The following is a 226,805-nucleotide window of genomic DNA, read 5'->3' as shown; positions in this document are numbered from 1 at the left end:
CGCCAGATTAATAAGTTCAGCACCAGTAATTCAATACTGTGATGAACTGAATTTCCTCTCGTCTGCTCTGAAGCCAAGAGATATTGCTCTTGATCAAATAAATCCCCATAAATGAAGGAGCACACACAGTTAATGTGACATAAACAAAGCAGAGAACCACCCTGGTGGAGTAGCCTGAGCAGGCGTTCATGGCCCAAACATTGTCACAATGGTCAGACACCTGCTGGACCTAATTCATCAACACAGGCGTAAGGCTCAGCACTCAGCCTGACACAAGATATTACATATTACACTGTGCTCAAAAAAGGCTGGTTCAGGGGAGCCGTGCTCTCTGTTGGCCTTTCCCCATACTGTCCAATCACACCACTATAAAGAATCTAGCCCCTCCAGCTCTATGCAGCCAGACAGTGATAAAGCAGCACAGGCAGCAGAGGGCCTGCGGGCTGGGAGACCTGGCCAGCACTTCATAGACACATGAATATTTGATGTCCTCTAAAACTAGCCTTCCTGCATTACCTGCCAGTCTAAGATGTGTGTTATTGTGTGTCTGTGTGCCTATATATATATATATATGTGTGTGTGTTTAAGTAGTTAGGGAGAAACCATCATAGAAAAAGCCCCTGACCCAAAAACTTTTCCGCTGCCTTTCTAGGTCACGGGCTTGACAAGCTGGAAACCGACTCTGCAGATGCAATTTATAAAATTGCGTTTTTGCTGCTCAACAAAGCATCCAAGCTACATATGTCTAAGATAAATGAATGTATGCACGCACACTCACAAACACACACAAAGACACGCAATGAAGGTTTTGATCTTTTCCTTTGTTTCATACAGTAGAGTTCTAGCTGATGTGCCTGAAGTCTGTGCCAGCTCCCTAATAAGAGCAAAACAAAACAAGAGGAGATGAGAAATGGTGGTAGGTTAGGAGGTGTGATCGAACTTCAAAGCTTTCTGGCAGCCATCAGACTTTTCAGCTTTTAGAGAGTGTGGCATGTTTATTACAAGCTATCAACATGGGTTTTCCTCGCAGCATCACAGTACTCATGATGCACTCTGGTCAGAGAGCCCTTCCAGACCTTCCAGAACATCAATGCGGGACTACATAAACACTTAATTGCTAAACAGAAAAAATATGACTTTGCTCTCTCTGGTTCATACCATGCTGTCTTGTTTTTTGTTGCCAAAAATTAAACATTCAGATGCTCTATGAAAAGGCAGACCTTTCCTTTTCATCTCTGCTATTTTATTACATTTAATTCTGATCAGCATTTCAGTATTCCTGCTTCCTTAACCCATGTCTGAGTTCTTTTTCCTTCTCCGCAGAGCACACTGTGAGCCATGTTCCCTGCATGTGTTGTGGTTACACTGCAAAGTTAGACATATGGCGCACTCTAAGGAAGGTTGTACTTCAATACATCAAACGTGAATGCATCGTTACAAAGGGCTCCTAATCACCTCCACGCACGTATGGGTGTATGCACCATCAGCTGTTGAGGATATTCTCTGTGACGCAGTGACTCATCGTGCTACAGAGGGATTGGTCCATTGCTCCCTGAGTTCTGGGCTTTATTGGACATTTCTCCTCATTACACATAGGGCTAAGTTTTATTGGAAGACATTCCTCATATGTAATATATATGTAATGTGTCAGAAGATGGAAACTGTAGCAGTTGTTTTATCCCTGCAATAGGCAACGCAAATTATTCTGGGAGGACTAGGCTATAATTAGTGACTGAAAAATTTGAATCGGCTCTCAAGCCAGAACTGTCAACTGTGTCAGTCGATTTAACAACTCCCCAAAGTGGAGAGATCTATTTCATTACTCAGAATGCTTGGCATCTCTCATCCACAATATGGCACTCTGAATACAGGAAATAGTCATCCAAAAAAATCATCATGTAATCACCTCCATGAACTTAGTGTTTTTTGTTCTTGGCAACTTCAGATAATGAGAACTAGTTCTGGCAAAATCAAGCATGAAATGATCTCAAAAAGTAGCACAATCCAAGCCAAGCAAAGGGTTCAAGTTCAAGAGTCATATTTGCACTGGTATTTAGCACCAGTTTAGATCCACTCCTTCTGGACAAAGTCCCTCCAAATGTAGCCCAACAGTCATCTGTTCACTTTCTGCCTGTAACGTGTAGATGTGTCCACATTTTAAATCATCCAATCTTTTTTTTTGTTGTTGGTTTCAGCTCTTCGGGCTCCTAAAAATATTGAAAAGAAACAGAGAGTTGAGAGGAAATGATCAACTGCTCACCATCACGCATGTGACCAGCAGCAGAGGTGGACAAAGTACACATGTCACATTGTCACAGTATAGATAATCCTGGTCAAATATTTCTATAACACAAGTGAAAGTTGTTCAGTCAAACTTTTATTAAAGTACTAGAGTACTGGCTTTTAAAAATACTTAGAAACATAATAAGTCAAAAGTAATTTTTTTAAATGTTTTTTATGTCATCCACAGTGTATTTCCTGAACCTAATGACTCTGCAACAAATTACTGAATGACTGACTTACTTGTAGAACCTGTAGAATAAAAAGCTTGTAGAATATGCTACAAAGCCTATAGAAATGGCCATCAAAGCACAACTGAATCGACAACAGGACAGCCATTGTCATTTTCAAATATCTTTTTCTTTAGGCAGTGATGGAGATTGGTCGTGGTAAACACAGTAAATATTTAAAATGAAAGGAAACTTTCTTTATTTCTAAAATTTCCAACATGGACTTAAGATAAGGCTGTGATGCTCTGGTGAAGAGTCTTCTGCCCCATCTTTCTCTAACCTAACCATTGTTAGGCCCCTGCCAAGTTCATAAATGCAGCAGCACAACACGACTGGCAGAGTACTTGGCTGTGATTTTTCTCCTGTGAAGCACACAGCGTATGGTCCATATAAAAGAAAATTCTTTCCACTGACTAAAAGCTCTGTTTAGAAATGTAGTGGAGTCAAAACAACAATATTTAATACTCAAGTGAAGTACGGATACTTATGCTTAAGTGCAGTCACTCAGAAAGCTGCATCAGCTAATTGCAGCCAAAGTATATATTAAATAGTTTTAATCACTGCCTGTGTGTGGAATTTTTAAGCATCCAAAGCAAAGAACGTGGAGAGATCAATAGATAATTTCACTGCAATTCAGGGGCAGGTTCTGTACTTGTACTCAGGTCAAAACAACCTGAGTACAAGTTTACTTCCTGTGAACTATTTATATCAACAGTTTGGTTTGGTCAAAATTGTAATTTTTAGGTGAATTATAGCTTTAGGATGACATAATGCAATAAAAAAGTTCCATAACATACTTAGCTGATTATGGGAGAGACTCTGAATTGATAGCACATGATAATCAAACTGATATATATTATTATTATTTTATTTTATTTTTTATTTTTGTCAAACTGATGTATATTAAATACTCACAGGCAGCGTGGCTGGGAAAGAGTTTTACAATTTCTCATATATTTTTTTTAACTCGTACTACTTTTTGCTTGCATGCAACATCAGTATTAAGCAAAGCAGTGACCTGTTGTGCTAGAATAAAAAATGCCTCCCTTTTGTCTGACAAAAACACTGATACCCTGTGATGAAACACAGCAGATTAATTTAAGATGAGAAACAGTTTCAGCGGACCAGACCATACTGAGATTAAAATGTGAGCTATCGCAGACTCTCATAAATTGTGCAGCATGCCATGGTGAGATCTCTCTCTGGGTCCAATTCTCAACTTTATTGATTGGCAGCAGTAAAACAAGAAAAAAAAAACCCAGAAGGTCCTGACAAACCAGCCATTTTGGGCCATACATTCAGTTGGCTGTTATTATGGAAGTGTTTCTAGATAATCTGAGATATATTTGTCCCACTGTACAATTTCTCAAGTTTCCATATAACCTGGATAAATGAAAAGAAGACAAACACTAACACAAACTTAGTATCAATTCAAAAGTGAGTTATCAGCCAGCTGAGTATGGTATTAATTATGCCACAGTTTCACACTGACGATACAGAAATATGTCTTCTTTCTTTTGTGCATCTTCATCATTGAGGTCTTTTATGTGTGAGATTTGATGATACATAGATAATGCTGAAATTTTTAAAATTCTTTATATACATTTTGAGGTAGGAAAAGTTGAATAAGGAATAAGGAAATAAGGAAAGTCATTTTGAAAAAAAAATCTTTCTTTAGCTATGCTGTTTTTACCCTAGAACTAGGCCCTGGATAAGTTGCTGAGACTGCATGGCAAATAAGTCTGAGTATCAGGCCAACAGCTGTTCCCATATTTCTCAAAGCATGTGTGTGGTCAGTAATGCATAATAAATAATGAATCTTATTTCAGAGGATAGAATATATAAGGCCACTCTGAAATCAGACTTTCTTACTACTGTCTTCATTTGTACTAACATGTTACTTTGAAAACATCTTCAATTCAGTGACTCAGGATGGATACAAAGGCAGGTACAGAAGAATATAAATCAGTGGTTCTGAAGCAGTAAATGTTTATTGTTCAAAGTTTGTATTGAGTCTGTATATTGAGCAGAGATGGGCTGCTGTGAAAGGAGAAAAGAGGTAATTTCCTATCAGTGTCCCCCATTTTAGTATACTCACGATCTTGCTCTAGGTCTTTAAGCATAATACAGCTTGACTAATCCGATCATCATCACACTTATCAGTGCTAATGCCATCAGTGAAATTAGTAATTAATGTCAGTAATTAGTTCTGCCTTTGAAAATGACACACTGTGATGAAATATGAAATTGTGATAAGAATAGGAATATATATGCAGCTCTTTCTGTCTGGTCTGGGCTCACTGTGGTTTGACTTGATTTGTGTGTGCATGTTTGCAAATGCTCGAGATGTTTGTAAAGAAATATGTCCAAATATTCTCGCACAACTGTGACAGCATGTTATAGTCTACAGCATGTATACAAAGAAATACATCTCTCCTCATGATTGGATCAGATTCTGCAGCTTCACTGATAAGCCAAGAATTGCATGGAGTGAAAATGTGGTCATTGATCAATCTCTTAAACTCCTAAAGCAAAACATCATTGAGATTTTAGAGTGACTCCAAAATTCTTTCTCTAAACAAGGGCAAGAGAAAATGTATTGATTTTCCTCTGAGATGTACTTTCATGTTGAGTAAGGATGTATTGATTTACCCAGGGCTGTACTTTGTTACATAGCCCCTCTATTTGCTGGTGATTCCACACCTGTTCTCTGTGACTCCATGGCCTTGTCACCCAGCTGCTACTCTTTTAAGATACGTGGCAACCAGTCTTTCATAAAGTGAACACCCACGTTCAGTAAACATCACAACCACATTTCAATGCATGTCAAACAAATTGCCTTTAAATATTGTTGTTTTTTGTTTTTGTTTTTTTAATGTGACAAATACACCACATTATTACCTGACACGGTTCACCCACGGTTCACCCTCCACCCTCCACCATCTGCTTGACATCTTTGTGACCAACCTTAATTCATAGCAAACATGTGTCCAAGAAATTATGTCTATATATTATTATTTGTTCCCAATTACATTATGGTGACAAATGTCATCATTGAATGGATGATACTTTCTTGAATAAATGAATTGCTATATTCATGTATGAAGTACTATACTGATACTCATACTGTACTGTACATAAATGTAATTTCAAGGAGGGCTGTTGCTATAAATTATGATGAAATGTAATGTTGAATATTGAAAAAGTGACATAAATCACTAAAAACAACACATTTACTTTATTGGGACTCTTTGTCTTTGCAGTATACATTAACTCATTGGCTTCTCATGTCACTGCTACACAGATGACACCCAGTTATACCTGCCGTTCAGCCAGATGACCCCACATTTTCTGATCTCAGCTTTTTTCTCAGACATACCCACATGGATGAAGGAGAGCCACCTTCAACAAAAACTTTCTAAGACTGTACTCTTAGTCACCCTGGCCAATCAATTGCTCCATCACAATATCAACATCAAAATTGCCTCTTGATCTCTCACCTCAACCAAGGTCGTGAGAAACCTGGGTGTCAAGTTTGATTACAGATGGTCAAGAATGTGGGGGCACATCTGGCCTTTGATCAGCCTAAAAGGGCACATGTCACTTTGCTGCTCATTGACCTACACTAACTACCCATAGCCACCTGAAACAAATTCAAGTCAAGTCTTTGTCTTCATGAATCTCCTGAGGACTCCTCGCACATTTGGTGCATTTCTTTACCTGAGCTTCTTGCTCTTCCCATTTAGGATAGATTTAAGACTTGTAAGTTGCTTTGGATAAAAGCCTCTGCCAAATGAGTAAATGCAAATGTAAATTCACAGTTAAATGAAACCACCCCCATCTTTCTCTAACCTTAATCAAAGTGCTTTTGTTCCCTAAACGTAACGACATGGGACTCAGAATGCAAATCCCAGTCTCTAATCCTGTGTCATGTGCGTTGTGCACTCACCATTTTGTCCTGACTATTGCCTTGCCGTTTATGTGCTGTAAATAAATTCATCACTCATGCTTGAAGAACCAAGGAACATAATCAAGGCAGCAATTACACTTTGCATCAAAATGTGTATGGGAAAACAAATTAGTAGTATATACACATAAATATAAACTGGCGGGATGGCCCTGACCCGCTTGTTAGCTTTGTTCCATCTGCAAGGCAGAGAAAATAACACCATTGTCTTTCTGATTGGTGTGTGGAGTTTGGTGATGTCATGTAATGCTCAGCGAAGCTCCACTTAACATCAACATAAGCAGAGGTCTAATCAGATAGAATAACTGAAAACATATGCGGGTGTACTCTCAAACTCTCGCTCATGGACTTGAATCTCCTCTACTGAACATCTTGTCATCTTGTGCTTATAGACAACCCTTTTACATGCATTATGTCAAATTTAAAAAGATGTCTATGTGACATGTCTATAGCTAACACCCAACCAGGGCAGAGGTTCTGGTGATTAAACCTGTTTTGGTTCATGTGATTTTGGTAGTACATCTTTACATCTCTCTGAATGCATAATTTTGCACAATATCAGAAGAATAAGAAGAAGAAACTTCCCATAAATGAGGAGAGAAGAGAGAGAGACCAGAAAAACTATTTTTGGGATAGGAAAGAGAGAGAGAGACATAATGTACGAGCACTAAAGTAAAGTGCTTCGAGAAATGAGTGATTACAATTTCTACAACTGGGCCATTGTCTCCTGTTCTTACATTTGGTTATTCACTGAAAATTTATTGGGAAGTGCTCCGGAGGAAAAAGATGTGACTAATTAACTGAATAACACAAGTTCTAAATCCTATCTCAGTTCAGAGATACTGACCAGCTCTTTGGTAAAGGCCAGCAATGGCACGGCTGTTACCTTTAGCCAGTCGCCACAGCCTCAATGCCCCTGAGAGCTCTGAGAATTTATCTGTATGTAGTAATGTCGACACAGTCAGTACTGGGACTAGAAATGCTGTAGTTATCTGAATGAACCAGTGTATTATGTCATGCATACAGTACATGCTATGGTATGGACTAACTAATAAAACAAGTTTGAACTTTGTCAAAAAGATAAAGTAAGCCAATACAGTTCAGAGCTGGATCACACCCTTATCCTTCCTCATTTTTCAACTTGCCTGCTGATTTGTATAATATGCAAAAAAATAAAAATTTCAAATACAGCATTAGAAATACTACACAAAGCAACAAATACATAGACACACATAGACTCAAACACACACAACACACATACACACACAAAGCTAAAACAAAGAGCAAATAAAAACAGTACTGTGTTTGCAGATATGTCCAATTAAAAATATTACAGAAGTGTGTTTCTATTCTTAACTCCCTGGTGACAGTGAAACCTCATAAAGAATGGGATGCCCGAGCACGTGTAACTAAGTAAGAGAGAAAGAAAGGCAGGATGAGTATCAAACACAGGCAGCTATCCTGCGTGTGCATCTCCTCTGCTCTGAGCAAATTATGCTCTCTCTCCTTTCATGCCAAACTGCTCCCAGTAATTTCATTTTAATATGACTCTAAAAGAAACAAGCCAAGGTCTACCCTGCTTCTTCTTATTCATGAGAACTCAACCTGCCATCTGTTATCGCAACTAAGTCTGTCAGGAACCTACTTAGATGTATTACTCTCTCTGCTGCACTTCTGTTTCAAAGACGCAGTCATTACAATCTGTATCATGTTACGGCCCTTCACGCTTTTTAAGGTGATTTATGTTCTGTGTGCTCATACAAGCCTCATCAATTAAACATATTACAGATACTTACTAATCTGAAATTGCTATACAGGGTGCATGACACCAGACAGCAAAAGTGCAATTAAAGCCTTTTGATCCTTTCATTTGATGCCAGAAATGAGTTCTCCATACTCCGACATAGAGTCCCCCATTAAAGAATAAAAGTTTACTGGATACATTTGTGCATCCATTCACAACCATCCTGCAACGCTGCACAAAAAGTGGCTCAGTAGAATCAGGGTAAAGAGTGTTTGAGGTATGTTGCATTATTAAAGCATCTTCTCAAACATGAGGTTGTCATAGCAAAAAAGGCTTTTGCACATTGAAATCAGCTTTGGTTTTATTTGCCTTTGGTTAAATCTTTGTCCCATATCGAAATACTGTAATCATATTTCAGCAAAACTAGAGATGAAAACGCATGGAAGAAATATAATGTGGCTCAGTATTTATTATTCATCAATTAAAAACAAAAAGCAAAGGTTAATTGGGTTCATTAGGGTTCAAATTTTAATTTCTGCCATGCCTGTTTAGGTCCACTGGAAGGCAGCTGGGTTAACTGTCACTGACTGAAGGAATGGGTCAATGAAAATGTGACAATATGACTTTATGGATCCGTGAACACTGATATGGCGATATGATAAGAATATAAAGATATAAAGTTGAGTGTAACTTTGTAAAATCACGCCTCAGCCATGCTATGTGACACACTTCCTTTGTGCCAATGTGTATCAATGGTTTGCAAGGGTCATTCTCATGGTTCATTGCTTGAGCTGTCTTTGAGACAACAAGTTTTCCAGCCACATCTGACTGTGCAGCCCAGTCTGCCCAGGAACTGACTGTGAAGCCCTGAGGCAGCTTCTCCACTCTCTTTTGCACCAACTATCTCCTTCAACCCTTTTCTTCTCTGTCTCTTTCTCTCTCTCTCTCTCCAAAAATATTTTTCCCCTCAAGCAGTTACAATGCAAACATTTTACCATTTCAACATTGTAGGTGAGAAAACAACATGACACGTCCATGTAAAGCTCTCATATTGCATACCACCTATATAAAGTGTAGCTGACACAACAAGCCTTTTTTAACAGAAATTTTGACAAGGAAAAGCACAGATGTTCCCAATAGCATTAACAAACACTCCTCTCTATCTCAGTGTCCCAGTAAATCATGACAGTCAGCTCAGATGAACAAGACTAGAACGCTGAAACCGAGGCAGCTAAATGGAATTCAGCCAAAATTAAATGTCATTATTTACATCTGTTCTTATTAAAATCTGTTAAAATGTCTTCAGTAACAAAGACTTATATAATCTAATCATGTTACTACTCACTGAGCATAGTCTGTCGTTCTTCACCTTTACATTGTGGAGTTGATCCCTTTGCACCAAATCTGTGTGTGAGAGAAAACGTACGTCCTTGTTAACGTACAGGTCACTGCTTCACTCTGTCATGCTGTTTTTTTCATCCTCTATATTTCGTGCCATCCCGTACCTTTCCTGAAAAAGAGCATGGCATGCACTACCTCTACTCTGCATACAGAAGAGACTTGCTCAGCAGGGAAGAAAGACGGGACACAGGGAATGATACTAGAACCCCAGTGCTACTTGGCATGGCCCCGTGGTGAGTCCGTCCAGAGGTGTTAGGTAACTGTCACTAATAGCAGCGCACATTAACCTTGGCCAGCGATTGTCTTGGTATTCATGACTGCCAAGGGATGCTGCTGTGGCTGTGCCAGTGAAATAAGATGAGCTTTCCTGCCCATTTTGGCACCATGCTTCTTCCAAAAGACAGCTGGGAAGTCATTAGTACACTACCACATAACACAAAACACAAAATGACCTATCTCACTTGGTGTGTAAAGATGTAACTGCTTGATGTGCTTGAATGGGTTTCAGGGGACAGATACTTGTGTCTAATAAATATGAAAAATGATTAGCTATGTCTGCATGTCTGGTCTAAACCTTCTAATTTTAGAGGGCAAAACTAACTAATCTAAAGGAGAATGCAACAATTTGTAGTTATTTCAAAGGTTTGGCACAGTCCAAATATTTTGAATGTGCACTCACTGTCTCGCAAAACCAAAAATCTGAGGAGACCTTAATCAGTAAGGATTAGTTCACCTAGAAATGAACTGAAATGATGAAATGATTAACATGAAAATCTTCCTTACAGTCAAATTATCTAATCAGTCCCCAGATATATACAGTACCTAGCACAAATCTACACTATCTGCCAAGTGCCATTATATGAGGTTTCTGGCACTGCAACGGAGTTTCGTTAAAAGGTACTGCAGACATGGGAACCATAACTTTTACAGCAAATGAGCATAATGCAAATGTGGACGTAAGCCAGCATTTGCCATATACAGGGACATAGCCTACTTTCGCACTGAGATGTCACTGTAATGTTTCCACATTAACGGCCATTATGGCGATTTAAATTTGCCACCCATTTTACAGGGTCATTCAGAGAAGAAATGACCACACGTGATCCAAACTGCAGAGCTGCAACAGGCTAATTTCACAGCAGACTTGTTCACGTTTCAGGGCAGCAAACCCACAGGTGGAGCCAGTTAATAACAGCTGCACTTCATACAGCCTGTGCATGCTGACCAGCTGGCATGACTGCCTGCAACACCTGAAGTGAACACAGCCATCATTAATGTTATTTATAACACCTGTGCTTGTTCTGATATGACACATCAAAATGGCTACCATCAACAGGGCTTATTGTGCTCACGATTGCACAGCGACTTATAAAAGTTAAGCAACCAATTGTGGACCAAAAAAAAAAAAAAAAAGTTTTAACTTTGCTGAAGATTTGAAAAAGTTGTTGGAGAGACGGCGTGAAAATACTAATATATGGAGCAAAGCGGTAAGATAACAACAGAGAGGGAGCTTACATTTCGTCTGGTTGGCTAATGCTAACCAGTAAAAGGCTGGCTCTATTACATGATAACTGTGATTCAGCTAAACAAACATTTACATAGCCAATATTAGTAATATTAAATGTCTGTGAAATTATCTATCACACAGGGCCCACAGGGAGGTCGGTAAGGCACTGTTTGTTTGGTAGGTCAACTGAAAACATTAGCACAAATTGAGATAATGTTGGGCAGTTCACTAAAGGATAAAAATATTTTTAAATACAGTGGAGTATAAACTAAAAGTTCAAATTTGTTACATTATCATATTAATAGTGACAGGGATTGAAACTGTTTAGCTTATGAGCTTGTCATTGTGGTTTTACAGTACCACTCAGTATGCACATTGCTATCTATTTATGGATCCACCAACTGGTCCTATCTATTAAAAAGAAAGCAGGGTTGTAGATATCAAATAATGAACTTACTGCATTGCTGTATATATGAGCTATAAATACATGAGTATTCCTTCCAATTCTTTCCAAATCAGTGAACCATGTACATTACTGTCATTTTATGCATAAACTTAAACTATTGCATGTTAATTAGTCAACTATCAATATTTAGGTTCTTTTTTAGGCTCCTACATGTGTGTCTGCGTTTATGTATTGGCAACTACTATGGGTAATAAAGAAACTTATATTATTTATGCACTACAGTGCATCATATATTGATGCAGTTTTGATCAATACTAATGTCTAGGAGATTACTGGGCTACTCCAGACACTGCTCTTTTTTGAAGCAAGTTCTTGGGACCAGAGATACAGTATGTGTAGGAGGAGACAAATAATATTGAATTGGCTGCCAGGCTATAAAAAGCCAAGGATTGCTTAAGACATGTCATATCAGCTTCAAAGTTGAAATAACACTCCCCTCTTAAGTAGAATACACTAGGTATGTGTCCATAGGTTTTCCAAGTGTTGTAATGCAAAACACTAGGGAAAATGTCATAAAACCAGATACTATTGGGCTCTACTTTATATGGTATTTTTTTTATTCCCATTTTTTTTTTTTTTTTTTTGGACATTATTATTGAAAGTGTGTCTCTGTGACCCTTTTCTTTGGACTTGGGCCTTGTCTTTGCTTTCAAACTGAAGTGCTATTTGAGCGGCATCTCAATGCTTACCACTAAACTGCAGTAAAGTAAAATATCCACCAGAGAGCAGCAAAATATCACTCTGAATCCCCATCATACCCTAATCTCCTATGTAAGAAGGCAAGTGGAGGGAAGAAAAGAGAAATTGGTTTGATTCATGGTTTAGAGCCTGGAATGACTTTGACATATCAAATATCTTTCAGTAAATAAGCATTAATATACACAATTAAATATGGTCTTCTGCATTTATTTGAATAATTTATATTGATGTTACTTGAGTCACTGGGGTGCAGTGGCTACAGTGATGCAAAACTGTAGCTAAAGTCTTGTTTTTTTGTTTTAAAAAAATCTCTAATAACCTCTAATAACTAATTGACAAATTCTCTCGATAACAAAGACGAGCAAAGTTAACTGATTCGGCAGCCATGACACATTTTTGTGTGTTCTCTTTCAGGCTTGTAGCCGTACCATGTGCCTCCTGGAAGAAAAAAGTCCTCACAACAGCAGCAGTCATTGTAAGTCTATTTTTGCGTATTTACCTGTAAACAAAAGAATATCCAAGAAAGTTATAGTTCACATTGGTTTTTCATTTGAGAACGTCTGCTCCCACATGCCACTACATCATACATGGGTGCAGTTGGTTGTACTTTAGCATATAGTATTTTTTATGTCTTCTCCTCAGTGAGTCTCTCTCTTTGTGGTGATAATTACATACAAGACAAGGGGTCTTGTACAGCCTGGCATCAGTGTCTTTGCCAATGCACTTGAATAATTAAGTGTTGCCGTGTGGGATACAACCTCATGCTGAAATCAAGCGTTTCATACCATTCCAGTAAGGATTTTAAAATTTGCATTAACGAGGATATAGCTGTCCTTGTCTTAATGTAGATTAGAACCAAATTTCACCTTTTTTGGTAACCATTTGTCATCCAGGTATAACTAAATTTGATGAAGTTAAAATGTACTGTATGTCTGTCACAGTCTAAGTTACTCACTGGGCCAAGAAAGAAGTTTTAGGATCAAGCAGATTGTTCCTCAGAAAATTTATATTTTTCTGAAGCTCATAAATGGTGGAGATGAAGTTCAGACAACTAGCAAAAGTAGGAATGTCTGTCATATGTATGAATGAAAATAGCAGTCCAGTGTTATCAAGGCTTGAAAGTGAGTGGAAAGAACTTTTCAGCAGCACATCAGGTTTGCCATCTTGCAAAACTGGCTTCACAGAATAAGAAACAAAGTTTGTATGTCTTAGTGGTGTAAAAGAAATAAGGCTTAAACCATGTACGGGCATTTTTGTCCATCGTGCGGAAATTCCATACAGATTAATTCTCTGTCTCTTAATCTATAACTACTGCCTTTTTTTTTAAGGGTCACAGTTTCACAAAATGAACTCAGTGGACAAATGTTTACATTGACACTGTTATTGTGGAAAACTGACTCCACTTGTAAATACTGAGTAAAAAAATCTACTTGTACAAAAGCAATGCATTCCTGTCACAAAGTCCTTTGCTAGGTGCCCTGTGGCCTATGAGTAACTGAAACAGCTGTTGTTTGTAAATCAACAGTAGCGGTGTCCTGCACCTTTGGCCTTTTAATAACATCCTGGTGTCTTTAATCTGTAGGACAAATCTTATTCATTCTACCTCTGTCTATCCAAAGATCCTTAAGTATGCATGAATAACTATGTCAAAAAAGGCAAAAACTGGTTATTACCTCACTGAGACAAGTAAAACGGCATGCTGTCTGCATACAGTTTCACAGTCTGGAGGAAAATAACACTGCTGAACACAGAATAACTGATTTGTGTTAAAAATGGTATATAGACAGAGAGCTCTGGTAGAAATTAATCTTCTCGGTGTAGTTTTAATTCAATTCAATTCAATTTTATTTGTATAGCGCCAAATCATAATATACATTATCTCAAGGCACTTTACAGGGTAAGGTCAAGACCTTACTTTGTTACAGAGAAAAACCCAACAGTTCCCACAACGAGCAAGCGCTTGGCGACAGGGGGGAGGAAAAACTCCCTTTTAACAGGAAGAAACCTCCAACAGAACCGGGCTCAGGGTGGGCGGCCGTCTGCCTCGACCGGTTGGGTTTAGGAGAAGATAGAAAGAGGGGGAGGGGGAGGAGAGGGGAGAGAAGAGAGAGAGAGAGAGAGAGAGAGAGAGACCAGGAACAGCTGTGTAGGTAATGGTGTTATCAATAATAATGATGACAGGTAACAGTGGTTAATAGTAAAGATGAGTAGTGGTGGATCTGGATCCTGCTGCTCCCGAGGCAGAGATACCTGCAGAATGAGGACAGAGAGAGGGAGAGAGAGGAGAAGCACAAACTACGGGAGAGAAAAGGAAACAAAGTTAATGGCATGAGGTCATCGGGAGAGAGAGGGGGAGAGAGACAGAAATAGGGAGAGAGCGCCCAGTGAATCATGGGAATCCCCCAGCAGTCTAGCTCTATAGCAGCATAACTAAGGGATGGGTCAGGACATACCCGAGCCAGCCCTAACTATAAGCTTTACTAAACAAGACAGTTTTAAGCCTGATCTTAAAGGTAGAGAGGGTGTCTGCCTCCCGAACCCACACTGGGTTTTAGTTTAAGGTATCTGAGTAGACCTGCCAGTGAACAATGGTATGAGATCTGAAATGAGAGTAAATCCAGTCGTTGATATTTTTAGTCAAATGTAAATTCTAAAAAGATTTGTTATTGTAATGAAATACTGCTTATGTTTGATTAGCTTTGACGTGGCTAGTGGCTGGCCTGTTAAAATTATAAACTGCACCATCTTTGTAAATTAGAGCAGACCTCTGTAGGGGGATTAATTTCCCTGCATGTGTCTTTAAAAAGTTCTCTCATTTTCGTGTTGTTGCGTGGTCTTTTATTTGAATTCTTATGTAATACACTAGGTGGTGCTATCACCCTGCCCATTGCTCTTGAGCTCTATGACCTCTGTGATTAAATAATGGATTTCAAATTTAAACTGTGTAATATATTAGCTCATAAGCTTATTTAGGATGCTCATAAATATATCTCTTTAATCTCAGTGAAGTCAGCCCTCCTCCGTGAAGCTGGCAAATGATTTGTATACACATCTAAACGTAGTTTTACATTCTTCACTGATATGAACACAGCAGGGCCATGGAAAAAATAGCTGAAATAATTCAGCCCACATCCAATGAAACACACACAGAAATCATTTTAGATAACATGCACGGAGAGGATTTGTGTGAGAATATTTTAATGGAGAAAAACAGAATCTTATAGCTTGGGAACAACATTTAAAAGCTTCATGTGGCTGCACCTGTAAGTGCTGGAATTGCTGAAGTTGATGGGAATATCACGGGACATTGTGTAGGAGCGCCGCACAGGTGGAGGTGAATGTTGCGTTTGATGGATTTTTCAGTGGTAGTTCTGAACACTGGGAAGTGACATTTGCAATGACCAGGGCGTTGGTGGTGATGGAGTAAAACTAAAGGGAGGGAGAGAGACAGAGAGGGAGGGAGGAAGGGAGAGAGCGAGCGAGAGAGGGGTAGCAGATACTTGGTAACGCATCGCAGCAGGACAGGCAATCGAATCTAAAGGCGCTCCGCTAGCGACGGACACGGACGAGGAAGGTAAGATAATATGATAATGACATGATCATCCTGTTATAAGCTGATAGAAGCGAAACACTATTAGAGGGATGACTGCGGCAGAAAAGATGTTTTCACAGAAAGGATGTAGTGTAACATTTCCTTCCCACTATAGTTGTGCGTAATTCATGACTTTTACGCTCATTAATAGTTCTTTTACTTTGGCGTACACTATGGTTTTGTATGATCTGTTGAATCTGCGCACCAAAGAAGAGTTTTAGAAGTAGTTCACTGATAATGTGAATAATGTTTTGATCAGCTGTCAGTCCAGTGGGGAGGACCGGTAAGGTCATGAGAAACCTGAAATTCCATCGGTGACCACTTCATTCAAGTTATGTTGCCTTATCTGTAATGGCCCACTCCAACTGTTGCTGTAGTTTCCTCACAGGTTATTTTATCAGAGTATTTAAGCGGTCAGTAAATGAGAGGGAGTGTGCATGCTCATGCAGAGGTGTCAGGTGTACAGTGTTATCTCAGGTAGCCCTGGCGGCTCCAGAGGTGCCTGCTGGGAAGCGCATTGGTGCCCACTTATTTATTCATGTGACACCTGAACGCGGCAGCGACGCAACGCCAGGTTAAAGGGGAACACCACACAATTTGAGAATCTAACTGTTCATCCTACGGCCTATGTCAGTTAAGGTTTTTTCAGTATATTGCTCCTAAATGTCAATATACTGTAGATTCAATAGTAGCAGTTGTTAAATATTTTGTGTAATGGAGCTTGGGTCTTCATGAAGGCATTGCTTTATATACAGCTGATGCAACCATGACTTTGCAGAGTAATGTAACCCAGATTTTTTTTTTTAAGTTGTTTGTTTTTACTCATACTTTTTAACCAATTACAATTTTTGCGTAAATGTAAATAAATCAAATAAATCACAATTTAAATGCAATATAGGTTGTTATTTAAACTATACTACATCAGTAAATCTAGTGGTATTGTGAGGTTTGTGATATTTTTCCAAGCAAACCTGATATACAGCATTTGAACCACTGCTGACTGACTTAGCAACAAGCTTTAATGTTGATCAGAACTTAAATATGCCAATGTACATTAAATCACCATAATTCTGTAATTTACTGTCATATCAGAAAATGCTTTGTTACACAATTACTTTCTATATGTTCACCAGTAGTGTAGTACATGAACACTTCAATGAGAGAGCAAATGATTAATCATTACAATTTGAATTGTGAGTGTACATAAATAGCCTGATTTTTTTTTTCCTCACCAAGTTGCATGGAAATGGTGGTCTCAGTAATCCAATGTTGCAGATTCACTCATCCTCACTGAAGTCCACCAGTGAACATGCACTGATGCTGTACTTTCACTGCTATTGTCTTACAATAGCAGCACATGTCTAAGTAGCCTATACCATTAAAATGTGCATATGGTGCACAAATCCTGTAAAATCATTTTTATGAGATATTTTATATTACGTATGTGCGAAACTGCTTCTTACTTTCATGCATTATGTGTGGAGAGCATGCCTCTGACAGTTGCCCTTTCCGAGTGTCTGTCACTTTATGAATTCATTCAGAATACAAGAAGGAAGAAAAAATACTGAAATGGAGAGTCCATATCTGACTGACACCTTGACTGACAGGCTCAAATGAAACCCAATATGAGGGATAGAGGACTGAATTGAAGATACAGTGACTACTGGACAACCCTATGAGGTCTCCGACAGGGAGCAGAAAGGTATGAGGAGAAGAAAGGATGGAAGTATGAAGATAGTAAAGGATGAAGAATGCTAAAGTATTAAGAGCAGAAAATGGGAGAAGGAAATGTGGAGTCTGGAAAAGTGGTAGATATTAAAATGAAACATCTCATTTTTCTATGCTGTTGCCATAATTCTTGTAGCTCAGCCAATCTGTGGAAATTGAGTGGAACCATTGGGAAATGTTTGGCATTGATTACCAGGTGTGAAAGCATCTGAATAGTCTACATACCTGCTCCTGAGTAACTATTAGGCGATGGCTCATGAATGTAATTTTTCAAGTTATTTATTATGTGCGTTATTTATATCCTTACATATATTCAGGACATCAGTTTACTTTGGCAAAGTGAGCTCATAGAGTTGAACTTGACAGAAATTGTTATTTACTGCAACAAAATTTATAGTGATGCATTTTTGCTGACAGAGTAATGCACTGTTCTGGTCTGAGCACAGTGGTCTCTACATGACAGCCTTTGACACAGAACCCACAAACCGTGAATGTCCATTTTCTGCCTCTTCCGAGATGCTCTTGGTGTCTGCACAACATTTTTGGTACTTGTGATTATGATCGTTGTACGCTTCCCACTTTTCGCATTTCCACACCCACCTCTCTCCTGGTCCAGCACTGTGCGGTCATTAAATCAGCCAAGGCAGCCGGGCAGAACTGAAGAAAACAGGTTGAGGAGGAGGGGAGAGTTGAGAAGATGATTTTGCTCAGCCAGTTGTATTACAGGTGAACTGCCAGTTCCTTATGGATGTGAAGCCATGTTTTTCTGAGTTAGAAATGATGGGAAAAAGGCTCACAGTATATCTGATCATTCATATGATGTCTTCAATAGATGGTTGTAAACTCTACCATCCATAATAATCCTGTTGTAGTCCATTGCTACTAATCCCTGCATCCCTGTATTGATTCATCATTGTGTAAGTGTGAAACCATTATGTTGGAATTTGGAAATTGAAATTTCCTGAAGGAATGGATGGCTTTTCATTTTTCACAGTTAAAACATTGGGAATTCATAGCTAAGCTGCTAGCATTTACCATAGCGAATCATATTCTCCCCTGGAAATAAACCGTGCCATGTAACACAAACAAAACAGCAATTTAATGGCAGCTTTGTTGTGTGACAGATCCTTGTTGTTGGTATTTACGCATGGAATGCTGCCCTGAAGTGGAGCTGAAACAGCACGCAGAGAGACAGGATAGGAGGAGAGACAATGAGGGTGAAGTAAGACGGGAGGCCGGACTGCATGAGGAGAGGGTGAAGTGTTGGGATGCAAAGGTCATCTGTGCTGGAGAGGAGCTACTAAATGGTGTGTTTTGATCTTTCAGCTGAGACGGAAACAGTCAGCTTTTGGTGGGGTGGAATGACAGTGCCCTAACAAAGAGAGAGACAAAAGGAGATGAATGAGTCTCTACAGACTATCAGCTGCCCTCTGACACAGCTGTCTGTGTTTATGTTGTTTGATATACACACAGTCTTCGGCCGGGACAGCTTTGTCAAGCTCATTGCAGCAGATAATGACCAAGTGAAGAGAAAGCTTGGCTAAGAAACAGGCATAAGACTGATATCAAAATTTGGGGAAGACGCAATCAGTTCATATTATGGAAAAAAAGAATTAGTTTACTGCCATAACATTTGAGAGAGGGAGAAAGAAAAGGCTAGTGGAGAGTTGAGACGGATAACATGCTAATGCTGTGATCACAGTATAAAACTGGGGAAACTCATTAAGAATACATCTTATTGTCTCTCATAAAGACTGTTAGACTGTCTTCATGCTGGTGAATCTGAAAACATTGTGATTCAGTAGAATAAAAGTAGAGCAGAGGAGAAGAGGGGCATGACAGCACGTTGATCTGTACTGTTTTTATCAGTAGATGGATGAGAGGAAGAAGTCATGGAGTGGATCATTTTGTCCTCACTACAATTTGTCCACAAAACAACAAATAAAAGCCTAAAATGAGACAGCTAAGATTGTTTTGTCAGTCTGAACTCAAGCAAAAAGGAGGTGGCAGCAGCGGACATGGTTACTTGCTTCCTTTGAGTAGCATGTTTCTGTGATTTTGAATCTCATATCTTATCAGACAGTTGACTTTCCTGTTTTTCACAGAACTCCTTTTTTTACTTATTTCCATACATAATTTAATATTTAGTTTTAAATTTAATGATCAGTAAACTTTTCTGTAATAATCCTTTCTCTTGATTCTCTTAGCAAATGAATATGAAATACAAGGTCATCATCCTCATTATAGTTTATTATGGCAAATTCTAGTGTAATCGATCCATAACAAGCAGCTGCTCAGTCATAATTTTAAATTGAGCAGGGTAAAAAACAGAATGGAGGTACACAATGATCAGTGTTGTCTGTACATGAGTGACAACATGGATGAGACTAAGATAGAAATGGCCTCTGGCCAGGAGGTGAACAGTTGTAAAAACAGCAGAACGGGAGACAGGACAGGTGGAACATTTATTATTACTTATCTGTCCATATAATTCTCAGGTTTGAAATTGAAATTTCCTTGCCCACAATTATCTCCAAAGGAGTACCTACATCTGTCAAATTGTGAGAGAATAAATATGAATAATTCAAAAAATGTTTAATCTTTGTATTTTTTCTGTCTGCAATCATTTGAATCAAAGTGATGAACATGAATTTAGGTTTTCAGTACATAACTCTATACTTCACTGAATATTGCAACATCTTGTGTTGATATTAACACAGTCCTGTGACAAGTACCAAGGCATTAATATTTTTCATATTGGTGTTTTGGATGTGTAAATTAGACTCAGGAAGATCAGCTAAACATCAGTTGATCTGCATGGTGCAAATAAGTTTGGCTTTTTAAAGACTTTTTGCACATCACTGTATTGAGTGTTGGAATGGGAATTTATCAGATGAATTTATCCAAATAAATAGTAAGTAATGTCTCCCTGTTGTTACCTGAGTGCTATACACAGTCACTGAACTAATACAATAACTGATTTTTCTGTAGATTGGAGTGTCAATAACATGTTACCTACATCACTTCAGCATCAGTCTTCATTAGTTCCAATGTTCTTGTTGCAGATGCAGCTTCTCAGTATTCACTTGTCAAATGCTGTATAATCTCTTACCCAGCTGTGTCTCAGTGTGTGGCACATCAGGAGGCTTCTTTCCTGCTCTTTACTCCCAATGAACACTAATCAACCCCCACCCCTACCTCCAGCCTCATGTTACTCAAATACATACACACACACACACACACACACATCATGGTCTTGCTCAACACAGGGCAGTGTGTATGAATTGTGCCTGCACAGGCGTTTTGTGACAGGGTGTAGTAATGCGGCACCTCACAGCGCTCTCATCCTGTTTCTGATAATTACTGTCTCCCCAGGTCCTCTGTAAGCTGCCCCGTCTCTCCCACAGTGTTTTGTGAAGCTTTCCTATCAGTTCATACAGGATCAAAGAAGATGCAGGCAGCATCTCCAATGGAATAACAGAGTATGGCTTGGCATGTGTCCTACAGTCCTCTGTCCGTCAGGGAGATAGTGATCTGTTGAGCTATATTCTGAAGAAGTCAGTCAGCAGGGAACTGCTTCAATTCTGCTCAGACTGAAGCTGTTCATGTCATGTTTTCCTATTCATTGTGTGACTCATTAAGTAATATTTGGGTTGGTAATAACTTGTGTAATGATGATGGACTACTCATATGGTTCTTTAACAGTCAAGGTTTGGTCACTGCTGTGGAAATAAACCACCACTGTTGCTTTTGAACATCTCATGCTATGCAGCACTGTGTGCTATGTGCCATGCAGCTCTCTGTCTGTGAATAAAGTGATAAGCACTGGTTGTTAGACTTATGTGTTGTTGCCCAAGAAGTATCATTGTTGTCTTATCTTGAGCTTCTTCTCCAAATAGCTTAGCTACTAATTTTCTGAGAAAGTGACACATCAGCCCCAACAATTTCATCTTTGACCCAACCAAAGGAAACAGTTTACTCAGCATCAATGCACGTTGCCAGTTTGATTATCATTTCTACTCAGAAAGCACTACATGCTCTGCAGTCCAAATGCCGTCCTGTTTATATTGCGCTCTTGTCATGTGAGTGAGGTATGCTGAGTAAGGCTTTCAGAAAGTCATGTCATGTTGGAGATGAAGAGATCAGGAGGGCGGGAAGGAAGACATTACTCAGCTCATCAGAGCAGTGCTGTCCCTCGCTCCTCCCTGACAAAGCCAAATGTCTGCTAATCTGTCTGTGATCACAGTACTAATGAGTGATGGCTTTTTCATGAGCACTGAGGGCGGGCAGAAATCTGCCATTGATTTGCTGTGATAATCCAGATTTGTCTGCCAGCTGAGGCCCATCACCCCCTCTGAGAAGGGTGCCTTTGAGGTTAAGGCAAGTCAGATACAATTGCCATGTAATCAATAATATCGAGTGCTGTGAGCTAGGAGATACAGCCATGTGGGCAGGCAGGCCTTTCTCAAGAGAGCACCGCAGGTCCAGATATTACTCTTCACTTTACACTGCCTTAATCACACATTACTGTCAGATAAGCTGTAGGACCACAACTCATTAGATAGACCTGGAGCTCAGCCACCCTAAGCTTTGCCCAGTGGGAGCTGTATGTGTTCCTAATAGGCCTTAAAATATTCTGACTATAAACCTGCATCTAGGCAAAGAGCCTGGGCATATTGGCCAATATTACAGGTGTAAACATTGGACATGATTTATTGCATTTGAAATAGTTTCGGTTTTCAAATGCCTGCTGCACAAGTGTGAGAAACTGATGATCCACTAATCACAGGTCATGTATAACTCTTGTAACATAAAAAGGCTATTTTAAGCAAAAATAGTTTAGATAAGATATACTTTTTTTAATTACTCTTTGGGTGCAGAGAAATATTTGTCTTGGATGCACACTTAACATGACAACACAACAAATACATTGCCCACAGAAGACATGCATTTGTTGTGTTGACATTTTACATCAGGACACAGGAGACATAATTATCTGCCAAAGCTTAGCCCAAAGAAAAACTGAAGAAAAAATAACTACAGAAAACATATATAATTGGACAAGCCAAGCTGCGTGGTAAATAAAAAAAGAAGGAAGAGACATGAGGCAATGTAGATAAGACCAAGAACAGGGAAGAGAAAGTGAGAGATGACTAAAAAGAATGAAAAACAAAGGAAAACAGACAGAAAAAGGCAATCTTGGGGAGAGAGTTGAGGCTACTACAAGATGTTGTTATGGGTGAGGGGGGTGAGCTGAAGATGAGCAGTGACTCTGACAGAGTGAAAGAGGGGGTGAAGAAAGTGAGGGATTGATAGATGGTGACAGTGTAGCCACTGGAGTGGGACAGTGCTGCAGCAGGGTTCTGTTTGCACTGAGGACCAACTTCTTTCTTACCCCTGTCCTCTGCAGTTTAACCTCCCACATGCATAACTTACTGACTGGCAAAGTTCCTGCTGTTCCACCGCTACTCAGCTAAATCTAAAGCTTGATCATGCTTTCGTACTAATTATGAACTTGTCTCAACCTGAAGAACTTTCTTTTCATTTGTGGACTAACACTTATAAAGCCAAAATGTTAGGCTACATTTACTGATTTTACAAAATGTTTGTTTACATCAGTTACATCGTATTTTCAATTATGCTCATCTTTATCTGTGTCTTCAATTTTATGTTTAAGTATACCTAGAATTTATTCAGAGAAATTTGCTACAGTTTAAGCATTATCAAAGATTTGGTTTTAATTTTAAGGTAGTATGGATGCCAAGACCATACCCATTGTTCCTGTGGTGTTCAGCAGAGTTTGATTGCCACCTCCCACCTTCCCACTCTCCATCTACCACATTGTTACTGAAGTGATTGCAGTGGTACATACCTGAATCACCCAGGTAAAAACCTTAAAAGAAATTAATTACCTTGCCATTTTCAATGATGTTAATTTTGCATGGTACTAAAACATAACAATAGTGGAATTAGGAATATAGTCTGAGTAACAACAAATTGCCAGGCCAGGCATTTAGAAAGTCACACAAGTCACAAAAAAACACATTTTTCCACACATTATCTCAGGATATTTGTCCATGCAGATAGTTTGAGTTTGATTTGTTGAGATTCTGACTTAAAGTATCTAAGGCAGGGATTTCTGCCACCATATGCCAGGACAATGGACTTCTGTTTGTGGTGCTTAATATACTGAGAAATTACATTTAGAGAACTCAGCAGTATAGGCTCTTTTCAGAAACACTGTCCTTTATACTCTAGATAAATAATGGGCATGCTGTGGACAGACTTTTAATACAAAATGGTTCCCAGTGAAACTAGTTCCCAATGAAAACTGCTGACAATGATGTACAGTCTTTCTGGAAACACGTGTTTCTGTTTCTGTTTTTGAAACTTCAATTTTTTATGCAATTTTGAATATCGTGACTCAATTTCAGTTTATCTGTTGGTACAGTGGCAGAAAGTTGTAGTGAATATTTCAAAACCTAGGCAAAACTAAATTTATCTATGGCAAAATGCCCAGGGTAAGACGAGAAATTACTGTATGAGATTTGGGTGAACTGACCCTTAAAGTTAAATGAAAGCTGAAGTGCTCTTTCCCCAAAAAAACAACTGGTCAGCAGTTTTAAAATTAACTTTGTGAAAATAAAGAAATACAATAAAAACAACAACAAACAACTTAAATAATGTACTGCATAGTTTTTTTTTTGTGTTGAGTACAAATAATAAAACATTTTCCACATTACCAGTTCTTATCAATTACCTTCATTTGTGTAATTTTCCCAGATCAGCTGCTTACTTTACTCATGCATGAGCAAAAGCAGAAGAGTAATACACACAATCCAGTTCACATGTACAAAACAAGACCAAAGGTAGTGTTCACATAGTGCTGTAGTTATAGTACAGTGCATCTGTAACTTTGTGGGGGTGCTTTCTTTGTGAGACTGTTCATGATTGAATCCTCCGGTGTCCTGGTGAGAGCAGAGAGCCAAATGCTGCTGCAGTAGAACTGCTTGTATTTTCCATGACTGCCTCATCGTCAGCCCTCTCAAACCCAACATGCCTGTCTCAACCAGTACCCATCACTCACATTCACTCATTCATCACCTCAGAAATGTCCCTTAGCATTTGGAGGAAGGATTATTGAAGAGGTCTGTGTGTGTGTGTGTGTGTGTGTGTGTGTGTGTGTGTGTGTGTGTGTGTGTGTGTGTGTGTGTGTGTGTGTGTGTGTGTGTGTGTGTGTGTGTGTGTGTGTGTGTGTGTGTACTTGTACTTGCTACATAGTAAGGACCAAAAAAAGTATTAAGGTTAAGGTTAGGGTTAGGGTTAGGCACTCAGTTGTGATGGTTAAGGTTAGGGTAAGGGGCTAGGGAATGCATTATGTCAATGAGTGTCCTCACAAAGTTGGAAGTACAAGTGTGTGTGTGTGTGTGTGTGTGTGTGTGTGTGTGTGTGTGTTTGTGTTTGTGTGCGCACGTGTGTGAGAGAGAGAGAGAGATATTCCTACATTATATACTTGAACAGGGAAAGGAAAACTTTGTAGTAAAGTATACAGTGGTAGCAGATGAGTATCAGATGCTACCAGATCTTTGAATTGAATTTAATTGTTTTTGGGCATTTCTGTTTCTACTAAGACAATGAATAGCATGGTCTGACTCTATTTAGAAAAGTAGATAACTCATAGAAATTATACAGAGAAGACAACTTTTTCAATGAAATGTGTTTTTAATCAACAAAGGCCATTTAAAAAAATAGGGGGAAAAAAACAACACAAAAAATTGTGTACTAATATATTTTCCAGCGTGGATGGGTTTTATTGAATGTCCTCATCCAGACTCTTCAACCCTATCCAAGCTTGAAAGAGAAATACAGGAGACATTGAGATTTTGCCTTAGGCCTTAAAGCTGTGTTGTAGATACTTGGTTTGATAAACTTTGTATGTCAGTACTTGGATAATTTAAGCGCTCCAGAAGTCCTGCTACCTCAGGTGTTTTTTTGGTACAAACTGTAGGAAATTATTTAAGAGAAAAGGTGAAGTGAAGTGAATTTTACTACAGCAAAGGCCAAGTTGTGGAAATGTGACATCTATTTAGTCTGTCATCAGCTTTCTGAGCTTCACTGAGTCAACATAATACCTTCTTCTAAAAGACCACAGTTGTATTTCAGAGGACAAGGAGGGAGAAAAGGGCATGGGGGGGGAGACAAGGTCTTTAGGCCCAAGCAAGAGAGACGAATGTATGTGTAGGGGGAGGAAGGAGCTGAGGAGGAAATAGAGTAAAAAAAAAAAAAAGTAGCAGACATAGCCACGCAGGTTGCATTGTTACAGAAATTGAAATGCAATAATGCTGAGGAAACAAGAATCCAAATGAAAACAAATGTGCCCATTCAAACGGACACTCATGCACAGCTAATATAAACATGCACACATACATACACCACACACACACACACACACATATGTATGTACACATATACAATAAGCAATGACAGCCTATTCTTTACCTTGCATCTCTTTCTCACTCACCTGAACATTTTAGCTGTTTTGTCTGAATTGAATCCACCACACACTGTGTATCTCCAATAGCACCACAGCGGCAGGACAGCAAGCAGCAGCACAAAGCAGCATGTGCATTGTATTTTATTGCTTATCACACTGTTTCCTGTAGTTTATTTAGCTTTCTTTGCCATCAGATACGTGAAGGACGAGCAACCCTGTCTCTGCACCAGGTTACCATGAGCTGGAGCACAGTGGGCTTTGGGGAGAAGGAATTTAGAAAGATAACCCTTCAAAATTAAATTGTCACTGAATGAGTTTGTCCACCAGTGAGACACTCCTGGGATGTGATGACAATGTGAGGAGAGGAAACAATGAAGAGGGAGGGGAAAGAGAGGCAGATGATGGGAGGGAGGGATTTTTATAGTTAATTAGTGTGTCTTTTTTGCTTTCCTACCAGTAATACTGACAGTAAACACCTGCGAGTGAGTACACTATAAAATTATGCTCTCCACATGTGAAGTGTCATTATTTGTCATTAATTTTGACCTAACAATTGGTCCAGTTACGCAGCACCATACCCATCTTGAAAAGGCCATTTACACTTTCCCTTTTTGCAAAAAACAGTGTTCTTTTTTCATCAGATAATTAATGGTGCAATGTCGTGATTATGGCTTTTAAACAGTGAGTACTGTAAATGAGCTGTTGCTGAGAATTTGCTTTCATCAACACCCCACCCCACAAGTAGACACACACACACACCTGCTTGAAGCATGGCGTTTAGCAAATCTTTTTTTCTGTCCCCTAATTATACCAATCACACCTCATGCTTACTTACACAGTAATCACCAAACATAAAGGAGCTGAAATGTCTTTGGATGTTATGTCTGACTGAAACAGCAATGTGGATAATCAGCTAACCAAATAACTGACTGTATTCTGCATTTGTATGTTTCATCAGGTGCAGGTGATGTCGTGGAGTGTGGGTGGCAGGATGACATTTGCCAAGCTCCTCCTTCGCTTCCTCATTCTCCACTCTTTCTGTGAAGGTGAGTCGTCCTGACTAGAAAGAAAGAATATGTATGAAGCAACAAAGACTAAATTTTTATTTTGTGAGTGGAAAGTCCTTTACAATACATAATTTATTTAGTGACCATAAATTCCTGGTACTGTCTAGACATTTCAATGTAATGTACGCCAGAGCAGCTTCTTAGTGGAGAAAAACAGAGGATAGTGGTTTTTCTTGGCAGCTATTTTTGTGAATATGTGCAATATGTGAATGAATTTGAAGCTGAATAATTGAAAAGGAGTATGTTCAGTCAGTCAAACGTCCCTGGATGAAGGAATAAAAGTTTAAGATTATCACTGTTGCATCAGTACTTAACCATAAATCTACCTTTGTTAGTCAAATAGAGGATTTGGAATAAAAATCGTTTTACTAATGTCCTTACCGGTGACTTGGTAAAATGTGAATACCTTCCACGGTACAGTAAGATTTTATAGCAGAATTTTACAGTATCTCTTCCACCTCCTTTTCAGTGCTTCATTATTAACTGCCTGAAAAGATTTTCTGTCTCTACACATCATGTATTCTCATACCTTTTCTTGACTTGTACACATTTTCCTTTCAACCCTGTACAAGGTCTTTTTTTTTTTTTATCTTTGTCATTCCTTTTCTCTTGCTCTCCTTTTCCTGCTCTCTCCCCACGTCTGTTTTGCATAATGTCTCAACATTATTGTTCAGCCTAAAAACTACTTAAAAATCTTTGCCTCCTTGCTGGGTATGTCTATGTGAGGGGTTTAGAGAGAGGCAGAGATATTGAGAGAGAGTGTCGATGTTGTGGAAAATCACAGCACCTGTCTCACAGTGACAGGCAGGAGACACCTCCAATCACACACAACTCTGAAGCAGCAGGGAGAGTTATTAAGTGAATGCCACAACCTCTTTCCATCAAGCACAATGAGTTTATCAAGGCTTTTTTGATATCTCTGGAGTCCTCCAGCCTCTTTCCTCTCACCTTGTGTTTGCTTTCGATGTTACTCCCTCTTTCCTCCTCTTTGCTCTCGCTCCCTCCCTCTCTCTTCCTTACTCTAAGCAGTCCATTAGCACACTGACCCTGTGCTCCTCTTGAGCATTACCTCCTTGATCCAGCAAATTGGATTGATGATCATTGCTCTGATTATTTTGTAGCTGTAATCTATCTGCATTCCACTATCTAAGCCTGATGCAGTGCCTCGCAGTAATTAAGCCACAGGTATGGATGAGAGCTTGTTAACCCTCCTCCTCACCACCCCACATCCTGAGAAGCTCGCTCCATATTCTTGGCACCCACTAAGAGCCATGCTGGCAAGGCAGAGATGAGCATCTTCTTCTGCACAGACAGGCACATGACTGAATGAAAAGCTCCCACTTTCAAAGCACCGATTCACTCCATCAAGCACTCTCACTTCAAACAGGCCGGCCTCCCCTTCTCTCGCTTCAGTGTCTATGTGGTCTGCTGCCCAGCTCAGCTGATCAAAGACCATCAGCTTTGTTCCCTGATCTTCCCAACAAAACAGCTTGTATCACACTGGCTTCTGACACCACAGAACCCAGCCCAAACACAGGCAACTTTTAACACTTTAACACGCCCTGTAAAGGTACGGTGTTGTAATGAAAGGATTTTCCCTCCCACACAGCGTAGTATGAAGTACTTTTTTTTTTTTGAAATCCAGCCAATAATTTATTATAATTAAAAATACACCCATACTTCAAATGTTCAGGTAATGAGTAAGTATTAATTATCAGAATAATGGCCATGCAGTGTTAAAAATTGACCATTATGTTGAATAGTTTTCATGGACTTGAGGCATGAATAACTCCACCTACAGACAGACCATGTAAACATTTTAATTTAAAGCATGAAAATAATGATGTACACATCAGTGTAATGCTCTGTGTAACTGATGTTCTCTGCTTACAGTATTTCCTGTTGTTTCAAAGCGTTTTTGTTCCTCTGCTGCTGAGTGATTGATGACATATACACAGTAAACTCACAGACCATACACACAGTGAATAAATGAAAACATCCAAAAAAACTCAAATGGCCAGATGACATATAGAGTAGGAACAAGAAAAACAATTACAGAACAGGAGAACATTAAGAGACACTGGTCTACAAACTGGCCAACAGTGAAAAGTCTGCTTTACTAAAACAATAATCCTGTTTAGTGCATGGTGGACAACTTCAGTAACGTATATAATATATATATATATATGTTGGACAGACTCCTCTTCTTGGCCTTACTATCTTACTGCTCTTGTTGATGGCTCATCTACTTTGCTCCATTTTAATATTTGGCACTAAGGCTTCCAAAACCAACAGATTAAAGAGAAAATTAGGCTGGATTTACATAAGATTTATAGAGCTACTTCTTAACCTTGGATTTACCTTGTTTGCTAAGACAACGACAGAGCCCTTGACCTCTTTACATATGTTATGCACAAGCCTGAACGGTAGTGAAATTAAAGAGTTGACTGTGTTGATAAAACCAATGGCACCAAACCTTATTTAGCCTAATGATATTCTGCAGCTCTTATGCAGTTCAGTTGAGGGGTGTATATCCATGATAGAAATATTTGAGAGGAAGAGGAAGATAAATCTATGCAGACCATTTTAGGAGGGGGGTGGAGGACTGAAAATAAACTGGAACCTCTTTCCAATACTGAAATGTCTGCCTTTGGAAGTTTACAATCAGGCTCCTGGTTCTTCATTTTATTTCTTTTTTTTTTTTTTTTTTTAATACGCAGCCACTTATATGATGTTGTGCACTGAGTATATTTGCTGCAGCCACTTATACGTTGTCATTCACTGAATATATTTTCTACGATGCCCTTGTGGAGGGAGGGGCAATGTGTCGTTTGGGAAACAATGTGAAAGCCGACTGTATTAATTAAACAAGAATGCGTGAACTGGCATGAGATGCACCGATGTGATACCTTTTTTTTTCAGTTTTAAGTGCTCATTGCAGTGATGTTTTTTATCTGCACTTCCGAAAGATCATATGACTGCTATCTATTTTAAATAAACAGCTGTTGTTGTTGCTGAAAATCTTAAATGGCAAGACAAATTTATTTGTATAGCACATTATCATCCACAGAGGGCATTCAATGTGCTTAACAGAAAATAGAAAAGAAAAGAATGGGCATTATTTATGTGTAAATTTAATAATATATGGCTATAACAACATGAAGACAAATCACAATACATAGTTTCAAGATATAATGTGAATTATGTTCTTTCTTTTCTCTTCATCACAGGCTCCAACCAGCCACCACGTTTCCTGAACTACTTTTTCTCAACCTACCTTCTCATCTATGAAGACATGCCCATTGGTGAGTCTCTGTGGAGCGTCAGCATGTTGTATTTGAGGTGTCTCTATTGTCTAAACAAAGTACAGTAAAGCTGTGTTTGTGGATGGCTTTGTCAGCTCGTTCCCTGCACAGAAATGCTCTGTCCTCTGTATCCTTTGAGTATAAACTGAGAAAGGAAAAAAAAACAAGTAAAGAGAGATGTCATAATAGACACTGACAGTGATAGCAATGGATGTCCTCCATCAGGATGTGTGTGCGTGTTTCTATTTGTGTGGTGTGTTTGGCATGTGTGAGAGGGAAGCTCTAGAGCCTGGTCGTCTAAGTGATTCTGTATAATATTTAGCGGGCACAGAAGAAACCTGAGTTGCTTTGGATATTTCACAGCCTGGTGCTGATGTTTGGCCAGATTTGATATCTCCATTTTATTATAGAATACTTACATGTTGTGCTGCACTGCCGTTAGGGTTGGTTGGGGTTTGGGTATGAACACCAGACATGGTTGAGTCCGATTCCTCCTGGATCTATTATTCCCCCTCTTATTTATTTTTTGTCATTTTTGGTGGTTGCAGTGATTGACAGGGCAATTTGGAGATGTCTAGCTTTTCATCATCTCTGAGGGTGTCAGTGGCTTTGAATTAAAATCCTTTATATTGGATTGATTTTCTTGGAGTTTTTTTTTTTTTTTTTTTAAATTACATGACCTTTACACTCTGCCAGTCTGTCAACACACCTAGCCTGAATCATGGAGTGGTCGTTTATCCATTTCTACACCCTCAGTGTTGCTTGGTGGCTACAGTCTCAGGCACAGACAACCTATACTTTTTTTCCTTTCTCACATTTTTTCATGGGGTCATAAACATTCAAAAACGCCACTAAGCCTCCATCATAATTACTGTCACAGGCAACCATTGTCTTCAGCATCATTTCCATCATCATCATCGTAGTTGTATGTTTTGAACTGAAGCCAGGAAAGGTTATAGTATCCCACTGAGCCGACAGTAGATCATCATCATCATGACGCTAAACACCATTGCCCTCATAGTTGCTTGGTTTGGCAACTTTGTCCAGCAATACTAAGCAGTTTCTGGCTGAGGGCCATCTCTTCATCCAGTCAGCTGGTGTTCTAACCAGTGAAGGGCATGTATGTGTTGGTGGGTGGTGCTGCTAATTTCCCTAACCACTTTGTCCAGGTTGCCCTCTGGCCATGAATCATTGTGTCCTCTCCTCAGGCAGCTGGGCTTCAGTCCAGCAACACCTTCCAATGGTCCAGAGAGCTGTCAGTCATGTCCCTGGCCAGGCCTGTGATTGCTTCTTCAGTGGTGTGATCATGAGGGTGGGCTGAGTGATTGGACAGTGACAATTTGTCAAGATTATTGTTTATTAGCTCAGCAGATGTCCTCGTCTAGCAGGCCCTCTAATTCATAAACACATGAACACTCACACAGACACACGCAGACACACATAGACACACACAAACAGACACACATACACAAACACACACACCGATTTTTTTCACTATCCCACAGGGAACAACATTACCCTAACCTTAACCATCACAACTGAGTGGCTAGCCCCAACTCTTACCCTAACCCTAGTGTACCCCCATACACAAACACACTGACTCAAGTGTGTGTGTGTGTATGTGCTTGTGATTAAAGGATACAACATAGTTAAGGACAATATAACATCCTTTTCACCCAGAATTTCCACACAAACTCAAGATTACTTATCATCCAGCAGACAGGCTTAGTAGATGAGCCCAGCAGCATTTCAGTACTGACATCGTTCTTACTCTTGATTTAAATAAAGGGCAGATTAAAAATACATATTTTCTCATCTCAAGGTTCAGTGCAAAGATTGTGCAACGAATAAAGGATTGTAAAATTGGTCTTTTAGGGCACAATTGATGCAGTTTAATCAAATTCAGAACTTCATATCATCCTCTGTGCTTCATTAGGATATATATATATTTTTTTATTAGATAAACTTAATTGAGCACCTGTCTGACTGACTGGAAGCCAAACTGCATGACTTGATCGGGTGATCAGGTTTCCACAGCCATGCGGGTTGGTCTCATTCCGTTACCAAGGAGGTTGTTGGGTGAAGTCCTGGTGATGATGTAACAACATAGGGTTCATGTGAGCAGGTTGTGTGAAGTGACACCAAGAGCTAGTATGTGTAATAACAAATTGACTGACACGTGCACAATAGACCAATTGATATCATATAACAGAGATGAGCAAATCAGACTTTCTTCGGTTAAAACTGGTCTGTATCTACAGTATATGCACACACTCACAGCACTATGTGGCTTTGTCCAGCCAGCAGATCTGTGACTTTGAGCTCATCACCTCAGAGCCAGTAGCCTCAGCTCCGTATGGCAGTCTGGAGCACATGATTATTTACCAGAGATGAGGGAACACATCCAAACACACACAGCATGGATATTTGATCTGAGACTACACCTACTCGGCTCCCCCTCTCACCAGCAAGGGGTTTGGTTCAAGAACTGACACAGCGTGTTTGAAAGATGCTGCACAGATATGTGCTGTAGTTGCATGTGTAACAGCCCTCACTCAGCATGAACTTACACCTCTGACATACAAATAGTCTTTTACCTCTGAGTCCGGAACAGTTTTCATTGTCTTTCATGCAGGCAAATACAACACCCTCCTCTAGGAATCTGTAGTCCCCACTCTTGTGAATTATGTGTATGATGTGTGATTAAGCTGTATTAGTGGCATGCTGAGCACTGCAGTGTTACAATGATTTATTGTAGAAGAAGAATTTTTCATCCTCACTCTCTTCATGTTCATTCTTTGCGTGTCTGTGTGTTCTCTATGTGCATGTGTCCATTTTGTGTGGGTATGCACATGCTTTCATTTCATTTTTGTCACATCCAGGCACTGGGTTCATTCACTCTTAGGGGGATAGCTAAACAGAGGAGCCCATGTTTAAATGTAGTGGCAGATAACAGTATGTGTTGTGTCAGGAAATGGGATGTGTAATTAGACTGAGAGAACACTTTGATTAAATGCTCTCATCTCCTAATCCACTTTGCCCTGATTCGGCAGATTAAGCTCTCTACTGAGTAATTAACTTGTGGAAAGAACACAACATTTGTTCAAAATAAGAAACTTCCACACTCTGCTGGGATGGTTTGTGCAGGTCTTGTAGTTTATGCCAATTGAGCATAAGGCTTCACTGTCACTGATTAAATTTAAAAGTTTAAATTAGGATAACATTATTACAACACATGTTAATTTAAGCTATTGTGTACATTCAAATTCAATTCTTTTTACTGAAAAAGTAAGAAGCCCTGTAGAGCTGACAGTACAAAAGGAGAGAGGCTTCTGGCAGTGTTCATTACTCGAATGAATGAATGAAAGTCTCAGCCATTTCAGTCATTGTGAGTCATTCATATCCATAAGAACACTTGTATAGTTTGTCTTTAAATAAAAGAGAAAAAAACATTGGACAAATTAGACTTCTGAAGCATCATACCTATCACTTTCAGCAATTTCAGAGGCAGTGTGCCACCTGTTATTTGAAAGCATAAATAGATTTCTTTTTTCTTACACTATATTTTCTTCCTTACATATTTTCTTTTCTCTTGTAACCTGCAGAGAAACATGACTCCAGAGGCAGTTCTTCCAACTAATAAGGTTTTAGGCCTTTTTTTTTTTTTTTTTTTTTTTTTTTACTTTTTAGTATGTACCAATATTAGAACACAGTCTGCCTGAACTTCTTCATGCTCCTTGTCTTTTTCCTTGCTCTCCTTTGCTCCCTCACATTCTTCCACTGCCACAGTAAATACCTTGCACTTTTAATTAGCTCTGTGGCATTCCTAATTTAATAATAATTAAGGAGCAGGAAGTAGCCCCAAGGAACAACTTATTAAAGCCTTCCCCTACACGTGTTGATAATGTCTGTGTACTCTCTCCCCAGCCAGTTCCCCACTGTCAGCTGCCTGGTGCACTCTACATTAACTATGGCTTGTCAACACCCTCCTATGGCCACTGTCTCTCTTTCACAGCTTTCTGATTCCGTATATTGAGTTGTGTTAGCTTGCCTGCACTCAGGATTCCTACCTAATGCTAGCTACTGTAGATAAATGGTGTTCTGGTCTGATCTTAATTGGAAATATGCTTCCTAGTATAGAAGCTTCATATAACATCTGAAAGCAGAGTTGCCTCTAAAGAAGCTATTTTTTGTGTTATATATTATTCACAGTCCCCTCAATTCTTTAATGATGTTATGTTTCTTTGATAAACATATTCTTCAGTCATCCTTTGACTACGTTTGTGAATGTAATGTGAATAAAATATAAATGTTCAAATGTGCATGTTGCTATCATTTGTTAAAGCAGCTGTTTTTTTTTTTGAAATATGAAATTACAGTATGAAAACAATAACAATGTAAGTGGGGTTTTACAGAGCTCTCATAGTGTTGTTTTGAGCTCTAGCAAGCAGCTGTTTCCATATAAAAAGTCCTGTACACTACCTACACAGCACCAAATGGCAGAGAGACAAAGTTAGTTTTTTTTGTTTTTTGGACCTTTATGCCTTCAATGAGATAGCGACAGTGAGAGAATGACAGGAAAGATGGGGAGGAGAGAGAAGAGAGAGGGGATGACATGCAGCAAAGGGCCTGGGCTGGATTCAAACCCAGGCCACTGCTAAGGACTTAGCCTAAATGGTACGCACTCTACCAGGCGAACCACTTGGGCACCCCCAGACAGACAATTAACTATTAGCTGGTCAATGTAGTGGAGCATTTAGCTGCCAAATATTTCTCTCAGGAGTTGGTGGAGATCACAGTGCAGACCAAAAACAGCGTTAAAGGAGAGTGAATATTGGACTTATTCAGAAACACTAACAAATGAAAGCTCATGTTGATCCTTAACTGCTGGATGTGTAAAAAAGCAACTATTTGCTAACTTAAAAGGTGATGATATATTAGTGCTGTGTTCACAGATTATGTCGGCTGCCCCTAAGTGGCCAAAAATATCAGTTATCACAAGTTTTTTTTTTTTTTTTTTTTGAAGATAAGTCAAAGTCCAAAGTCAGTTGGTTTTTAACCTTCATTCCTGGGCATTAAGGGTTGTCTTTGTTCTATTGTTACAAGTATTTTACCTCAGAATTTCATGGTTCAGGGTTTCCCATGCCTTTTCTAATTTAATAATAATATGCAAGAACCTAATATGTATACATTGTGCCCAGAATTGTTTCTGTATTATGACAAAATGAAGAACATGAGGCTTTAGCCTTTTGCGTTTGGTAAATCCATATTTGATTCCCCATTAGTAACACTAAAGGGCCTTTATTTTAGAGGAGATAAAAGCCCCTCAACTTTGTTTTTTCTGCTGTTGATCAAATGATTGGCCAGACCATTACCTGGTGGGAGAGAGTGGCCTCCTTTCCTATCTGACTCTCCTGGTGCAAATCACTGATCGACCAGCTGATTTACACAGGACTGTTTAGGAGACCCAAGCATGTGCACATTCTTGCTCAGTGTCACACCCGTGCTAGGACACAGATGACGGATTTCAAGTTCTTCAATAAAAGTTTTTGTTGCAAGAATCAGATAAGAAACCTCCAAGACTGAGTAACAGAAGCAGGCTATGGAAACTTTAGCAATGGAACTAAACTAAGGTATGAAACTTACAACTGAAAATCACTCCTCTTGGAGGAACCAGAACAAAAACCAAATGCGACTGGATACAGGACTGTGACAAGACTGTGGTAAGGCTGGAGTGAACGCACACAGACATGGACGAAGACGAACACACTGGCACAAGACAAATGGAGATGCAGACTCATATACACAGGGTAACAAGGGACAGGTGGAAACACTCAGCAGGCAATCAGACCGAGACCCACGAGGAAGGGCAAGTGACCTGAAATGAGAGGAGAGTTACTTTTCAAAATAAAACAGGAAATGACAAGACAAGACATGGAGACAGGACAAAAACCCAACTTGACCTCATTGCAGTGTGACACTGTCTTTGGGTCTGAGCTGCCCCATCAATTAGTCCTATAACACATTTCAGATAAAAAGCCTCTTTCTCATTCTCACTTAACATCAATATGTTTCCCCCCCATAACACCATTTGCTAATTATTCTTTCACATTTTCATCCATGTGGAGCTCCTTTATAGTAAAAACAAACCATAGCATTGAGAACATTGCGAAGGAAATATTTATCTGGATTTGAAAATCATATGAGAGGCCACCCCAGTGTCCACATTCACTCTATGGAGTGCATGTTCACACGCCACCAGGTGAGTAGGCAAGCCATGATGGACATTTAACCTTCATTTGCTCCAGTGGTTGTGCTCACTGACCAACAGATCAGACTTGTACTGGGCCATTCATGCTCAATAAACCTGCTTTTTGATAAACAGCCTACGAAAAAGTGATTGATACAGACAGGCCTAGGAAATATATGATTTTTGGTTGTTTTGGAAGGGCAAGTACGATTATGATTAACAACACATGTTGAGAAAGAACCAAGCAAACAATATATCAAAAAGCAGTGACAGGTTTTTTATCCATCCATTTTTTTGATATGTAAACATAAGAAAAACAAATATTCAGCATTGAGGGGAGAATTTCTTACATACAGTGCATCCAGAAAGTATTCACAGCGCTTCACTTTTTCCACATTTTGTTATATTACAGCCTTGTTCCAAAATGGATTAAATTCATTTTTTACCTCAAAATTCTACACACAATACCCCATAGTGACAAAGTGAAAAAAGTTTGCTTGAAACTTTTGCAAATTTATTAAAAATAAAAAAACAAAAATATAACATGTACATAAGTACTCAAGTCTTTTTGAGTATGACGCTACAAGCTTGGCACACCTATTTTTGGGCAGTTTCTCCCATTCTTCTTTGTAGAACCTCTCAAGCTCCATCAGATTGGATGGGTAGCGTCGGTGCACAGCCATTTTCAGATCTCTCCAGAGATGTTCCATCAGGTTCAAGTCTGGGCTCTGGCTCAGCCACTCAAGGACATTCACAGAGTTGTCCCGAAGCCACTTCTTTGTTATCTTGGCTGTGTGCTTCGGGTCGTTGTCCTGTTGGAAGATGAACCTTCGCCCCAGTCCGAGGTCCAGAGCACTCTGGAGCAGGTTATCATCAAGGATGTCTCTGTAAATTGCTGCATTCATCTTTCCCTCGACCCTGACTAGTCTCCCAGTTCCTGCTGCCGAAAAACATCCCCACAGCATGATGCTGCCACCACCATGCTTCACTGTAGGGATGGTACTGGCCAGGTGATGAGCGGTGCCTGGTTTCCTCCAGACATGACGCTTGGCATTCAAGAGTTCAATCTTTGTTTCATCAGACCAGAGAATTTTGTTTCTCATGGTCTGAGAGACCTTCAGGAGCCTTTTGGCAAATTCCAGGTGGGCTGTCATGTGCCTTTTACTGAGGAGTGTTTTCCGTCTGGCCACTCTACCATACAGGCCTGATTGGTGGAGTGCTGCAGAAATGGTTGTCCTTCTGGAAGGTTCTCCTCTCTCCACAGAGCAAAGCTGGAGCACTGTCAGAGTGACCATCGGGTTCTTGGTCACCTCCCTGACTAAGGCCCTTCTGCCTCGATCGCTCAGATTGGCCGGGCGGCCAGCTCTAGGAAGAGTCCTGGTGGTTTCAAACTTCTTCCATTTACAGACGATGGAGGCCACTGTGCTCATTGGGACCTTCAGTGCTGCAGAATTTTTTCTGTACCCTTCCCCAGATCTGTGCCTCGATACAATCCTTTCTTGGAGGTCTACAGACAGTTCCTTGGACTTCATGGCTTGGTTTGTGCTCTGACATGCACTGTCAACTATGGGACCTTATATAGACAGGTGTGTGCCTTTCCAAATCATGTCCAATCAACTGAATTTACCACAGGTGGACTCCAATCAAGTTGTAGAAACATCTGAAGGATGATCAGTGGAAACAGGATGCACCTGAGCTCAATTGTGAGTGTCATGGCAAAGGCTGTGAATACCTATGTACATGTGATGTTTTTTGTTTTTTATTTTTAACATATTTGCAAAAGTTTCAAGCAAACTTTTTTCACTTTGTCACTATGGGGTATTGTGTGTAGAATTTTGGGGTAAAAAATGAATTTAATCCATTTTGGAATAAGGCTATAACATAACAAAAAAAAAAGTGAAGCGCTGTGAATACTTTCTGGATGCACTATATATATATAAATATATATATATTTTTTAATATAAGTTTTCCTCATCAGGAAACATAGTCGAAAACATTCAGAATGAGTGTGACCCTTCTTTTTGACATTTAGAATATCTGAAATTACCTCACCTGACTGGTAGATTGTATCGCAGAAGACCTGAAAACATCCAAGAATACTGTCTGTTCTTTGCTCCTACACAGCAGATAGTCTAGAGCAGAAACAGGAGCACAAAAAGTGCGTAGTGAAATAAAGAGAGCTGAGCAATGATGAAGTGTAATCAGGGTATTGTAAGGGGAAAAAGAAGGGGGCACTTCCTCTGAGAGTTGATTTGGTGTTTTTGGATGTTGGCTGGTATCTAGAGCTGTCTCTTCTTGCAGGATATGTGCTCTAGATATTAGTTAATGTCTGTTACAGAGCAGTCCACAGGTCTGTTTATGCTCCCTCTTACAGCCCTCATTTAGCCTAATTGGAATGCGATGTGTTTGTCCTTTCTGCATTTCTGGCAACTGCCGTTGTATCTGTCAGTGTTTGAGAGTTTGAGTTGGCGGATGCGCTATGTGCATGAGACTGAGAGTGACTGTGTCTCTGTCTGTGCGTATGTATCTTAGTTTTAGAAATCCTATCTAGCAGCTGCAGAAGTAAAGTATTCCTCCGTGTTGAGGTTTGAACCACCTGATCTCAGCAGGAGATGAGTCCAAACATGTCCGGGAGATATTCTTAATGACTGGAAGTTTTCTTCTCCACATAAAGAGTCCTCGCCCACCTCGTTTTAAGAAGGGAATACACTTGATCTTCTTACTTCTAATGACAGCTCTCTGCTGTCATTGAGCTGTTGCATTGACTCCCACAGTGGCTCCCCAATAATGCCAGCAGGTTGCCATCCATGAGGGACCTCTGTTTTGGTTTAGTCAATCATCCCTTATCTCTCCCCCGTGGTGGCTTGCTCCCCCCTTCCTTACCCAGGAAATAATGGGGTCCACGGTTCAGCTGTGTCTGCAAACACACCATCCATCATGACGGTGTGCTGCACTATATTGTCTGCACTTACCCAGCACGTGATGTGTTAGTGTTATTATGGCCCATGCAAACAATAGCAACACTCTTGCCTCTGAGTTTCCACAAATACTGAGCATCCCACACATATACAATAATTTTAACTTCATAACTTTCTCTGATCTTGTTCTCTTTATAGGAATCTGGTTTCAGTCTTGCTTTTCTACCTGCACTGCACAAAACATTTATTTTAACAAGTAAATGTTGTCCCATATTTAGTCTTTATAGTACAATTCTGACAATGACATAAGAAAATTATGCATTTCCATTGCAGCTTCAAACATTTCAAGAGTTTTCTAAACAAAATAGGCATAAGACAGTTTATTAAACTGCTAACAGGGAAATTGCATTTTATTAGTTGTAATTGACATTTAAACAACCTGATTTGCATTTAGTTTATCATGGTTAATCCTTTCAAACAACAATAAGCCCCCTTGCTTGGCTGGTATTGTTATTACCTTGTGTGTGTTTGTGTGTGTGTGTGTGTGTGTGTGTGTGTGTGTGTGTGTGTGTGTGTGTGTGTGTGTGTGTGTGTGTGTGGGTGTGTGTTTGTGTGTTTGTGTGTGTGTGTCGTCATGGCATAGTGTGGTCCTGGAGATACCCCCTGTAGCAGGAACTACCACAGAGGTGGTTTTGAGTACTGGCGGGTGTTTATATGTCTGGACAAATTTTGTCAGCATGATAGTGTCACAACTGTGCAAAATACAGTCACAAAGCTTACAGGTTAGTGGTTGAGATCAAAAGGAAGTCTGAGTTCAAAGATGCACATCTGACCTATGTGTTTAGAGTACTGAGTACTCATAGTTATTACTACATTATAAGCCTGAGTATTCATGTAATAACATGTTGACGTGTATCGCGGCTTGTGTGATCTGATTGCAAGCTGGTCTCCAGTTTTAACTATATTGCTGGGTAGCTCAGTCAATTTCAGTACATCATATTTTGACATCATGCATTTGTACTATATGAACATCATGTGTTTTTGAGTAAAAGTTTCAATCTGAAAAGTCTAATCCTGAGAAGCTGAAAGGCGACGGCTGTGATGTGGCATGGGCCAGGTCAGTAGTGTTTATTGTACGTGTCTCTGACAGGTCACTTCCGGTGTGATTTACAGTTAAGACTTCAAAGGGCAGGGAACACCTAACCATGACCTTCCTTCTTCACATTTGACTGCTACAGTCAGTTTACTGTTTTTAGGACTCACTGAGTGCTTAGTCACTGTAGGTCCACCTTTAAAACACCTTGAAGACGTGATATATCAGTGTTCAACATGGTCTTCAATTTCAGCTGCACGGTCTAATATCTTATGTAAGACCGGTTTAGTATTTCTTTAGAGAGACTATCTTATACACTTCACACTAGTCACCTCCTTCTCCTTAAGAAAGACTTGCTGCTTCTGTGGTGTGGCCTATTCTATTCAAGTTTCCCTGTGTTATGATCAGAGAGCGTAAGACTAGAGAGACAGAGACAAAGATGGGGAAATGTACTGAAGAGCTCCAGGCTGTGTGTGTGATATTTGTCTGAGTTGTAAAAGTTAATTGAAATTGTCTGTGGGAATGTGGCGCGACACCAGGTTGAGCAGCGCTGCCAAGGCACACAGCACTGCTGACAGACGTCACTGTGATGGTGGCAGTGGTTAAATTACCTGACCAACTGAAGTCCTCACACACTCACACAGGTGTAGCTAACAATCTTTTAGGCTCCAAATGAAGCCTAGGCTCAAATTAAATCTGTCTCTGCGTTTGTGTGGTTTCCAGCATATAGGCCACAGTCGCATGTGGACACACTGTCCTTTGTCACTGGGCAAGACACATAATTATAAATGCTCTGGTTGTGTGTGTGTGTGTGTGTGTCTATCTTCTCAGAGTTCAGTTTGTTTACACAATTGTGTGTGTGCATACATTTGTGTGTAGGACCCATAGCTGGAATGCCTCAGGTTTAAACCCAGTTTATTCCCAGCATTAACAGCAAGTCAAACGATCAAAGTATCAAGAAGGAAACCCTCTACCTGAGCAGTGCTCTGCATTGTGTGTGTGTGTGTGTGTGTGTGTGTGTGTGTGTGTGTGTGTGTGTGTTTATGCAGGGACATATATTTCCAACCGCATTTGGAGAAATCTGTGATTTTCAAACAACACAACATTCATTTACTAAAAAAGTAATATAACTCTTTTTGTATTGCTGTTTTCCATTTTTTCCCCTCACATTTAATTCATTGTTTCAGGTTTTACTATTTGTTTACTTATGTGTGTGTGTGTGTGTGTGTGCCTGTGTGTATGTGCGTATATGTGAGCACACATTACTCCTTTCTCCAGCACTGAGAGGTGCATTGCTGGGTGGCAGATCAGCTTCTTGCAGCTGCTTATCTGGCCCAGGTGGGTCACGGCTGATACCTGCCTGAGCCACACAGAGCAGCTAACCTGGAAATTGATGTTTCACATCAGCGACCACCTTTCTCTGCTCCATTGCAGGGAAGCTGTAGGAGTGAGGAGGAGGGATGTGTGTGCGTGTGTGTCTCTGTGTGTATCTGTCTGTTTGTGTATGTTGCTTGCATGTGTTTTTTTTCTGTTTTTCTGTGGCCCTTTGAAGATGTAAATGCATGCGGCAGTTAGTGTCCTGACTCACTGCAAATGTATTGTTGCTGTTTGGTACTCAGGTCTCACTTCTTCAGAAACAGTTTTAAACTACAGAAAAAAAGATCATTTTGCAATTACAGAAGATGTAAGAAATTAGAAAAAAAAGAAGGGAAAAGGAAATATCATGGAAAAATCATAATGGTCTTTGAAAATCAGAAGGTTACAGGTCTCAAAGACGACTAAAAGCTGTTGCCACTTCACTTGCAACCCAGTTTTCTGATTTGTCTAAAAGCGGTGGCCAGACAAGCTGAATATGTTCTTTCCGTTGCATTAGCAACTGCTGGGGTGTAACTTGTGGTAGAAACAGAAAGTATTCCTAAATTTCAGTGAATTTTAGTCACCACGAAACCTGAATATTTCCAGAACTGCAAGTTTGCCAAACCCTTTAAATTATTTTTCAGATGAAATGTTGGATCAGTTTAAATTAAACGCCTGCAGTGTAATATCAGCTTTGGTCACCTGAGGCTGGTGTGCATTCTATGAAGAAAGGTTATCTCGTCCTTGTCTTGAAAGCTGACATTTGTTCTCATAAAGGCCAGCATGCTGGTGCCAGATAGGATTAATTGACAAGTGGGGTGACTGCACGCTATGTCCCCCATTTACAGACCAGTCGTTGTTCAGATTTGCTTGCTTTTGTTCTTTGGTGTCACGATCTCTTTGTCTGATCTGAACTGGTGGAGAATGATCTCACACCTTGGTTAGGCTCTCATTATGCTCTCAGTATGTTGCCATTCACTGTGAGGTGATGTAACTATAGCCTTTTCAACACAGATACATATTTGATCAATTTGGTGTTTGCTCTAACTGTCTTTTGATACCTAAATGTGTGTCTTCTAAATCTGTTAGCTGTAGGCACAGTGATAGGCTGAGAAGGCACGCACGCGTGTGTGTGTGTCTACAGTTGTATGTGTTTATGTGTGTGGTTTTGCACACTAGTGAAGAGTGCGCGGTATAATTGAACTCCTCTCGCTTATCTCACAGCAGAGAAGGTGTTTGACATTTAACAGGCGTCCTTAGAAGCACGGATCATTTTTTTTTCTTTTCTTTTTTTTTTTTTTTTTAAGGAGTAAGACAGGATTGTCTGTCGTCTTTTGGCTCCCTTTTTCTCTCTCTCTCTCTCTCTCTCTCTGTTCTTTGTCTCGTTCTCTCTTCTATTTGTTCCTCTATGCAGCAGTTTGTCTCAGTCCCATTTGCGAACAAATCCTCTGGTTTTCTGCTTAGGCTTTCCACACACTTAACATCTGAAATACCTAGCTGCTCTGCTTGTATTGTACCTAGACTGTTCATTTATAAGCCAAACCTGTCATGGCTCTTTAGCGACAGTAATGAGAGTGCAGCACGTCTGCTTAAAGAGCTGCTTTTTGGTGAGAGGAGACAGTTTGTGCAGGACACTGCAAGAGGGGAGGGGGGGGGAGAGGGAGGGAGAGACGAGTCCAGAGCAGCTGTCACTGCACAGCTCTCTTATTCACCTCTACTGTTTTTTTGTCTCCCCTTGTCACTATGTCCCTCTCTCCAGATTGACCAAGGGGGTCAATTGCCAATTTGCCAGTGCCAATGTCTTTGTCAGGAAACAATATTAATTTTGGCTAATTAGGACCTGAAGCTAATGAGCACTACAGATAACGAGTTCATTTATAATCCATAAAACAAGTGTGGCATGCTACAGAATGAAAAAAGCTGTAATGGCTGCAGCCGGTCATCAGATTTAGGCAGGAGCGTAGCAAACAATCTGGACACATGCATTTTTACACACACACCCTCCACTCTCTCTCTTTCTGTCACTCTCTCTCTCTCTCTCACACACACACACACACACGCACACACACACACACACACACACTTTAGACTCTGGCATGTCTGCATTGCAGTCCTCTGCTGGTCAGCTTTAGCACATTTTCAGCCAAGCTTTTCGGACAGTTACCATCCTACGACCAGTCTTCATGTATCTCTGTCTGTCCTCTCTTTTTCTCCTCCTGTCTTTACCTTTGTGTCTCCTTGTCTCTCTCTTATCCTGCCATTAAGTGTCAGCCTCATGGGGAACAGTGGTTCAGTTCTGATACCAACAGAAAGAAAGAGACAAGTAGTGGGAATGCAAAAGAAAAGGAGGGGGTGGCATAGAAAATGGGAAGAAGCAGGAAGAAATGATGGGAGGGAAGATCACAGGGAATAAGAGGGAAAAGGGGAAAGGGATTGTAGGTTGATGGAAGAAAAGAGGCAGGACGAAGGAATGGGGATCACAAAAAGTGGATGTGAAAGTACAACTGATACACACATGGAAAGATGGGAATAGATATTGGTAGAGGGGGAGATGATGGTGAAAGGGGCTTCACAACAGATGGACATAAGAGAGCGAGAGAGAGATGAGGAAGATTGAGATGCACTAGTGACTCTGCCCATATAGATAAAGTCCAGCTGGCCTTGGCCTAGCCTGGCCAATCATTTGCCTACACTGAGCTGAGCTGGAACTGACCAGGATCAGACATGCTAGTGTGGCCTCTCAAGCACAGTGCAATTCTACAACTGTTACACCATATGGACTGGTGAGAAAAAACACTATTACAGATATAGTCCAGTGGAGCCTCCATGCCACAACAAAGTTAAATGTAAAAATGGAATAATGTAGCAATGGCTTGATGCTGTCCTATGCCTATTTGTCGGTGGCAAGTGGATGTTGCTGTTGGGCTACTGAACTTTGCCCCCAGCTTGGCCAAGTCCATTTTAATGCTAACTCTAAATGACCTTGGAGGACAATTGAATGAGGTGGTGTAGTATGTGCTGTTCCTGTGCTGGTATGAAGCTCCAGCATCTGCTATTTGAGAACTGGCTGCTGGAAAAACAACAGTGTTCATCCTGTCAATTCAAATAAATCAAAGTCAGCCACTTTTTTTTCCTTTTTTTTGTTTTCACTTGCCTAAAAAGCAGATTTAAAAAAGCAAACAAACCTGAGTACAAGCATTATGGGAACAAAGCACTGCTGAAGAAGAATGAGAGGGAGAGAATAAAAAAATTGTTTTATTGAAAGCAAATTCAACACAGCCCATAGCTGCTTTTAACAGTAATAACGATAGGGAGCCCTGATGCTACTTGCAGTGTTTATTAGATTCAGTCCACCCGCCCACCAGTTGATTGAGACTGAAGTGAGAATTTGATCACATTTGCATTGTTTTCAATATTACCAGAGAAAGGAACAATGTCCCATCTCAGCAAGTACACAAAGACACACAAGTATCCATCATGCAGCTTTTCATCAAATTAAAAACCCAAGGTGAGATGTATAGTGGCTTATAGTGGTTTCAGCATGCATACTAGTCAGCACACAGTTTTATTTTATTTTATTTTAATTTTATATTAAAATGTAGATACAATGGGATGGCCCTGAAGCCACAGTCCTTGGATAATAATCTGAATGTTGTTTCCTTTGTCTCGTATTCAGTGAGGATGACAAACATTCTCTGACTGTAAACTGTAGTATTATCAGTGAAAATGGAATTGTACTGTTTATACAGTGCATTAATGTGCCTATTCACTGACTAGTGTGGATAACATTTCATCAATGTTATCATGTCTTTTGAAAGCCGTGTTAGGAGTCAATTTTTTTATTAAGTGAGAAGAGACATAAAAGGAGAGACAACAGACCATAATACATTGGGATGACAGGATGAACATAACAGTGCAAACATGCATTGGATTGGATGAAAAAAAAGTTGTGTATATATTAGATTTGTGTGTATTAGAGAAGGGGCAGGGTAGTCTGTTGTGTGGCATTTCTGTGTATGTCGATGAAGAGGTGTAGGCAAGTAAAATAAATAACTACATAGGAGGGAGAGAGGAGGAGGACAAAGAAAGGAAAGGAAGAGGAAAAAATAATGAAAAAAATTGAATTTATTTTGATATAACACCAGTAGCTGATAAGAGGTTGGTCTGACACCTTTAAAGTAACCTGATATAGTTCCTTGCTATAAAGGAGATGTGGTGAAAAAGTAAATGAATGCTAGGCAATAAGCTGTGCCAATATCAGTGAAAGAAATAACAAGCCCGGCAAACAGTAAAATAGAAGATAAATCTGAAAGTATAGTCACCATTAAAGTGCTCCTGTGCCTTCTCCTCTACATGATCTGTTCGTCCAAAACGGGGAAACCACTGTTGATTCTCTGAGCTTTCAAGTATATGTTATAGCTATATTTGTCAAGAAAGGAGCCCTTGTTTTCTGAGGTAATACTCCACATATACCAAGGCTGGAGGTCAACTCTGAGTTGCCACAGCCTCATTCTTGACCCCAGCACCTGCCATTCCCCAACATCCCCATCCACAGGACCGACAGAAACATCAGCCTGGAATTTCAGTAACACAGGGCCAAATGATAAACATGTAAACAGGAGTGAAAAAGGAAAAGGCCAAAAAGGAGAGGCTGTAGTGTATGTGTGTGTGTGTGTGTGTGTGTGTGTGTGTGTGTGTGTGTGGCTTCACAATGAAGGTGGCATGTTCCATTACCTGACCATGATTTAGCTCACTCTCAGGTAATAGTCAGCCCTGGTGAGGTCAGCAGAGGGCCAGTGTCAGACAGAGGGAGTGGTGGGAGGGTGAAAGATAGAGGCAAATACAGAATAAGAACAGGATTAAAAACTGAGGTGAGCAGCAAAGCTGGATGAAAAGAGCATGGCATAAAGACAGAAAGAAAAGGACAGAATTGAGCAGGCGTAACAAAGTGACAGTGCTGATGGACATTTTGGCGTGTTGGCAGAAGTGGCACGGTTTGGGGTGGATGCGTGCACGTTTGGGGCGGGCGTTTGCTTCTGTGACAACGACAGGCCGGACTGGCTCGGCCGTCACTCCAGAAGCCTCAGTAGCACACAGCCACCTGTCCACTCCTATCAGTGCTGCCTGTGTCTCTCTGTCTGGCCTCCACAAGCAAGACGGAGCGTGACGAGAGGATGACAAAAACGAAAGAGAGAGAGCGGGGGAACAGCAAGACTGTGATGGGCTGGAATAGGAAATAGCAAGAGCAAAGAGCTTTCCTTTGTGATCGGAGGGTGAACGGAACTGCGTGTGAATATGCAGTGACAGGTCTGCTTCTCCTCACCAATGCGTGGGATGACTGTCCACTAATGTCCTTCACTGTCCATCCGACTTTCGCAATGTAATTGGTTAGTCACAGCCTTGTCACTCAGTGTTTTCATCATTTCACCATTTGGGGGTATTAGAAAGCCAATCCTGGGCCAGACATCCAATCATACGCCTCCTCAGGTCACTTAAGACTGAGCTGGTTCGCTCTCATTGGATTCAGGGCAAATAAGTGATTTGTATCTGGACAGCAGTGTCAACTGCTGTCCAGATACAAATCCAGAATCAAATATAGTCTGATAAACAAATGTACTGATATATTGTGTGCATTTATTCTGCAATATTTGTATAAGCTCCTAATAGTCTTATTTTTTGGAAATTTTATTTTTCTTTTTAAAAGACATTCTTAGTTCATTCATTTTATAGTTTCTGGTGAAAAATATTATTGTACAGCTTCTTAGAAATCACTTGGTGCCTCCTTTCTGCCAGCTTAGGAGAACGAAACAAAACAGACTGCAATCTTCACTTTGTTCTTTTTTTCCACAAGGTTAAAGCACAGTGAGGTTTTTGATTTTAAGCTACAGGTACATAAACCATTTGTTTTCAACATTTTGCTCCTCCCATTGGAGCTTTTTTAGTCATACCATGAGTCTGAGCCTAGTTTCTGTTGAAGACAGCCAGACACACATACAGTACATATATTCTATACTCTCACTGACATCAGGAAAAGCTTACTGAATGGAATTTTTTTCTTATCATTCATACAAGATGACCTTCGGGAAATGTGATTACAAGTTTGTATGTCTATGTTTGCTAAAGAGTATAAGTGTTTTTCACACCTAGTGTGCATGCCATGTTTCTGAATTTACAGAAGTACAGAAGTATAGTCTGTTTACTTGAAAGCTATGTACACACGCACACGCACACGCACACACACACACACACACACACACACACACACATACACACAGGATGTGTGGTCTGGGAGGTGTGTATGTCTCTCAGGAATGGCTAAAGGAAAGACAGAGGGTGTTCTCCTCCCATCCGTGACAGATTTAGTCATAAATCTGTTGGATTAATACACAGCCTCTCAAGGACTCTTGTGGTGTGTGTTGTTGAAACACAGGAGTCACTTAAAGCCAGACTCCAGGCACTATTTGTCTTCGGCTCTGTTTCCCATCGCAGTTATTGATGTCACACACACACACACACACACACACACACACAAACGCAAGAAGGCCAGTGAAAAGGGTAAATGAGAGGAAAATGAGAGAGAATATGGTAAATGTCTTGTTTCAAAAGAGCTATTAAAATGTAAGGATTTCTGTGTGATAAGTTAGCTTTTAATAACAGAAAAATGTAACCTCCTTTGAAGAGCTTTAGTTGTAATTTGCCCCCATTATTTATTAAGTCAGTTGTACTCGTCTGTAGCAGTTGTGGCATTTTTAGAATGTGTGTTTGGCATTTGTTTATTTGTGGCACAATATGGAAATCAGAGCTTTTCTTTCTCTCCATTTTTTTATTGCTACCTGTCTAACTGACCTCCCTGGGGAAAAAGCTTTACTGTCACTCTCTATGGCTGCCTTCATCCTACAGAGAAATAAACTATCTGCATGCATCCTTTTTCAGCTATTAAAGATGCCCCCTGAACACATACACCTCTCTTTGTATGGAAATAGAGGTCCTAGCACTCAGTTTCTGGCCACTGCACTATTGTCATTCCAGGTGGATTTGCCGGGTTTATTTCCACATCCTACTGGCTTCCCAGAAGCAATCAGGTTCTCTAGACATTAACGTAGCATACAGCACCGTGGGCAGAGGAGGCAGAGATGAGATGATTTCACTCATTTCCATCTTATTTCTAAAGGAAGAGAATAAAGTTTAATTTATTGTGTGTTTGACTGGAAGTGAGGGTGCAAGTTAATGCATGTGCCCTCAAGAGATCTCTTAAAAGGATGAGCCTGAAAGAGTGACTTAAATCCCTGATGGAATCTGACTCGTAAATTACCCTCAAAGTGCTTGATATGAGCCACATTGACTGAAACTGTTGGGGTCCTACATTGGTGTGACTGCAGTGGATTCTGGCTCAGCTGCATTGATTAATACAAATATCCAGCATATAGTCCCACTCTTAAGCCATTAACAGGCAAGTAAAGTTTGCTCCCACCTTGTATCTTAATATCTTAAGTTAAAGCGTTTGCTGATATTGTGGTGTCTCCGCTGTAATGACCACAGTTAACAGCTAAATTCCTGTTCCTCATTTTAACAAAAGGAAAGTGGCATGTCTGCATAGTGTGCACCAACCTCTATTGGTTTATGACTGTATCGATCTTTCAGTACAGGAATTCAGAGAGATGCCAACACACACATACTGTCTGTTGTAGTGGTGTGCAAGAAACAGACCCTTTTTGTTATAATGGCACACAGTCAATTAGCAGGACGAGTTTTTGCGTACTCACTTTTTAACACTGTTCCTGTTTCCCCCAGAGCTAAATCTGATGCTGAAAAGTATACAGGATTGTAGCTTGGAATAACAGTCTCATAATCACAACTCATCTATGTGACAGATGAGAAGGCTTTCCATTACTGCCTCTCACCACAGAGTATACTGTTATATTTTTCTTCGTGTGCTAATCCATCCAGTGACAAATGCTGCACTATAAAGTAGGAAACAAAATACAGTCGCCACTGAAGGAGCTCCTGCTGCCAGTTAGCAGAAGACAGCATTTGCCTGTGTGAATGGGAATGATTGATGTGAGGTAGCATGGCTTCAGCTTGGCATTGCTGATGTGTTTGAAGGCTCTCTCTGTCAGTGGATAGACAGCGTGGTAACATGAGTGGCATCGTACTGACTCATCAGCCCACTGATTGCATGACTTCAGTCCTGAGGCTTGAGCCCTGCCTCAAGACAATTCATTAAGTATTTATAGAGAGCAGGTGAAGATCAAGATTCTCTCTACCCTGTTATCCACAGTCAGGCTTTGTCTTCAGGTGGCTTCATCTTTCTTTTCTTTTGTCTGCCGCTGCTTTGGCAGACAGTATTCTGAACATTGCCCATACACCCATTAGGCCTCTGTGTACCATAAAATTTGAAGCTATAATTCACAACATGCCTGAAATTGCAGTCCTGACAATGCCTGTCTCACTGAATCAGTGCCCAGATGAACGAGAGGTCTAGAGATGTCACCAACATAATGAACAGGGCTTTGGCCTATAGCCCCTTTTCTTTCTCAAGCCTGAGGCCCCAGGGCAGGGCCGAGCCTAGTCCTCGTCTAACACGCGCGACTCCTATTGATCCAGCAGGGATTGATGTCCTCCAGCGGCTGATTTAGCGCCCTCACTGGCCCCCTTGCCTTTCCTAAAAGGTTGGGGAGAGTAAAACATGTGGCTCCTGCTGCGTATAGGTTAGCAAGTCGTCCTACTTTTTCCTCTCCTCCTCCTCCCTTTCAGTCTTCTGTCTCACCAGGCTTTGTCATTTTGTGCATTTTACGATTTTTTCCCTGCCACAGTATATCAGCAATGCTTTGTCTTAATGCAGAAGTCCTGTGCTAACTTTAAGAGAAGTGCTTATGGTAATGGAGTCTATTTGTTATGTTCTCCTCTGCACTTAGTCTCATTCTACCACCTTCTTAACACCCTTTTGCTCAGCTATTCTCCCCTCTCCACCTCTAACCATTTACTTCAAAATGCTTCCAATGCTGTATTTTCTTTCAATTTGCTATTAACTAGCCTCTAAGTTAAACTCTTTTGACAAACCAAATACAATGGGGTCCAAAAGTCTGAGAGAACTTTACCAATGGGAAGGTTTACTTGTGCATTCTGTCAAATGCATTAAATTAATCTTTAAGTATTTGGTATCCTGTGAAACCAGCACAACTTGACTCTGGTGTTGTAAGTGGCTAAATTAAACTGCATGTATTCTGGTATCCCTCTTATCACAGTGTGAGGCCTGAAGGTTTTCTCTTACTTTTGTATTGAGCCACAGGACGCACAAATCTACCAGGCCAGTATGGTAGGCAAGTGTTCTGATTTGGACCCCAGCTGCCGTCATGTGATTACCATGGTCTGTTACGGTTTGCTCTGCTTTGCTCCTTCTGGTTTGAACTTATTGTCTGAATATACAAGGAAATCCAGGGATTCGGTATTCAAGTTTGTGCGGAGAGGGTAAGAGGTTCAGAGGACAATAGGAGAGAGAAAGGTGAGGTAGAGAGATGATTCCTGCAGCCCATCGCTCTTGTCATGAGAGCAGTGTTGCAGAGTAGAGGAGAGGGGAGGGGCAGTGTTAATGTGCACAGTATCATTCATAACAGTAATACTGGCATCACTTGCTGCTAAATAGCATCATTTGTCAGGGTAAAGGGCTTGGTGCCACAGAGTTATAGATAAGTATGAGAAGGATACCTACATTACATACACATACATGTGCGCACACACACACATATACTACTTGTGAGGAATGTTTGTGATTACTAATGTCTTTACTGAACCTTGACCCTCAACACTTTGCGCCCTTACCTTTATTCTGATCCTAAATCTCCCACAAAGTGTAAAATTAAAACTGAATTAAAACGAATTGACATTTAATCCTTGTCATTTATACAAAGTCAAATACAGTCATTTATACAGTCAAAAACAAAGTGATTCACACAAGCATACACCTATGGATACACAGATGTGAAAGCATAGCTTTAACTAGACCTGAGTAGGATAACTACAGAGTCCAAAACAGAGGAAAGATAAGAGAAACTAAAGTCAATTGATATATATAGTGCAGCACCAGATCTTTATCTAAGTATGCAATTGCACTCTGATTCAGTGAAGGTGTAGCATCCAGTCCAGCACACGTGCCAGCTCTCCATACTGAACACTTTCTCTTAATCTGAGCAGAGAATCTAACCCATATGCCTAATGGGTTGGTCTTAGTTCGCCTCTCTTTTCCGGAGTAGGAGTTAATCTTCCACAAGACTGTGGCTCTCATACATACATACTTAGACTCAAATGACCATTTGTTATCCTTCACTTGGATGTATTTCTACCCACGTGGAGCAGACAATCCCTCCACAGTCGAGAGGGCCGGAAGGAGGAGAAAAAAAATCAGTTATTATTGATGACTCTGAGGTAAAATGCTTAATTTGCACCGTCTTCAACCAAATTATAACTCATATTGAAAGCAGCTGAATTTGCATAAATCTCATTAGACGCAATGAGAGGGGTTCATAAATCGTTATATTAATTAGTCATTTTTGCCACCCTTTCATAGGAAAATGGGGTGTATTAATAAAACGAGAGGGGTGTGTGATTGTGAAGCCTAATTGGTCGTTGTGTTAAGCAGTTTGGTGAGCAAGTGATAGGCTTGATTTAGTTTTGCTTCACCTCTATTGTCTAGAAAAATACTTGCAAGGAGGGAGAGAGGATGAGTATGTGTGTGCGTACATGCTGTCGTTGCGTGTGTGTGTGATCTTTGTATTTATGCTCCTATGCATGTGCTCATTTTCAGTACCTTCTTTCTATTGAGGGTGAAAGGTGGAGCTGAAGCCTATCCCACCATGCACTGGTGAGGTCAGCATCAGAGAGCAAACACAGAGATGTATTCAAAGTCACATTCACGCCTCTGGAAATACAGGTGTCACCATGGTTTCGAGTGTGTGATGTGTATGTTTGAATCGTTTTCACCTTGAAAAGTGAGACTTTCCAAGTCCTCTGTCCAATGAGCGTGGGAGGATAGTGGAGTAACTTCATCAAACCCAGCTCTGTATTTATTTTTGTGGAATATGTTTTTGGACTTCATGTGGGAAGGAGTTGTGACTGACATTTGGGGTTATTGTGAGGATCAATGGAACAAAGGAGAATGGGGGTTTGACAGAGCTGTGTTCATGCTGCACAGCTACTTAGTAATAAGCATGTTCCAACTCTTTGAGCTGCCTTCCAGGGCCTGCAGGATAGTTCAGCACCATGGACAGTGTCCTTACTGGCAGTGTTTGGCCCTACACTCTCCCCCACAAACTCTCACTCTGTTTGCGTGTTCGTGTTGAGTGTCCACCACACTAAGTTTCAATCCAAACTAATAACCCTTAAGTGGGAGTAGGGAGTCTGCACTGCAGGCTTACAAACCATACTCCCAGAGAAATGCAGCACTGCTTTTGAGTCAGGGATAGAAGAAATGGCACTAACCTAAATTCAGTTATTTCCAAAGAATAAGACATAAGTTGGCTCACCTCAAACGGGGGGGGGGGGGGGGGCAAGGATCTATAATCCAATTAAGAAAAATGTTCATCAATAAAGAAATGCGGCCAAAGAGGCATGGCAATTTCTATTTATTTTTTATTTTCATTTTATCTTATTTATTTATTCAATTAATAATTTTCCTCTCTCAAGCTTTGCCAATGCTGTGTAGTCAATTCTGTCTTTGTTTCCTTTTTGTAAAAGATATGAATAAATGTACAGCCAACAAGAGTTAGGGTTTGGGAAGGAATACATGTCAGTGGAATTTCCTCAAAGTAGAGCTTTATATATGTGTATACATTTGAGCCATGTGAATGTTTTATATGTTTGTCCTCTGTGAATGGAAAAGAGAGCATAATACATATTCATAACATCCATTGTGTGTGACTTGGCAGACTCTCCCCTCAGTCCATTACAATGCCGTGCTCAAACAGATTCATCCTGGCCAGTATTGAGCCTTGTCCCTGTGGGTCACTGGGTCTTGATGCTGTCCTCTATGCTGCTGCTCGCCTCAGCCTTGCCCTTCTCGACACCTGTCCAGCATGGTGGTTTAGCCAGCCTAATGGCACTTCACCTCTGCCTTTGATTATCCCGCCTGTCTGAGCTCTAGTGTCTGTGATGAATGAAATCTGTGAATCTGCAGCTCCAGTTAAAAACCCTTTGCCCCTCTACCCTTACACATGCTGTGTTTGTATGTGCTTTTATGCCATGTTTAACCTCAACATGAAAGGGCACCCTCTGACACTGGTGTCATCCTTTAAGTGTATGTGATCTCTCTCTTTTTCAGTGCCTTTCCCTGCATCTAAAAGATGATGTTTATGAGAAATAACTCAGCAGAGAGAAAAAATTAAACCTGACAACATCTTCATGCTTTAACATATTTTCTTCATTTCAGATTAAGCTCTTATCCTCTTCATGTGTGTGTATTTAGTGTGCAATCACCGCACACTTAAATGACCAATGTTTTCCAGTGAACTCTGGGTATGTTAATACTGGCATGTCATGTGAATAATCTACCTGTTGGCAAGTAATCCAACAGTGACATTTGGACAGACAGAAAAATGTTTTGTTCAATACAAATTCTTTAATGTAAGAGGCACAATAATATGGCTGTTATAACCTTTTATGTGTCTCACTAGGAGTAATGGGACAAGAGAATGTATTGTATTTGAGTAAACATGCACTAATTGTGTTAGCTCTGGTATCTTCTTGTTGGACACCCTGGCCTTTGACCTTGTGGGACCTGTGACCTTTGACTCTCTGTCTGGCAGGTTCATCAGTGGCCCAGCTGAAAGCAACTGATCCTGAGGGGGAACCCCTTGTGTACGGGGTTTCAGGAGAAGAGGCCATGAAGTATTTTTCAGTGAACCAAGACACTGGCGTTGTCTGGCTTCGACAGCAGCTCGACCGTGAGGTAGGAAGACTGAACAAGCACAGATAATGACAAACTGCTGCACACACTTACACATTACCAAAGCAAATGCACTGTACACAAGAAAAGACACTCAGAACAATTTTGAAAATAAGATAGAATGTAAATTATGAAAGGATGAAAGAGCAGTGCAAAATGTGAAATTATAGCAGGGAGATGAAGAGGAAAGGTCTGTGAGTGGCATTTCTGTGTCTTCCTCTGCTTTTCTGCTCTGCTCCTTTGCACTACATGTTCACGCAAAGTTTGTGCTGATGTGTGTCTCTATCTCCACCAGACCAAGTCAGAGATGCAGGTCGAATTCTACGTGAGTGACATTCAAGAGGTAAGAAGCAGATTTGCACTGTGATCACAGTTGTGACACCTCCTGTCACAGGCCGATACCTGAATATAACCTGACCACATGACACATAGAGACCTTCCCTCTCAATCCATCTCTCTTTCAGTCTCTCGCATTCATTCTCACCCTTATTTCTCTCTTTCTCACATATAATCATTCTGACACCTGTCTCACTCCAAACAGTTTAGTTGCTGAAACACACTGACGTTCAACCTACTCTCCCCTGCGGGTAATCTGTCACACACTTGTCCTGTTTTCTTTCCCTCTGAATCTTGGCTAAGTGTAGCTGATACACATTTGCAGTGACTACACTCCTCTGTCAAGTTAAGAGTGGAGGTGGCTTTGGAACAGTTCTACCCAGGTGTTTCCTCCCTTAGGTGGTCAAAGACACAGTAAACATCCAGATTGGAGACGTGAACGATAACGCACCAACCTTCCATGGGCAGCCTTACACCGTCCACATCCCAGAGGTAAGGATGACCTACAGTTATTTAACTTATAAACTCATTGCAGCCAGTGTAGAAGCAAAATAACATATGAAACAGAGGTTATTGTGTGCCTTTTATAAACAACTTCTTTCTGCATAGAGTTTAAATTAAGTAAGAATTCTTCATATATAGGGCAATTGCTATGTAATTTGCTGTTTTATGAACATTAACAACAGTGAAGCCAGCAGAAAAAACTTCTCACCATCTAGACAGCTTTTCCCTCACACATATTTACTACAAAGGGCAACAAAGTTTTGGCTATGGAATTTAAGAAAAGGTATGAAAACATGTATGAAAGTCAAATCAATCTCATGACCGTTCTAACAGTAGTAACTGCATGGTGGCTATACATATACAGATCATCAACTATTCATAGTGCTTTTCAGTCTTTGCTGTCCTGGAAATGGCTGTGTTTTGTTGCACCTGTGATCTTCCCACGATTTGAGGAGCTGTGTTCTAGCTCATGGTTAGAGACAGTGTGCACAGGGAAGAAAAACACTCACTGCAGACCTCAATATCCTCTCTCTTCTCAGTTTCTCTCTCTTCTCTGTCCTCTCTCTGAATCCGCTACCTCCCTCCTCAGCTCTCGCTTCTTTCCATCGTTCTCTCTTCTTTGCCCTCTCCCTCATCTAATCCTTGATATGAAGTAATTGCCAGAGTGGAGAGGAGGACTTCAAACAGGGGCTGAAATCCACACACCCAAACACACACACATCCACATATTTTGTTGTGTTTATATTGAGCACATACCCCTTTCTGAGTCTTCACCAAATCTTCAAAGCCACTCGCTTTTTCTCTCCCCAATCCATAAAGTCAGGCACATAAACGGGAGAAAGAAGGACTGTTGGGACAAGGCTATTTAGACCACCCACCAGGGAAGGTTCTCTCAGGCCAGTGCAACCACTGCTCACTTGTGTGGGACTCACTTATAGTCCACATGCAGACTTTCCAAGCTCTGCAAACAATAGGCTTCAGTTTAGCCCCCGGAAAGCCATTAAACAGAGCCGTGTTTGACCCTCAGTCGCTCACATATTGTTAGTTCCTTTGCATCACTCAGTGAATTACTGCTTGTGTCAGTCCTTCCCTCCTAGTGCTTACAAAATTTAAGCTTTTTTATTTGAGGCAATGGGATGTGGTAATAGATCAGATTCTTTCAAACACTAGACACAGCAGTGAGTCTAATTCACATTCAGCGTTTCTTTACCTTGGAAAGAGCTGAAGCCTGTAACAATGAGACATAACTTAGTCATAATAAAATATGCAAACCTTCCGAATGTGAGCACAGCAAGAGACTAATGCAGGTGGGATATTTTTTATCACAAATCTTCATGAACTTATTTGTTTGTGTGCCTTACTTGATAAAGTAGATGCTGCAAATTCATTTATACTTTTATGTATGTGTTGCAGTAACAATGCAGCAAACAATCCAATGTATACAAGAAAGCGCTTCATTAAAGCCTTCCACCTCTTACACTTAAAGCCTGCGGGAGATTTGGGAACTGTTCTCATGCAGGAGTCACTTTCTTCCTCACTGTGCCCTGTTTCCCCTGTCTTTCCCCTTTTCTCCACCTTATCTTGTTTGCGCACAGCTTTCGTTACCTGCATTTTTATGGCCTCATTACCTTTGTGACACTAACTGACCTCTAGCGGGCGAAGCAAACATACTGCGACATCGCTCCATCATGTTGTCACTCACTGGACATGCCACCATAACTGGTGGTTAGAGAACCATCAGCACTGCTAGATAGTGCTGCTGAGCTTTAGTGCACAGAGAAAAAGATGGGAAAGGGTGATGGATGTGAAGGATGACAGACTGGAAAAAGTAAAGGAGGAATGATGAGAGAAAGATGAAGGATTCAAATGATGAGATTTAACACAAATATCAAATGATGAGATTAGCAATGACACAGAACATGACACAGACTGACAGACTCCAAAGGAAAACAACGCAAAGAGCTCAAGGGTTGTTGAAACAGAAGAATAGTTAGGGGAGGAGTTGTATTGAGTTGGGCCTGATGCAGCTCAGCGGTGAGCAGATGAAGCAATGTGAGTGGCAAGGTGAGCAGTGCAGTAGGGAGAGCAGGGGGAGTGTGTGTGTAAATGTCGTTTTAATTTGTAGGGCCATAAAGAGGGTGAAGGGGAGCAGGTGGGCTGCTAGCATTCCCTCTGTCAGTGCTAATGAGCTGGCCAGATTTACAGCATCCACACACTCAAGCAGCCAGCAGCAGAGGATGGATACAAAGAGCGACGACTATCACCAGAAATAATGTTTTGATAGAACAGCAGATGGGCCACAACCCAAATCCATTATTGGGATACTGAGAAGTGTTTTTCACACTCCCTAAGCGCGACAGGTATTCCTCTATACAGCAAGCCCTCTATTGACAAACTCAAAATGTTTTGCCAAGTGTGCATCTGTGGAGTACAGAGCTGCTGTCTGTGCAACTGTGGGACCATCCATGGTTAAAGACAAACCTCCCCAAAAACACTCTTACACACCTCCCCCAGCTGCCTGGCCCTTATACTCCCCCACTGGGAGTCAGTCTCTCTGTCAGTGCCACTGTGATAATATCAAAAGCCAACACTTACAACTTCTCTAACTGTGCCCAGTGTGTGCCAAGTCCTGTAGTTTCATAAGCTGCCCCTGACCACAAACAGTTTCCTTTTGTTCTGTTTCTCCGGCTCGCTTCTGTCTGACACATTAAAACAGTATATTTGCTATTATTGCATACTCTTTCACTTCGCATGTATTTAGTTATAGTTAATATTGTAGATATTATCCAGTAATAACTATCCAGTTCCCCAAGACCTTAGAAAAGTGAGTTTTTTCAAATCCCTCCAGGTACTGCATTTCAGAATCTGAATTCCACCTCTCTTTCTTCCTCTTGCCAATACTCACATGCATTCCTACCTACAGTAGATACGCAGTGCAGTGGAATCCTTCCTTCGATAACACAATAATGATGCACAGAAGATTGTACAGCAGACTTCAGACCAGAGTTGTAATGCAGCATATAGATGAATTAAATGTATTGGCAAACAGGCAGACAGGCAAGAGGCTCCAACTGATAAAGTCAAACTTTATGTGTTGACTGTCTCTTAGGTATGCCAGGCATGTGAGCAAATCCCTCCTCAGCCTCTATTTTCTATCAGCCATATCTCAACATCCCTCTCTAACCTACAGTAAGCTCTGATGAACTATGGCTGAGGTTATAGAATAGGACTGCCCATGGTGGAAACTGCTTTGGTGAAAGTCAAACATGTAAAGAAAAAACGGCCCCTCAGTCTGGTCTGATACAGAAAAGGTTTCTGTATTTGGTTTGTTTTTAAGATTCCTCAGTAGAGGCATAATAACAGGAATCCTCAACAGAAACCTGTGGTTATTTATTAATATTAAGACAACAACTGAAGATCAATAAAATTATTTTTGCAATGTAGCATACTGCCTAGAACAAATGTATATCTCTTAGCCCCTTTATTATTATATTTTTCATTAACTGGTGACTTTTGACAGTTGGATAATTGACTGTTTGGGTAACACACCCGCTGCTCTTAGGCACTATGATAACACTTTTTGTAGAAGAGAGAAATTCAAACCAGCATCATGTTAGCACCTAACTTTTGGCTACTACTTCCTCCAAACAATTTTGCACTCATAGATAATATTGGCAGAGGGTGTGTGAGAGCTCCTATTATGCCTGTGAATGAGCTGTTTAGTGCTTTATGCAGGCCCTGGAAGCAAAACAGAGGCACCTGCTGTTTGATGTGCCCTCTGTCGCTGTCAGGTGGAACATAGATGAATCTGTTGTGTTCCTTTCTTCTTTGCCTTTGTTCACTTCTGAAAGCTGAAATCTTGTATTGCCTTCCGACCTGTATTTTAGCAGGTTACAACATCCAAAGGTAATTTGTTTACAAGGTGACAAACAAGTATAGCTTTTTAAATATCTAAAGCAGCACCTACAGTATATGGATGACTATCCTTGCAGTTGCAAGGTTCTCAGGGAACCTAAAAAAAAAAGTCTTATTTATAGTATACGTTTATTTTTGAAATTACAGTCATAAAATACTTAACTTCTCCAGTCACCCTGCTTCTTTATGAAACGCAAAACACACAGAAATGCACATGCTTTCTTCTTGAAGTAGGATTTATCCCGTAATGATTTCATATCATCTCTCCTGGTCTCTCCTGTAGTGTAATTGAATCTAGTGGTTACAGAGCTGAGTGGTGGCTGGTTGACAGGCGCAGGCCTCAAAGAGAATTCTGCCTGACACTAAGACCCTGAGCCCATAGGGAGGGATGGAGGGATTTAGGGAGAAAGAGAGAAAAGATGGATAAAGTGAGAAGGTTAAATGGGAAGCAGTCAATATTTTACTCACCTCAGCCTCCATTTATTACTTTCCCCTACATAGATTTGGTGCTTGGGACCCAATTCTAAGCAAAAGTTGTGGTTTCTAAAAAAGTATCCTTACTGAGTTACTCCAGTTTTTTTGATGGCACATAAAAAGCTGTTCCTCTGCATCATATCCTTTTATACTGAATAATTAAATCATGAATACAGTTAACAAGAAAGTGTTTGAGGAAGTGCTGAAACAGTAAACTGTTGGTAGTTCTGTTGAACATTTTTTTTTTCAGCTTTTTTTCCCCCATCTGTCTGTATGATTATGTCTGACAGCACTGATTAAAACATAGCACATGATCATCCTCTACAAACTAATCTAACTCCTACATAAACTGTTCCATTTTTATACAGCGCAAATAGAGTGCATATGGCCAGTTTGTATACAGGCCCAGGATGTTTTACCAGCTGTTTGTTCACATATTTCAAACAGAAACAGTCCCCTGATTTTAGTTTCTGCATTTCACTGATGGGTTTGTGTGTGTGTATGTGAAGGGGGGGGGGGGGGGGGTGTTCCATCTGCAGATATTCATTATATGCTAGCCTGTTTTCATGTGTGGATAGCATATTCTTGAAACGAGTAAGCACTGTTTTTTATTCCATGAATGATGATTCATTTGTAGACTTCAGTAATCCTTTCAGGGCAAATGGCCCCTTTAGTTAGTTGTCAGCGAGGATGTCAGGCCTGTAGAACAATTTTTCCACGCATCCTTTCCAGTCCAGGGGTTAACGCAACAAATACTGTCTGGGCATCACGTACGCTGCCACTCATGAAGGTAAATCACATCCTCTTCCTCTCTTTATGTTTCTGTCATTTGCTTTATCCCACTGAGCATGAAGAGCACCTTGATTTGTGTGCTATGCAGAGATGGGTGCAGATTTGTCTGTCAAAAAAAGGGAGGCCTTGTGTTTGTGAGTCACCATCAAGTGTATTTCTGAGAGACAGAGAGGGAGAGAGAGACAGACAGACAGACAGACACAGAGAGGAAAGTAAGGGAAGTAAGGTGGGGGCACAAGGAAAGACTTCTGAGAGGGGCAAGATTGAAAGGGGAGAGAGATCGGCTTGCACTCCCCATTAAAGTTTGATTCACCCACTCCTCACTCTTTGAATAAATCAACCTGTCGTTCCCTCTCTCCCTTTCTTTCAAGTGTGTGGGTCCCACCCCTCATCCCCACCCCCACCCTGCCTTTGGCGCTTTCCTTCTCTCTAACCCTCACTTGGCAGAATTATGAATTTGGACAAGGTTTTGCTAACAAAACCTCCATATTCTGCAGCTGCTTTTGTTTGTATTTATGTTTACATGCCTGTGGGAGAGGGAGGGAAAGACTGACCACTAATTCTCCAGGCATTTTGCAGTATGTGTGATACCATGGTTATGGGAACGATTTGACTGTTGAAAGAGGGAAGAAATTAATAGGTGGAAAAAAATTGTGCAGCTTCAAGTTGTGCCTTCAACCTCACCAGGTCTCTATTTGACATTATGCAAATTCCTAAACAGTTCTTTGTGTCTGTCTTCTTCTGTCTCTCAGTATTCACCTTCCTCACCATTCACCTGGTTTTTCTTCTCACTGTTTTTCTTAATAGAGCTTTACAACCATTTCAGTTTGGTCAAATCTCTTTTGCCTGTCACTTCCACAACTGAGATGGTAGGGAGAGAGGCATTAAAGCAAAAATATGTATTCTACAGAAGTATAGAAGAAAGGACAGCTGGTACTTTCCTATGTGCAGTCCAGTATATTGATAACATATTATTAGTGCTAATTGCTTTTTTTACCATATACAGTGAGCCATGCCTACTATACAAAAGCTTGCTGTAAATAAAAATATAATTTACTTAACTTCTACCTTTTACTGTCCTCTGTAGAAAGTGCAGTTGAATTGGACTCATCTGGTAATTAAAACTAGTGCGTTTTGTTAAAATGTGATTTTTTTTTTCTCTCTTTTTTTTTGCCACTATATTTACTGTTCAATTTACACCTCAGATCCCAGGTTTTACAGAGCTATGTTACAGCAGGCATAAGTGACAACCACAACAACTCTCAAACTAATTAAGGTGACAAACAGATGTTTAAGCCCCAACATGCAGCGCATCTTTGTCAAATCTCTGCTTCGTTTTCAGGTTGTCACTCTAGTCAATCTGATGTTGTCTCATAGCGTCTTCGGCATTTCCTTATATAGAACAAACTAGGCCTCTTGCCCGAATAGTGATGTTAATCGTTGTGTGACTCTGTGGCTTCCAGGATGATACTGTATCACTTCATCTACAGTGGACTCTTGTTTTTATTAGCTTTCTACTACATCTGCACATACTCAATAAGGATCAAAAGCACATGGACATAGGACCATGATTTTTTTTGTACATTCGTGTCTCCCCACAGGTTAAACCCTTTGTATCATGAACACTCGGTGGACTTTTCCTGCATGCATCTCTGCGGGCTGCAAGTGATTTGCCCTGCTTTCATCTTTAAGTATTATTTTCTCTTTAGGATTTTCTGGTTGAATTGTTGAATACATTATGCAGTGCACAGAGGTGATGTGTGCACAGGAATCTTTCTTAAATGGCAAAGACCTTGAGATTTGATTCTCTCCTTATATGGAAGTAGCAGCGTACAAAATATCATTTTCATATTTTTGACAACATAATGATATTTGATGATTTTCGTATTTTTTCAGATATAAATTACACAGCAGTGTGATCATTTAAATTAATCTACATGTTTCTTTTGTTTCCATCCCACTTTCCTATCTTATGTGGTACTTAAGAAACCCAGCAAAATCAAGGCTTTTTGTAACTGAATGTGGTTAATGAATATTGTAAATCTACAAATGAACAAATTATGAAAACAGAGCAGGAAATTTATTGTTTAAGAAACTGAGGTCCACCGAAGTCAAGCAGAAATCACACGTGTAGGTAAATCTCATTCATGTCATTCTTCGTGAAAAAAGATGAAAATAATTCATTCCACTTTCTTGGTTTTAATGAACTAGACATAATGTACAGAATTATGTGTTGTAGCCTCTCCTCGCCTCAGGGAATACACCAGAACATAGAGTTTTTAATTCTATGTTCAGCTGCAGGTAAATTGGTAGGTTTTAAAATCTGTTCAATTAACAAGCCTTTGGACAGAAACATAGTTGAGATGCTCTGTGGCGAGATGAGACTCTTTGGTGTGTTGTATTCTTCCATTTTATTGGACATGTGTCAGAAAAAAAGAGAAGAGTCAATATTTCCTCTCTGTTCTTTCCCATAAGTAAGCAAAGTTTTTTTTTCCTGTAGTCACCAGCTTACGGAGATAACCAGCACTCGTCACCAAGGTCCCTCCCCACCCAAGTGAAACCCCTTCTTCTTGGCTCCCTCTTCCTCAATGTCCCCAACTTAAGTGCTTTGATGTATAATTGAGTTGTGTGCTTGGCCACTCCTCTAACCCTTTCTTCCACTCTTTCCTCTATGCCCCCCAGGACCCAGCTTATAGAAAAGATAGGTTAAAAGGGGAGAGAAGAAAAAAGGAGGAAGAAAGAGAGGTGAGGGAAATTGAGACATTTTTGGCAGAGAGAGGCTGTTGGACACAGCTACTTTATGAGAAAAGTGTGAAACATCTAAGAGCTACTACTAATACAAACCTTAGGCGAAACAAATGAATCAATAAATGAATCTATTACAAAATGTTGTTACCTGAGCAAAGGGGATTGAGATAGTCGAAAACACAAACAAGCCCCAACACTCCTCCTGTTGAACACTCCATAACTTGTGTCATGTCTCATCAACAAGATGTAATTTAATTTGACAATGTCACATTCTACTAATTGAGATAAAGAGAGATGAAAGGGGAAAGAAAGGGTGGAAATAACAGGCTGGGATATTTGCCGTGTTGTAGAAAATACCAATTGCCATGCAATGGTCACCTCATGCAGGAGATAATTATATACATCTCCATTCTACATTAGTGTCATTAGTGGTGCCAGTGCTTTTTACTGATCTATCTCCAACATGCACACAGCATAAGCCTTATAAAGCTTGGGTATATTAATAAACTGAACGCGTAAGTGTTTTTGTCTTGTCCATGTCAGTCTTCTTCCTACATGCTGTACTTTTCTTCTCTTGGTTATCTCTCTGTCCCCACTCCTCTCTGCTGCAGAGCTACATGAAGTGATTGCAAACGGACCCCAGTGGTGCCGCGGTTTCTCTGTACAGGCTCTCAGTCTGCTCAGATCTGTTTGTATTTCTGTATGTAACTTTCACATTTACTGTAGTTCAGTTCATTTCAGATCAATTCACTTCTGTTCTAGTGAGAGCTCAAATTGCAATCGGGCTTTAGGGAGAATGTTTGAGAATAACGGGGTGGGGTGTGTGAACACTTTATGTTGACTTTGCAGCATACTACTGATCTATGACAGTATAATTACCATTTTTCATAAGGTATATGACATACAGTAGCCCCAATGATTATTAATACATAAAATTACATACATAAATTATAAAATACAAGGGTACCATAGAAATTCCACTCAGCAGTGACACCAATTTGAAACTTCTCAGTTCACACATGCCATGTACAGGCATGTCGTGTCATTAAATGAACTGCTATTTGATTGTAAATAACCAATTTGGTGTAGTACAGAGTAGTCAGATGTGTTAGACAAATTGCCAAAGCATTGCAGTAAATTAGCTGAGGTTATATTATTTACTCTCTGACCACAACAGATGGCTAGTATAGACTTCCTGAAGAGTAGGTTGAAATGTTTTTGGCAGATTATTATGTGGAGATTTAAATGAGAAATTTTTATTCTAATTGCTCATAATTTGTAGCAGGCTGCCATCATCTCAGCCTCTCCTTATTTTCGCTCTTTCTCTCTCACACTCACAGTTATTGAAAAGAAAACATCTGCATACTAATACATATCTCAGTGTTCCATGATAGTTTGCCCATCAAATACCCCAGTCCTATTAGAAATCCTTAGCTGGTAACCAGATAGAATCATTTTAATACTCCAGTTGTGTGGTCCCTGCTGAAAGTCAGAGATAGGAGAGATGAGCAAAAGCACACAAACACTTAAACACACCGTACTTTGGGAGTTATCACTGGCATTCTTCAAGCACTGGAATAATGCATGAGAAATTAAAGGCACCTGGGGTCACAGTGCAGGAGGAAGGCAGACTGCATATGTGTAGTCAGACGTGTCTGCAATAGTTTGAAGTCTGTGAATTATGCATTGGACGGTAAGCATGTATATTTCTACTGGTGTGCGTGTGTGTGTGTGTGTGTGTGTGACACCTGAGACATAAAGACTCTTGGAAGTAGAGACCCATCTGCACTCATGATACCCCATGCCCGAGGCTACAGATAGAAAGAGATGTTGATATAGAGTGCAGTGTACCTATAAGACCAGACTGCAGAACGGAGAGATTCAGGGGTACAGAGTTCACAATGAAGTGAAAACACACAAAAGACTGGAAAACAAGTGCCCACAGAGCTACAAGGAGAGAGGAGAGAAAGGCGGTGGTAGAAAGAGAGCAGGGTATCTATTGAAAAACAGCAGACTGCAGATTGAATCCCATGTGATGTTGCTGAGATGAGATGGCCTCAAGTTTGGCTGCACACTTTGTTTGGGAATGTGCAGTATAAAGTGCAGCTTCTCGGTTATTTGCCTCAAACACTTTGTTCTGTTACATAGGTAGGTGCCAAGTCATGTTTATTTAGATATTGCCTGAAAACCATCATGTTTCCCCTGTAATAGAAATTAGAAGGAATTAAGACAGACCATAGAGCACCAACCAAAAAATTGAGATGTAAAGGAAATAACGCTCTGGATAAATGCAGGCAGTAGATCAGAAAAGAACAAAACAGACACCGTGAAAGGCCAACAAATTAAAATAAAAGTTGACTTTTAACAATCGTAGTTGATTCTTTTGATGTGATGCTTTGCAGAGTCCACAGACTTGGCTCTACCACAGCAGGGAAGCCAGCTTATAAAAACTGCCTTCTTTTTTCCTTACACTGCCAAGTGCTGCTCTGATTATTTATTGTGAAGTGAACATACAATGTGCTTGATCAGTCAATCGCCTGCTAAACTGAACATGGCACGTCATCTCGCTATCAATGCAGTTTAAACAATCACCTCACTCATTAAATATGGATGAGGCCTTTGCTTTGTGATACAGCATCACTACGCGTTTTCCCAGGAGCTTATTAAGACAAATACATTTAATTAAAAATGTATACATTTCTCTGACGTAAGTAGTGGAACTCCTTATGAAAGGCGAAGTATATAAAATTCAGCAGGAAAAGGGTATTTATCCCTCCTCTTATCTGCTCATCGTGGTCTGGATGATGTGAGCCTATAGCCCCTTTTATATGGAGATCACTCTATATTGCCATTCAGAAGACCCCTCATTATGTCGACTTTGCTTGTTTACACTGAACCAAACAACAACAACATAATGCCTCCCCAGTATGGTGGATGCTGTATGTAAACACAGCTACAGTATATAGGCTGTTGTTAGTTGAATTAAAATATTAAGAAATAACAATTGGCATATTACATTTTGATATGAGAACCTTTAACTTATCAAAGCTTCTGCTCTGATGAATCACTGGCAAAACCCTGTCCCAGACACAAAAAGTTAACATAAACACTGTCTAATTTTCAGTCTAATTATCTGGCAAAGAAGAAAACCAGAGCGCCTGGTTCAAACAGACAGGCAATGGGAGAAAATGCAGAGTTTACTGATTAGCAGTTTTAAACTCAAGACCTTCTTGCTGTTAAACCACAATGTGAGACATTAAGATATCATTCCACCCCATTCAAACTCCATGAGCACTAAAATGTAAATGCTTTAGATGGCATTGCATGTTGCATAAACTGGATGGTAGCTTAGAAACAAGACACCAAAAAGGAGCAATATGGCCTCTTTTGGGATCTGGGTGGTCTGGTGTGGCTGATTACAGTTGTTGAGAGTTGTTGACAGTGACTAAAAAAAACATTGACGCCAGAAACAGTACATCTGATGAAATCTTTGTCAAACCTCAAAGCCCTGTCAGAAGTCACACTTTGAGCAGGTTTAGCAAAGATTAGATACAGTAATTTGGCTACAGTGACTCGTTTCAAGTGAAATGTCAACCTTTCATTGGTTAATTCAAGGACAAGGCAGCAAACAAAGACTGATCTCTTCTGAAGTCAGCTTTCAGTTCTCCATGTTGATTTTGTTGTGTGTTCAGGCTCTCTATTCTGTAGGTCTTTGACTAAATCTCTTCAGGCTTCTTCACTCCATCTCTCCCCTTCATGTTAGTTCTGGGCAATTGCCCAAAGAATGTTTCCCTCACTCCCAGTGAATTCAAATCAGACCACTTGTACTGGTGAGAGACTGCAAACATAATCCAGCTGCTATAAAATGCCTTTCCACCGCTACGTAAAGTTACTGCTCAGTATTGGATTATGGAGCTTCATAATGTTCCAGATGTGAACCTTTACAGCTGATTACCCTCAGTGTGAAAAATAAAAGATTATGAATATGGAGCAACAAAAGCAGGCACAACACGGCTAATTGGACAATGTACAGCACCAGTTTACATGATGCTAATGAAGCTGTACAGGTCGATGGATGCTGCAGGTTAATCTCGCTGGCTCTTGCTCTGCCTTTGGTCACATATCTCTCAAATGTACGCACAGACACAAATAAAAGCAGCCCACATGCACAAACCCAAAAAACATACATCACTTCAGTTGGTCCCTGTATCTTTAAAAGAAAGTGTGGACTGATTAAAGTCAGAGTTTTATGGCGAACTGTGAAAAATATGACAAAATAAATAAATAAAGCCAGTGTCTAGCTCCCCTAGGCAACAGCCATTTATATGATCATCAGCTCCACTCTAATTTGCATTTAATTCTATTTTTAAAAAATGACTTCTCAAAATAAGAGATGAAGTGGAAAGGAGCAAGAAAATTTATGTATGAGAAGTCTTTGTTTCATTTACCTTTCCCTGTCTTTCATCAGGTATCTTTGGTTTACATCACTGTAGCATTTTCGTCAACGGCCACACATTCCTAACAAGAACGTACTTCTTTATATCTTTCGATTGTATGTTCAAATGTATGCTTACATATGTGTGCATATACATATGCTTGGCATTCATAAGAAGTAATATTTGTGGTTTTAAGTACCAAAAACCATCTCAATATATTGTAGTTCTGCATTTCCTGACTGTTATTTTCCTGAGTGACACACAGCACACACAGCTCAACCACAGGTAACTAATTGTAGCCAACTGCTGTTAGTTGGTAAAACTCACAGGTGCATGTAAATGGGGATGGTCAGTCAGCACTGAAGTGAGCTGAACAAAGTCAAATTTTAACAAAAATAATCTGGTATGTCAGAAAAACAAACTTTAGCCACTGGTCTCTAATATTACCATCCTTGGGAAGGCTGTGTGATGATGTATTGTCTTCTTGACATACAACAAGTGTGCAGCATTTCCTAAACATTTCACTGGTTTTGTAGCTTGCTATGACCACTTAGTGTTTTGTTGTTAATAAAGTAAACAAAAAAAACAAAAAAAAAAAAAAGGTTGAGTGGTGGGCTCATGTGGGCTGTGCTCTAGGTGTGACTGAAGGCAGTGACTGTATAGTTGTGAGATCACAAAGTTATGGCTGACAGCTGGTTTTAAGGCACAGTGTCTGAATAAGGGCTGTGTGCAGTGTTTTGATACTTTCTGGCTAATATTATAGCACCTAGACCTTCTTTATCATAAAGAGACATGGAAATCTTACTTTCTACGAATGGGACAGTTTTAGTCTCATCAATCTTTGGACATCAGATAATTCTGTCTCTGTCTCTAGTCTAATGTTTTGAAAGGCAGAGTTTGCTGGGCTCAGATCCTATAGCATCTGCTCTTACACAGCTTAACAAAGACCACAGCAGCAGTGTGTTGTGCATCTTCTGCTGTCCAGTTGAATTTGCTACATTTACCATTTTAAACTTAATCATTACCACATCAGTTTGAATAGACATAATATATACTTGTTGTGTAGTAAATATTTTGAAAGGAGGTTGCTTAATGGCATCACACATCAAGAGGACTCTTCACTGCAATTTCAAACATAGCTACAGGTCGCACATTTAAATAAAGGTTAAAAACATATTTTCACTTCCACTTTTACTTTTGAGAGGGATAACTTTCCCTAACAGGTAGAAAGAGGGTGCAGGACTTACCGATGTGGCCTGTCCTTGTACCCTTCCCTCTGGGATCAACCCATCTGCTTCTCTCTGTCTCTCACTGGCTCTGTGGATCCCTGCGGCATGCTGGACCTGATTACCTTTACATTTAAACAAACAGCCCCAGCTCTTTGGAGGCAGTCAGCCATGAGCTCTGACAGGGAGGCTGGGTTTAGGCAGTTAGGGGAGAAGACTGATCAGGAGATAAAGACTTAGATTATTTGTTTCTTTTCTCTCCAGATAAAAGGCTCTGTCTATAAACACAAACACACAGACACACATCCTTGTACTTGTCCTCATGAGGACCCTCCATTGGTTTCAATGATTCCCTATCTTCTAACCCCATGCTTTAACCATGACTACCACCTCAAATATTACCCTGACTCAAATCCTTGTTGCAACCTATGTAATTCCAAATGTATTAACCCAAACTCCAATCCGTCAGGCCACTGAAGAAGTGAGTACCAGAGAAAATGGTCGCTATGAACAAAACATCCTTATTCTATGGAGCTAACTGAAAGTACAGGAACACATCCAGGGGCGGACTGAAACATTAACTCAGGCCAGGATTTTACTTATTCCCAGACCACCCTGTTCGCACAAACCATCGAACTGCTATTTTTGGAGGCTAACCCTGTTTGTTGATGTAACAGGCTACCAGACAAGTTATATTTGGCCGCTATGTTCATCTGGGAGGAACGTTATCCACATTACAAGAAAGAAAAACAAATCCAGACCAGAACAACAAATATAAAAAATATATGTTCAAATATAAGTATTATATTTTTTAAACATTTCATCAATTGCATGTTATTATAGGAGAAAGTGAAGACTACATGGGTACTATGTAGTCATACCTGAAACCCAGTGTAGGATATACAGTAATTATATTATGTCAATCAAATAACAGAACTTTAAGTGAATGGCAGTAGTTTTATGGTGAACTCTCATTCTGTCATTGCTCGCCATTATCAAAGGCATACTCAATGTTAAAAAAGTTGGAGCACCACCACAGCAGTAATGCTGGCAGTGTTGACACGGACATGAGTGCGAGCCACAGCAGGTCAGTAAAGTAACGCACACACAGGTGAGATAAGTTGTGTGGCCCGGGTGTGAAAGTCGCAGCTGAGGTCCATCAACTCATTCCTGTTTGTTAGATTATTGCTGGTCAAGTTGACTATTCATGGAAAGCCAAAACAACCAAGGCCTCAGGCAAATGTCCCAGTGCCCCTGAGGGGCTGTCTGCCACTGAACACACCACATAATGAATACATGCACACATACACACATGCGCGCGCGCACACACACACACACACACACAAACAGATACATTCATAGTCTGTCCTTGCCTTTCAAAAGTGGCTCCTCTCGCTGTCTGTTGGTGTGTGATCATTTTGTTCGGCTGAGTGCTTCTCCAGAAAATCGCCCTTCGCTCAGTCAGGACACAGAGAGAAGCAGTGCAAGAGCAAGATGGAATGAAAGGAAAAAGGTTATAAACATTTCTGCTGTCCATTTCTGTACAGTACTCAAAGATTCTCTCCACCTTATATGCTGTATTATGTCATCATGACCAATTTAACATAAATTCGTTGGGTATAGGAGGTCAAATGAATTTGCAGGAAAGGTCTAACTACTATTGGAAAAGGGAAGAAAATGAATGGCAGCCATATGAGAGAAGTCTATTCAAAAATATTGTCAATTCAGTCAGTAGAGCAATTGATTTTCTGACAAGAGCAATCATAGCCCATTAAAACAGCCATAGTTCTTAGGATAAAACACACAGACATACATCAGATTGGAAATATAGCTGGTTCCAACCTGCTATTATTAACTGTCATTTGTAAAGGCATCTATTAGTCTCTTTAAAGAGTGGACGTAACTCTGTCACATCATTTCAGCTCAGCTCATCACACAATGTTTGTTGCCATCAGCACTGAAATACTCAGCGGTTGGAGGGAATAAGAGAGATGAAATATTGTGGTTTGGAGAACTTGCTGGCTTTTTGTGACTGTTTCTCCTGCTGCTTTACCAGGGCTGTCTGGGACAGAGATGCAATAATAATGCAGAGTTTCACAGAACAATCACAGTGAAAGAGAATCTTTGTCTACTAGTAAAGTCAAGAAATATCACATGACCATATTGTGTTTACCAGATATTTGTTCAACAGAAACAATGAAAGAGCCTCTGCATGGTGTAAAGAAGAAGCATAAACTTCACCATATAACTTAATCACTTTGTCATTAATTTTAGGGCAATTTGCCAGTAGTAAGTGTGGAGATGTTTGACTCATCAAGTTGACAGTGAAGGGGAGGACACAGTTTACAAGTAGCTTTGTCCTTCATTGCCACAGTTTGCACAAGTTCAGAGACTGGACAGACTTTTGCATAGCTTCACTCTTTTTCACTCTCTGTCCTCTGTTCCTCAAATTGTATTTATTTGGAGGGTAGACTTGATAAGGTTGTTGGAGCACATGAGCACTTAGACAAGCAGGGACTGACCGTTTATCTCAAAGTTAGAACTTGCAAATTGCATGGCTATCTTCTGTTACTATCTGATTGGAAGTTTCATTAATTCACCTCCATTTACAGTTAGTATACAGAGGTTTTCTCACAGTTCCATGTTTACTAACATTAATTTGTTCGTTTCATTTCCACCTTTACTGGACAACTCACTTTTAGACATACACAGAGAACTGGCTGCAAATTGAGTGAGTGTACAATACGAACCTGCCACCATTCTGTGTCAGAGCAAAGCTCCCTAACAGCAATCCCTCCTCCAAGAATGCATCATTCCTGCACTTGGAATTGTGCTTATCAGTAGGATAAGCATGCCTATCAACAGATTGCATGTTGTCACTCTGGTAGCCTGTCTCTTAACTCAAGCTGAGCTCAAGATACCACTCAACAATACGGTTTGCTGTGATGGCATCAGCCATCTAGGCTTTACAACTGAGACTGCTAAGATTGAAGGGCTTTATGAGGTGGGTTTCATATCGCTTCCTCAGCCCCACAGTGTCCATTGCGATATCACAGGTACATACAGTACAACTGCAGCACTGTGCAACCCCTGTTACAACTATAACCATGAGTGGAATTGTAATGACAGACATTTTTATGAGTAGGGCTATGGTTTGTGAACACTATTGGCAAGACATATGTCTAAAGTTGTTATTACTTCCCCTGGGCCTCAGGGCTCTTTTTACTATGGCTGGACATGGATGCATCAGTGACCCTATTCCATGACATGTCTTCACAAGAAATGTGTATGGCTGTCTGTGTGGATATGTGGCCTTGTTTTTCTATATTCTTGGGGTCTGACAGCTTAGTTTAAATGGCTGTTGGAGGATTAAGACTTATTGATTTTTTTTAAGTTATTGTTTTGGGTATTTTGTGCCTTCGTATGCATATGCGCTCACGCGGGATGTGCCCTGACCACTTGGGTATAGGATCACCCAAGATTTGGTTTTAGATTATGGTCGTAATTAGGTTTAGGTTAGGTTAGGTTAGGGTGTGTGTGTGTGTGTGTGTATATATGAGTGTTTGTGTTTGATGGCACACACAGTCCTGGAGGTGGAGTCTTTGGCCCTGTTGAGACCTGGTATTAACGTCCACTTCAGGCGATTTGATCACAAGTGGACAGCTCTAAGTACAGGTGTGAATGCACCCAAGACACATTGAGGACGCATCTGAGATTGGATTACTCAGACCACATTCGGCTACATTCTTTTAGCAGGGTGATTGCAAATGTGTCCCGGGCCACATCGAAGGACTGTCTACTCCCTCTACATTGCCACAGTCTGATTTGTCCTGCCACAATGTCATAAAGAACTGAAAATATTTGACCATTTCAAATGACTAAGCTCTTAGCTGTGCGTAGTGCAATGATCCCCAACCTCACCAACATCCTCTCTCTCTCGCTAACATAGCCTATTAAAGACATTGAAAACAGACCCCTCTGTCATAGTTGGACAACAAGGTGTTTATTCGTATATAGAGCGGGGCGGTGTGATCACAGTCACTCAGGAAGCATCTTGAGACAAATTCTAACTCCAGGTGTGATCAAAGGTGCTGTCTACTTGTGATCAGATCACCCAAGAGGCATGCTAATACCAGGTCTGAGCAGGGCCTTTTTATGAATCCCATTCCTTTTGGGACTGTTTCTTGGATCCTCTATAATCTGTTGGACACCTTTGGAAGAACAAAAGAACAGCTCAACAATTGACACATCTGGCAAACTATTGCATGTCCTAAAGCCCTTGTCCTCACAGGGTACACAGCAAAAAAAGCACAAATTCCACACATGCTATATGGATGTTTATCTGGAGAACTCAAACTGTTTCAAAGTAAGCTAAACCACACTGACTTTTCAGTAGAGTATAAATCATTTTTGTATAATTTTCCCCATTTACTGTTGAAGCCTTGCAGATGAAGGACACTTAGTCTTGTTTCAATACTAGTGAATTATTGATAAGCTAATTTCAAATGTGAAATATGGCTGCATGTGTCACCTCTATGATTAATTTAAGTGTTCTCATGATTCACCTGCTTCAGCATCTCTGCCAAAGCTGCTCACTGTGAAATCATCACCTATTTATATATTAGAGTCTGTGTATATCTATCAAGTAGTTGTGTTGCTCATATGTTTCATGAATATGTGCGCTCTCTCTCTCTCTCTCTCTCTCTCTCTCTCTATATATATATATATATATATATATATGATCCTGGGATATATTCAAGCCTTTTTGGCCTTTTTGACTGCTAACATTATATTTTTAGATTATATTAGATTTTTTATTCAACTTTTTTCTCTTCAAAGGATCAATGAAAGCCCTTCCTTAAATCTTAAAGCAGGGGGCTTCTCTGCTGTTCACAGGATTGCGTTTATGTTTAGGTTAAGGGTTTATATTACCAGAAGGTCACATTTGAGTGGCTAGCCTTGTAGTAGGGGAACAAAACATAAGCATTGAAAGTGACACACTAGGGCACAGAACTGGTTAAACAAGTTTTTTTTAAAAGGGGGCATTTTAAGATTTAAAAGCTTTGGATTCTCCATTGTCTCATACAGATTGCCTGTTGTTTTAGCCTGTTAAGAATGTAACAGGCTGCTAAATGACACTCAGTAAGTGGTGAAGCAGAATGTTGGATTTTACCTGAAGGAAAGGGCTATATGAAGTGTTCTCTCAGAATGGTAATAGCCATAGACATGACATGCTGTAATTCAAATTTCATCTAGGAACAAGTAATTTATATCCACTTTTGACAGTCCTGCACCTATTGTAGTTGACAGTGTTACTTATTGCTCCAAAAGCTTTGAAAGAACCGGCCTGAAGATGTTAGGTCAGTCATCAGTGTAAACTTTTGTAGTTTATTGGTCTCACACTCTTTAATCAACTTGTGAAGCACGTTATGACAATGGCATTAAAAAGGAATACATACTTAGAGTAATTACTGTAAGCATCGTATTAAGTTCATTTGTATTAATTCAAGATTACTTGGAAGTTTATTTTCAATTTAGATATCATAGTTGAATACAAAATATTTTATTGGTATGTTAAAAATTCATTAGAATGCTTTACAGCAGTAATGATATAGTTTATTTCAGATTACTCAGCTACTGCATATAGTTTCAACTTCATACAAAACAAGACAACACAGAAATGAAGTGGAAATGAAAAATGCCAGAAAGGCAAAGCCAGACGCCAGACTAGCCAATCAAAAACCAGAAATATTTGCCTTGCCATAACTGAAAGCTTCATTTAGTTAACATTTGCCTCTCCCTTTACTTGTCACTTAATTATTTTTTGCTTCACTTTCCCTTCATTTGCAATACATTCCCTTACATAGGTCAGAATAAGTGGCAGTGGCAGAGTGACAAGGCGGCACATGTGGGCAGTGATGGAGGGACGGAGGTTGTGAGAGGCAGGAAGTGAAAGGGTGAGCATAGCTGGTACAATCACATGCCTGCTGAGTTGGAAGCGGAGAGCAGACAGCCTGGGAGGAACTGAGAACCTTGCGAGCAGTGTAGGTGTAATCATAGCTCTATTGTAGTGAACAGCTGGGCCTTTGGAGCTGTGAGCAGCAGGGGGCAAAAGTCCCGATGCTGCCCCTGCAAATCACCATGTCTCTTGTACTCAAAAGTCTATCAGTTTGCCATGGCCTTTACCAGGTAGGACAAAAAGTCAAGTTGATCTCTCGTAGCAAAAATGGGATGCCAAAGACAGACTTTTGACTTTTTCTGACTGAATCAACAGGGGACAGGGCAGGATGTACCTGGACTTTTGAAACCTAGACCAGTTGGTCAATCAGTTAATTGGTTAGATGCGCAACACAATTGTCCAATTAAGTATGTTTGACATTGTGTTTATTGGTCATACCAAAAAATAGGAAAAAAAATCCATGAGAATTCAGATCAGGTTGAAATACAAACTATGCAGGATCTCTTTCATCAAATTTTTTATAAATTATGGCATATGCCTAGACATGATGGCATTTCAGATTACTGGTGGAAATATGGCAGCAGAGTGTATTATTCAGGTTAGGTGGTTTCACAAGATTCCCAGAGTCACATAAACACAAACGTATGTTATATTCACATTTATTCAGGCTCTTTTTCCACACATACTGAACTCCTTGTCATCCTGGCCAATAAGTCTCTCCGTCATGATATCAGCATCAAAATTGTCTTTTCATCTGTTAGCCAAAGTCGCAATAAACTTGGGGGTCATGTTTAACATGTCTAACAAGCATTTACTATGCACTTTTGGTGCACTTCTTTACCTGATCTTTTTGCACTTATTAAATAGATATAGTATTAAGTATGGCAAGGTCTCTTACTGAACTGTTGATTATTTGGCTAGAAAATCAGTGCTTGAACACATGAGTACAAAATCAATGCAGTGTCTGTGTTGTTATAAATAATCATAGATAAGATAATCCTGAGCAAATTAAGTATTAAGTATGTATAGACATACTGGCATTCATCTGGTACTCAGGGCTGTTTCAGGTTTGTTTTCTGGGTGATGAATTAACCTAGTCACAGTTTGATTGTCAAACATGGTAATGAGTACATCTACCAGTTATGCACTTAGGAGATGAATAGAAGAATACTAACCAACTGTAATGGAGACCAATCAACATTTCCTTAGAGAGAAAGGAAAGTGCACACTACAGGTATTACTTTTGTAGTCTGCTTTTAAATGAAAAACAGAGGCATGCTATCAGTGCAAAATGTTTACCGTTTCCTTCTTTGATCTTTCACATTCTGGTTGATAATGACTATTCTTTTTAAGAAAAGTGTTATGAAGAATGCAAAGAACTACTATTTTTATATCTTGCTGTCTTCTCACACTTTGCTTTCAATAGCACTGCACTTCTCCATTGTAAGAGTTGTGTTTGGGTGATTTACATATTTTTTTGAACAAATCGTACACTAATTTGGGGCTTTTAGCTTGTGCACCTGAAGAGGATAATTTGCCTTTCCACTGCAGACTCAGTGAATTTGGCTTCAGTTCCTCCATCACTAGAGTGACATATAAATGAATTAAACTAAGTAATTGTTGGACAGAGCATCATCACACACTCTGACAGCTACTCTCTCAAGGACTCCCTAGAGGAGAGAGCTGATGTTTAACCACTGGAATCCATTACGCTTCGAGCTCCAGCCCTCAGCGGACTCTAGCCCCTGTCATCCCTCAAGGTCCCAGAGGGATGCTGGGTGATGTAGTCCTGAGGTCTGGCCAGCATTGAGACTCGAGGGCCCAAGAAGTCTCCTTGTCATGTTGAACCTGAAATTTGGTCCACAGGAGACAAGAACTCCATTGCTGCTACCTTCAACCCAGGCAGTAAAGACAGCTGTGTAAACCCCACTTTATAATACAGCACAGGCACAGTTAAAAGCGAACAGGGAGTCCCCTCTTTATTAGAGATGTCTCATGGCTGTTAGTGACAGACTTTCACATTCATATGCTTATAACTGTGTTTCGCCTTCTCTCGCTTCCTCTGTCTTTTTTTTTCTCAGATCGCTTGCAACTTGTTTTCTGTCATTTTCTCTCTCATTTCTGACATTTATATTCCTCCTTTGTGCCTGCAGAGGGTTTGAAAAGTAATCAGACTCCTTCACTCTGTTTTTATTTTGGAAGTATTGCTTCCACACTATCAAACTACACACATTATCCTAAAATTAAATTGGACAGCCAAAATATCACCTCTTTAGGAAATACAGTAAGTGTTCAGATGCTTTGTTTATTACTTTGTACGAACACTGACAGCAAGTAATTGTTCTTCCTAGGCATCCCTTTATTGTCCCTCATTCTGTTAATCCATCAAGCTCTGTCGATTGAGACTGAGTGCGTTATTGGTCTTCAGTTGTCTCCAACTGGTTTCATTGCTGCAGAGATACCCCTCCCCCCCGGTGGGCTCTGACTTCTCAGCAGAGAATCTGTTCTTGGTCAGTTCCCTGACCAAAACCATTCTTGCCCTTTTACTGAATTTGGCTTAGGGGCCAGTTCTTTGAAGAATCATGCTGTTTCTAGACTTTCCCCTCTGACAATGATGCCCACTGTGTTCCTGAGAATGTCTATTAATTAAGCAATTTCTTACACTCTTCCATGGATCTGTGCATCTAACACAAGTCTATCTTGGACATCTACTGAGTGTTCCTTGGGGCTCTGTACACAGTGGCACACAAGTGAACCAGTATTTTCCTGAGCTGATTTGTTCGACTGCACATCTTTGGTATTTCACTAACCATGCTCCTCAGTGGGAGGAGAAGTGCAGAAGAGGGTGTGGTGACATGAATCCAGCAGCAGATTACGATCTTGGTGCTGAGAATTAGTCGTTTCGCATGGTCCACCATCCACCTGCTCAGAACAGGTCAACTGTTCATTACACTTTTTCATAGTATTTTGGTCACTTTATTTACTCTTTACACCCTTTATTGATATTTTGCTTGTCTTTCCATTTTTATTTTCCAGTTTTTTAACCAGCTGACATATGATCATATAGACAAAAAAGTTTTTCTGTTTGACTGGTAATAATGGCAGCTAGACAGAGGAAAGAATGATTATTAATCACTACATTTTTAAATAGACTACACTGATGGCGTTTCCTTTACTGTGCTGAGTTTACACCTGTCTGAAGGCAGCAGGTATCTGTTGTGATGTTGTCACTGTCCAGCCACAATTTCACATAGCAGATCTGCTGATTCAATTTTGTGCAATTGGCAGTGCTTATGTGTATATTAAACATGTCATTTTGATGAAGTATTCTACAGTTTCTACTGCAAATCAGCAGGCGTGTTGATACTGACACATTGAAAACAGTGTACATAGTCTCATGAAATATCTCATGAAACATGAAACAAACACACACCCAATAACTTCAGGACTGTCCGCTCATTCCCCAGTGTCTCCATCCAAAACAATGGGGAGCCAAGGTTAGTCAATGGCAGTGTTAATTTAAAAAACATCATGATTATGTCACAATATGAAGATGAAGCAGGTTTCTTTCTTGGACTGTCTGAAATAATTTTCCATATAAAACAGGCAAACCTAGAGAAATTTAAGCATTTAGAATCATTTCAGAAATAATGAAGTACAAAATGAAAAACAGCATTTTTGAGTCTACCTTCACTGTACATATGGCTGCACGGCTGTATTTAATGGCAGATGATCATGGAGCACTATATGATAAATAAACCAGCACACGATCACACATGGAAAACATTGTGATCGTAATTTCTTTTAGATGTCCAGAGTGAATTTAAAAGTGAATTCAGCTTAGAAGAGGCGTTATCTGCTCCAGGCAGTGTATTTGAGTTGCTGTATTCATATTTTGACATCAATAGGTTTCTTCTGAGAAAAGCCCTGAGGATTCCCAAACTGTCAGTGCATCATAACGGGGAGAGTCCTGTGTTTAAAATGTAGTAATGTGTGCAAAAATATACATGTATTGCATCATTATGATGAAGTATCACTGATGGCAAAATTTGAATTCATTAAGATATGGGTTGTGAATAGCCTCGCAAAAACACTGTATGGTTTTCCTGTAACTCTCTATCTCTCTCTATTCAAGCTACAGTATGTCTCATAAGTAGTAGCTCTTAGAGGGAGAAGAGGGTGATTCCTGTGGTGCACTTCAGATAAGACACAGCAGGAAACTCTCCTCATCCCCCTCCAACCATCTCACCACTTAACATTCTCTTTCCCAATGGAAATATTGCCTATTTATTCAAAAGCACCAAGTACTGTCAAGGTGTTTGCAGGAAATGAGCCACAGCTAAGCAACTGGCTTTTGCACAAGTGAAAGAATAAATAGTGACACATACATTGCTCCTCAACTAGTACTGGTACTCAGTTAAATGGCCGCTGGTCACGCCAGTCTTTGCTGGGCATTGTTTATTGTGTTGCTCGTTTATGGAGAAGTGATTGGACAGTCTTATAGGCTATTAAAATGCTAGCATTTTGCGCCTGGCCACCCACATTGACTTGTAATTGGCATCACACGGGTCCAATCAATGTCCTTATGGTGAGGCTATAGCGACCTAGACAGGCAGAGAAGGCCAAGCAGAGAACTATATGTCTGATGACTCTTTGCTTTCGGATGAGGCACAGTGAGCGGATTACAGCCAGGCTCTAGTGCTCTCATAGTGGTGGACTGCTGCTGGAATGCAGAGAAATTCATCATGAGGACCTGAGGATCCAAAACAACTATTTAAATTGGTTGCTTTATTGTTTTTCTCTTTGTATTAAAATATACCATTTATGCAAACAGAGCCGCCTGACCTTCATAGCAATCCTGAGGGGATAAAGGGAAAATAAGATGATAAGAATGAATAAGGCGAATGGGAAATGCTTATGTTGTGATTCTGTGAGAAGGCGTCAGAGCCTCCAGAGTTAAGTAGCAGCTCAAAGATGATCTTCAGCTGCACACACCCAAGCCTGCAAACCTCTGAAGAACCAGCACTGAGAGTTGGTCATCTGTGCATCTCAGCAAAGCTTTGAGTTGCTTGAACTGCTTTGAACGTTGCGGCACTGTCAAATCTCAGAGATCAAAACTGATGTTTGTGTGTGTTCTTATGTACCTGAAATAAGAGTGTATGATGTTATTTACTGAACCTCGTGGCATATGACACCAAGCGTTGTTAATGAGTCATTGTTTCACAGGCTGCTGTGCAGAGAGAGATAGATACTGGCAGGCTTTAGGGGAGAGAAGGATACATCATATCACACTTTCTCCACACACAGCCAGATCTCATCCACATTCACTCTCCCTCTTTTCAAAAATTGGTACACGAACACACGTTCACACTCCCCTAATGCTCAACTATTGACTGCCTCCTTGACATCAAAGCAAAGTTTACAAAGCAGACACCCATGCCACACACACACAGGTACCGAAGTGTGCACACACAAACAAGCAAAAGCAGGAATATTTAATTAATTCACCTTCGCAGTTTGATTTTGTGCATTTTTATCCATTTCATTTTTGCCTGTGCTTCAGTGTCATGCTGCAGGCTGAGTTGTACCTTTACAGGTGTTTCCAGTTCTCTCATAAGTAGACAGCTTGACAAGCATAATAAATATATCAGAGAAATGCAGCTTAGATGTTTATTCAAGTGCAATTATTGTTGAGGAAGAGTGGATTAGTACCTTGGTTCCTTCACTCAGCAACTATCACTCAGATCTGCTCCAGCTACACTCCAAGTGTTTCAGTGGAGCTTCTCAGTGACCAAAACACAGCAGATTATAGGAAAGTGACCAACTTATTTTGGTTGTCTTTTTTCCCCCTGCAAGAGAGAGAGAGAGGAGAGGCTTCCTGCTCGCTTGTCTTCTTCGCGTAACTTGAGAATGGGTGTTGTAGTTTTGAGATTTACCCAGCAAGATCTAAATGAACCGTAGCAATCATTTCAAACCTGTTTATATTAATTTAAAATGCATTAACTTTCTATACATCAGTCTCAGAAATTAACTGTGATACTGTCTACATCAGATGGCACAGTGGGAGTCCCAACTCCAAGGCAGAGAAACTGAACCCTATGATATCTGTTGCTTTCCCTGGCATCTGTTGCTCTCTTCGTCTGCCCCTGCAGCTATACTACATGGCTCTCTTTCCTCTTTCTGTCCCTCTGTTCCCATGTGGCAATCTGGCTTAATCTGGTTCGACAGACCAGTTTCCAGCACTGCTCATGCATGCATAGAGACCAGTGGGAGACAGTTAAGGGAGGGAAATCGAGGGTGAGGAACGTCAGAAGTAAGGAGACTGTGCAAGGCTGTAATGGTGCAGTGAGGCAGCTGTAATGTAAGACAGAGGCAGTTAGCCTCACCTTGCTCTTACGTGGGTGTGTTATATGGGTGATGGCCTCCTGTCCTTGAGAGTTAGATGGCAGGTCATAGTCACACACACACACACACACACACACACACATTACTAAAATACAAATACATCCACATACTGTATATGTCCACGGAATCACACTCTGTTTATACCTGATCTGTTATCCAGATAATAAATGATCAGATCTCACCTTTGCGTTTACTTCTGGTGTTTTTAATGTGTTCTCGTTATCCTCATTGAGATCAAATCTCTGTCCCCCAGAGCAAAACCTGTACGTGAGTAATTTGAAAAATGGGCAAGTTGTCCTAGACCATCTGCTTATTATTATCTTTAGCTTTATGATAAGCCACCTTTAGATATTTCATTTTCAAATGTCATTGCAGCCCAGTCAGCGGCCTACCTTGTTCTACTATTTGTCTTGAAATGTCTATGTAAATGGACCTACTTCTGTTGAAACTGTCCAGTTTTGCTTGGACAACACTGTCACTCCAAAACTCATTCATTAATTTAGCTAACTTCTGATGTGAAGAGTGCTTAATGGTGCTTATTCATCAGAGTGGGTCAGAGCTCGGGTCAGAGATCAGAGTGGAAATGATAACATTGCGCAGGTGCAGATGCGGCCGCATTGTACATATTGTGTTAACATCTACCTAATGTCTGAACACAATGCACACCAGACTACTTTCAGAAGTGGTCATGCAGGTTCGATCACATTCTAATTCTTGCATTCACATGAGTTTTTCCTTGTCTGGATAAGGTGTCTGGCTACAGATCACAATTTAATACCAGGCGTAAATGGGCCTCTGTCTCATCCCACATGTTCTTACTGTCCAAACAAACATAAACATTCTGTAACCCAAGCACTCACACACAGACACATTTTTCCAGACTCTGACACAACTAGACAAGACAAGACAATAGCACAACTAGTATGTACACACACATACACACACATGCAAATACACCTCCACACTCCCTTGTGTGTACACCAGTGCCGACAGACTGTGAGGTCAACTGCTCGCTTACTGTGTCACTTTAGCTTTGGCTCAGAGCCTAGTTTAGTTCAACATCATGACCTTCCCATGTGGTCCCCCTGCAGTAAACAAGACCACACACTCTAGATTGTGTGTGTGTGTGCACCGGTGAATGTGTAAGTGACAAAGATGGAGAGAGAATAGTGGCCTTGTGCAAGTGTTTCTTTCCAATAATGTACCTGGATATTTCCCATCCTACCCTACAACCTTTTTTTCCCTTGTATCGCAAGGCATTCTTATTTCTTATTAATTGTGTCTGTGTGGCTGTTTTGAGATAAAATTCCAATTAATGAGTATGTTCCTCAAACATACAGACAAGTAACACTTGGGGACCCTTTATATGGACTTCTCTTTTTTCCTCTCGCCATCTTTCAATGTTGACCATGACCAAGACAAACACTACTCTGATATGGCATTGTACAACCTTTCTGCTCAGTTGAACTCTTTTACCCAAGATACCCAAGGCAAGTTTTCGGGGCAACACAGACAGGCAATGCTTTTATTTTTACAGAAAACAAGGTGTTACAAATATTTTCCGACAGTAGGATATCTCCATGTCATTGAAGGTGCACTTTTGTAAGAGTAAAATCTCTTTTATCAGAGGAACTCACTCACTCAGTAGATCAGAAGATTTGTCCTGTTCACCCAAATTAAACTCTGCTGCCGGCCGGGCATTGTCACCATTTGCACAGGAAGTGAAAAGTTAAACTCAAAATAGAAATTTAGTCATCATCTTTTCAACCCCTTTTTGAGCCGAGGTGTGAGTGAAGTTTTTTAAACCAATACACAGCGAGATAGCATCATGATTTCATCAGTTGTCTGTCAGACTGAAAGAAGACGGCATATGTTGATTTTTTTCTTTTTTTACAGCTGCAAAAACAAACATTATATATATATATATATATATATATATATATATATATATATATATATATATATATATATATATATATACTCCAGATCTCCAACAAATCATGGAGCATGGTCCAAGGGTTTTGTAGTAACAGTCGATGGGTGGTTCGGACATTTACCTCATCATCCGATGCTGCTGCTCTGAAGCTCAACTCAGTCTGAAACTGTAAAAAAACTCAATATGTGTGACTGATTTTTTATTTATTTTATTTTTTATTTTGTGGGAAACTTCCTTTTCGAGAGAATTGTAGAACATGTTTCTGTACAAAAGTGAGCACCTGGAAGCACCTTTTGTTTAATCTTTTCCTCTTTTTTCCATTTGGTATCCAGGATGGTAAATAGTAAGAACATACTGTGTGCACTCCACCATTTGCCATTTTGTAGCCACTGAAAAACTGAGTCAGCCATTTGGCCAATAAATAGCCATGTGTGAATAATTGCTAATATTTATCCAGATTATTTGCAGTCATGGTTTTGGGGAGAAGCTGCAGGGGCTGAATATACACAGTCACAACCAGAACACTGTGTTCCTAAAATTTTTACTAATATTAAATTGTCCTCTGTGCCTCTGTAGTTCAGGCTTCTGTGTAAACCACATAAAGGTCATAAGTTCACTCTCTCCTCTATAGCATTTTAGTTTTTATCCTGAACATTTCTGACTGTAATTAGAGGAAAGAAATCGGCCACAGTTTATATCACGTTATTTACTTGGATCATGGCTACCTTGCTGTTGGCCTGTATTCAATGCCAACACTGTGTGTGTGTGTGTGTGTGTCTTCTTGAATGTGTCTTTCAGAACACACCAGTGGGCAGATCAGTGTTTATGGTGAACGCCACAGATCCAGACCAGGGCACTGGAGGCAGTGTTCTCTTCTCCTTCCAGCCGCCGTCTCCTTTCTTTGCAATCGATGGGGCCCGAGGCACCGTCACCGTCGTCCGACCCCTGGACTACGAAACCACCTCAGCCTATCAGCTCACTGTCAATGCCACGGTCAGCACACACATAGCACCAAATTTTCTGTTTATGTCAGCACAGATCCAGACCAATAAATGCACCAGCAAATACTATACTTCAGTTTATATTTCCATCAGGATCAAGACAAAGTGAGACCTCTGTCCCGGCTTGCCAACTTAGCTATCACAATCACTGATGTCCAGGACATGGACCCCATCTTCACCAATCTGCCCTACAGTACCAACATAGAAGAGGATGTTCCCCTGGTCAGTAATGCTTTCCCACACTGCCATAGCTTGTGTCCTCTTCATGCAGCTTTTATGTGAATCCCTGTAATCTGTCCATTTCTCTCTAACCCATCTTTTTCTCCTGCCAACATTACCCTTATCTTTCACCTCATTGCTCATCCCCAGCTCCTCCTGTCCTGTGTTCATACCCCTCTTTTATTATTCAGGAGATGTTTGGGGCAGGCGCAAGAGAAATATAGTTAAAAAGGGAGAGTTATTGTGAGGGCAGGATGTCTCACCTCTCATCCTCCCTCCTTAGACCACCCCCCCACCCCCACTCCCACCCCCTACCACTCCTTTGCAGGAACCCACACACCCTAAACTCAACCCCAGGCCCCCTCCATACAGCACTGCAGGTGTTTGAGACTGTAATTACTGTGGGAGATTTACACCCCTGCTTCAGGGATGTGAGGCCTCCAGCAAAGGTCACTAGGGCTACAGGATTTATCTCACCATGTGCTCATACTGCTGCATGTGTGTGAAGTATACAGTTTGTGTATCGTATGAAGTACTATGTAATGGGGTTTCAACATGACATTACATTTGTCTTCATTTGAAGTAATCCTGAAATGGGTGTCTAATACACTGCGTGTTTGTTTTCCTGTACACAATGATGTTCACTCCCCTGACTAAGTCCTGTAAGCTGTAAGTTCCCAGGTGGCTAATGGGAGTATGCCCCTGTGTAAGGGGCACTAGTATACTCCTGTGTATAATTCCCTCTTTATGAGTGGGAATTACACACAGCAGTACACTAGTGTACATCTTTATTTCTGGTCTCTCTCTATGTCAGTTTTCATTCTGCCTCATCGTAAGTCTCACCCCCATAAACTCAAACATACCACCCGCACATCCCTTGTCCCCTGGACTGCACACGCCGTAGTAGAAATGTCAAGTGCTACATTTGCATGCATATTAACGGGGCGTGACGGAGTCGACGCCCGGTGTCTCCCCAACTCTCTGATTCATCAGCTGTCACCAGGAAGGTCACAATAGGGGGAAGAGCAGATAGGGATAGGGGGAGGTGTGATGGGGTAGAAAGAGAAAAAAGTGTTGGGGTGAAATGAGAAAAGGCAACAGGAGAGAGGAAAAAGCAAAGTGCAAAGTTAGCTGAAGACTCGAGAGGAGAGAGGCGCCATTATGTTGGATCACAGAGTTGATATTGGTGAGTGGAAGCCAGATGTCTCACAGCAGCCGAGCAGCGTTAAGTCTCAGTAATACCGCCTTAGAGTGTTGTAGCACTTGCCTCTAACCGTAGGGGGCAGTGCATAATCCTATTATATTTAAGAGGAGGTCATGGCAGGCATGTAACCAAAATCTGTTACTAAGCCCCTTTGACCCTACAACAGATACAGACAGGCTAACTACAGTGCTTAAAGTGAAATATAGAAATATAGGCCAGCAGTGCCACTGCGCTTGTACACACACACACATTCAATGCCCTCATGTTGTATTCTAACAGGCATGTGTCATTTCCATTAGCCAGTGTTTGGCGGTGATAAGCTGAGGGCGTACAGTGACAGAACGAGTGTCAACTGTTCTCAAGGCCCATGACATTTACACGTAAAGGGATATCAAACTTGGATCCCTGTCATAGGTCATTTCTCAAAGGTGTGAGTACACACACACTCACACACATACAAAAACCCCTCTATTTCTTCCTCTGTCTCTCTCAATTCCTGTTTGTTTCTCTGTGTCTGTCTTTCTCTTTTTCTCCAGCCGATCAACCCGTCACCCATAGAAAACTTTGACAAAGGAGTAGAATTTTTATTTTTTATTTTTTTCAGATGAAATCACAGGGCAGGGTTTTTAGCTGTTATAGCTGTGAATCCATGCTGCTTGGACTGACGTTTAAGCCCCTTCTAGGACAAACACAATTTGGCTGTCAAATCAGTGAGGGGAAAGAGAAAGAAGGAGAATGGGCTGGGGGGTAATGCACTGTATAGCTAGAAATGAAAGGACGAAGAGGGGGAGAGGCGGGTTTGGGCAATGTGTGTACGTGTGTGTGTTTGTGTGTGTGAGGAGGGGGATTGTATTTTTGACGGTTGAATGAACATATTCTACTTGTGTGGACAGCTCAAGAATATTGCTCATATTACTTCAGCATCACTTCTTCTCCTTATTCGCTTTCTCTGTCCCTCATTTCTCTCCTCAGTCTGTCCCTAAATCTTTTGCATGTGCGCGATTCCCTCTCAGCCAGTGATTGGTGTGAATCAGTCTCGCTAAAAGGCTTGTAATTGATTCTGCTGTAATTGGTCAATGACAGGAGATGCTTTGGCAGAAATGGAGCATAAACACGCCTCAGACACAATTTGCAGGATCAATGGGAGGCGCCTTGCTTGAGTGTGAGTGAGAGAGCTAAAGGGGGTGAGGGATAGGAAGTAGGGAGGGTCTCTCCATCTCTCACTGCAGCACAGGGGTTTTTAAGTATCACCACCGTGTCTGATTGAGGCACTAAGGCTGAGAAAGCTCAGCAGATCAAAGACTTTTCAAGTAGCTTCTCTCCCTCTTTCTTTTTCCGATTTTTCTTTTTTTTCAACTGTCATACTGTGGTTATGTTGAGTTGTAGACTCATTGGCACAGCTGGAGAGTTTTTAAACAATGAAAGAAGAAATAAACCCCAAAGAAATTATTTTAAAAAAATATATTTTTTTGTTTTGTTGTGTTTTTTTTTTCTTCCTCTCCAATGTAGAAATACAGTGGGTATGAGAAATACACTGCTCTTATGTTTGAAAATTTGATGAGGTTTCTCTGTGGGAGAAAAGTGCCAAATCATGATCTTTACTGGATAATGGGTAAGTGAATGGGAAATAATACATCCCCAAGTTGATTCTTAAGTTAAGTTTATTAATTAATTGCCAAAATGGATTTTTAAATTTTTTTACAATATGATTAAGGCCATTAACATAATTTTGTGCATGTAGCAAAGGCCAAAAACCATAAAACAGGAATCAGATTATTTCATTTGCCAATATCTATTTACTTTGACACAAGGTTTATTGTCATTGATAACAGGTCAGAAAAAGCTAAAAACACATCTGTGAAGACTACATGCAACTTACACAGTATGTTTGTGCGTGTTTGTGTTTGTGTTGTGTATGTGTGTGTGTGTATGTGTGTGTGTCTGTGTGTGTGTGTGTGTGTGTGTGTGTGTGTGTGTGTGTGTGTGTGTGTGTGTGTCTGCAGGGATACGAAGTGCGGAAGATAACAGCCATTGACCAGGATCTTGGCCGACCGAGAGGCATCGGCTACACCATCATCTCAGGTCTGAGTCACATAATCAATCTGACATCCACAGCACAGAGAGAGGAATCGATCACTTCTTATCATAATCCCACAGCAATAATAGACAAGTCTCATCAAGCACAACAGTCAATACCAGCAGAGAGCAGCGCCTCAGAATTGGAGAATAGGCTTGCCTGTGAGCAGTTATTAATCACTGTTTGGTGCACTTGTGTGGAAGTCAGCCTTCATTTAGTGTTATCATTCACAAGTTGGCTTGTGTCATCAAAAAGAGGATTATAATTTGTCAGAATGACGCATTTTACCCTTGGAGGAAGAGGGTGATCTCATGATTTTCTCCCATTGCCTACTTGTGTGGTTTTTATGGTCTTATTACATATGTCACACAAGCAGTGTGGGTGCGCTGTGATAAAGTATCGGCAGTAATGACCACCATATTGGGCATCCACCTCAAATCCATAACATGTGTTGGTGTTATTACACCAGAGAGTTATACTTTAAAGAAGAGGGGAGGAAGCTACAGTTTGCATAGTGCTGATAAGGCTGCAGCAGTGATCCTGCTTTAATACTTCTGAACTGAGTTTTTTACCACTGCCAAGGATGTGATGTTTATGCCTGCCAGGAGGATATCTTAAAAACTCATGAAAAGATTTCCATGAAACTTGGTGGACAGACAAGGAGCTCTAAGTTAGATTTTGGTGTTGATCCAGATTTAGGATTGTAACTATTGCTTTATCGCCTTATCGATGTAATGGCATGAAAATACAGAAGTGACTGCAAATCCCTTTGGTAAGTCTGCAGGATGAAGAAATCAATTTAACATAAACTTTTAATGACAAAAATTATATTTTGGAGAGTAACAGCAAGTTGGAAAAGCATTAAGTGTCAGTGGAGGTATTGTTTTTGTGCATATTTGTCTGCCTGTGCTGCACTTAGTTTACACACAACCACACTGTTATACTCTTGAACTTTGAGTAATGTTACTTGTTTAGTGTGTTTACTTGACGACACTTGTGTTACCAGGAGAGAGAGATCCTCATTAACATCCTTCCTCTCAGATTGTCAAAGGTCTGTGAATTTGAATTGAAAACCTCCCTGTACACTCCACTGCACTGACTGTGGTCACAAAGAATAACCTCATTTGCAAACCTGTGAATAGATGAATGTGGCCACACTGAAAGGTGTAAAGCTACAAAGGGGGAAAACTACAATAAGCACAGAGAGAGAAATGGACTGAAGGGATACACTGAGTTCACATGCACTCGTGTTATGATTTTAACTGGATTCTGTCAATGCTCAGGTTAATGCAGATGTCATGTTTACACTGTAACCAGGTTATGTTAGTCACAGTAACTCAATGAACGCAGCTCAATAACATGACACTGGCATTTATCCCTGTTCTAGCAGCTACAGAATGTGGCATTGGGGTTTTTTTTGGGTTTTTTGGTGTTATAATTGTGCACACAAATGTTGGAGCATGAAATGGAAGCAAAGTGAGTCCTTCTGTTTTCCTTTTTTTATTTTGTGGTGCTAATATGTTATTTTCATGTCAGTCACATCCTTCTTGACATTTATGTGACAATCAAAGAAAAACTCTTTAATTCAAATTATTACTTGAATCTTGATGCTTGCAGTAACTGGGTTTTTTGTGTGCATTAAAGCCACTGAATGTGTCTTTATCATAGCTAGGATTGTTGCAGGTTACTTCTTTATTCATTTGTCTTATTATTTGGATCTTATTTGATCCAGATGTCTTCTGTTTGTTGTTGTCAACAAGAACAAATGATCATGAGAGTTTCTGCAGCTTCTCCTCACTGCAGATTATCCTTACCTCTCCTGGTAAACTCCATATTCCTATTAAGATAAAACACACAAACACTTCTGACTCTGCGGTCCAGGCACCGCTGTAATACTGCTTTAATACCCCCGTAGGGTGTTTATTTTCACCACAATCAACATTTCAATCCTGAAGGACGAAAAATCCCTCGAAGATCCTTCAGGACTGAAACATTGATCTATGTTGTGAAAATAAACACCCACTGGGAGGATTACAGCCTCGTGTGGACTGTATCCTTTAAACTCTGCATGCCCCCTGTCGAGCCCTGAATGGCCTGGGATGGAAGGACATCGGTGCTATAGTATTGCCAGCTGGCTGATAAGGGCTGGCACTGCTTGATAAGCCTGGTGCACCATGGGAATTTTGGGTGATAAAGATATTCATTGTTCTGCCATCTGCTGAGTCACCGCCTGACCTCACCACTGAACTAAGGAATTTGACCCCGTGTGTGTGTACATGCATGTGAGCATGTGTGCAGTCATGTATTATTTGTGAGTGTGTACGCTTTAATGCTCGTGTGCACTTGATTGCTGTACACTCAGGACACAGAGTCCACAGACTGGCCCATTTCTTCATGGAGCTTACCATAAACACTCTGCTCCCATTCAGTGCACACACCTACTCAGTCTTACTTACCGTCTGCTGCCACATGCTGTATTGTTGTGTGTGTTGTGTTTGTTGCAAAGTTGAAGGGCTGAGTTAAGCTCTAGAGGAGAAGAGCATTAAAAAGACATTAATTAGGTGGTGCGATGTATTCCCAGTCGTTGCAAAATCAAGAGTTATAGCACCGCACTAAGCCCTTATGGAGATGGAGCCTGTAGGCTTGATAAAATCATTATGAGTTTGATAGATAATGGAAGTTGAAGGGTGATGCGGTGCCAGGAGACAAAGGTGGGAGGGTAAGGTTGTCAGATGATGCATTTTCTGTGTGTGTGTGTGTGTGCACGTGTGTGTGTGCCTGCAACTTCTTTGTTTTTTGTTTTTTTTTGTTTTTTTTCTGTGTGTGTGTGTGGAGCGTGTGCGTGCATGTGCGGGCGTGTTCGTGTGTGCGCTTGTACATGAGTACTTACTCATATGTCTCTGTCTATCCAAGCTCATGTGTTCTGCTGCAGTCAGATTAGTGTGAAGACATTCTTGTTGGCAGACTTAAGTGTGACGCTGCACAGCGCCTCTCTTGCCTGCCTGCTCCTCGCCCCGAGTGTCCTTAGAGAGCACGGCTCACTCCTGCGGGACTCGTCTCATTAGTTCAGTAATTAAGATAAACGAGGTTTTAATTGCAGCTGTGATTTATGCTAATGATTGTGGGATTCAAGATGAGGATTTCCTCTCCCTCCTCCAATGAGAGGGAAGATCTGGGATTTGATGTGTACAAGAGATAACATCACAGCAGAGCTCTGCCTCCAATGTTGCAGTTGTTATTGTTTGTTATGATGGTGAAGATTCAGGGGGCGGTTCTGAAGGAAAATCCCTGGTCCACAGGGTTTGATGTATCCCTTATTGGACCTCTGACCTACTGGTCTGGTTGTAAACTCTTACCATATCCCACTGCTGATCAGATCAGAGCTTTCTGTAGGATTTTTGCCACTAAACCTGCATTTTCAGATCCAAAATGCTCCAACAATAAGAAATACTCTTATCTTTGATAATGAAATTAAGGATTAAAATACATGCATCAGTGGTTGTTGCCCTAAACAAACATGAACAAACATACATTGAGGTTATATTGGTTTAATGCTGATATAATTTTTCCTTATATTTCCTTTTTTTATTTGAAACAGTGACATCTACCATACACATGTGCATTTAATGTTTAATGATGTAGGCCCCTGCACAAACCAATTGTGATTTACAGTATAATTATCAAAGCCTAAATTTTAAAAGCAACATTAAGCATGTGGTTCGTGTTTGCAAAAACATTTATGCAAACAAGATTTAAAAAAAATCTAATAGTAACTGGATAAAATCAATAAAAAATATCCCTATCCCCTATAACTTTTTTCTTCATCTTTAATCCAAAAGTAATCATGTTAATTTGCCTAAGGTTGCTGAGAGGCATACTGGACTGAAAAGAAATCATGGGTCTGGGAGACTTTTGTTAATTAATGCATTTGCATTTGCAATTTCTGCAAGCCCTTTATTATAGCAAGCTGTTCAGAATCACTGACAAATCATTACTGTTCAGGTAAAAGTTATGGAGGTACCCTGCTGATAATCGCTGTTACCTAGCTCTCCCTGGAACTACTCGTTTCAGCCAAATATTTGATATGTGAAGAAATTCAAATGCACGTTCGGATCAGGGATCTGAAACTCTCATCGCAAAATTCACATTTTCTGTGTAACAAAACTGGGACCTTCCCATGGTCATCATTACATTTTATGAGTCAGCCTAATTTGGCCACTAGAAGTATTACATCAAGGGATGCTTTTTACAGTTTCTCAAAATGTGCATTAAAGCCCTGTTTGAGAAAATAAATTTGTTCTGGGCTCATGCTGGTAATTGGCCCATTAAGAAATGCAGGATGGATAGCAGAAGAATTTGCCAGGTGTTCAGGTATTTGTTTTGAGTAGCAACAATATGTTGAGGGAATCAAATATCTGCTTGCTCAATATTGTTTTACCGGTTGCTATGACTTCAGTGGCTGTTGAGAATATTAAATGACCTTTTCCTGTAACAATCTAGTCTTACACCAGCATGTTCTCCATCATGACCACAGTTCTTAAATGTTTTAAAACAACAACCAAATTGTGTCTAGAGACTTTGTCTTTTTTCTGGAAAAAAAAAAACAAAAAAAAAAAGGAACAAACAAACAAACAAACAAAAAAAACTATTTTTTTTGTTTGTTACAAGCTTCTTTTTTTTGTTCGTTACAAGCTTCTGCGATGAGCTTGTAATTAATATGTCAACCGTAGCTTTTGGCCAACAGCTCCAGCAACAAACATTCCTAAAATGTCAGCCATTATCCACTCAAACCCATCCTCAAGGACGACCAAGGCAGGAGCACAGACCAAGGCTGGTCAGTGTCACTGACACTAGCGACCTGAGGGACTGTCACTCCGGAGCCCAGATGGACTCACTCTGGCACAGTGTCCACACAACACACACTCATGTGGGGATGTCTGCACGCATACATACATGAATGGATTACCCCCACTTCAGACAAAGATGGAACCAAGTAAAAGGGAAAAGGGAGATTAAAACAGTAAAAATAAAAAGCGAGAGTTCACCTTTTATTTGTTCACCTTTACCTGGATAAAAGGAGCTTGGCTATCTGCGATTCCTATTACAGAGAGATAGAGGCCAACAAGTCTTGTCCAACAGTATTGCTGTCCGTCAGGATAAGAGTTAAGCCCTTGTGTAAAGTTTGTGTAGCCTCTCCACTGTGCTGTAGTAATAGTGTAAGAGCGAGAAGAAGAAAACTCAGCCCAGCTTCTCACTGAATAAAAGGACATCCTCCAAGCCTTTCATGTCAGCCTCTTGTTTATCTGTGTGTGCTTGTTTCTATCTCTTTTGTCACATGCAAGCACAACTAATCCCATCTTAAGCCCTTTTCCATCTCTATCCTTTTCTTTCCTTTTAGATGATTCTTCCTGTCTCATTGCAACGCCTCAGTGTTGGGGAAACTGCAGCAAAGAATCGACTGCATTGGATTTTAATTTGCAGCAACTCAAGCAGAATAATTGCCTAAATTGATAAAAGAGGATAGCTTAATTTTTCTCTTTACTAAAAAAAATCCTGCAGTGTTTTGAAGTTGTCAGAGGCTGCAGATTGAATCCACAACCTGCCCTGACACAGACACAGTGTAGCCACAGGCATCCACCGACTTTCACGGCCTTTGTCTGGGGCAGCATGTGAATGCCCTGTCTGCCCCTGCCACATGAGTGAGACAGGCAATCCTGTCCAGTGCAGTGGGTCAGAGATGCAGACGGGGACAGCTGGCTTCATCTTCTAGCCTCATCCCAGCATACAGGTCAGACAGGTACGGCCTCGCCATTTCCCGCCTGGATAGACCGATAAGTAGCAAAGGCGATTATTTCCCCTCGTCTGCCTTTCCAGACGTATCTCTATCCTTCAGTACTGCTACACCCTGATGCTTTGATTCCACGCTGCTAGTACCTAACCCGTTTCAGCAGGCATGCTGTAATATGGACAAGGCTAATACCTGTTATTCTATGGGGAACTCTTATTGTGACTGCCACGTCGCTGGGATTTCTCTGGGTTTTCAATTAGACGCTCTGAGGCTCTCGGCAGCTCGTTGCTATGTAATCTCTCAGAGAAGGCAGATAGTCTGTGGGACACTGATCACAACACAATCCAAATGCTAGTTGAGTCTAGCAGTTGTGTTCACAATTTCACAATTGATCTTTTATATCTTCTTTTCATTTATTCAGTTTAATCAAAAACTGAGCATGGTTTCCTCAGTCAGCCAGTGCCCCACAGTTTCATGCACTTCACAACACTTCATACTATAAATTAAGAGATTAAATATTTTAAAAGCACACTCACCCTTATCTGTTGGTAAGAAGAAGTTCTCCTTTATTTCTGTTTTTTTTTCTCGACAGGATAAAGAGGATGTTGCTGGCTTTGACAAATGGTATCCTTAGCTATCTGCTTCTGATAAGCAAATTTTCAGATGTCAAACCCAATTTCCTCTGCTGATGTCTTCCAGCCAGCTGTTGTTGTGTACAGAGTGTACAGGAACAGATTTTGTATCGTCTAGAAAACTGAAAAAAAAGGCAGATAGGAGGGTAAATCCCAAGTATTGTAGTCTACTTCTAGAGACTCAGACAAAATATCTCACACCTATGCTCACACACGTACTTGCACAGGAGAAGTGATAAGCCTACACTAACCCAGCTCAATGCTCTCTGGAAAATTAAAAAAAAAAAAAAAAAAGTTTGATACCTTGAGTTAAATCTAGCAATCAATAACTCTGAGTTTGATTATTTAACATTTGACCTGAAAATTGTTATACTTTTGTTTAATATTTATGAAAATTGCATCAGCCAAAAACATAAACCTTAAAAGCAGATACTTTGTCCATCAATACAGAGACCCATCTTCAGTTGTACCTCCAGTTTGCTCTGGTGTTCTTTAAAAGACAACTGGCCATGTTGGCTGGTAGGAAGCAGGTGTGGGATCATGTCCTAGTTATGGAACAGGAAACTCCTTCTGGTTTAATAGGCAGAGGGCTTGCAGGCTGGGAGCATGGGGGAAACCTCCCACATCTTTCACACCAAACATACCCAGCGTGTGTGAGGTGGCACCACAGATGAGGAGCGTTAAGTAACGCATTACCCATCCTACAGGAATGTAAATGGCTTTTACATGATACCAACACATTTTCTAAACTGTGCCCCCATCCTCTCTGACAATTTCTATCATGCTTGAGGTTTTTCACTCAAGTTGCAGTAGTAGCAAAGATTATCTGAAGTTATATAACTCTAAAGAGTTCAAAAAGTTCATTTCTCTTCCATTTGCTCAGTACTATTGATGCTGCTACAACTCCAGCCTCCTGTTAATGGTGGATTCTCACTGGACGTGTTGTTAAGGTCAGAGTAATTAAAGTGTCACAGCCGAGTTTATTTGAACTTTGGCTTCAGTGCCTGTTGGAAAATCAGGGCAGTGTGCACCATTATGACAGCAGTCTTCAGTGGAAAAAAATAGACCTGCTCTACAAAATGTGGCAGTGATCCTTGCAGTGACACTCCTTATTTGAAAATGAAATATAGGGGAGCTGATCAACAGGAACTTCTTAAGATACAGCAGGAGGAACTGCTAGTCAAAGTCAACGGGACCTCCTCAATAACAGTGGAAATGCATCTAACCTGATATATCAAGCTGTTTGGTACCTGGTTGAAAAAGAGAAGTGGCTTTCATCTGTCATGCATTGTCTTAGAATATTTGTCCTTGATCCTTTTTTGAAGAAAAACTTCTTTTCATGAAACTAGTTTATTGAGTATTCATGAAATGCAGCTTGTCTGCCAATGGCAAGACACCCACAGGGCCATTATCACTCTGCATCACACACACAAAAACACATACATATGCACTGGTAGCTGTCACACACGAAAGGGAGTGTGTCAATGCACAGATGAGCCTGTGCACAAGCAAGTCAGTGTATGTGGGGAAGCTTTTCATTTAGATTTGGAAGTGCGAGTAGTTTGATGACAATAACATGAACCTCATCATCAACACGATTTGCCTGTAGGCGTAATCCTTAAAAGTGACACTAATTTGTGTACATTTATCAAAGTACACAAAATCTTAGCCTCAAGATACTGAGCACTGGCTGCATGCCATATCACATTACTAGAATGTTCCAGCGCCCCCATAGTGTTGTCACTAACTAGAGAAAACAGTTGTCACTAGCTTAGTCATGGCGATTACACTTGGAGAACTCCTGCTTCAGCTGTCCTCAAAAGCTCAGAAGAAAGTCATCGTCATCTACTTGTTGCATGTCCGATTGAACTCATCAGAGCAAATGTATTATTTGTCCCATTCTCTTGGGCAATCCCTACATAATACCTACACATGTATGATTTCCACTTGCGACTCAGTACGCTCAGTGTCTCCCATTTCTAGCCTCTCTATTTTCCCTCTCTGCCTCTGCACTCACTGTTTTGCTCTTTGTAAGAGGAGGAGAGAATTTCAATGAGCAAACTGTTCTCAGTAAATGAGCCTTCACTTCATTGTTCATGACACAAGAATTTAAATGTGTGTCAATAGAAAATATGAAATCCTGTATGCTTTGGTAATAGTGAGATTATTCAAAGTGGCAAATTATTTGGATTACTTTTATCTTGTAATTGTAGTACTTGCTATTGAAGCCATTGTACACACACTACATTTGCACCATAAGGAAATAATAGCTGTTTGTGTGTGCATGCTTTCTTGTGGGCATTTATTTAGGTGTGTGTGTGTGTGTGTGTGAGAGAGAGAGAGTGCATTTCAGTGTGCACCCTACTCTACACAAAATCATGCCATGTTTTCTCATTTTCCAGTCCAGTACTGTTGGTAATGTGAGAGCATGGCTAATTCCCCTGGAGTCTCACATCGTACAGTCAGACTCTGCCAGTTAGCACCACTTGCACTCTGACACACTCTCACATGCACATAATCTTGCGCTCGATCTACGTAAGAATTCAGGATTGAAATACTTACGCACTAACAAACATATGAATCACATAAACATCACCACCAAATATGAATATGAATAATTATTTGTGTGTGTGTGTGTGTGTGTGTGTGTATGAGTACAAGTGCAAGTGTGAGCAGCAATTTTCGCCCCCTGGGGGTCTAATCACAGTGTCCTGGCAGATCACTGGAGAACGCTCTCTATCAGCAATTAGAATATGATTATATTTTATCTCTCAGTGGGCCCTGTGAGTCACTCTGTACAATTTCAGTCTGTCTCTCTGGTCAAGCTCAACACACAGCAGAGCTGAGGTGGAAGGCTCAGCAGTGGAACCTGAAGCAGTGAGTCAAAGCTTCTTTACAGGATCCATACAGAGAGTAGAACCAACAGTCTGCTGTTACCATGCACATTTACATCACAGCACTCCTGTGCTTTTGCAGGTGTGTGTGTGTGTGTGTGTGTGTGTGTGTGTGTGTGTGTGTGTGTGTGTATACACGGTGGTCACTGCGTGGCCAGGTGAGTGCCCAGTCGTCCGGTTAAGGAGCAGCTGTTAGAGTAGATTGGCATTGTAGTCAGGCCACTGAAGCTGACAAACCAATTTAGAGGCATGATGCCCACACTTAGTGGGTCTGAGTTCCTGATGCACGTTACCCAGCACCACCACTAATCATTATCATCAACATCATGCCTGCCCCCCCCCCCCCCCCCCCCCCCCCCCCCCCCCATCAGGCAAAATAAATAAATGCTTATGGTCTCTACGGGATGACACAAAGAGGTAATGGTCATTTTTTTCCAAGTTCAGTCTTCTCAGCACTGATGATACCTAATAAGCAATCTGGCCCAAGGAGCTACTTTAGGATTATTACATTGATTACATTACAACATTAAATGTTCCCTTGTAAAAAGATGACCCATCTTTTTACAAGGGTACATTTAATGTTGTTGATCATCCATGTCATTTTCTTCATCGTCTCTGTTAGTTTGACACTGTCATTATTAACATAATCACTACCTTACAAACATTAACATAATTTCTCTAGCGGACATAGGAACTACACAGTTAGTGTGTTATTTGCTTAAGCAAATAACAAATTATAATCTTTCTTGTCTTTATTGAACACATGTTGAACATTCCTATTATTGGTAGAAAAAGTAAGTGAACCCTTGGATTTAATAACTGGTTGATCCTCCTTTGGCAGCAATAACCTCAAACAAGCACTTCCAGTAGCTGCTGAGCAGAGCTTCACAATGTTCAGGAGGAATTTTGGACCATTCATTCCTATAGAACTGCTTCAGCTCAGCCATATTCTTAGGAGACAAGAGGCTGGTGTGAGAGGTCATTCTATACCATCTCTATTGGGTTTGGGCTGTGACTGGGCCACTCCAAAAGATGGATTTTCTTTGTTTGAAGCCATTCTGTAGGAGATGTACTTTGATGTTTTAGGGTGATTGTCCTTCTGCATCTCACTGAGCTTCTACTGAGCTTCAGCAGGTGAACAGCCATCCTGACATTTTCCTCTAAGATACCTCGATAAACTTGGGACTTCATTTTCCCCTTGATGATGGCTGTCCTGTTGTTCACTGGTCCATAAAATATAAGCTGCTCTTTGGCAAACTTCAGGCATGGAGCAATGTTTTTTGGAGAGCAGTGGCATCGGGCATGGTGTCCTAGTGACTGTGGTCATTCTCTAACCTTAATCAGCTGTTTAGTAACCATGCTATTGAAGTCACCTAACCCTAAGTTTCAACCCAAACCATGATCTTCATTGAACCTAACCAAACCTTAGCCATTGATGTTTAATCAGAAAATGAAATTAATTAAAAATTGAAACAGTGATTTGTAATGGTTGTGGAATGTTTCGTCCTGACTCTTTAATTTGGAGGACATTTGCATATTTTTCTTGTGCCCAGTTGTTTTTAATTTAAATCCTTTGCATTTCAAGTAAAGTTTTATAATGTTGAGACATTGAGTTATGAGGAAATCTTGCTACATTTCCAGACTCACATTTCTTCAGTCCCACAATTAAATAGATTATGTAAGCTGGATATAATCAGCAGTGTTTTTTGTCCTTTCTACCTCCCTCCCCTCTTTCCACCTTTTGGCCTCAATCCAGGCTAATTACCCAAGGGCTCTGCTCTCTCTGCTGGTCTCCCTCCTCTCCTCTACGCCCCCTCTGTGCTCTTTGTTCTGTAGTTTCCCTCCTCTCCATTCCAGGCTTGGAACAGGGCAATAATAGAGCAGCCAGCAGGGAGTGGGGAACACAAGCACGGGTTAATCTGTTGACCCTAGCCGTTGTGCACTGTAGACTTACCATCTGACCACGTTTCTCTGGAGTCTAGACCTCAGCTATTACTATAAACTATCTGAAAGAGAGTGATTCTTAATCCCTCAAAGTGCAGCTCAAGGTTCATAGTGTGGCCTACTTGGAAAAAAGTAATTTGAATTGGTTTTCACATGCACTAATAACATGCAGGAATGAAAACTTTTATATTGAAATTTTCATATTTAAGCAAGTCAGTCTTAATTGTCACATGTCATAAAGGGAAACAGGATGTGCAGCCACAGTTAAAAACTCGTGTAAGCAATTTTACAAAACATTTTACAAAACTTACTCACATATTTCAAAAGGTGCATTTACTTTTTATTCATTTTAGACTTTTTTAAGTAAAAGCTGAAAGGGGACAGTTGTACATTTCCTATCAAAAAACCTGTCTTTTAAAGAGAGAAGCAAAATCATTTCATGGTCAGTGACAAAAAGCTGATTGGTTGTTAATAGGACACAGACGGTAAAAACAATTCTCAAACAGATATACTTTGCATGGGAAACTCCTCACCCTGAATTTAGATCCTTTCAATCAAATTTGTTTTATTTTTCTCAAACATATGCTCAGAAAAAAGAAAAGAGTTCAGTGCAACAGTCTGCTCCGAGCAGGCCACACAGAGGTCAGAGAGCCGAGCGGTTATCGCCGCTCCTGTGAAGAGAAGAGAGAGAGACAGAGGAGCACTAGGGTTTTGGTTGACCTGGGTATGTCATGGGTCCTGATGATGATGATGAAATCTGCTCATGTCAAATATTCTGTGAACAGTTAAGAGTGAACCAAAGCCAAAATGGGGTGTCCTCTTTGTTATTCTTCCAAATCTTTAATAATTGATGTTACTAACTGTACATTTGTAGAATTTTCTTTTAAACCTTTCTTTTATAATGATGACATGTGTACACATAAACAACAATCAACAGTTCTTGGCAAACAAAGGGTCAGTGGTCAAAATATAAAGAAATCCACCAAAGCTACAAGAGGGAATTAAAACAGTTTTGTGTCACGTATTGACTGACAAACAGGAGTAATGGCAATACCAGCAGTAAAGTACTGGTTTCCTGATGAATTTCAAGTCTTTGGTTCTGCTGCTTATAGTGTGGCCAACACCATAATTTTTTAATGATATTTCATTGTCTATACATTAAAGGAATTTTATTTTATGGTATGTATTTTATCTGCTATGTTTTTCACTTTTTGGTCTTGAAAACAGACAACACTCCCTGTCTCTTGTAGGGAATTTAACCACTGCTTACTTGGTAACCTAGTGCTTGTGGTGCACTCTGTATATTTTCATAAATGCTGTAAGGGAATGATTTCACTGGGCATGTTTGCTCTTCTTTCATCCTGAGATTATCCTGTTTAATATACACTGTGTGATAGATAAGACAGTTGCAAAGCTGTCACCAGGTAAGAGCAGTCCATTTTAACAAGGCATAAGTGAATTACGTCTGGGTGGACTTGACTGAGGGCCCGCTCATTCAGTCCTGTCTGCTCCACTGTTTGCCTTCCACTGAGCAGATTGGTCTGATAACATTCGCCTGTATGAACTGCAACTATCTAAAGATTGCAGAGGGGGCCCCCTCAGGTCTCACACAACATATGTGGCAGGCACAAAGAATAACAATGAAAATGGCAGCTGGGGGTATGTTCATTTGTTGTCTCCATCCTCTGGGTGTAATTTAGGGATGAACAATATGCAAAAAAAATAAATCATATTGTGATAATTTTGACAGATATTGCAATTTCAATGTGTCATTATTTTAGTGTGAATAGTCATTATTTCATTAAATCTTTACTGAAAAAAATATAAAAATGATAATGATGTGATGTATGATTTGCTGTCTGTTTCACCACAAAGCTTCATTTGGTATGTTGTGACACATTTGACTTTTGTCAAAAACATTGTCTTGCAGTTTTAGATGGTGCATTTTGCCATATTGCAATGTCAATAAAATTTCGATTAATTGTTTAACGCTGATGTAATTGGCGAGCAACAGCCACAAGATCCTCTAGAGACGGACAGAAAGAGAGCTCTGTGACAGTGTCACAGAAGTGTGGAAGAGAGGTGAGAAAGTTAACAAGTAGCACAGTAATTTGAAAAGGAAGAGAGGGAATAAGAAAATATGATGGGAGGACTCAAGTGAGTCTCAGTGTAATATTTTAACCTGTTTAATTGAAGTGAATAGAGAGCACCAGGCACATTTGAACTTGTTAATGAGAACAGTGCAGCGTTCATAATTTGAATCGCTTGTCTTTGAAGGAGTGCATAGACTATAACAACGTTAATGCAATCATCAGCCCCTGTGAAGAGATGTTGTTGAGAGGAAATGTGCAGTGTGCTTACATAGTACTCAACCAGTCTTGTATGCAAACGTATTGTCTTGAGTTTTAAAAAAGTGGCAGCAATTTCAGAATTTGGGTAAGACTGTTTTCTTAATAGGATTTTGTTTTGTAATGTGACTTTTCATCAAATTAAGTCAAACTTCTTATGTATCATTTGTATTTTATAATTTAAATAAAGTCCTGACTTGAATTTGATACACTGAATATCTTGTTGTAGGTGCTCGGTGGAGGTATATTTTTGTGTGATAGCAGTCTTCTTCTTCACTGCCTTTATTGGCAAACTTATTTGCACTGTACCACCAGTAACTGTAAGTCAGCAAAATAATGTGAAACCATTGGCAGGATTGTGTGTTGCACATGATGCACATGCACAATATGTAAAGGATCCATTCATAAAACATAGTGACTAGTGGTCAAAAACTCCAAAGGGATTATCAGTTGATGTGTATGTAGTTCATGGGATTGCCATACTCTCATCATAATTACTGAGTATGTTATCCTGACCTGAATTACAATTGAACTGTAAATAATACATTATAGAATACAATATAAGTTCAATGGATGTGAAAAGACAGTAACCCTGGCATACACCCAGTAATGCTGAAGAGGGAAGGGGATGCTGATGAAGAAATAGAATTGGTGGAAGGAGGGCAGACAGTGACAGATGAAACAAAAGGGATGTGGGAAAGGCAGCTTGTGGACAGGTTGGAGGTGGCCGGTCAGCCTAAGGCTGGTAGTGAGACAAAAGACAGCACAGCAGAAGCCGTATCCATATTGCATGAAATAGAGATGTGCACATAGCTCTTCCACCACCTGCCCTTCCAGAGGCTTCTTGCTGCATCCCAGGGGTTATGTTGAATTATCCACAATGCCAGTTTCATTTCTGACTTTCTTATCTCTGTCTTTCTTCCTCCCCCCCCAATCTACCCATCCAGGCAACACCAACAGCGTATTTGCCCTGGACTACATCAGTGGGTCTCTGACAGTGAACGGCCAGCTGGACAGAGAAAACCCACTCTACTCAGCAGGATTCACGCTCACTGTCAAGGTGAGCTGCTGAATTGGAGGTGGATGGGGGGTGGTGGAGGGACAGTTGCAGCCTATACAAGGGATCGAAAGTCTGTTTCGCTGGTGGATCAAGCGAGAGCTCTGACATAATAGTGTATGATATCAATGCAGTGTCTGAGTTTTATATAGCCTCAAAAGACCTGCTAAATTCAGTACTTCACCCTCGCTTGTACTGCACGTATTGTAGATACACTCTGTTCCAATTAGAAAAGATGTCAAGGTCAATACCAAACTTAACGCTGACTAAATACAAGATCCTGCCACACCATGTGCCTGTAGATGCTGTGTCAATGTGCCTCTGCACAAATGTGACCCAGACAAATTCAAGTATCTTTATTGGGCTTTTTACTGAAGTCATTTGTGTGATTCTATGATAATGTCCCCTTCAGAGGCTTGTGTTCAGTGAACAGCCAGTAGCCAGGGAGGAGCGGAGGAGGACAAGAGAAAGGAATAGGATTTAGAGTCCTCCTCGATGCTTAGGGCTCCTTTGTTCTTCTCTCTGGTTCTTTTTTTGTTTGAAGCAGGTACAGTCTCAAAATCCCTCTGTCCCTCCACTGAGCCAAAAGTCTGTCTCACTTGGCGTTTAAGCATGTCAGCCCAGCCCTCTCACCCTCAACCCCGCCCAACCCACGGCCGTCCCACCTTGTCCACTCTGCCATGTTCTTTTTTGCTGTCATTTCTTCTCCTTCAGTATCCAGTATTGTACACCAAGTGCTTCCCACAGGGTGTGAGAGGGTGCGTGAAATGGCTTTCCAAGTGCGACTGAAAGTGGGAGGATTTGTGATCAAAGACCTTAAAAATCCACATTGTGGATTTTGATGGCTTGTCAAGTCAAATCGTCTGCACCTGTATAGGACAAAAAAATTGCCTTTAAGAGCAGGTAATGGTCTCACTGGCCATGTATTTACTAATTTAGCTGCAATTATTGTAAAAAAAAAAAAAAAAAAAAAAAAAGCAATTTGTGCAACATTTTTATGAGAGACCGCTTAGATACAACTGAGTCTAATGTTTAATACAAAATAGATTCTGGCTAACATATCCCTGCCGCAGTCGATCTTCTTAATTGAAATCAATAATTATAAAGAAAAAAAGTAGAATAAGTGAAATAGCTGAAAACGAAAAAATGTCGCCCAAAAATGTATTTATAAGATATGGATTTTTTCCCTCTACATTTTCTCTCCCTCTCTCTACTTGTGCTATCTTAGGTGGTGCTACTATTGATTGTGGTGTGCCATAGTAATACAACTAATTTCTCAACTTCAGGCAGCTTAGATAGTGCTGAGCGCGTGGAGGTCGCGGTCAAATGATTCAGTGGCGTTGGGACAAGAGAGGCTAAACTACCTTGATTACCCAGAGACGAGCATGTTGTACCTGCCTCTTTTCCCACTGCTTGTGACACCCCTCCATCAATAAAAGAGACCATGGTTGCCCATTCCCATCTTTCTCTACCATTTTTTTTCAGAGGCCTCGCATCTTCAATACTTGGGCGGCCAGAAACAGGGATAGTGTGTAATTGTGTCTTCTCAATGGGACTCCTTTCTCCTTAATCTCATTGTGTGTATGTGTGTGTATGTGTGGATGCACATGTGCTGGCCCTCTCTTGGCCTCACTTTGAGCCTATTTCTATGATTGCTTTGAGTTCGTCTGTCCACCTTTTGATCCAATAAATGAACAGCTGTAAATACCTGGTTGAGATTGTGGGCTGACTGCCTCCATCCAAAATGACATTTTCGGTGCAATCAAATGCATCTCATGTCTCTCTCTCCTGATCTCTGTCTTTCTCTCTACGATTGCCACTTTCCTCTGTTGCTCTCTATAAGGCCACAGAGTTGAAAGACGATCGCAGTCCATCAGACGCAACAGTGATGACCACCTTTACCATTCTGCTAATTGACAAGAATGACAACGCCCCGAAGTTCAACAGTTCTGAGTATCGAGTGCGCATCACTGAACTTGCCCAGGTGGGCTTTGCCCTGCCCCTCTTCATCCAGGCCGAAGACAAAGACGAGGTGAGTTGTTCCTGTCCTGATGGCTGCCACAGTCATAACCCATCACAGCATTCTTGACATTGGGCTGATGCTCTAATCCAGAAAAGGCTGCCTCTGTATTTTAATGTTGTGTCCACCTCATCCTGCTAGTGTTGCATTGTTGCTCATCTTTATACAGCCAGCCTCTACAGTGTGGCATGTCACTGCAGATGCAAGTGAAAATTAAGAGGGTGTGAATGTGAAAAATTATTTTGGTGAACTGATGTGACTAACAGACGCAGAGGTTAGGAAAACACACAGATTCACTGAGCTCCTACGGTAACAAATCTGTTATCTCTCTTAGGAAATATCAGTGTTCAAAACATTCAGTTAGCAGCTGAGTGCCAGCAGCAAGTCATATCAACTGTCTCTAATTAACTAAATAAGTCATTAAGTAACTTGGAGTTAAACTCCTCTGTTCTCTGGTTAAGGTATTCTCTGCAGCCAGTGTCTGTACTCTGTACTCTGTCTGTACTGACACAGATCATTTCTGAGGGAAGACTCTCAACTCTATAACACCCGTGCACAACTGCAAGCAGACTGAATGTTTTTCAGTCTGCTTGCGCACAACTACAACAGGGTGGTACATCTTCTTTGTAGTTGATTGCATTATGTCTATGTTGGGAGTCCCATTCTCCAGTTCAACTTTCATTCATATCACAGAAATCATTTCAGACAATAAACTTAGTAGTTTTGAACCAGGACCTTCAGTATTTGGGTCAAGCAGCGAAAATTAAGGTGTGCCAAATTCAGCAGTCTACAGCTGTCATTTCAATGCATCAGATATATGTTTAGTAAACATTTAACTATGTGTAATTGATCAGACTGGGTAAAAATTAAGGTACTATTACTATTATTTAACAAACTGACATTTGTTGAGACTAAGGAGGCACTTCAACTGGCTGTGACACAAGGCTCCAATAACTGATCCATCAGTAAAAGGAGTCTGATTTGCAAGACACATTTCCCCATATAATACATAATGTGATCTGATAAGCTCTTACAACAAAGACAGCTAGAACAGCTACATGTGGGAGGTGTGTATTATATCTTTTCATTTGTAGGTTTAGATTTATCTTGTTTATAAATGCAGCAGCCAAAAAGAACATCAGTCACTCTATGAAACCACGTGCATGCAACAGTGCGTGTGTGTGTGCATGCACTTTCAGCAGCAATGTGCAACATTATGCTTTAGTGTGTCCACAGCTTTGCATTAGCTGGATCTATCAACCTAATGTGGTGACACACAGTCACACACATTCACCAGCACACACACAGAAACTCAAACACTTTTTCACTCTATGCTTGCTCTGCCATTCTGTCTCATTCTCACTTTCTCTCTCCCTCTCTCATATGTGCACATGCCCGCTCACACCAGCGCATTGGACTAGACTACAATTTAATTTGCTCTGGAAGAGATGGGATAGAGCATCAAATTATACCTAACGAGGAAAATCAATCACCTAGGGTGCAGATAAGCCGAAAGCTAGTCAACTCTGATTGATTCAGGCACAGCAGCCGCCAGGGTGGAATTTGACAGATAACTGCAAGTCAAGTGGATAGAGAAAAAGGTAGAGAGCAAAGAGAGACGAGCATATGGAGAGGAAAGGAGAACAGAGGAAAGGAGGAACACCAAGAAAAATTTGTGAACAGAAAGTAGCTTGCAATGAAGCAAAACCATAAGTCGAAATAATTGGTTGAGCAGGTTGAAGCAGAGAGAAGAGCAGGCAGAAGAGAAATAAAGTACTTGAAGGAGCAATATGCAGGAGTATTTAGCAGCAAGTCTATTTATTCATTCCCCAAAGATGGTGTGTTTTTTGCATGGCGAGGCAGAAAAGGGGGCCTCGCAGGTGGGTTGATGACCCAGACACCTGGCAGGTGGTAAGAGGTCCCTCTGTAGGTAAGGACCCAACATTTTACCACTACCAGTAACAGCACTCAATCTGGAAATTTCAACCTAAGACTGCTCATCACAAGTGGGGGAATAGCTCTGGTAATTCTGAGATTGTTTTAACCAGATTCACCAAGGTGCTGCATTAGAAAACACTCAGTCCGTTAGTAACAGCTCACTGCTTATACATCTTCACATCACAAAACAAAATGCATCACAAACAAGCAGAATTTCACATGAAAATGCAAAACAGAAGCTGTGTTCTCAAGTTGTGTGCTATAGACATAGAAATTGCATGTATTCTCCCATTTTAACATGACATTTTTTGTCTTGAAGTTTGGTATTGCTGTTTTGATCCTCTAAACCTGCATGTCAGTGCCAATACACACACTCATTCACACTCTGTTACACCTGTGCTGTAATCTCACTTTTTCCAAGTGTGAAGGATTATAGGCAGACGTTTCATTTCTTAGACTATGACACAAGTGGTAGTTACCTCTCTCCCTGTCTGTTGCTGCCTTCATATCCTCTTCTGCTCGGCTAGCATCTTTAAAACTTTTGCTGCTGGAACTTGTCACTAAACTTTGTGTCAGTCGCATCTGACAGGGTGCTTTTATTGGGGGCTTCTAAAGGCAGAAGCAAATGGACGGGCAATTACGTTTATGGGCAGTTTGAGGTGACATCCCTGCATATTGGATGGTCTTTTAAATAGGAGCCATCAGCCACAATGGTTCTCCTAGAGATGAAAACAAAAACAAGGCGGCTATTTCCACCGCCAGCATAATGCCAATCCACCACCCCACCCATCTTCCTCTGTCTGCCACAATGACGACGTGATTGGCCGCCCTACAGCTCTATATATGAAGACAGGATGAATCTAGAGCTGTTTTCTCAGCTCAAGACAGCCACAGGCATCTCAGAGCTGTGATGTCATTTTGACCCTGACTAGGTTTATATTTACCCATCATTCCTTTGCACTTGGGGATTTATCTGAGAAAGAGAAATAAAAGAAAGATGAGGTTTGTAGGTGCTCTTTTTGTTCAGAATTTTATATAACCACTAATCAAACAATAGTACCCTCGTCATACAGACCCACCCAGCAATACAGCACATAGTATTTCTAAATCAGACTCCATGCTCACATAATCTAACATTGTCTTGGCAACATATACTGCAATAAGCTAGAGACCAAACCCAGATGTGTGTATCTGTATTGAGAAAGATAGTCATGGCTGTCACCAGGGATCACATCAGCTCCTCTTTTCCTCCCATAAAACACACACTATGATGATTAAAGCACATGGTTTCACCCGTCTTCAGTAGCAGAGTAATCGTCCCAGTCAGACATACTGTATTCAGCTCTGTGGGCAGTGCATAGGGATTTACTCCACGTTTCACTCAAATGGCAATTTACATGATGTGAAAGTGCAGTGTAGGGTTTATACGGTGGAGATAGAGAAAAATTCAGATGAGGAGATGGCTGTAAATTTGATTCTTGTATCTGTTTTGCAGTCTCAACTTATCATTTGGATGTTTTTTCTATCTTGAATCTTCTTACTTTTCCTGCACTGAGCAGCTCTACAGGTTAAATGTGAACAAATTTCTCTCTGAGGTTTAACGTCTCCACTACCTTCAACAGCAAATTAGCACGCACATCAACAGGATCAGGAGCTTTATGGCTGTCTGTGTGCTCATAATAATTATAATGTAGTGAACTCATGGTTATCTGCCCTTATGGTATTCATGTGTGGATAAAACTCAGAATCCACACATGAAAATGCCACCTTGTACTAAGCTTTTACCTCTGACACAAAGATCTGAATAGCAGACAGACAGCTGTATAAAGAGAAAGAGAACAGATAGACAGCTGGATGACTGTATAGAAGGATATTGAAGGATGAGAGAAGTCTTGTGAAAAGATTCAGTGATAGAAATGAAACATCTTGCTCACAACTGATAAGAGTGAATAGAGCTGGCTTCCCAGCTGATATTGCTTGTGAAGAATCAGATGGAGAACATTTACCAAAAGCGTTTTGTTAAAAAGAAATAGAAAAAATGGACACAAGCAGTCACTAATAACTACATTAATACTGTATATCTCACTCTAAAGCTTCTCAGAAGCACTTCTCTATCATATGGTCAGGTTATACTACTGGACACAAAAGGCTGATCTCTTTATTGTAGGTTGCAGGTGAAATTTGTGGTTATTATTCCACCATCTCTACTGTTGCAGTCAATGTAAATAATTTTGGGTATGGTATAATGCTAAAAAAATGTGAATGTTTTGCAAATTAGGGATCTGGTGAGGTATCGGCTCTACCTTTCTGTGTATTTTTATAGTCTCTGTACCACTGTTATGAATTGTGAATTTAGTCTAATAATGAATTCTAAAAATTCAATGGTAATAGTTTAGCATGGGCATTATTGTCGACATTTGTCACTTGCGGTTTAGTACATATGTGACTGCTTGCCCTCATTCTCTTTCAACAACCCCTCTTTTCTTTATTTTTCTATATTTGCCTCTCTCTTATCCTTCCTGCGGCAGGGGGTGAACAGCATGTTCCAGGTGTTTCTGACAGGAAACAATTCAGAGTACTTCACCATCTCCCCCACAGCAGTACAGGGGCGTGCCGACATCAGGATGAGGGTGGCCATGCCTCTGGACTTTGAACAGATTCGCAGCTACAGTTTCTCTGTGAGTTTTAAACTTATTATCAGTGTTGTTACAGTGTGCATCTGAACAGTAACGTGAGAGTGAATGCTGGGATGGTGTCCAGTCCCTGTGACTCTGATAAGAATTATATGGTATGAGAGAAAAACTGCATGAATATATATACAAGGATCAGGAGGAGGGACACAATAGCCAGCATCCCCTTCACAACCCACAGCTTTCTAGCTAATATTTTTCAAGAAGCAGGATTCTTGCCTAGGAGCCCAACTTGCTGAATATGTTTTCACTTACAGTAAATGTCCAACAGATTCGTTTTCTAAAGAGATATAAAGTAGAATAAGAGAATGCAATCTTCTTTTGATGACCTAACATTTAGTCACTGGAGACAGAGCAGCTACATTGTCCTTCTGTGAGGCTGACCTTGAATGAGCTGTGGACCTCGCCTGATTTCTGAGCAACAAGACTGAATGAATTCATTATTTTTCCTGCAACTTGTTTTTATTTGTTTGGACAAAAGGCTCAGTCAGATTGGGGCTATATCACTTTCTCAGCACTGCAGCCTTGTTTGAACAGTGAAATTGGTATTTTGTCACCTCAATTTACCCCTGAGCCGTTTACAGAACCAGAGGGTGCCCTGGTTAGTCTATAATACAAGATCTCCAAATCTTAAACAAGTCAGTTCTTTATGACTGAAATATCTTTGACACAATAGCAAATTAAAAATGGGAAATATTCTGTATAAATATATTAATGTTAAACATCTGCTGTTTCTTAATTAACTGAATTGTAATGTTTGAGGCTACAATCAAATCTGAAGTGTATAATGTACGACTTGTCTCTTTCCTCAGCTCTATGCCAATGAGTCCATGTCCGACCATGTGGGATTTGCCCGTGTCTTTATTGAGCTAATCAATGAGAATGATAACCGGCCCATCTTCAGCAGACCGCTCTACAACATCAGCCTCCCTGAAAACACCCCCCCTGGTACCTCACTGTTACGTATCTTGGTGAGTGTCTTCGAAAACCTCTGTGAAGTGTTCATACAGCAAAGAATGTGATAAATTACTCACAGAGCGATTTCTTGTGATTTATACCTGAAGATAAATTTCACTGGAATCTAAAGAGTTTATAATAAAACCTGGTTTGCACTAGTAACTTTATGGGGCTTGTTTTATTGGGAATGAATCTCACTGTGTTTGCCCCATGTGACCCAGTACTCACTTGAGACTTTACCATATGAGTCGTGATTTATGGTGACTTATGCTAGGCTGCCTCAGACAAAAGCACAAATAAACCAAAAAGAAAAACTACTTACAGTACTGGGTCACTGTTAGTTAACACTGAAATCTGGTGTGTTTATGATTCTGAATGACCATGTTGGCAACTAATGCATGTCCTTAAAAAATCAGTGACTCAACTTTGGCTTGGTCTGTTAAGATCTGAGGATCTTAATATTTCTAACTTTTCATATTGGATTCATATTACAGATATTGATAATAATGGACTGACTCCGTTAAAACTAATCCAATTACTCAAATTATTTCCAAAACGTACATTGTATTAATCATTCCCTCCAGCTCTATTTGCCTGTGATTAGTTTCTCACAGTTGAAGTGTCCTTGAGGTCACACCACCTCATCTTCTCAGAGTCCCACCTTTCAGCAGCGCTCACCCTCAGTCAATGTCCTGACCAGATGAGAAAAAATCTCCCACATCTCCCTCTAACTCTGAATCATTATTCATTACCAGCCATTCCTGTGACAGAACGCCCACAATCCACTAGATACAAGTGCAACAAGCACAGTGTGAAAATCAATAGTGTTTATAGACAGGGTGCTCATGAAATGGAGATTTCAGGGCAGTCTAATACCCGATAACTCTGGCTGATGTTGGCCTCGTGCTGGAGCGTGCGGCCCACCGTGGAATCCTGATGCTGGCTGTGGAGAGTGAATGGGCTGTAAATAGAATGAGATGTGACGGCTCTCAGTGAGGACCGCACTGGCATGGATGGCAGCACTCGTATATTATACACTGTTAGATGAGGGTTTTGATATTCTGACCTGCTCTCTCTCTCACACACACATACACACACACACATACACAAGCCTTTGAGATGCACTGGAGACAAAATACACATAGAGATTAAACAGATGTTTCCCACACTCAGCTTGTTTGGCTCTGAGGCTCAGAGAAACACACACACACACACACACACTCACAAGGTCAACACATGGCTAAAACCAGACAAAGTCATTGGTAATTGTAGGCCTTTCTCCATTTGTTATCCCATAAGATTACAATTTGCTTCATATGTGTGGTTGAAGTGTATGTTCACTAATGTGTTTGCACGGACTTGTTTACTTATGTGGGTCTGTTATAATTTGGTTCATTAGTAATTCTGACGGTAAATTACAACGTTTGTAATCCAATGACAATAGCTGAGACTATTTATTTATATGCTGCAGTCTGATCAAACAAGCCATGGCAGCTTCATTCGTGTTTGTGTGTATAATGTGTGATTTATTTTGGAATGGGCATTGCATTGATGCATTGTTTAAAACAAGTTACAAAGTCTGTGTTGAAGCACAGAAAGAAATGAAATCCATCAGACTGTTGGTGTGCTGCCTCAGATTGTTCAGACAGAAATGTGAGTGAAAGTGGAGAAATTATAAAGAGAATGATGTCTGTCTTGTAAATGTACAGTAGAAATTATAGTGCATAGAGTGTAGAAATGTAAAACTAGCCTTGATTACATTCAGTGAGCTAGAACACTGTTCAATCCAACCCTGTGAGTCAGCACCAGGTAAAATAACAACTTAACCTGCCCATGCCTCACTCCTAAGGACTTGCAAACTGTAGAAAAGCATATTAAGTTGAAGTTGAAGTGTGACATAATGAAGGTATGAGGCTCCTAACAACTTGCTCTGTTATCACAGGACTAATAATACATTTCTACTTAACTCAAGCTCATTTTATTCTGTACTTTATTTTACAGCTTTCCGTACCTGTGCTTTTAAGAGTCGTTTTGCTCAAATGGAGGGCACCTTTTCTTTTTCCTAACACTCAATGTACCTGTCTCACTCGGTCTCTTCCAGCAGTTCAAACTGCCTGCTTGTCTAAGTGCAGTGAACAACTCAAGGCAGTACAATATAACCAGATTGTTAGGCTGAGACCTGCCTCTCGGTGCTCTCTGTCAGATGGCTGTGAGGTGCAACAGATGGTGGCCAAATTATGTTTTAGTACCAAAAGGGAGGACAACTCTGTCATTCTTAGTCTCTCAAGGTGCTGCGGTAGGCCCTCCTCAATGTGCCATAGCACACACACACACACACACAAGTGAATTCAAGGAATAGTTAGACATTTTGGAAAATATAGTCATTTGCATTCTTGCGTAGAGTTGATTTCTACCACCATCATTACTCTAATGTCTGCGCATTAGTTATGTAACTAGAGATGAACGGCTCAAAAATACACCTACCTGCACCTCTAAAGCTCACGGCTATGACGAGATTCCAGGAAGACACTGCGCCCAGACAAGAAATGGCTAAAGCACAAGATTCCCTGTAAAACCACCACAATTGGTGGTTTTTAGGTTTTGACTTAATGAGAGAGCTTTAGAGGCACTGGTGCAGCAGGAGGATTTATTTTTACCTCTGGACAGACCCAAGCTAGCTGTTTCCCCCTGCGTCTAGTCTTTATGTTAAGGTAAGCTAATCAGCTACTGGGTCTTCCCTCATATTGAGTGTGCAGAGTGATATCAATCTTCTCCTTTAGCTCTCAGACAGAAAGTAATTAAACGTATGTCCCAAAAAGTCAAATGATTCCTTTAAATAGTGTTGAAGGTCACCTTTATAACTGTTTCAGATATTTGTATTTTTGTCATGGTAAGTAAGTCAACCAGGCTTAAAAGAGTTTTGCATAATCTTAGAAAATGGTCATTTTAGGGTAGAATGACATCAGTTTAAATGAGTAAATTACACTTGGGTGGCGATGTGGACCTCATTGTATATCATATAAAAACAGCCGAGAGAATCATTAAATTAAGTTTATGAGACTAATAATAGTTTCTCTCACAATAAAGCAGATACTTTCTAAAGCTTGGCACATTACTGTTTCCTAAACAGTTAAGTATTTCTGCAGTTGTGCACTCTATCAGTAATGTGGTGGAGGTGGTTTGTATGTAAAGAGGGTGGGGTCTGGATGATGTTTATATAATACTTTATACCTATGCTAATTGAAATTATGCACGTTGGTTCCCAGTTGTTTTTAAAAAGTGCCAAACAAGCAATCTGATAATGCAATTGAATGCTTTGTTTAGGTTAATATTCATAGCTCATCTGATCAGAGCTTATGTACAATGTTAGTCAATGCATTACTCGGTGCCCTCTCCTGCATCCCTGTGGACACTTACGCTTAACATACGAGTACACACACATATACACACACACACAGAGGCAGTGGCTGTTTAATATTTATGGTCTGCAGCATTACTTATGATTATAAATATTTATTGTGATTTACTCTTTTGTCTGGGTCCTTTTCTCCCTTCTCTCTCTTTCTGTCTCTTCCCTACCCTGGAGACTTTAGACACCAGCAGCTGCTCGTATCAGTGGAATCACTCTGATCATCTCTCTTTGGGTTTCAGAAAATTTGCCTTTTTTCATTTCTTATTTATTGTATGCCCTCGGTTATTGTTGTTTTTCCCCTTTCTCTGTTTTACCATTAGATTGCTAATGGTTTTCAGGTGTTGCATTGATTCACTCTGTGGTTCCCTGTCTGTTTCTGCTTGGATTACACTCTATCTAGCTCTGTCTACCCATCAGTCTCTACCTTAGAGGATATGTATGATGAGGATTCATGCAGGTCTCATATACATATAGAGGTACAGTTTACCTACACCTTCCTTTCTTCTTGTAGTGGGCTCTACCTCTATAAAATATATATCCGATTTCAGCATTGTTCTTTGGTTAGGGTCTACGTCTTCTACCAGTGCCGTGCTGTGTGTTTTATGGTCTCTGTGCAGATGCTGTATGTTTGAAGGCTAAGGCACAATGATAAATGCTTCTAGCAGAAGTTTATAAATTACATAGTGGAGGATGTTTTGCTACCACCACTGTTTAGACAGGCCTTTATGGGGTAATAGTCACAACGCTAATTATAATTCATTATTCTAATAAAAGGGGTGAGGCCCAGCTCTCTCCTGCTAGTGGTGGCTGACACAGAGTCACTGTTAATAATGAGGCATTTACCATGGGTGTTGTGACATTGTGAGACAGGATGTGAAAGGTTGTGCACGACAGAGGACGAATAGGATTTGAGACTAGTGAAAAGTCTAAACTTTCCCAAGATTTGCTCACTGTCAGTTCTTGGTCATCTCCTAATCTATTCAATCATTTCACTCAGACAATACTGATAAAAACATTTTAAAATGCTCTTTACCACTGTGTTGCAGCACTGAATGGTCAAAAAATGTGTTAAAATTACAGATAAAACAACAACAGCTGGAACTAATGATTATTTTCCCTATGGTTCAATCTGACAATTATTTTTTCAGCTGCTTGATGAATCTTTGATCTTTAAAATATCTTAATAGTTAAAAATCATCACAATTTCCTAAAGCCCAAGATGAGGTTCTCAAACTGTTTTTCAAAACCCAAAGATATTCAATAAACAATGATGTATAACAGAAAATCTTCATAATTGAGAAGTTAGGACCAAAAATGCTTAGTAGTGTTCACTGTATGTGACTGTCATTTCTTTACGTCAGCCCTGCTACCTAACACATAACCATACAATAGATGCCATATACATCCATACATGCTTGCTTTGTCCTCTCCCTTATATTCAGTATGTCCCTATGTCGTACTCTTTACTCTTTATCATTTTCTTCATCCTCCCTTTGGTTGTGCTAATCTCATTTCTCCATCACTGAGGACAGAGGCAGAGAGAGGGAAAGAGAGGGGGAGGACCAAGGCCTGTTGGCAAAGTGAAGCTGCCAGCCAGAGCTCTGCATTAAGTCTTTTCACTGGCAGCTCAAACTATCTCCAGATTATACCCACAATATGGTCCTCCCTCCTTCTCTCTCTCCACCTCTTTTCTTCTGTTCCAGAGGTACCAGCTGTTTTTTCTAGTGTTTCACATGTGGTTGGAATAATTATAAAGTGGCTGTGCATGCATGCAAACGGTAGAATTTATCTTGCAAGCTGTCACAGTGTGCTGTAAAGACATCCACTCCACTTTATGGGACTCTTCTTGTACCAAAGTATACATTGTTAAAGTGTTGCTTCTCTCTCTCCTGCTCTCTCTCTGTCTTGCTGTTATCTGGGTGGTCAGGAGATAATCGAAACAGGCTGTTCAATCCTGTCGACGGGCAGCAGTCGCTGTGAGCACCCCCACCTGCTTGTTAATGGTTTAGAGAAATAAAGCAGTCGTAAACGTACATTCGCCATCACCATTATGCTAAAGTGTCCGCAGTAAAAACAGACACAGTTCCCATCAACCCCCACGGGTTCTCTAGGTCACAGCTGGGGGACTGGCAAGAGATGCAAGTCGGCCCTTGCTTGATCCAAGTAGGTGAGGTTTTTTTATCTTTTCTCTGCTGAAGAGGTTTGAGTCTTTGCATCTGCAGCTTTACCTGTATATGCAAAGAGTACAATACTATAATTAAGGAGAGAATATATAAATTCATTCACATGAGTTTAGTCACTGGAGTCTTTGGTGAGGAGGTATTCATGATGTGATCATTACATATCTCGGGAAAGCCTCAATATGGAGTCAGAGTTTCTAGGCATATTCCAGGCAGCTGCTCCGCTCTGAGCCTTGCTCTGTAGTATTGATCAGCAGTACAAACAGGCTCTGCACAATCCCATGGCAGTTTGTATACATAGAAACAGAGACCACGACAGTCACTGAGAGGAGAGGGAAACCCAACACCCTAGAAAACAAAAAGCTTCTTTCAGTCATACCTTTAGTGGTATTGTGACACTCGTCCTCCAAAACACATTTTGATACTATTTTTCAAAACCAACCTTGATCAGTGAAATCCACTTGCTTTATGGACACCTCAGTGGAAGAGGCAAAATTCACAGTCCAGTGTAAAAATGCGTTCTTAAACTTCGCGCTGAGGCTTCAGCAGTCTTTAGCAGACAGAACAAGGACTGTGGATTTTGTTTTCTGTGTCATACAATGAAACTGTGTTAGGAAGGGATCTCTCTGTGGCCAGAGTAGACCAGAGGGATAATTACAGCCGTCAATAGCTGTATAAATGTATATCCAAGCATGTCAGTACTGCTGTGAGAGAAAATGTGAACCTTTAACTTTATTAATCTACAACAAAGCTTTTTTCAATATTTATTTTATTTACTTATGATTATGGAGCAGACATGATGTGAAGAAAATTCAAGTTCTGTAACCTGTGATTTGCAGCCTGTTTAGACAGGTGTGTCTCACACTGAATTTCTATTTGATTCCCATGGTACCTGTGAGTTCAATAGCACTGCTGATCCAGAGGCACTTTATTTTGCTGAGATGACATACTGCTTAAATATGCAAATGTATACAGCATGTAATGTGCCATATGACCGATGTTCTGCACATATACAGGAAAATATGCAGAGTGTTAACACGAAGGGGGGCTTAAATATAACTGTTCTCTGTTTCCCACTTGTATGCAATTGACAAGGATTGATCTATGATCTTGTTGTGGATAGAGAAAATGTGAGAAAGTGAGACACAAAGCCTTTAAAAGAGCCTGCATGAGTGGAGCTAACCACAGCTGAGGAACTGAAGCTGATGGAGACAACCTGACACCCGTCTCTTCATCATTCTCTCCTCCACAATGATTGTCAGACACTGGACATCTTCACTCTGGTGTGCGTGTGTGCATGTGTGGGAGTATGTTATCTATTGTTTGCGGTTGTGTTGAGGTGTGAAACACTAAGACACAGGAGGTTGTCTGTGTTTGGACTGGGGGTCATCTCTATTTTGACAGCAGGCTTTGACAGCCAGTAATTGGTTTCCTTTTCTATGCCTCTCAAAGCTCCTGCAGAAAAAGCAATTTTAGGAGCCAATCAATTCAAATTCCAGCTCACTCAAGATAGAAAAGCCTGTGCAGCTTTAACCTCCCTCACTGTCCAAGAGATAGCTGGGCTGATAATCTGCTCCTGTACCCCCTCAACCCAAGCCTAGACTATGCACATACACACACACTACCCCTGTCTGTCTGTCGCCGATGAGGGGAAGCTCTCATTTCTGCTTTCTCTTGAAAGCAATTGAGTGTGATAATAGGAGTTTATACTGTAAGTGGTTGGGGTGCATATTTACCTGAAGAATGAACCTGGAAGCACTATGCATCTCTGTCCATGTGTGTCCTTTCCACATGCACACAAACATATGCACTCACATGCACACTATACTTTGCATACAAAAACACACAGTACATGCGTCCAATCACCACACACGTTCTGTCACACTTGCATTAACAGGCATGCAGACACACAAATGTGTGCACCGGTACACCGGTACACCCACATCAATACCACACACACAGAGTTGTGTTTGCCTGCCGGCTTCTCCTCTCTGATGGGAAGAAACACATCATTTAACCAAACTGGTCAACTGAGAACTAATTTCTCTTTTGTAGTTACTGCCTGAGGTCCCTAGGGTTTGCAGAGTTTATATTGGCAATCAGCAGTGCACTGACTCTTTGTGCAGAAACTCCTTAACAACTTAGTTTGGATTTTGATCAGAACACTAACTCCAATACCTCAGTGCTCTGCTGTTTAGCACGGGAGATTTTCACCGCTGCCGTCGGGGCCCAGCATTTATCTACAACACATACTGCCATTATCTCATCTCTGGGTGTCTCAACAGTAGGAGAACAGGTAATCAGCCAAAAGGGTTTTATACAGTCTTGGTCAATGGCAAGCACTCACAGCAAAGTGCATCCTCCATACTTCTTTTGATTCTTGTTACTCATCTCTTTTCAGGTATTTTGGAGGGTCCCTAAAAAGTGATGTTTTATGAATCCATTAGCTTTGCTTACTTGGCATGAAAAATATTTATCACTGTGAATCATTTCTGTGTTTTAAATACTTGTTGTAATTGTAAGTTAGGTTGTAAGGCACATTAGTTAGGCACATTGCCCAGCTTTATTTCCATGTAATTTCTCTCCTCATTAAATCTTATACACATTCTCTCTCTCTCGCTGTACAACCCACCTCACCAACTTTTCCATCACCTCCAGCTCCCCAACCAAAAAAGTTAAAGCTACCATGGCGACAGGGGCAAATGTACCCTGGTGTCAGGGATCCGGCCCCATGGTGTTAAATTACAGCAAAACCCTTACCAATCTCCACCGTCCATCTGCTGTGGGCCTTCTGTGTCTAAAGTTGAAAGTCTTTGGCAAGCAGTTGGCAAAGTGACTGGGCCGTACTGTCATGGTGATCATTTGGTGGGAGAGAGGAAGGGAACAGGTCGGTAAATGATTGCCGGGGGGGTGGGGTGGGGGGCAGAAAAGATAGTTATCGTCTTTCTCTCTGTATCTTTTTCTTTCTCTCCCTCTCTCTCTCTCTTTCTCTCTCTCTCTCTCTCTCTCTATCTCTCACTCTCTCTCCTTGCCTGTCTGCCGTCATGGCGAGAGGGGCTTGGCCATAGAAGCAGAGGCAGTATTAGCTCCCAGGCTGAGCCTGGCTCCTGTCACTGCCTCGATAGCTGTCACGCTAACACCCCCACCACTATCATTGGAGCACTTATGGGCCTGTCAGTCACCTGGGAGAGAGGGAGCAAGGGAGGGAGAGAGGCGTCAAGGGGGAAGAGTGTGCCGAGGGAGATATGTAGAGGAGAGTGGAGACAGTGGAGACGGAGGCGGAGCCCAGGTTGCAGAGAGGAGAGTGAGGTAAAGACAGAAGGAAAAAGGGAAAGATAAAGGAGAAAGAGGAGGAGGAGGGAGGGATGGGTTAGAATGCAAAAAGAGTGAGTGGAGTGAGAGTTGAGTGGCATTAAATGATGAGGTCATGGAGACACGATGGATGAAAGAGGTTAATATGGGAAGCTGACTGGAGTCACAAGTATTTAGTGTCCTACTCTCTGCTCATTGAGCAGGATGTGCTTCAGTGCACTTGACAACAAAGTGAGGGCCATTTGGACATTAAAAAGAAACATCGATTCACCATCCAGGACAATGTGGTGGAGGCTCTCGGTGAAATTACGGGCTTGAGCTAAACAGCATGGTGTAATTTTTAGAAGGGGGGAAAAAAAACACATTGATAGCTGCAGCCGTTGTTCCATCTGTGAGAGGCTGCATAGATAAGCATCAACACACACAGACGCACACACGTATCCATCAATGCATTTGATGTAGAAGGCATAGATATTCTCTAACACACTCAAATGTGCACACATATATCCACATTACAGCCAAAAAAGGAGCAGATCAGTATTAACCAACACATATTTTGACCCATTTGCCTTTGTATGTAGCCTCACACATATACACTAATACAAATACAAATGCAAAAACACATATTTTTCAACACATATTAGCATAGTCCCTCTTATGCACATTTTCAAATTCATAAGTCACAGCCAAATTCATAAAAGCATGAGCTCTACAAACACAAGCACAAGCCTACATAAAAAGGTTGGTATCAGGGCATCACTAAATCACAGTGACCGGCATTGTGGTTGACAGAGCAGGCTGCAGACATGTTTGGCCCTTCAACTGACTGCAGAGCCACTGAAGTGAAACTCTATTACAACAGCCTCTCCAGTTGCGATCCATCAGCGCCAACACAACACCCTGTGTGTAAGCGCCAGTACAAGTGTGCACATGCGCACGCATGTGTTTACAAAGACGGATTGTGTTAATGTGGCATTTCATAAAGTACAAGATTCCCGAAAGTGTTGTTCTTTATGTGGCATTTGTTTGACACCCCTTTTATCTGCAAAACATATGACAACAGTTGTTACTGCTTTTAAGGGAGCGGTGGGTCATGTGGGTGAGGAAAATGTATCAGTTCCCCCATCAGATTAAATCCAGTCAACACCTCTGGAGAGTGAAGCGTGGCTTGCATGTTTTATCATAAAGTCATAAAGTCATAGGCAGCTGTTGGAGTGAGAAATTTAGGAAACTGAGCAACACTCAGTCAAGACAGATTGTTTTATGCAGCTATTCGGGTGCATCATGCCGGCAAATACAGTGTTGTTAACCTCACATGAGAACACATACACAAAAATACAATTGTATGCAGGGGAGAAATATAACAGTTACATAAACATGAAATAGAAAGAAACATATCTGTTACTTTGATGTACTGAACATGTCCCAGTCAGGAATTTCTGGTTGTCACAAAATCATAATTTAGTTTTGCTCATTACAAACTAAGTCACAGCACTTTTTCGCTGGCATATTGTGCCTGTGGTAACTAACAGTACAGCATAAACTTTCCTCACTTGAGTTTTCACAATAGCATTTGAAAAAGGCAGCAACACCTAATCACACACTTAACAGGGCAACAACTTGATTTAAGAGTTTAGCACTTTTTCCCCTCATGAAAATACATTTGCAAATTATTCCCAAAAGAGCATAAAAGAAAATTAACAGGTGAAGCAAAGAAAAAAAAAGACACAAAATGGGATGAAAAGCAAAAGTGATGGACAACAGAGGCTGAATGTGCTATAAACCTTTATAGGAAAGTAAACTGATTTTGACAATTAACCTTTTTTTCACTGTCTTTTCTGTACAGGCTACAGATGGAGATGCAGGCACATTTGGGATTGTGCGTTACTACTTCAGTGACGAGCCAGACCAGTAAGATACAGTTACAGAGACATACTCAAAAAGTCCGCACAAACATACAGCCACATTAATATTTCATGTATTTAGCCACTTGTGAACGATTGTACTGCAGTGTTTGTGCAACACAGCCTCGCTAGAGACAGCTGAGCTACAACGATATCTGGCACTGTTCCCTACATCTGCTCTCTTCAGACCACAAACATAAAGAAGCACATACAAAGGAAAACATACACTCACATTAAACATGTTTTTATTGCATTTAACTAGAATGATAAGATTCTGAACAGTCATCATTTGATGCATTGTAATGTGCCTTTTATTAAACCTCTAAAAGAAACCATTAGCTGTTCAGTACAAGTCATTACTAATAAAAGAGATACAAAAAAAACTCTACAGTAGACCAGATACAGATACACACACTTTTATCTGATGTCTGAACAATGATAATATTTTTCCTCTTATAACATTAAATATTAATAAATTGTTATAATGTGTGTACATACAAACTTAGGTACCTTATTAACATGAGAAGAAGATGTTGTTAAAAATCCTCCTCAAACTTTTTTGAGGTTACCTGTCTCCAACTTCTTTTTTTTTTCCCCCTCCAGGTTTTCATTGGATGATGAGACGGGCTGGGTCATTCTGCGGGCCAGTCTGGACTATGAGTTGATGCGGCGCTTCACGCTGACTGTGCTGGCGAGGGACGGTGGCGGTGAGGAGACGACAGGGAGGATCCGTGTGAATGTGTTGGATGTCAATGACAATGCACCGCTCTTCCAGAAGGAGGCGTACGTGGGCTCTCTGAGAGAGAACGAGCAGGCTGTCCAGCCGGTGGCACGAGTCAGGGTGAGACGTGATTGAAATCACACGTATGGTTATAGTTATAGAATAAATTATTGATTTAAGATTAAATTATTCCTGTTCTTGACAGTAACAGAGGAACAGAGGAAAAAGGAAGAAAGAGGAGGGCAGGAAAACCAAAGCTCCCCTCGTCTGACTTCCTTTTTCGTCTGTTTTACTATAATCATGCAGTTATGTGCTTGTGTGAAGAACAAGTTGCCCCGGTGTGTTGGTCATCAGTCACTGCCACACAAAAGGCAGAGGTACACAAGCCCAATGGTAACTAATGGCTCAGCATTTCCTTTGATTGAGCTCTGGAGAGAAATGCTACTATGTACCTTGTGGCAGTGGGTGCAGCAGTGACTTACCCTGCCCCAGTGCACTGTGGTAGCTCGTGCTTACATTGTGGGAGTTGAGCTGAGGACCAGGCTCAACGCTTGGCTCCCTGTGTTTGATTAGTCTGAGCTAACTTTAAATGCTGCTGATATTACAGCAGTTGCACAATTCTGTGTGTCAGCGATATGCCCTGGAACCTACTATACACATGCACACAAACATGCACACTCACACACACACCTACATACACAAGAACACACACACCTTCACACACTACTGCTCCGGAAAACAGGCAGAGAAGGAGGAAAGAGGAAAAAGACTGAAATAGATAGAAGGAGAGGATGTGTTGAGAGACAAAGCAAAGAGAGGCTTTTCAGCTGTTTGCTTCTTTCTTTCTCCAAACAATGCCTGTGAGGTTTGTGCCTCCTACTACAGTACTTGTTCTTTCTTACAGCTAAACCTTTTTTTCATTTTCTCCACACTTCTTATCCCTTACTTCCTTTGCCGCTTATCTGTTTGATTTGCTGCCCGCAAACTCTTCTTACCGTTGAGTGGTAAATGACGATCTAATATGAAAGTATTTGAAATGTCACATAGGAAGAAGAAAAACACAACTTACTGGATTGTGGGAGAAGAAAGGTGTTGCTTACTCAACATTTTGGCATGAAATCAAAGAGTAGACATATGCGTGTTACGGAGAGATATAAGTGAATGTTTCTGACAACCTGTCCAGTCTCTAATGATGCCAGCGAGGCCCAGCAGACTCTCCTCACAGCCGGAGGACTCATGTTTAAGTTCCTGCCAACTCAAGAATAATGAGGGGGTGTCATCATTGTTGTTGTGGATTAGCCCTGGAAAGTATGGTTTCATCTGTCCTCTGCCTGCTTGGCTTGTCTTGGCTCGGTTGGTGTTCATCCAGTATTGACGCCTGCGTCACTAATAGCCAGAATCAGCCTTAATCTGTCCAATAATATGCCATCACTGACTGACATCTTCCTGGCTGAACACATGCACAGACACACACCCACCCATGCTGTGGAAACATACATATATAAATATTAGCGCCGTCTACCGCAGCATCTGTCCTGTCACCCTGTATGTTTTCTTGTGCCACTCACTCAAAACTTCCTCTCTCTGTGGACTTTTTACTGTCACTGAGGCATATACTAAAGGCACTGCCGTCCTCCACTCTCCCACCCTGTCTGCCCACCCACAGGCTACAGATGAGGATTCTCCTCCCAACAACATCCTGACATACACCATCACTTCAGCCTCAGTCTTCCTCAATTTCTTCAGCATCATCATGGTGGAGGGCTACGCAGGTACACTCACCCCCAGCCGTAATCTTTGATATGGTTGATTAGTCCAGTTGCAGTATGGATGTTGAAACTAGCATTTTAAGTTATAGAATAGTTTCTACACCTGTTTACACTTGTGTCATTTTTGGTTGTTGTTTGCTATTTGACCTAAAACTTAACTAAGCTGTGATGTTGCTGTAGATCACAAACAAGACACATACAGCACAAAACCCCACCTTTCTCCACCTATGTCCTTCCCCCCACCAGTGATCAGTGTGACCAGGCCTCTGGACTATGAGCAGGTTCCCAAAGGGATGATCTACTTGACAGTAATGGCCAAAGATGGAGGAAACCCAGCCCTCAACAGCACTGTCACTGTCACAGTGGAAGTGATTGTAAGTACAACCCTGCAACATACACACAGACACACACCTTAGTACTTAGTACTTTTATTCATGGTCACATCTGGATCACACAAGTAGATTTGTCTGTTTATCATGGCAGTCTCTCTAAACCTCTACATTCATATTCAAGCTGTGAGAGAACATTTTCTACAAACTGGTACTTTGTAACTTAGAAAAATCTCCAGACTGTGGTCAGATGAAGAGCCCACCTTAATAGCAAAACACACACACATCTTATGTTCTTATTAACAACACACCTGTGGTGTGGTAGGTGTAAAGTTTAAAAACACATTAAAATCCTTCTTGCAGAGTTTGAGGACAGAACATACAACCTAGGCCTGTTTATAGCTTATCCCAGATGAAAAGATGTATGAAATGATGAGCCTACTGTCATGTCTTGCCAAATACATTGATGAGTGCATATAGCAACAATTCAGAAACCTTGCTTTATCTATAAAATGATGAAGTTCATATTGATTGCAGAGGAAAATATATTTTCCCTGTTCCAATGTTGTTCTTGCTCATATTGTTACAAATCCACTAGTAGATGTTATTTGTCACTGACATGGATCAGCGAGTTGGATAAATGTTCTCAGAAACAACAGATCAGACCTCAGCCAGTCCAGTGTAACTCCATTTCTTACCCAGAGGTCAGTGAGGCCAGGGCAGTGTCACCAATTCCCAAAACCAGCAGAGCATATGTCCCGTTTTCATTTATTATTATTATTCAACATGTTCAGCTGTTGAGCTTTTTAGCATTATACATACGTGCACATATTTTATACATACACAGTCTGTTACATATTTTTTGCTACACACTATTACCAGTATGCCAGTGGCCCTCAACCAAGCACAGTGCAGATGTAGCTGAATTCACAGTCAGTCATTAGATGAAACCTTTCATAACTGCATCTTGCACAGTTGACACTATTGCAGTGACGAAATCTGTCCACAGACCTAAACACCTGCCAATAACCGCCTCTGTGGTAGCTCCCACTGAGTTAGGTGTCTCCGATCATCACACACACACACACACACACACACACACACACACACACACACGCTCAAAAGGTGAAAATATTCCCAGCAGCACTGTTGTACTAGTAATAAGTATAAAAAAAACGAATAAGCAAACAGCAGAGTGGCAACTCATACAGTGCAGGATGCAAATTGATCCCTTTATACTCACCTCCAGCTTGGTTTTTAATGGAGTCTTCATTTATACCGCTATATGTTGTAGCTTTCTGTTGTCCTATTTTTATTTACATTTATTGTCAATAATAATCAAGCTACCAAATTTGTAAACAGTTCTATAGAGGATTCTTGTCCTCACTGCCATTGTTAGTGCTTCTCTGTAAAAATCCTTTGAGCCTTCCCAAATTACAAAACTGTTGTTTGTTTTTTGCTTCCAGAAAGGTGCTTAAAAAGTTTTTTTTTAAACTTGTTTGTTGATAACTCTTTTCCTCTTAGCTGAAAATCTGTTTAATTTACACTTTTTGTAAATCCTCAAGCTTGGATGCTTTTTCAGAAAGTATTTAATGACTTTCTTGGTGCCGGGGCAGACACACCCTGTGACAAAATCCTTACAGTCTCCCCACGTTCAAAGGCACGATCTCAAGACTTAAAGAAATCTTTTCATTTCAGTTCCCTTCAGATGTGACTCTGAAAAACTTTGGGGTCTGAGACTTATGCCCCAGAGAAACTTCTGGAGCTGTTACATCATATGTTCTGAATAAAGACTAAGCTGTCTTTCATTTCTCTAAATGCTGATCCAGTGTATGACAGGTGTCAGCCAGCTCATGTTGGATTGTTTCACATGTGTCAACTTCATATATTGGGTTTCATTATTCTATATTATTATGAGTACGTTTTGATGCATGTCTGACTGCAGCTTTGTTTGCATTTTTATCACAGACTGTGCAGCTATCTGAGCTTCCAGTTCAGTTGCTTTTGTCAGTCTTATCGCTAAATGTCTTATTTTAAGGCAGTGGAAAAAGTCAAAGCCATCTGCGCGCTCGCACACACACACACACACACACACACACACACACACACACAGTGGTTCAGAGATAGTTTAACATATTAAAGGCTCAATACTCTGCTACAAGATATCTGCTGTTTCTGTTGCATGTTTCTCTGCAGCCTGATTGCATTCAATTTGATTTCTCGTCTGTAAATCTTAGGTGTGCGTGTGTATTTTCCCATGTGTAAAAGAACATGTCATGATGTCATGCACTGATAGTCGTACATGGATGGTTTAATTTGTTACTTACAGTACGTAGCAGTTTTTCATATTCATGTCCAAATTATCATTAATACATGAATAATACAAATATGACATATGCCAACAAGTTCATAACTAGTTACATAATATGTTTTCATACAACAGTGGATGTTTTTGTGCATATAATGAGGAATTGAAACTATCTTTTGGTACATGTTCAACTACAACTTTTTTGTTGTCCTACAATACTACAACAGTATGTAGTCATGTATCTTATATCTATCATTATTAGTGATAACACACTTCACTACAATGCATGGTTGCTTTTGAATCCCTTTTGATTATTGAGAGATCTAATTTTATGATGTTAGTCATTAGTCAAGTCTTGCCCTCACACTCACTCACAACAGATCATAATTTTTGTTGTTTGTGTTTCTGTTACACTGGGAGAATCTTACTCTGCAGTTTTGAGAGGGTCCTGATGGAATAATCTAAACTTTCTATAACGTAAACAGACTGTATAACCAATTTGTCCACATGTCAGATGTTATCCTTTAAATAATTTTATCAGTTTTTTTGTTTTTCTGTGTTTCTGTTTTTCTGATCTAGCTGAGCTAAGATTCTATAAATACAGCAGTAAAAGTATAATGAGCAACCAGAGCTCATAAACAATATCTCTACTGGCTCCTAAGCTCATTTCCCCTGATAGACATCCATTATACATGGAACTCTTTAGTCATAAAAGAGGAAATGACAGAGTAGAATAGATGAATCCAGCTGGAATATTCTTTGATATGCAAGGACAGAAAGCATATCTATATACATTCTACATGAGGGAGAAATACTGTGTAAAACAATGAAGAGATCTATGCAGGAATGCAAAAACCAACGGGGAGAAATGTGCACAATTCTGTATTCCCTCTATGTCTCTGTATGTCTCTCTCTCTCTGTCCTCTACAGTGTCATGACTCACACCACAGGGGTTTATCAGTCACTGGCAGCATCACACACACACAATGCTTTGCACCAGTGTAACACAGAACCCAGATAGATAATGGTGCCAGTGACTGTTGTTTAAGTGTTAACATTTCTCAGCAGCTCAAGCAGTGGGGAGCCTCTCTGCAAATAGCCACACAACTGGATGCGTTGGTGTGAAATAGAGTCTAATTCAATGAGTGGGAGGTTGTGAGAAATATAAATGCTCTGGGGAAGTCCACAAGGCAGTGGCTGCTGTTCCATGTTATAGACATTCATTGGCTGTCAACTTACAGGTCTTGATCACCCTTTGTTAGAGGTAATTCCATTAATAACAATGTTTGGATTGATTTCCTAGTCTATTATTCAGCTTTTGCATGATTCAGGTAGTCTATGGAAGTTAGTTTTAGCCAATTGCATTTACTGTTTTATCAACTGACTAGCTATCGTCTGCTGTTTAAAACATTGTGTGCTCCTCACTGCCTTAATTCCCACATATGTTAATATCGGTGCTAATGTGTGATGACAGCTTTAAACCCTTTTTAGTTCTGTTTTTTAAGCATCATTTGCATTTTCACATTGTTTAGCTCATTGATTTGAGCTGTTGTTGATGTTTATACCTCCTCCAGGATGAAAATGACAACCCACCAGAGTTCAGCAAACCGTCCTACATCGTCAAAATCCCAGAGAACATTATTGCTGGTGAGTCAATTTATACATTTGGGGTTACAGTTTATTTGCTAGAATGCATTTTCTGGTCTGTACAACCAACACAGCACTTAAACACTCCAAACAGCTCACAGTGTGTAGCACACACAGTCTCCTCTTACTTGAATTGCCTTACTATTAGCATATTCACCAATAGCTCTGCTTTCTTGGGGGCATATTTTTATGTTTTATCTTATTTGCTTCCTCTGGCCTCTACTGTCTTATTTGTTGTGATTTTGCATAATGTTTTAAAATGCTCAGTAAGAATGCAGGATGTTGACTATTCAAGGCAAAATCACTGGCTGCTATATTCATTCTCATGCATGCATTCAGAAGACTCTTTTATCCCAGACAATAGATTAGTTTCTGTCGCTACAGGGAAATGAGATATTTGACCGCCCCTTTCTCTCTCTGAGCTCCAGCAGACAGACACTGGACACTTTTTGTGTTTCGCACCCGATTTTTGAAGGAGCACATAGCTCGGGCCAGGGCTGAGGTTTAGAGGACTATGGCTAAAGTGCTTGGCTGAGCCCAGCTGAGCTGGGGGCCTAAGGCTTGGGCTACAAGGCTGAGCTCAGGGCGAGCCCTGCGGCTCTGGCTAGCCTCTCATCTCCCTGCCTGCCTGGGTATTGATCAGGACTGTGCCAAGTATGGGCTGTGCCAAACAAGCTGATAATCCACTAATCCATAAACCCACTCACTGCCATGCCATCAGTTGAGCTGTGGATGGGGGCGGTGAAGAAATTAGCTCTGTGAATGCCATTTCAGTCTGTCTCTGCAGCTTGTCTCTGTCTGTCTTTCCTCTTTACTAGACTTCACATATTTTCTCCATGACTCTGTCTCTGAGTTCCTTATTTTCCCTTCTTTCTCCCACTCTCTGAGTTGTAACTTTCTTTCTATGTCACTCCCTTCATCCCTCCCTCTCCTCCACAGGGGCAACTGTGCTGCTTGTGAATGCTACTGATTTGGACGCCTCCCGGGAGTTTGGCCAGGCCTCACTCATCTACTCCCTGGAGGGCTCCTCTCAGTTCCGTCTCAACTCTCGCTCAGGTAGGTGTGTGTGTGTGTGTGTGTGTGTGTGTGTGTGTGTGTGTGTGTGTGTGTGTGTGTGTGTGTGTGTGTGCGTGTCTGCATGTATGCATGATGTCAAAGTGTGTGTATTTTACCCCTTTTTTATTCTTGTAATTGAGACAGACAGCAATATTTGATTTAATTTTCTATTTTGAATTTGAATTGAAATCATTTTGCTTTCATAATTTCCTTGAAAACGAAAATGTTAAGCATCTCTGTCTATTCAGATCTGTGGCTGAAATACCTTTTTTCTGTTCTCTGTTCCTTTGCTTATATGCACATTATGGCCTGATTGAGCTTATATTGTGTTCCCTACCACTCATTCTGGAGACTTTAAAGAGCTGTTTGTAAATCTGAGTTGATTCATTCTGACTTTCAATTCATCCTGACATGAGAAGCTGGTTTGTAATGGCACCTGCCCATCATTTATGTGTCCTGGTGGGTTCATCTTTTTTTACATGTTTTTGATCTGATTCCATGTGTGTTTCAGGAGAGATCACCACCACAGCCCTGCTGGACCGAGAACTGAAGTCAGAGTACATCCTGATCGTCAGAGCTGTGGATGGAGGGGTGGGCCCTCAGCAGAAGACAGGCATTGCCACGGTAACAACTTTGTAGCTGTCATTCATATGATTGTACCTACAGCTCACAGAAAACAGAAATTACTAATCTTATCCTTTTGGGTATATATTATATTATATTATATTTTGTTGTACGTGCTATGTATCTTGTACTATGACTTTTTGTTTTGATCCAAGTTCTTTTATACCGATTGGCCTTAATTTCCCTCTCTCCCACTTTGATTAGGTGAACATTACCATCCTGGACATCAATGACAACGCACCTGTGTGGAAGGATGAGCCATACCATGCAAACGTAGTGGAAATGAGCCCAATAAACACCGATGTTATTTCTGTGAGTGCACGTAGCCCAACTTGGGGAACTTTACCTGGTTGATTAGCCTACAGTTAATTAAATGGCCATGTGAACAACACAAATGAACATACTGGAATAATAATTCTAGCGTTTGATGTTCATTTCGGGTATGATGGGTGGTGTCTGAAGCATTAGGAATCAACTTATGTTGGCATCTACTTTTTGTACTCAAATATAGAGAGAAGCCAAGTATCCTCGAGTGGTGGTTTGTCAGTTTTGATTTATTGATTTTAGGCTGTGGTTTAATTTGCAAACTTGAATCAGGCAAAAGGTGTCGCTTTTAATAAATAATACTTGGTTTCAGAGCAGAGTGATCAAAGAGTCGGGATCATTTTCAGATCATCAAGATCATTAAAGGTATACTGTACATGAAAACATGTTGACAGGTGTATCTGTGTGTATACTCCTCGACTATTGATGGACAAACAGTCATTACTGTGTAGGTTATCACAAAGTAAGCACCCTAACACTACCCCAAACTCTCTCATTGTCCTGCTGGTGTCTTTGGCAATGTGTTGTTGTTAATTAAGTCCTGATTGTCCATTAATTAAAGAGGCGTCAGTGAGTGTAATTAAGGGAGTCCGATTGCTAATTAAAATGTAGCCTGCAGTCATACGCATAGGAAATTATTCCGCTGCGAGGCATAGAAGGAAGGGAGAACCCATCTTGTGGAGCAAGAGATTGGAATGGAGAAATGGTGAGGAAAGAGAAATGAAAGATACAAGTGTTGTGCTTCTAAAATGCTGCTACATTTTCCACTTATTCGTGTTCTCTTGTAGCCATTCCTCAGTTGAGTTCATTCATGGTGCATCCAGTGATGCGATGCATACTGTATGTGACTCTCTGCGCTCAGTGGACAGACACTGTTGCCCCTATGACCATTTTTCAATAAAACAGACCACCCAGGCTTACAGTCCTGTAATTGGCCCCAGTGTAGCCCTGGCCCAGCCAGTGTTTCCATGGTGACAAGAGGCCACATGCTGAGTCCTCCTGGAGGTGTCCAGTGAGCCGATGAATTTGGTAGCTGTGCCCAGTGCAAGGATCAGTCCAGTCAAATATCAGAGCACCCCACCAAAACCACTGCAGCCTTTTAAATTCAGCACCTAGAGACACACACACACACACACACACACACACAGTGAGCATTCTATAATATCTCGTTTCAAGATAATATTCACTTTTTTGCCAATCTGCTGTCAGTCCACAGCTACAGTTCTATAGACTGGGCTAATATATTTTCTCACTCCTTTTTAATGTGCTCTGCTCAGGCCATAATTGATTCGTTCAACTGGCACTCCCCCACATCTTATATCACCTACCTTTGTCTGTGCAGTTGCTAATCAATGGGCCTCTGAGATGCCAACCTACTATGTCCCCTTAATAATTAAATACTTGGAAGACCTTTGTTCCTCTAATGACCAATTAACCAGTTTCCAGCGTTTTTAGTCAGCACACTGAATAATTGATCAGCTCTTTAAAAATCAGCCAGTGTTTTAGTCGGGCTCCCGGCTTCACGCATTCATCACCCATTGCCACTTTGTGTCAGAAAAGAGACGTTACCATTTTTCTTTTAGCTGACTGATGTTAGAGCAGTTGCAAAGGGTTGCATGTGTAAAGATGTTCTGGCGGTGAGGGTGAGGTGTTCTCATTACTATTACTATTATTATAATAACTGTTTATCTCTTTCCTTATTCATTTCCTCATTCTTCCTCTCTTTTCTCTGTTTCTATCTTAAATCCTCCCTGTCCCCTTCTTGTTGATCCACTTTCATTAGGCCATATACTGTAACTTGAGGATTCTTGTACAGTATGTGGTTAAGCTAGTGGTGGGAAAGTTACCTCTTGTTGTGTTCATTCCAAAGAAAATATTGAGAAAAGTTTTCCTGTCTCTCCACTTTCCAGGTGTTGGCAGTGGACCCTGACAATGGGGAAAATGGGACAGTGGTGTACAGTATAAATCCAGAAAACCCTTTCTACACCATCAACAGCAGCACAGGGAAGATCCGCACCAGTGGGATAACCCTGGACAGGGAAAGCTCCAACCCCAGGGACACAGTACTCATGAGAACCATTATCATCTCAGCTGTCGACCGTGAGTAGTCTGTATATATGTGGTGGGATGTCTGTGTCAGTTTTGTCTCAGTCATGAAACACCAAAACATCTGTAAGCAAGCGCAAATTGCATTATATCATTCTCAGTAGAGATTACCCTCTTTCTCCAAGCCTTATTCCTCAGGTTTTATGTTGACCATGAAACTTTTTACAGTGGCTAATAAACTCCTCTGACCGTGAGATGTGGGGTGTGTGTGTGTGTGTGTGTATGTGTGTGTGTGTGTGTGTATATTTTTGTATTTATATGTCCCTCTGACGCCCCCTGTAGGTGGTACGCCTCCACTACGTGCATCAGCAAGCACCACAGTATTTGTCAACCTGCTGGATCTCAATGACAATGACCCAACCTTTCTCAACCTGCCTTTTGTGGCTGAGGTGCCAGAGGGACTGCCCATTGGATCCTCGGTTTTTAGGGTAAAACATAAGAATATATTCTTTTTTTTTATTTCAGGGGAACAGTTATAGCATGGTACAGACCCTGCATTTATTATTTATTACCAAACCTTCCAGTGAGACTTCTAAATATAAGAGATGAAGTTGAACTATAATTGATAACAGACAAGAAAACTTTCGTTTAGCCAGTATTAATTAATATAGCATATGTATAGTCCATCAAGTAGTTTTAAAGGAAAACTGGCCATGAACGATTTTCTGATGTGACGTTCCTCCTCCAGGTCCAGGTGGAGGACCCAGATGAAGATAAGAACGGGTTGATAACAATGGCATTGCAGATGGGTATGCCTCGCCTCGACTTCTACCTGAACACCACCACTGGCATTCTCACCTCCACAGCAGTCCTGGATCGTGAGCAGATTGGACAGTACCATTTGAGGATTATAGCCTATGATGCAGGAAGGTTTCCTCGCACGTCCACTTCAACCCTCACTGTCACAGGTGAGAGTCTGTTGCTGATGATGACAAATTGGGTTTGATTTCCCTTTTGCTCTCTCTGAAATTACCGCACATATGAAACTGCCAAGCCACGGTATGACTGGATTCTGGGTGACGTGAGGGGTTACTTCAATATGGCAGGTATTTAACCACTGACTGCTGAGGAATCTGATGAGAAGGATGCTACCACCTGCTGGTGGTTTTTGGGAAATAAGAAAATACTGAAAGAGAGAATTGATTTGACAGTTGTTTACATAATAAAATAGGAATGGAAAAACTGAAGGTTTTCAGGTGTTTCTTAAATGAATCAGATGAGTCAGATGCATCAAAATATTTTGAACTGTTTCAGACATCAGCTTCATGTCTCTTAACTTCACATGGAGGTCAGAGGTCAACAGTAGAACAGCACTTCCAGAACAAGTTCAGCATAAACATCAGAAAGGCAGATGTTTTACTAGATCACAAATCCTTTTGATAGTAATTTTTCTACTCACTGCACCACCCTGCTACCCTACTTGTCCTCATGTACATCTATTCATGTGTCCTCATGTCTCCCTGTCTGTGTGTTTGTGTGTGTGCGTCAGTTCTGGATGTAAATGATGAGACGCCCACCTTCAACCCTCGTGTGTACAATGTTTCCCTGAAGGAGAGTGTCCCTAGAGACCACATTGTATCGCGCCTCAGCTGCTCTGACAACGACGCTGGCCTCAACGCCGAGCTTAGCTACTTCATCACAGGTCAGAGGTCACAGTGGGAGCTGTTTTGTGTGTTTGTGGGCTACAGTGTTGAACGGTTATGGGGACTATGTGCACGTTCAGTAACTTTGTCCATCCATCCATCTCCGTGTGAATTTGTGTATAAGGTAAGCTCCTCTTGCATGCATGCATTGTGGCTGTACTGTATGTGTGTGAGTAGGTATTTTTACTAATATACTTTCATTCATTTGGAAGTATGTTTGTGTTTTGTATTTTCAGATGGTAATCAGGATGGTAAATTCAGCGTGGGCTTCAGAGACGGAGTTGTTCGGACAGTGGTTGGCCTAGACAGAGAGACCCAGGCAGCATACTCTCTGGTCGTAGAAGCTATTGGTGTGTGATGAATACATATATACTTTTGATAATGATAAAAAAAAAAAAACTGTACCATCTTTTATCATTGCCATTTTTACATAGCCTTTGTTTGTATTTGTTATAATAGAGCTTGTTTTCTTACTTGTTATGTTTGTCATCTTCAAAGCAGCTCATTTCTACTTGTGTATGACAATGATGAAAAAAAAGCAATGCCTGCACATCTGCAGTGATTTCAGGCTATTGCTCAACTGCCTTTGTTCCTGTTTGAAAAAAAAGAACAAAAACTCTGAGGTTTCCTGTTTTGGAAACCATTGAGTCAGAGTGGCTTATCTGCTAAGGGGGCCAGAGAAACAAGAGAGGGGAGAAGAGGTAGAGATAATGTAAAACTGTACAAGAACAGAATTACACATATTGTCCTAATTCACAAGCAGCCGAAAATGAAGTTTTGATGAGCCAACAATGTTCCAGTCTTATGTCTTTACAGTGAGCTATTTTTGGTTTCCTCTCTGTTCTCAGAAGATTAATGGATCGTTTAATTATCGTGTTGTAATTATACACTTCAGATTTTAAACTTTTTTATTCTTGGCTTTAGCCTGTGGTACATGAAATGAAAACCATGTATATTTTGGTTTTCCTGGCATCAACCTGAATGATTGCAACTGATGTGTTTGTGGATGTGTCTGTGTTTCTGCACGTAGACAATGGTCCAGCGGGCAGCAGGAGGACAGGTACAGCCACTGTATTTGTCGAGGTGCAGGATGTTAATGACAACAGACCCATCTTCCTCCAAAACAGCTATGAGACCAGCATACTGGAGAGTGTGCCCCGAGGAACCAGCATCCTCCAGGTAGAAAACATACACAATGTTATACACATCTAATATACTGTACTTTCACCAGTTAAACCTAAATGTCAGTTTAATTCTTTGCGCAACAATTACAAAACACAGTATCTGGTACAGAGTGGTCTCTTTTTGGCTCAGGTTGCATTTGTCTTGTCAGTATTGATAACACATCATGTTTCGAGACCTGCATGAAATCACAGTATAAAATAACTCATCGTTTTTGTCTTAATTCCCATGAACTACCAGATGGATGGGCTTTAGAGCATCAGAACAATTAACAGTTTGATGTAAAGGAACAAGAACTTGTCTCTGGACTTTGAATGTGATTGGTGAAAACTAAAAACTATGTTTGAAAATACCATATAACTTTAACTGAATTGCCATCATTTGAGGCTTAAGTTTGGGCCACTGTGCTGTGCTGTCCTTGGAAAAATGTGGATGTTATCAGACCAAATTTAATCGAGGCCAGAATGTGAGATTTGATGATGCATCAAATCCTTATTATAAGAATTGTAATTTAATTGAGTTGTTGTGGGATTAAATCACATTTACCTCCAGTGAATATAGTGCAAAATTGTGATTAAAAAAAAGACCGAATATGGCCAACAATGTTACTTGCTTCTCCATTGAAAAAATGTTCAGTCATAAAAATGTGTAAACCTGCTAGACTGGCTGTTTTGATTGCCTAATTTTTAAGATCTTTTTTGTAGAAAACCTCAAACACCATCCATGTATCTTAAAACAAATACAAAAAAATCTTTTCATGTACACTATTGTCACCCACACCTGATATTAGTGATGTTCGCAGCAACCATAAAATATACAGTGTATCACATTTTTGGGAGCAGTGAGTCAACCCTCAACCTGACATCGAGTCAGATCTCAGTGACATAGTCAAATAGACATGGCATAGTGAGGTGGGGCTCCATGCTGGCTTCTGACTGTGGGGTCTGTCCAGCCGGAGCCTGGGACACATGTGTGCTCTCACACTCGTGTGGCCTGCGATGTGGTGGTCGTCTGAAGGACAGGTTGTATGAACGCCGATATGAGCCCAGTCTCTTCCACACCTTGAGCTGGGGTTCACTGGATTGGCTTCGTCCACGGGTCAAGCTCTCCCCTGGGCTACAGCTTGCCTCAGAGTCCCCATCCTGATCAGAGCGCCGGCACACTGCCAGGAAGGCTGCTAACCCTGCCAGCAGCAGCGATAAGCCCAGCACCACCATGATGGTAAATTCTGGGTCATGGATATCTGAAGAATAGGATGGAGGCTGTGGGATGGTGGGAGAGATGGTGGTGGTGGTGGTCAGGTTGGACAGAGTGATGTTTTCTGTGTTGGGGGTAAAGGTGAAGTTGAAGCCTGGCTCAGTGGTGTTCATGTTGTCTTGGCCCTGGATGGAGAAAACAACATTATATTGGAGGACTATGTCAGGATGCTTCAGAGAGGCATGTGTGTGTGTTTGTTTGTTAGTGTGTGTGGGAGAGTGTGTGGTCAGCCTCTATCAAAGTGCCAGAGCAGCTCTCTTGATATGCCATGTTTTGGCTCACTAGTCAAGCCTAACCAAGCTGAGTAGGTTTATTTGGTGGCTTATTTTCACTTGATTGGGATCATACACTCAAGGGCTTACAATAAACACACGTACAACACACACACACAAATGTGCACAGAAATGCCTGCACACACATGCAGATGTGGTGAGTGTTTGGCATTTTCGGCAATTATGTAGCTATTACATCAAGGACTACAAAACAGTCAATGCTTGACAGGCTTTCTTCAGTGTAAAACAAATTAGGTTTATTAAAATGCCCCTTGTAAAATGCAAGGCACCCACCTCCTCTACCCCATTCTCCAATTATCCCCCCCATCCCCCTCATTCTGTGTGCCCCCATCTTCAGCATAGTAACATTTGTAAATGTCATTGTCCCTAATTCAGCGGAGACAAAGCATGGCTTATCGGTTTAAGAGAAACACAGTGGGACGTGAAATTATTTTTAAGACCAAATGCCAGCAAAGCTGTGAAAAGGCCAGTGGAGCAGGATGGCTCGTTAGAGAGTCAGTTCATTAGTCAGCGCCTCCAAGCACATACGCTGCTAGCACACACACACACCCACACAGCTATTCAAACACAAACTTTCTTTCTCACCCACACATACTGTAGGCTATACTGCACATATTGGTGATTAGGCACGCTGCTCTTAAGCTTGGCAGCTTAGCTGTAAGGTACTCTCCCTCTCTATCACCCCACATTGTTGCTCCTCCAGATCTGACTGCTCAGCGAGTTTTGAAACAATGAACTCATTTCTTAAGTTCTTCACAAGCACACTTTGTCTAACCTATTCACATTTGTAAAGTTTTACCAATTTTTCACTTGCAAATTTCTTTGTAGCACACTAGCAAATGCGTATTAGATTTTGTTGCCCTTTATTGCCTCATGATTAGTCTGTGATTGGTATTTTTCTTTGTGTTATCTACATAGTGGAAGAAAAAGTGGGAAAATTGGGAAACCAGTAGTAAGTCATAGATGTCAGATGCCCACCCTCTCTCCACTAGTAGTCATATCCACATCTCAAAATATGTCCTAATCATACTAATCTAAATGCATATGAAAGCCTCAACATACTCCCTTAGACAATGTGCAGTTACTCAAGCACATGTCAAGCAGCTCACATGTGGATTTTACTAGTTTCATTCCAACATGAGACTTCACAGCAGACATAGCATGTACTTAAGAGATGTTAACAATCTTACAACCTTAAGGTTTTAAAGAACTTAATCATATTTACCCCTAAAATGCTAAGCAAATAACATTTTTCTTCACATTGAACCCTCTGTAATTTGGAATAAAACCCTTCAAAAATAGATACTCACACCCACACTTTAGACTCTTTAAAACAGCACCTTGTTTAGTCCCAGTTACTGAGGTCAGACCTGTTTCTTGGCTTCACACACTTGTTTTCCCCCCTTAAACTGCTACTTTCCCAGAGACAGAGGGGGAAATGCTGGGAAGGAAGAGGGGAACAAGGAGGAAAAGGGGGTAAAATGTGGGTGATGGCATCATGGTTGAAATATCTCACTATTGTTTTAATCCCAGGGAGCCAAAGACAATAGTGTGTTTTCTGAGCCATGCAGAGGCTTAGTGAATAATCTCTCAGTGCTTACACTCCACATTCTTACACTTACAACATCTGGCTCTGCAATGTACTTTTACACTTTATACACCCCCTTTTATGGCCTAAGTGGTGCAGTCCACTGTGTAATACCCTATTCATCACTCACCAATCTGAACCCCCCAGCTTCTTTTTTCTGCTGTCTCCCCCTCCCCTCTCCTCCCCTTTCTCCTCTGGTCTCCACATCTCTTTATAAAGCTAATGAGACTGAAGTTGGGCCCCTCTTCACAGACAGAACGAGAGAGAGCAAAGGAGGACACACAGGGCAAGAGAGAGAGAGAGAGACTGACAGAGTGTGTGTGTATTTGTGTTTGTGTGTACCTGAGTGCACCTACATGTTCTTAAGAGTTTTTTGTGTCTGTCTCTGTATGCAATTGAAAATGCACTTTGTAGGCACCTCCACAGGTTTTGACACATCCACAGAGTGTGACATGAAGTCAGCCTCATCCAGTGCCAGCGGCTCTGTGCCACTCTGGATTCAGAAGTCAGTCTTATGACATGGGCCATTCACCAGCAGCCCAGCGTGCTCTACTATTAATCTGTGTACGCTGTGGAGCCGTGCTGTCTGTGCTTGGTTTGGGTTTTTGGCTGCTTCTGGCTATTTCCCTGTGACAGAGCAAGGGAGTGTCTCACTGCCAAGCCATGATGGGGTTGTTGTGGCAACAAGATACTGGGCACTAGTGGATGTGTGGTGAATGAGGAAGTACACTGATTTGTCCATACGTTTATAGAAACCATCAAATGAATAAAATTTTGTAAGAAATGTACTGTCTATTATGTAACTGTATAGGATAAAACACATAACAGCCAGCTGAACAACTGACTCACTGGTAACCAAAGCTGTCATAATGGCAGTTGTAATGACTCTTGCATATTTTGCCATCATCATTGTCAGACTGCCAAAAAAGACACTTTGTAATGGTACCAGTTGTAAAGAGACGTGAAAGGCGTTGCTGTTTCCCCATACTTAGCAGGATGGTTTGTGTGTACATATCATTGTGGCTTTGGTTGAGTTTGGTGTCCATGTGAAGTTATTTTTTCGAAGTGCAGAGTTTCTGCTTGTGTGTGTCCACACAGGTTCAAGCTACAGATGCAGACCAGGGGGAAAATGGTAGAGTTCTGTACAGGATCCTCACTGGTAAGAGCTACTGTCCATTGATTTTGGCCTTTACACATGGTCTTCTTGATCACAAATGACTGCACTGAAAGAACAGGCTCCAAACATGCACTACACTGAATCATTAAATTTATTTACATTGTTAATCCAGTTGTTCAAAATAGGTACAAACAAGATCTCCATGAACAAGTTTCCATAATGTGGCGAAATTATGCTGATGTGAAGATATGAAGATTCATCTTGTGTTCAATGCAATTTCTCGTGTAGAAGCAGTCACTGTGTATGAGTCAGATCCTGCCACAGCGAAAATACCAGTAATGACAGCTTCTTTAAACAAGTTAATTTGCATTCAAAGGAACTGCAATTATCTCAACCAACTGGCAGATGCCTCCAGCTAAATTATCTAAACCAAGTGACTAGATTAAATGCTAAAATGTGCATTTTTGTAAAAGTCCCTTAAACTGTCTCACTTTCCCCCTCTTCCCATTGTCTCTATCTGTGCATGCGCACATGCATGTGTGTGTGCTTGTGTGTGTGTGTTTGTGTGTGTGTGTGTGTGTGTGTGTGTGTTTGCGTGTGTGTGTGCGTGTGTGTGTGTTTGTGTGTGTGTGTGTGTGTGTGTGTGTGTGTGTGTGTTTGCGTGTGTGTGTGCGTGTGTGTGTGTGCGTGTCTCCTCTTGTTTGTGAATGGATGCATGCAGGGAACAGCAACAATCTGTTCAGCATAGACAGACAGACCGGGCTTGTGACAAGAGGCCTCAGGGCTCTGGACAGAGAGACCAGCAGCTCCCACGTCTTGGAAGTGGAGGCCTACAACAGTGACGAGGGCAGCATGAGGAGCTCTGTGAGGGTGAGGAACAAGTGGGCAGCTGGAGAAGATAAACACAACTAGTGGAGATGCTACATTGTGCAAGATTTTCACTTTTTTTACGCCTTATGTTGAAGTGGTTTTTTTAAATTATAGATCAAAAGATAAAAGATACATTTAAAAGCAAAATGGCAACCTTTTTTATGATGTATGCAGTCTAAAAATGTGGACTTCAGAGGATCCAGCCCCTTCCATGCGGCTAAGATTTGGATGATGTTTATTTCTGATTTCATGATGAATTCATAAAAATGACCAAGCACTTTTCCAAAGACTGCATTCCACAAAGCTAATATGTATAGTTGATGTACAGCTTCAAATATCATCCCCTGCAGGTGATCATATATGTGGATGATGCCAACGACGAGTTGCCTGTGTTTACCCAGCAACAATACAACCGTCTGGGCCTTAGGGAGACAGCTGGCATTGGCACCTCTGTGATTGTGGTGCGCGCCACCGACCCCGACACTGGTGAGTCTCATCCCAGATCAGTTAAATCATGAGAGCAGAGGAGGTGGAATTTAATGTGAGATTTTGTTGTGGACTCTTCAGTATCTCTTAAGTTTTATCTTTACAGCTCCTACAGAGAGACATTTAGTTAACTGTGGTTTTAAACATCTCACTTCTGCTCTGCTGGCACAAATCAGTTGTTTGCAGGTCACCAATCCTGACACTAGTGGGTGCCACTGAAAAGGGGCCTATCACATCTCTTAACCATATCAGTCATAGGCTTTGAAATGTACATTTAAATCTCTACTTCTGCTCCAGAGTTCAAACTTCCTCTATTCACTTCCCGTGGTGTGAAGTATTTCTTAGACACCATATGACGCATTTGGTGCTATGACATACATTTTCCAAAGCATTAGAGCCAGCCAGAAACAGATATAAACACAACACAGTCAACGGCAGAGGGTTGGAAACAGTGTTAGAGAAAACTCAGAATGAAGGAAGCTGTTTGTGTGTTGTAACTATGTACAACATAACAATGATACAAGGTTTTCAAATTATTTTCCCACTTACTACAACAATGTTGGGACACTGTGTAAAATGTAAATAAAAACAGAATGCAATGATTTTCAGATCATGTAAACCCATATTTAATTGAAAATAGAACAAGACAACATATCAAATGTTGAAATTGAGAAATTGTGTTGTTTTATGAAAAGAATATGCTCATTTTGAATTTGATGCTAGCAACACGTTTCCAAAAAGTTTGGACAGGGGCATGTTTACCACTGTGTTGCATCACTTCTTCTTCTAACATTACTAACATTAGTAAACGTTGGGAAACTGAGGAGATCAGTTGCTGGAGTTTTGAAAGTGACATGTTGTCCCATTCTTGCCTTAAACTGCTCAACACTTCAGGTCTCCTTTGTAGTATTTTTCATTTCATTTCAGCAATTCAACATTTGATATATTGTCTTTGTTCTATTTCCAGTTAAATATCGGTTTACATGATTTACAAATATCGTCTTCTGTTTTTATTTACATTTTAAACAGTGTTCCAACTTGTTTAGCAACAGGGTTGTATTTTAAACTTGTTGAAAATACAAGTTTGAAAGTTTTTATTTTACGCATGTCCCTGTTAACCCCCCTCTTCTTTCCGTTCAGGTGATGGTGGAGCTGTCGCTTACACCCTTGTTTCAGGCTCAGATCGCAAGTTCGAAGTGGACGTAAGCACTGGCCTGGTCACCACTGTGGACTACCTGGACTACGAGACCAAGACCACCTATCTAATGAACGTCTCAGCCACTGACCAGGCTCCGCCTTTCCACCAAGGTTTCTGCACTGTCTATGTCACGTTACTTAATGAGCTGGATGAGGCCGTGGCCTTCTTCTCCGCCGGTTATGAGGCTTCACTACGTGAGAACATCGCCACAGGGACGGAGGTGGTCCAGGTGCAGGCCCAGTCGGCCGACAACTTGAACCAGCTCACTTACCGCTTCGACCCTGATACGTCACCTGCAGCTCTGGCCCTCTTTAAGATAGACAGCGTCACGGTGAGTGAGGGAGCAGTTTTGTTCACTCCAAAGACTACACCCACCTTCTGTCAGATAGGTTTCATCCATTAACCTCAGTGTGATTCGATAATACCTCTTCCTCTGTGATTTAAGCTAGTGCTCTTGTTGCTGCATGACCGTGAGATGATCAAAGAGCTTGTTTGCTTTGAAGTCATCCGATTCCTTTGATAGATAAGAAATGGGGATTTTTTGTTGATTCCTATGACACTGGTTAGTCTTTCTCTTTCACCGTCCTTGCTCCCTTTCTGTCACATTGGGAAAATCTCTTTCTGGTGTGTAATCTTTTTTGAGGCGGGATACATGCTGCTGTGTTTGATGTTTCAGGGCCGTATCACAGTGACAGGCCTGCTGGACAGAGAGAAGGGAGATATGTACACCTTGACTGTTGTAGCTGATGATGGAGGACCTAAAAAGGACTCCACTGTGGTATGTCTATTCTTTGTGAATTTCATTCAATCCTTGCCTCTCTTTTATGCACCGTTTTGAATGCTTTACAGTAAATGTTGTATCTATTTTGTTATAGAAAACGTAATGCCATTCCTCTTTTATTCATTGCAACTCTCATTGGGACTGCAGAAGGTAAGACTTTATGTTCTTTTTATTTAAGGCTCAGAATATAAAGTACAACATGAAATGTATCCGGCTGCAGTATGAGAAGTGCTTATCTTTTATTCTTAGATAAAGTTAACTTGGTTTGATGAATCTCAAAGGTAAGTATCATTTTAGTGATCTGTGGAAGAGCCCACATTTGATCTTTCCTCTTAACAGGTTTCAATCACCATTCTGGATGAGAATGACAATAGTCCAGAGTTTGACATCACATCTGATACATCAGTGGACATCCCAGAAAACACACCCATGGGGAAAAAGGTGGCAGTGGTGCTCGGAAGGGACAAGGATGCCGGACTGAATGGACTGGTGAGAAAAAAGTGGACTCACACAGACACTGAAAAATCTCAAAAACTAAAATTACACATCCATATGTGTGCCACACATACTTTGTGTGTGAAGACAGGGATTTACAACACATTTTACCCTGTTTTGATTTGAAATCAACCCCTCTATACTGCTTTACAGCACTAAACCAAATCACTTTATGGCACAAAACAGAAAAATGTTCCTGCAGTGAAAATGGTGAAACATTTCAGTTTTTGTCCATAAGAAGAGGTAAAGCAAGATCACAGGCATCTGAACAGTGAATATGACAGATTTTAGAAGTTATGTTTCACATTTCATCCGTGTACCTCTTCATATTAGTCATGTGAGTATTATAAACTTTCACTTCAGCAGATTACAGCAAAGTAAGTCAGCAAAGCTTGCCTCAGTTTCACAACAGCTGACTCTGATTTTGAAATCTCAGGATAGTGGTCCACTTAAGTTCTTACACCTTGCTCACACTATTTTCTTATCTCACCCTTCCCAATAATGATGAATTAATTTGTTCTTGGCTGTGACGCTCCACGGGTCTCAGTTTTGCTCCCCATTGATTCTTTAGCATGTGCTGTGATTTATTCGAGATTTAGAATCTGCATAGCTAATTACAACTTTTAAACTATCACTACATTACAGATAACCTTATGATTAAAGTTTCTGACTGCACCTAAGCTGATGTTGTAATGTGATATTTTAATTCTTTCAGTCTCTCTCTCTCTCCCCCTTTCTCTTTGTCTCATTACTCTCTCTCAGGTCAATTTCACTTTGGTGGCAGGCAACATGGAGGATGTGTTCAAGATCAAGACAGTGAACCACACGCATGGGGAGGTTTATGTCAATGCCCCTCTGGACAGAGAGGCAGTAGACCGCTACCTACTGAAGGTCAGGCAGCAATTCACATGTAGTTATGACATCTTTCACTACACATCTCAATGGCACACACACACAACCACAATTCTTTCAAACCTCAGCACAAAGATTAACAAAGATTACATGTCAGACGTGTTTCATTCATTCAACTTTTTTTACATCATAGTCACGTGAGTATAAAGTAATGGTTTAGGTTTTGAACTGATATGATTGTACAAAAACATTATTAATTCCAGTATTTTTACAGAAAGGAAAGCACACTGCATCTTCCCTCCCAACACGAAATAATTCACAGATTTATTTCTAACCACGCACTAAGAAAGACGTGCACACACTTAATCTCACTTTGTCCCCTTGTGATACGCGTATATTGTTACAGGTGCGTGCTAGTGACAATGGCTCGCCTCCCAGACACACAGACCTCTCTCTCACCATCAACATCCTGGACGTCAATGACAATGCACCTGTTATTGAAAGCCAGAGGGGCTACAATGTCAGCATAAGTGAGGTAGGGATGCACTCTCACGTCCCACAGAGTATTTTTCCAGGTGTCATTCGACTTTGAACTTACATGTTCCTGTAGTTTTGTATATATCTAGAACTTGCCCTGAAGCTGAACAATGTCATAAATACTGGTAGTGTTGATTTTCAGTTTCCATCTTAATAATTAAATATTCACTCACAGATCTGTATTTGCTCTCCTGTAGGCAATCATTAATTGGGCGTGTTTATAATGTGAATTGCAGAATGTTGGAGGAGGTACGTCAGTCCTGCGTGTGATGGCTACTGACCGAGACATCGGTCCCAATGCCATGCTGTTTTACTACATAACTGCCGGTAACCAGGACCTGACCTTCCGCATGGACCGTGTGACAGGAGAGATGGTGACACGGCCAGCCCCTCCTGACCGAGAGCGCCAGCAAGAGTACCGACTCACTGTCACAGTGGAAGATGACGGGACGCCACCTCTGTCGGTAAGATGCAAAGAACTGCAACAGCAATAAGCAGTACATTGTAAAATCCAATTTAATCAGATCTAGTCATGATGACTTGAACTTGGCAAAGGGGTCATTTGGGGGATTTAACATCACATCTTACACAGAGCCCTTCTCTGGTACTGTTCAATCTTCAATCATACCTGAAAGATGTGCTCCCCCTAAGGATTCTGGTCTTCAGTTTACTGCGTCTTTATATACCAGGCTTAAGCCAAAGTACATTAGAAATCAGATATGAGACATGGTAAGGCTGACATGCTTTAAATAGATTGGTTGATCTTCTGTATGAGCTGATCAGCTGTGAAGGCACAGGAAACACCTTCATTTGTAAACAGGAAATCCACAAGTCTTATTTCCAAAAAGAGGAAGATGCAACTCGTTGCTTTTCCTGTTTAGAAGTGTCTGCAACATTTTAACATTCTAGTGAATGTATTTATGTGCACGGACAGAAGAACTTATGTATTTTATGTGTCACATATGCATGCACTGTTATGTGACAGTCAGTAGTTGTACTTTAAGTGGCCTGTTTTTTTATTTTTAACTTTGCATGTCTTAGCCACACAGTATGACATGGGTGGCACAAACCTATAATGATGTAGCTCCTGCTAATACAAGATATAAATAGTTAATGGGAGACTGCAGAAAAAGCAGTGGAGAGAGGACATGGCCAACACCAGGCATCCCCTCCTCCCATCTAGCCCTCTGTCTCTTCTCATAAAACGAGATACTAAGATTGGTTTATCATTTTCTCTCCTCAATGCCAGTTTCCCTCTGGTGTGCACCATCATAGAGCCATGCAAGTGGAACAACCTTGTTCCATCTGTTATGGCTCCCTAGGCAGCAAGTGCAGCACGTCCTTGTATGGTGATAGTTTTGGAGACCTGCCAGTTGAAAGGAACAATGATTTCAAAGACTAGACACAAGGTTTTAATGTTTAAGAGCTCCCTTTATTATACAAGCTACAACTGAGACAATTTAAATGCAATAGACAAAGGAAACATGCTTTCACAGCGTTGCTCTGTGTCTGTGTCTAATACAAGCATTTTACAGTATGAAACATACAAACAGAAATTGCAAAATTGCATGCAAGTATGCATACACACACATTTTTTAAATTGTAACCCAAGATTTGAAACCACACACACATACACATATAAACAGGCACATGGGCACATTTTAAAATACCAACACTCATACACTCACTTCTCATCAAAGTATTTGAATCTTCAAAAGAAGAGTAACAAACATACATACATAATACCCTGTCCTATACACCTGCTACACATCAGTAAGAGATGATTTCCGTTTAGGCACCTGCTGTAGATATTTTACCTCGATGTGAAAGAACCACCAGTGGTTTCACACAATCACTCGCAGACTAAGTGATGAGAGTCAACATGTGACTCTGACATGTAACTCCTCATCCTCCTTTCATCTACCTTGATATGATAAATCTTTGGTTATTATTTCAAATCCTTTATTTCTTACATGTGCTAAATAGTATTTTGTTTTTTACAGTCCTATTGCACACAAAAATAGGAATGAAGACTCATCTACACATCCCAACAACAAAAAATACAAAATTGTTCACAAAACAGCATTATGATGGCAGTTTTATGGCTATGTTTTTTTTTTTATTAAAAAATCTATAAGGCTACATTCAAGAGAAAATCAATAAACATTTATTCTTATTTAACACACTGTACACAAGCATGACTGACAATCATCAACTATTTTAGAAAAGAACCAACAGTTTTTTCCTAAATATGGTACTTACTGAAATTCTCAGCACTTAATGAAATTATTTAAGGCCACTGTGAAGTGCTGTGTTTCTGACAATACAGGAAGGAAGGAGAGTATTTAGGGCAACAGAGCTGACAGTAACTGAGGTAGCAAAGAGGGAAGAAAAAAGGAAGCCAAGCCCAAGTGGGGATGATACAGAGGAACAGTGTAATACCAAAAACCAACAAAGTACTGCTAACTTGCACAGGAATACTGGGACTTCTCTTTCGATTGAGCCTCCTTTGGTATGACGCTATTAGACCATAGTAATGATAGATGGTTGTCTCATAGTCTGTGTTCCCACTGACTTACCAAATTACAATTGAGGCGAGACATGTAAACATAACTGAGTAGGGTGGAGGGGGTCTATCAGAGTGTGGTTGCACAGGAACTGCCAAATTAGAAAGACTAGGACGTTTGAACTGTACCAAACAACTTTAGAGACCACAACAACTGTTTCACATGCCACCCCTACACATTGGAGCACCTCCACCCTCAGCACTCTGGGTTCGCCTCAAGCAGTGGACGCCACCAGACTAATGTGCATGTTGTTCAACTAGCTGTTGTCAGCGTTTAGATGGAACATCACGCACAAACCCAGCCCCCAAAACAACCCAAGTGCTCACAAGCAAAAGTTTGCTTTTGGCCTCCAGCTGTTGTTGCAGGTGGAAATAATCCATTCCCTCCTGCGGTTCAGACAATGTACAGATGACAATCCCCGCAGAGGTTATTGTGAGATAGCTCATAAGAGCAACATTGCACTGAAGGCAGAGAGAAGAGGAAGAGAGATGAGGGAGTGTTTCCAGGTCAGCAGTTAGAGCAACAAATGAGGTTTCACCCCCCTTCAAACCTGAAGGAAGTCTGGAGACTCAGGGATGGTATCTGGAACAGAGAAAAGTGCAGGTCAGTAAGAGCACCGAGATGATAACAGGTAATCTACAGCCTCTATCAGCCTGCACAAACACACATTTCATGTCTTATGCTGACGTGCTAATTTTGATATGTGGGAGTTTGCACATTCAGAATTGCACTTCCTGCCCAAAATGCATACAGATGTTGTTAAAAGACACACAACAGCATTTCCTTTTCCAAACCTCCTACCCTACAGAACAGTACAAGTGCACACAAACGCTGATCGATTTCGCGGAATAAAATATGTCTAGCTAGAAACCCATTAAAAAGCAGAACAAGGAATTCGTAAGTCTCAGTTGCGACATGTTTAAGATAAGAGGGAACTGCTGCTAGTTAAATTCCGCTCAGTTTAAGGTCAGTGGGCCTAAAAAGATGACAAAAAAAGCTGAAGTGTAGCTTTTAACATGAAACTTCAGACAGGAAACTAGATTAGTGAAAAGAATTAGCTTAGGCAGGGAAAATCCATTTGACAAATATAAGGGATACTTTTTTCTATAATTTTATAGTTTTTTTCTACAATTTTTAATAGTGTATCAATATTTGGAAAACACTGCTTCATGGCACTTTAGTTTACAGTTATGGAATATAAGATGCTATTAAGCAGCAGAAGTTTCCATCTGTCTCTAACTGTAAGCAGAGGTTTTCTTACTAGTGACATTACCAGAATCTATCTATCTATCTATCTATCTATCTATCTATCTATCTATCTATAGATAGATAGATAGATAGATAGATAGATAGATAGATATAGATAGATAGATATATATACGCACACGCACACAGTCAACAGTGAAGAGGCAGACAGGAAACGGGGAGAGAAAAGAGAATAGGGTACAATGTGCAACAAAGCTCCACAGTCAGAATCAAACCGTGGACCATACAGTGATGTGGAACTGTCCACTGGCCACGAGTGCACTAACAATAACAATAACAATAACAGAGCCCTACATGGGTACAAACAAAACTGCGTCTCAATTAAGCCTTGGTTAGTGGTTTTACCTTATCTTTGTTTTACCTTATGTTTGTCAGTTCTCACTTGTTTCTGAGACTTGTCCATGTTTACACACTTAACTGTTCAAGGTCAACAGTGTTCAAGAAAATAATATGTGATGATTTAGGGTGGATTTTCAGTAAGCCTGGCTCTGTCCTTTCTGAGCTTGTGCTTCCAGAAAACGGGGCAATCCACCTCAGTATGCCTGGAATGTCTGCACAGGTGCCCCGGGAATCGGTAGAAAAACACTCAGGATTGAACCCCTTCACCGTAACTAATGTTTCAATATTATTTCAAGTTGAGTCTGAAAGAACGGCTGAAGGGGCCATTAGTGTTAAATGAGAGTGCTGATGGGTGGAGAATGACTTGCGAGGGAGGCAAGACAAGCATTCAGGAGATGACAGCAAAAGGAGGTGGTTTCAGTTGTGTGGGAGAGAGAAGTTAAACTCCCCACACAGAACATTTTTTTCCTAGTCACAAAAGCAGCCCAGCTGTTTTGAGTGTGAGCGTGCGATTACGCACAAGAATGTGAGCATCTTTCCCCCAGCATCACTACTGATGCAGGATGTTTCAGCAGAGACGCACAAAGCCGATTGCTCTTTGATTTCATCAGTCTTTTACCAAACTGTTCATTTTGAAATGGGTATTTCCAGAACTAGGTCCTTGTGTAATACAGTTATGTGCCACTACTTAAGTACTACTGTACATCATGTGAATATCAAACATTAATGTGAAGGGAGTTAGGTGTACACATTTAGAATGTGGTTAATAAGGCATGACCTGCCAACGGATAGACACCCACTCGGACACGTGAATGAACTCCCCTGAGAGTGAGATAACTCATACTGAAACTCAGCTTTATTTGTGAGTGCTGGTCAGAGGGAGGTTAAGGCTGTTTTAGTGTTTTTCTTCCCTGTAGTATAAGCTGCTGTCATGATGTATAGTTTTGTGTGTGTGTGTGTGTCCTACCTTCTATTGGGAAGAATACCTCCCCATGTGCAGGAGGAGAAAAAGGGGTTCCCGGCTCTGACAACAGGTGGCGTCCTGTCTCAGAGGGCTGTCTGGTCATGATCTGAGAGACAGTACGGGTCTTAATCTGTGGTGATCCCCCAAGAAACACTGGGTTCTCATAGCCATGGGCCTCACTGAACACACACACAGATACGCACAAGAAAGGGAAGCATACAGATGAGTAAGAAATTGCCAATAAACGGTTGCAACACTCATCTGTTGCTCAAGACATTTAAAAACTTTATGTGTCACTTTTACATTCTAGCAGGAAACTTGATGTTTGTTGCACTGTAATGAACATTTCACACTGTACAAAAGTGGTTTGAGTTTGTAATACACGTAGACTCCCAAGGCATGTTGCTTTTAGTAGCCTGTATGCATGTGTATAAAGTAATGACAGTACAGTCCTCCTCTTGTGAGACATAAAGTAATTCAATAGATTTCCCACAAAATACACCCCAGTGACACACAAAATAACATATGATATTAAGACCAGAAAATCCTGCCAATGTTCTGAATCATAGTCATTTTTGTTGTACAGTCATTTAAGTTATGTCTCTAAATGAAAGAATGAAGTAATGATTTATGGATGTTTTAAAGCTGTATGTAGATTATAGTTTAATCGAGTTGTTTGGAAGAAACTACCTATTGTGTATGAAATGTTGTGGCCACTACATACAGTAGTAGAATATCCATGTAAATGTATTATTATTCTAAGGAGCAGCTGTGAAGTTGGCCTGTGAGATCAGCTGTCTGACAGACTGTGGGAAAACTTACCTGTCCATCCTCACCAGCTCTTGTGCACCTGGGAGAGAGGAAACGGGAAATGGGCTATTGTGAATGAATTGAAACAGAGCGGAACACTACAGATACAGGGTGAATGTGCTTCCTACTGTGTGAAATGCAGTTAATCCGCCTCACTGACAGGAAACATGAGTCAGGCAAAACACTATGGTGAACCAAGTGCAAGCGATTTATATCTGACCCATAACATGAGCATGTGTGTGCTTGTTTGTGCATATCAGTAATACATACGTCTGCTTCCGTGGCCGCTCTCCCTTTGTTTGTACACAAGCACCAGAATAAGAGGCAGAGAGAGCAGAGCCAAGATGCAGGCTGCTATGGCCAAGGCCACTGGCACAGTGCCTGGGGAAGCAACAGAGAGACAACAGAGTTTTAAATAAATGGAATAACTGGCCATTCATCCACTGGCTATGAAGCCTTGAATTATGTAATATACCTCCAGATGGTGTGGGATCCCAGACAGTGCAATCTTGAGATCCATTTCTCCCTGGAATGAGAGAACAAATACATTGTTTCTCACACACACAGTATATGTATGTGGTCTCTGCTTGTTAAATGCAACAGCATCTATTCACCGAGCATTTGACAGTTAGTCACAGAGTTGTAGACCACAATGAGTAATCATAGACCACATCACATGGATCAAGAGAAACTAACACAATTATGTTGTGCTATTTAGCAGCTTTATCTAGGACACTGCTACACAAACTAAGACACTATGATTTATCTAGTGACTTATCTAGTTAACTTATTCCCATGCTAGTTTACCATATACATTCACATTAATACATTTACTTACTTGGTGTAACTTGGAGAATAATGTGGCTGTGGGGTTTCTGCAGCAGGGAGGGATGTTTATTTACAACTTGGATGTCTAGGACCATACAGCAGTAGCGCCCCTGGTCAGCGTGGGTCACATTCTGCAGAACCACCCAGAAATTCTGCTCTGAATGTCCAAATTGCAACCCTGGTGGAGAGCTGTGGTTGCCATGGGAATGACCAGCAACGGTAATATGGCGTGGGCCCTCCTTTCCCGAACAGTGCTGATCAGTATGGGGTGTAAAATGCCAGCTGCGCTTCAAGACATCAGCGTGGTGCAAGGCAGCACCTCTCTGGGCACACACCAGTTTGGCAGTTGCACCCTCAGGACAGGTGTAGAACAGGTGGGGGGCAGAAACACTCATTGTGGGGTGGGCATGGTACATCTCACCTTTGGCTAGAGAGAGAAAACAAATATGGAAGAACGAAATTAACACATACACAGTTTATAGCAGCTTTTGTTTCCCAAGTTAGACCTTTCAAACAGTCCTTGTTTCCATGATATAATAACAAACAAGCTCTACTGATCTCTACCCTGAAGGATTAAGGTTAGAGATGGTAAGGTTTAGGGTTATGGCTGTGGTTATGAATAAGGCTGCCAATCCTTAGGAAGTAGGTGGGATTTATATGCAGTGGAAATTAAGGGAAGTGCCTGAGAAGCTCAACCCAGGGAACACAAATCCTATATGCAGTATATTGCAGATGACAAAGAAAAACCAGAGGAAAGAAGGCAGTATATTTAGTAAACAAAAAAAAGTATAGTCACTTGTTTGGAAAGTTTATTTTGATGGCAGTGATAGATAGTTTTTCCCAGGTCAGAAAATTCATGAAACACTACATATAACTGGAACAAAACAAAGTCTAATGAGTAAAACATAAAAGCTAACATCAATATTTTATTAGTAATTTAATTTAATTTCTAAGAATTTGGTCATATAGAAAATCTATGCTAATGCAGGTGGATCATGATGTTAATTGCAGAATTCCATTTCATTTCTTTGAATATTGATGATTAAAGTTTCGTAAAGGTACAGCCCTGATATCACAGAGTAATATATTTAAGCATGAAATTGCATGGTAAACCACAGTTCAAATTATTTTCTAGAAATTGAGTGGGATGAAGTTCCTGCCTCATACCACCAGTCATCGCACAAATAACCGCAGTGCAAAGGGTAATTATAGCAACTACCAATCTAAACATGAATTTATAGCCACAGTCCAACAATTTTCCATGCCCTATTTCTGCAAACTACATGTTTGCTGGTTTTTGTGCACTTTGGGTCAACACAGTGTCTTTCCTGTTCTGTATATTTGTTAGTAATTAAATATAACAACCTCCTGTGGGAGCTAAAATGCCTAGTCCTCTTAGACAGCTAGAATGAGGGATACTAGCCAACACACACAAGATCTCTTGTGACATCTCATTTGCTATGAAACTAGGTAGTGTAGAAATCGGACTTCTGTTCTGTTTGACCACTTTCTGCACTCTGTGGTATCATTACATGGTAACTGCATTGAAATAGCCCTCTCTTTCTCAGAACACTGAGAAATACTGACACTGACTGAACCTCCACATTACTTTTATGTACATTCTGGAAACCAAATAGACAGCTGTGGGACATCTCTTCACATGTTGCATAAGCTATTCTCCTGCTCTCAGTCTCAACCACATCCTGTTCTGAGTTTAGTGCAGCAGTGGAATGCACGAATAGATAAAGTCTTTAATGTGTGCTCTGAATGATTATTTCATTGCAGTAACAAAATAAACACATCCTCAGGCTAAGCAGCCTGGAGGCCTCGTCTAAGCCTCACCAAGAAAAAAAAGTAATACATACACAACATAATCTATCAAATGCACCCACACTACGCAGCTATAGTACAGCACCAACACACATAATGAATGACTCCCACATACCATGCATGTAAACCAACAGAACAACTGTTACTCTGGCTTTCTCTACTTAAATAGATCATTAACATCCTTTGTTACAGATTGCTGTGTGGTTTTGCATCCATGAATGCTTAGCCCTGCAAAGGTTGGAAGGCTGCGTGTGAGTCTGTGTGCATGTGAGCTACAAGTATGTGAGTGGGTTGACTGCAGTGAAAGAGAAGTATGCATGCAACTGTGTATCGATGCAGTCAGAAGTTTTGATTAAGGATCAGAGATTTTACAGTAAGTATGTGAGAGGGTGACTAGTCAGTGCCAGGATTTGAGGAGTGGACTTCCTTCCTGATTTGTCCCAGCACGCAAACATGACTCCCATTCCTCCTCCTGTCTGGCTCCTTACTACTCGAAAACTTTGAAGGGCTACAGCTGCTGCTGCACAGCTCTTTATGGCCTGAAAATTTCAAGCAGGTGGCACCCCCACCAGCTTCCCCATCAGTAAAGATTTCAATGGAAGTGTTTTCCATCTTCTGTCAAAGCCCATAGGTTCTGTTAAAACCCATAGAGAGCTGGGGAAGCAGTTTTGATGCAATACCACCATTTTTTTGAGGGGGCAGCAGTTTCACCATGCAAAAGCCTTTTGGGTCAGCTTGAATATAAATGAGGAATCACATAAATAGTTTTTGTCTAAATGTCAATACCAGCTTTAAGTGACTGTTTTACAATCTTCTTAATAGGAAATACAGTAGCTGACCAGCTAACGACCTTTACTTTTTGATTACTGTGCATGTTTGTATATACAGTATGTGCAGCATCCTGTGTATGTGTCACAGAGTGCAAGGTACGTGCCATGCTCCTGTGTGAGCTGCTGAACTCTGCACTGCCCATTGTGAGTTAGGAAAAGCAATAGGAAGACCAGGGAGGGTGATTTAAGTGAAACTGTTGCCCCTGTGGCTGTTCCTGCCTGCGTGGTGGGACAATAGGAGGGGAAACCCTTCTCTTCTCCTGTTTCACACCCACCCTGCCCTTTTTTCTAACAACTCCTCCCCATTTTCTCTAGTCCTATTTACACTGGGAGAGACAGATTACTGCCAAAAGAGTTTTTTCTTGTATGTTTAATATACATTTAAACCTAACTTTTGCCCTAGGGTGTTGCTCTTAAAGAGCCAAAACTCCATTATCTGCTCGGCTGCCAGCTGGGAAACACCAGTGTACAGATCAGATGTATATCAGATAAAGCTTACTGACATGACCAGACTTTGCTAAAGCATTATTTGGAGACAATGGGTATAATTTCCTTCAGCATATGTCTTAGGTGCCAGGTGGGTGGTGTTACCATAGTGTCAGCACTATCTGAGCCAGATGTGGTTGCAACCAGGTAAAAACAGACAGCAAGCATTGCTCTGTCTCGGGTACAGATAGAATTTCTTTCACTTGTATACACCATCTGACATCTGTGTTTTGGCCCTATTATAGATCTAGGTTTCCTCCTCTGATCTCTGTTCTCAGGGCCCTGTTAGCCCCTGAGGGCCCAGAAACAGGCCCTCCTTTGTTTTAAGCCTGAATGCCACCTGTTTAGGACATGTTGCCTATGACAGCTTTTTTCCTTATATTCAGACATGTAGCATAGCTTGTCTTCCTTTCTCCCAAGTTTTACTACTTAGACTATCCTTCTGCAGAGTTTGTTTATTGCTAGATAATACTATTAAAACACAAGTTACTGAACATACTCTACTGGTAAATCTGGTATCCTTTCACTTGCACAAATTCTCTACCTGTGTTTGTTCAAGTGTTGCTTCTCCACACACACACACACACACACACTTCACACCCCACCTTTTTTCACACCTACTGTAATGGTAATGACTATGCAACCCATTACAGGGTGTTAATGAAACCAGCAGGAGGATCCCAGATTAGCCCATCCATACACACACACAGACAGAAAGTGAGAGAGTTTCAGTTGATGCTTCTAGCATCACAAAGCAATGCACTTTTCAACACGTTTCATTATTAGGAAGTGTCAAATTGTGGCATTTCACACACTTCCTTGTCATAAAAGGAAGTGGTTAAGGGTCAGTGATGTGGGTCATCATGTTCAAGGATCCAGGACATCTGAACATAATAATTAGCTGTGTCTTCCATTACTTTATGAGTCAATTTGTGATAAACATATTTGTACAGGTGCTATAAAATAAATGTGTAAACCAGTCAGTCAACCTTCCTCTTCTTCTTCTATATTAACTTCATAAATGTAGCTAAATGTCTTAAAGATGGTGTAATGACAGCTTTGTAAGCATGTTTCCAACACAGTTACAACATAGTCATTTTGAAAGTGTAAATGGGCCTTTTTGTACTTTTGAAATAGTAAAAGTGAATTTATTACACCTTTAAACAAAATAACTTCATCATCAAGTAGTTTTCCTGTTTCCTCTTTTTGGGGCCTTCCCGTTTTGCCCTTTTAAATACTTTTCGTGCTGTAATTATATTGTTATTCTGCTATTGTTAAAGTTAAATGTTTCGAGCTTTACTAACCAAAGCACATTAGGTTGCTTTTTCTGTTGCGGTGACTAGGAGCAGAGTCAAGGCTCTATCAGGTGGTCATTGCTGTGCCCTTGGGCTGCTCAGAGAAGCACCACAGTGGGAGACACATCATTATTAGAAATATGAAAGCCACTGGTATTTGGGGATTTTTTACGTATCATTCTTGCTGCATATTAAATGTCAGACACAAAAACTGCTGCTACAAATGTTTGTCATGCCTTTAAAAGGGGAGCTCCCCCTCCTGTCTTGTCTCCTTATTGCTCATGCACATGCAGTATCTGCCCACACAACTACTGCACATCAACACACTCACTGACTGTGTCTCCTCAGAGGCCTGTTCTTGTCGATGAGACAGATCCAGGAAGCCATTTTTAATTGGTGTACCCAAATAATGATTTATTCAATTAGGATGGGGATCAATGCACAACACCAGCTCTGTCACAACAGGAGGAGAAAGTAGTGGAGATAGAGAAGGAGTGCCCACGTTCTGTTCATCGACCATTTTTGATCGTGCCTTTGTCCTTCATTGTTTGCTAAATGCTTATCTAGACTGAGAGGAAAAGGAGCAATGATTGTTGCTCTGTTTATCTCAAGTCATGTTTTGTGGAGGAGAAGCCCATTATTGGCAGTGGCACAAACAGCTGTTTTCATCATAGACTGAAAGGAAGGAAACCTCCAAACAAAGGAGACATAACCGGGCTGAAGGGTGGGCACTGTGGATCTCTGGAGTTGGTCTCAAGCCTTTCAGGGCTTTTATTGGAGCTTTGGAGTTTCATGCATAACTAACTGAAAAAAACTTAAAACCGGGCTCAAATGTACTCTCATATCCTTTTTAATAGATCTCTTACTATCTATTCGAAATATAAACACTTTTCTCACCAACATATTAAGATTTTTCTCCAGAATGAATCAGTCTAAAAGTTCAGTAAACATCACTTTGACTTATCGCGCGAGCTTATCTTAAGAGACCAAATCCTAAAGCCGAAAGCTGATAACCTCTGCGAGGTTTCAGTGGCGTTTGAAGTGCAGCACCCTGCGCCCCGGAGGCAACAGCTGCTTCTCCTCTCTCCTCCAGCGTCTCTGGCCTCGACTCTCAAGCCATGCCCTGGAAGTCTTTGAAATAAAAATCCCTGCATTTCATTACAGCCAATATATGTGAACAGGTCCCAATAACTGAGTGGATATGTAACCCAACCCATAGCAATTCAGACTCATCCCGCACAGTGGTGTTTCACTGCAATTTTTTTCGATTACATTTTTTTTTTTTTTTTCCCCAAGATGTTTACATTTTTGACAATTTTCAGACGTGCCCGTGTGAAAGCATAAAGGACCACTCCCCAGTTTGGGGTGGATTTCCACTTCACTTTAAACCCCAAGGAGGAGCTTTAAAACAGCCTCACACCAGATGTTCCGTCTCAAAACAACAACAGCAACACAAACGTGAAACTTCGCTCACAATGTGCATGGCCGCCGGGCGTTTAGGGGTTTAGGGGTTTCTAAAAACACCCGGAGAAATATACAAAAATGAAGAGAAAGAAAAAGTATTAAAACCACTTGGGGCCAAAAAAAAAAAAAAAAAAGCCTGCACTAAGAGTTGCGTTTTACGTCAGGGTCAAATCCATCTGGACTTCCTGAACAATAAACAAGTTATTTACTTTTACCACGCCTGTCATATACATGTGATATGCTCTTCTGTGTATTTTTTGCTTTTATCCATCCAAAACTGCAACAGGTTTACTTTACTTTACTTTCAGAAAACAAAACAAAAACAAAAAAAAAAACAACAACAAAAATCTTTCCCAGTGGCAAACTCAGTCTGCTGGTTTGTCACGAAATGAAAACTTTCAACAAGTCGACACACGCCCCGTCACAGTGTGATCAGTCAGTGAATCAAGTGTGGAGAGGATGGATGTCAGAGTGGTTTTCCGTGCTCACCTCCAGCCATGGAAAACAGAGCAGAGCAAAGCCAAAGCATGAACTTCTTTCTCCACACAGATGTCCGATAAGGTAATCCTCCCTCCATCGCTGACTTGATGTTGAGCAAAGCCGCAGCAGAACGGACTCGGGTTATAACTCTACACGCAGCCTTGGTTTGACTTGCCCTCACTTTTAAACCAGGCTGATACTCTGGTCCCGACACAGAGATGTGGCTGACAGCCGCTCGTCACTTTGTCTCTAACTTAGTCCGGTGCCTCTGAACTTTGAAGGGCAGGAGCAGGACGCAGACAACAAGCTCCTCCCCCTGCTATCACACTCTCCAGCCACATGACTGTGGCAGAGGTGAGACCGTGTCTCTCAACAAATTATTTGGTACATTAAAAAAAAAAAAGAGAGAAAAATCTCACTTTTATATTTTGTGGTCACACTGTGGATTTTTGAGAAAATAAAAACAAAACAAAAAAAACTGTAGCTAGAAATAGCCTGCTTTGTTTCTGTCACACTGAAAACACACTGTATCCTACAGTTCCCATAATGCAGCCTGATAATGTGTTACATTCTTATGGTTAATGCCAATATCCTACAAACATTCATGGCTTTCTGTTTACAATTTAAAATTTTCAAGCACAAGGAGTTTTAAATCCGACTCGAAAAGGCTCCTCCAGAGCTACAGATAGAAAAGTGGTCTGACTTGCTCCAACGGCCTCTTAGACCGGTACAATGCCAGTCCGTTGGTCCATGCCCTTAGAGTTGCTTTCCCAGTGTTACAATGTTAGACTGGTGGAACAGGATTTGTCCCAATACTCAACCTTCAATTCAAAATGATACTTTTAGTTTTGCTTAGGTATCAGAATCTGTCAGTCGGTTGACAAAGTGGTTTTCTTTAGGATGCACTGCTGTGGTGGTTTTGTTTTTCTTTTCTTTTCTGTTTTTCTTTCTTCTTCTTTTTTTTCCTCTTGAGTGAGTAGATGAAATGACATGGAATCAGAGCTTTTGGCCATGTTGCAGCGTCCTCTCTCTGCCTCACTTACTTTTAAGGTTTCCTTTTAGTTCCTGCAAGCTATTATTTTCAGTATGTCTGTAACAAAATATGCTTCAGCTGTCTTGTCCAATTCTCCCATGTTAAAGGAATACTGAATATCACATTTCACACATACCCCAGAGAGTAATACGTTTCCTCTCGAGCAGAAATCCTTATTAATCATTCTAATAGTGAGAAGTGTATGAAGATGTAGGTGGGTGAAGCATGAAGAGTGAAAAAAGCAGGTGATTAGAGAAACTGACTGGCAAGATATTATTATAAAGTCATTATTGTAAAATAAATGGTGATCACTGAACTGTCATGTCATGGTTTTTGTAGGGTTGGCCTTCATATGGCCTTCTGATATGTGTTTGATGACAAAACACTGGAGAATCTTTCAACATTATAATGATGAATGGACTAGAAGATCAAATTTAGAGTCGCTTGCAGGCCCAGCTGGGCCTGTGTGATGGAAGTGAATCACATATTCTCAGTTGTGTTTGATACAATAAGCCATAAATAGTCCATACAGCTGTAAAAGTTTTTCCATGTTTCTCACAGACCTCAACCACCATCCATGTCCGCATTGTGGATGAGAACGATAACGCCCCAGAGTTTCCTGAGGAGGAGTATGTCACAGTGCTGAGCGAGGGACCAGACACAGTGGGTGCCACTATCGCCACGGTAACAGCCATCGACCCAGATGAGGGAGTGAACGGCACCTTGCGATATGCTATTGCTCATGGCAACCTGATCCAGACCTTTCATATCAACAGCATCACGGTAAGACATGAAAACTAGTGTACTGTGGTGTTACAAACAACAGTTAAAAAAAACAAAGTTAACCTTCTGTGTGATGTGTGTATTTAGGGGAGAATTACTGCTGTAAAGGAGCTGGACTTCGAGATCAGCAATGGACACTACGCACTGGTTGTCACAGCAACAGACCAGTGTCTAAACCCTGCTCTTCGTTTGACATCTAGCACAACAGTAATGATGCAAATAAGACATTTTTTACACAACACAAGTTTTTTAAAATGAACTCTTCCCTGCAGATACATATGAACTAAACTTATTACAGGAGTCTCAGGCTCCTGGAAAATCCCTGAAAGTTTTGGATCTGAGAACCATAAAATAAGTTTTAAAAAATTACTGTATAGCTTAAATAAAGACTAAAGTAAAACATTTTAGATGACCTGTTATTTTTAGATCAATGTATTTTTTAGATAGATCCTTTTTTAGATTTTAGCTAAATTCATCACTAGATATGTACAGTTCTGTGTATTTGTCTCCATCATAGCATTAACTTTAGCAAAGAGCAAAATATCAAGGTAAAACCCTATGATGGGTATATTTGTCTGTGCAAAACAAAACCTTTAAAATCATTGAAAAGTGTGAGTGTGGAACCCCTGCTATGTTCTTCATGTAATCATGAATGTACAGTATTTATATCATGACATAGATGTAGAGTCAAGCCTATGTGTTCAGTCTGTATAAAGGAAACTACATTAGCGGGAATTTAGTCAATATCCATCTTATTTTTTCCACACACACTTTACATGTCACAATCATCCACCTCTCTCTTGATGAATGTGTTAAAAACTGTTCTTCCCTCTTTAGGTGCTCGTAAATGTCCTAGATGTGAACGATGTGACGCCCACTTTCCCTAGACCCTACGAAGGACCCTTCGAGGTTACCGAGGGCCAGCCAGGACCTCGGGTCTGGACGCTCAGAGCCAGTGATGAAGACTCTGGGCTCAATGGCAAAGTGGAGTACAGCATCACCGGTGGAGATCACCAGAGTTAGTACCCGACTGGTCTTCTGTGGGGATGGTGATATATTATTGAATCCTGTACCTCTGAGCCTCTGTCTGCGTCTTTCTGTCAGATGAGTTCATGGTTTCTCCAGTGGAGGGTGAGCTTCGGGTGAGAAAGGATGTGGAGCTGGACAGAGAGACCACAGCCTTCTACAACATCACTGTCACAGCCCGAGACCTGGGCACCCCGTCTCGCAACAGCTCGGTGAGCCATGACTACATAAAGACACATGAACACTTTAATTTCCTACAAATGAATAAATAATGCCACTTTCACAAACTTGACTACTCTATCCAATCTATTATCTTCACACAGCAGTTAAAGCTACAGTCCATCTCAAAAAGAAGCTTTGGCTCATAAATGATGTTCCACTTTAAGTGTGTGGGAGAGGTCATAATTTTACATGTATATCCCATGCTTACATGGAAAAACTTAGTTTAAAAGGTTACAACAGCTGCTTGATTAATATTTCTGATGGGTTCACATTTAGTGGAAATAGTCCATCTAAATGACGGCATTCTTTATTTGAAACCAGTAACTGGAGTTGGGCAGTGGGGCTTGGTTGGAGATTGTGGTGAGGGGGAAAGGCTGGCAGACTGGTTAAGAGTGGCAGAGCAAGGCAAGCTGACCACACAACCACAGAGCGAGGCAGACGACAGGGATCCAAACAGGGTAGTGCAGGAACACGGCAGCACACAGGAATCCCCTAAACAAGGCAGACAAACACTGGCTGAATGAAGGGACAGGGCTGAGCATGGCAGGCAGTGGGGTAGGAGGAGACTTGACCTAAGGCACAGGGAGAAAACTGGGTCACAAAAAAATCCAAAAGGTGGGAGCAAGAGAAACAAGAAACTGGAGTCGGCCAAAGTATAATACCACAAGATGTGACTAAACGATCTGGCGGAGAATGAAGAGATGAGCTGGTCTTAAGTACTGCTGCAGGGTGTGGCGTTGATTGGTAGATGGGGGAATAGGTGTGCATGGGAACTGGCAGGAGGTGGAGCCAGGAAGCTACACCCAGCTGGACACTCACAGACACAGAGAAGAAACTGGGGACAAACACAACACATGAGGGAGGGGAAAACAGCAGGGAAAACAACTGGAAAAAAGGCTAGAGAGGCCTAATCCTAACACAGACATGAATCAGATGTTTTATTTCTCACATGACTTGTGTTTCTTTCAGGTGGTGGTGGGGGTCCTTGTCCTAGACATCAATGACAATGACCCAGTCCTCCTGAACCTGCCTCACAACACCAGTGTGAGTGAGGGCGCCTCCATACACACCTCTGTGGCCAGAGTGCGAGCGCGCGACGCGGACAGCGGACACAACGCTCTGCTCACTTATAACATCACTGCTGGAAACCACGATGGAGCCTTCTACATCAATGACACAGTGAGAGAAAAGGATGGTCTGGTTTTAGCAGAAAACCGGATCATGTTTTAAAAAAAAGCAAACCCTGGACATAAGTGTGGATTTACAGCATAAATATATCACAATTTAGAGAGGGGAGGGTGAAAAGATATATACTGTCGTATTATGAGGTTGTAGGGTATAATATGTAATTAAACATATCGTAATATCAAGAACGGATGTCTACGCACACACTTATTGCTTCCTCTCTGTATCTCTCAGACAGGTGTGGTGCAGGTGAACAGGCCACTTGACAGAGAGCGAGTTGCTGAGTACAGACTTACCATCACTGTCAAAGACAACCCCGAGAATCCCCGCATTGCTCGCAGGGTAAACACTATCAGCATGCTGCAAGCGTTCACACATGTTTCCACATAGGCAGTTTCACATAAAACCTACTGACACAATGATATATCACTGTCAGTGGTATAAAACCCTCTATCTTTTCAAGCCAGCTTTCGAGGAATTCATCACAGGCAATCTTGAATTTTTAGTTTTGAAATGTACCAGCTTTGAATTCGAAGACCTTATATCCCAATAATCTTTGACCATAATTTGAATGAGCTGCACACAGCCTACCTGTCATTGCTCATCATTCATTCATTAAATTACAAAAATTAAGATAAAGGACACCTCTGTTTTTGTATCCCTTTAGTCATTTAGACTGATAACCTGTCCTACCTTTAAGTACTATTGTAGTTTTTGACTAGGTTTTGTACCTTTTGTGTTCTGTATCCTTGTAACAATAAAAAACTCACATACACAGTGTACTTCATTTACTAAATAGCCTTAAAGCAGGAGAAGCACCCACAATACAGTTGCAAAGTTTTTTCTGCAAAAGCTGTAATGCAACATGCTTTAAACGCTTCCTGTGTGTGAAAGGTGAGAAACAGTTTAAGCCAAGAGCTGTGAACAAGTAGACCACCAGCAGCCTGATGAGGTTTGCACAGCACAACTGCAAGATTTGCATATTCTTACTACTCCACAGCTTTGTAACGATTTGCCTCTTCTGGGCTGATTAACTTTTTCCTTCCTCCCCACTTCCATTCTCATTTTGGTGCTATACCACACAATCCTTGGTAATGTAATTGTTTCTTCATCCCCTCTCTTTTGTGCCACCACACCAGGACTCAGACCACTTGGTGATAACCATTCTGGACGAGAATGACAACAGGCCTATATTCACAAGGAGCAGCTACAGGGCTGAAATCGCTGAGAACTCTGCAGCAGGTAGCATTCAAGCTGGTGTGTCTGTCTTTCTCTTTTACCTTGAGTGCAGGCAATCTCTAACTGCAGCACAGAGCACTGTGTCGAAACACTGTCTGAAATGCTGTCTCCCCTACTTCCTGACTTTGTTTACACACGGCTCATGCTGAGCGAAGTGATTTTTTCTATTCTGAATGTTGAAAGGTAAAACAACTTTCGTACTCAATTAGATTATTTGGATTCAGAATATGAGTCACAGCCTCAGTGATTATCAGTTATCAGGCATATTTGCCCAGATTCAAATCAATGAAACCAAATTGGTAGCAGACACATCAACAGGTGGCAAGTGACTTAGTATAAAATCAAATCTAACCTGACTATGATCTTTTTATTTCTCCACCTGTCCCTACCTTTATCTCTGCCCATCTATTAGGCAGTACAGTAACAGTCTTGAATGGGCCGGTTCTGGCTAAGGATAAAGACATTGGACGCAATGCCGTGGTGAAGTACCGGCTACTGGGAGCAAGGGTGGACCTCTTTACTGTGGATGCCGATACTGGTAACATTACGACTCCTCAGCAAGCAGAGACAGAGGAAAACTGCAGTGCAAACATTAATGTCTCTGTTTCTTCCTCCAGGTGTGATACTTGTGCGTCAGGGGGCAAAGTTGGACCGTGAGGCATTTCAGGAGCCTCGGGTAGAGCTGTTCCTGGTTGGGGAGGACGTAGGAGGTTTAAACAGCAGTGTCCCTCTGACAGTCACCATCCTGGACCAGAATGACAACCCTCCTGTCTTCAGTCCATCCAGTTTCAGTGTTCGACTCCCTGAGAACAGCCCCACTGGTGCGTGGATTTGCTTGTGGCTAATGATCCATGTGTAGGAATGTGGGTGGGGGAGTGGGAGGAAATGACTTGATTACCAGGTTTTAGTTGTCACTGACAGAAGGTATGATGAATTAACAATTTAAAGTTCCTTCCTGTGATTATCTACACTTAGTTTAACTTTGCATTTCCCTGTGTGAGGGTGAAGGGTTTACTTGTTGGGAATGGTTTCTAAGTCATTGCTCTGTCTCTTCCAGGTGTGGTGGTGACTCAGCTGTCCGCCACTGATGCTGACTCTGGCTCTAATGGCTGGCTGATGTATCGGTTGGAAAGTGGTGCTCAGGACCGCTTCGTGGTGGACTCGCTCTCTGGTGCTGTATTGGTGGGCAACAACACCCTAGATAGAGAAGATCGTGGGTCTTACCGCCTGGTCGTCATGGCAACCGATCGTGGCACACCCCCTATGTCAGGCACAGCCACACTGACTGTCATCCTGGATGATGTAAATGATTCAAGGCCCCGTTTTATAGAGCCTGTAACCATGATAAGCGTCAATGAGTCCACACCGCCTGGTGTGGTTGTGGCCACACTGACCGCTGAGGACCCAGATCTGCATCCTCGGCTGGAGTATTACATCATCTCAGTGGAGGCAAAGGATGATGGGAACAACCCAGTGGATGGCCTGCAGGAATCCTTTGGCATTGATTTACACACCGGTGAGTCATGGATCTTACTGACATTTAGATTTTGATCGAGAAAGCTTACTTTGACTGATGATGTCAGACGTACACTGAATAAACTGGGTCTAAAATAATTAGATGTGTTTCTGTGAATTTTCAGGTGCAGTGTTTGTACGCAACCCACTAAACAGAGAGCTGGTAGCTACTTTTGAGATCATCGTATCTGTGCATGACAATGCCAGTGATGTTATTGACAAGTCAGGGAGCGTTCCCAACGGTACGTTTATTCTCTAACAGGAAACCTTCAGTTTCAATCTCCAGTTTCATAAACTCAGCTTGCTAAGATATATTCACTCTTCTCAATGTTACCTTCTCTTTAGCGAGACTAACCATTAACGTGTTGGATGTAAATGACAATGCCCCTCGCTTCCGGCCCTTTGGAGTGTCCAACTTCACGGAGAAGATTTTGGAAGGAGCTCAGCCCGGCACAACACTGCTGTCAGTGTCAGCTGTAGACCCAGATAAAGGTCCCAACGGCCAGGTCATCTACCAGCTGCTCCACCTGCCCCGGGGGGGATACGTTAGACTGGAGGACCCTTCCATTGGTATGACACCTCAACAACCTACTGTAGGCTGCAGGTTAAAAATGAACATCACTGAGCAAACTGTCAAAATTCACCACAGTAAAATTCTGTTTTATTTAAGATAAATTCAGCAATTTCTAAAGTTTCACAAGCAGCCTACTGTATTACTTTTAATGTCATTTCTTGCTTGTTGTAAATTTAGAATATTAGTATTGATGAATCCAAACTGTAACTATCACTGTGTTGAACATTTTTTTAGGTAAGATTATAGCCAACCAGACAGTGGATTTTGAGCAGGTACAGTGGCTGAATTTCACGATACGGGCGCGGGACCACGGCTCTCCCCCCCGGATCGCTGAGCTGCCAGTTTACCTGCGCATTGTGGACGTGAATGACAACAACCCTGTCTTCCTACAACCCTCATATCAGGTAGATAACAGCCACTCAGGCAGAATGGTGAAGTGGTTTTGATGTAGAAAATGGGCGTAATGTGTGGTTGTTCCATTGACTTTTGATGTGTCTTACAGGAAAAGCACAGGTGTAACTAATAACATTAATGACGCCCCAGGCAATCACTTTTTGATGTAATTAGTCACACTTGTGTTTGACAAGTCATAACAAAAAGAACTGCCTTCAAACATGTGGCTGGAAATGACAAGTTAAACTGAATAACAAAAAGCACACCATAACAGGAAGTAAATGTGCTTGTTTTATTTAATGAGAGAGGCCATATTTCTGAAAAATTATCAGCACTTAATAACCATTTAAATGGTATCCATTTACTGTTGCTGATTAACTTCTAGCTAAGCATTATGTCTCTAGTAGCGCTTTTGTGTAAAATAACTTGAGTTCAGTAATGTTGCATGCTAGCCTATATATTTAAGTTCATCTGTTGCTACCAGTTGCCACCCTTCTATGAAATAAAAAACATAATCTTATTCTTGCAGTGTCCCTGAACCAAAGTGTGCATTAATCTGTGTTTGCAGGAGCCTGTGTTTGAGAATGTGAACCTGGGCACCACCATAGTTCGAGTCAGTGCTACAGATGCTGATTCTGGCCTCTTTGCTGTCATTGAGTACAGCCTGGTAGACGGAGAGGGCAAGTTTGGCATCAAACCATCCACTGTAAGTTAGCTCATACATTGACACAGTTAGTTCACAGTTAGAAAGTAATTATGCTCTGCTCCTATCTTTCTCAAACAGAATATGCATTTTTCTAAATATCTACTTCTGTTTTAGTGTAGTTTTGGGCCATTTCTAATGAAATTTGAATTCACAATAATTTCAAAATTAATTCACTCATATCGTCTTTTCACACATTTTTTCTACTTTCAGGGTATTTATAGTAAGTTTACAGACCCATTACTTGACATTTTGCCAAAAAAGCTAGGAACAAAAAAGTTCATGACCTTTTGAACGATGGTGTCCATAAACAAATGTGAGCAAATTCCACAGAAATTTCTCTTTTGATTAACTCAGAGAAAAGGTGAAAATGTATGGACTGGTAAAGTGTGGTCTGCATTCAGGTGTCTTTGTATGTAGGTATTTTGTATTATCTCTGCCAGCAGTGCTGGGTGTCAACACTGAACTTCATCCTGCCTGGAAATGAAAGTTTCAACAAAGCATGTCAGTGCAATAAAGACAATCTAAATAGTTTATCTCCAGACTCAAATAAATGTCTTTATACAGCCACCACTCCCAGTCAGTACTTGTACTTCCTTCCTAATTATCCCTTCTCCTCAGGGAGAGATCTACATCCTCTCTCCTCTGGACAGAGAGACAAAGGACCATTACACTCTGACCGCCGTTGCTCGTGACAACCCTGGCGGCAGCCCCAGCAACAGACGAGAGAACTCTGTCCAGGTAGCGATCACTGGCTGTAATGACACAAGGAGCTTATGTGAATGAGGCTTTGTTTATATATCTAATTAACCTACACTCATTGTAAGTACATATTAATACTAAATAACATCTATAGTGTCCCCCAGTGACTAAACTCCAGAAGATGATAGCAATGCCACTTTTGGGCTGTGAAAACCATGTACCACATAGTTTAGGTTTCTGTCATCTGAAGGTTTTGCTGCCCTTGTAGAATCCAGATTATTTTGCTGAGAGATTATGATGAGATTATATGTAATAAATTCAAAAATCTGATGATTAATATTGGCCATGCCAATGTATTGGTTGCCTTCTACCAAGTATCCTGAATATGAATATAACCTTGTGTCAACAATATTCTGTTTGATTTCATCCTCGTATGTCATCTGCCTGTTGATGCACATCAGGTCCTGGTGACAGTTCTCGATGTCAACGATTACCGGCCACGCTTTACAGAGCGAGTGTTCAACACCAGTGTGTTTGAGAATGAGCCCAGTGGTACATCTGTGATCACAGTGAGAGCTACTGACCTGGATGAAGGAGAGAATGGGGCCGTCCTCTACAGCATGTTGGGACCCCATTCAGGTATGTACTGGTTCGGGAAGGGTCATCTAGCTGCTCTTTGAATTTCTCCTGTTTGCTTTAAATGTCTTTGGGATGTGTCTTGACTGGAGTCCACTTGTGGCAAATTGAATTGATTGGACATAGTTTAGAAAGGCATATAAGATGTATACAAGATCCCACAATTCCCGCTGAATGTCAGGATGAAAGCCAAGACATGAAGTCCAAGGAACTCTCTGTAGACCTCAGAGATAAAACTGTGGTGAGGCTTAGATCAAGTGTATATAACCATTTCTAAAGTTTTGAGTGCTGCCAGGAGCACAGTTACTTTAATAATTGTGAAATGGAAGAAGACTAGAACCACTGGGACTCTTCTTAGAGTTGGCAGTCCAGCCAAACTGAGTAACCAGGCAAGAAGATGAAGAAGTCCTCTGTGGAGATGGGAGAACCTGCTGGAAGGACAACAATCTCAGCACCACAACATCAATCAGGCCTTTATTGAAGAGCAGCTAGACAAAGGCCACTTTGAGTAAAAGGCATATGACAGCACGCGCATCCAATTACAGAGAGGTCCTTGAAGAAAACCTGCTCCAGCATGCACACAATCTGAGACTGGGGTAATGGTTCGCCTTTCAGGACAACACTGAGCCAAAGCATACAGACAAGACAACACTAGAGTGACTTGGAGAGAAGTCTCTGACTGTCCTCGATTGGCCCAAGCAAAGCCCAGACTTAAATCACATGGAACATCTGTGGGGAGATGTTCACAGACAGTTCACAGACACTTCCCATCCAGTGTGACAGCTTGAGAAGATCTACCAGGAAGAATGGACTAAACTGCCCAAATTCACGAGCTCGAAGAGCCCTAAGAAGACTGGAAGTTGTGATTTCTTCCAAAGGTGCTTCTATAGAGTACTGAATTAAGGTTTTGAGCACATTATATATGTTTTCACTTTGTCATTATGTATTATTGCGTGTAAATTGATGGGCAATAATAGCAAACTTACCAATTTACAATTAAGTCTACAACATGATAAAGTGAATGGCTCAGAATACTTTCTGAGGCCCCAGTACAACTTTACTTAGTCTTTAAAATTCCTCTCTCTTTTCAGATGCATTTTCCCTGGATCCAAACACAGGACTGGTGCGTTCTCGCCGTCTGCTTCAATCTTCTGAACGTTTCAACCTGACTGTGGTGGCTACCGACCAGGGACGTCCTCCCCTGTGGGGCACTGCAGATCTGGTCATCACAGTCATAGACGTTAATGATAACAGACCCGTGTTTGTCAGGCCAGCTAATGGAACCATCATCCATATCTCAGAGGTATCTGCTGTCATGTGTCTCTATGCATGTCATTGTCAGTAGGTGTGCGCCAGTTCCTTTTCTTTCTGTGATCCACATTCAGCATCATATGGTCAGTATTAGGGGACTATACTGATCCATAATATCAGATCCCTACACCAAGTGGCTTCAATAAGATAGACAATTGATAGATATGGAGTTCTACTAAAAACCATGAACAATAACAAAAAATACAAAGTTCTAGTGTTCCAGTCACACCATTTGTTAATTTAATCAAGAAAGTTCACACAAGCAGACACAAACTCTCTTTGCTGTCCATGTAGGAGCAGCCTCCAGGCCTGCCTGTGTATGAGGTGCATGCAACAGACTCTGATGAGGGTGTGAACGGAGAAGTCCGCTATGCGTTCCTGCAGACTGGAGCAGGTAACAGAGACTGGGAAAACTTTCACATTGATCCTTTGTCTGGAGTCATCACAACAACTGTGAAACTGGACCGAGAAAAACAGGCCCTCCATAGCGTGAGTCAGCTGTGTGCGTTTGTTTGTCCAGTTAATATGCTGAACTGTGCAGCTATGTGTGTCTCTAACTGAGTCCAAACAACTCTCTCAGCTTATCATTGTGGCCCGTGACATGGGCCAGCCAGTGCCTTACGAGACCACACAGCCTCTGCAGGTGGCGCTGTTGGACATTGACGACAATGAACCTGTCTTCCTCAAACCACCAGTGAGTATGAAGCTCTCTGAATATGCCTTGCTGTGGTTATCTGTACATAAGAGCTTCCATGAAACTGTTTGTATGTTTGCTATGTCTTCTGCTTGTGTCTTTGTGTGTATGTGTGTGTGTGTGTGTGCATCTCAGCGTGGCAGCTTGCCTTACCAGAAGTTGAGAGTGCCTGAGCACTCCCCTCCAGGTACCGTGGTGGGGAACATAACTAGAGCTGTGGACGCCGATGAGGGCTCCAATGCCATCGTCTACTATTTTATTGCAGGTGATGCAGTGATCTTCACATATAGCCACATGTATCCAGTGTAGCCAAAGTACATTTGCTGATTCAAGAAGATTTAGAGCATGTCCATGCAGTTTGTCTGGAAGCTCTTGTATCCATTGTGTGGTCAGATTAAAGTCTTCATACTTCAAAAGCTTAGGAATAATGGGGACATGTGTATGGATCCATCTGTATTCCGTTTCTATTTAAAGCAGGTTCCTTTAGTGCTTCAGATGGCTGAACATAAATCCTTTCCATCTCTTCCTCTAGGGGGAAACAGTGATGGCAACTTTGGCTTGAGTCTAGATGGAGAGCTGAAGTTGCATAAGGATCTGGACCGGGAGGAGATTCCGGTCTACTCCATCATAATCAAGGCTTCCAGCAACAGGAGCTGGACTCCTCCAAGGGGTCAGAGGGCAGCACGGGCCAAAGCCCTGGACCCTGCCCGTGACCCCAGCCTGCTGGAAGTCCGCATTGAACTGGAAGACATCAATGATCAGAAACCACGCTTCACTAAGGCAGAGTACACTGCAGGTGATCTATTTTCTCATATGTACTATATGTGTATGCTGGTCCATGTAAAACCACCACAACCCACATTCCTTGCTTCCCTGTTTCAGGAGTTGCAGCAAATGCCAAAGTGGGCTCAGAGTTGATCAAGGTTGTGGCTGTAGACAATGACATTGGCAACAACAGCTTGGTCCAATACCATATTGTTACGATCCGTTACTTCCAGTCGCAGAGCAATGGTAGTGAGGATGTTGGCAGCATCTTCACCATCGGTGAGTGGCCTCATGTACAGTGTTCAGGTTGTTCTGAAACATCAATATGCAATTTAGAAGCATTTCCTGTTTAGTTCAACACATTGTTGATACAGTATCTATCTGTTACATGCATTTGAATTTAATGTTGAGTAGATTTTTACTTTGACAAAAAGGTCAAAAATAAAAAAGGACAAAAAGCAGCTTGATAGTATCTTTTGAACGTGCAATAAAAGAGAGGCAAAATCAACCTGTGTTAAAGTTTATTTCAAATATCTCATAATACTTGCTGCGTGATACATAACACAAATGAACTTTCACAAATAGGCACAAAAACAGTTTACACATTATTTAAAGGGGTAAAACTGAAGATATTTTATATTTTTATTATTGTCACCAACTCCCATGAAAAGCTAAGAGCCAACAATGAATTATTGTGTCTCAGTAGTTTCTGCCTCCAGTTTGGCTGTATCTCTGAGTTTTACCTCATTGATGTGTTTTATTTTATTTTTTTGTTTGTTTGTTTTTGGGTTTTTTGTTTTTTTTGTTCGTTTGTTTTTGCACATCAGTGGTGGAGCTCTCAGATGTGTCTCAGATGTGGCTTTGGATGCACAGGAAGTGTTTGTTTGTAGGATGAATCAGTTGTTGGTTTTAGTTTTTTCTTTCGATGTGTTGACAAAATAATATGAAACATCAGCACACCTTTAATTTCATGATCAGTGATTTTAAATGTTTTTGAATCAGAATTTAATGATTCCTTTTAAATGCAAAGTTGAATTGAAATGGCTTCAACAAAATTGACTTAACAAGTACCACAGTCATTTGATAGACATGTACTTGCTTCCCACGTCTCCCTAATGTCCACTTGTCGTCATTACCATGTACATTTTCAACACAGCACACAGAGCGCAGTCCCATATTTTATCAGTTTTTTTACCGAGAACTTATCTTTTCATCAAATCAGATTTGTGTCCTTTGTCAAGACAATATTCTGTCCCATGATTTCCACAGGTTTGACAGATGGTATCATCAGAACCTATGACCTCTTCACGGCCTACAACCCGGGCTTCTTTCAGCTGGAGATTTTGGCATGCGATTTCGTTGGGCACAGCACAACCACCAACGTGAATATCTATATTCTGCGGGATGACCAGAGGGTGAAGATAGTCTTCAATGAGATCCCTGATTTGGTCCGTGAAAACCAGGAAGACTTTGTCAACTTGTTGTCTAACATCACTGGAGCCATTGTCAACTTAGACGACATTCAAGTAAGGCTTTTCTATTGTTGTTTTTCTAGTTTTGTGTATGTTGTACAAACATGTGACATCTTTGTCTGCCTTTCTTTCAATCCAGTTCCATGTGGACAAGAAGGGCAGGGTGAATTATGCACAGACTGACATGCTGATCCATGTTGTCAACAATCAGACCAACACCATCCTAGATGTTGAGAGGTACACCTTCCTTAATGAAATAAATCTTGCACTCCAAACCTACATGATAAGACTGTCATTCTCATATGATATGCATCCTAAAGCCTGTCACTCCTCTCACAATGGCCTGTAGAAATCTCCCAGCTCTGTGGTGCATAAATTGTGTTCTGACATGAGTTTACTTGTCTCCTGGCATTTTGTGTTTTGCAGGGTGATCCAGATGATCGATGAAAACAAGGAGCAGCTGAGAAACCTGTTCAGGAAATACAACGTTGTGGACGTTCAGCCCGCTGTCACTGACAAACTGCCCGACGACATCACCACACTGCAGGTCTGTGAGGCTGGTACCTCCAGAAACCCACAGACTATTGTGGATGTTTTGTGTTTTGGTGCTTTTAAACTTTCTTTTTTCTCTCTTTTACAGCTGGTCATCATTATCCTGGCTGTGCTGCTGTGCTTGGCAGGAATTTTATTTGTCACAATGAACTGGCATTATCGTAGAGTGTAAGAATGATTCAGCATTCTGTAAAAAGGCAGTTTTGTATTGAAATAGATTTTTGTGTGTACTGAATCAGCCACAGACCATGTTTCTAGGCTCAGTCTGAGCAGCGATATCAACATGTTTATCTTCTCTTGACTTGTTTCTTTTTGCTGTGCTGCAGACACCAGAGGAAGCTGAAAGCCATCGTTGCAGGATCAACAGGTAAGTAGCAGCTTTGCAGACGGGACGGCCCCACCGGCTGTTAACTTCAGGATGTAGCTTCTGTCATCTGATAATGCAGATTATAACATGTCACTTAACTGTAGAACTGTTTTTTTTTTTTACTTAAACAATTATTTATCCTCTATCATCCAGGGAACCAGGGTCTAATGGATATCCTGGACATGCCCAACACTAACAAGTACTCTTTTGAAGGGTGAGATTTTAGCTTCATTTTAGGGAATGTCCTCCTAACGTCACTTTGTGCTGTTGTTCTAAAGGTCTCTTTTTCTCAGAATATTCTTTCCAGTTATGAGTATTAATCTAAAGGGCAAGATTTTCTGCAAATTAAAAAAACAACATATACAGTATGTTCAAGAATATGTTTGACTTTTTTATGAAATACACTTGCTGGCTTACTTGTCATCACTTTGAAGTTGCTAGGCAACAAGTGAAGACTCCAGGAGGTTACAGCTATTAGCCAAGAAATATTTTTTGTACAGGTAAACCAAACAAGGTATAACGTATTCATTTAATTCCCTGTGTTAACAGTCCAGCTAAGTTAACTGCCTGTTGGCTATAGCTTCTTATTTAGCGCAGAGACAGGGGAGTAGTGTCAATCCCATCCGGTCTCAACAAGAAATCAAATAAGTGTTTTTCCCAAAATGTCACACAAGTCCTCTAAGTAACCTTACATCCAAAAATGTCATTCTTCTTCTTCAAATATTGTTGGTAGTCTACCGTTTAGACTTTACAGGCCATACCAATCTCACAAACAACTGAAAAAGCAGGTCAATGTCAAAAATCAAAGTTCTGATTGAGTTCTGATTTCTGAAGCACAATGTATTTTTACTCTGTCTTGCTGATGATGGTTATAATACTGTTTGCCTCTATAGGGCTAATCCAGTGTGGCTGGACCCATTCTGTCGCAACCTGGAGCTTGCTGCCCAGGCTGACCACGAGGACGACCTGCCTGAGAACCTGAGTGAGATAACTGACCTGTGGAACAGCCCTGCGCGCACTCATGTCAGTACTAACATTAATCTGAGTTCCCACATATCTCACCACAATATTTTGAGAATCTTAATAGATATTTTGCTTCTGGGAGAATAAAGCCATCATTCCCAGGATTACATGAGTTTGTATCCTTAACCATGGCATCACCCTCAGAATCAACCCTGTTATAGATCTGTAGATCTGTACCATCACAATATTTTTCAGCCAGCATGTGTTGTTTTCACAGGGTACATTTGGCAGAGAACCTCAAGCAAAGCCAGAGGATGATCGTTACTTGAGAGCAGCTATTCAGGAGTACGACAACATCGCTAAACTGGGCCAGATCATGAGGGAGGGGCCTATCAAGGTGAGACACCTGCATGTCAGATTATCCAGGGAGACACACACACACCAACACCAAGTCCACATCCAATCTCAGAGGCCTCTCTTTCGTTGGTTATGTTCTCTTTCATTCCATCCCTCCTAAACACGTGGAGGGACATGGTCAGAGCGTCTGACCTACAACCTCCACCAGTCTGTTCTATGAAGAAAACACAGAGACCCCAAGGACTTGAAGATAGGCTGTTGAGACCCAGATGCTTAGATAAGAGGCTAGATGTCATTGCTGTGGATTCTCAATTATGGCGACTGTGACGGTGAGGGTGCGTAAGGTGAGAGACTCTGTTTGATCCTAACTGCTGTCCTGGCAGGGTTCCCTGCTCAAGGTGGTCCTGGATGACTACCTGAGGCTGAAAAAGCTCTTTGCAGCTCGGCTCGTCACCGTATCCACCAGCCAGGGAGATCACTCATCAGTCACTGAGGTGGGCTCTGAAAAATGGATTATCTATCTGCACCCGCGGTTCCTGTCTGACACCTCTGGAGAGTGATCTTTCGTTCCTTTCATTTCCCTTTCTGACGTCCTGTCTGCTGTTCTGCCGTGACACCTTTTCACCACTTCTGCTTTCTCTGCTGCCTTGAACCAGACTTTGGGTCAAATAGAGTTTGAACTTACTTTTCAGTGTTCAGCTGAGGATGGTTTACCACACAGAAATTCACTCAAATTACAAACAGTGCAATATCTACTCTTACCTACTTTTCTGAATTGTTTCTGATGTGGACCTGTGCAGTCCTCCCAAACAAGTTAATGCTAAGAATCATTTGCAACCACAGTATTTAAACCAGGTCTGGTATGACATCTGTTATTCTCTGCGGATCTATTGTTTCACTACATTTACAAGTTGCTGTCTTTTACTCCGAGGGATCTACTGATTTCTCTCCTGGAAGATTTCCCTCCTCTTGTTTACCTCTATCCAGCCCTTCCTCAAAGCTATTTCTTACAAAACTGCTGGATTCTTGTCAACTTCATTGTATAAATGCTATTATTCATTCATTCTCATCTTATCTATTCTTCTCCCCCTCTCCTCTCCTGTCTTCCTTCAACAGCTGATCCAGAGCGATCTGGACGACGAAGAGGACGAGCGTCTGGGCATGGGCGGAGGCCGCGGCACTCTGCGATTCAAGCACAAGCTTCCTGTGGAACTGAAGGGTCCAGAAGGTGTGCACGTTGTCCACGGCAGCACAGGCACACTCCTGACCTCTGACCTCAATAGCCTGCCAGAGGACGACCAGCGAGCCCTGGCACATTCTCTTGAGGCACTGAATGCTGACGGGGGGCTTTATTGTGAGCGTAACGCCCGCACAGAGTCAGCCAAGTCCACCCCGATGCACCGTCACAAGGACGGGGACACCGTGTCGGAAAGTCCCCTGGAGATCACAGAGTTATGACTAGCCGAGGCCTCGCTGGTCTGAGCACAACCATGACTCGTGTGTGTCCTTGTGCCTCCACATCCCCACCCTGACAAGGTTAGGGAGGACTGGAGGAGGAGTGTGTGTAGTCTAGGGAACCTCATCAGCCAACCTCAGTGCATCAGTGAGACAGCCTGCAAGAGGATTTACTCTGGGTTGGTTTGAGTGGATCTTGTGTTGTAATCGGTCCCATTGTTGGTGCTTCAAGAGAGGGGTTCTTCAAATGACCTTTAGGAAATGGAAAATCATAAGTAGGGCACTGGTCGTCAGCGAGACAAAATCAACTGATGTCACTGACTTTCATCCAAAGAGCTGAGTGTAAAAGAAAGATCAAGCCTCCCTGTGGGAGAAGCTTGTTGAACCATGACCTTATAATCGTCAATCGTGCCTCATTCTCACTAATCCTGTTGGAAGTCATACCTGGACTGCAGACACTCATACAAACACAAATACACACACTCAAGAAAATGAAGCTACACACACTCAGACCAGCGGATGGCCATCAATAGGACATTGAGATACTGACACAATTCCTTATCATGTTTGAATATTTTTTCTTTTTGCAAAACGATGCAATCAGTGCTGAAGGAGTGAGGATGGAGCAGACGTTTTTGAGATATTAGATACATGTTGGTGTGAAATTATAGATGGACATTTAATGCAGACAAGAGCACTTCCACTATTTTCCCCAGTGATGCTTATAAAGAGGATTTCTCACCTGACAGCAGGAGGAAGACAGGCCTCTGCCACTGCAAGGTTGTTAAAGTACTGTAGTAGTCTGATGAGAGCTTTTGCTGGATCAATGACAACATGACAAAACACTCCCTGTCTACAGGGCAGCGCTGAACCTTCAGACTGGTCCTGCTCTCCATTTTTAGCATGGACTCAGTCATGTGCGAGGAGACTCCTCACTGAAATGATGAATGAAGATGGATGAACATTGTCTCAGACTGGAGACATGTGAAGAAAAATAATACACTTTGAATCTTTTATGAGTAATTTGATATTAAAGGAAATCAAAAAAAAGACTTGGGAATTACTTATAAGTGGAATTTAAAAAAATATGAATTATCCAGTTTTTATAAAGATGGCATTGTGCCCACAGAGACTTTACACTGCCACCTGAGGGAGTAAAAGAGTCATGCTCAAAATGAGCCATGTTTGCTTTATTTTTTTATTTTCTAAAAAAAATGTGATGGAATCAAAAGATATTTTTGAAGAAAATTGCTGGCTTACCAAAATAGGTAGGGAATAATTTTGGATGTTTGGAGTATGTGTATATTGTGCTATGGTGACACTTGTTCTGTTTTCCTTTATATGACAGCTGACACTGTTTCTGATGAGTGGTGTGTTTTGAAAATTAATTTTTTATATTCCCATTTTGTAAGTTCTTATTTCTTTGTCATTGGTATCACCAGCCCCGAGATCTGTGTTGGGAAATGTTGTTGGATGATATGTGATAATAAAAGAAATATGCAATGGTCTCAGTCAGTAGGTTGATGGGAGAGCAGCCAGACACCATGTGGCAAACAAAGCAGCCAGGCAGAAAGTCTGTGAATCTGAGAAAACTTAATGGCTTATGACTCTAGTAAATTGTTCCCCCATGACAATTAGTGATTTCCTCTAGGCTGACTTCTTTGTACTTATAGGTCCAACATGTGTAGACAATTCAAGAGAAACAGACTCCAAAAATAATGTGTAAGTATAATGAATTCTCACTGGATTTTACAGAAACACCTTAATTATTATTTTAATATGTCTACATGTGTCATTTCCTTTTACTATAGATGTAAAATTCAGTGTCAAAACTCTGCGTGCGACATTGTGAGGTCTTGGCAAATAATGCCATCTAGTGGTTGTTAAGAGTAACTGCTTGACAGGCAATGTAGAGAAAAAAAAAAACAACCATGGGTTTTAGCACACCAATCCATCCTTTTATTGTTACGATGTTATATAGAAAAGTTTCCATCAATAATAGTTGTCAAAAAGGCCAAAAGAGACTCAGGGTTCAGAGGACTAAGAGCTCTTCACTGCTGCTGCTGGTCAGACTCCTCGGTTCGTGGTGCTCGCTGATGCCGCAGTGGTGCCAGTGGCGGGCATTTTCTTCAGTGTCCTATTCAACTGTAGGGAGACAGGCAGCATTTTTTTTAGTCTTTGACAAGCAGCCCTATGACCAAAATAATTTCAAAAGAGGGCTAGAGAAAGGGGTGTGCTCTTTTGTACATCAATATTAGTAACAATACTTGGCTTAAAAATCAAAACTTTTTCTGTTCTCCCCTGCTGAATGAAATAATGTCATTGACAAAAAAAAATTATCTAATTCCCTAAAATAATAAGCAATTCCAAATTTCTGTCCAGAGGCAAATCTGAACACTACTCACCTCCTCAAACTTGTGGATCTGTCTGATGAAAAAGTCTCCATACCGACGAGCAACTTTAGTGTCAGCAATGTGGATCATGTCCTGTGGAAGAGTTACAGAGAAACATTCAGATCTACTTTAAACATGCAACAATGAGCTATATAACTCCCTAACATTTACCTATGTTACAGCCACACTTATTTTATGTGTGTATTTTATATACAACATGCGCATAGTTCCAGTGGGCTTGTGCACAGCACATGTGCATCAATTCGGAGCTGCTGTGGAAAATAACAGAACCCATCTGAACCTACTGTAACATTTTTACCAGACCAACAGAGGCCTTCCACATGGCCCATCTGTTCCCCATTCATACTGTATGTGATGAAATAGAAAAGTCAAAGACATTGTGTTTAGTGAACAGATTTTAACACACCTTGTCAATGTAAAAGTCGACCTCAGACGCGGACTGGAACTCTCCATCCAGAGCTGAGATGCCGCTGGTCCACACCAGGTTCTTCATTTTGTGTTTGAAGACGAGCAGCTGAATACGGAACTCCTGCTCAGTCATGTCCAGGAATCCTGCCAGCTTGGCGACTGGCATGGTGGTGTACAGCTTCAGGAAGCTGGAGGGACACATTGTGACTTAGGAGATATGTGTATACATCCTGCAACCACAACCGAGTCAACAGGCTTCTAGAAAAAATTATATAACGTGTTTGTTTTCAGTGTTAATACCACTCTATATACATATATTAACTATGGCACACACTTAAGGATGATGGTATGCTCTACCTGCGGATGGTGGAGAGCTGGGCCTGCTGCTGCACCTCCTCAGCAAAGACCTTCATCTGCTGCTGGAAAGGTTCTTTGTGGTAGTTGGGGTGGACGTTGTCGTAGTTTGGCACCACAGGTGACAAGAACTTCGGACAGGCAAAGCTGAACAGTTCCTCAACAACCTGCAGGTCTCTGATATGGAAAAGAGAGCACCTCATTCAAGACATTTCTGCTGCTGTGCGCCACACTTAACAGGCAAAGAGGGATGCATAATGGATGCAAAAAATTGCAGTACTAAGTCCAGTGAGTTATAGCTGGCGCAGTGCTCAGACCTCACAAGCAAATAGACACATTTTGTCCCTTGTACTGCATCCCCACATCCGAGTAAAACAGTTTTTTAAAATAATTTCTGTAATTTTATATTGACCTTTATTTTACCAGGCAGAAAAGACATAAAAACTCTCCCTCTTTGTGTCTGGCCAGTATAAAAGCAATCTTGTCAGGGAAAGGAATACACAAAAATAACATGAATCTCAAACAAAAGCTGGATGTCAAACATATTTGCTCCTGTGTAATGTTTTGAATTTCTTTCTTACCCTTTCTGCATTCGCAGCATCTTGTCTCCGTACTTCTCCCTCAGCTGGGTGTGGATGCTCTCGTCAATGCGCATCGGGTACATGGTGAGAGCAATGGCTAGCAGACCATGCATCTGCTCATTTTGTTTGTTAATCTATAAATAAATATAAATATCAAGACACTAATTAACTCTTTTGAAAAATTAGCTTTGGAAAAGACACCCTCTGAAAGCGAAACCACGTTTAGCACAGGGGGGTTTGACTATCAGCTAAGAGAGATGTCTCTTAATTGATAAAACTTAACTGATACTTGTAACAACTTTTACAAAAACAATTACAAAAACTGACTGAAATAATACACACATAAATGCAACACTAGGTTTTAGAGGCAAATAACCCTGATATCAGCCTAAATATTTCCAGACATCATTAGATGTCAGCAACAAGAACAACTTTCAAGTTCTATATGGGAGAGAAGTGGAATAATCAATAACTTAAGCAGACAACTACACTGTTATCTCATAAGCACTGCTCCAACTGACCATTTCATATTTATATGTTGACCTCTGGAACATATTTCTTGTCCTCTGGATGTAGAGCAGGATGTTAGCAAAGACTCGAATGGCATCCTGGTAGCGCCTCATCATCAGGTAGGCAAAACCCACATAGTAATAGGTGGTGATCTGGCACTCGGGCACACGGGAGTACATACTCTGAAAGACAAGAAACAGAATAGAAAAAAGGGCGTAGATAAAGATGATGGTCTAAAACCAATTGAATATAGGTTTGAAAAAAGTTTGAAATCCTGAAAACAACAGAGAAGAAGTGGTATCGTCATTCGTAGTACTCAGGCATGTTACCGTCTACATTAGAAGCTCTAAATAAGGTCTTACCTTCTTGTTGAGCTCGATGTTCTCTAGGACTTTGATGGCCTGGTAATAATCACCGAGCAGAGAGTGAAGCCTCAGGAGCCCCACCAAGCTGAAGTAACCCAACATCTTGTACAGGGAGTGACGCCCATATTCTCCAGCCACACTCTCTGGGTCTCCTGCAACATGCCAACAAATAATATTGATGTTAAACAAGTTAGCTGCCTCATCAAACCTAAGCTGAATACACTGAAGTTAATTTCAATGTACTTAGTTGAAGTTACTTTAACACCAGAAAAGCACCTACTACAACTACAGTTTTACAGAACTATATATCTACAGAGAACCAAAACTGCACCTCATTGAGGTCACTTTAACAAGGTATGGGGCTCACTCATTTCAATAATTCCCCTAAACAAATTTCTCCAAAACTTTCATCTTTACCTCCGCTGGTGTAGACCTCAAGCTGGCGGTTGATGTTGCTCTTGTCCACCAGGGAGTGAAGAACATTGAGGACACTGTGGACGTTCCAGATCTTTGGGTTGTTCCTCAGGAATTCAATCTCCTCCTCTGACTTCTTGGCTGTCTTACAGCGGTACTGACTGAAGGACTGGAACTGAGGAGGAGTATAGGGGTTAACAGCATGCAAAAAAACTTTCTTTGGGTTGTTAGAATGGAGTGAATTTAGCCAGATGGGCCATATCAAAAAAGTATGTGTAAGTCATATTTAATATACCATCCATCTGGTACTCCTTATAGGTTAAAACAACTCTAAATATGGCTGGCAACTACTATTTGACCTGGCCATTATTTTTATCCCATTTGACTCTTTGTTATGGATAAGTCTTGTCAACCGATAGTACATAAAGAATATAATTAAATATACCTGGTAGATGAACTCATCAATGATGTCCCAGAGCCACTGGTTTGGCAGCTCCAAGGGGGCTGGGCCATCAGCATCTGTTTACAATCACAAACATTCTCCTGTGACTCATCTTTCATCAGTTGTTATTTTACACTAAATGTAAGAAATATTCTTGAAACTTACTGAGGATGTAGTTGAAGAGGTTGCAGTAATTGTAGTACGACTCAAACCTCTGGTCCAAAGTTGGTCCACCCTGAATACCAAGAAAACAATACTTAAAACAAAATCCTGGAAAGATTTCAGCAGTTTTCTCAGAGATCAAGGAGGAAGTTTATTGAGGAGTTACTTACGCTGACTTTAGCATAGATGTGTCTGTAGTACAGTTCCTTATAAAGGATGAGGAACACAGCATCTGTTGGAGATAAGAGGCAAACAATGACATGAAACATTTCCACTGCTGAACCACACAGAGATGAACTCAATTATCAATAGACTGTAAAGGCTGTTTAAAAGAAGGTCTGTCGAATAATACAAGTGTAAACACAACAACAACATAATAAAAATCCACATATTTCTCGTCTTTTGTCTGCCTAAACAATGACATACACATATCAGCTAATTACCGTGGAAAACTCTTGGAAAAATGTAAATTTCATTTATCATATTCTAAGAGACAGTTAAAGAATGACAGAATTTCTACAACGAAAAACAAATGATGGTGTCGTCTGCAAAAAAAAACAAATGGCAGAGGATATACTCACCATTGCCAACAAGTGATGCGATGGCCTCAGCCTCTGGCCATGGAGATGTCTTAAAGAAACGTTCAGTCAACTTGTTCCAGCTAAACAAGAACAAAATAGGAAAGGTAGGATACTCATCACACACACACACACATACAGATCTAATATCCCTGCCAAAGATGCAACAGCATCACAATTTGGGGGTGGGGGGGGTGTTACCTATTCTCATAGACATCCTGGATCTCATAGATCTTCTGCTCGATGCTCTCGCTAGAGACACGGTTGGACTGCAGCTCGTAAACTTTCTGGTCAATCAAGTCAGAGATGGTTTTGTGGAAATACTGCAGGAAGTTCTTGATCACCTCTGGAATGACATGGTAGGTCTGCTGCTCATACTGCCTCTCGTAGGCCAGGTCTGCTTTAGGATCACCTGCAAAGAGATGGGAGAGTGAGGAGGTGACACTAACACACAAGAGAAGTTTACACATGAATGGGGGCATTATGCATTTAGATAAATAGAGACAAATAGGTGTGTGTATACTAACCGGTGTGCAGGTCGTAGTCATAAGGATCGTACTGCAAGGAAACAGAGCATTTAGACATTTGTTACTAATACGAAATTAACATCTGTCTGTCACTCATGCATGTTGTCATCTTTAACGCTAGTCTGCTTAGGCTAAAAAAATATTCTCTACCAAACAAGGAAACAAAATTACAGATGCTGTGATGTTTTGGTTGCATGCTCTTCAGACGAGAATCATTTATACCATGCTAACTCATCGCAAGCTACTTTTATGCCGGTGGAGTTAAGCTAGTTAAGCTAACTAGGCAGCTAGCCGGCACCGCTTACTAGCTTGTCATTGTTATTATCATGAAAACGGTCAAATGTCTGGAAGCAAATAATTTATACTGACTTCCTCCTCGTCGTGGTATGACATGATGCTGGTTATTAGTCCAAGCTCGTAGGTATCGGAGTGAAACAGGAGAAAGTGTGCTCTGCTAGCTAACGCAGCTAAACCACGCAGCTGGCGCTGGAGAAACGACGGAGAGCGGAAGGAAGAAGCTGTGACGTAGAACGAAACACGGCGGCATTGCAGCATTATGGGAAATTGAGTGTTTGTGATGTGTTTGGGTTTGGTCAAGTGGCAGCTGAAGAACACGTCCCTGGCCCGTGGAACCGATTGTTAAACCAACCAAGGGGACTTTTATTGAAAGAGCATTATCAAAAAGGTAGGGTTCGTCATGTTTTGAATTTGACCGATGTGTTTTCTTAATTAGCATCACCAGTTTCTCTTTTCTCTCAAATGACTGCCCTCATACTTAAAATGCTATTTTGCCATTTGAATAAGTCTTGCTAACCTGTGGATAGCACTCAAGCAGTCCATACCCAGCAGACGTCTTGGCTTGTCCAAACAGTTGGAACTAATTAACATTAAGAAAGCAGACATTTTGGCTTGTATGAGCAGGAAAAACAAAACCCGTGTGAACATTAACAATGGCTCTTTTACTTTTTCGCTGTAAGCCAAGCCAGTGAGCCAACATGCACAAAACCAGGGCCTTCAAATTTGTCCACCTTATGGAACAGGGCCATCATTATGTTGGTTACACCTGTCAAAATGTTTGTGTATGAAGGCTCCCCTGTAGCAATTTGTTAATCATGTAAATAACTTAATACACTATTAGTTACACATTTTGTGAGCCATCATGAATCTTAAAACAGCACCATTGTTTGGTTTTATCTTTATATTACTGAGATGTTTCCAACTGCTGCCTTTAAATTTAGAGATAAAAATGTGTGATAATTATCCTACAAGTGGGACAGTTATTTCAATTATCACCGATTTATTAATCAACGATCAAATCACTAATTCACTGATTTGAATGGTAAATTTCATAAACAAAACAAACAAACCATACAACAAACAGTTGACAGTATCCTGTGTAATTGTACAGTTTGTAAGTGGGCTGTGAGAACTTGTAACTACATGTAAATACCATTAGGTGGCGTTAAAGTCACAATATGCACAATAACACAGCGGGTTCAGACGGCCATAGACCTGCCAAAGTTATGCATGTAAAAAGATTAATGTGTTTAAATTCACCAACACGGTTTTAATGCTGATCGAAATCGTTTAATATTACTTCTCCGATTAGTTTGGCGTCCACGGCTTTGTGTGCACTGTGATATTAAATCCAGACAGCGGGGCAGATGACTGAATTATTCTTGCTTTGGGAGTCAATAGGCTGCCAGATTGTCTCTGTCTCTGTGTATTGTGTTAACTGAATGGACTTTGGGCAAAGGAACTGAGAGGGAATCGAGAAAGTCCAAAATGCATATTGAAGTTCGTGTGTGTGTGTGTGTGTGTGTGTGTGTGTGTGTGTGTGTGTGTGTAGGTGGTGTTCAGCAGCGGGCTATGAGGATTTGAGTACAGACTGCGTTTCCTCTCAGACAGTAGCCTTTTCTAATCCAGTCCCCTCGTTTCATCATCATCATCATCATCACAAGGTCCTTTGAAAAGAGGGACTCTGGTCGTGGTTTTAAAGGAGAAGGAAAAGTAAAAAAGGGTGAGAAGGAAGACTACCTGGCGTGTTTGCCTCAGCTACCAGCAGCAGACGGAGTCCCTCTAAACCTACACCTACCTACCCACCGGCTGGGGAACTGCCTGCATCCGATAAGGGATCTAGTCCACAAAATCAAGTGTGGAGGGAGGGGGTGTGGAGAAAGGGAGTCGAATTGGAGAGAGGGAGAAGAGACACCGAGGGAGGGGGAAAGGTCAGGGACACGGGGGGGTTATCACACTGCCAGAAGTAAGGAGAGTGTCTGCACAAACGGCTTGGCAGACGAAACCAAGGAGACGAAGTGAAATAAACCAGCAACCCCCTCTCAGCCACTGACATCTTTTCGCAAGGACTACTTTTGGATTTTTAAACATTCTCGACTTCTTCCAGACACACATCTTGTGCTTTGGTGAAGTCCAGGCAACAAAGACTGAATTTTGGACCGTGCGTAATTTGGAGAGTTTATTGCCACGCTGCGTCAGGATGCGCGTCTGTCCGCTGCTGGTCTTCATCTGTCTGCTGTGCGCTGGACGCGCTCAGAAGTTCTCCGCTCTCACGGTAGGAAGAGCCGCATAATTCCCCGAATACGTCTCACTATATAAAGGCTTTTCTAAAAGTTCAACACGCACTTACAGTATTATTTTTACGACATAAAATACAGTGCTGAAACAATACTCTTTTTAAAAAGTCAGTAGCCTTTGTTCGTTCACAACCTTAGCGCTCCTTATCCTTTATCTGTGTCCTCTTTATGAGCTTTTCCTCTCATAATCAGAAATGCTTGAATAATCATAGAGGTAAACAGAAATCTTAAATACATTTTAACAGAATTATGACCCATGCTGATAGGATGATTTTCTCTCCAGAAAAAGTTACACAGTTTGAATATGTGCCATATATGGCAGAAATTCAAGATGGAATTTACAACTCAAGATAGGTTTGCATTGTAAAACTTTATGAACTCCATCCCCATGTGTTTCAGGGTCTCTGCACAGTGTATCTGAGACAGCAAAGCTGCTGGCTTGCCTGTGAGGGGTTGACTGGTCTGTTAGCAGCACCACTGTGGTTTGCTCTTAGTGCCTTCACCTGTCTGCCAGCTTCTGGACTTGTCTGCCTCTCTGTCCCATTTGCTCTTGTACCAGTGGCTCTTCAGATGCTGAGGTACCAGTGTCGGGAGGTCTGCTGTGCCAAAGCACATGGCATTGTTTACAGTAACAGCAGTAATGCACCATATCCATGTTAGGAGAAGATGCATCTTTAAAGCAGATGAGGGTAATTTCATGGCCACGATCAAGTGCAGGTACCGTGCTGAAGGAGGGATAATAGAGAGCGGAATGTGCACTGTCAGAGACTTCCCCCCTTGATTTAGAGGTCGAAGTGACAGCTGACTCCTCCAGCACCAATATTTATGGGTACGGGTGAAGATGCCTTAATATCCAATTGGAAACAAATGGCCATGAGTTGTTAACCTGAAGGTGAAGGGTCGGAGATCCTTTCTCCCTGACGGCACTATGTAGTTGTGGAATGTGGGAGGAAGTGCTGCACCGAGCAGATGCTCCCCCTTGATTTTCACCACGACACACACATTTACACATACATCATATGAGAAACAGACAGATCATGTGTTTCTTTATTGAATTATCAAGGGTGGTAATATTTACCCAGCAAATGATGTAAAGGTTATGCTGTGTTTGGATATGACACAGTGGCCACTATGCTCTGGATATGACTGTAAGAATGAAAAAGCTTTGCTATTTCATTGCATGTTTCAGTAGTAACTGTGTCTGTGTCATACCTCCCCACTGTGGTTCATAAGACCAATTCTTTATTGGAATAGCACATGGAGCACTGAACTTGTACTTTTACAGGACTTTGTGAGTGATTAATGGCTTATTGTTTGAACGGCACAGGAGAGGCTATTTCTGGTTTTAAGAAAATGTCTCCATTTCATATTTTGTGCATATTTGAGGTCAAACAGGCAGTTAAATATAGGGGATATTTGCCCAGGTTATTCACAAGGCAGACTTTTTCCATGTGTTAAGGAAGTATGAAATAGTGTGTGAAAAGATGAGGGCACATTGAACATTGGCTGCCTCTTTTTCAAACCTATACAAAGCAATTTGAGTTTAACATATGGGCTACATTGCCCCCTATGCTTTCATAAAATTGTGCACCTGCCTAAAGAGACTTCTTTATTGTCACATGAACATCAGTGGCCTTTCACACCAACTCTTTCTTCTTAACATCTTTCACAGCAATTAAATGCCTTTACCTTTGATTGAGTTAGTAGCCTGGTTAAAGGCTGTCACTTTCTTCCCTTTCCACCATGCTGGAAACTAATGATCCCCTTTGCATCCTAGCATCTACGCAGGAAACTCCCGCCAAGGCCATTTAACACATTTGCCACGGCTCTCAGCTGGGGCCTCCATTGACCCTGTGGGGCCATGGTGTGAGGGGCCTCTCGGGGCGCTGGAAGCGGGGGCCTCCCAGCCCAGAGAGCCCTTATCAGCCTACAATGTGCTCTCTGCTGGAGGCTTGCCTCCTCCATACTCAATTCAATCCCACAATGCCGCAGAGCCAGGGGGAGGTAATAGGATTTGATTTGTATGCTGGTTGGTCTTGGAAAAAAAATTTTCCTTACACTCCGCCCGTCTCGCCCTCTCTCCCCTGTCTCTTGTTCCTTTGCCAACCTCTTGTATTATTTGAGCAGATGCAAAAAGCATCATTAAAGAGAGATCATGCGAAGAAAGAAAGATATCATGAAAGGAAACGCAACAAAGTAAAGAGAGAGAAAAACAGAATGTGAGAGCCAGCTGTCTGGAGGTAGACAAAAAAAGGATTTGAGCAATAGATGGATTTGAGTCACAATATGTGTTCTGTCTTGTTTGAGTCACCTTTTATGATAAATAAGGGTGGAAGCTTATGCTGCGTGTAGCTGAGGTGAAGGCCATCCATCACTCTCCAATGTGTTACTGTGCATGATAATGGTGCTGGCTTGGAGAGGCTGGAGTGAGACATCAGGGGAGTGTAAGGCCTCTACCTCGCCGTCGCCCATCCATCACCACAGGCCAAGCACACTGCAGTAGACAGCTAACTACCATTAGGAGTGCACAGGAGGAAGAGGTCCTCAAGACACCATAGTCTCTGATGCTTCCTCTCACAAATTTCACATCTTATTTGTTCCCCTGCTGCAGTGTGGCCAGCTTTCACTGTGAAATAAACACTTGGATGCCTGATAGTGAATCTGGGTGGTTGATTTCATGGGCGGCTGATTTCATGGCTAGCTGTGTTTTTCCATGCTGTGTTCTTGGAGCTTTATCATAAACTTGCAGACACTTGGCACTCTGCTGTGTGCTGTACAGCGGACATCTAGCAGGATGCTGGGCCACAGAATGACTCTGTTTGAGTTGTCAGTCTGCTGCCTGGCAAAGGACTGATGCTGATAATGCTGGTCTAGTGTGAGCACCGGGGTGGCCAGTGTGGGCTGTGGCAATGTTGGCGGTCCACCACCAAGTATGGCTGGACACACAGTCACTATCAGAGCAGTTTCTGGCTTTGGAAGGTTGTGGTCTTCTGCAAAACCACCCTCAGACCAGCCTGTCACGCCTGCTGGACTTTATGTGAAGGGGCAAGCTGTGAGAGACAGAGTGGAGGGTGAGAGGAGGTCACAACAGCAGAAGGATGTCCTAACTGGTGTGGGAGGACGGGGGAGAGGGAGGGAGACTGTCAGTTAGGTGCAATGATGCAAACAATCCAAGAAACCCAGAGACACTAAAAAGGAGGGGTGAGGACATGTTAGAGCGCCAGTTCATACAGAGAAATGTGGAAGGAAATAAGCAGCAGGAGAAAGAGAACTAGAGACCATCTTGTGATGGGATGACACCAGCCACGATGCTTGTCAACATGTTGACATTCTGACCCATGAGGGGGTCAGTAGTTAATACTACATTATTACATGATTACACAGTAGACATGGAACAGACCACACCCGTCTTTGAACTCAGCCTTTATTTCAAAATCAACTACACACCTGTAAAGTTTCATCTCTGTATTTTGCAGAGTTGCAATGCTATTGTGCTGACAAAACACACATTTTGGCATGATGACACACACACACACACTTACGCACACACACAGGTGGTTAGTGGATGAGAGCCACTGTGGCATCTGGTTGTAACCATTTGAGTCATCTAAACAACCCTTCTCAAATTCAGCAATGCTCTGCAAAGTGGCCACTTCCTCACTGATGGCTTTTTCTGACGTCCTAACGTGAACTAATGTCTATTTATATAACATCCAGTTCATATCCGGGGGGGGGGAAACCTTTGTTGCATGCCACCTCTCTCACCCAACATTTCCGGCCATCGTACCACTGCTATTAAATAAAGTCATAAAATGCCAAAAATATGAAATAAATATGAAATAAAAAATCCAGCATTTCACGAGGAAAACCAAAAATGGCACAACACAAATGCCCCTTTTATTTTCTTTAAATCATCCTATGACCCCTCGTAATTATCTTGGAACCTCTTATGGGTCCCAAACACCCACTGGGTCCCAGATGAATGTGATGTGTATTCCATTGCTATAGACTACACTATAAGATTGTCTTGTCTAAAAGAAAACACTTCCTTAGTAGCCTTTAACCACTGGAAATTTACTCATATTTTGTTATTACCAAAGGAGGAAGAGGTATAGGTCTGTCTAGAAAGATGAAGGATGAGAGTTGAGACTTGGACACAGACTGTACTTACAAAGCCAACAGTCAGCTCTGCAGTGTCAGATGACTTTTTGTGTTATTATTGTTTTCAAAGCCTAGAAAGAAAGAAGTTGTAAAAAAAAATATGTTTTTTTAAAAATTTCATTGAATCTAAAAGACTAATTTTCCCTCCCTCTTCCGATGTGTTTGAACGGGCCTCTCCTCTCTGATCCCCTTAGGAAGATTTACGAGTAGGGTTGACAGTGTGGGCTGTATCTCCCCCCCTGGCCCAGGGCGACACTGCCTTCCCTGCCAACCCTCTTCCAGGTGCATGTAGCCCTGAAGCCCTAATCATCTAAATGCAGAGAGCTGCCACCAAACCTCATCTCTCACTTCATTTGTTGGATGTCAGACACAACAAATTTTTTATTGCTGATCATCCCGCCCTCCCCCTGGATGTGTGTCTTCTTTTCCTCTTCCATCTTGCCATGCCCTGTCTTTTGATAACTCGTAACAGATTTTTATGGCTTACTTTTAAATGAGGGCTTTGAGTCTCTGCTTTGTGCCACAGAATGATGTGTGTGGGTGGGTGTGTGTGTGTGTGTGTGTAAAGGAGAGCAAGTTTCTGTCTGTCTGTCTGTGGGTCTGCTGTGAATAGTTGACAGAGGGGTCATTCAGACAGAGCTTGGATATCCGTGCATCCACTGAAAACTGAACAAAAACATCACAAAACAAAAGAGCAAAACTGAATGAAAAATTACAGTGTTGCAGCAAGAAGACAAAAAGAGTTTAGAGAGGTATTTATTTATGGATATGACTGACTGAAAACAGCACCTGCATTGGCATGGGTCTCGAGTTTGTTTTTCTCCGTTCTACCCATAATTCCACAGGAACTGAATGAATGAATCACGCAAACTTTATGTAAACCCAACACTCACACTGTAGCAGAACAAAGCTCCCTGACATCTAGTTTATTCAGCCACTCTATCATTCACTGGTTTTTCATTCATTGTAGCAGTCACAGCTTGTTGCCACCCCTCCACCCCCCCACACCACCGCCACCGCCTCATTGTGTGGCCTGGCGAGGAGGTTTCATACCACGGAGGAAGATACAATGGTGGCATTGACACAGGTGATGTGATGCGTTCAGCCAGGAGTCTCCGTCCATGTTTCTCTTTTCATGGCTGAGTAAAACATCCTCAGGAGAGATTCCAGGTGAATACCTGTGCAGGTGTTGGCACAGACAAAAGATGAGGCATCAGTCAAGTCCTCTCCAGGCTTTAGACAAAGACAAATCATGGCTGCACCCTGACAGGCTTGTAGGGACACTGCCTCATCTTTGTCTTTGTGTTGTACAGTTTATCACTGCCTTATACTGTATTTATGAAAGGATGTTACACTTTCGTATGAATCTCTGATGAAAGCTTAAAAGCAGAATTAATCATTTGTATGTCCTTTATTAATGGACACCTGCTCTATCTTTGTTGTAGTAGCCTGTTTTTATAAAATACACAAGATCCAACCCCTTGTCTTCATAAATCCCTCCAGAATCACACGTGTTGTAGAGATTAAAGTGTTTCAGTGCAGACCTGACTGATTCCCAGAAATGGCTCGTTTAACAACTGTTGTCTCTGCTTATCTCCTACTTTCTCACCTATGCAGTTCCTGCGGGTGGACCAGGATAAGGAGTGCAACATGGAATGCAGCGGAGCTCCTCGCAAACCCCTGTGCGCCTCAGACGGCAGGACCTTCACATCTCGCTGCGAGTTCCTCCGCGCCAAGTGCCGCGACCCCCAGCTGGAGGTCATCCGAGGGCCATGCAAAGGTCAGGTCATGAGTCACGCTTCAGCACCGCCTGATGCTCTCAAATGTGCAGAGAGGGTCACAGTAGAAACTTGTGGGTTAAATTCATTTCAGCATAATTAATTCTTTGAGTGCTGGGAGGATGAGTGGGGTTGACACATTGAGAGTGGATGGGGAGGGGAGGGGGTCGCTGCTGCCTGGCTGGTTCCATAATTTCACACCATTTGTACTGATGAAGGAAATGTACATTTATCAAAATACTCTACTTGTTTGGTTTTCGGAGGAAATTATTTTTGTCTTCTTACAGATTACATGCTTTGGTACAACAGACATACAGAAAAAGTGTCATGGGACCAACAACTTCTTCACTGATTTGAAATGGCTTCAGCTTTGTGAAATCAAATGATTATGCAGAGGCGAGGGCATTTCAATGAAATACTTTGACAAGAATTAATGGTCTCATTTTCATCATAGTAGATGTAAAGCTGTACATATGTGACCAATGGAGGACTGCAGATGAAAAGCAAAAGGGGAAGGAGAGCCAGTGAGGTCAGGCAGCTCACAGACTCCCTCATTGTTAGTCGTCGTTGGAAGGAAGAATCCATACACCCAAATCCTGAAGCCCTGAACCCTCTCGCCCCCACCCTCATCACTAACTCTATACTGCTAGTTCATTGCTCTGCAGACCGTACACAAAGCCCCATTCTTACATATTACAATATTAGATCACTAATGCAGGGAGCGTGAGCAAAAGGGTTTGCTTAAAAAGAAGTCTCATATGATGGAAAAGCATTCTACGATTTTATGCCCGTGCTGTGTCTCTATGGCAACGTCTCTAAGCGGACATCTGGATGTGGTGGACAGCGCCGGGACACAGAATAGAGGATTCCAGCTAGGAAGCTGAAAGGGACGAGAGTCCATGAAAGTTGTATTGTATGCGTCAATAACATCGGGTGTATAAGGGTTCGGACCCCCCTCTGCGGCTGGACGGGTGAAAGACACAGCAACAGCAGCCGTGTCAGCACCCGATATATACCAGAGGGCTGATCTTGCCTAAAAGCACAGAGATGGGATTGTGTTTAAGGATGGTGAGACTGGCACCACATTTGTTTTCTATCACTGCGCTCAGATGATTCAAGTGTCCTGTCATTTTTTCCAGTCAAGTTTTTGGTCGGAGCCCCCTGGAGAAGGATGATGGTTTTGGGTTTTTCCACTGGAGCTAACTTTAGAGCTCCTCAACTCACTGTTATCCCCCATGCGGAACATCCAACGTCTCTCCAGTGACAGTGACACATACACACACATACACTAAAAACACACCGGCCTGAGTGAAACCAGTGCACATTCCCCTGCATGTGTCTAATGGTCAATCTAGAGACAGACATGCCAGGGACATGCAGCCTCCTGACCAAACTGGTGAACGTTTTTAAAATTAGCATGAGTCATTGTTTTAATGTGATTTGAACCTGCCAGCCAGACGGGCACTGCGTGGCAGCTTATGTGTCACACCAAGTTAACATTGAACCCACTGCTGCCCAACATTTCCTGACAGTTTGCACAGCTGTTGCTGTTGGCCAGGTGGGATGAAGCAGCTGTGGAATGACGGGATGAGCCATGGCTCTAACAGTGGGATGTGAAAAGACACGAGGTGCGCATAGGTGAAATGTTGCTGACTCTCATTTATGTCAACAAACACTTAGAGGACAGTTCGGGCTGAGCTGAGGAGACAGTTGAAGTTTAGGAGGAGAGTGAGACAGACCCAGAGACATTAGGGAAGGGTCAGGTTTTCCCTGTGCATCAGCCCTTTTCTTGGGTGACTGGAATGTTCTTCAGGAGCAGCACGAGCTGCCTCGCTCAGTAATGGCTTTACCACCAGGCACTGTGCAGGCTTGCCTGACTTGCTCCTAATAAGACCGGGGGTGATGGTTTCTTTCCCCAGCCACACAAATATCTGCTGCTTCCGAAATGTCTTGAATTGTTTCCCCTGCATCTCTCCTCTCTCCCTGCATTTTTCTTTCGTTCTTCTTCATCTGTGAGATTCAACATTGTCTTCTGACTTTTTAAGTATGTTGGTTTCGTAGTTGTGCTGCATAAGAAAATAGTTGAGCTGTGGGTTGAATCATAGGTCTCTGTGATGTGTAGTGATTCCGGTGATTTGTGGTGCTCCTCAGATACATCCAGATGTGTAGCAGAGAAGAAGTACACAGAGCAGCAGGCCAAGAAGCTCTTCCCGCAGGTCTTTGTGCCTGTATGCAATCCTGATGGTACATATAGTGAGGTAACAAAAAACACACTATTATATGATACTTGTATATGAGGCGTGGCACTGGTCTAGGGAGGCCACAGCAGAAAAGAGCAACTCTTTTGCATCATGAGTCCACTTTTTGCAAAAATTGCTCTTTTCTCCTGAACAGATTTTTATTGTTAATGAGTTTTTAACTGTGTTTCTTCACATTTCATTCTCAGAGATGCCCTCACTGGTTTAGATTTTGCCGACTTTGTGTTTACATGTTGTTTTAATTACAGGTTCAGTGCCACAGCTATACTGGATACTGCTGGTGTGTCACACCCAATGGCCGACCCATCAGTGGCTCAGCAGTGGCCAATAAAAAACCTCGATGCCAAGGTAGGTGAAACCCCAACAGCCTCCCTTACACTGGGAAACTGTCAATAATGTGTGCACTAGTATAGGCTTTTCATTTTGTAATAAGCCCACATTTAAAATGGCATTGATGGCTAGAGTTGTAGTCAAAATGTGGTTTCTGTAATTATATGAAGCAATGATGATAAATTGAATTCAGCACAGCGAGGCATGACATTTCATGTTTGTGGGGGGGTGTAATCTTTGGTCCTGTGGGGAAATGGTCAGCGACTAGACTGAGGGCCACAGAGTTTGAGGGCCACCCGAGGACTGAGCGTTGCTCAAGGCATGGGGCTACAGTGTAAATAAGCCTAGTAGAAAATCCTGGCTGCAGAGTTGAGCAACAAAATTGAACTGTAAGGAATGTAAGTGTTCCTGGAGGATGGTGTCTGCCAAACAATCAAATAACCAATGCCACATGTCCTCCCTGTGCGTCTTCGAGGGTCTGCCTTGTAAGTTGCTGCTGTCTCAAGAGTGAGAACGTTCCAGGAGCAGCTGTAGGAGCTGCAGTAGTTTTAACTGCCAGCTGTACTTTAATTATAGCTGTGTATATGAAGTTTAAAAAGTTCATAAAATACATCTCCATTCACTTGCAGCGTGAAAGTAATTGGAGCCATTTAAAATGAAAGAAAAGAGTTTCCTGTTTTCACTGAGGTTTCACTGTAGTTCGCTCTTTGCTTTGGTCTGGTTGCTGTTTGTTCTTGTACCTCAAAATAAGGCCAAAGATTTGTGATCCTTCAGCTTTTGTTTCACGTGAAAAAAGTGAATAGTGGTGAATTTTTAATTAATTTGAACCTGTCACTTTTCAGGATCAAAACAAGAGAGGGCTACCACAAGAGAGCCTGGTAAAGCAGGTGAGACTTTAATTCAAGTAAAATTCACTCAGAGGCATATTGACTCCTTTATATGTGCATGTGTGCTTTCATGTTTGTCCATGTGCATGTGTGTACCTATCTAAGCATGCATGTACATGTGTGTATGTATTCATGTGTATCTCTGTGTCTGTTTGCCTGCATCTGTGTCAGAGATGTGCAGGGTGGGTCGCCTGTTAAGGCTTGCCTCTCTAATATTTTGTCAATTCAAGACAGTGCAAGCAGCCTGAAGGCTGATATAAAAGCAGTCTGTGACTGAGTAACAAGTCTAAGGAGAGAGGCTGCGGTGAGCTTTAATGCCCACCGCCAGCAGCTACAGTGCCTATAACTGCCTGTTGTCTTTACCAGGCAGCTAAACGACCAGGGAGCAGCCAGAATGGAAGATCACTGACTTATCATAAGCTCTTCTCTAACTTTGTCTCTTCATCTTGGTTCTTTTTCAGCAACAGTGTCTTAAGACACAAGGAAATGTTTTGACTGTATCCTCCACCTACTTTCACTCTGTCTTTCATCAACATCTACCCTCTTCCAGTTATAGAACCACTAAGTTTGCCTCCAGCTCCACTTCAGATACTGTGTATCCTCCTCTCATCTTTTAAGACACTATTTGTTTAACTGATTTGATTTGAAGGCTCAGACAGAAAAAGGGTAATTTGGGCTGATTCAGATCGATTCCTTATGTGATTCTGTATGTGTGCACGTGTGTGTGTCTGTATGCATGAATGTGTGCATGTGTTTGAGAGAGAGAAAGTGCGTCTCTGTCCACTTGTGTTTGTCACATGGGTTATTCCTGTCAGTGTGACATTTACGTCTGCGCCTCTCTCTCTGTAAACAGTCTTGGGTATAGTGTCTGTCTGAGGCCGGCCAACTCATTACACATAGATCAAGTGGGAATGCAAAAATTTGAGATGGTGGGAGAGGGAATGAGGGAGGAAAGGAGGGGAAGGGGGAGGGGGTTGTGGTTCAGTCTGAACTGGTTGGATAAACAGGGTGGTGAAAAGCAGAATAAACTGTAGATTTGTGGTGTGCCAGCACTGAAAATAGCAGTGATTGCATCAATATTTTGATTCAGCAGGAGCCCATCAGCGCCTGAGCGTTCTACGGCAGCCATTTCTGCACTTTTATTATCGGAATTGGTAAAGTTAAACACCAAATGCTTTACCATAAACCCAATTCTGGTGCTTGACTTGACAAATTCATTCACATGCTGGAATCATGTGCAGCTGACGACTGACAAACAGCCATAAAAATACTGCTGTATGACCACAAATAGCACGGGGGTTTCCTGGCAGATGCTAAAAGAGGTGTTACAGTCATGTAAAAGGCTGCAAAGTAAAGATAGGTCATTAGTGGTTTATCATAAATCCAAATCATAAATACACTTTCTGAAATGGCATTTCCATCCGTTAAGTGAGCAGAGTAATAACATGTCTGCCTCAGTCAGTCACACTGACTGTATGTATTTTTATCCACCAAGCGTGCTTGAGAAGATGAATGGCTGGCAAAACAAACCTGCATTAAATGTAAAATCCTGATTTTGCAATGGAGAATTCATTGCTGAAGAAAAGAACTTTAAGCTTAATCTCTGTTTGTGGAGCCACCCATTGGAGGTGCCCTGACTCATGCATTAACAGAGCTTTACTTTAGGCAGAATGAGTGTCCCACACTGAGGTTAACCACACCTACGGCCGTGGTTTTACCCAAAGCGGCTGAAAACCTCAGTCCCCATCTCCCTCCTACCGCAAATCATATAAACAAACAGACCAAACAAACACTGACCTCGATTCTCCCACTGTTAATTGGTTCTTCTCAGACTTGGCTGCTGCATTCTTCACCCCTTGTATCTCTCCCACCTTCACACAGCTCTCAGAACTCAAATGCAGGCAATGGAAGGATGGAGAAGAACATCAGGGACAACTGGTCCTCATCCTTTCCTCATTCATTATAACTGACCTCAATCTGTCCTCCATAGCATAATCTCCTTTGTTGCATGATGTGAAGCCATGGGAATATATGACCACTATACTTCTGGTTTTCCTCCTCTTTCCTTCTCTTACTGTAAGTCACCTCTTTCAGCTTTCAACACACACACACACACACACCTCTCTCTTCATCTCTACTTCTGCCTCTCTCATTATTGGCCGGGCAACGTGCAAATCTCACATAGTTAAGTGTTCTCTAATCTAGCTTACTCTCGTAATTGTAGTCTCCTTGCAAATATTCTCCATTCTAAATGCAGATGAGACCGGCCTAGTGGTGGATCCACAGCCTGCTACAGACGAAGAAGGTGAGACTTTATCCGTCAGACTGTGAGTAAAAAATGTTCAATGCTGTGCCTGTGTTTACTGAGACACTAGTGACTGACTCCAAAGCGTTGCATGAAAACGTCCTTAAAAGGGCAAAAAAGCCTGCACATGAGACTGCTACAGTGTCATTCTTCAAAAAAGGTCATTAGGAGAAATGTGATAGTAAAGTATTTTTAAATTGATAGGATTCACAAGATTTGATGTAAATATAAAGGAAAACTAAGAGGACAACTTCAGCATGAGTTGCATTTTTGCTCATTTTCCCCCATGCATTTGGAGTTAAAGTAAGACTATGCAATTTTTGTTGAATAGCACCACAATGGCCACAATTACAGGATATTAATGAATACTAAAACATAGTGTAACAGTTGCATAAGTAGAGAAGAGTCAAGTCAAGTCGGCAAATTTACTCAGTAATGTTCATTTTGCAGCAATATCTTTTTAACATTAGCTAGCTAGCTACTGGTCATATCAAACCAAGTAAGCTAGCAAGAAAGTGCCACAATGTTAATTTAAGTAAGGTTGTGTTTTATTGATGAAGAATTCAACTTTTGATTTGAAGAAGAATGGTGTTATTTCTTATTTCAAAATCACGTTTACTTAAGCACTGTGGTAGACTGCTTATGCTTCCTTTTTATGTTAATTTATATTTAAACTCCACTACATGTTTGAGGCAAATATTGTACTTTTCACTCCACTATATTTATCTGACAGCTCTAATTACTGGTTATTTTACATATTAAAATGTTTCATATGAAACATATCATCTTTAAAATGGGATGCATTGATACAGTGAGAAATAACCAACGCCTTATAAAGTATCTGATATCAGCTCAAAGTCACAACAAGGTGCAATATTAAAATCCTACTTCCATGTTAATTCATCATCAAGAATCAAATGATATGATATACAGTAATATAAAAATCTGAGAAACACTAATGAGTACTTTTACTTTTGATACTTAAAGTATGTTTTGCTGTTAGTTCATCTGTGCTGTAGGTTTTTCATTGTTTTTTCTTGTAATGGAGTATTTCTATATTGTGGCATTGCTACATTCACTTCCTTTAAACTCCAAATGACCGAGAAAAGAACCTCCCACAATTCTAGTGCAATAAAGATAATCCATCACTCTTAACAGGAGGCATTTGTAAAGTTGCATTTGAACACTTTTATCACCCTTTTTACATTTTCAAAGAATAGTTTTATGACTTCATGTCAATGTGATTATTTGATAATACAGGAAGAAACTCACAGTCATAGTTTACTGTCCCCTTTTTTTGCTGCTATATTTCTGGTCACAGCTGTCATATGCAATTTACTGTCCACATCCACTCCAGCACTTTGAGAGACGATAACCCTGATGTCCATTTTATAGTCCGTGAGTTTTGGAAACACCAGGTTTGGCTCAGATGATAAACAAGTGTGTTTTCAATTGAAGCTAATAAAGCTGTCTTGGTGATTTTTTTCAGACATCATTTCCCAGTACCCCACTCTGTGGACAGAGCAGGTTCGCAGCCGACAGAACAATAGAACCAGAGCACCATGTGAGTTTCAAAGAACACTTTTCCTTTAATGACGGTGATCGGGTGTTTGCAAACCTCAACTGAGAGCATGCTCTGTGTTTTTCCTACTTGTGTGAGCAATCATGGTTTGAGGCTGTTCTGTCTTTTAAGGACAGATGGTGGGTTGTGAAAGCAATACGTCTTGGTGTTGGAGTGCGTCAGGCTTTGAGGGTCTGCTTCTTTGTGGTTCTTCACGTTGAAGCATATCTGTAATTATCAGCACATGGCACAAACACAGGATCTCCTATTCTTTTTTGCTACCCCGTTCTGCCCTCCTGTTTCACACATGCACGTTTTCACCTTGGGGAAGTATGTTGCTTTCTGCATAAATTTTGAGGTCAGTCTCGAGATGAGAACCCTCTGTGCACATGTGCATTTGTGTGTGAATCCCATTATCATAATTTACAACCAATAAAAAAGAGCCTGAGAAATGCAGCATTGATGGTTTTGATTACCATGTGCTCTTTTGGGTATTGGGGTGAAAAAAAAAAAACACCCACCCCAACAAAGAGAGCCCATACGGAGGAACTGGAGCGAAGAGAGTCGGTTGAGAAAGCGGGGAGGCATTTCATTTGGTCTCTTTTGTGTGGGTAAAGATCTCTAATGAAAATAAACAAAGGAAAGGGATATCCATAATCCCGCAGTAGCTTCCGAGCCTTGAGGCGAGCATTGAAGAGAGGGAGAGATCGGTGATGAAAGCCCTCATGGCCAGAAGAGCTCTACTTCCATCCCTGAGTTTAATACTCAGATCTCTGTTGGAGAGCTGCACTGCAGAGACGGAGGCTGCTGCACATAGAAAAGGTCTGATTAGATCCTGCTGAGGCTCTGCAAAACCCCATCTTTCTCATGAAGCTCATGAAACACTGCATTTCTTCTTGAGGATTTTCAATGAGTAAACATACAGTACATCCCCAGTACTTTACGTTACCCAGCAGTAGTGTGTCACTGAATGTAGGTGTGTGGAGGCAAAGGCACAACTGACCACTGCTCTGCATTTGTCTTGTCCGTTTCTCTCTCTGTCACACACATCAACAGAGGCCAGTTGAGTGTCCAAATATTTACTTAACTTGGGGCATAGGGAGCTGTACGCAGTCATTAGCCTGTTAATGTCCGTAAACAGTGCCATGGGGGGCTGATATAGCAGTCTACACACACTGTCTCCAAGCACTCATCCTCCTCCCCTTAGTCCTCCTCCTTCACCTCTGGGATTTTGCAGTAATGGTTAGAGTGTATTGAGAAAGCAGCTGAATGTGTTTCACTTTTAAATGGAAATTCAAACATTTTACATGTAACATAAATCCAAAATGTGTTAAGCAGATCTGGTTAGGAATGACTCCAAATTTAAACTTAAAACAGACCCTTTTGTTCACGGTGTGTGTGTGTGTGTGTGTGTGTGTGTGTGTGTGTGTGTGTGTGTCTGGATTATGTATTTGCCAAATCACACAACCTTAACCACCCAAGCAAATACTTTAGAGGTGATGTGTGTGCGTGGTTGTGTTTGTGTGACCAATCCATTAGTGCCTCCGCTGATTCCTATATAACCTCTGACCCCTCTCTCCAGCCTCATCATGTGACCAGGAGCAGCAGTCCGCCCAGGAAGAGGCGAGGCAGCACAAGAACGATGCTGTTTTTGTACCAGACTGTGCCCAAGGAGGACTGTACAAGCCTGTCCAATGCCACCCTTCCACCGGCTACTGCTGGTGTGTCCTGGTGGACACTGGACGGCCCATACCTGGGACCTCCACCAGGTAGGACAGAATTCACCTTTGCAAAACTCATGTGTGATATGGTTATTTTACGGCTTATCTATGGTACCTTCAGCCTAATTTACAAAGATCCTTGGAATTTATTGCGCGGATCTTTGTGGCAAACAAACCAGACAGTTGTTACACAAAGCAGGTGAGTGATCATTAGCCATCCTATCACAGCAGAATAGCCGATTGAGGCTGTCAAACTGGATGACCCAGTTTCATGCCCTCTCTTGGCAAGTATCTTATGCACTAAAATGTCCCTGAATAATGCTGAGCCTCTGTATTTGAGACACAGAAAATGCCAATAACTCTGACATAAGCATGCAGACAGAGTGACTCAGTGGTCTGGTAAGCAGCAGGTCAGAGGTCAGTCAGCCTGGCAGAGCAGGGCACTGGTGCACTCTTGTTGAGCAGCGAGGCTGGGTATCCGATTAACAAGGCTCCAGGCAGCGTGCCAGACAGCACATTAGCACACATATGGAAGCGTGGATTGTCCCCCTTCTCTCCCCTTGTCCCAGGCCAGCTTTTGGCCCTGTCGCACAGCAGCAATCAGGACTCCACCAGCTCTCCAAGGGAGGCCCTGAAAGCTTCCTTGTGTCCCACGCTCTCTGTCTGCCTATCTGCCTCTCTCCCTCTATCTTTCTTTCTCATTGTCCCTCCCCCGTTCTGTCCTCATACCAGTCCCAAATCCCTCTGCTCTTTCTGGATGTGTTTCACAGCCTCTGGTTTGCCACAAAACAATTATTTGAATCCCTGAGATTTAACTGTACGGGGCTAACTGGAAAACATGGGATTTCTCTCTGGTTTTACAACGAGGATCGTTTTACTGTCATAAACAATCCCTTCCACCCTTTTCACTTTGAATTAATTGGCATTTTCTCACATGGTGTATTCTCTTTCACAGGTATGAACAGCCAAAGTGTGACGGCAACGCCAGGGCCCACCCAACTAAACCCAAGGATCATTATAAAAGCAGACATCTCCAAGGTACGTCTCCAAAGACGATTCAGTCTCTACTCTTCTCTATTGCAGACCACATGGTGAAGTTCTTCTGCAGCTGGCCTTCGACTGCTGCTGAGCTTCCAAGGTTGTGATAACTGCGTGTGTGTGTGTGGACATCATTAGCACTGTTGGTCAAGGAAATGTTTGATAAAGAGTTGAGGATTGCCAGATCACTGGTCAATAAGCAAGGAGACAGAGACGGATCGGGGGAGGATTAATCTTCAACTGACACGGGAGATGGAGGATAGTGGGATGATAGCACGGCAGAGAAACAACAGGGAGGAGAGGTAGAGATAATGGATAATAGGATGCCAGAGACAGGTAGTGACAGAAAGACTGACAAGAGTGTAGATAAGTAAATTGAGGGCGGGAGGGTAGTTTGGGGGTGGTGGTCATGGGGTGGGCTTAGTTTCAGGTGAGACTGTGTTTTACACTTTAAATTGTAGAATTTATATTTTGATATCTGAGTGGAATTTCCTAAAGGATAGAACTGAAGATAGATAAAATGATCATGTGTCACATTGCCGTTTCAGCAAAACAACATATGTTGAGGGTGGATGGATGCTTTTCACTCCCCATGTCTTACCAACAGTCACTGTTGGTTTCTCTTAACTGAGACTGCCATCACTCCCTTACCTCAACCAAATATTTATCCGAACCAATCCTAACAATCTTTCCTGTGACACTAACCATAAACCTAACCAAACCTATAGCGGTATCAGTTAAAAAAAACACTTATGAAAGGGACTAATAAGATATGTTATGGATATATCAATATCGATGTGGGGTGTGTAATTTTGGAGGGTATTTACAGACTCTGACTTCTCTGAGATAACTGCCATGGCTCTTAGCAAGAAAAGAAAAATCCAGTTTTTCTAAAGTGTAGGAGATGGTCAATCAAATTAATCAGGTTACTTTTCAACAAGACGATACATTATACTGGTTTCTTATTGTTTCTCTAATTAGATGTTGAATTTTTTTTTTTGTTTTTCCTGCTCCTTCAGTGAATTTTTTTTATGGCCATCATTCCACCTACTGACCTAACTGCTGAGATACAGGATCATAATCACTCCACTCAGCTGTACAATGGAGCCCACATGGCATCACAAACATAAATGATGAAACTAATTTTGAAGTTGAGCTTAATGCAGTTATCTCAAGCATCTATTTTAATCTGAAAATAGAAATAATTGTTGAAACTCAAAAAAAAACTGTTATAAATGTCCACTTGCTTTTGCTGAGCTGATTCCAGATTAATTTTTGACATATTGTACTTGTCATATTGTACTAATTTGCATTCCACCTTGTTTTCATTACATTTGTAAATACTACAATATCATCATTGTAAATATCATCATATTTCATTTTATCAGTAATTTCATGACGACTCATAAAACCAGTGCAAGCAAAGTTATAGCTTTCATGTGCTGCATACAACCAAATCTCAGTTTAAAGCTGAGTGCTTGGCATATTTGCAGTTTTTTGGTGGTTTGGTAAACATGTTAATAATCCAGCAGCATATGAACAGAGCCGCCACTGTTCCTGTCCCATCCATAACTGTTTATGTAACAGTTTGCCAGGCCAGAGCTGTACCCTGCTCGCAGGTGCTGCATTTAGCAGCGAGCAGCGCTCTGTCTCTGTGTCGAGGAGTCTTGTATATGTGTATAAAACTGGAAAAAACGAGATGGACAGTCACAGATCAATGCTCCTTAGACCAATAAATGTAACTCGTGTTTGCCTTCCAGTGGCACCGCTGGTGTATATTATTGCTCATATGTTGAGCAGGAAAAATTACAGTGTCTGTCAGCAGATAGTGTTTGGTGGCAATGGGGTGGAAAACATCCCATGAGAGAGAGCTCAAGCACAACCAAGCGCCTTTTTAAACACTGTGTGGTGGGACAGAAAACAATATACCTATTCAGCCATGCAGTCACCCAACACAGACGCTCACACAAGTGCACAGACATCACTCTAAAGCTGTCAAAGTAACCTGCACCGTATCAGCCAGGTCTCCAATTATAAAATATGCCGAGATGCAGTCAAAAAAAACAGCATCTTGTTTTCTTTATGAGGAGTTGCATCAGTGGCTGTAAACCCCGTTACTGTATGAACCAGGGATAATTATAAATGTTGCCTTCACATTGCTGCAGCCTATTTGCTGCTGAAGCGCTGGTGTTGAAAGGTTTATGGGGCAAGATGCAAGAAAGGAGCAACTTGCCCTGAAAGCAGCAGGAGAGGAAAGCGGAGTGTTTGGCTAGCGTTCTCCCCAGAGCGGGATCATGGGATAGCATTGGGGCAGGCATTGGGAACTGCAGCTGTGAGTGCTGACAGGTCTCTGCCCCATGTGGCTCCATAGAATAACACTGCTTCTTATTGACAGTAGCACACAGGCACACACATGCAAACATGCACTTAGTGGCCAACTTTCTAAAGGCCGCAGATGAATAGAGGCGTATGAATAGCGGTGTAGATGTTAGATTTTCAACAAGAAAAAATGTAATCATTTGAGGCTTTCTCAACTTGATTCTGTCCTGCATTTGTCAAACATGGACATTACATAATTATAATCATTATGAAGTAAGGCAGCAGACGTTTACTGCTTCAGCCTTGAACCGAACGGAAAATGGCCAGACTCAATTTCCTTTGAATGACAGCAGGAACATTTGTGTCCTGCCCTTCAGCAAAACAGCGTCCAGACAGACAGAAGCTGATCTGTCCCGCCTCCACAAGAAAAACTTTTGCTGCCAAGAGGAAAGGACTGCAGCTTTACCTGATTGCTTCCCATCTGAATGAACTGCAGACATGTTCAGATTCCTCCAGCATTACGGAGAGGACGTGTGCTCTCCATGAAAAACACTAAGCCTCAAACAAGTCCAACTGCCATCCCACAAATCTCTCTTCGGTCAAAAGCCAGATAAAAACACTTTGCCTTCTGAGGGTGCAATTGTGTGACTGTCTAGACTAATTTACCACAAGAGGCTCAGCAAGGCACCACTTTGGCCATTCACAGGTGGGTCAGATATTTTACTGGGCTAGGTCCAGGGAGGGCCCACTAAAACTTAAGTGCAAGTCTGTTCAGCATGTAAAGGAGACAGTGGAACAGTTTGGACATGTGAATGTTTCAGCCCTCAGCTCGGCACAGGTCGCTAAAGCCCCGTGCTACTTGGGAAAGGTGGAGTGGAGGCAGGGTGCTGTGTGTTTACTCCGATGCTGGTCGCCACCTGTTAGAGCGGGGCAAAGCATACTATTATCTCCAACACAAGAGAATCTGGCCCCGCAGGCCTGGGCCATAAAAAGAGTAGCAAACTGCGGAGAATTTCTTCTTCTCCACAGGCAGAATAGCAGAGGGAAGTCGGACTGTGAGAAAGCAGAGGTGAGCCGGGAGAGGAATCCAGGAATCTCTCAGGCCTCCATCGCCTTCAGCTCTTTCAGAACAACCTTGGCCTCCTCACTCTTAAAACTCTCTGGCCTAACAGACAATTACTATCATTAGGGTCATTCCTCTCCAGTTGTTTCTCATTTTAATTTTTTTCTCGTCATTCTGCATGTAATGATGCTTCTCTGTTTGTTTTAGTAGAATAGTTAATGATAGATTTTACCTTTTAGAATTCTGGGTTAATTACATCAGTCTCCTCTCTGGCTGACATTTCAAATAGTAATCCCACCACATGTTGAAGATCAGCTGTTGTGTCTGTCGATCCCTGAATGCATACCTTTACATCAGACATCCCTCGGATGAAATCCTCAGTAACGCTGTCTGTCAGGACTGTATTTGGTCCCCTTGATGTCTCAGGTGAGTCTCAGGTGCTGAATGGAGCCTCTTGTCCACACATACAACAATCAGTAACATCATCTAGGCCTCCAGCTGTCAAAACCACTCAGGGGCCTCTGGGATGATTGGCAGGTACCCTCTTCCTCCTCCAGATGAGGGGAGGTCTGACACTTTATGAGAGGGAGTTAAAGACAACTGTGAGAATCTTGTTTGGGTTTATTTTCTCCTCTGCTGTCTTTATGTGCTGCTCACGTTAGACCTACGCTGCCTGTTACATGACGTCCCTCCCCAAACATTTATTAGGCCACCTATGATGGCAGCATTCCAGATCACAACACATGTTGTAATGCTGTGGACTGGATGATCGTTTGTCTGTGTTTGCTGACACATGTGTACACTTAATTCCATATAAACTGTATAATGCACGGTCACACACACGCTCATTCGGGGACCTGTGGTTTATTTTCCAGGCTGTCCTGGGGCAAAGAAAACAGAGTTCCTGACAAGTGTTCTTGATGCGCTGTCGACAGACATGGTGCACGCCGTCACAGATCCAGCATCCGCCGGAAGGTATGACATATGTTCATCTCACCATTATTGATGTATATTGGTGGGTTCGGTCATTTGCATGTGCGGTGTGCTACAGCTGATTTCTGCTGTAACCATGGAAATTGACTGAGCCCCGTTGACTTCTGTTGTTCTGGACAGTTGGATGAAGTGATGCAGAGGCCTTTATTAGCTGATGAACTGATTGATATCTGTCATTTAGGATGGCTGAGCCTGACCCCAGCCACACCCTGGAGGAGAGGGTGGTCCACTGGTATTTCAGTCAGCTGGACAAAAACTCCAGTGGGGACATCGGAAAGAAGGAGATCAAGCCGTTCAAACGCTTCCTGCGCAAGAAATCCAAGCCTAAGAAGTGTGTGAAGAAGTTTGTGGAGTACTGCGACATCAGCAACGACAAGGCACTTTCTCTGCAGGAGCTGATGGGCTGCCTCGGAGTGACCAAAGAAGAGGGTGAGCTGAACAACACAACAACACAACCTAATGTCTAATGGCTAGCTACAGCTAATACAATCTACCAGCGCTTCAGCTGGCAAAACTGACAATCGATGGCTTGAAAATAAGAAGCCTGCTTTGGTCTACATCAGCTTGAAATCAAGTACCAATTGGGACAGTGCTTAATGAAAGGTCACTTGTATTTTGTGGAGGCATTGATCTGATGCTTGAATTTACCAGACGTTCTGCTCATATTTTGGTTGTAGAGGTTTATATCACTTTTTTTTCTTTCACAGGGGCCAAACCAGGAGAAGGCCTATCTTCTAGTAAACTAGTGAGTAAACCACTCCTCCCATACTAATGGATAACATGACTCTAAGAGAGCCTGGAGTCAAACTGTTGACTGAGTCAGGAATGTAAAATCATTAAAAAAAGTTGTCAGACTAAGTGCAAACAAACGAGCACATGTGTTAAACTGATGTCACTTCATTTCTCTCCTCAGAATCCCTCAAAGAAGCAAGGCTAAGCCAGCAACTGAGATTTCCCCTCCCATACGGAGAATCTGCCCTCACCAATCGGCAATAATGGAAACCATAGTATTTGCACTTTGTACTTTAAAAAAAATGTAAATTCACTTTGTAGAAATAAGGTATTTAAACAGACTGCTGAATCTGTGAATGATGTAGTTAGCTTTTTATGTCCTGACAAACAAAAATTATTTAACACATACAATGTATGTGTCCTTTGTGTGTCTAAAAAGTATACTTTTCAGAGTTGTACAAGTTTTAATGTTTGATGTTACATTGTGTGCCCTCTCCCCCGTTGTGCTTTTTCCTCTCACATTCATAATGTTAAACGGGATATTTGCTACACAGCTATAATACTTTAGACCATGCCATCTCTCATGTACTGACATATAGCATCTCTTCCTGTGCTTTGTACAGCAGTTTGAAAGAATGTTTTAAACATACATAAAAAACATCCTACATGTTCACATGTATTCATTTTTGTTAGAAATAAAGAACTCTTTTATACATTTTGTGAGTCTTAAAGTGTCAAAGATGGTTCATTAGGTCAGTGAATTCCTCTGTTTCTCTCTGATCCAGTTATTCTGTATTTTCCTTCTCATTATATAAATGTTGTAATGTCTTTGCCGTTTTGTGTTTTCTTGCTGCGTCTTTAATAAAACACCTTGTTGACACAGTCTTTAGGAGCCAAGTATTAGTCATACATAGCAAAGGTCATGTATCATCCCATTTTCAGACAGCATGCCAGTTCCCCTGAGGCAACATTTTAGAATTGGAAAAACGGATGGTACTTGTTTCTGTTCTCGTCACAGATTTCCCACGTCGACTGAAGACAGATAAATGGACCAATCTGGGCTGTGTGTCGTATGACTGCCCATTAAGAGGGCGTTACATGAGCCAGCGCTCGCGTGACCGTGAACATTTGTATTTGCATAAGGTAAGCTTACATGTGTACGGTAAATGTACACTTGAACAGTCAGTGAGGTTTGAATAGATTCTTTCTCAACAACATGCAGCACAGAGCAGCCTTGACACATTACAGTACTGTACATTGTTCCTGCCTGATTATGTTGGGGCTTCTAAATGGTAAGCCATGGCTTTTCACACACAATGTCCCCTATAGGGCTGAGCGACTGACCTCAGACTGACCTGTTCACTCAGGCTTAGCCTCTAATTTATGATTAACACATCGGTCTCCTTTCTGTGATATAATCCAGCCCAATGGTCTGGTTTTAACACCCCAGGGGAACACAGAGGAGAGATTATGAACGTCTGCTCTGAGATGGTGGATTAGAGATGAATAACCTATGGCCTTCTTAATCACTTTCTCCATCCATGGCAACGGAAAAGCTAAATCTGAAGCAACATGTCCTAAAACAGCAGGGATGTATACGTTTTTATCCCCCAGAAAAACCCGGGCCATAAGTGGACTGCGAACTAAGCCTTTATATGCATCTAAAATCAGTTAGTGTTCCTTATTTGCTTGCTTAAACACAGTCTTCTAATTATAAACTCACAATTCAGCTCCATCTTTTTGCAACATCCCTAATTTCCACCCGTGTTCCTGGCCTAAATCCCCCTGAAGGTGATGTTAGCACCATGCCCAAAACAACATTTGCTTTTCCCAAACAGCCATGTAATCTGTTAATGTGGCTGTGCTGCTTACAGGTGTAGCAGCGCAGAAGCTACACCTTACTGCTGCTCTCCTCATCCAACAAACTCATCAACCTTCACCTAAACCTCTAGCCAAACCCCTCGACTGCAGCTGAAGCTCCAATCTCCTCCCGACACAATGCTAAAGCCTTGTCATGTGTGATTTCAGCTCCCCTGGGCTGAGATGCGCGTAAACACCTTTTACGATTTGGCCTGATGTCAAGGCATGGTTTTGAGAATATGTTTCCCTGATGGCTTGGACTCTTGCCTGAACTGATGGAGTAGCTGAAGAAAAGCATCCAAACCTTTTGGCCCGGTTACCAGAACCTTCTCACGATTGGCAAGGCCTCGCTCTCTCCTTCTCCTGAGTCCTGCTTCCTCGCTCCTCTCACTCACACATGCACAAACACACTCTCTGAGCACAGAGATACCATTGAGCGGGATTTGTGGGCACAGTTTGTGTGCTTTAATGGGCAAGAGGAGGCACCCGATCTCACCACTGGCAGGGCCTGCGGCTGTGGACTCATGAAGAAATTACTGTCAAAAGCCATCATGGCTTTAATAGCCTCTGGCCCCGCTGCGGCTTCCCCCTGGCCCTTGGAGGGGCTCTGGTCCATGGGTAAACAGAGTGAGGACGGCTTGCACCCTGGGATTCTCTCTTGCTCTCTTACTGCTTCCCCTGGTGTGGCCCAAACACCCCAGCAGTCCAGCCAGCGCCACAGGACACCGCCAGTCATTACACTCAAGAAAATTAATTGCTGTAGGAGGTGTGACTTTTTAATGGGGGCAAAAGAAAAACAGCTGTGTTAAGTGTTGTATGGGACTTACTGCTCTTACACAAAGAGCCTCCTCTAAAACTTTATCTCCCCTTTAAGGGATTTTATTTGTTGTGGGTTAGCAGTACTTGTACATTATGGAAATGCATACTTGCTTTCTTACCAAGATAAATAGGAAGATTGATATAGCTCTCATGTCTGTACAATAAATATTAAACTACAGCCAGAAGCTGGTTACCTAAACTGGAAAGAAGGCAAATGGGGAAAAAGCTCGCCAGGCTGTGTCTGAAGGCACCGTTAAAACTTGTTATATCTCATTCATTTAATCCATACACAAACAGGTGTACAAAACAATGGGAGGTTACGTCTGGGATTTCTTAGCTTTGCAGCCAACAGAGACTCTGAGAAGTTACCGCTCCTGGCTGAGAAATAGTTCCCAAAATGTAGAATTATTCTTTAAAAGCAACCACAGCAGAACTGAGAGGTAAAATTGGCGAAAAAATAATGTGATGTGCTCTACTCTCTGATTATACCAGCCGTCTGTTTAAACCGAGCAGCTGATTCCTCCTTTGCTGTTGTTGTCCAGAGCGCCTCACAGTCGTATTAGACTTCCTTGGCTGAGATGGACACAAACAGCATTAGTCGTTCTTTGCCAAACAGCTAACCAAGCAAGATCAAATGTTCGGCTCGAGACAGAGTGTATGCAGTGTCTGGGGAAAACTGAAGGGAACGACGTCTTCTTCGCACGTAGGGTGAATTGTGCAGTTTTTCTCATTTATGTGTTCCAGCTGAATGGGGTGGCTGCCAAGTTGAGGATCTGGCCTGACATCAGAATTTCCCGGGGTGATAAAGAGACTCTTGTTTGAATCACAGTTAATAGACAGTGGGAGAAAAAACTGTGATAGTGAGAGAGTGATATGGGCAATTAGAGGAGTGAAATTTCCTGTAAACAAGAGACAGAACTGTGTATGTGTGCATAGCCTTCACACCTACAAACGCCCACTAACTACACACAGACACACTCACAGAGGAGACACAGTGGATAGCAAATTTCTCAAAATTTGTGCCACATCCAACATGTGATGTGTTATATTGATTTTAAATTAACAGTGTTACAGTAACATGCTGTAAAGACTTGAAATAGACAGACTACTGAGCAATTACAGATCTACAATGATGTATTCTGTGTCCACGCAGCCACAAACCTGCAGATCTGGACATAACAATATTTGCTTTCATTCTTGAATATTTGGGGGGATTAAAACCTCTGGGCCTGGGAGCTGGAGGGTGGGTGTGCATGTGGGGGGTACTCGTCCTTTAATCTCATTCTCACAGCGTCTACCTTTGACATAGCAGTATCCCATTTGAGCCTGACCAGGGCTGAGAGGGAGAGCCACGAGGGAGGGTTAGCAACGATGGGCGGGAGAGAGAGTGAGGCAATGAGGGGTGCTGGAGGTAGTGAAGGAGGGAAGGGGGTGGAGGTGGGGGGCTGTCGGGCCTAAACTCAAGGGATTAATGGGGTGACTTCTCCTCTGGAATGTTCCACTGACAGCCAAGACCCGCCCACCCACAGCTGCCTGCTACAGACAGGTGCACGGCCGAGGCGGGGCTGGTGGTGGGTGGATGAGTGAGAGAGACAGGGTGGATGAGGTGGTGAGGAGGAAAACAGACTTCCAAACGTAGGCGAGGACTGATGAGTATATCAATAAAACAATTTGCATTTCAAAGCAAACTGGTCCATCAGCCTCCACTGTGGCATGGAGAGATTACTCCACCTGAAAGAAGGAATTCGTCCCAATAGATAACTGTAGAAAGATTATTGCAGAATTCAAAACAACTCTTGAGGTTAACTAACAGGTCATGATTTAGAGATTTGAGATTTGATTTAAATTCCCACAACACCAGGCTAAGCAGATTTAAGAGTCAGATGAATCTGTGGTCTGGTTATGTGGAAAACCAACACTGAGCTTTCCCAAACAAGCAAACTGAATACATTACAGATAGACCTCAAACACAAGCCTCTCTGTTGATCTTCACACCAGGACAATACCTGTGTATCTCCGTCCAGTTATTTAATCATTGTGCTGTATACAAAGCAGCCATGGTAGCATTTGATAACACACGCAACAGTGGGTGAATTCATTTGTCCTGCCATAATTTATGTTTGGGAATGTACGAGAGCTTGCCCATGCTTGCCGTGCAGTGTTATGTATTACTTTGCAGAAATGGAACAAAGGATTAATTTTCCACACAGTTATTTCTATGTTGTATTAATCCCATATCAGTAAATGCGCCACAGTCTAAGTAACATCCTCAGGTTGTGTCAAGTAGCAACAAAAGACAATAAACACTGCCGCTGATCTACAACAATCCCATGTTCAGAAGTGAGGAAAAATCCCTCACACGTTTCCCTTTGAAGCCGGTGGGATTCCTGTAGGTAGCGCAAATGTGCCTCTAAGATGTTTGATTGATAGAGGGTCTGTGAAATCTGACTCTTTGTTTTGCTCTCTCTTTGGTGACCTGCCCTGTCATGCCTTGTTTTGAGAAGCAGGTAGTCTATCCAAACACAGATAGGTGAACACCGGGGGACAACACACGGCTCAGGTGGCAGGACTCGAGTCTCTGAGAGGTCAAAGGTGATGGAGACAGGTCATTCTGGCATCCAGGTGGATGCTCTGGAAGAATGTCAACATCAAAAAAAGAAAAGAAAAAAAAAAAAGAAAAATACAGATGAGGTGTAAAATATTTCTACTTACACTCTTGCACATAATTGAAGCAAGAATTTATTGATGCTGCATTGGTCGATCAATGAGTCTACCACTTCGTAACCTAAATATCTCTAGCAATTAGAGAATGGTTTGCCATCAAATTTTGTACATTCATGGCCCCCAGAGGATGACCCCCACACACTTGATCCTCCAACTTTTTGTTTAGCACCCCAGATGATGAATCCTAAACTTGACTTGACTGGTAATGTGCCACCATGATACTGACATTCCTGGTTCTGTGCGGATGGATGAATTCGGTGCATACATTCATGCTCCCCACAGGGATATTTCCCAATTCCCTGACTTTCCCTCAAGCCCCATTATCAAGATTTTAATTTGTCCAATACCTGCAAAGCAGATGACATTCACACCAGCCTCAGCTGTGTTTGACAGAGCCATTAACTTCGCTGTAGACTCTTAGTCTTATTATTTTTATTCTTTTAGTTTTGACTGTTTTTGATTCTCACTCTTTATATAATCATTTTCTCCTCTTTTCCAAGAATAAACCAATTTGTTTTAGCTGATGTAATAACCACATTTCCCTAAAACAATAAAGTTCATACTGGTATCACAAATACTTTTGTGTATAAACTTGTCAGCAGCAAACAACAGGAAATGAAAAGATCTCCACACCTGGACGAAGTTGAGTGTTCTTCCTTTTTTTTTTACCTTAATTGTTTCTGAAGCTCAGGCTACATCAAATCTATGGTGCCTTACAGACTTTGCAATTATACAGGATGGATTTTCAGTTGGCCACAGTAGTGAGGAAGATGGTGTTGACAAAGCAGGTGTGTCTCTGCCACCCCACCATCCAGGCTGTTTTGGGCAGATCATCCAGGCATGTGTGCAGACCACCAGGCAAGGCTTTGTACTTTCCCTGGAAGAGTCTGACTGCTGAGCTCCGGCTTTACACAAGTCCGGGACGAAGCAACAACTCATCGCATAACTCTCCTTTAGTCACTCAATGCACATAACCAGAATAGCGCAGAGGTAGATTAACAGATCACTAAATCACACGACTCACAAACAAGCCAGATGCAACAGGAACAAAACATGACAGGCCAACCGTAAACACATCTCATGATTCTTTTCCTCATGAATCCTCCATAATTCCACATCTGTAACTGAAGTATGGTGCCCTCTATTGAAAGACTGCCACTTTGCTTCAACAGTGTAACAGTTTTCATTGGGCTTTAGTCAAACTCTACTTGAGCAAAATCTGAATTTACCAAATTCTGGCTTGTCACATGAATCCTAAATTTAATATATCTGAGTAAGACAGTGAACATATATCCTCCTATTGCCCCCTTCCTTCTTCTTCTCTGCCTCTTCATATGGTTCTCATACAGTTCTAATCTTCCTCCCTCATTTTGTCAATGGTGAGTAAGATGACTTAATGATTTATTAGATCTGCTGAATCCAGCAAAGCTACAAATCATGAAGGCCATGTGGTCACATTGTTCAAACATGGGGAGCAGTCAGCCGCTGTAATCCACGCTGAAATGCCCCTGAAAGAGGCTCTTGTTGCCGCCCTCCTTCCCCTCCACCGGCTGCAAAACGTTAGAAGTCAGGTTATGTGAATGTCCAGTGTCAGAGGGCTACTTAAATGGCATTAGTTTTGAGAGTCTGTATCAGAGCAAAGGCCCGCCATTCTATTGAAGCTGCCTCAGATCTGGGTGCCGTAGGCCTGAGAGCGGAACCGGGGTTAGATGAAGAAACGCTGTTAAACGTAGGCAGATTTTTTTACCTTTGGGCAGAGCAGACCCATTTTCAGTGTTTGTGCTCAACTAAGCTAACTGACTGCTGGCAGGAGCTTTATATTTTAAAATTCAGACATACGTGTATCATTAATCTTCTAGTTCTTGGCAAGAAGGCCATTTTTCATGTGTTCAACTATTCCTAAAAAATAATAAAAGCATTTTATTCAAATTTACAGATTCAACTACATGTTGATTCATTTACAGTTATATTTGTGTATTATGAGTACTGTATATTGTAAGTGTCGGTAAAAGTGAGGGAGAAAGTCAAAATGTGATGAAAATGTGAGGTGGTGCCAGTAGCCCAGTGGTTAAAGGTCCCATAATTTACACTCTCCAGTGTTTTATATGAAGTTTTGAGAACCATAACAAGATATATTTGTGGTTTTAAATAACAAAAACCATCCCAATATGGTTTTACATCTCCTTCCTCAAGCTTCTCTCTGGCAAGAACAGAACGTTGTGTCTTTCACTGAACCTCTCTTCTGATTGGCTGACTGTTTTCTGCAGCCAACCACAGATCACGGATTGTAGCCTACTACTGTGGCTTGGTAAATGCAAATGGGGATGGTCGTGTCAGTGTTGAAATGAGCTCATATTCTGGTGTTTCAGAAAAAATAAACTTGAGTCACTGTTCTCTTATATTACTCTTCTTGTGAAGGCTGTGCAATGATATATTGTCTTCCTGACATCCAACAATTGTGCAGCACTTCCTCAACATTTTTCCGCCCTGTAGCTTGCTGTGGGCATAGCTGAGGGCAGTGATTTTATATTTGTGACATCACAAAGTCATAACCTGACAGCTCATTTAAAGGCTGTTTCTGAATATGGGCTATATGTATTTCTCCATAGATTGAGTGTTTTGATACTTTCACTGGGTTTGTATAGCACCTATAATTTCTTTATGAAAAAGATTTATAAATCTCACTTTCTACAATACGGTGCATTTAAGGTGCATATCACACAAATACAGCACCCACAGTCTGACTCCTGGTGGGAGCGCCCGTGTTGCGTGTCTCTCCCGACACACTTCCTGTCATTTTCCTCCACTACCACCATTAAATAAAGTCACAAATGCCAAATACAAAATGATATTAATAATTTTTAAGAAAATGTGAGGAAGGATTTTGCTTTTTTAAAGTTTACAGGTTACAGTCTGAAGAACATTGTGACCATAACCGTCTACAATCTCTATAATTTCAAGATAAACATTAACTTCCCTTCTTTTTTAAATTTCTTGTTACTGTTATGACATGCCATCCATTTACTACCGAAACCTGGTTCCTACCACCAGTCACATTCAAAGAGTTGCAGAGGTGTGGCCAAGTGATGAAACCTTCCTTTAAAGGTGGACGAGGCATGTCAACAAATGGCAAAGCATGTTATGACAAATTAGACAAGGCGATTGTGGCACTATCATGGCTTGATGATTGCACACAAAGCATTTCTTTGAGAGCTTTTTTTTTCTTTACTTGGCCAGGGATTCAGTCGCATCCTTTCATAATAGGTCCTGGGGAGCCACTGACACCCCGACCCACAATCACACATCGCCCTCCAGTCCCATCGCTCCCATGCCCCCTCCACCACCATCCTTGTCAAAGGCTTAGCGTGATCTGTGGACAGATGAAGGGGAAAATGTGATTTTGAAGAAAAAAATGAGGAAAAGAAAAAATGTAAGAAGCCAGTGAAGTGTGAGGGAACTGAGACTAGCACTGAGTTCAAGTGCTGATGGAACCGGGCCATTATGATTCAAACAAAAAACCTGTTTCACCCCATAATTCAATACACTGCATTGAGTACAGCACAGTAAGCTGACAGAAAAGAAAACCTACTGTTAAAGTACGGTGCTGCACAGTTTGCTTGAGGTTAAATACATTTTGGACCCTTTCTTATAATATTCTTTCTGCCAAAATAACAGGAGAAAATAAAACTCTAAGATAAACAAGAATGGGAATTTTTTTAAGCTGCTGGTTCCTGACTTTACAGACAGAAACATCCCAAAAAAAAAGTATGGGTTGGGGGAAGGGGAGGTGGTGGGTGAGGGGTGATGAGGTTGATGGCGAGGATGAAAGATGTGTTGTTGAGGGAGACAGCATCCGAGGTGTCAAAGCAAACAGGACTAAGCAGAGGGCCCACAGGTGTGCAGTCTGCTTGCCTGACTGCAGACAGGCTGCGGCACAGACAGCCCTAAGCGCCCAGCGTGCATACCATACAATCGTGTGCCCTGCAGGACTCACTCTGACTGGCCTCCTCAATCCACCTGGATCGACTGCACGAGCGGGGGGGGGGGGGGCCTCAACAAACCTTTGTTTTGAAGTTCAGCATTCAAAAATGTCACATTACAACACAGAGAAAAAATGTGAGGGGCCATTTTCCATTAACATGAAAATTTATATATATATATATATATATATATATATATATATATATAATGAAGGGATTAAAGATTACCGGTATGCATGTTTTATATAATTTTGTCCCTAATTCAGACATAGGTCATGACTTTTTTATTGCTCTGAAGCTGTCATTGAGTATTGTTTCCCTATTTGTAGCAGCAAAGTAAACTTTAATCTGCTTTATGACAGATGTCATCCTTATCCATGAGGCTCAACTGTTCTTTGTTATGTTGCAGAGAAAGTGCAAATATGCTTTTTTTTGTGGAGACAGCAAAATGTCACTTCTTATCCTTGACTCAGGCTACACTTTTTCTCCTATCTGAAGTGTCTGATTTTTGTGCTGCAGCCCTCTACAATGATTTCTCTCCCTCTGTCTCACACTCCATCTTTTTCTCACAGCCACACTGCACCACCCCACCATCCCACCTCCCCCTCTGAGGATAAGCTGTGGTTGGGCCCTGACATCCCAAGTAATTTACTAAGTCAACACAGAGTGAAGAGGGCCCGTGTGCTGCAGAGAAAGCCCCTCTGTGCAACAGCCATGGTCCCAGAGGAGGCATGGCACACCACAGCACAAGGCTACCATGCTGGGAATCTTTTAAAAACAATAAAAAGAATACAGCAGTATTAATACAAAATATGTATTTTGAATAGAAAATAAAAATATGGTCATGTATATGTTTAAAGTGTTTACTAGTCCACATAAGTGAGTGGTTTATCAAACATTTGATACAGTAAATTGTTTCCATTTCATTTGGTTTGCTATGAGTTCTCATCGCATCCTGTAAATTCAGTGAATGCACAGTGTTTGTGTACAATATTTAATCCACAGTTTTCCCTTGTCTGATACCTGTTGTAAATTAAATGAATGTAGTAGTACAATAAAGTAAAGTTTTTAAAAAAGGATTTAGAGTTGGTGTAGTTTATATTGTTTTCTATACTTGGTTCTAACTATACTCTGGATGTCTGTCCTGTATTCATACTTACAATTATGATCTGCTCTTTTGGCTCTTTTTGGCTCTTTTAATGTGCATGTTGTTTAACCTTGTTGGTCTATATTTGATAGGGACAGTGCAATGATGACAAGACAAAGGGGAGAGAGGCGGTGACTTGCGATAAACATCCCCTGTTCTCCACCTACTCGGCCAGCATCCTAAATCCTCAAACCTCTTGAACGCCCCCGAAAGTGATCGTTTTAAAATCACACCAACTGACTGTAGTCCACCATGATTCTCAGCTGTCAACACATTTAACTTTAAATTGAGTAGCGCTTTTCCATATGATTTTTATATAACTATTTGCATAGCAATTGATCTCTAAAATAAAAACTGGCTGCACATACTTTTAAGTAATGTAAAGGTACTGTGCAGCATCAGAAACAGGAGGCAAAACCGTACTCATGCAGTTGCACAGTCATATTCAAAGTGAAGAAACTATGTATAAACCCATTAAGATCCAGTCAACCCCAGCTTCATACACTACATGAACATGGATGTCCACACATGCTTGTTCAGGTGCAGCACTCCACTCTCACTGCAGGCTGCTCCTTGTAAAGAGGCCTTGGTAATCACTGTGTTTGCTCTTCCATTAGGCCGCTCTTCAGATGTGAGGGCTACCTGGGCCCATTCACTCCCTGAGGAGAGCTTTTCACTCCTCTCCAAAATGCATTATGAAGAATTAGTCACATAAACACCTGCAAATTAAGAGTCAGACTCCGTAACTCACCAAACAGAGTCAAACTGCAAGTTTATCATCCACCCAAATGTCCATCTCTGCCGTCACTGTGCGGTTGAATATCTCTGAATGACTTTTACTCTCCCCTCTTTCAGTGGCTACTGTCCAGGTGCCCTTGAGCAAGGCACTGAACACTGTTAACACTATACCACTGCTCAGTATACAACAGCAGTGTTTGCACTGCAAGCTCTCAGGAATAAATGTGTGTAATTACACAAAATGTGAAGCAAGGCACTGCTGAAAAAGAGCATGCAAGCTCAGCAATCCCTTCCCTTAAATAAATAAGTGTTTAAAAAGGAGTTTATTGCCTGAGAGTGAATGGCTTTGGCTTGATTTCGTCTCAGTTTGTCTTCATATTCAGCAGAGCACAAAGAGACTTGTTCTGAATCAGTGGCAAAACTCATGCAGGTGTTTACCTCTGATTATTTTTTAAGATAATCCACTTTGGTTTGCCTGCAGCGTCACTGAGGTGAACACAAGATGCCTCAGCCACAGTTGTGTGTTGTGTGCACTGTGGGGGCCATCGCTGCAGATGTTCACAAGAGGTGGATTAGGGAGATACAGGCATCCAGGGAGGTGATGGAGCTTTCAACAATGAGGGCCCTGAGAATTTACTGCCAGACTCACGGTGGACAGAAGAATGGGCTGCTTCACGGGAGAGAGTGAGCTTTATGCAATGACGGACGATGAGTCAAGAGGAACCCCGTCCTGAACCCAGCGCGGAATGTTTCATTTACAGTCACCCACATGGACACCCGGCCTGTGGCTCGTCTGCCAAGACACAGGAGGGATGGGGATTTCAAACAGTGCAGATAATTCAGAGCTCAAACTTCCCCCACTGCATAAAAGGTCTACATGCACTCAGACAGAAAGGCACTACCCACTCTCTCTCACTTTGTCTTCCCTTCCCACACTCTCAGTACCTCGCTGTTATCTCCCTGCCTCCGTCTATATCCTCTGCCAGCGATTTGTCATCTTTAAATGATTCCACCGAGAGAATTCCAGAGCAAAAAAAAAAGAAAAAAAACACACCGTGACACCACTTTCACCAAAATTATTAAAGCCAACATTTGCAGTGTAAGCAAACAGGATTTTCCCCCACAAACGCTTCCTTGTGAGTGTATTTTGTTTAGAGCCTGCACCATACCATTTCTCGGGTTTTGAGACAATATTTTGACTGTAGAAATTACAGTATATGAAATGTAACCATTATAGTTGTCAATAAAATCAGGTGTAACGTTCACAGTTGGCACAGTTGCGATGTTGCCATGCTGGGATTGAACCCAGCAGAATGAAGGTTTATCTTTATGAAAACATCATAATTTAGATTATGTTGCAACACCGAAGAACGCCTGGCAAACACCAAATGAAATCAAGAACCTTGAAAGAGGCATAGTTTTGTAAGTTCACCCTCCACTTAACCCATCCAGTTCAAAATGTAAGTTTTATAGGTCCTTGCAGACAGTACACTGGGTCTAAGCCCACAATATCAAGGTGTGTACTTGATTTGCTCTCAAGAAAATATCAACATCCAAGAATTATGGGGCTACATTATGGCTCTTTTCACCCAATGTATGCTGAGTAAAACCCTGTGTTCAGTGTTGGTCAGTGCTGGGAAGGCTCCTCACTGGGCTAGGTCATGTATAAGCCATGGTCATCAATCACAAACAGCGGGGACTGCGTAGCGATGAGCTGGCGAAAGGAGTTGACGGCTTGACACGACTTGGCCTTCATTGCCTCCTCGAATTCCAAGCCATCGCTGACTGAAAGGATTACTTGCATAATCTAATATTTGGTGGCACAAGAAAGCATTCATGCCTCATTTTGCTAAGTTTTTATTGGCTTTTTATATGTGATTTAGCTATGTCTGACTCCCCACCCTGCTTTCCAATCCTGATATTTATCTTTGCATATCATTAATCCTTTTTCATTAGAATAAAATCTGTTCAGAGCATCCAAATTCAACTCTACATTTAACCTACCGAGACCTACCTTGTAGAATCTATTCATTCCCCAGGCAGCACATGCCCCTATTCCCCTATGTAAAGCCCTTATTCCATGCTCTCGATTGTTGTTGTGGATATCTCTTCCATGCACATAAACTCACCGTAAAAAATGCTATAACGTATGTCTGTTAGAGTCAGTGTAACTGAGTGATGTAACCTTTCGATGCCACAGGGCACAGAGTGTGTGGCATGTTGGTGACTTGGAGTCAGGAGCAGTGATACATAGTCAACAAGCCCTCTCTCAGCAACTTAGCAAAGCTTAAACACGAACACATTACTAGAGTTTCAACTGTGGTGCAAATCATTTGAGTTTTGTGAAGCTGTAAAGTGCTTTGGGCTGGATATGTTCAAAATCTCTCACCTAGTTGTAGTTTTTGTTCACTCTAACTGACACAAAAGCAGGGTAAATAACTTTTGACAAGTTGGAACAAGATCACGACTTTCCTGGTACTGGCAATTACCAATGTTGCTTACTGGCATTACAGACAGATGGTAACGATGTGATCAATACCCATGTCTTTGATTACACTTAATATTAGCCAACCTTTCTTGCATCTTCTTGCAGTTCAGTGAGCGATGAGCAATCTTGATAAAGACATGGCACCTTAGCTCTTGCCTCTTTGTCTCATCACGGTGATGACACTATCTGTGACTCATCCTGCAGACCAGAGTTGTGAGAGTAATCTAAGGCCACCGCTTCCTTGTGCAGATCGGGAGGGAAGGAGTTTTTCCGCCATGACCCACAGCAGTGAGTTTACATAGCTCAGATACCCAAAGAGATACCCAGGCTTCTCACTGTGCACATCCCCGTCAAACACAGAGATGATAGGAACTAATCAGTAAATGGTGGTTTTAACTGGCAGGGGATCTGACGTGAGCCGGACCTCACAGGATCGCCACCATGAACGTGGGACAGATTCTATCACAACAATACCTGCTTTCTTCCACCGTGTGAAGGCCGCATTTAACACTAACTTTTTATGATAGAGTTTTACATCAATCAACATTTATGTAAGTTAAAACTTTCCTGTTACACATAAATCGCTTCACTGGTTCTGTATTTTGTTAGCAGCTCTGTCAGGCTAAACTTTGCACTTTGAGCTAAATGTTAACATCAATATGCTAACAAGGTTACAACGACAATGCGAATGTGCTTATGAAAGTATAATGTTTACCATGTTCACTTACTTTGTTAGCATGCTAATGCTGACGGGCCTATATGTCTGTCAGTACCAAATTCTATGGCAATACATCCACTAGTTGAAGATTTCAGATGTCACCAAAAACCACAAATGAGAACTATATAGAAAATGTTGTAAATTTTGAAACATTACTGCATGTTGTGTCAAAAAGCTTTAAAGCTGTGGCATGAATATAGGAATAATGTTGAAGACATAATGGCTAGCTAATATACAGTCTGTGAATAAATGACTCACATCTCAAAACACTGCCTGTGTTTTCTGCAAATCCTCACTCCATCCCATGCTGAATTCAGCTTTTAAATACAAATACAAGAGCAAACATTTTTCTCTTTAAACGTTTTTATTTTCCCAAAAATGTGGTTAAAACTTTGTTGCAAGATCAGGATCATTGTCAGATAAGCAGAGATGTACAAATTCCAACACAGCTCTCGACACATGGATTTTGAGAATTTCAGATCGATGTTTGTTTTAGTGACTGTTATTAGTTGAAAAAAATTGGCCAAAAATATTCAGTTTTAGTACAAAATGTGTGTTGTGCTCAAACACCTGGTTACCAGACGTTGTACAGTCCTTGAACCTTCTGATACAGATGAAAATAATGATTTCCTCTCAGACATTTTTACTTTCTGTGGTGCTATAAGCTTTCCTAGAACCTCACAACTTAAGGTCATCGGTTGCTATTTTGTTCTTCCTGGATCATTTAAAACATAGTTTAACATTTTGGAAAACATGCTAATTCACCTTTTTTAGATAATAAGATCAACGCCACTCTCACGTGTGTGCAATATATATTTGTATGTTGAATTTATTCTTCAGTCATTTACCATGTGACCTCTGGCTGACTAACAGTTTCTTAAATCAGTAGCAGTTATAATCTGTAAACACCTTTATGCGTGAAACAAAATGCAGGTGATGCTTCACAAATTAACGGAGTCAACGTGTGGCTGTTGTGGGACGCTGTTAGCGACAGCACACAGGGGTTTCCACGCAGAGCAGAGAGGTGACGGAGTTTCTGTGGTTGGCTCACCACACAGACCTGCTCTGTCCCAACCTGCGGAGTGTCGGGCTCCCTGCGTCAGACCTGGCCTTGGAGAGAAGGGCTATATTATTGGGCCTTGGCCCCTGCCTCTCCCCTGTAGTTCACAACTTTTTCACCCCAAGAAAATGTCAGGGATGGAGTTTTTTATTTCACCCAAAAATTTCCCTTTCTAATCACGCGTCTCAGCTCTTGGCTGAAGCAGCTGGGAAACTCAGCAATCCAGCCGTGTCCAGAAACACGTCTGTGCTATCAGCCACTCCATCAAAATCTATTTGCCATCCAAACACAGTGATAATTTAATTCAGAGCTGGGACACTGATTTAAATAGTCGTCTGGCCGTACCTTTTCAAATACCTGACCTGATATGTGATACTGGGAGGATTTACATAAGTGCTTTGTAGACCTTGTCAGGAGAAATATATGACCAATAAAGGCAGTGGAGACCTCTTACCGTCCCTGCACATGACATCTCCAAAATCTCTCATGTCTTCCTGCCACACTGGAATAGCTTTGATTTCTTTCCCAACTTCAATAAACATAATGCGAGTTGAACCTTCAACAAAGAGGATTTAAGCTGTACAACAGATAAAACATTCCCACAACCTCCACCAACTACTCTCTGACATTTTATAAATGGCTCCATGTGCTCAGCAGTGTGACCTTTGGCTCCTTCTATACAATATAAGGTGTCATGCCCTGGTCAAAGGAGGATATCATTCTGTATAAAAACAAGAGTTTAACAGTCTGCTTGTACAGTTTAGAGCTCTCATTCTTCAAATATGTGAGGGGTGATGCAGTGGAATTCGCAAACATTTGCTGCACATTATCTTGTTACAAACACTCCTAATCCTCACTCTTTCCCTGATAGGAGGGAAAGATAATTGTTCCTCCACAGGGAGAGATTCATAGCTATTGTTTTTCTTATTGTGCCAAGCCCTGTTTGCCAGATTAACAGACAAATTTGTTGATCTGATGGTTGTGAGTTGGCTTCTGAGATGAAAATGCAATAAAATAAAAGTTGTGGGAAAGAATATATCCTCGAGTGATCCTGTCTTCCCCGCAAGTTGCAGAGGCTGTGGGGAAACACCTCAAAAACAAAAGGTACATTTTTCAGTGGAGTTTTGTTCTATGATGGCTCTGGGAAAGCGGCCCCGAGTCTTTGTTTGTGCAAAATCAAACTTTAATCTGGTGCTTTTGATAGATGTTGCCTTTTATTTCAAATGTTTATGGAAATACCCAACAACAGTCTTGTGTGGTCCTGTGTCTAATGAAACACACTCATGTACGGCTCACGCAGCCATCAGATCACTGGCCAGCACACAATGCTCTCCATGGAGTGTGGTTTCTGAGGAGGCGAGCACATGGTGGGCACGGCGCAGGACAAGTGGGTTTTCCTCCTCATCAGGGACCGTCACAGCTATGAAAGTGGGCGCTAGGAGGCTTCCACAATCCCAGCTCATGGCTGGCTCTACGGGCCAGCTGTGTTGGTGCTGTCAGCCTCATCCTCCTCCGGTCCATCTCCTCCAGGCCACATGAGCTCCCATGGAGGGCTCCAGGAGGATTAGCACACCAGAGGAGGGGGTGAAGGGTTCAGGAGCAAGTGTTCAGGGGTCAGCCTGGGGTTTTACATTTGATCTCCTCTCTTGTACAAATTAATGTTCTCTGATGTATTATTTTGATTGAACTGGCTTAAAGTGATATGAGCCTCAGTTCGTCAACCTATCAAGTGTAATTTACTCAGACCCGGGCTCACGCTGGTTCTGCTTGTCTGAGGAGCACGAGATCACCTGAGTCTGGTGTTTTCCTGTTGAGTGCAACTGAGGAGAGAGCTGCAGGTTGTTTTGCTTTGGGTTGACGGATGGGGCACGGGGGTGGCGGTCACAAACCTCACAGCACATTGAGTTGTCATCAATGCTCAGCAGAGAAGATCTCACGTCTTAGAAGCAGACAGCTGGAGCAGCACCTCTCCTTGTTCTATTTCTGAAGAAGGGAAAGACGAGTGTGGCAGTTTCCTTGTTTGATGAACAACAATTCTGTGTGGACAGACAGATTGTAATGGCACCCTGAGGGCATGGGTAACTCTGTCACACTCACCACAGGTGGAAAAACTTCAGGTGATTCTGCAAATAAAGAGGCCTTTTAAATTTGCACACCTGCACAGAGACAGAGGTTAAAACATTTCACAACCCAACCTGCATAGCCTGTGGTCACATCCATGTGAACCCAAACCTCAGTGCTAAATATCTCTGCACAAACTCATCTCATGAAGATTGGATGCCAGGATCAGATTCCAGAATCAGCTGCTGATCAGACATGAGGGAAGTTTAGACAAGGCAGATTTGGTTCTGAGTCTGAGTTTGTGTTGCAAATGCGTTGTGATAGCTTAGTGGATGTCTAAAGCCACGTCTGCTGGTGTTCCTGTCTACAAGAAGAAACTTGCTCTGTCAAAATAGCTGCCCTTCTAAAGGACGAGAGGAGATTTAGTTGTTGCAGCCAAACCAGGCTTTTATGTCCCTGCCACCATCTTGATAAACATACATAAACAGTGCACACGGGACAAAGGACACAACAGCTGACATTGTATCGTAGCTTTCTATGACAGCAGAGCTTCCCTTTGCAGATGCTGGGTCGGACAACAGACTTCCTCTCTGTGTGTGCATCTGTTTGTGCGTAAAAGAAGGTGGATGAGGGACTCCTCATTTTAAATCCTGTCTTTTACACTTTCAGGTTCAGTGCAGTTCTGGAGATTTGGAACACTGTCTTTATGGTCATGTCTAATAAAATCTTCAGCAGATAATAATGCAGAAATGACGTTTAAAAAAACACTGAGATGAGGATGGTAGAAAGTGAAACATAATGTTCAACGTGGTTATGCTACATTTTAGCCTACTAATAAACTGATGGGAGTGTCATTAGTTATTTGGTCATAAACCATAATAATATAATATTCAGTTTATAATTTTGACCAGATGGAGCTAAATAAAAAGTTAATGATCACCAGAGTGGTGGCACTGAAGGAAAGTCAGAAGATGACCAAACTCATAAAGATTCATCCTCTCGGCATCATGTATATCTGTAACAAATTAAGTGGCAATCCACTCAGTGGTTGTTGAGACATTTCAGTCTGGACCAAACCATTACCAACCCTAGAACCGCACAGCTAGAGAGGCTAAAAACAGAAACAATCTTGTCTTCAGAACAGCAGCTCTTTATGCACAATTTCACAAAGAATGTCTTTGGGCGGCTCAGTTGAACCACAGTTGTGTTATCCAAAAATTTGCTGACTCAACCACTATTGCACAATGAACATCTTTGACCAAAAGAAGAAATGTCAGTGTCCTTCACTGTGTCCTACTTCGGTGCACATGCTGAGATGGTTGCTTAATTCTGTCCAAAAGCAAAAAACCACCTTTAGAGCTGCAATATTAAACCCCCCATAGGAGAAATAAGTGTCTGGTTTGTTCTGCTGTTTGAGCAGAAACAGAATATAGACAGCTAACAAACCATGAGAAATTGTGATATTGTGTGGTCAGTCGAAAACTATTTTATCATTTAAATCTGATTGGCAATGGAGTAATAGTCCTTTTAGTAGTAGATGTGGAATTCAGTTTATTCCCCACTCAGCGGAGGCTGCAAAGTAGCGTAGGTCTCCAGGGCTCTGCAGACAGGGTCAGTTAAGTACGATGTCCAAGTTCTACACAGCTCAGACGTCTGTCTCCCTGCCTATGAAAAGATACGGGCCATTTGAGACTCACCATGGTAAGACTCCCTTGTAAGGACTTTGACACTTTTACATCCATGCCTGAAATGTAGCCGTCCCCATGTAAATGATGTCTTTCAGACTCGTATCTAGTTAATTCTGTTTTTCTCCTTCTGAAGCCCCAACAGACATTTTATACCGTGCACACATAAGTTATCTCAAACCTCCATAAAAAACTTGTGGGTCAAGCAGGTGTAAACATATAAATATGATTTAAAAAAACCCACATCACATTCACAGCAATTGTGCAGGGCACACTGTGCCCTTTGACAAATCCACTTAAGGTTATGTGGGGGGAAAAAGACATTTTCCAAACAGCTCCCCCAGCTTGTCACACAGGAGGTATAGACCATCCACTGGAACTTGGCTTAAAGCAACACTCTGCATTCATAGGCAAGGCAATGCTAAATTAGATAATTTAGACTTGTGTCTTTATGATTTGCAGGAGTACAGCATGGAAGCCTCCCTCTCTTGCTGAACAAACAAAAATTTGTTCTGCTCAAATAAAATTTCATGAGGAGATAATTTTGCGAGCATACAGCATAAAGGTCTCTCTCATGTGCATTGGGGCTGCACTCTGACGGCAAATCTACTTAAAGTCTGAAGAGGTAGTTCAACACACGGTGGACAAGATGACAGAGAGAGATATGGCTGATCGGGTCCACCGCTGGAGACAAGCCTCCACGTGCCAACAAAACCGCAAAAACAATCAAAAAGGCTGATCAAAAAATCCTTTCTATCCAGTCGGCCTTTTTAAACTTACACAACTCAAAAATCCTCATGAGTACATTACAAGCTTCTCACAATCTGATTTATATACCTTAAGGAACCCATTTTATGACTACTTTAACAGATATCCCACTGTATTATTTAATCAAATATTATTGGATTAAGTAAAGTAACCTTAAAGAGAATTCCAATGGCATTAGACAGCTCCTTCAACATTTCTTGGCATGAGCAACTCTGAATCAAAACTAAAACCCACAGAAACGAGTCTCTAATCTGGGATTTCATCAGGAGATAAATCCTGGAGCTGGTCCACTGAGAATGAATTGGAAACTGACATGGTGGATGGTGCAGTGACTGTCTGCGCTTTTGCTCTCAAGTAGGTTTGACAGAAACTGTAGGCGCTACCAGTTATGAAGCAGAACATATCTCACAATACCTTGTAAAACCCTGGGAACTATCACATTGATATCAGTCAAAATCAGAGGAGCATGTTTCTTGGATGCAGTTTTGACTACGGGTTTCACTGGAAGTCCAGGATATTTAGAAAAACAAAGGGGAAATCTACTTTCTGTGGCTTGACTTTAAGCCCGAGGACTTGCAAAACAGCCTACTGAAATCCCTGACATGTCTTATGGGTGAGATACAGTTGGAGC

At 41.3% G+C, this 226,805-nt stretch overlaps 5 protein-coding genes across 10 annotated transcripts; 2 read left to right on the top strand and 3 right to left on the bottom strand.

Moving 5' to 3' along the window:
- Positions 1-10,873: 10,873 nt before the first annotated feature.
- On the top strand, positions 10,874-177,138 carry cdh23 (cadherin-related 23). 4 transcript variants are annotated; one of them, XM_071481036.1, is made up of 70 exons: positions 10,874-11,109; positions 12,709-12,769; positions 27,067-27,154; positions 30,406-30,480; positions 54,895-55,037; positions 55,330-55,377; positions 55,770-55,862; positions 84,564-84,758; positions 84,860-84,988; positions 88,193-88,271; positions 102,820-102,932; positions 104,773-104,961; positions 109,416-109,565; positions 110,390-110,548; positions 121,285-121,349; positions 121,946-122,183; positions 123,730-123,835; positions 124,079-124,206; positions 128,044-128,116; positions 129,056-129,172; positions 129,684-129,796; positions 130,001-130,108; positions 132,031-132,220; positions 132,509-132,654; positions 132,915-133,134; positions 133,716-133,868; positions 134,106-134,219; positions 134,900-135,048; positions 139,288-139,348; positions 140,028-140,176; positions 140,527-140,662; positions 141,803-142,191; positions 142,537-142,638; positions 142,789-142,791; positions 142,981-143,130; positions 143,899-144,027; positions 144,395-144,523; positions 144,762-144,989; positions 159,279-159,500; positions 159,588-159,707; positions 160,338-160,518; positions 160,605-160,738; positions 161,718-161,927; positions 162,168-162,275; positions 163,073-163,175; positions 163,585-163,710; positions 163,790-163,993; positions 164,230-164,688; positions 164,813-164,929; positions 165,033-165,257; positions 165,496-165,665; positions 166,223-166,360; positions 166,979-167,098; positions 167,521-167,698; positions 168,787-168,998; positions 169,301-169,495; positions 169,587-169,700; positions 169,836-169,965; positions 170,233-170,496; positions 170,583-170,744; positions 171,735-171,991; positions 172,077-172,174; positions 172,364-172,484; positions 172,578-172,657; positions 172,816-172,856; positions 173,010-173,070; positions 173,750-173,879; positions 174,097-174,216; positions 174,560-174,670; positions 175,293-177,138. In XM_071481036.1, the coding sequence occupies exons 3-70, from the start codon at positions 27,076-27,078 to the stop codon at positions 175,632-175,634; spliced, it is 10,101 nt and encodes a 3,366-aa protein (XP_071337137.1). In that variant the 5' UTR covers positions 10,874-11,109; positions 12,709-12,769; positions 27,067-27,075; the 3' UTR covers positions 175,635-177,138. The 4 variants fall into 4 exon arrangements, with proteins under 4 accessions (XP_071337137.1, XP_071337136.1, XP_071337135.1 ...); XM_071481033.1 differs by lacking the exons at positions 10,874-11,109; positions 12,709-12,769; positions 27,067-27,154; ... (26 more) ...; positions 140,028-140,176; positions 140,527-140,662 and having other exon boundaries at positions 142,169-142,191; positions 142,736-142,791; XM_071481035.1 differs by lacking the exons at positions 143,899-144,027; positions 144,395-144,523; positions 144,762-144,989; ... (30 more) ...; positions 174,560-174,670; positions 175,293-177,138 and having other exon boundaries at positions 10,887-11,109; positions 142,736-142,791; positions 142,981-143,057.
- Positions 135,101-139,263, bottom strand: LOC139623109 (uncharacterized protein C10orf105-like). Its single transcript, XM_071481039.1, has 2 exons — positions 137,912-139,263; positions 135,101-136,433 (listed from the first exon to the last, which is right to left on the bottom strand). Exon 2 carries the CDS (start codon positions 136,419-136,421, stop codon positions 135,921-135,923), a length of 501 nt encoding a protein of 166 aa, XP_071337140.1. The 5' UTR covers positions 136,422-136,433; positions 137,912-139,263; the 3' UTR covers positions 135,101-135,920.
- On the bottom strand, positions 145,936-157,974 carry vsir (V-set immunoregulatory receptor). The gene is made up of 7 exons (XM_071481037.1): positions 157,694-157,974; positions 151,310-151,726; positions 150,947-150,997; positions 150,742-150,852; positions 150,484-150,511; positions 149,665-149,840; positions 145,936-147,674 (listed from the first exon to the last, which is right to left on the bottom strand). The coding sequence occupies exons 1-7, from the start codon at positions 157,779-157,781 to the stop codon at positions 147,637-147,639; spliced, it is 909 nt and encodes a 302-aa protein (XP_071337138.1). The 5' UTR covers positions 157,782-157,974; the 3' UTR covers positions 145,936-147,636.
- Positions 177,139-177,567: 429 nt separating the features above from the next.
- On the bottom strand, positions 177,568-182,956 carry eif3s6ip (eukaryotic translation initiation factor 3, subunit 6 interacting protein). Its single transcript, XM_071481028.1, has 15 exons — positions 182,756-182,956; positions 182,387-182,417; positions 182,061-182,271; positions 181,863-181,942; positions 181,452-181,513; positions 181,285-181,354; positions 181,123-181,196; positions 180,681-180,852; positions 180,261-180,415; positions 179,910-180,080; positions 179,389-179,522; positions 178,811-178,984; positions 178,452-178,641; positions 178,037-178,117; positions 177,568-177,776 (listed from the first exon to the last, which is right to left on the bottom strand). Exons 1-15 carry the CDS (start codon positions 182,939-182,941, stop codon positions 177,699-177,701), a joined length of 1,869 nt encoding a protein of 622 aa, XP_071337129.1. The 5' UTR covers positions 182,942-182,956; the 3' UTR covers positions 177,568-177,698.
- Positions 182,957-182,968: 12 nt separating this feature from the next.
- Positions 182,969-207,011, top strand: smoc2 (SPARC related modular calcium binding 2). 3 transcript variants are annotated; one of them, XM_071481032.1, is made up of 13 exons: positions 182,969-183,071; positions 190,759-190,921; positions 193,071-193,177; positions 193,426-193,525; positions 194,350-194,394; positions 196,619-196,699; positions 198,189-198,263; positions 199,843-200,029; positions 200,937-201,019; positions 205,277-205,376; positions 205,576-205,823; positions 206,102-206,139; positions 206,308-207,011. In XM_071481032.1, the coding sequence occupies exons 2-13, from the start codon at positions 190,792-190,794 to the stop codon at positions 206,329-206,331; spliced, it is 1,218 nt and encodes a 405-aa protein (XP_071337133.1). In that variant the 5' UTR covers positions 182,969-183,071; positions 190,759-190,791; the 3' UTR covers positions 206,332-207,011. The 3 variants fall into 3 exon arrangements, with proteins under 3 accessions (XP_071337133.1, XP_071337132.1, XP_071337131.1); XM_071481031.1 differs by lacking the exon at positions 182,969-183,071 and adding an exon at positions 184,266-184,958 and having other exon boundaries at positions 196,652-196,699; XM_071481030.1 differs by lacking the exon at positions 182,969-183,071 and adding an exon at positions 184,680-184,958.
- The last annotated feature ends 19,794 nt before the right edge of the window (positions 207,012-226,805 follow it).

This window comes from Trachinotus anak, unplaced genomic scaffold (assembly GCF_046630095.1).
Source record: "Trachinotus anak isolate AG129_WGS33_773 ecotype Australia unplaced genomic scaffold, CSIRO_AGI_Tana_v1 ptg000007l, whole genome shotgun sequence".
NCBI lineage: Eukaryota > Metazoa > Chordata > Actinopteri > Carangiformes > Carangidae > Trachinotus > Trachinotus anak.
The sequence above is the reverse complement of the archived record's forward strand: the minus strand, read 5'-3'. Positions and strand labels throughout refer to the sequence as shown.

Bases quoted from the DNA above. Each gene is read 5' to 3' on its own strand.
- cdh23 (XM_071481036.1), top strand. From the start codon at position 27,076: ATGTCGTGGAGTGTGGGTGGCAGGATGACATTTGCCAAGCTCCTCCTT. The intron at 144,990-159,278 runs GTAAGATGCAAA...TGTTTCTCACAG, and splicing joins ACGGGACGCCACCTCTGTCG to ACCTCAACCACCATCCATGT. The intron at 163,176-163,584 runs GTAGCATTCAAG...CCCATCTATTAG, and splicing joins CGCTGAGAACTCTGCAGCAG to GCAGTACAGTAACAGTCTTG.
- LOC139623109 (XM_071481039.1), bottom strand. From the start codon at position 136,421: ATGAACACCACTGAGCCAGGCTTCAACTTCACCTTTACCCCCAACACA.
- vsir (XM_071481037.1), bottom strand. From the start codon at position 157,781: ATGGAGGGAGGATTACCTTATCGGACATCTGTGTGGAGAAAGAAGTTC. The intron at 151,727-157,693 runs GTGAGCACGGAA...TTCTCTCTCTAG, and splicing joins TCTGTTTTCCATGGCTGGAG to CCAAAGGTGAGATGTACCAT. The intron at 150,512-150,741 runs GTATGTATTACT...CCTCTCTCCCAG, and splicing joins GAGCGGCCACGGAAGCAGAC to GTGCACAAGAGCTGGTGAGG.
- eif3s6ip (XM_071481028.1), bottom strand. From the start codon at position 182,941: ATGCTGCAATGCCGCCGTGTTTCGTTCTACGTCACAGCTTCTTCCTTC. The intron at 178,985-179,388 runs GTAAGAAAGAAA...TTTCCATATCAG, and splicing joins ATGCTGCGAATGCAGAAAGG to AGACCTGCAGGTTGTTGAGG. The intron at 178,642-178,810 runs GTAGAGCATACC...GTGTCCCTCCAG, and splicing joins CAGCTCTCCACCATCCGCAG to CTTCCTGAAGCTGTACACCA.
- smoc2 (XM_071481030.1), top strand. From the start codon at position 184,884: ATGCGCGTCTGTCCGCTGCTGGTCTTCATCTGTCTGCTGTGCGCTGGA. The intron at 190,922-193,070 runs GTCAGGTCATGA...GGTGCTCCTCAG, and splicing joins CATCCGAGGGCCATGCAAAG to ATACATCCAGATGTGTAGCA. The intron at 193,526-194,349 runs GTAGGTGAAACC...GTCACTTTTCAG, and splicing joins TAAAAAACCTCGATGCCAAG to GATCAAAACAAGAGAGGGCT.